Source organism: Eschscholzia californica, unplaced genomic scaffold (genome assembly GCF_041429995.1).
Source record: "Eschscholzia californica isolate CP2 unplaced genomic scaffold, dmEscCali1.0.p SCAF_3, whole genome shotgun sequence".
NCBI lineage: Eukaryota > Viridiplantae > Streptophyta > Magnoliopsida > Ranunculales > Papaveraceae > Eschscholzia > Eschscholzia californica.
Window position 1 is genome coordinate 16,070,988 of NW_028238420.1, and position 288,358 is coordinate 16,359,345.

The 288,358-nt window shown below is 37.4% G+C and overlaps 12 protein-coding genes, 4 long non-coding RNA genes, 1 other non-coding gene and 3 pseudogenes across 34 annotated transcripts; 7 read left to right on the plus strand and 13 right to left on the minus strand.

Annotated features, from left to right (window-relative positions):
* Nucleotides 1-3,137: 3,137 nt before the first annotated feature.
* LOC147548699 (F-box/FBD/LRR-repeat protein At5g56420-like) lies at nt 3,138-5,793 on the minus strand. The gene is made up of 4 exons (XM_086668760.1): nt 5,678-5,793; nt 4,149-5,131; nt 3,656-3,826; nt 3,138-3,546 (listed from the first exon to the last, which is right to left on the minus strand). Exons 2-4 carry the CDS (start codon nt 5,010-5,012, stop codon nt 3,286-3,288), a joined length of 1,296 nt encoding a protein of 431 aa, XP_086524886.1. The 5' UTR covers nt 5,013-5,131; nt 5,678-5,793; the 3' UTR covers nt 3,138-3,285.
* An 888-nt stretch (nt 5,794-6,681) lies between these two features.
* On the minus strand, nt 6,682-16,958 carry LOC147548700 (putative F-box/FBD/LRR-repeat protein At4g03220). The gene is made up of 11 exons (XM_086668103.1): nt 16,807-16,958; nt 14,688-14,759; nt 14,404-14,513; nt 13,857-13,917; nt 12,228-13,246; nt 11,961-12,125; nt 11,766-11,819; nt 8,385-9,299; nt 7,406-7,570; nt 7,264-7,317; nt 6,682-7,115 (listed from the first exon to the last, which is right to left on the minus strand). Exons 5-11 carry the CDS (start codon nt 12,774-12,776, stop codon nt 6,834-6,836), a joined length of 2,184 nt encoding a protein of 727 aa, XP_086524229.1. The 5' UTR covers nt 12,777-13,246; nt 13,857-13,917; nt 14,404-14,513; nt 14,688-14,759; nt 16,807-16,958; the 3' UTR covers nt 6,682-6,833.
* A 7,635-nt stretch (nt 16,959-24,593) lies between these two features.
* On the minus strand, nt 24,594-27,736 carry LOC147548701 (Protein kinase superfamily protein). Of its 2 annotated transcripts, none has more exons than XM_086671644.1 (6): nt 27,546-27,736; nt 27,045-27,185; nt 26,620-26,958; nt 25,653-25,907; nt 25,433-25,566; nt 24,594-24,873 (listed from the first exon to the last, which is right to left on the minus strand). In XM_086671644.1, the coding sequence occupies exons 2-6, from the start codon at nt 27,178-27,180 to the stop codon at nt 24,673-24,675; spliced, it is 1,065 nt and encodes a 354-aa protein (XP_086527770.1). In that variant the 5' UTR covers nt 27,181-27,185; nt 27,546-27,736; the 3' UTR covers nt 24,594-24,672. The 2 variants fall into 2 exon arrangements, with proteins under 2 accessions (XP_086527770.1, XP_086527769.1); XM_086671643.1 differs by having other exon boundaries at nt 27,540-27,736.
* A 15,050-nt stretch (nt 27,737-42,786) lies between these two features.
* Nucleotides 42,787-49,875, minus strand: LOC147548702 (uncharacterized). 4 transcript variants are annotated; one of them, XM_086664724.1, is made up of 12 exons: nt 49,230-49,840; nt 48,980-49,112; nt 48,700-48,777; nt 46,602-46,718; nt 46,327-46,518; nt 45,738-46,216; nt 45,058-45,157; nt 44,796-44,855; nt 44,604-44,696; nt 44,372-44,491; nt 43,679-44,033; nt 42,787-43,605 (listed from the first exon to the last, which is right to left on the minus strand). In XM_086664724.1, the coding sequence occupies exons 1-11, from the start codon at nt 49,325-49,327 to the stop codon at nt 43,728-43,730; spliced, it is 1,776 nt and encodes a 591-aa protein (XP_086520850.1). In that variant the 5' UTR covers nt 49,328-49,840; the 3' UTR covers nt 42,787-43,605; nt 43,679-43,727. The 4 variants fall into 4 exon arrangements, with proteins under 4 accessions (XP_086520850.1, XP_086520852.1, XP_086520849.1 ...); XM_086664726.1 differs by having other exon boundaries at nt 48,980-49,109; nt 49,230-49,830; XM_086664723.1 differs by having other exon boundaries at nt 42,787-44,033; nt 49,230-49,875.
* A 2,791-nt stretch (nt 49,876-52,666) lies between these two features.
* On the minus strand, nt 52,667-67,097 carry CAND3 (tobamovirus multiplication protein). Of its 2 annotated transcripts, XM_086667196.1 has the most exons (14): nt 66,677-67,097; nt 65,952-66,002; nt 64,265-64,298; nt 63,859-63,945; nt 63,720-63,771; nt 63,077-63,236; nt 62,905-63,000; nt 61,921-61,981; nt 55,543-55,607; nt 55,085-55,159; nt 54,918-54,993; nt 53,662-53,825; nt 53,132-53,177; nt 52,667-52,875 (listed from the first exon to the last, which is right to left on the minus strand). In XM_086667196.1, the coding sequence occupies exons 1-13, from the start codon at nt 66,794-66,796 to the stop codon at nt 53,154-53,156; spliced, it is 1,065 nt and encodes a 354-aa protein (XP_086523322.1). In that variant the 5' UTR covers nt 66,797-67,097; the 3' UTR covers nt 52,667-52,875; nt 53,132-53,153. The 2 variants fall into 2 exon arrangements, with proteins under 2 accessions (XP_086523322.1, XP_086523321.1); XM_086667195.1 differs by having other exon boundaries at nt 52,667-53,177.
* Nucleotides 67,098-67,912: 815 nt separating this feature from the next.
* Nucleotides 67,913-68,380, plus strand: LOC147548704 (uncharacterized). Its single transcript, XM_086668104.1, has one exon. It carries the CDS (start codon nt 67,913-67,915, stop codon nt 68,378-68,380), a length of 468 nt encoding a protein of 155 aa, XP_086524230.1.
* Nucleotides 68,381-91,786: 23,406 nt separating this feature from the next.
* Nucleotides 91,787-92,569, minus strand: LOC147548705 (uncharacterized). Its single transcript, XR_015238342.1, has 3 exons — nt 92,475-92,569; nt 92,033-92,095; nt 91,787-91,906 (listed from the first exon to the last, which is right to left on the minus strand). It is a non-coding gene; the product is annotated as an uncharacterized LOC147548705 (long non-coding RNA).
* A 318-nt stretch (nt 92,570-92,887) lies between these two features.
* LOC147548706 (protein FAR1-RELATED SEQUENCE 9-like) lies at nt 92,888-99,518 on the minus strand (annotated as a pseudogene).
* Nucleotides 99,519-101,975: 2,457 nt separating this feature from the next.
* TRNAR-ACG (transfer RNA arginine (anticodon ACG)) lies at nt 101,976-102,048 on the minus strand. Its single transcript has one exon. It is a non-coding gene; the product is annotated as a tRNA-Arg (tRNA).
* Nucleotides 102,049-102,114: 66 nt separating this feature from the next.
* On the plus strand, nt 102,115-106,297 carry LOC147548708 (myosin-G heavy chain-like protein). Of its 3 annotated transcripts, XR_015238066.1 has the most exons (5): nt 102,115-102,444; nt 103,267-103,338; nt 103,476-104,593; nt 105,369-105,607; nt 105,825-106,297. XR_015238066.1 is itself a non-coding variant. In XM_086670432.1 (3 exons), the coding sequence occupies exons 1-3, from the start codon at nt 102,267-102,269 to the stop codon at nt 103,772-103,774; spliced, it is 549 nt and encodes a 182-aa protein (XP_086526558.1). In that variant the 5' UTR covers nt 102,115-102,266; the 3' UTR covers nt 103,775-106,297. The 3 variants fall into 3 exon arrangements, 1 of the variants encoding a protein (XP_086526558.1); XR_015238065.1 differs by having other exon boundaries at nt 103,476-105,607; XM_086670432.1 differs by having other exon boundaries at nt 103,476-106,297.
* LOC147548709 (Putative AT-hook DNA-binding family protein) lies at nt 105,356-106,297 on the plus strand. The gene has a single exon (XM_086670431.1). The coding sequence runs from the start codon at nt 105,356-105,358 to the stop codon at nt 106,121-106,123; it is 768 nt and encodes a 255-aa protein (XP_086526557.1). The 3' UTR covers nt 106,124-106,297.
* Nucleotides 106,298-121,553: 15,256 nt separating this feature from the next.
* Nucleotides 121,554-122,195, plus strand: LOC147548710 (uncharacterized). The gene has a single exon (XM_086668105.1). It carries the CDS (start codon nt 121,554-121,556, stop codon nt 122,193-122,195), a length of 642 nt encoding a protein of 213 aa, XP_086524231.1.
* Nucleotides 122,196-129,446: 7,251 nt separating this feature from the next.
* Nucleotides 129,447-130,649, minus strand: LOC147548711 (uncharacterized). Its single transcript, XR_015238535.1, has 3 exons — nt 130,457-130,649; nt 130,092-130,124; nt 129,447-129,926 (listed from the first exon to the last, which is right to left on the minus strand). It is a non-coding gene; the product is annotated as an uncharacterized LOC147548711 (long non-coding RNA).
* A 4,818-nt stretch (nt 130,650-135,467) lies between these two features.
* Nucleotides 135,468-143,014, minus strand: LOC147548712 (putative O-methyltransferase 3). 9 transcript variants are annotated; one of them, XM_086670332.1, is made up of 6 exons: nt 142,804-142,950; nt 140,975-141,934; nt 140,002-140,671; nt 138,996-139,045; nt 136,922-137,718; nt 135,468-135,942 (listed from the first exon to the last, which is right to left on the minus strand). In XM_086670332.1, exons 5-6 carry the CDS (start codon nt 137,711-137,713, stop codon nt 135,643-135,645), a joined length of 1,092 nt encoding a protein of 363 aa, XP_086526458.1. In that variant the 5' UTR covers nt 137,714-137,718; nt 138,996-139,045; nt 140,002-140,671; nt 140,975-141,934; nt 142,804-142,950; the 3' UTR covers nt 135,468-135,642. The 9 variants fall into 9 exon arrangements, with proteins under 9 accessions (XP_086526458.1, XP_086526457.1, XP_086526456.1 ...); XM_086670331.1 differs by lacking the exon at nt 138,996-139,045 and having other exon boundaries at nt 140,002-140,072; nt 141,550-141,613; nt 141,801-141,934; nt 142,804-142,924; XM_086670330.1 differs by lacking the exon at nt 138,996-139,045 and having other exon boundaries at nt 140,002-140,133; nt 141,379-141,613; nt 141,801-141,934; nt 142,804-142,924.
* Nucleotides 143,015-153,619: 10,605 nt separating this feature from the next.
* On the minus strand, nt 153,620-157,423 carry LOC147548713 (cytochrome b561 domain-containing protein At2g30890-like). 2 transcript variants are annotated; one of them, XM_086672072.1, is made up of 5 exons: nt 157,169-157,423; nt 157,051-157,084; nt 156,153-156,314; nt 154,798-154,946; nt 153,620-154,284 (listed from the first exon to the last, which is right to left on the minus strand). In XM_086672072.1, exons 1-5 carry the CDS (start codon nt 157,189-157,191, stop codon nt 153,954-153,956), a joined length of 699 nt encoding a protein of 232 aa, XP_086528198.1. In that variant the 5' UTR covers nt 157,192-157,423; the 3' UTR covers nt 153,620-153,953. The 2 variants fall into 2 exon arrangements, with proteins under 2 accessions (XP_086528198.1, XP_086528197.1); XM_086672071.1 differs by having other exon boundaries at nt 157,051-157,194.
* Nucleotides 157,424-184,467: 27,044 nt separating this feature from the next.
* LOC147548714 (uncharacterized) lies at nt 184,468-222,892 on the minus strand. Its single transcript, XR_015237741.1, has 2 exons — nt 222,466-222,892; nt 184,468-185,504 (listed from the first exon to the last, which is right to left on the minus strand). It is a non-coding gene; the product is annotated as an uncharacterized LOC147548714 (long non-coding RNA).
* On the plus strand, nt 199,187-199,735 carry LOC147548715 (secreted RxLR effector protein 161 pseudogene; annotated as a pseudogene).
* A 14,261-nt stretch (nt 222,893-237,153) lies between the features above and the next one.
* LOC147548716 (uncharacterized) lies at nt 237,154-239,907 on the minus strand. Its single transcript, XR_015238514.1, has 3 exons — nt 239,816-239,907; nt 238,767-238,949; nt 237,154-237,437 (listed from the first exon to the last, which is right to left on the minus strand). It is a non-coding gene; the product is annotated as an uncharacterized LOC147548716 (long non-coding RNA).
* Nucleotides 239,908-242,952: 3,045 nt separating this feature from the next.
* On the plus strand, nt 242,953-245,348 carry LOC147548717 (Eukaryotic aspartyl protease family protein). Of its 2 annotated transcripts, none has more exons than XM_086670806.1 (2): nt 242,953-243,092; nt 243,476-245,348. In XM_086670806.1, exons 1-2 carry the CDS (start codon nt 243,055-243,057, stop codon nt 245,133-245,135), a joined length of 1,698 nt encoding a protein of 565 aa, XP_086526932.1. In that variant the 5' UTR covers nt 242,953-243,054; the 3' UTR covers nt 245,136-245,348. The 2 variants fall into 2 exon arrangements, with proteins under 2 accessions (XP_086526932.1, XP_086526933.1); XM_086670807.1 differs by having other exon boundaries at nt 242,996-243,100.
* Nucleotides 245,349-254,731: 9,383 nt separating this feature from the next.
* LOC147548718 (eukaryotic peptide chain release factor subunit 1-1 pseudogene) lies at nt 254,732-255,836 on the plus strand (annotated as a pseudogene).
* The last annotated feature ends 32,522 nt before the right edge of the window (nt 255,837-288,358 follow it).

Sequence of the window (288,358 nt, forward strand, 5' to 3'; positions counted from 1 at the left end):
TATAGATATTCGAAAACCAACCCCGGCTGCAGCCAGGGTTAGTCTCCATGTAGCTCCGCCCATGCCGACTGTACTTTGAAATCTCACAAAAGGTGAAGGGTTTAAAAAATCATTTTTGCAACACATAATCTTAATTGTTAATCATGCTAGCCTGTGAGAGAAAGAGACACCTGATATGCAGAATCCAGGTGATGATGGATGTGATCCGACGCGAGGTAGTTGATCAATACGCCGCGAGAGAACAATTTTCTAAAGATGAAAAACCTGAAACCTTGGTTAATAGAATTAAGAGTGAAGGAGGGCAAACCCCCCGTTAGCAATCCCGGTATATATGGTAGAAAATCATCATTACTACGAATGAAATTACATTCCAACATTTTATGATTGGGGTTTAAAATTTCGTCAATGATACGGACTACAAAACATATGTGGAATTTGGTAAATCTGTTATTAATACAATAATATCGATAAAGGAACTTCCATACATACAAACCATATTAAGACTAAGATAACCAAACGGTAATACTACTTCCACATGACGGAGTTGTATATTAGAGCGTAAGAAGTCTAGGATCTCTTATTGGGCTTCAGTCCAATAAGGTGTCTTAGAACTTCATTTTGCTTGCTTAGTTAGCACATTTCCCAATCTTCTTTTATTCATATTGTTAAGATTAAAAGGACCCAAGCGAAAAAGATAATGTCTTAACTCTTGCCCAATAATGAGGTCTTCCAATGACTCCATCATTTGGTAACTTCTTGATGTTGTATCTAAAACTCAAATCTAGTGAGCTTCTTTTTCCCTACGTCTTGGGGTTGATTAATAAGTAAACCTAAAAGATTAAGAAGCAACAAAACGACTGTCAAACTAAGTGTTAAAGTTAAAAACCAAGAAGATCACAATTTAATTAGCACAAGAGTTCCCACGAAAGTTAGATAATACAGGCAGTCATTAGTGTTAAAGATTTCTTATTGTTATAACCTAAATGAATCCTTGGGACCGAGCCCTATGTCTGCCTCACCCTTTCTTCATGCTTTGAGGACATGATGAATTGTAAAATCAAACAATAGTATAGCCTCTCATTTTAACATGATGGCAGACTAAAGATTAGCATAATTGTATTTTTCGTGTCCATTTAATAATATATATTCTAAACAAAGTGCTTAAAGGTAAACAGAAGTTATAAATGGAATTCACTCTGGACTCAGCATTTCATTAGTTTTAGAACTATCAACAAACGGACAAACCTAAATTTGGGATTCAAAAAGGAATTGTGTGGTGGTCTTCTGAGTCATCCTTAATTTGAGAAGACTATTATTTCGGCCCACTACTTAATATTTGTCTTACTTAGAGATATAGAGTCAAGGGAAAGAGTAGTAAAAGTTAAAGTCATTCTTAAATCCATGAATTTTAGATGTGAGGGACTAGATAAGCAAAATGGGTGCATTAAATCCTCATATTAAGCGAGAGATGGTCCAAATTTTTGGTCACTGCAACAAAAATCTCCTTAAATATTAACTTTACTTTTGTTCAAGGATTCATTGTATTCAGTACATCATGTGGTATGGATGCATCACATAATGAAATAAGCACATAAACTACCATGAAACGTCATTACATAAAATAAAAAATAGAAACTATCTTGTATGGATTGGTCAATTATAATATAATCCGATATGTGGAGAAGTACATCTATTGTAACATTCTAAAGCAACCTTCAGTTTTTTCTAGAGGACTCCATTTTAACTACCCGCCCCCTTTTCTTGTCCATCTGCCACGAAAACCACCTTTTTACCTTTTACAATGCCGGTCGAGTCTGACCAGCTAACGCCATCTTAAAAGGACTCGAGGTAGGCTAAGCTGGCATGTCCATGGCTGACCTGGCGCATGTTGTTAGCAAGGGTCAGGGCAACCTTCAATTTTTTCTAGAGGACTCCATTTTTAACTACCTGCTCCCTTCATCTCCATCTGCCACCAAAACCACTTTTTTACCTTTTACAATGTCGGTCGAGTCTGACCAGCTAGCGCTATCTCAAAAGGACTCGGGGTAGGCTAAGTCAGCATGTCCATTGCCAAGCTGACGCATGTTAGCTTCCGTCAGGCTAATCAGTCCTTCCCGCATAAGCGAAGGAGATTTAAATAAGAAAACTCGCATTAATAGTCTCTCTCTCTCTCGCATAAACGAAGGAGAAATAAACCAAACAACTCGCCTTGATAGTCAATCTCTCTCGCATAAGCAAAGGAGATTTAAACCAAACAATTCGCCTTAATAGTCTCTCTCTCTCTCTCTCAGTCCCGCCCGCATAAGCGAAGGAGATTTAAACCAAACAACTCGCCTTAATAGTCAATCTCTCTCATAATCCTACATCCTCTAAATAGAGTATCTACTGTTGCTAGAAGAAACTTGCATAGTTTCTTTCTTGGTTTCTTTAATGGGTCCTAATTATGAGAAAAGAACTACTTCCCTCTAACACCCCGTAACCTCTTGTTTGTAGATTCCCTTCATATAAACTTCGAAGCAAAAATTTCCTCTGTTTACACTATCGTCTGTAGTAGAAATACCCCTCTGGCAAGGAGTGTCACTCCGTCGGTTAAATCAAATGCAAGTGCTCGTTGATGAGCCCGACGCATCGGCATCTCGAGCACACAACAAGCTCGAGCTAATAGTGTTGGCCTGAAACTGGCCAACAAGGTCGAGAATGCGGCCCAGCCACGGCCTGTGCCTTGAGTAGCCTCACTCACTCTACGCCATCTCCTTTTTGCAAATCCTCTGAGCATGATCACAGAATAGAAGGAAACCGTCTGAAATGTGACTAGCATGGGATCAGACCTTTATTCAAATTTCACACCTGAAATGTGGAAAAAGAATACACCATCTAAGACATTCAAGGTCCAAGGCTGTTCCATCTCTTCCCACTAGATACTTCTTCGACACTATTACACCCACAAAATAACTCCATTGTTATTGTTATTACGTCCATCATCATCATCATTTAACTAAACGCGAGAAAGGACAATATTCTTAATTATTCAAAGAGAAAGGCATTCATACCAACTCTTGGTCTGAACCTAATATATAGTATAGGAAATGATACAGTACAGATAATTGCAACCACTATAGGAAGATCATAAAACGAGGTGAATAAGATGGGGAATATTAAATGGAAGTCAAGAGGAGTACTAAAAACATAACGTTAACATTCAGAAGTAATTGTCACTAAATATCAAAAAGGGGATTAAAATTTCACTTACTAGAATTGATACGAAGGAAAATGCTACCAGACGTCTTAGACTAGCATGATTTCGACACCAGAAGAAATTCTTGGCAAAAGCAGTAGGTCCTCGATTAGTTTTCTTCTCGCGCGAAGTGATTGAGTCTTCGCAGAAACATAAAGCACCACCTTCTGCATGCCCATAGTGTTCTTCAATAAAACTTCAAGAAACATAAGCTCGTTGGCATGCCCTTCAAATCCTCGAATCTCAACAAACTTGAGGTGATAATGGATGCATTGAGAAATCATTTTTACTTCTTGGGTTTCTTTTCTTACCTGGACAAAATCAGAAAATAGTTTATTTAAATGACTCTGCTTTCTTTTCCTTTCCGTGTTCTTGATGTGTATTTTTAGGAGAAAGAACATAAACACACAGATCTTTCACCTTTTCAATTTCTATATGAAGCGATTCTACATTAGGAAATATCTTGAGAAAGTATGGCACTGCGTTAATATATTTTCTTGAAAGGCATCTTTGTAGCGTCAAACATCTGACTTTGCAAAATTGAATAGGACCACTTGCTCCTCCTAGTAAGGCAAGAGACATTGAGAGGACCTTGAAGGCCAAAAGAAATAACATACAAAACAAATAGAACGATAGTCAGAGTTATTCTTACAATGCAAAATATTATAGATTGGCATCGTACAAAGAACTAGGTGCTTGAATGGCTAAAGTGTTACTAACAAGAATCATCACAATTTGAACACATAATTGTTTTAAAATCTCCCCAAAACCAACTTAGAATGTAAAATGTGGATTGTTAGACTTATCCCAATCACTTCTCTTTGATGCAGAAATCCAAATTGAGATACAAACGTCTAGTGGTAAGTGATAACAACTAAGTTCTATGAAATTGTAAAGAAAATGAAAACTTTACCTCAATTGATATAGACAAGAATGTAAGAGTTTCGGCGTTATGAAGCATCCTTCGAAATGTCAGCATCTTCTCCACATAATTGTCTTCTTCAGACAACTTAATTTCAGTTTCAGCCTTAACCGTTACAGAGATGCTCCCAAGATAAAATTGAGACAGAATACCTTCACAACAGAATGATAAAAGATTTGGAGCATATATTTGGATGTTAAATCCATCCAAAGTACTGCTTGGGAGGTAGTTATTATTTCTTATAACCAAGTGCTTAAGAATATGAGAAGAAATATTGAATTTATATTTACCAAAACCACCCCCAATTATGCTCAATGTTTCCAAATCAGGGCAACTTGAAATAATCCTGCTCATATCTTCACTTACAATCCTCAAATTCTCAAGAACTAGGGTTTTAAGCCGAGGTAAACTCATTAAACTAGGAAAATAGAGAATACAGGAACGGTTATTAATGTTCAAGAACTTCAACTCCAAAATGGTCAACGAATTGGAAATGAAGAGGGACTCGGGCAACGAAGGAAGATGATCATCACTGAAATGAACATAAATCTCTTTCACATTCTTTTCTAAAGCAGCAAGAATCCATCGATTTGTATACTTATTAAAATTGCAGGAGAGGCGAAAACTTCGAAGATTAGGGCATTCATGGAGAATAAACACCTTCTCTATGAATTTTTCAAAGGGTTCTTGGGTATCATCACCTTTGAAGCTCAGGAAGGGTAGGGATTTCCAGAAGATTGTCCATGATTTAGCCAAAACACAGGTTTGAACTGCAATTTTGGTGTCAACACAAGAGAATATCTGATGAAGAATACCTTCAGGTAAACCGCTAAGCCTATCAACCTTACTCTCCATCTGAAGATTCCACAATTTTCTTCAAATTGAACTAGAATATTTTGGTGTTACCTTCACCAATTTATATAGCAACAGTTACCTGTTGGTCACACCGCCGTTGTACTGAGTCGGGAACTTTCCTAGGAGCTTTTATTCAAACAACAAATTTACAAGTAAGTGTAAGAAATCTTAGATTGTTTGCTGGAGTTAAAATGAAGTTATAAGTTAAATATGCGAAGAATCAAACCAATTAAATTTACAAAGAGTAAGTGTTAGTAACAAATTTTCAAAATTCTTATTACTTGGATTTGAAAACAACCTAAAACAGAGAGTGGTAGACACACCGATTAAAAGTTGATTTTACAATCCTATGATTTAAATCTTATCTTTCAGAACTTGATCTCAATTCCATTTGAGGGGAATCACACGATTTCTTACTAAATCTTTGGTGGTATCAAAAAGATTTCCGATCTTAATCCTACGAGTCACATACAACTGTGATGAAGCTCTAATTCATTCATAGATAGGAAAAATCATTCACTATGCAATTAGTGATTCGACAAAGTAATATGAAATCCTGACAAACGTGAAGGGTCTAAAGATCTTTTCTCTGTGAAACATAGTCTTAAATCTTAACCAGTAATCATGTTAGAGTGAGACAGAGAGATATGGAGAAAGGGAGAGACCTGATATGCTGAATTCTGGTGATGGTGGGTGTGATCAAAGGCGAGGGAGTTGATTGAGAACTCTGCCGCAAAGAAACAATTTTGTGAGATTGGAAAACCGAAAACCTAGGTTAATAGAATTAAGAGTGAAGGGGGGTAAAACCCAACTTCGCAATCCTTATATACGGAAAAGTTACTTCATTTACGAACATATTTAGATTTCAACATTTTATGATTTGTTTAAAAAGACGACCAGTGATTCGAAGTACAAAAATGTATGGAATTTGGTATAACTTCTTCATTTACTACAATTAATACGGTACAAAAACTAGGCATACGGATACCATATTAAGAGTAAGATAGCCAAGTGGTGATACTATTTTCCAATAACTGAGTATCTAACTGAATACACGACGATTATGGTACATTTAATAACTTTGTAAGGACTGGATTCTTCTTTGAAAGACACTAAACACTTATTTTTTTATTCTAAAGAAATTAGGACCAAAATGATGAAGACAATGTCTCAACTCTTACCAAAAAATGAGCTCCTCAAATACCTCCACCATCTGATAACTTGCTAATGATTTAGAACTCAAAGATTCTGAGCTTCTTCTTTTCTAGTTCTTGGGTTGGACAAGTAATCTAAAAGAGTGAAATACCAACAAATCAACAGTTACTGTAAGTTGTGAGTTAAAAAGATCAAAAGAACATCATATTTAATTAGTATTGAAATTTAATTAGCAATATCCTAAATGAATCAGCTTAGGTCTGGAAGTGGGGGCAAAGATAAAGGAGATACCTGATACGAGGCTGGCATGCAGTGGGTGTGATTGGTAGTAGAAAATCCACCAAAAAAGAAACAGATTGGGCATATTTTACATTAGATAAATGTGTTAACAAGAAAGAATATTGTAAGGCAAACCATCATGGTCTTATGTTTTGGGGATATAGGCCAATGATGCAATGATAATCACATTAGACAATCAAGTGCTCAGACATAAAATCAGAAGTAACAAACAGAATTCAAACAACATTAAAGCTATTGATTTCAACACTATCAGCGGACAAAATCTTTAACTTTCTAGTTACATAGTGAAACAAATCAGAATTATAAAGGGTGCATACTAGCAATTACATTTAGAGTAATAACATACCGATAATCACTTAAGAATTTTTAGACTAGCTTGATAGTGACACCTGAAGAAGTTGGCAAAATTAGTAGCTCCTCAATAAATTTCATTAGCTTTATCTTCGTACCAGATGATAAATCGTTGGCAGAAACATAAAGCACCATCTTTTCCAAGACCATTGCGTTCTTCAGCAAACTCCCTAGAAACATTAGCTCATTGAGACGTCCTTCAAATCCTCTAACCTCAACAAACTTCAGGTGATAATGCATATGTTCAAACATCGCCCCAGCTTCTTGAACTTGTTTTTTCGCTGAATGAATCATTACCTACATGAAACCAAAATAATTAGTTTGAATCGTAGAGCTTTTTTCTTCTCTCTTTCTGATAGGCTACAACTACATTCTGAATATCACTTTTTTTTCCTCCCGTAAATGCATCAAAATAGTGTAAAGTGCTAGCATGCTTGATGACTACCTTATCCCACAGTGGATACTCTTGTTGTGGGTCTGAGAAACATAAGCAATCTTCCTGATAATGATCAGAAGAAAGTTAGGAAAAGATATCAAATATTGGAGTTTTCTTTAGGAGAAGAGACATAAACATACAAATCTATCACCTTTTCAATTTCTACATGAAGTGATTCAATATTAGGAGAGACTTTGAAAAAGTATTCTACAACATCGAAATATTTTCTTGAAAGGCATGTTTGCAGCTTCAAATATTTGAGATTGAAAAATTGAGCGGTCTCACTTTCTATTTGGCCGAGAGATCTCGAGACAACCTGAGAGACAAAAGAAGAATAAAAGAAGAAAACAAATAGATTAATTGACAAAAGATCATTCTTCAAATGCAAGTATAAATTCACATCATATGACAATTTAGGCCCTCAGACGTCTCTGGTAAAAAATCGTGATCCAAACTCGTAGTTAATGTTTTAAGACACGTTTTTCCGCCCCAATGTGGTTTACTTTGACGATGTCAGGCAATGCCTCAAGGCTCAACGGTGTAGCTTCAATTTCATATATTTTAGTGTGGTATTCTACAAATTAATAGTATTTTATTTTGTTAATAGTATACTTTATTGATTTTGTACTATAAAAGAGTAGATTTTCGATAATAATGCCAAAAGATATTGATGCTTTTTCATTAATAGTCACCTGTCCCTTAAAAGGACAACAAGAGTTGTTACTTCACTTACTTGTCACATTCTTACTCTACAGTTTCACTTTGTAATAAGATAAACAAGAGTAAATACGAGCGACTGATGTTGATATGCACCCCCTCCCCCCTCTACTGCATAAAGGTGTAAGTTAAAATACGAAACACCTATATTTTACCTCGAGAAGTGTGCAACCAAGCACGGCACCAATAAAATATTCGCAACCCAATTCATCCAAGCAACATACAATGTAAATATTAGATACTTATATACATATCACTATATTATCCAATTGCACAAATACTAATTGGGCATATGTCTAATGGACCTGGCAATTGATAATAAGCAGGTTCTACAAAACATATATATATATATATATATATATATATATATATATATATATACATCTGAAGCTATTTGTGGAAGAGAGGTTTACCTCAATTGACTTATCCAATAACGTTAGAGTTTCAGCATTTTGAAGCCCCCTTAGAAATGTCATCATTCGTTCCTTAGGATCGTCTTCTTCATCTTCATCTTCTTCGTCTTCTTCATCTTCTTCATACCACTTGATTTCAATTTCAGCCTTACTTAATGAGGAAAGGTTCTCTATAGAAAATGCAGACAAGATGCCTTGACAACTAAACCATAAAACATTTGGAGCATTTATTTTGATGTTATATCCATTTACATAACTATTCTGAAAGTTATTACAATTTCTTATAACCAAATGCTTAAGACTTTCAGAAGAAATAGAATAACTATCTTCACCGAAGTCGCCCCCAATTAAACTCAATGATTCCAAAACAGGGCAACTTGAAATGCAATTGTTCATATCATCATTTAGAATCCAAAAATTTTCAAGAACCAGAGTTTTAAGCCGAGGCAAATTCACTAAATCAGGTACCTTAAGATTATCAGGGGGGTCATAAATTCCCATGAACTTCAACTCCAAAATGGTCAACGAATTCGAATTAAAGAGCAATTCAGGCAAGGAATCTGGATGACTATCATCTAAATGAACATAAATTTCTTCAACATTCTTTTTCAGTGCAGCAAGGATCCATTCATCAACATAATCATAGGATTCACAGGAAAGACGGAAACTTTGAAGATTAGGGTTTTCATGGAGGATGAGTACCTTATCAATAAACTTTTGAAAAGTTTCAGACATATTATCACCATGAAAGTTGAGAAAGGGGATAGATTTCCAAAAGTTTTTCCATGATTTAGACAAAATACAAGTTTGAACAGCAAGTTTGGTGTCAATGGAAGAGAATATGAGATGAAGAATACCTTGAGGTAAACCACTAAGCCTGTCAACGTTCTTCATCTCCTTCGAACTTGAGATTGTCTACTTCAATTGAAATTGGAAGTTGAATTTTTAGGTTTTCAGTTGCAAGTTCATCTTCCCCCCTTGGGGAAAATGTTATACAGTGGCTGTTGGTAGCTCTGCCACTTTTCCCGGGTCAATCAACTAAAGTCTTATTAACTATTACAATTGTGCAGCACATTTTCGCATTTGTGGACCTTCTGTACACTAACCGAAAACTTTACGATCGTTACCATCAGTCTGTATTAACAAAAAGAATTAAATTTCTCCACCACTCTTTGGTGCAGTGGTTGTACACTCCCTCTTAAATCTATGAAGTTTTAGGATCGAGTCTCTCCGTCATAAATAAAGCAAAGGTAGGAATATTTAGACTTTCAGGTCCACTACTACAGCCCTATAGTTTTTAGGATCCAAGACTTTCGAAGTCCAATCTCAAGAAAAAAAAAAAAAAGTTTAGGAATACCACATCGAAAGGGTAACAAGAAATTCTACATGACAGACTTAAGAACATAGTTTTGGTGTTATAGGTGGAGATTATGGATGGTTGGAGAAAAAAATAATTTCGTGCTTTCCTGAGTTATTGTTTACTGTAACTTAAATCTACTAAATTTCAGTTAAGAGGAACTAAGCGAACCCATGGAGTGCATGAAGTCCTCATATTGAGGAATGGATCTTCCGATTTTTTGCATTATAATATCAAAAAATTTAATGTGTACAATTTTCTTTTAAGATTCATTACACTCAAAATAAAAGTATAACACATAAATGTCATAGTAAATCATATGATACAGTAGATAAAAGTGAAACAACATCATGGATCTTATATAAGTGAACAGTGAGGGTCATAATGCCATAGTGACAATTAGTTGGGCAAGCCTGTCCTGTATCGAACAAGCTAGAGATATGCCAAGTTGGCCTCATAGGTTTGAGAGCTATCGGCTGGCTAATATCCAAGTCGGGTGACGCTTACGTATTAGCTATATGATGACCTGCCTAAACTGGGGAGATTTGACGGAACCACAAGCTAACTAAGCCAGGAAAGCCTCTCTCCCTCTTCTTGATGTCCCCAACTAAGCTTCTATAATAGAAACTTGCACAGATTCTTTGTCGGGTTTCTTTAATGGCTCCTCCACACCTTCACCTAAAACCATTCCAAACACACAAATGACAAATCCAACCATGAGAAAAGATTATCTTCTCTCTAACTCCCCTATAACCTCTTGTAGGTACATTTCCTTTGTACAACACCCCTGAGCAAAATCCCTTCTTTTTTCGATCTTCTTTCTGTCAGCCATCAGGAGAGAATCCCATCTGCTAACAGCCACCCTTTTAAGTGGTAGTGCTCCTAAACAAGTCCGGTGAACCAACATGCCAAGCCAGCCACCCTATTACAGGCTTGGGTAGGCTTTGGTACATTACTCCACTGCCTTTCTACAAACTCTCTCCACAAAGTAAACATAACAAAACGAACAATCAGATATATGACTAGCACTAAGTCGAACCTCTTCAACTTTCGGACTTGAAATTCGAAAAGGAAAACACCATCTACAACATTCCATGCCCAAGGATGTCCCATCCCTTCTCACTAAACTACTTTGAAAAGATCAACTTATTTCAAACCCAACAAGTAAAGATCAACTTATTTCAGCCACAAATTAGCAGCAAATGAAGAGTAATTCACACTCAATGTGCATATAATAATATTCACCAATCAGTCCTCATCGGATGTGGAGGGTTTTTTTAACAACCTGCTCAAGAATATCAAGAAATAGCAGAGGCTGCAAAAGGGCACAAATCTGGCCAAAGAGTCAGACTAGAGAACATAATAACAAGTCCACCATTATTCATCAAACTAAACACCAAAAAAAAAGAACAATATTTCTTACACTTCAAAAACAAATAAAAACATACCAACTCTTGGTCTAAGGCCAACTTATTTTCGGGGAAATAAAACAGTATAGATAATTGTAGTTTTTAAAAGAAGATTCAAAACAAGGTGGATAAGATGGATGATGAGAAATAGAAGTCAAGAAGGGGACCCCAAAACACAAAAATAATCTTCAGAAGTTTTCATCAGTAAATCGGAGAAGGGAATGAAAATGTCACCGACAGAAATTCATATGAAGGTAAACTCTATCCGACACGAAGAGGCCATCTGAAACGTTAGTAGCTTTTGGCGAAAATTACTTATCACGTGAGGAGTAGTATCTCGGCAGTCCCAATTAATCACAATAACCACTTTGTTCAAGACTAAGGCCTTCTTCAAGAGAAAATCAAGAAATTCAGCTCGTTATAACGTCCTTCAACTCCTACAATTGTGATAACTTTGAGGCGATGCAGCATGAATGGGCTCGACACCACTTCTCGAAGATTTTGATTCACTGAATCCGACCCTAACTGAACAATGTAGCGAATGATTGTCATAAACAAAATATTAGCATCTGAAACTGTTCATAAAGTTGTAAAAAAAAAAATTAACAACAATACTGAGTTGGTGTTACTTACTAAATTATTGCGATACATTGGACGATCTAAAGGATCCTGCAAAATGAGCAAAGTTTAGTGTTTAAAGAAGGCAATGACTATATTCATTTTGAGAGAGTCAAGAATTGTAGTAGGCAAGCTGTAAATAAACTAACAAAAAGCATGGGTAGAGAAAAAACCAAGAGTTTTATTTATTACCGTATGGATTCGCACGAAAAGTGTTTCTATATTAGGAGCTATCTTCAACAAGTATGTCACTGCAAATAAGCATGGTCTTGAAAAAGAAGTCTTCACCGCTAATCTTTCAAGGTCATTGAGTCGAAGACGACGATTTTGTACTAAATGAGGAGCTGCTGACAGAACCTTAGTGCAAAAAAGAGGAAAATAGTAAGATCTTCATTTACGAAACTATGTACTAAGTATATACAGTTAACTTGGTTTAGATAAAAAAGAAAAGATCCATACCACAACAACCATGGGCTCTAGAACTAAATCCATCGCATTTTGAAGTCCTTGCAACAAATTCATTATAAAATAGGCATAGCAATTTTTGACGACTCTAGGAAGATATGAGTGCATTACTTCATTCATCAGAGGAGTAAGACGTGAGACTCTTCTTACCGCTCCTACACAATCCTTGATATCAACATAAGCATGTTCAAGAGAAGAAAGGCTCTCCAAAGCAAAATTGTGCCACATGTAACCTCTGCAGGAGAAGGATTTGAGATTCGGAGCATATAATTTAAGACACCCGATTCTGCTATCACCCAATAAAAGTTTATAGTCCTTCAAAACGAATAACTTAAGTGATAGAGAAGACATACTACTGGCATCCACAACACAATTCTCTATGATTAATGACTCCACAACTTGACAGCTTGAAACTAGCTCACTAAACAATTTCCCATCTCTAGTTGAAAGCAAATTAAGCCTTAGATACTCGAGCTTCGGTAAATCAACTGCGTCAGGTAGGGAAATGACCGACTCCTCCCTACTACCCAAGTTCAAGTCCATCGTCTTCAATTACTTACAGGTAAAGACACAGGGATGGAGCTCAAAGGTATGATGCCCCTTAACAGAAAGATGAATAACTAGCTCTTGTAAGTTGAATTCCAAAGCCATACAGATCCATGCATTAATATGATTTTTAATATCAGAGGCATGCTCATGGTTGTCATTCCAATTAAGATGAAATCTTTCTATATCACAGTAACGTAACATGAGCACCTTGCTAACAAATTGCACAAAGGCATCACCACCACATTCAGTTTCCGAACTGAACTCATTTATGTCAAGCTTAAGAATAGGGAGTCGTTTCCAAAGATGCATCCATCTTTTTGACAAAATGCAGGTTTGGACTGCATTTTTTATGCCAATACAAGAGAGAATATGATGAGTGATGGGATCAGATAACTTGCTTAGTCTATCCTCGCCCGATCAAACAGGTGAGTCTCTTCTGTCCATGGAGTTTTTGTTGCAAAAATCTGATTTAATGAATAAGTGTTAGTAATCTTAGATTGATTGTTGGTGTTAAATAGAAGTCAGAACTCAACTACACGATCAATAAAGAACAGATTTTAAAGTTCACATTACATAAATATCTATACAATCAAATTCTGAAGATGAAGTAAACCAAGAAGGAATGTATGTCAAATCTTACAATTTAAACCGATCTTTCGCAATTTGATATCAATCTCGTTTAAGGGTGAATCTTATGATGTTTGTTGTATCTAAAATATCCTTTTTAGAGGATTCAACTTCCAGCATTGTTAAGCCTAACTAGATTTGAATTGAAGATATACATTAAAGGTCTAGGATATTTGGAAAATAAATAAGGTATTATGCTTGAAAACTTGCTACTTGGATTGTTGGCAAGGTTATCAATTTTTTTGGTGCTTTTGACTTGTCGAATGTAAATTACTAAATGTCATAGAAGTTCATCAGACACACGAAAAATCAATTCATAATCCAATAAACATTGCCAAGTAATATTTTGAAATCCTCACAAAAGGTGAAGGGCTTAAAAATTGTTTATCTAGAAATTATAATCTTAATCATTAATCATGTTAGCTTGAGAGAGGGAGAGAGAAAGACCTGAGATGCAGAATTTTGGTGATAATAGTGAACCCCGAGGCCAGAAAGTTGATTGAGAGCTCTGCCGCAAAAGAACAATTTTGCACGGGTAAAAAAATCTGAAACCTTAGTTTATAGAATTAAGATTGAAGGAGAGCAAAACCCTAGTTAACAATCCCCTTAAATACGGCAAAGATCGTCATTAGTCAGAATGTAATAACATTCCAACTTTTTATGATTTGGTTAAAAATTCAGTCAATGATAAAACATATATGAAATTTGGTTTAATTTGTCATTAATACAATAATATCGATCCAAGAACTTTGACACATAGAAAACCATATAAACACCATCATAGCCAAGTGGTAATATTCCCACATAACCAACTCGTATATTATAGCGCAAGAAATCTAGCATACATTTTGCTAACTTTAAGAGGATCAAGGGTTCAGTCCAAGAATAAGTGTTGGAATTTAATTTTATTGCCTAGTTAGCACATTTTCCCATCTTCATATTTTTAACAACATTAAAAATACCAAAGTGATGAAGAGAATGTATTGACTCTTACCGAAGAAATGAGCCATTCCAAACTCAAAAACTCAACTTGTTGATGTGTATCTAGAACTCAAAGATAGTGAGCTTCTTTTTCCCAACCTCTTGGTTTTGCTAAGTAACGATCTGATGCAACAAACGCCTGACAATGTAAGTGTAAAATTAAAAGGTAAAAAAACAAAACTTAGTACAAAAATTGCAAGGGAGGTTAGATAAAATATCGCATTCAATCGTGTTAGAGGATTCTTATTGTAATAACTTAAAGGATGATTATGGGTCTGTATGGGAAGAGGGAGTTACCTCAAATGTGCGAGTCTGGTGGGTCAAGGGTGTCATTGATTATGTAGAGTTTGCTCTGGATGACTCCGAGACCTGACAACATTTTGCTACAATCACACATCTCTTGTATGACAATATGAATTGTAAAATTAAACAATAACATAGCCTCTCATCTAAAAAAGATGGCCGACAACGAATTAGCATATTTGAACTTTTGTGTGTCCATCTATAACCAATTGGCTTTTTTTAAAGAATGAATATATATATTCTATAACGAAGAGCTAAAAGATAAAAGCAAAAATGATATTAATCGAATTCACTCAACATTACAATCGTCGATTTCAGAACTATTAACAAAATGACAAGACCTTAAATAGGGAATGGATTGAGAAAGGAATCGTGTGGTTCTCTTCCGAGTCATGTTTAATTCGAGAATACTTTTATTTCTACCCACTACTCAACATTTGTCTCACATCGAGATATAAAGTTAAGAAAATTCATCCTTAAGTCCATGAAAATTAGAGGGATCGTCCAATAAATTGGTGGTTACGACAAAATCTTCCTAAAAATATTACTTAACTTTTTCAAAGATTCATTATAATCATTATGTCATATGATATAGATACATCACAGAATGATATAAGCACATAACTACCATGAAACATCATTACATAACATATAAAATAGAAATATCTTATAGAGGTTGGCCATTTATAATATAATCTGATATGCGGAGAGCTAGTACATCTAATGTTATATTCGAGGGCGAACTTCACTATTTTCAACAGGACCCCATTGTAACTACCTCCTCCTTTCTCTTCTCCATCCGCCACCAATGAAGAATGAAAAGGAAACCATATTTTTTTTAAATCTCAAACGCTCGAGGTAGGCTAGGCTGGCGAGGGCACACCCAAACTGAGGCATGTTGTTAGCATGGACCATGCTTGGAGTAAGGAGATTTTATGGTAACCACCACTTTAATATCCCTTTTGGGCTTTCTTTCTATCTCTCTCATCCCTAACATAACTTCTACATGCCATCACTCCTCAAATCTTGCATCCTATAAATAGAGTTTCTACATTCGTCAGAAAAAAACTTGCACAATTTCTTTCTGGGGTTTCTTTAAGGACTCCTCCCAAGCTACCACACTATTATGATGGGAAGCCTCTTTTCTCTAACTCCCTCATAACCTCTTGTTTGTAGATTCCCTCAGCGGGAACACTCCAAAGCATAAATTCCCTCTTTCTTCACTATCTTCAGAAGAAGAAAAACCCCTCTCGTTTCTCCTCTTAATCAATCGCTAGTGCCCATAAACAGGCCCGACACGTTGGCATGTTGAGCATGCGACAAGCTCCTACATAAGCCAACAAGGTGAACTATGCGGCCCAGCCATGGTTTGTGTCAAGCCTCGGACAGCCTGACTCACTTTACACCACCTCATTCTTGCAAACCCTCTCCAGACATAAACATAATAAAAGCAAGTCGTCTGAAATGTGATTAGCATGTGGTCAGACCCTTATTAAAATTTTAGATCTGAAGTGTGAAAAAGAAAACACCACCTAAGACATTCCAAGTCCAAGGTTGTCCGATCCCTTCTACGAGATAGTTCTTCGACGACATATGGTTATTTCTTTACACCATTTCACCCACAAAATAGCAACAAATGAAGAAAAAGTAATTCATACCTAATGCGCATAAAATAAAACCATCAACCAGTCCATATCGGATCTCAGTTTTACCCTTCACTCTTTCAAAATAATGGAAGTTTTCTAGTTTCAACACAACTTGCTCAAGAATTTTAAGAAAATGAGGAACAACAGAGATACAGAAAAGCATAAAGTTGGCGAACCAGCCCCCCTAAAGAGCATAAGTCCATCATCATTCATCAAACTAAGCATGGGAATAGATATTATATTTCATAACTCAAAGACAAAGAAAAGCATTCTAATTCTTGGTCTAAACTTAATTTATTTTCAGGGAAATGAGACAGCATATGTAATTGCAATTCGTATGGAAGATTACAAACAAGGTGAATAAGGTGGGGAATATCAAATAGAAATCAAGAGTACCCAAAACGTGAAGTTAATATTTAGAAGTATTTGTCACTAAATGTCGAAAAGGGGATGAATATTTCACTTACTGGAATTCCTAAAAAGGAAAGTGCTACCAGACGTTCTAGACTATCATGATTTTCACACCTGAAGAAGTTCTTGACGAAACATATAGCACCAACTTCTTCAACACCACGGCATTCTTTAGTAAAATTTCCAGAAACACAACGGCGTTCTTTACCTGGAGAAAATCATAAAACAGTTAATTAAAATGGCTCTGCTTTTCTTTCTCTGCCCATGTTGTTAAGTGCGTAAAAAAAAAATAAAGTGCTCATCTGCTTGATGCCTTGATGGTTATTACCTTATCCTTTTGATATGGGTATTCTAACTCTAGCATTGAGCAGCTTAGTTTGACTTCCTGGTATTATTAAAAAGAAAAATTAGATGAAGATATATCATATATTGATGTATACCATGGTGTATTTTTAGGAGAAAGAACACACACGTGGAGACTTGAAACTTGTTACCTTTTCAATTTCTCCATGAAGTGATTCCATTTTAGTGAAGATCTTGAATAAGAATGGTATTGCATCGAAATATTGTCTTGAAAGGCATGTTCGGAGCTTCAATTATCTGAGATTGCAAAACGGAATAGGTTCACTTCCTACTGAGCTGAGAGATCGTGAGATAACCTTGAAGACTAAATAAAAGAAGATAGAAAACCAATAGACAATAATCAGAGTTCATTCTTAAGATGCATAATAAAAGATTGACATCATACGACAACTAGGTGTTTGGATTACTAGACTATTGCTGAAAAGAATCATCATGACTCGAAAATGTGGTTCCTTTTTAAATCTCGCGAAAACAAGTTACTCAAGCAACATACAATGTAAACATCGGACAGTTAGGCATATCCAAATCACTTTACTTTGATATGGAGTCCAAATTGAGATATAGATACCAAGTGGTGAGTGATTTATTCTATTAATTCATAGGGAAAAGAAATAAAATTTACCTCAACTAACACTTATTCATTGGATAGACTCAGCAAGTTATCTGATCCCCTCATTCATCGTATTCTCTCTTGTATTGGCATAAAAATGCAGTCCAAACCTGCATTTTTTGTCAAAAAGATGAATGCATCTTTGAAGACGACTCCCTATTCTTAAGCTTGACATAAATGAATTCAGTTCGGAGACTGAATGTGGTTGTGATGCCTTCGTGCAACCATGAGCATGTCACGTTAGTGTGATATAGAAAGATTTCATCTTAATTGGAATGACAACCATGAGCATGCCTCTGATATTAAAAATCATATTAATGCATGGATCTGTATGGCTTTGGAATTCAACTTACAAGAGCTAGTTATTCATCTTTCTGTTAAGGGGCATCATACCTTTGAGCTCCATCCCTGTGTCTTTACCTGTAAGTCAGTGAAGACGATGGACTTGAACTTGGGTAGTAGGGAGGAGTCGGTCATTTCCCTACCTGACGCAGTTGATTTACCGAAGCTCGAGTATCTAAGGCTTTATTCGCTTTCAACTAGAGATGGGAAATTGTTTAGTGAGCTAGATTCAAGCTGTCAAGCTGTGGAGTCATTAATCATAGAGAATTGTGTTGTGGATGTCAGTAGTATATCTTCTCTATCACTTAAGTTATTCGTTTCGAAGGACTATAACCTTTTATTGGGTGATAGCAGAATCGGGTGTCTTAAATTATATGCTCAGAATCTCAAATCCTTCTCCTGCAGAGGTTACATGTGGCACAATTTTGCTTTGGAGAGCCTTTCTTCTCTTGAACATGCTTATGTTGATATCAAGGATTGTGTAGGAATGTTAAGAAGAGTCTCACGTCTTACTCCTCTGATGAATGAAGTAGTGCACTCATATCTTCCTAGAGTCGTCAAAAATTGCTTTACCTATTTTGTAATGAATTTATTGCAAGGACTTCAAAATGCGATGGATTTAGTTCTATTGCATGTGGTTCTCGTGGTATGGGTATATTACTATTTGCCTCTTTTGTGCATTAAGGTTATGTCAGCAACTCCTCATTTACTATAAAATCCGCGACTTTCACTGAATGACCTTGAAAGGTTAGCTATGAAGACGTCTTTTTCAAGAACCTACTTATTTGCAGTGACATACTGATAGGCCCATTAATAGGTCTATTCCCGCAAGTATACGGGGTCAAGTTATAGTATAATTTGTAAACCGGGAAATCGTCCCAAGGAATAGGTAGGTAACTTCGGATATTGACGACGAGTTTAGCCCAATAATCAAAATGTCAATAGCTAACTTAAACTAACACACACACACACACCCACTTCATAGATTTGATGATTGATATGTAAGAAATAAGAAAACGAATAAAACTAAATAAACTAATTAAGAGAGAGGTAAGAAGATATCTAAGGTTATAAAATCCACCGCATAATTTCACTTTATAAAACAAGCACTTAATTACTTAAATCTCTTTTGTATTTACTCGGGATCCAATATAATGAACTATTTGGATTCCGGATGATATTCTAGATAAAACAATTTATAATTACTAATTCTAATTGTCTTTCTTATAGATGGTTCGGATTGCTTAACTATTATTCATCATCTAAAAAGCATACTCCATCTAACAACTTAACGAAAGTATGAAATATCTAATTATGAGGCATGAGTAATAGAAAGAAAATCCAATCCATATAGATAAACAATCAATAGACATTAAAGCACATCAAAGGATTTAATTAATCAAGAACAAGTATTATAAAGATTCAAAATGGGTTTCATTCACAACCTTAAATTGCTAAATTAACTATGCATGGAATCTAGAGTAATATTCATTGACATTGTAAAATAAATGAAAATACTAAGAAATTAATGGAAAGAAATCACCAAGAATGTTCAAATTCCACATCCCCATGTATCTCCATTTTATCCAAGATTTGCTCCCTTTTTGCTCAAGAATTTTACTCCAAGAAATCCAAATAATAGCTATTTTATTGCACCCAAATAAGAAAAGAAAGAGAAGGAAGAAATTAGATGTAGAAAGAAGTTGGAAAGAAAAGATGAAAGGGGATAAAGATGATAGAAGAATATTGAAGAAAGAAGGAGATGACTATTAATGGAAGAATAATAATGGTAGAGAAGAAGTAGTAGTAGTGGTAGAGAAAGATAGAAAAATAATGGAAAAGATGGATTAGGTTGGGAAAATAGATAATAGGTTAGAGAAAGAAAAGTAGAGAAGAGAAGGTAAGGGAATAGAGAAGAAGGATATAGTAGTAGAGAAGAGAGAAAGAAAGAAGTAGGTAAGAGGGGATTGAAAAAGGAGAGGGAGATTGAGAGGGTTTGCAAGTCTAGGTTTTAATGGAGGAGAAAGGTGCTATTTATAGATGGGTTAGGGTTTTGGTTGGGTTAAATGGTAAAAAGAATTAAAAGGAAGGGTTACTTTTGGAATTTAATGGGTTAAAATCACAAAATAGGGTTTGGAATGGGACGTGTCGGCTGGATCAATTGGGTGAAACCCGGATGTTAAGGTGTGGGAGCAATTATGGTATCAAGTTGAGAGAGACACAGCAGCCGTCGGATGAAGGGAGCACGGGATCTGGAGGCTGCTAAGGTGACACGCGTCTGGGACTACGGGTTCTAACCTGCTTCGGGTGCACGGGATCTGGAAATATAGCTTGAATCTCGGAAACCGTTGGATCTGATTTGCGCGGAAGGTTGCGGCTGAGATTAAGACGTTGGCACGGGACCACTTAATTAAGCTGGGACGTATCGTACCGAATCATGCCTTAAGGGTCCGATTCGATGCGTAGCGGAAATACGGGAATGGGATACACCCGCCTCTGCAGCGCGCCACGTGTTCCTCGGTGTACCGCGTGCCAAATTTGTGCCCGACACTGTCCCGAGTATTGACCAAATATGCATCAAATGTTGACCTGACTTTGACCTTGCATTTTTCACTCATCCGGACTCCGAATTGACTTCCGTTTTCTCCTACGAACTCGTCTCGACCTCTAGTTTTCAACCACGCACTGACCTTGGCCAAATTACCAGATTGTCCTTGACTTCAAATGACCAAAATACCCTTCATGCATCTTTTCCTCGTTTTTAACCGTTTTTCACATCTAACTCCGCAAAAGACACCTAATCAAGAAAACCAACCATTTTATTATAATAAAGACTCGAAACCGACTAACTTGGCTAAATTAAACGACTTAGATGGGACATTTTCATGACCCATCACATACTTGTTGAAAATAGCTCCTAATATAGAAAACTTTTTGTGCGAATTCATATGGTAATAAATGGAACCCTTAGTCAAACGACTGAACAAATGAGAGTAGTATTGAAACAACCGAGTAGGAATCAGCAATGAAAGCTCCTAATAATGGCAGAAGAGTTGCTACACCAGACTAAAGTTAAGAGGTTCCCCGATGTTACGCAAAACTTTATCTCTTCGCAACTTCAAAACCTGATCAACATAAATATAATTAGTTTTATCCCACATCGCCAAAACAGTACATTATGTAAATTAAATTAGTCCTTGCCAGACCTATCACCAACTTTTGGCTGAAGTGGGTTACCGAGTTGGTTTTCACCCTTTAGATCTTGAGTTTGAGACATAGATATATGTATTACCCTTCCAAGAAAAAGTCAGGCTCAACAGACTCTGGCATGGTATCAGTGTACCAGAGCTAGTGTTTCATAGAGATGTATTTGAATTTTGTCACCTTAGCCCTTAGGGTTTGGTTAGAGGGCCTTTGGGCATTATAATTTTTAAAGTTAGTTTTAAAGGGAATTAGGCCAAATAGACCTTAACACTTGTGTACAAGTGAGTGAAATGAAGGTGCTTTGTTATGGATAGATGTATATATAAGAGATGTGAAATGAGGAAGTTTGTTTCAATTATTTTGATTAGGAGATTTGGTTTTGGGATGAATTTACAAGGAAACAAATACAAAAATGTGATTGAGAAAGTGGAGTGTATTAAGCCATTAAGGTAATGGTGGGAACATGGGTGGGTGGAGTTTCACTACTTCATTATTTATTTCTCTTCGTTTGAATACTTTAAAAGTAATCAACTTTCATTAACAGAGATGATTTTTTATGCAAATAATAAAAACAAAAATGAACACAAAATCAGGAACCCAGATAGTGATTTAACATGAGAAAGTGTTTCAATCTTCCACATGGTGAAAAACTATTAGTTGATTATTATGCAAGATGGGGATGACATCATGACAACCCTAAATGCATGATACATAGACAGAGAGAGATACCTGATATGGAGGAGGAGGAGGAGAGTGTTGGTAATGGTGGAGAGGGTAGAGGTTTGTTTCTGAAATGAGAAATGAGAGGCTTAAATAACCAAACGCCGACAAGGAGGACCGAAGGGAATGGTGATGGAAACCCTAAATCTACATTTCTCTGACAAATTAGGGAAGTGGATTTGTGAAGGATGAAGATTAAACACTAAAAAGTAAAAAAAAAAAAATACTATATCAAGGAGCGTCAAACCCTTGCCACCTTTGAGTATTCTACCATACTCTCACAATATGTCACCTATAAATGATCTTGGACTAATAGGAAACAATCTCTTTGTAATTTACATGTATCCTTTGAGTATTCCCTTGCATGTATTATTTAATCTCTTTCTAGTGTTACTTCCAATTGATTGACGAATTATTTTTTAAACTCTTTCGGTTTCATTGGTAATGAGGATTCGAAATATCAGACATTCAAGGTTCCACAACTAAAAGAAATATCAATTATTTGGGATCCTTTCTTTCTTCACGGAACGAATAGAGATAGTTAAACCGATTCTTGAAATATCTTTCGCGGGAAAAATGATATTAGAATCAAACTGATTCCCGAAATGCCTTTCATGGGAAAAATGATCTCGTGTGATCTTCTCTCTCTCTAGAAACGGTTATTGCTTTTTCTCATCTAAAACGACTTACAGATGGTCTGTGGCTTCCGTGAAGTAATTAATTTGGGATGAAGAACTAAAAGTGAATCAAACAGTAATATTATAAGAAAAATGTCGGTTGTCTTGAGATTCAAGGACGATTTAATCATTGCGGGACAAATTATGCAGGAAGTACGACCAATAAAGTGTACGGCAATGTAGAATAAATTTGCATTAGTAAATGTTTGGCAATATTGAGTTCGACTATCCAAATAACGCACACAATAGATTGTTGCACAATAGATTGTTGCGGAGAAGTTATTGTATTCGATTAACAACCTCAATCTGACAGTCTCAATAACTCTCCGTATCATCCATTAATTACTTAGGTATCTATATATATATATATATATATATATATATATATATGTAGTACTTGAGATCCTAGAGGTCACCAATTCGACTCATGAGGGAAATTTCGCTACTCTCTTGCAAAACATTTGTAGATATATTTCAAAAAAAAAAAAACTTTTTCACTTTCCGAATTCGATCAATTAGTCATACTGGCTCCTAATAGTACTATAATTTTTTGTCTCCTCCAAACATTCACCCATCCTTTAGTTTCTTCTTGTATTATTTCTCCCTTCCATCAACTCTCGTTTGAAAGAATTTATAGGGTTTTATCTTTCTTGCGAATTACGTTTTCTACGCACTTCTCATTTGGATTTGAAAATTTAAAAGTAGTTGAGATAATGGGGTACGAATCAATGTTGAACGAAATTGCTCATGTTTATTCGAATGATTTTGGAAAGAAAATGAGGGAAGAAGAGAGCGAGGAAGATATGAAGACGATAAGATCTTCCTGGAGAAATAGATACCCGGCAAAATGGGTCGCTAACACTGAGCCGTCTGGTAACCCTCTGATGGCGACTTGGAAGAATAGTACGGAGTATGTTTGGAGGAAAATTTTCGTTTTTTCACCATATGAAATATTATTCCCCAGATTTTTTTCTTGTTTCCCCAAAACATCGACCTTTCTATTATTCTTAAATTATTTTAATTTGTTTTCATTCCTCCATTTCATACATGTTTTCCGGCTACCATTTAGTTGTGTTTAAAAGCCCGGGCTGACCCGAGAACGGTCTGGTCCATACAGGCCCGACCCGCCATGTATGGAAAACGGGCCAGGTTGACCCAGGTTCATTCCTTGTCCCGGGTTGGGCCTATGTTTTGGGTCTGACAGGCCAGGCCCAGTCCGACCTGTCAAAACCCGCTTTTTTTTTTCCTTCTTTATTTCTTAAGATTCCATACATTAATGAGAAATTGAATAAGAATTTCTTCCAGAAAGATATTTCCAACAAAATCATTCCTAAAAGATTCTTTTCCATAAATTCTTTTCAAAAACATTTTCCTAAATTTATTAACTTTTATGTAAATTATCCTCTATTGATTATTTCTACAAGCACCTGAGGCCCAAAGTTGAGAGATCAACCAAATGAGCCCGGATTGCCCGAGCTTTAGAACGGAATAGAGCTATGTGACGTGGCCATACACCCAATTTCTAAGCACAAAATGTTAATTGTCAGAAGATCTGACAGTGTCTGAAGATACGCAATCATCATATATTATCTACCCTCTTGACGACCATGGCCACATGGCTATCATCAAGACCGGTGCCCTACCACCTCTTCATCTCAACCGAGCATCATGATAGATCAATCAAACTTATATAAGCATATCAAGTTTGCCCTAAAAGGGAGGAAGGTCTCATCCTGACATACATTGAACTTCAGAGTGATTTCTGAGTTTTTTGCAAGCTCAATTTCTTCGAATCGCACAAGGAAAGTTCATCATCTCATTGTCGATCTCCATCATCAAGAACATAACCGAGAATACGCCTTTTTGACATCATCAATCATGGCTAATGTATTTCTACTGCACAAAATTGAACTACAAAAGGTAGAAATAGGGAATTTCTTTTTCATATTTCTATCTAATCCAAGAGAGCTTAAAGTTTCATTACTCCAATTACAAACATTTTTTAATCAAGAATCTTGTACAAATTTGTCTGATTTAATCTGCTCAAGCATCTTTAGAGCCTCACCCATGTTAGGTCTTTTGGAAGGATCTGTTTCTAGGCACAATAGTGCCACATTAAATACATTCTTAACTTCATCCACTGGAAAACATTCTAAGCTACTGTCAATTGCATGCTCTTCCCTCTCCATGTCCACAACCGTTTTCACCTGTTCCAAAATAAAGTCAAACATTGTCAAACAAAGTCAAAATATATATTTGGTTGCAAGGGACTGGAAAACCAGATGTAGAGAACCAGAATAGAATTCAAGTATTTTCTCGAATTAGTGGTATCGTGCAAGTGTTTTCTGTTCTATAAAATGAAGAGTATATCTGAATACGACGGGAATTAAAAGTTTCTATGGAGGGGCGAGGGTGCTAGTTTCTACATAGTAGGTTATCTCTAAAGGGATCTATTAGTACGCTGACCCAGGCTGCAACCTGATTTATATAGCGTGTGCTAGTGGTTTCACTCTGGCATGAGTTCATGATATTAGACATTGGAGAGAGACTACGTGTCTTTGTGGTAAAGAACAAGTAACGTCGATGAAAGTAGGTTTAGGAAGACGTACTCTAACTATCCGTACCACGGGAACTGTTTCAACGATAGATTGACATACGTTAGACTAGAATAAAAAACGAAACTAGTTCAAGAAGCTTCTACCGAAGTACCGAAAAAACAGGAATTGATAGTTAGAAACTTAGATTCTATCGAGGGTGAAAAAGTACCCAAGTTACAAGCTTAGTTTCCTCCTCAATAAATGCTTCATCCATTGGTCTTTTTCCAGTTAAGAGCTCAAGTAAAACGACACCGAAACTATAAACATCTCCCTTTGCTGTTGCCCTCCCAGTATCAAAATATTCTACAAAAAACACAAACTCATCATGTATTACTACTAGCTAGAAGAACTAAAAGAGAAGAAGGAAATGAATGAGAGTTTTTCGTTACCAGGAGCAAGATAACCAAAAGTTCCAGCAACGAACGTCGAAACATGAGTCTTATCAGGTTCCATTAATGTAGCTAATCCAAAATCAGAAACTCGAGCTTCCATATTATGATCAAGTAATATATTGCTTGATTTTATATCTCTATGAATTATATGAGGAATACAATCATGATGAAGATATGATATTCCTCTTGCTATGCCTACTGCAATTTTGTATCTTAAAGGCCAATTAAGAGACCTTTTTTCGTTCGACTTCCCTGCATTTATACTTAAGTTTGTGAGAGTAATTATAACAACAATAGGAGAATGAAGGATGTATATATATTGTATAAATGTTATAAAGACTTAATCATCTGGACCATCATAGTATGGCAGCTGATATGAACAAGTTTGTTAATGTGGCTAGACACGGGTGGAACCATAAGAAGCCCTAATCGGTTGAGTTTGTTCCTCAAACTTGTAAACTGGCCACCTAGTCTGATCTATTTTCGAAGTGAGATTATCCTCACAATCTCCTTGTCATACATTGGCCTTTACTTCGATAGGTTGTTGGCATGAGACTTGTTCCATCTTGGGCTCTCGTATCGATATTATGTGGCCTTGGGCTTCTCTCACCACGAATGTTAGCTCAAGAGGTGAGACTTCCTTCACTTAATGACTAAGTACCTGTGCCTTCCAGTATCAATCGTAACCCTACCTATAAACCCCCACCTTGTTACAAGTAAGGATTTAAACTTTGTCTTCGTCGAATTCTCTACCTATGACTTTACGGATCTCCTTAACCTAGACCGGCACTTAATGTAGGTGTACAAAATAAATCTCCGCTCGGTCGTTTGAATAAAAAAATGACACCTACGTACATTGAGCCACAACAATTGACATGGCAGGTACCCCCGACTACCACATTATATGATCAGATAACATCATTCAAATAGAATTATATTGTACTTTCTGGGTTGAAAAACATACCATGAAGCAAAGTATCCAAACTTCCATTAGGCATAAGATCATAAATAAGAAGATTATACTGAGAAGCAGTGTAATATCCATGAAGAGTGACAATATTTCTATGTTTTATATCACCCATTGCTTCAAGTTCTCTTTCGAAACCTCGATCTCTATCTGCGCTTCCTCTATTTAATCTCTTCACAGCAAAACACATTGAATCATTTATAGTTAATCTATAAACTGTTCCATACCCTCCTGATCCAATAATATCTTTGTTGGTTAATTTCATTGTCTTCTTCAAGAATACATCAGACGTAAGATATTGCATAGTCAGAGACCTAAACATCACCATTTTTCCTCCTGTAATACCCATTTATATATAGTTATCAACTTCTCCATATTCTTTCATGAAAGAGTAGAGTTTCTTTGACAAAGATTAGTCTTACCTGATAGACTATCTTGGAAGACTTGGTGTTTTCTTTGCCATCTTCGGTATAGAAGAACCGATATAATAAGCTTCGATATAATAAACGCAATACAACATATCGTAATATAGAACGCTAAGAGTTGCCCGTTCCCCATTTAATCTACATAGTAAGATAAACTTAATCAATATAAATTGAACTCAAAATTCGGGCAAATACAAAACTATATACTTTCAATTCATATACTATTAGAGCTAAAAGGTCAAGATCGAACGTTGCAAATATATCTAAAATTCCAAGATATTGAAGTAACAAGAACTTACATCGAATTCAAAAAGTATTGCTCTAAAGAAACAAATGATCAACTCAATGAAGTTAACTATTATTAACCAAACTCTTAACTAAATAATCTTAAGAATTCTAAGAAATCTAGAAGAAGAAAACTTCAGCACGAATTCATAAACAGAACAAGTAAAAGATTTCAAAATCATAATAGAAGAGTGAAAAAGAGCAAACCCAAACTGTGATTTTCTTCTTAGAAAGACTTGTTAGCTTCAAAATTGAGAATAAGTTTATTGATGCTTGGATGAGATCTTCAACTGTACAAAGGTGGAAAATTTAATTGTACTGTCCTGCTTTTGTTGAAAATATGGAGTACTCACATTAACATGTGAAACTTTAAAATAAAGTGTAGAAAGAAATAAAGAGAACACAAAATGTATAGTGGAGAAAGGAGAACCCTTAGATCCTGTGTTCTCGAGATCCGTACTAAATTCTATAGATTATAAGTTGTGTCTATCCTAAGTTTTGGTTTTAATACTGCCGGGTGAATTTTATCTAGTTCTTCCAAATTTGTTTTTCATTTATGATGCTATGGTCGGCCAATATCCGGCCGGGGTACTTGGCCGGTTTAGATCTAGTGACTAGATCATGCCTCTCCAAATACCCTAGTCGGGATATTGGTAGAACATAGCATCACAGCGCGTTTTCCCCCAATGAAGTTCAATAGAGTTTTATTTACTACAATAGTTGTATTTCTTAAAATGTCCTTTCGTGAATAATTGTTTAGAGTATAAGGTTATAATATCAGTTTTACCGATGAAAAACTAGTTACAAACTCAACTTAGTATAAGTTGATTGAGAGCTTAAGTATGGCATGTGATCATCATAAGTACGCCATCTCAGCATGGATGTGACAAGTTTTAGTGATTTATTAGGGTTTGATGATCAACTACAAATAATGCTAGTAAAGCAAACTATTATTGGTTTAAAGTATGAATTCATGTGAAAGCAGAGCCATCTTCACCTAACAAGAGAACCCTTTTTAACCTTTTTTTGGTGTGGCAAGTTATTTATGAGAGGAAAATGGTGGTGGTTACTTTGGTAAAATAGCAAGTGGCCCTATGTGAAATCAACATACTCCTTATCTTAAGAAATGAAAAGCATTATGAAGTTTTGTACTAATAATTCTGTGAAATTCATTATTGTAGCATCAATCATTCAAAATTAGGTCGCTTGTACTACTATGGGGTTGTCCAATTCATGTTCTCAAGTAGGAAGAGTATTTTCAACAACAAAAAAAAAAAGTAGGAAGAGCATTTCAAATATATTATCTTGTCCAGTGCAATATTTTAGTGAAGTGCTCATAGTAATGTGAACGCAAAGAAATAGACATGAAAAATAGAAGCCCCAAGGAAGTGGAATGTTTATTCAAAATCTCGGGTTAGTCCAATAAAAAATAGGGTGCCTCTCAGAATGACTGTAGGGGCCTCCCTAGAGGGTTTGACCACAGTCAAACCCCGACAATTGTAAGCGCCCCCCGTTCAGACTGACCAATCCGAGGACAAAAACATAGTCTCGGACGGGCCCAGTCTGAAAAGACTCGGACTGTCCAGCCCGAGAGGCTTCGGGCTGGGCCAAGTCAAAAGCCCTGTTTTGGCTCCGGACTGACTAGTCCGATGGCGTCGAGCATGGTCGATTTCCCCAAAATCTCACAAAACTCTAGGGTTATTCTTTGTTGGTTCCTCCATCTAGGACCTTTTCATCGCCAAATCTAGGGTTGTTTTTTTCATCCGTCTAAGGTTTCTTCATCCTCTCAACAAAACAAAACCTAGAGACTTTTAAACTTGAAGATTAAAGGGTTTTTGATTTCCTTCATGATGTTTAATGATCATATGTGTCGATAGATTAATGATTTTTGTTGGTTAACGTTTGATTAATTTTGAGATTGGAAAATAGAAAGATAAAGTAAAGAGAGAAAGAACAGTTACGAACAAGAGAAGAAGAAGACGGAGGGCTCGGAGCCGCCTACTGTAATTTTGGGGAGGCACCTAAGCAATTTCGGGAGACGCCTATAGACGCGCCCTAAAAATATACTATCAAAGGGATAACAGTTGGTTAAGTTGAAGGGAAGTCTCATAGGGGGCCATTCTTGTTAAAAGGGCCCCTCCTTGTGAATTCGGTGCGAGGTCACCGAATTCACAGGAGATCATTCGGTGCGAGCCCACCGAATTCACAAGAGCCCATTCGGTAAGAACCCACAGAAATTCACTCCAGTAGGCTATTTTTGTAAATTCTGTGGACTCGCACCGAATTCACAAGAAGGGCTCTTTTAACAAGAATGGGGGCCCTATAAAACTTCCCTAAGTTGAATCTTTTAGTCACTCGTCGTCCTAGGTAGGGCCCGCAACATGGAAGCCCTTCTGATTTAGGCACTTACATAGTTGGACCGGGATGACTGGGTACACAAATTATAAAACCAGTTGAGGTCATTGGGTATATTAGGCCGGGTAAAAACTAAGTTTTGGCTGCCCATGGCCCAAAAGTGACTCCTAACCCGGAAGTCATTCAATGGCGGCAGGCCAAGCGGCACCAGGTTGCTCTGAAGAAAATAAAGTTATTTTCTATTGACAAAAAGAATTCCATTGATTTTAAGAGTGAAAATTACAAAAGAAGAGATAAAATCAAAACATATAAAGATAAAAACTACAATAAAAAAGATACAAGTAAAATAAATACAAAAGAAAAAAGCAGAAAACATTCGTGCCGTTAAAAAGTAGCTCTATGAAGAAAGATCAACAATAAAACAATTCACATTTACTCAAAACGTATCCTGCAAAAGAGTATCAGCTTCAGAAAATAAAAAAATTAAAACAAATAAATATGTAATAGATTAATTAATATTTAGTGAATTACCTAAGCATAATTTCAATCAGGAGACTGGACAAAGGCTGGCTAAAGGTAAAGGGTTGCCTGGGCTAAGGCTTGCATGAGCTAAATGAGAAGAGGTAACAACCTCTTGATGATCGACTCGGATGAAGCCGAGGGTGATGTAGTAATACCTCGGTTGAAGCCGAGAAATAGGAAGAAGATGCTCTCGGTGTAAACCGAGAGGAGGAGAAGTAACTCTCGGCTGAACGCGAGAGCTATGACAATGGCTCTCGGGTGAAACCGAGAGCGAGAGAATGAGTGAACTCGGTTGAATCCGAGAGGACTGTGTAGCAGCTTCGGGTGAGACCGAGAGATGGAGTGAGAGAGCTTCGGTGAAACCAAGAAGAAGAAGATGATATGTTGATCGTGAGAGAGATTAGGTAAAACCTTTGTTTATTCACAATAACATGATTTTACATTATGGATCTAATCCTTTATATAGGTTTACAAGAAGGTGTTTAAGAAATATAAAACTATATCTAAGTATGTGTTTATCTAAACTACATCAATCTTGGTTGTAATAGGAATCCTAATTCTACTAGGTTTCCTATAATTAAGTGGACCTAATCCACTCGGTTTAGCCGAGTGGAGTGGACCTTCTAACACTCCCCCTCAAGTTAGAGCGGGAATGGAAGTAACGCCTAACTTGCCAATAATGTTCTTGAACGGTTCTGCTCTAAGTGGTTTGGTGAAGATATCCGCTAACTGGTTGTCTGAAGTGATGAAGCGAGTGGCAATGACGTTGTCTTTAATCTTCTCACGAACGATGTGGCAATCTATTTCAATATGTTTCGTACGTTCGTGGAATACGGGGTTATCAGCGATATGAAGTGCAGCCCGATTGTCACAGTAAACTGTCATCGGGTCTGTGTGATCAATTCCAAAATCAAGTAATAAATACTTGAGCCATTGTAGTTCACAAGTGAGAATGGCCAAAGCTCGATATTTTCCTTCTGCAGATGATTTTGCAACCGTTGGTTGTTTCTTTGATTTCCAAGAGAGTGGACTATCACCAATCATTGTAAAATATCCAGTAGTTGATCTACGGGTTGAAGGGCAACCTGCCCAATCTGAGTCACAGTATCCTGTGATATGAAGAGAGCTTTTTGCTGATAAGAAGACTCCTTTATCAAGGGTGCCTTTCAAGTATCGTAGAACGCGGTGGGCAGCGTCTAAGTGTACTTGACTAGGTGTCTGCATGAATTGACTAAGATTATTCACTGCGAAGGTGATGTCTAGTCGTGTGACCGTTAGATATAGTAATCGGCCAATGAGTCGGCGGTAGACCGACGGATCCTTTAAAGGAATACCGTCGGTAGGACTAAGACGGAGCTTTTGATCCATAGGAAATTCAGAGGGACGTGCCGCAGTTAAGCCAGAATCTTTTAGAATGTCAAGAGCATATTTCCTTTGACATAGGAAAATGCCTTGCGATGAGCGAGATACTTCGATACCGAGGAAGTACTGTAGACGGCCTAAATCTTTTAGTGAAAAAGATTTGTTAAGAAATAATTTTAACTTGGAAATAGCATTATCATTATTTCCAGTGATGATTATGTCGTCTACGTAGACGAGAACAAAGATTTGAGCGGAGTGCGAACGGAAAGTGAAGAGAGAATAGTCGTTTTTAGACTGTGAAAAGCCTCGTTCAATAAGAACGGAGGAGAATTTTGAAAACCATTGACGGGAGGCCTGTTTAAGACCGTATAAGGATTTATGAAGACGACATACTTTAGACTCCCCCTGAGATGAAAACCCGGGAGGAAGTTTCATGTAGACTTCTTCATGGAGATCGCCCTGGAGAAAGGCGTTATTGACATCCAACTGGTGGAGAGACCAGCCTTTAACGGCGGCAATAGATAGGAGAACACGGACAGTAACGAGTTTTGCGACTGGGGCAAAAGTGTAGTTATAGTCGAGTCCCTCGATTTGGGTGTAACCTTTAGCTACTAAACGAGCTTTATAGCGTTCGATGGAACCATCGGAATTGAATTTAATTTTGTATACCCATTTGCAACCAATAGGTCGCTTGCCGGGTGGAAGATCAGTGATGGACCATGTCTTGTTTTCTTCGAAAGCGGAGATTTCTTTGGCAATAGCTTCCTTCCAATGAGACGATTTCATTGCTTGAGTGAAGGAGCTAGGCTCGGTAGTAGTCAATATAGAAGAGGGGAATTGTTGATGAGATGTGGAGAATGAATTGATAGAGAAGTAGTTTTCAAGTGGGTACTTGACGGAACTTGTGTTAGAACACACATAATCATTCAAGTGGGACGGTGGTCGGCGAGATCGTGTTGGACGGCCGGAAATCTCAACCATCTGGTCGGAAGTAGCCTCGGGCGGTAGTGGGTCCGTCGAGGGGGCGTCGGGTATAGGACTGTCCATGGCTGCTGGAGACACTCCTGATTGGGGAGTGTCACTAGCAGCTGCTGAAGGCACCTCGGGTGCTGGTGCCGGTTGTACAACGGACCGGGAACAGAACCCGGTCCAGCAGGGGTGTCTGAAGGCACCCCTGAATCGGTAATCTGCTGAGAATCGTCAGGAACAGCAGCTCCATCGGTGATGGTGCTGCTGTTTGATGCCGAAACAGTGGGGTTCTTGCCGGTCGATGGAAAATTGAAAGTGTCATCATCTTCGATGGAGAGGAATGGTTCCGGATCGGAGTGGTTCGGTGTAGCCGAAGAGTAGGAGGGAGACATGGGAAATTTGTTCTCAACGAACGTGACGTCTCTAGAGACAAAAATTCGTCGTGTGGAGATATCGTAAACACGATAACCTTTTTGTCCATTGGGATATCCAAGAAATATACCGGCGGAAGAGCGGGCGTCCAACTTGGTTTTAACCAAAGGAATTCGAGCATAGCAAAGACATCTAAAGACACGTAGATGGGAAAGATTGGGAGCAACACCCATGAGGATTTCATGGGGAGATTTTCCATCGAGAATGGGTGTCGATAATTTATTGATTAAATAAACCGCGGTGAGAACACACTCTCCCCAAAAAGAGAGAGGAAGGTGAGCTTGGAGTCGTAAGGAACGTGCCACTTCAAGGATGTGGCGATGTTTACGTTCAACTACTCCGTTTTGTTGGGGTGTATAAGTACAACTACGTTGGTGGGTAACCCCTTTTTCGACAAACCAACTTTGTAGAGAGGAATTGATAAATTCGGTTCCATTGTCCGATCGAAAAGTCTTTATTTTACAATTAAATTGTGTGGAGACATAGGTAAAAAAATTCATAATTGTTCTATTTGAATCGGACTTAGAATCCAAAAGAAATATCCAAGTACAACGTGAATAATCGTCGACAAGGGTGAGAAAATATCGACACCCGGAGGTGGATGGGACCGGAAAAGGTCCCCACAAATCCGCATGTACCAACTCAAATATGTGAGAGGAAGAAGTGGTACTAGTTGGAAAAGGTAAACGACATTGCTTAGAAAGTGGACAAACATCGCACGGTACTTTATTAGATAAAAATTTAAAATTCAAACAAGGAAGTTTGGAATGAAAATATTGAAAACGACTAAAGGATGGATGGCCTAAACGCCAATGCCATAAAAGAAAAGACTCATTACTAGAACTATCTTTAGTAAGACTAGAAATTGAAAAGATGGGACGCTCCGTGCGAAGGAAATAAAGATCATCATGAAGACTTGAAGGAGTTGAAGGAGATGTCCTTCGACCAAGGTGACAATGCGAACAATTTGTCGGATAGGACAATTGATGTGGAAGATCATCAAGTCCGATTGATTTAGGGATCGTAGAGTTGTAGCTAGAGACCAACTACGATCGTCGAATTACGAAGTAATTCGCGGCTAACTTCGATCGGATCCTACAACGGGTTACACATAAGAGTGAAAAATTGATCTAGGATATGACTAGTGGGAGTGAGATATAATCATGGGAGTGTCCCATAAACATATCTCATAGGCCTAAAAGGAATTAGGCAAAGATAGTACAAAAAGGCCAAAAACAGGGTTTTTGGGCCTAGACCGGTTCGGGTACTTCTAGGACTCGGATTGGGCTGAATTTTGGAGGGTTAGTTTCTGATATAATAAACATTATATCTGCCAATTTTCGTGGTGTTTGGACACCTCCTCCTTAGGGAATTGAGAAAATACCAATAGTTGCTATTTTCGACTATTTCCCTAAATCTTATTCTAAAGGGTGTTTTAGGAAACCTAAAAGGAGGTGGATTCTTATTAGGGTTCTATATAAACACTCTTAGGGCAGAGAATAAGGTGTGGAATTTCTCTCTAAGCTTTCTTACTCTACCACATCAAGTAGAGAGGAGAAAGTGAGCTAATTCCCATTACTATCAATCTAGTCAAAGAAGAAGGTGTTCTTCTTTTCCAACCACCATTGGTGTGCTAGCTATACAACAAGGTGGGAGATCAAATTGATTGCTCGTGTCCCAAGTAGAGGAGCTACACTTGAAGCTCTTGGTCTTCTTCAATCAATTCAACTAGTTCGAGGGAAAAGCGATTAAGGTAATCTACTATCTCCATTAGATTAATTACTAGTTTGCATGTGATCCTGGGAATACTAGTGTAGACATTAGATGTCATATTTCCGCTATAAACACTAGTAGAAGGGTGTAAATCCCTACAAGACTACCATGCCCAATCTTCGTCTTCGTTGTTCGGTCCTGAAAAAGACACAAATTCCGGTCAAATAAGACGGTACAACGAAGTGATTTAGAGATTTGAGAAATAGAGATAAGATTAAATTGAAAAGATGGAATATGAAAAACATCTTCAAGATAGAATCTATTGGAAAAATAGACGGTACCAATATGTTCAACCTTTACCCGTGAACCGTCCGGTAAACGGACGTATAAATCCGGTGGTGCAAGGGAATAAGAGGAGAATCGAGATATATTTGAACAAATATGCTTGGCGGCTCCCGAGTCAATGACCCAAGGAGGATGAAAAGAAGAGTAGTTCTTACCGGTATGGTTGATTAGGGGATCCTTGTTGGTGTTGCCTTGAGAATTGGTTGTGGTCGGTTGCCTATTGCGGTCAAGGAGTGCCAATATACCTTGGTATTGCTCATTAGTGAAGGAGGTTGCTGGAGGCACCCCCTGACCGGTTTTGTCTGAAACCGAGAGGTTGATGGACTCTTGTCGGGTACGGTTTCGTCCTCTTTGACCATAGTTGGGTGGATACCCATGTATCTTGTAGCAAGAGGAAACATCGTGACCATGGATTTTGCAATTTTCACAAAAGGGACGAGGACGTTTTGTACGTTGTCTCTCGGTTCCATTAAAACGAGTTTGATTATACTCATTGTTTCCAACGGCAAGTGCCGAATTGTTGGAGTCAATACTCATAGGAGTGACTAAGTTTTGTTGAACCTCTTCTTGTTTAATAAGTGAATGGATTCTAAGAATCGAAGGAAAGGGTTCAATCAATAAAATTTGACTCCGAATAGATGAAAATCTATCGTTAAGTCCTTGAAGAAATTCCATAGCCCTATCTTGATTTGTTCTTTCAAGTAAGGAACGACCATGTCCACATGTACAAGGCTCGGTGATAATCAAGGAATTGAGTTTGTCTTGAAGAGCCTTGAGGTTGGTGAAATATGTAGAAACATCGGAGTTGTCTTGTTTAAGACAAGAAATCGCTCTCTTTAATTGGAAAATTTTAGGAGCATTACGTTGATGGAAACGATCATAGAGATTGTGCCATATATCGGAGGCCGTTTCATCATATAAGATGGATGATCGAAGAGGTGGATCAACGGAATTGATGAGCCAACTAGAAACGAGATCATTACATCGTCCCCATTGTTCTAGTTCATTAGGATCGGTTGGTTTTTCGATGCTTCCATCAACAAATCCTAACTTAGCTTTAGCTCTTAAGGCTTTAGTCATTCCTCGTGACCATGAGGGATAGTTATCACCGGTTAGGAGCGGTGTGATAAGAATAGTAGTGGGAGAATCCGAATGGTGGACATCAAACGGCCCACTATTGATGTTGTGATGAACTTGAGAGGTTTCCGAAGTTTCGGGAGTAGTCATCTCTTAAAAAAAAATTGAATTCTAGCTCTTATACCATGTGAAGAGGTAACAACCTCTTGATGATCGACTCGGATGAAGCCGAGGGTGATGTAGTAATACCTCGGTTGAAGCCGAGAAGTAGGAAGAAGATGCTCTCGGTGTAAACCGAGAGGAGGAGAAGTAACTCTCGGCTGAACCCGAGAGCTATGACAATGGCTCTCGGGTGAAACCGAGAGCGAGAGAATGAGCGAACTCGGTTGAATCCGAGAGGACTGTGTAGCAGCTTCGGGTGAGACCGAGAGATGGAGTGAGAGAGCTTCGGTGAAACCGAGAAGAAGAAGATGATATGTTGATCGTGAGAGAGATTAGGTAAAACCTTTGTTTATTCACAATAACATGATTTTACATTATGGATTTAATCCTTTATATAGGTTTACAAGAAGGTGTTTAAGAAATATAAAACTATATCTAAGTATGTGTTTATCTAAACTACATCAATCTTGGTTGTAATAGGAATCCTAATTCTACTAGGTTTCCTATAATTAAGTGGACCTAATCCACTCGGTTTAGCCGAGTGGAGTGGACCTTCTAACACTAAATGATTGCTGGTCGGAAATAGGTCAGAGAATTTTAGGTGAGTCTTACTCTAGATATGTTAGAGTATTGTGTGTCTCTCAAAGATCGGTGAAAGAACCAACTTAAGATAAGTATGTTGCAGTTGGATCCTTTGGAAGATAGATTTTCCAAGCCCATCTCTGGCCAACCGTCATCTAGCATCCTAGCTCCCGCTAGCCCCAGTCTTGCCGACCCTCTAACTCAAGTCAACCTCAATCAAGTTTCTTGTGTTCAGTCTCTTAAATGAAGCTCATCTTAGATAATTAACTATTCATTAATTAATCATTACTTCCAAATTTATTTGTTTTAAGTATTTTATTTTTTTAACCGGATTTTTTTCTTTTTTGCAGAATACTTTTTTAGTTGTTTCTGTTGATCTTTCTTCATGGAGCTATTTTGTTTAGGCATAAAGGCTTTTTGATTCTTTACGTAGTTGTAGCTTTTGTCTTTATAAATTGTAATTATACCTCTTTTTTTTTGTTATTTTACTCTTGAAATAAATGAAATTCCTTTTTGTTGTAAAAAAATATTAATTTTATTTTCTTCAGACAACCTGGTGTGTCGCGCCCTGTGAATGCCTTCCGACCTCGTGGTCACTTTCGGGCAATGGGCATCCCAAGCTTAGTATTTGCCCGACCAGATCCATCCAATGATATCAACTGGTCTTATAGTTTGTGCGTTTGACCTACCCGATCCAACTGTGTAAGTAACTTTATAGTAGAGTTGTGTTTATGCAGGCTATGAGCCTATTGTTAGGAGGTAGCTTTAGGAGTACCATATCAGCTCAAAGCATAATACTAAAGTGCCTTAGTTTCTTATGGGAGATTTTAATTTGATTTTTTTGTGCCTTTTGAGCCAAATATCGGTTAGTTTTGACCAGTCAACCGATTGACCCAAGTCACACATGCCAGTGTTTGCGTGCCCACAAACGAACTCTCAATGGAGCCATCAGGAGGCGGATCTGACAGATCTACGACCTGATCCAACTCTAACTAAAGAGATTGTTGTGAGGTCGACATGAGTCTCCTAGACATCATGATCCTCGCGCTGGCCCAAAGGCAAGCGAAGAGGTGGATCGGAGTCAGTTCTACCCCCGAGCCTTGTTTGATCCTTAAAATAGAGTAAGGAGTCTGTAGAAGTCAGTTCAACACCTTGAGCTTTGCTCTGCCTCGAGGCAAGCAGAGGGGTGGATCTGAGTCAGCTCTACACCTGAACCCTTACTCTTTGTCGTGCTCGAAGAGAACAACAGACAAACTAAAGGTCAGACAGTACCAAAGATCTGGTTTTTGTACACAAACTATGTCAGAGATCCGCTAGTGTAAGAAGATGTGCACTCAAACTGATATTATAACAAGCATAACACATGGCTTTTCATCAAGGCGGTATCCTTATGCCACATTATCTCAGTTGTGCCTTGCCATCGCTTGCTGAACCAATATAAGCATATCAGGTTTCTCCCAAAAAATAGGGGACGATTCTTACACACTCGGTCACAGAATTACTTCATTGCAACACTTGACTTACTTGAACATTAGAGTGTGTTCTTTGCAGGTCCCCCAATCTCAAATCTCTAAATATTTGTTGAACACGAACTCAACAGACCTAAGCATTTGTTCTCACAGATTTGACGATCACAATACGTCTAATCGTTAAAAAAACAACATCTTCATGTCTTCAAATGAAGATTTAGCAGTAGAAATTGCCCGTTTGAAGGAAGAAAATAAACAAGACACAGATGCTCTATTTGATGCAGTCACTCTTCTGAAATTACAAAAAGAATTGGAACAAGTGAAATAACTAGAAGAAACTGAGACGAGAAGAGAATCTCTCCAGTCTTTTGTAAAGAATTTGATTGCTACACCTTCTATGTCTTTTACTCCATTCACTCGTAATGACAAAGACTTGGAAGTCATAGAGTCTCTGATAAAAATATGAAGAAACAACAAGAAAAACAAAACAGGAAAAGAAAAAGAGAAATAGAAAAGCTATAAAGGGAACACGAAGAACCAGCTTCAACTGCAGAAAGAGGGGGCCGCAGAGTTCCTTTATTCATATTTTGAAGATAGATCACGATGATTAAGGACCTTCCCTCGGATCTTAATGGTGCAGCAACTCGCTGAAAATGGAACGAAAGATAACAGTGAGAAAGATAGGGTAAACTCACTCCACCATCGCTCAACTTGGAAATCTAGAACGCTAAATGACTAAGGGAGTTCAAATGTATTGTTCTCGAGACTTATGATGGGTATGTTAACGAAGAGATATTCATTCATGACTATGTGACCATCATAAGTCTGATAACCACAAAGAAACTGGAACGAGACAGCGGAGGTTCACGAATGAGATGGTGCAGTCGTGCAGATCCCCCATCTCAATAACGATATAGCTAGAGCTATTCTATAAAGGAGTAAGGAACACATATCTCATAGTAGCAACGACGAAGAAGAAACTAGCACCTTGTAGAGCTGATTACTAAGGTACAGAGAGTGATAGTCGCGGAAGAAAGACTTTGCAAGATCAACCAAAAACATCATTAAAACAATCTTTAAATTTTATTCCTCTTCTTTTCCTACCTCCCCTCCTTCCACCACCAGGCAACACCATCTTTCCTTCTTCTCCATTTCTTCTTCTATTTTCTCTGGTTTCTATCTCTATCCTAATTTATCTCTTATATTCTTCTCTCATATTCTTCTTCTTCTTATTCTTCATCTTCTTCTTATTCTTCAACTTCATCTTACGTCAACATCTTTCTATCTCTCTTAAGTCTTAACACTCATCTCTCTCTACTCTCCCATCTTAACACCGTAGAGAGAGCGAAGAAGAAACCCTCAATTGAGGGTTCCATTGAAACCCTCGGCTGAGGGCTAAGAGATCCAAACATCAAGTGCAACCCTCAATAAAGGGTTCCTACAAACCCTAGCTAGTTCGAGAGTTCCATCAATGGAACCTTCGAACTAGGGTTTCTCTGAACATCAAGCTCGAAGGTTTTCTCTTTACTTTGGAGAGAAAGAACGCGGTAGAGAGAAAGAAGAGTTGTTAAAAGGAGAGGATTGAGAGAGAGGGAGAGAAAGGGAGAGAGAAGAGATGTGATGGTGTAAGTGTTGTGGGCAGCTGGAGGAAGTGGCGTTAGTGGGAGGAGGGGAGGAAGGAGAAAAAAAAAGTTGTTTTTTAATAATGGTAGTTGGCCGATGACATGCTGACCGACAAAAAGAAAGTGACCAAGGACACAGAGGGAATGTAACACCCCAAATCCAGATTTCCACGTCGGCCGCCATGAAAACCTAAACTTAAAGCATTTCTTCGCAGAACAGTAAACATATACGATATACTCATCAAGGAGACAAATAGTATCGAACATGAAGCTCAAAAAGTAACAATAAATCAACTACTGAAACTTTACCATGTTTCTCAAAACTCACAGGATGTCTCTAAATCATAGACACAAATGTCGGATAAGATAAAACATAAATAACACCAAGTGTTTAGGAGATACAACTCCAAATAACTACCTAAAGAAAGAAAGAAAACCACTAAAGAAACTCCTCCAAGGCTAACTATGACTCAAGCAGGTGGCACTTCCCGATTTCCTTGTCTTGAAAAATAAAAGGTTGGGTCAGACCCCAACAAGTAGATTTCGAAACCTCTAAAGCCTCAATAGACAGTTTCAAGAGCTACCAAAACAAATAGACAACCACATATCATGAGAAGATGTCCAAGTATAGTATCCGAGTTGTGACCATTAGAAATAAAGTGTACCACATATGTAACAAACAACAAAAAGCGACATGACGAGTTGGTGTCCACCTTATGTAAGAGTGTGGTCCACAAGGTCATCCATTGTGTTAGCGCCGACCCCATACGCTCCATACCTATATCACATCCGGTAGAGAGGGTCGAACCAACCACAAAACTCTTACAACCCTTCACCAACTCCATCACGTCACACATACATAATATCACACTATTTGTAATAAACAACCAAAAGCAATATGACAAGTTGGTATCCACGTTGTATGAGAGTGTGGTCCACAAGGTCATCCATTGTGTTAGCGCCGACCCCATACGCTCCATACCAATATCACATCCAGTAGAGAGGGTCGAACCAACCACAAAACTCTCACAACTCTCCACCAACTCCATCACATCACACACATATAATAGTATCACACCACAACATACATAAACCAAAATCATATTTGTTAGCATATTACGACATACGAGTTTCATATTTATAATGTTTGCAAGTAATGAATCAATGATGATAATAGCCTAAAATTCGCATATCATGTTGATTTCTAGCTCATGTTCATGTATTTATATAAAGAGTATTGTCCAATAGTGAGAGGCATCTAATTATAAGAGTTATATGCTAAAATCATGACAAATAAAGAGGTTTAGACCTAAATATCATTGTAATACATGAATCTAGCATGAAAATGTATATGAAGATTGTATGGTTCATCAAGTAGGTCATTATAGCAAATATCCTCAAAATCTAACACATAGATGAGATTCAAAGTGACCTAAAAATAAGTTTGTAGGAATATAAATCTACTACTTCTAGTGTATATATTTGTGTCAAGAACCCTAATCTATGTTCAAGTAATACTAAAATCTAGGGTTTGTAGTTTCATCTAGTATGTCTAGGTTTATCTATAAAATTTGCTATTCAAGCCCTAGAGAGATAGAAATCTACCTTAGATCCAAAGCAAACCAAGCTCCACACCAAGAACAACAAAGAAAATCACCAAACTTTGATCCCTCCTTCTTCTCCTTCACTTTGCCCTAGTTTTCTCTCTCTAGAATCAAAATCTCTATCTCTAGCACTTGTTGTTAAAAAAAGAAGAGGAATGAAGGGAAGTAAAGTAGTAGTTGGTAGGGTTAAAAGGATTAATATGGGGTTTGAGGCAATATGGGAGGGAAGCAACTCATCTTCCCATTTTCTCACCCTAGTGGGCAACCACAAAGTCACGACAGCAAGAGGAATGGAAGTGAGGGATGATGGTCTAGGGTTTTTTTTTTTTATTTCAAGTGATCCTACTATAGGCAGCCCAAGATATTACTAGGGCACTACAGGGAAAGAGTTTCGAAAAGGGGTATAAAAGGAAAAGTCAAGGCAATAGTCACTAGGGAATAAATAAAAAAGGGACCAAGATGGAAACAGATCATCTTTAAGGGACCATTTTGGTGAGTTGGTCATCTTTAGGGTGCTAAAATGGAATATCCCTTTTCTTCGTTTATGTTTCGTGGATGTATTTTTTGGGAAATTTGGCCAAACCTCCCTAAAAAATTTGAGTTTTGGTTAAAAATGATTTATCAACTTTTTATAGGCTTCAACTCCCTATGGCATTTTCGTAAATTATCTAATATAGGGAAAAAATGAAACTAACCTTATTGCAAACCAGATTGCAAAGCTTTGCAAGACAAACCAAATTGCAAATTAGTGAATCAGTTTGCAAAGCTCTGCAAACCAGATTGTAAAGCTCTGCAAAGTGTGTGCAAAGTCATTGCAAAGCAAACCAGATTGCAAAACAATTCAAACGGGAATGCTAAGCTCTGCAAACCAGATTGCAAAGCTCTGCAAACCAGTTTGCGAAGTCATGTAAACCAGATAGCAAAGCAGTGCAAACCAGTTTGCAAAGCTTCACAAGCTAAGATTCTAAGGGCAATTTCGGCATTAGAAATAGGAGCGCTTTTAGAATTGTCCTTCAAGACTATTTCCAAACTATATATGGGGTCTAAAAGGACAAAAAGATAGTTTGTCTTTTAGACAAAAAAAACATGAAATTGCCCGATTTCATGATTTTTGGTTAGATGATTGTGGGATAACAGAATAAGTAGGGAGAATAAGTAGGGACTCTGGTATCTATTTCTGGGTTGTTGAAGGCTTGCTACCCGCTGCTCGTGTTGGTTTGGTAGGCTGCGTAGACCAAAGTTTTTGTAATGGTGCAGGTTCCCTTAACCAGCTTATTATTTAATAGAATAACAGTTGAAAACTGCTATAAGTGTACACATGTCTACTTCAGAAACCCTAAAAACTTAGCTGCCATAAGAGAGATACAAATCAACACCCATTGGACAACAAACACAAAAATAGAACATACTTTACAAGTTAGTTATGAAAGATCACTCTGATCTTAAGTCTTCAGATATATTGAGATAACAACACTCCTATATCTTCCTCAGATAGCCTGCCTGTCGAATTTTGTTCGAACTTTTAAGTTTATCCCGTCAACAAAATTAAAATTGTAACGTCACGAAAAATCCGAACTGTCTTCTACTTCTACCATTGTTCATCCACCTTCTTTCTTCTTTTGTTTACGCGATCTACATCCATCACAAACCTTCTTTTGACTCTTCATAACGGAACTTTAGGTCTTCTGCTGTCTCCTTTTCTTTTTGGACATTTTTTGAACATTCTCTTTCTTCATCAACCATTCAGTACTTTACTTTTGTTTTTCCTTTCTTTATCTTCATTCATTTATTCTTTCTTACAAGATTGATAATCACATTTCTTTCACCCCTTTACTTTCCAGCTTGATCATCTGTGTTCTCTCTTTATTACCTTTCCTTGTCCTTATCCGTTCTGATTCTTCTCCTGCTTTGTCCATCTTTGACTTAAATTTCACCTCCCTTCCCTTATGCTTGTAGGCGACGAAATCCTTCTTTTCTAATATCCACTCCGGTGGTTGCCACATTCGATATCTCTGATGAACAGTTCATCAGGACTGGAGATAAATGTTACCTATACGGACTATTCGGAGGAAAGAGTATCAACATCAAGCCATTGTATTGAGATACAAGATTAAAATCCCCAATACACATACCCCGAGTTTTTCGCTTCGACATGTTACTCAAGAAGCTTAAGCTGCAAAATCACAAGAAGAGATAGCGGAATCTTGAATCAAAAGGCAAAATTGTGAAGGTCCGAGGACTTAAGAGCCTTTGCATTTGCCGACGCTGGGAGGAACAGTCTCGAACCATGGTAGCTTGTTCTGGGGAAAGGAACTGGCCAATCCAGTCAGGCAGCATTGAGTCCTCTACTACGCCCTTGGCAAAACAATGCAACAACTTTGGCACTAGTAGTTTTCCTTTATTACTTATACCGACTGATGCTCGAATATAATCTCTCATCGAACTTTTGAGATCTTCTATCACTGTTGCCGCCTTGTAGATCCTCACCTATATCGAAGAAGATAAATAGCATAAGTGCACTTTAATTTGTTTGTAAGATTCTACGAAACTACATGTTATTTTATTAAGTAGAGTTAGAGAACATTGTAATCCAACGGTTATTGGGTGGTAAACACATTCCTTTCTAATCTCCTTTTGACTTAATAAGCATTTAGAGACACTAGTTATTTACATGGTATCAGAGAAGACTCAAAGAAGTCATCCCCGGCAAAACCCAAATAGTGATTGGATTGAATGAGAGAAATATAATAAACCAAATAACTTCGAACTTTAGATGAATAACCATTCATGTATCAGCAGGAAAGAAGAGCCAGATGGAGTCTTACTGCAGGTGAAGAATACATTCCGCAACTCAGAGCAAATGTTAGAAGGGGCTCTGGTTTCTCGATCGAGTACTTCCTATGCTCATCTGATATCTTAAATTTGTGAAGGGCAAGAACTAAGGCCTACATACAAAAGTATGAAGTTAGAAAGATATCTACTCCTATAAAAGTGAGACACAGATATTATATGAGAACAAGCAAGAATGACAATATTTATTAGCATTGGATTGCATACAAATTGTGGTCGATGAACAGGAGGTTTCATCTTCAAAATGATGTACTCAATATCCGCTGCACTGAATGAGTGCCCTCCGATAGTATAAGCAACCTGTGATACATAGGGTTTTCTCATTAATATTAGTGTGCATAATATTCCAACCAAGTTCTTTAACTTTTTCGAGAAGGCCCATAAGATAGAAGACCAAACCTTCTGCATTAACGAGAAAAGTTTGATGTCACTTCTTGGAACTCCATATGCTAGATAAGCCTGAGAAAACGGAATATGAAGCAATTAAAACATAGCGCTTAAACCATCCAGAAGAGAGTAAGAATCAACATATACTACAATGAATGCCGGAAACAAGTGCACAAGTGTATTTGATAAGCTTCAACTAGGGTCAATACAAGAGTCGAGTCTTAGAAAAACCAGCAATGTTGAACATGATAACAAGGTTGAGACATGCACTTACATGCATAATTAATGCATTATACAAGTTGATCCAAAATGCTAGCTTTTCATTGCAACTCATGCAAGCTGGGTTGACTTTGGACAATTGTTCAACAAGAAACCTGTATAAAAAGCAAAATCAGTAAAGCTATAGTACAGATAGTAGTTAGCAAGAAGCCTTTCAATAAAATGTTTTAGACAAAATTTATAATGTGCAAAATAAGCTCGGTTTTTCTTAAAATTTATCAAAAAATTTTGTAGTACTTAAGGATCCGCTTAAACAGTGGTCCTAATTAGGAACTGAAATTCATTAAGTTTCTGCTTTATAAGCGTTGAGTATTTGCAACAGCCACAGTTATGTTTTGTGATTTGTGTTGTTGCCGCTGAAAGACAATATGGATTTGGCAAGTGGTCTGAATGGTTGCAGCTAGTCGGATCCACAGAATCACATCCTCTTCTGGCGAAGTCATTGTGACTTAAAACAGATAATCACTGTAATTTAGTCAATATCAAGTGAAAAAGCTTAATCTTCACTTCATGAGCTATTAATGGTTGGTGCAGTTGAAGCCAGGATCCCAGACATAATGGAACGGGGTAATCAGGCAAATAAACCCAGGTTTTCAAAAACTATGTCGAGACTAAACAACTATTTGTGACATGAAGAACTTTAGATGTTAAGTTTCAAGGACAGAGTTCAAGTACCTAAATCTTTTAAGAGCCCCAGCAGCGTACTCTAGTTGTTTTTCTCCAACAGACATCCAAGAAACCTCAGCTGCCATACCATAGCTTCCAATGTTTTTCATCCATTTTACGTTTCCGTGAACTTGATATGGATCAGACATGTTTTCTCTAGATAAAACTTCAAAGTCATTATGTAATACAACTGAAGGACTGCGCGTTATTGAGGGAATAACAGATGAGTCTGAGAAGGACGCAAGGGAAGAACGAGAAATGTGTCCTATTGGTGAAGCAGGTGAAGCTAAGTATCCAGAAGAAGATAACTTTGATGAATCGGCTAGAGAGAGGAAAATGTTTCTCATGCACCCAACCATTTCCTCTGATAGCTGATTAGGGTGATTCCACAGGTTACCAGTGAAAGAACCGAGGTTTCCACCCACCATACCAGGCGACAGGTTATTGATATATGTCTCAACTTTGTCTTCACTACATGATGTTGATATCTGCAGCAGAGAAAGTAAACTCAGCTTCTTTTATTCGTCCTCTACTCAGCTATACTGAAATCAGGAAGTAATTCAAAAACTCAATCTAGGAAAAATCCCAGAAAGAATACCAGCTCGTTTGAAGAAGCAGCAGCATAAGCTAGCCACGAGGGTGAACAAATGGATATCTGTCTTAAATGGTATTCGGCGAGGCGTCGCTCGTTCCTCTCCTGACTAAGCTGAAATTGCAACTCAACCAACTCTTCTTCGAGTACCGATACAGTAGTCTCCAGCTTAGCTATGCTACCCAAGAGCTCTTGAACCTGCCAAATTCAGTTCTTAGAATTTAAGAAGGAGATCATATTAATATACACACGAGAACGAGATACCAATTTCACAGACTAACCTTCTTTGGTAGCTGACAAGAAGAATTAGGCAACGGTGCACTAGAGTGCTCAAGAGCACTTGCCAGTGCTAAATGCAATTCAATCTCTATATCCAGCTGCCTCTGCAACTGTGTAATCTGTAATATACAATTATTAGCAAATCCTAAGAAATCACCCTTTTGAAATATAGCAAGAAGAAACTTTACTAACTAGACTAGTGACAATTCATTTAATACATTGCTGTGTCAAAGCATAATCTATAAGACAAGAAGCACAGAGTTAAGAATTTGTTATTGGAGTTGGAAGAAACCAACTGAAACAAGATTGCAGATACTCTTTTTCTACTTGTCATTGTTTGTTGCAAACTATTACTGTTCCATTATTCTCGGATAACTCTATCCACTCCATCAATTACATGAATTTGATTATACGAAATCGTACCGTTTACCCTATAATCCATACTATCTAAAGTGTTCCCTCTTTTTAACAAGAAAAGAACTATATACAAAAGGAACGGATAACTACAAGATACTATATGTTAAAGAAAACCCTTAAGTGAGAGATATGGCAATTTTTTCCTTTTAGCCCAAAAATAAATACGAGTCAAATTGGATGTACTGATGTTCTTAAAGTACACTCTTTTATTCTTGAAAATTGCCTGTTTCTAAATTACAATATACCCCACACTACTGCATGCGGGAGAGTACTCCGCAGCTTCGCTTCCTTTCGGATAGACAGGGTCTACCAGCCTCCTAGCAAATACTTAATGTCTCTTGGAGTGATCCATGTAGGAATAGCTGCTGCAATGAAACCTTCGTAACTTCCATGAAACTTCTTTTCTCTTTTTGAAAAGGGACTAGAATAATATATTAATCACAAAATAAAGGGTCGCAAATAATATCTACAAGTATCACCCAAGAGGGTCTATGCAAGCTAAAAATGTGCCTCATAGTTCAAAGTGAAGTCCCTCAAAGAAAGAGAAAAATGCCCATTTTGATTCTTGGGTCAAAAGAAGACAAGTGCTACAATGGAGGATAAAATTGTATCAAAATTAGTTCTCTCTCCTTTGAAGGTTCCTCTATTCCTAGCTTTCCAAATGCTCCAATGTATCACGTGACGGAGCAAAGACCATAAATTTTTCAGATTAGCTTGAAGTGGTAGATGCTCCTCCCAACCAAAAATCAAGCTCTTGCTGTCACTCGGAATAACCCAAGTAATACAAGCCGGTTTAACAAAAAGTTCCAAATACGTGAAGATACCTCACGATGAAGGAGATGAATAGTGGTTTCTTCCTCCCTCTTGCATTACAAACACCTATTAACCCAAATACCTCCCCTTTTCTTAAGATTGTCGATTGCAGGGATTTTGCAAAGAAAGACGACCAAACAAAAGAATCAATTTTCATAGGCCTATCTTTCTTCCAAATACCTTTCTTAGGTAAATCCGTACTCGTGTTAGTTGTCTTTGTGTATTCCATATAGCATGACTTGACCGAAAAACCTTTGTTCTTATCCAGCACCCACGTTCTCTTATCCTCACCTAAATTGGGGAGAAGATTACCTAATCTCAAGTAGGCTTGCAAATAAATCAATCTCCCAATCATTAAGGTTTCTTCTTAATCCCAAATTCCATGAGATACAATCTATGTCTAAATTATAACAATAAAACACACTTCTTACAGAAGACACATCTATTAGCCGATATCTATTTTGAAGTGTTTTATGAATTTATACTTGCAAACTATCCAAAATGATACCGGGCTGCTTTTCATCCTGAGATTTCTGCAATTTCATGCCATTCAATCCTTCTGGATCGAATTTGTTACCAAGTAAATACACTATTTATCTACCAAAACTTCAGTTAACAGTGAAAAAGTAGTATCACCCCTCAAATCACTTTTGAGTACAGGTCGTGAACTCGTGATCAAAATTTAATAACACAACTGAGTAAACTAGTTCTCTAACATGTTCATTCCAAACTCCAAAGTTATTTTCGGACGCCCAAGTATTCTCTTGTTGCTACATTTTCTTGAAACATAGTTAATCACTTAATCATAAAATTCATATCTAAAGGATTCACTTTACTTAGAAAATAAGAAGAGTGAGAAATGCTACATACTTCTTGTTCAAGCTGGGATCTGTATAGACAACTCTTTTCCCTCCTCTCTCCTCCATCATCCTGGGTCTTAACGTCGTCCTGAAGAAAGAACTTCAAGTTTCAGAACCAAAAACTTAAAAATAAAAAATAGGTATAATTCAAATTCCTGAACTTAATACCCTGATTAGTCTAATTAAAATCTAAATCAATTTCAGTTTCCCCATTATTAAGAAAAATTAACTCATCTTCAAGAATGAAAAAATGGGGAGAGTAGGTAACTGTGAGTAAACTTTGTACCCACCTCATTTAACCCATGATCCATTGAAATCGAAGAAGATGAAGAAGAAGAAGACAGGGAGCGATTTGGAAGACGGGATTTCAAAATCCTCATACCATCTTTGCCTTTTCGCAAATATTTCTGAATCGTATTGCTACTGTTGTAACACAACAAATTAGACATTTCACAAAAAAAAAAAAAAAAAAAATCTTTGGAGAGAGATAGAGAGAGAGAGAGAGAGGGGGGGGGGGGGGGGGGGGGGGGGAGATCTTACAATTGAAGAGGGAGAAGAAGAGAAGAATGGGGAGGGTAGAGATCATGAGCAGATTCATGTTCATGACTGGGAGCAGATTCTGCCTTCAGACACAGCATATTTTCCTACCCACAAATGAAATTACTGAACTGAACTGAGAAGAGGAGCTCTACCCACTTCTGATCCCTCAATTTACTCACTCCTCTTGGCCTTCTTCTTCTTCTTCTTCTTCTTCTTCCCTGTAAATTACCCACTTTCTCTCTCTACTCTTCACACTCTCTACGCTCCACTATATGATCACTTTATTCGATTCCTCCCTTTGTTTGCCTTCTTTATTTTCTTTCTTTCTTTCTTTTTTTTTGTTGAACTATTTCTTTCTTTCGGCAGAGAAGAAAAGAATTAAAGAAATAGAAATAGACCCACTCAGAGACACACTATGAAAAGCTCAACAAAAACGTTGAAACTGATTTTGCTTTCTTCGGTCTCACCCACTTCATCACTACAATTACTACTATGGTACTTTTATACCTACTCATAGTCCCCACTCTCACTCATCATCACTCTCTCTCTCTCTCTCTCTATATGTATCCGGCAGGCTCAGGCTGAAGAAAAGTTTATGTATTAGCAACTCCAAAGAGAATTTTTGTTTTTATTTTTACTAGGTTATGTCTCGTGCCTCGGGACACGAACAATTATATCAATTAAATTTGACGAAAATTTAATTTCTGGTGCTTGCATAAGTGTCTCATAGTAGGTCTAGCCGCTCTCCTCAAACATGCCACCCGACTTTACATATTTATTATTTCTCTATTCCTAATTTTTTGGTATTCTACTTAGGCCATGTTTGGCGCGCGGGAATGGCGTGGGAATGGAATGTGATTCCCGAGAATCACATTTCAGATAATTGTTTGACTTGCGGGAATGGTGTGGGTCCGGAAATGTGATTCCCTCAAAAAGGAGTAATAGCAAACCCAGGGGAGGTGGGTTTGTGATTCACATTCTCCCGGAACCACATAATTTAATATTTATTGACAAATATATCTTTCACAAAATATTGAATTACCATTTTAATTTTTTGTAGGATTTGGAATTAATAAGTATTATTTATGTTTGTGAACAAAAGTTAATTTTAGATAAATTTCTATTTAGATTTACGAACAAAATTTAATTTTAGATAAATTTTTATTAAAATATTTATTTATTATCTTTAAATTCCAACCCTTTGATGTATCGTGTTATTATTTTATATCTACGAATTTGAAAAATTAATACTGATTTTAATATATTACAAAGTTAATGTGTATATTTTATGCTAAAAAAAAAAGTTGATGTATAAAAAGTGAACTGTTACAAATATTTACATTCTTATTCCTATACGAACCAAACACCTAATTAGGAATATGTCAGGAATCAAATTCTCATTCCTGGTCAAACCAAACATCAAACTACAGTAATCTGATTCCCAGGAATCACGTTACGGGAATGTGATTCCCAGGTATCACATTCCATTCCCGCGCGCCTTATTGTTTCCTTTTTTCTTAAATTAGTTATTTTATTGAGAGAGAAAGATTTCATTTTCTCTTTTTAAACTCTTGTAAGTTTTTTTTTTGTTTTCTTTTTTTTCTTAAATTGGTTATTTTATTTCAAAGAACCTGGTTATTTTTCTAAATAGGTTACTTTATTTCTATGAAGGAGTAAAGGACTATATTCAAAATTTTGAGGACTTCTAGACAATATCTATTATATAAAACAGAAGGGAAAACGATGACTAGAACAAACATCCTTTTTTTAATAGAGGATATTGTCTAGAAGCCCTTCTCAAAATTTAAAATATAGTCCTTCGTAGAAATAAAGTTACCTATTTAAAAAACAATAATCCTTTCCTTCGTAGAAATAAAATTATAATTTAAGAAAAAAAAAGTAACAAAATAAATTTCAAGGTTAAAAAAAGAAATTAAAATCTCTCTTTCTCAATAAAATAATAAATAATTTAAGAGAAAATAAACAAAAAAAAATAATACAAAAATAATAATAACTAATAAAAATCTCTCATATTGTCTAGAAGCCCTTCTCAAAATTTAAAATATAATCCTTCGTAGAAATAATGTTACCTGTTTAAAAAACAATAATCATTTCTTTCTTAGAAATAAAAATTTTAATTTAAGAAAAAAAGAAACAAAATAAATTTCAAGGTTAAAAAAAGAAATTAAAATCTCTCTCTCTCAATAAAAATAATAACTAATTAAAATCTCTTTCTCAAGTGCTAGGGCACAGGATATACCATAGTCTTTATTAAAAAAGGATGTTCGTTCCAGTCAGCATTTTCCCTTCTGTTTTATTACATAGGTTTTTTAAAACCAAAGAAAAAATTGATCAAATGACAAAGAAATTCTTCCGTGGAAGGGGAGTCCCTGAGGTTTTGGTGGCCCGGACCGAGGGCTAAGTATATGATCTCTATTGGATTCGTCTTAACCCAATATTGACTAACCACTGTAAGTATATTACCCACAAATAGATTTACAATTTCAAGCACAAGAATTTTTTTTTTTTTTTTGGGGAAATTGACTACGATAGTCATTACATTTGGCATTGATACATCAAAGATGTGATAAGCTAATCGCCCATTTAAATTCTTACAAGACCGGGCCTATAGCCCAATTAAACTATAACCTAAAGTCCAACTACATTATTCATACCCTAATAATCTCAATTCAAATAACCAAAGATTCCACCTTCTCTCAAATTCGAACCTGAGACCTCCAGGACTTTCTGAAGTTTACGTCAACACCTTGGAACCACTTGGGCTACCAATTGTTGACAAACACAAGAAATTTAAAACTCTATAATTTAGTTCTTCATTATGTAGACTAGAGAGTCTGTTGGTAATATCTTTAAAGAAATTTCAGGAACAGATAATGGTCGTGTTTGTCTTTGGTACTTCAGTAGATCTTCAAAGAATAGCCCTACTTCAATGCAGCCTATGAATAGATTACGGTCCGATCATGGTTTGGACATCTTGTCTAGGTTACTGGATTTATGTTCCTAACTCCAGCCTCTAGGTCATCTTTTGACCATTAGTTCCCCTCTTTACCATTACTCTTTTACTTATAAAACATCCCTTTCTATATCAACAGTTGATATTGATGGTCACCAATCATTTAAGGATACGAACTTCATTAGTCTCTCTCTAGCTCTCTAAATTTTGAAAAAATAACTAGAATTACCATCGAGTTTTGTTTTTCTTAGTAGATATAAAATCAGAGTCGAAGTCTGAATATTAACAGATTAGATTTCTTAGTGTGTACTTTTCATGTCTGACTCATCTTAATGAATGCATTGCTACGCATTTTTGGCCCATTCGAATAATAGTAAAACCAGATCGTGATTGAGAAAAACATGCCACCGAATAAAAATATGAAATGAGAAGAGAGAAAATCTTAGGGAGGAAGAGGCCCTGCTGGAAAACAAACTAGAAGAATCTGAACTTAAACAAGCATATTTTTCCATTATCCAATTGTGAGATGATGGAATTTAACCATAGAAATTCCTGATCAAACCAAAAAATAAAAAGAAAACAGAAAAACAACTTTTGGTAGCATACTCCGAAATTGAGCAAATTGGTTTGATGCTGCTGAAATCCGGAACCCGCCACCAAGTAGAATTCTGCCTGCCATAATTAAAAAAAAAGGTACACAACTAGATGATCACTAAAATGTGGCCTATTTACATGTTTAGAATGCCAAAAGCCATGGAACCAATCACTGCCCTTGTGGAAGTGATACCATGTGCAATTTTCATTTCCTCGAACGGTATTTTGCTGATATTAAGTCCTGCAATCGTACGACAACTTTTGCCCTTGCAGACTACTTTCCACTCTTTAACGCATTTGGCACAACTAGAGAGACGGGAGAGAAAAAGTATACCATATAATTCTGTGTTTCTCATTTATATCGGACTTGCTTTTGATACCTGCCATTACATACAAATGAACTGAAAAAAATAAGCTATAGAAATATTAATTTGTCTAACAGTTAAAAGAATAAGATTACGCCTTATAAAGATTTCTATTGGCACTAAAAATTTAATTAGATCATCGCAGAAGGTTCTCTCGTACTGATATTTCATGAACATAAATATTTAGTGCCAATAGTTATAATTACATTTGTTATGGCAATTGGAATTATATTAACTTGTACTTATATATGTTACGTCAGATGTTCTATAGATACAAAGAAAGTAGTGCCACAAACTACTCTCTTTTAGATCATGGACCACGAGAAGAATTTGTTTCGATCTGTATCTTTCAACCCATAATAGGCATTGTACCTAACTAATATTAGAGATAACAACCATGTTTCTTTTAGAACGCATAACTACCTAGAAACATGAACTACAAATGGAATGTAAAAAGGCTTGAATGAAATACTGATATTCAGAAAATATGCAAGGGAACCTGGTTTTGTGAGCATGTAGCAGTAGTCCAGCGGTGAGGATTTGTAGTTGTAGGTCTATCATTGATAAAAGTCACTATTCTTGACTGTGGTTCTCTCTCATCTACAAGGAGGGGTGGCAGTTCTCTCATGACCCATAATACAAAAGCTGAGGGTACCGATGAACCTGGAAATACATTAAAAAAAAAGTAAGAAGTCTCGGAGGATAAGGATCTAGCAGTGTTGAAACTGCTAATAACAATTTTATTTTCTAGAAGCCAACAAGGAAAAGTTAATAAAAGAATAAGAGAAAGTATGGGAGAGAAAAAATTTAGGATTGTATTTAAACCTAATATTGTGAAGTGGCGCTTAAAGAAACAACTATACAAATTTAATAGTGTCGGAGGATAAGGATCTAGCAGTGTTGAAAACTGGAAAGATCCAATCACAGTGAGGCATTGGTACAAAAGGCTAATGGGTCTTGAAAGTAACCACAACCATTAGACGAGAGCAGTGTTGAATAAGTTCATCCGAACCAGGATTTCTTTCACATTCTGGCCAGCATATTTACACAAGCTTCCGACAGCTGACATTCTGGGTCATAGAGGTATATTTGGGCCAAATTGGTGTGCCAGATGCAAGAAGGGTGACAGCAATCGCCACCTGCTCCTCAATTGTTCAGAGGCCTATAGTGCTATACCATATGGAACTTCTTAATTAAGTCGTACTGCCAAATTTGGATTCCAGAGGACATTGATCAATGCATCACTCAACGGGAAAGCCTGAGATTCCCTATAGTACCATATGGAACTTCTTAATTAAGTTGTTTGGCCAAACTTGGATTCCGGAGGACATTGATCAATGCATAAGTCAATGGGAAAGCCGAGATTCCCTATCAGAGGGAAGGACCTCCGGAAGATCATTACCCACGCAATCTTATGGGGGATTTGGAATGATAGGAACAAGCTCATTTTCGACCACAAGACTGGATAGTATTGCGACTATCCTCGCTATTCAGGCAATCCTCTTCCACTAGAGCAAGCAAATGGATCGAGCAAAAAAACATTAATTTCTTAGACTTTTCAGTTAGCTGGGAGGCTTTTATGGAAACGTTGTAATAATCAATCTGCGGCAGCACTTGGCTGCTTAGGGGTGTCTTCCGCCTCTGAAGGACCCCAATTTGTATCCTTTTCCTCTCTCCTTTCAATCAAATAAATTTTTTTAAAAAAATCAACTCAAATAGCATGTGCCTTTTAATTTACTAGTGAGAAATAATTACCTATAAAATAGTATAGAATTATAAGAAGTGGTGTAGTTACACCATTGACATTCACTGGATGCCAGTGATACAGAAGCTGCAACCATTCAGATAGGATATTTAGTATTCTAAACAGGCAAGGGTGTATACAATTGCATTATAGAGCTAGGAAGAAAGAAAATGCATACTGGAACATCTGAAACAAGAGCTACTATGGCACTGGTTGTGAAGCATACAACAGAGACAACTGCCAAACCTCCAACCTGTAAAAGGTATCGCTTAAAGAGAATAGAAGATAATCATTCAAAAAAGATGGTATAGTTCTAGAGTCCATACTTAGGTAGCGTTTGTTCTAATCTGAATCTGAACCTGACTCACTTTTATGTGTATTTTATCATTGATACTCAAACATGTGTTCCGGCAAGTTTTTGTCTCTCTCATAAAATCAGATTATAAAAAGATGTGCACCTTGAGATGGAGACTTGTTCTAGGATCTGACTTAATTAGATAGAAAGAGGAATGCAAAAACGCTTGCTTAACATGAAAACTAATTCAGATTTCAGAACTTAGAAAAACAAACACTACCTTCGTGTACTAGCATTCTAAAATTAGGGATGTGAAAGTTACTAAAACAATGAGGAAATACCTTCCATATTTCAGTTGAAGCTCTATCAGATCGCACTCTTCTCATTCTTAAGACAAGTAACACACCTGATACAACAAGAATCACATAGTGAAGTTGAAAAGGTGTAACCATGAAATATATATATATATATATATCTACAAATGATACACTAATACTAATAATAAGTGTTAAGTAGAAGGTTGCTTTGTCTAAGCTGACGAACTCGGATTCGGCTCGGGATCGGCCAAAGGCCGAACCCGAGTTACTTGTCCAACTCAAGGCTATATGCAAATAAAATTTCAATATTTGACCATGTAATGGCATGTATCTAGTTCTTGTGCTATTTTCATGCATAGGCTTCATTCAAGAACTCCTATGGTCCTACCTTCAACATTAGTTACATAACGGACTAATAAATAAGATAATAAATATTATAAACTAAAAAGTCGCTTGGTGTTTCTAAATACCGTTTGGTATCTGTAAGAACTAATACTCGAACTTTTTAAAAGTTTGATAATAAATATTATAGTTTGAAACTTTCTAATTGTCAGATCACTCTTGTTATTTCAAAAAATGTCAACTAAATATTAAATAAGATATTATTTGATTCCATTTGGATTCTCGGAAGTTGGAAAGTGGAAAGTTTTCAACGGAGTTCAGCTGGAACGGGCAAGTCGAGATGACTTGGGACTCGGCCGAGTCAGCCGAATTACTCGGCCAGACCCTAGATTTTGGTACTCAACAATCGAGTCAGACTGCTTAGGTGTCTGTACATCTTACATGATACTAAATTTGTTAGGCTGAGAGATCATGTCAATAAGCTAATACCCCTTAACATCGATTCAAATCCATGGAGTTTGATTGATTGCGTTACTTTAACAATTTAACATCAACCAGAATTCATTGAACTACGATTGATTGCATTACTTTAGCTATTTAACATCAATCCGAATTCATTGAGTTTTGATTGATGACGTTATAATGAAATTCTCTACTCTTTGTGGTTTATATAAACAAAAACATGGAAACACAACTGTTTCTTTTACAATTTACAAATACAAAGGTTAAATCCAAAATGGCCCCCATAATGGGACCAACTCCCCCAACTTCAATAAGCTCGAAAATGGGTTTCTACCGATTCTACATCTTCACCTAAACACATGATTGTGCATTAAACATCCCCTGACAACAAAAACAAACTAATCCAATCATGATTATTTGCAATAACGGTGAGTTGTAATGAAAATTATATTGATTAGGAAATGTGTTTATCCCGATTCTACGTCTTCACTTAAACACATGATTGGTTTGTTATCTGATTCAATTTTCAGAATTCTAGTGAGAGAAAGAAAGAACATTAGATGCTCCTGAAATCCTCCACGATTACTACTTGAATTTGTTAGATTTAGCAGTAATGTCTTGGCAATTGCTTTTGGGAATACATTTACTTATGGGACGCTTCAGATTCTAGTGAGAGAAAGATAGAACATTAGATGCTCCTGAGGTCCTGTTACTAGTGCTAGTTGGGCACCCTATGGTCGTCATATCGCTAATAGATTGAACAATTCTGAAGTTCAATTATGGGATACTACTTCTGACAGACAATTAAGAACTCTTCGAGGCGGCCGTGGATCACGAGTTGGAGCTACGGATTGGAACAATCACATTCTTACAACTGGTGGAATGGATGGTTTGATTTTGAACAACGACCTTAGAATAAGATTCCACTTTGTCGAAACATATAGAGGACACGAACAAGAGGTTTGTGGATTGAAATGGTCTTCCTGTTGCCACCAACTAGCATGTGGTGGAAATGATAATCTTTAGAGATGGAATTTATTGAAGTATAACTAGGGGGTCCAAACTGCATTATTGATTATGTAAGGGTAGAGTGCGAATTTTTGTTAGTATAACTTTAGAGACGGAATATTCTCAGATGATTCGGTCAAAATGGAGTCCAAAGTGCAACACTGGAAAAAGGGAGGCCAAGGCTCAAAGCGGCAAGTCAATTATAGGAAAGGGGGTCCAAACAGCAAATCTCCTTACTCCTTTTAGATTGTTTTTTAGTTTTCCTTTTTACCCTTCCATGAGCTGACAAATGTATTATAATTGGCATTTTTCCTCTCTAATTATTACTCTTATTTCTCTCCCTATCTTTCTCACATCTTCATCTTCTCTCTCATCTTCATCTTCTTTTCTCATCTATCTTCTCTCTCCTTATATTCTTCTTTCCGCATCCAATTCAACGCCTTCCTCCAACTTATTTTTTCCGCAGTTTTACCAACTTCCTCCATTTAACTCTTTCCTTTTTCACTATTATCATCAATTATAAAGTATTCACTAACATTGAATCCCATGTTGTTAGAGCATAAGAACACATCAATAGTGTATGAAGGTCTCATCACTATTCCACCTCCTTTACAATCTAATATTGCTTAACTTGAAATGGTGGAATGTTATTCGGAACTTTACCCCCTATCATATGTGTTGCATACCATTTTCCTTCCCTGTTTTAGGTACTTAGAGATCCAATACTCAAAGTATTTTGTACCTTAATCTTCATACACAATTTATTAAAAAAATTAACTAGTTCAGTGGTTAACTACATGATTTTAAGATTTTAAATTTTATGGGAACAAATTTTTTGGATGTTAATATAATTATGTATCAAATTTTGGTGTTTTTTTAGGCAGAATCTGCCTGCAAAATCAAGGTCCACCTTTTATAAGACCTTGATCTCTCTGCAAAGTTTTTCCTCTTTAATTCAATCAAAGTATTCAACAAAAAAACATATATCCATTTTGCATGCAACCATGCATTATGATAAACATATACAGTATCTAAAATAAGAGTTAAAACGTCCCACCACCAAAAAATAATGTAAGAAAGAGGCCCCTACCATATCGTACAATGAACATGGTTGCACACCACGAACCAACACTATCCCCGCATGGATAAAAGAAGGTGGAAGCAACTGCAGGTTTGCACTCTCTTGCATGGCTGAATGGAGTAAAAGGTAAGGATATTGTGTGTGGGGAGTGGAAGATCACAAGCTGTAAATTCCTCAACATCTTGGTCTAACAAGACGTAGATAACTTAGTTCCAAATAGACATAGTTTATGTGTCAATAAGGGTTAAGGACAGGTCGGACATGGAAATAACTCTAGAGCGAAAGAATGACTTGAGAGGTCTAAGCAGTACGACTCGGACCTTGGCCGAGAGCCGAGTCAGCTGACTCACTCGGCCGAGTCAGGAGACTACTAGACTAGAGGAAGTACGTACTAGTAATAGACTTGGAGGTTCGACCATGAAACTAGCAATTTATGGAGAGAAATAGTGGGGGATAAGTATGGATCCAACCCAGATAGTTGGGCGGATACAGTTAAACACTCATCTTATGGCTGTGGGGTTTGGAAAGGCCTTCACGGCCTCTTGAGCAAGTTTCGTAACTTGACTAAATGGGATATTAGAAATGGTAATGCGGCTAGCTTTTGGTGAGATGTGTGGGTGGGCTCTCGGACTTTAAAGGAGCGCTTCCCTATGATATTTCAGGTGTCGACCGACAAAAAGGCCAAGGTCAGCAAGATGTATAACCAGGAGCTCCAGATTTGGGAGATTAATGTCAGAAGACCTCTTAATGATTGGGAAGTGCTGTCGTATGTGGAGCTGCTGGACCTGCTCCAAGAGGTGAAGTTGAACCAGGATCCAGATCGAAGGGTTTAAATTACCGATCAGAAGGACGAAATGTCGGTCAAGTGCTATGCTCGGTTAGATTCGGACACTCAAATCATAACTCCAACCTTAGCCAAAGTGCTGAGGAGAAGGTTAATCCCTCCACGGGTTGGATTTATGCTTTGGGCAATCATAATCGGCAAAATTCCGACGATAGAGTCTCTTCGAAGGAGGGGCTTCCAGATCCCTAGTCGGTGCATTATGTGCAAGGAACAGGAGGAATCAAGTGCGCATCTATTCTTGCACTGTAAAGTCGCTCAGGGGTTATGGTCTTATTTCTTGGGTTCGATGAAAGTCCAGTGGTGCATGCCGAGCTCCCTGAGCTTATGCCTAGAACAGTGGGAAGATGCCCCGAAACCCAAGGCTAAGAGGGAGATCTGGAACCTCGTTCCAGTGGCGATTTTCTGGTGTATATGGAAGGACCGCAACAACAAGATTTTTAAAGACGCCAATATCAATTCTAGCCTAGATGTGGAAGATGTTAAAGCTTGTATTTTAATTTGGGCAAAGTGTCTGCCGAAGTTCTATCATGCTTCTTTCCATAATGTAGTTCGGAATTGGGAAGCATGGATCTCGTGAAGGATCCATCTGCTCTCCCCTTTGTATAGTTTTCGTTTTAATATTAATTCAAATTTTCAAAAAAAAAAAAATAGACTTTGTGCAATGATTTATTGAGCTCGAGCTCATACTGACTACTAGACTATAGGAAGTACTTGCTAGTAATAGACTTTGAGCAGTGATTCATTAAGCTCGAGCTCATACCTCATGGTATGAGCTCGAGCTCCTGACCGTAGATATCAAGGAGGGTGAAATAGATATGGAAAGATGACAGCTTGCATTCACATGTTGGTTAGAGAAATATTGGAAATAATGAAATAAGTCTTGTAAATCAACTGATTTATAACCATCGCCATTAACTTTAATTCATGGGCACAAACACAATACACCGTAATCCTCTTTCCATCTCACTTAAAATAATCCATGGACACAACTTCCCAAGTCAGCCATAACTATTAGTTACTTTTTTTTCTTTTTTCAGTTTTTGCAACATATTAATTACTTTCCTATATAGAATTTGGAATTCCTCTTTGATTTGGAGAGTTTCTTTTTCTTCTCATCTATTATTTTTGAGAGGTTCTTTAATAAAAAAAAGTAATAGCACATTAAATTGCAACACAATTTTAAAATTTAACCATACAAAAAAAATTTATTTTTTAATCTTCTTCCATAACGGAATATCAAAGTAATTAACCTATTCGATAAACTAATTTTTTTCATTTTCAAGAACATGCTTCCACGAAAAGGTACGTTTCTCAACATTAACGAGGGTGAATCCCAACATTTAACTACTAATAGTGAGAAAAAAGATGATATTTACAGTACACATGAGAGTGACGATGAATGTAAATTAGGGGATAACATCAACAAAAAGCATGAAGATTTAGAAGGAGATGTACGAGAAAAACAGTATGATGATATTCAGAATGAGTACAATGAATTTCGGCAGTGTGTTGGCATGGAAATTAAATCTCCCGATGAAGCTTACAACTTCTACAATCAATATGCATCTAATATGAGGTTTAGTGTTCGAAAGTCTTCGACCTGTAAGTCTAATCTCACTAACACAATAATAGGTCGAAAGTATTGTTGCTCGCTACAAGGATTGTCTAATTCCAAGTCCCTAATCTAGTATTTAATTAAATTTAAGTCCTTAATTTTATTTTCTATATAAATACTTATGTCTTATTTCAAGTTATAAATTTATAGTTTAATGAATAAAAAGTATAATATTTTTTTTAAATGTAATGTTTTTGTAATGGAATATATTTGTAATTTTTGATATAATTATTAGGAGTTGTAATGAGTTTTTGTTAAATTATAACATTAAAATAATGAGTTAAAGTAGTTTGGAGGGATGAATAGTTTTCCACCATTGAAGTGGAGCTCCAAAAGTGGGACCCAAATTTGGAGAAGATTCCAATTTGGAGGGGCTTTTGGAGCTCCACCCTTGGAGATGCTCTAAGTTGTTTGTGATGTGCAAATCTAAATTGTCATGAATGACTGAATTGTAATGCAACTTTGACCGAGGCCTTGATGGTGCAGCAGGGGGCTCGCAAAATGTAGTCATGGCCTTCAAGGAGGATATGGTCAAACATGCTTCCAACATCAATTCTGAAGTGCTTTAGGAAGTTACAGACACTAAATAGTGAAGGTGAAATCATGTAGTCATGGCCTTCAAGGAGGATATGATCAAACATGCTTCCAACATCAGTTCTGAAGTGCTTTAGGAAGATACAGACATACAGTTACATTATGGCCTAACTAAGAAATGGAGTTTCCGGAGTGGGATTGTATATTAAGAAGACTGATTTTAAAAGAGCTTATACAAAGTTTGGTGCCATGAATGCACCTATAAAGGATTCGTAAATTGATAGGCTACAGGCATCTATCACCCTTATGTTATGGCTAAACTCATCAATTTAGGTAACTCGGATTGTTGAAGAGTAACACTGATCGAGGCATAGCCTTGTATGCGCAGATACCATTTCAAATATACAAAGGACTGTGTAGTCTACAATAATAGATTTCTATGCTACATTCTGATTTGCAAGTTGAAAATGATATTTTAGAAGAAAAAAAATCTAACTGGAATGATAAGCTACTCACCATAAGTAGCCAAAGCTCCTGCTAATAGAATGACAGCAACTGCAAAAAGATCTGTGTACACCTGCAAGTCATATGCAATAATAAGATCAGTAAATCACAACTGTATTACTCAACATATGCCCTTATAAAGCAACTGTTGTTTTTCCAGTACGGTCATCCACCATAGAATAACCTCTTTTCCCATTGCACGCACTTTTTTACTATAAATAGAATTTATTTTTAAAGCAAAATAATGATAAAAACAGAGACAGTTAAAGAAACTTGTTTTGATTGTTCATTACCATTTCTTACCATTATGGCGGTCTTTGAGCGCTTTTCAAGAGTAACTCATGTCAAACACAAAGCTTTATAACAGCATCGACTGTTACCACTATTTTACAATTATTTAGAATTGGTATTCCATCCGAAAGACTAATTTCATTATGGTTTAGCGACAGTTATATCCACTAATAACTATTTACTTGGACATTGGGTCAGTACCCCTGAGCATTCTATCTGATATAGTTCCCGTAAATATGAAATTATTTCAGGTGTGACAGAGAGTCAGTGGAACATACGAGAAAGATTTTGTTCGCAAAAAGATACGATTTTTCCAAAATAAAAAGAAATAGAAAAACTGTAATGATTTCATTAACTCGGTTCAGCAACGCTACACTACCAGTACTGATGAACTAACTGCGAATATTCTGTATCAGAAAAGAATCTATTTTGGCTCCAAAAGTATCCTAGAAAGGGAAATTCAACTACTTCAAACTATTACTTGGTATGTAATATAAAAGCATCAAACAGAGCCAAACAAGTGTCTGTTTTAACTAATAACTATAACCTAATTAAAAAACCTCAACTTGAGCTCATTTATAATTTTCAAAACATTAAGACATTCCAAAAGCTGATAATGGACATAAAATTAATGAGGGAATTGGGGAAGTTCTACAATAAATAAAAATAATCTGAGAAAGTTTCATGGTTAAAGAAAGTCCATACCCGGGCAACTACTGCAGAGTCAACAGGATTTTTTCCCATACCAATCCAGATTAGCAGAGAAAATCCCACCATTATGACAAAGATTAGAACCACTACCTAGTAGAACAATCAAGAAGTAAGGTGAGCTCAGGTTCACTTCACTACACCGCATGACATTGTGTTAAGTGTTTACCAAGATCACAACTTTTTGCCGGCTTCCGACGAAAGGGCAACATCTTCTAAGACCATGGATAGACTGTGGCTTCGTCATTCTTTTCTCCAACAATGGCGCACGAGGACTATTGCTGTCGTCATCTTCATCTTCATCGTTTGTTTGGTGGTGAAGGTCCACCCTATAAAATCATTTTCCAGAGAACCAGGCAGTAAGATCATCATTGTCCTGTTGATTCCTGATATAGCAATAATGTGCTTCCAAATAGTTCAAAAATCATAATAAATTTGGTTAGGTCGAATAATGTACTGCAACATGATAACATTTCAAAGCACCCGATATCTCCAAGTTATAACAATGACAGACAGATTTGTTTTGTTTCAAGTGATAACACCATGAAGGCATGTATAAGCTATAGACCTGAAACGACTCAAAGACATAAACAGAGGTGCTCTTCCACCTCTTTAACTGGAGTGTGATGTTGCGCTTAAATATAAAGAAGGGGATGTATTAGAGAAATTTATCAACTATTGAATCTGCTTAAGATTAAAAGCAAAGAAAAGAACGAGAAAGAGTTGAATAAATTATACCAAGAGAAGAGTTACGAATAATAGAGATATAGAGCATATGTGGTTTTACAGCAGAAATAGGCAAGAGATCTTACCAGAATGACAAAATTAGAAGAAATGCTGCTAAAAACAAAATTTTCGGACAGCCTGTAGGAGAATGTCATAAATTAAAATCTCAGGCAGCTTGTATTCTAAACTTAGAGAAATATATTAACTATTGACACGAGAACTAACCAATGAAGATGAACCCACAAACATGTGACCAGCATGACCATCCCTTACAAGTGGCAATAAGAGTTGATACAAAATAAACAAAGTAACCTGCACAGTGATTAAGTTAACTTACAGACCTCGTAATCGTACAGAAGACGTGATAAAAATAAACAAGTTACCACATAAATATATGTGGACAAAGAGTTGATAGACTTAAGAGTATAATATTGATAATATCTAACAGAAGGGTAAAACTAAATAGACAATTATTATCCCAGGAATACAGAAATTTAACAGATCTTAAGAGATTATAGACTTACGATACATTAACGCAAAAAAGCAAAATAATTGTGTTGGTTGCATTAAAGTGTAACAGTGTCCTCATCAGAAAACGGAAGTGCAAAGTGAAAGAAAAACAATATCTCACCTATATTTGAAGCCCCAATCATGAGATGGAAGACCTGCAACAGGAAATCCATTGTCTCTTAAGGGAAATGATAGAAAAAGTAATCGGCACAAAGACAACCCTACCTATTGTCCTTATGGACTTATACTATTATACCTTATTCGCAAATCACTAAATAAGTTACGACAAACGTTATTGAAATAGAAGTAGATCTCTGGTTTTGTAAATGCTACAATTTTATGATTTGTGAGCATGCCATATGGACACATAATCGTGCCAAGCTGTTTTGTCTTGTAACTTTTACCAAGTTCATCCGATGCGCCATGCTTCAGCTAGGTAAGGGCGAAACTATAGCAAAACAAAGGGGACTCAGATTGGCATGAGACTGAGGAGCCACTTTTCAGGAAAAGAAAGAAAACAGATGACCCATTGCCCGGTTATATTAAGGAAGCTATTTGATTTTTCAGTTTTGCATTTTATAGCTTACTTTTTCAAGAAGGTTGTGCCATTTATAGCACATAGAAGTTAGAAGGTTCTCGCTAGAGAGGTCTCCAGGTATTGCTTCAGCGGAACTGGTGTGTTCAGCAACAACTATTCGTATGCAGATCAAGACACAAGAAGAGGTATGATGTAGGACAGTACAAGACACTGGAAGAATTTTCCTAAGCTTTTTACTGGCTACTTCATTTTGCACATAAGTTTGTGGATGGTATGTAGATGAAAACTTGAGTCTAGTGCCCATCATGTGTCGAAGTGTTTTTAAGACATAACTTGTAAACATGATATCCCTACCAAACACTATTCCGTGAAGATGAATGACCTCTCTGAAAGACATTAGCACAATATGAAGCAGTTGGAGAAGGAATAAAATGTGTCTCATCATTTTTTTAGTGAAGGAAGAAAAGCAATAACACAATGACGGAGGTTTTCCCCCATGATCTCATTTTTTTAATTCTCATCAACCCATGTCTCCAATCTTGAATTCTCATTAGGATAAATCCTATAGTGTGGTAGATTTGGTATGGAGGCCTCCGGACAAGTTCATTTTTTATTTATTCATTGAAGGGATATCTTGTGAGAAGTCTTCAGGGATTTGACTGTTGTTCCTTGAGTAAGGGTTCTACCTATGGAAGAGTGTACAATAGGTTCAAGAGGTAACTTCTTTGCGGCCAAGGGATAAATAACAGCTCTACTTTTGTGTCTTGAACAAACTGTCTTTCATTAACTATGTGCGCAGATTTGAGTTTGCCGTCATTGACATTTGACACATGTGTTCATACCACCATTATTTTTAGTATCATTCTTATTCTTGAGTGGAAGGGGAGCCGCCTTAATATTCTTTTCTTCAGTTTTAGATTATTCTCATGCCGCATTTCCAAACTAGCCAGTCAAGTGGTATTGATAGCATTTTGTGCTTTTATCCTAGTTAGTATCCATTTCAAGTTGATCCACTACGGGTCGACATGCAAAACCTTTTTTTAAGAAACAAAACAGAATTGTCCTAATACAGTAATGCAATGCCTAGATGCTGAATTAGCAGATCCTAACAAATAATCCACATGACTTGTAACTAAACAGCAGTAATAGAAAAGAGAAAAGGAGCAATAGACTTTACTCTTGGAAAGAAAGCAGTAGAGAATACTCAAAGAATTTTGAACTAACAATGACTTGTAACTAAACAGCACTAACAATGCGAATATTTTGTTACCTTTTGGCGAGTCCAGCCAAGTTGTTTACTCCGCATGTGAATCCTTATCAACTGATCAAAGGCAGAGGTACCCATGTTATAATATGCAACTTTAAACAGAGAGCTGAGCTAAATGCTCTCAATGCAACTCAAATCATACTTAATTACTATGGGGTGATCTCACAGCGTCAACGATGATAGGAGTTTCACCTAAAGAGATGGATAACAAGTTCTAATTGTTTCCAAGTCACCGAAAAGTAACACTGAGATAGAGAGAGTATGGATTACTCGGTGTTGATAAGTAATTGAAAAGAAGCATAAATGTAAGTATCTAACTTGCCTCACCTACCCAAAACGACTTTACTATAACTCTATTAGATAATCTAAACACAAATTTCTCTCCATTTACCTCTCAATTTCGACATTTCAACTCACAACATGAAAATTGCCCCCACATTGAATTCTCAGTGGACTTAAAAGAAAGAATTTTTCAATCAACTCAAAAGGGACAAAATTGATAAAACCTAGAACTTCCATTATCATCTTCAAACACATTACGACCAACATTTCGAGCCGTTCACTCTTTTTCAAACAAAATATTATCATTTTTCCCATTGTAATCAACAGTAGGTGCCCTAAATTTCACTCTAAAGGGCAGAATGCAATGAAATAGAACAAATCAAAGAAACGATTCATATAACTGAAAAAAAAATGAGATAATGTGAAGGAAATTAAGGAACGCGAACCTGAGAAAATGCAATAGATGCAATTATACCATCGATACAAGCAATGATAACATTAACTGCGACCAAAGCTGGTGGTAAGCAATTCCCATTTTTGAATCCCCACATCCTCTTCTCCGACATTTTACCAATCGGAGATACACAGGAATAACACCTCTCTCTCTCTAGATATTGACCTAAGATTAAAATTCGGAAAATAGAAATCTTGCGAAATTTACTTCAACCAGGCTGATCCTCAACGCAGATTTACATCTCTCTCTCTCTCTTCCTGTGTCTCTCTCTCTTTCTTTCTCTTTCTTTCTCTATCAAGTTTGACTGTTATTTTGATGGACGAGTCCCCGAGGGAGAGAGATAAGAGTTTTAAAGAGACGAGTTCAATCAGGAAGTACGGCAGCTGAGACCTACCTAAAGTCTTGTGTGACTTGATAGTTGCCGTTGGATCATATAACTTATATACATCACAAAATCCAATTGTACCTATACTCATTGGGTGTTTGTCTTTAACACTTAGAGCATCCCCAATGGTTAGCACCAAAAAAAACACCAAAAAGGAATCTTCACCAAATTTTTTGGTGTTTTCAAATTGGGGAACCCAAAGGCAAAACACTAAAAGTCTCACCAAATCACTATTCATCACACTAAATGTCATTTTTACCATTTTTTAACACTAATTTTTTTGTAAAATAAATTTAACTAGTTGAAATTACAAGACTTAAACTACAAATTAAACTAATACGACATTTTAATAAAACTACAAACCGAAACTAATACGACATTTTACTAAAACCACGACATTTTACTACACCTAAAAATTGAAGCTAATACGACATTTTACTAAAATGTCAAATTGAAACTACTTTGTTAATATGGAGGTAAATCATTATCTTCGTAGTCACCTCCACCTCCACCTCCACTGCTATAGCTACCTCCATCTCCACCTCCAAACGAGCTACCACTTCGTTTTCCAAAATATATTTGTTGTTGTTCTCTTCGAAAGTATGCTTGTCGTATCGGATCTGCAATTGTATTGACGTCCATGTGCATAACATCATACTCCATTTTTTCTTTGTTCATGGAGATCCAACTATAATTTTAGAGGCAGTTGCCTCTTACGACCTCTGGATATGGCATGCATATTTTGGAATACCGGGTTCAAACAATGACATTAATGTACTACAGTCTTCTAATTTATTTGCAGATTTAGCAGAAGGTAAAACTCCTCCCGTAAAATATAATATAATGGGAAAAGAATATAATACAGGATATTATCTTGCTGATGGTATATATCCGAAATGGTCGACTCTTGTTCAAACTATCTCTCAACCTCAAGGTTTGAAGAAACAACATTTTGCAATGATGCAAGAAGCATGTCGCAAAGATGTTGAACGTGCATTTGGAGTTCTTCAATCTCGTTTCGGTATTATTAAGAATCCGGCGCTTTATTGGGATAAAAATGTGCTCCATGATATAATGTTTGCTTGCATTATAATGCATAACATGATTGTAGAGGATGAATATGGCGATCGCACAATACCCAACATTTTCTCTGAGATTCCAACAGTAGAAATTGTTGAAAATGAAGCCGAACGTTTCAAACGATTCTTAGCTAGGCACAAACAAATTAAAGATAAACAAGCTCATTTTGAACTACGAGACGCTCTTATTGATCATCTATGGGAAAAAAAAGGCAATGATGAACATTATTGATTCTTCAATAAGTTGTTCACTTATTAGGACTAATAGTATTGTAATGTCTCCGAAAACCCGGAGTACACAAACTCGATAATGGTGGAGATGATAATACTAATACTTCGATTTTGTGTAATTAAGGGTATAAATAAATATAGTTAAGGTAGTTTTTTTTTGTAATATTTTAGTGAAATATTTAATTTATGTTTTATTGTAATTTAATTAAGTAATTCAAATTTATATGAGGCTAAACCTAAAAAAAAAAAAACATTAAGAGTTGAAATAAAAAAACAAAACAAAAAAAGGACTAATATGAAATAGAACAACAAAAAAAGAACCAAAAACAAATTAAAATTGACCCTGGCCCACCATAACCCACAATTGATGAATATGAACAGTAGCCGGCCAGATGTGGCCGGCTACTGTTCATGGCACGGGAGATCTTTGGTGATCTCCCGTGCCATTGGGTACCAACTGCCCTGGGTATCACCAAAATTTGGTGATACCCAGGGCCGTTGGGGATGCTCTTAGCCGGCCCCAAGGAAGGCCTTGTTTAGGCTGCCACATCAAATAAGGGAATAAACTCGATTTCCCTGTATTTGATTCCGTGAAGTCTTCGGGAAGATCAGTCTGTTATCTCTAGAATAACTTTTATCCGTAAAGCGATGGTCCTTCCACTCGGCACCGTCGGATCACTAAGGTCGCTCGACGGGTGGATTTTGCAGTCAAGCTCCCTTTTGTACCCGTAGGTGTTATATTGGATTTGAATTAGATTTCGGATCAATCTATATTGATAGACGGTCTCCATTATGTTGTTGCTTTGATATTTCAGTACGTATATGTATATATATATATATATATATATATATATGTTCATCCTTCTTTCTTACTAGAGTTTTAATAGAAGGATTCCTTTGCCAACGCAACGCGTGGGGAGAAATGACAAGAAGATATTGGAACATAAATTTGGAAGAGACAATGGAAGCGGGAGTTCGTGTTGGTCATGGTACTAGGAAATGGTATTTGTACAAATGGTACTTCGAGTTTGGAACGAGCATGAAGAAATTAACGATACTTTTTTATCTTTTGAGTTGTTCTGCCAACGAACTTCATTTCGTTTTCAACAATTCATGGAATAATGAATCGGGGAAAAAATATATAAATGTACCAGCTACAAGAAAAGATCTCATGATAGTCAATATGGGCCCTGTTTGGCTACTTCGGGAGCAACTGTTCATGGACATTATGGTCTTTAAAGGAATCGATCACCATTTTACTGTACGTGCCATGCGGGTTCTCCATAATAATTATGACACATTCATTCGCTAATATAGCTCTTAATACAGGATCATTCAAGTCAAGTTTCCTTATTATTGGGGTAGGCGAATTTGTACGTATCCATCCACAACCGAGATAGTGACGGGTTATCTGCCCCTGCGGGGATGGAGGGACAGAAGTAAAGCAAATGAAGCATGCCTGAATCAGCATATTTTTGTGTTTTACTCCCCGCAACTCTTCCTCCATCAGTTTTGCCCTGAATACATGGTAGGGTTTGTAATTTTCTATGAATTTTTCCATTTTTCGCTCAACGATGGAACTTTGCTAATTTCATTTTTTAAAGATCGACGAATCAAATGATATATATATATATATATATATATATGTTCCAAGTTCTGCCTCTTCTTCTCCCTCTAAATCAAAATTTTCCTTGCCATAACGAAGGAAACACAAATTTAAATCCAAGAACCCTTCGTGAATTAAAGTTAATAGTTAATGGTTCCAATTTGCCCTGGATTTTTCATTATGAAAGTGAAAACCCGCAATTTCTCTTTAAGAAAAAAAGGGATTGGATCCGCATATGTACAAGGACGTGTTATAGGAGTAACCCATTACCTTTTGGGTGGAAGTGTCACAACATTGGCATTATTCTTAGCAAGAACATGGGTGTTATTCTCAGCAAGAGTTATAGCAGTATGATAATGGCTAGGAGGATTTGAAAAAACAATGTGAAAATAGAATATGTGAAACAACCTCACCACAAACGTTAATGTTTCCAGCTCTTCCTCGAGAGCAAAATTTTGAGTTTAACTAATAGGGACTAAGATCTAGTAAGAGGATTTAAGGAAACTGGCAAAATTATAGCCTGTAGAATAACAACGAAGGAATTCCTAGACTAATGTTTATACTTATATATTCTTCAATAACATTAATGGAGGTAACACTTGGTTTTATATTTTTTTCTTTCTTATATGGGTATTTTTCTAAAATTTGGTATCTTCTTCTTCCGTTATTACGTCAGATATAGATTGTTCAAATAATCCTCTAAAAAGAGTAAGGAAGCTCTTGATTCTAGTTTACGAATCAGTATATTTTCTCAACCTCTTTATCATCAACCAATAATTGTAAATCTTGTTCAAGTTCACAATAATCAACATCTCAATATCGTTTCAATATATAGGACTCTAATTACTAGAAACAAATTCAAAATCAACAACAACACAAAAATGGTATTGGTTTTCCCATCCCTAACTCGGACCTTGTCATCAATCACTTTTTGTTTGCTGATGACTGTATCATTTTCGGTCAAAACTCCCTTGAGAATATTTATCAGCTGAAGCTTATCCTGAAGGAATTTGGAGATGCATCCGAACAGATGATTAATTACTCAAAATCTACGATTTTCATCTCTAAGAACTCGCACCCTGAATTCGAACGTATGATCATTCGGGATCTCAAAGTTCACCAATCTTCGACGGGTGATAAATATCTTGGCACCAATCTGTTCATCAACAAGAATAAGAAGCAGGCTTTCCAACCTATTCTCTCTCAAATCAAAAATAAACCTGCCAAATGGCAAACCAATCTTCTCTCCCAAGCTGGCCGATCGATAGTATTATCGACTATCGCTGCGGCAGTTCCCCGATACCAAATGCAGTGCTTTGCCATTCCTAAAGGCATATGTACTAGCATCGCGTCCCTCCAAAGGACTTTCTGGTGTGGAAGATCCAAAACCTTCCATACGATTAACTGGTCCGCCATTTGCAAACCTCGTAAACTAGGCGGACTAGGGTTTCGCCTCCCCCTCCTGGATAATCAAGCCTTTCTTAACAAGATCAATTGGCGATTGCTCAATAACCCTCAGGCGATACGGGTTCAAATTCTTAAAGGAAAGTACTTCCCTAACTCTTCTAAGCCTTTCACCGCTAAGCCTAATCATTCCTGGTCATGAAAATCGATCAGCAAACACTACGATAAGGTTGCTGACCTTGTCTTTTGGGACATTAACAAAGGTAGTCATGTCAAAATCTGGCATGATTATTGGATCCCAAACCATCCTCCCCCTCTTAATAACCAGAATGGTTCCAACCTAGAATGGGTTGCTCAACTAATAACTAATAATACTTGGAATATGAATATCATTAACAATTGTTTTGATAGTGATATTTGCAGCTCAATCATTAGCATCAACTTACAGGCCGACCAAAATGACAAACCGAGATGGTCTCTCACCAAATCTGGTAATTTCTCTATTAAATCAATGTATAATTTTCTCAGAACAGGAAATGTGGAACCAATAAATGTTCAGAACGACTGGTACTTTATTTGGAATATGAATACCATACCTCGGATAAAATTATTCCTTTGGAAATGCAGAACTAATAGTCTACCAGTGAAGGACAAAATTGGGCAGTTTATAGGTAAAACATATGAGTGTATTAATTGCAACGAAAACGAAACTTTAGACCATGTGATGTTACATTGCCCCTTTGCTAGGGCAATTTGGTTTCATTTTCAGGTACGAAAGGAGACTATTAATACATTGGATCACACAATGGAAAACATTAGATGAAGACACCATCAATCTCTGTGCGAAAATATTATGGTTCATTTGGAAAGCCAGATGTGAGAACTGTTTTTCGATAAAAACACAAACACCAATGTAAATGATCGCTCGGATTAACAATTCCTCGACTACACCACTCAAAATAGATGTTTCAAATACTAACAAATGCAGGGATAAACAAGAAATCCAACTATGGAGACCACCTTCGATGCCGTTCCTTAAACTAAATGTTGATGCTTCATTCACCAAACTCATCGAACCAGCAGGAATCGGATGTATTATACATGATAACGAAGCAAATTTCATCATAGCAGCATCAGATTCAGTTCGATGCCAAAACGCGGAAGAATGTGAGAGTATGGCGATTCACCTTGGCATTTTATGGGCCATTCAACTACAGATAAATCACGTACAAATAGAAAGTGATAATGCAGCGCTAATACAGTTCATCAACGTCACACATGACGCTATCTACTGGCAGTCCAAAAAGATCCTCAATCACTCAATGACCCTTAAAAAATCCTTTTCTCAAATAATCTTCAGACATGTCCCGAGGGAATGTAATGTTAAAGCGGATGCACTAGCCAAATGGGGAAGACGTAATGGTCAGAGAAAAATTTGGAATGTAACTCCCACTTTTATTCTTGCGTTACATTAGAGACCTCTGTTTGTTTGTTTGTTGGTTTTAATGCAATGTTTTTCTCATCAAAAAAAATAAAAAATGTTGTACCTTAAAAGCTTGGTGGAGTATGGGAAACCAAAAAAGGTGGCCTTGGCTTTCGAAATGTCTGAGCCCATAACAATATTTTACTTGGTAAAATGGTAAGGGGATTAATTTCACACTTGTCCAGGGCCGTGGATGGGGGAGTGCGGGCCGTGCGCCCGCACAGGCCCCCCCACCACAAGGGACCACTTTTATTTATTTCTTTGCAATACTAACAGGTATGTACCAAGCCAACAAGCGAATGAGGAAAGTGTGTTATACCAAGCCAACCATGGTTCGAGTCCCACAATTGTTTAATTTTTTGTAATAGCTTAGTAACTCACTTGTCCTACAAAATCAATAATTTGAATACCATGTTGATTTTAGTAGATTTCAACAAAAAGAAATGTTTATTTTAGTATAATAATTAAGTTTTTGTTGAAATAGATGATTACATTAAAAACGAAGATTGTCATTAACTGTAAATGAGTTCGGAGAGATAACCTACAATCACAAACTGAACATGGGCCTGACAAAAAATTGGCACTGAACCCCTCAATTGTCAGCCACGACCCTACACCTGTCAGACCTTCTAGCTAGTTTGTTATAGAGTAAATACTATCCAGAAAAAGAGATTAGTCAAGCTAGATATCATAATTCCTCATGGATTTGGAAAGGTTTTCACAAAAAAAACAAATTGATGGAATTTCTCTCAAAATGGGAAGTGAGAACATGAATGAGTATATATTTGATTGCATAAATGGATCCCTGATAAACATCCTCTATCTAGCATACCTGAGCACCAAACTTTTTTTAAATGGGTCAGCTAATTTTTATTTTTTGTTAAAAGAAAAACATACAAAAAAGACTAAGAGGCTAAACAGTTAGAGAGGTCTTGGATGGAGTGCCATGATCGCCTACGTCGATTTTGTCTTCCCCATTTCACTAATTTATCTGCCTGATCATTACTTTGCCTTGGAGTGTATGAGAAGATGATGCTGTTGAATTTGTCTCTGAGGTTGGAGATGATGTCTATATGTTTTTCAGACTGCCATTGGATCGATGTGTTGTTGTTGTGAAGGTGTCGAATCAAGTTTTGGTTATCGCGCTCAATGTGTAAGTGTTGGATTTTGAGATCTCTTGCCCATTGCATAGCACAAATGATCGCGCGACATTCACATTCTTCTGCATTTTGTCCCCTGGTTGTGTCTGCTATTGCTGCAATGAAATCTGCCCGCTCGTCGTGCATAATACATCCAATGCCCGCTGGTTCCGACAGAGAGGTGAAGGAAGCATCGACATTGATTTTGAGGAACGGGGTTGTTGGCGGTTTCCAAGGCATTTGAATTACTGTGGATGGGTCGGTTATTCTGGTATTCGAGCTAGTTGAGGTTCCATTGATTCTAGTAATAACCTGCATTGGTGATTGTTCTTGCGACGTAAAACATTTTTCACATCTCGATTTCCATATAAACCATAAAATTTTCGCGTAAAGGCTAACTGTTTCCGCTTTTAGTTCTTTCCATTGGAGAATCCAATCTCGAATGCTGGTGATATTATCTGTCATAATATTATAGTGAAACCAGATAGGGTGGGTATGACAACAATGTAGAAAAACATGAGTAATCGTTTCAATATTGTCACAGTACACACAATTGTAGAGGTTACTAATGTATTTACCTATTTTGTCTCTTACTGGTAGACTGTTCGTACAACATTTTCATAGGAATAGTTTGATTCTCAGAGTAGTATTTATGTTTCAAATAAATTTCCATTCGATTGTCTCATATATATAATTGTTGTTTCTCAGATGAAAATACATAAAGCTGATAGTAAAGTTACCTGATTTGGTTAACGTCTATCGTATAGTATATTCCTTATGTACCTGTAGATTAATGCTAAGGATCGCATTACATGTCACTATTAAAACATTGAGATATAATATTCATATTCCACTCGTTATTGCTTATAAGTTGCGCCACAACAATTAAGTGGCTATTGTTGGTATTGCTAAGGGGTGGTGGGTGGTCCGGGATCCAGTAGTCATACCAGATATTAATGTTTGTACCTTTATTGACATCCCAAAAAATGAGGCTCGACACCTTGTCAAAATGTTTAACAATAGATTTCCAGAGCCATGAGTGGTTAGGTTTAGCAGATCTGGGCTTAGACTCCTTGGGGAAATATTTAGCTTTAAGAATTTTGGCCCAAGGAGTTTCTGGGTTTTTGAGGATGCGCCAGACTATTTTACTGAGAAAGGCTTGGTTATCAAGTGCGGGGAGCCTGAACCCTAAACCTCCCAATTTGCGGGGCAGGCAGATGGTGGACCAGTTTATGGTGTGAATAGATCGGGTTTTCCCCCACCAGGAGGACCGTTGAATGGCCTCAATGCGGTTACTTATGCCTTTTGGAATAGCAAAGCACTGCATTTGGTATCGGGGAACGGCCACAACAATTGTAGAAATTACAATGGAGCGACCAGCTTGGGAGAGGAGGTTTGTATGCCATTTGGATAGTTTGTTCTGGATTTGCACAAGGAGAGAAGAGAAAGCTTGTTTTTTATTAGCACCAATGAAGGGATGTGTCCCCAGATATTGGTATAAGGCAGATGTGGGTGTTTTTGGAGAAGAAGATGGTAGATTTGGTATAATTAATCATTTGTCCCGAAGCAGCACTGAAAGTTTTGAGAATTTGTTTAAGGTTGTTGATGTTATCAAGAGTGTTCTGACCGAAGATAATGCAATCATCGGCGAAAAGAAGGTGTTTGATGATGAGGTTAGATTTGGGGATGGGGAAACCAATGAAATGATTGGGAGTTTCGCTAGCTTCCAGAAGTCTGCTGAGACCTTCTATAGCAATGGTGAAGAGAAAATGAGATCGGGGGTCTCCTTGGCGAATACCTCTGGTGACATTGAAAGTGGGCCCAGGGCGACCGTTGATGAGGATAGCCATAGAGGAAGTGGTGATTCAGGAATGAATCAGTTGAATCCAATGTCTCGAGAAGCCCAGGTGAGACATGATTCCTTCAAGAAAAGTTCACTCGATCTGATCAAAAGCTTTAGACATATCTAACTTGAGTCCGAAGAAACTCTCGGAACCCTTAATTATTTTGAAGTAGTGGGTTAGTTCCTGGCTGATGATAATGTTGTCAGTTATTTGTCTGCCAGGAACATAAGCTGCCTGAAAAGGAGAGATAATATCGGGGAGAGTTCTTTTGAGACGAATAGCTAGGATTTTGGTTATGATTTTGTACGTGGTATTCAGTAGACTGATAGGTTTATAATCTGCCGTAGTTTGAGGGGATTTGGTTTTAGGAATGAGGCAGATGTGGGTGTGATTAGAGAGGGGGGGGGGAGATGAGAAGTTTTGAAAAACTCAATGACCATATCTATAACATCATTTTTGACAGTGTCCCAGTTGGCCTGATAGAAGAAGGGAGGGTAGCCATCAGGGCCAGGAGCCGCCTCCGGTTTTAAAGAAAAGACAACACTTCTAATTTCTTCCTCTAAGGGAGTGACCGAGAGAGTGAGATTCTGGGCATCAGTAATCTGAGGAGGGAAAAGGTTGAGCAACTCGTCAAGAATATGAGTGTCTGCAGAGGAGGAGATACTGATGAGGTTGGAAGAAAAAAGATTAGCAATTTCTGTAGCCTCATTAGACCAGGATTCATCATCTTTCTTAATGGAGGAGATTTGATTCTTCCTGTTTCTGTTGATAGCTTTGAAATGAAAGAATTTGGTGTTTCTATCTCCCAACTGAATGTTCGCGATTCTAGATTTTTCTTTCCAAAGACTCTCTTGTTGATTGTACGCCTCCTCTAGCTGGTTGTACAACCTTTGATAGGTGTCGTGATCGCGAACATTTTGAATGGTAGAAGTGAGTTGTTTAATTTTGGTGTCAAGATGACCAAAAACCGACTTGTTCCAATTGGAGAGTTTGATCGCTAGGGAATTGAGTTTGGACTGAATTTGGTAGGGGATGGTGAGCCAATTGGTGTTAATGAATTGACTACACTCCGGGTGGGACATCCACGTTCGGATGAATTTGAACGGTTTCTTACCAAGATTGGATTTGATTTTGGTGGTAAGCAGGATAGGAACATGGTCAGAGCCTATACCTGGGAGATGAGTGAGAGTGGAGGTCGGGTAGTCAATAAGCCACTGATGATTGGTCAAAGCCCGGTCAAGTCTCTCTTGAATAAGTTTGCCTGTGAATTGTTTGCTTGACCCTGTGAAGGGCGGTCCACTAAAACCAATGTCATGAAGGCCCTAATCTTTGATTTTCATCGCATGGGCTGGGAGGGCCTCCTTTCCACCAACTTTATCTGTTGGGTGAGGAATAGTGTTAAGGTCTCCTATGAGCATCCACGGGGTGTTATGGTGAGGGACCAGATTTTGCAGGTGGTCTCAAGGTCTCATCCGATTGTTATTATAAGGGCAACCATAGAAGCAAGTGATAATAAATTGGGTACTGTTGCTAGCTTGGGTGCCCTTAACGTGGATGATGTTGTTGTCCGCATAAATGATATCAATGGAGTGGGCTTGTGTCCAGAAGATCGCGAGCCCACCAGCTTTGTTATTGGGCTCAACTGTGTAATGGTTATAGTCCATCTGAAGATTGAGGAGCTGCCCTATATTGGTGTTCATGCATTTGGTTTCGGACAGGAATATGAGGCCTGGTTTGTGTTCTCTGATTAAGGTCCACAAATGCTAACGACTAAGAAAATTACCGCACCCTCTCACATTCCAAGCTAGAATGGAGAGGTCATTGGGAGGGGGAAGTGGATTGATTCATTGAGGCCCAAGAGGCCGGCCGACTCAAGGCCCAAAAAGCCTAAAGACACAAACAGGGGTCTAAAGCTAAAAGCACAAAAAAAGTCTAAAGGCACGAACAGAGATCTATAGCTAACAGGAAGGCACACACAGGCGAACCGCTAAAACAAAGAAACATACTGAAAGAGGAGAAAGACAGACGAATAATGCAACCACCAAGCCACAACAGAAAGATAATAATAGAAAACAGTAAAAACAAAGAAAAGAAACAAATAACTATCCAGCTACCTAATCGCAGACCCAGAGAAGGCATGTACATAACATAGTAAACACAAGCTAGATTTTCCAGAGGGAACAAGATACATAACTTAGCAAGTAGTGATACTAGAAGATGAAAAATTAGAGTCTTGTGATGATCCAAGATGCATATAATAGACTAATACTAAAGGAAAGATAAACGATCTAGTTCATTTAGGTATACATGAGATCTAAAACAAATTAAAACACTAGATAAACAGGGAAGATGAAAATTAATACAAGAAAGAGAGGGATGATGAGATATAAGTTGAAACCAAAGGGATTCACATGCAAGACTAGATAAGAGATCTGAACACACAGTCGACACCTAGACACCTCATAAAAGCATCATAAACCACTTAATATTCAACCAACCCACCAAGGCAATAACAAAGCTGAACACAAAGATCATGTAATAGTAGCTAAATTAGAACCAAAGTTCATGCAATAGTATTTAAATTAGAACCAAAAGCCTAAGAGTGTTGCAAGTTAATTTAAAAGGACTACCCTGGTTTTTGAGGACCCTAGTTGATGAAGGCCTCCTCCTTCTCGCACATGCAATTGTTGAATCGGATTCTTCGCCTACTGGGGATTGATTTTATCTTCTTGATTCAAAAAATCACCAATGATGGGCCTAAAAAGTTTCCTAAATAGGTCTACACCCGCAAGTGCACGGGTGTCAAGTTGTAAATTCCGGTAAGACCGGGTCGATCCACAGAGATTAGTCAAATATATTCTAAAACTTAGAATTAGTACGGTTTTTGGTTTTGATTTTGGTTTTGGTTTTAAAATAAAATAAATAAAATATTAAAACGATTAAAAAGGTGAAACTCAAATCGGGAGAAGTCAAATGGGAGAGATCCTAGGGTTTCTGAATTCACCACGTACAATCAGTTGAAGAAACAATAATTAGACGAATTAAATCTCTCTTTTCATAACTCAGAATTTCGGATAATGAACTATCCTCATTCCGGAAGATGTTTTCGTTAAAATTCTGATTAAGAGATTGAACATGGTTTCACCATCAACCCTAGATAGACGGTTAACTAATCATAATATGAGATTAAAATAAATATAAAGAATAAAAGAGAAATCGGAAGGAAAACAGAACTTTTCTCACTGATTTTCCACTGGCAGCCAAACACACCCTAAGGAGCAAATTTCCTTCTGTTTTTATTGTTTTCCAGACAAACAGACCCTTAAGAAAATTAATTTTTTCGTCTTCTCGGAAACGATTTCCCTGTAGAAAAATTATTTTCCACTCAGTTTTCTCGTCTTCCCCACTTGAATTCTCTCTCTAACTTTCTGTAATCTCTCTCTTTCTCTAATATAATCATTTTTTTCTCTCTTTTTATCCAATATAAATGAAAAGAATAAAACTATATTAATGAAATCACTAAAATAAAACAAGTTTTATAACATAAACTTCTCACTGTTTCTCTCTCTCTCTTCAACAAATCTCTCTATTTCTCTGTCTCTCTCTCTCTAACTCTTCTTTTCTCAGTTTCTCTGTCAACAAAAATCTTTATCTCACTATTGTGTTTTTGTTCTCTCTCTCACTAAAAGAATTACCGAAGAAAAAGAAGAGAAGATAGGTGATGATCAAGCCTCTGTTCTTCTTCTTCACTCTCTGTCTCTCATCTTTCATTCCAGCCCGAGAGTGGACTCCCCAAAAGGTGAGATGTCTTTTTCTCTCTTCTCTGTTCTTCTATATAGCCGAGTGAAGCCTCCAAAAATTCTTTCCTTCTCTGTCAAATGTCTTTCCACAACCGAGAGATTTTTCTCTCATTCCAATCTTTCTCTTTAGTTGAGCTTCCGGTTATCTTTTATCTCAATCGAATCTCCCCTCTGATTTCGTTTCCAAAAACTCACACTGTAAAATAAACCGACCAGCTCATCTCTCTGAAATTTCCTTCTTCCAACATGATTCTCTATTATCTTCTTTCCTTCATCAGCAACTATCTTGATCTTAGTCGAATCCCCTCTTTCCAGTTTTCGGAAAAATCTATTTCTCTATCTACAAAATAGAATTAGAGAAGATGATAGTTTCCAAGAATTGAGGAAAGTGCCAATCCCGTGTTGCTGTGGCTGGAGGGAAGGATGATATCGTGTTACGCGGCAAGATGGAAAACAAGTGTGGCGCAGCCTGAAGTGGAACCACGTGTGCAGAAGCAATCTCTATCCGTCGATTCGTCTTATACTACCGGGAGCAGATTGAAGTATCTTGCGCTCGGGTGTATTCAGTCTTGGACCTCAAGAAATCCGGAAAGACACACCCAAAATGCCCAAACATTGCCCGCACCAGCATTGATGCCGTCCATCTATTCTGATCTGAGCCCGCCAAGTGGCATTAACTATATGTTGATTATTTGGTCATCTATCTTTGACCCAATCTTTGACTTGCTCTAGTTTGCTCACCCGAACTCCGATTTGACTCCCGTCATCGTCGTTGGGTTCGTCTTGGACTATATTTTCCAACCAAGTACTAAAATTTCCAGAACACCCTCATCTCTAAATGACCAAAATGCCCTCAAGTGTGTCTTTCTCCCGATTTTAGCAATTTTTTGCACCGAACTCCGTAAAAGACACCTGGGAAATATAAACACATAACTCATCAGAGTAACAGCTCGAACTGGTCTAACTAATCCGAGTTAAGAGATTCAGATGAGACATTTTCATGGCTCATCAACCAATCAGAAAAAGAAGAAAAGTAGTCATGGATGCATGATGAAAGTCTAGATCTAGGTTTTGGATATTGTAAATATGAACCAAAAATGAAATTTCGAGATGATGTTATCGTGGTGATAGCTTAATGAAGATTTCTACTAGCTGTGCTGGATCGAGTATCAGTTCCAAGTTGGTAGCTAGGGTTTTCCTTGTGGAGTTGAAAGAAGAGAAAAGGGAAAGGGGAAAAACTCAAAGAGTTGCTGACATCAGCCCACACTATCTCTCTCCTAAAAAAAAACTGACACCACAAGCATATAGTTTGGGTCAGTTAATTAATCCTAACAACACATGAAACATTGACTTGTTGAATAAATTGTTTGACTCAGAGATAACAAGCCGAATTTTATCCCTCTAAGCTCAGACATGGATAAGCAACAATGGTGCCTCACAAAAAATGGCGATTTCACTATTTCTTCCTTGTATAAGAACTTTATAGGTTATCAAACTGTTAACCTTAATGATGCCTCATACTGGAGGTATTTATGTGAGTTAATGTCACTCTAGAGTCAAGAGTCAAGGTTTTTCTATGGAAGATGAGTCAAGTCGTAGTACCTTTTTGCTCCGTCATTCAAAAATTTGTTCCCATTCCACAATTTGTATGTCCACTCTGTAATAATGATAATGAGTCTTGGTCCCACGTTATTATGAACGATTCTTTTACAATAAATATCTATGTCTGGTATAGATTTAAAATTGATCACCTCAAACTCGGTAGTTTCAGAGATTGGATTAATTATATTGAGGAGGGTTACTTAGAAAGAATAGGGCCTATTTCTCAAATTGGAATAGTTTTATGAAAATTTTGGAAAGAAAGATGTTTGGTAGTATTTCGTAAGACAAAACCGAGTATTTAGGAAGTTATTAACATTGCAAATTTTATAACAAGGAAATGGCGTTTCTAAAAGCACCCGACCAAATGTTATAAGCAGCGGGACTTATATTGACTCGAGTCAATGATCATTGACCTGAGCGTTGTATAAGCACCTAATCAACTAATCTGGGTAAAGTTCACCTCCATTTATTTTATCTTCTTCTTCCAAGACCACCTTCCTTTTCAATAACCCTAACATTTTTACAGTTCGTTTGAGGTCTCTGCACGTCAGTGCAAGCTCTATCAGTCCAGGAGATGCCGAGAAGATCAACTTTGTTGATTTTGCAGCAAAAATGGTAAATATTTTTTCTTCATTGATTGATTGATTGATTATTCTAATCTTATGTTTTAGCGATGAATCTGATTTCAATTTTGTATGATAGTCTCTGGTTCCAAACGAAGATTTTCAACACATTTTGCGTGTGTTGAACACTAACGTTGATGTGAAACAGAAGATTATCTTTGCTTTGACCTACATGAAAGGTATTGAAAGGAGATTTGCCAATACTATTAGCAAGAAAGCCAATTTTGATATGAACAAAAGGTTAGTTTTTTTAGTTTTTTCTTATCTTCCTTATTTTGTTTCCAAAATTGACATCATCTTTACTGCTCATTTCAGTTCTCTCTGTTTTTCCATCTCCTAATGGTTCTTTTTAGGAATTTTGATTTAAATGTGAATCAGAATCAAATGTCATCTAATGGCATTAGCCAAGAGGAATTTGTCGCGCCCGTAGGACGCGGCCGAAACCTAGTGCTGAAAGGATAAGCTCGCACTCTCAACTGTATACCATTTTCCTCTCTTACTCATTATCTTTCCTTTTATCTCTCTCTCTCACTTTTAATTTTCTCTCTCTCTCTCTCTCTCTATATATATATATCGCTCTCATATCCTCTCTCATTCTCCTTCCATGCTTCAATCCTCTTCGTAAAAATGGTCAATTTAAAAATGTTATACGAAATGAAATGTCACAATATTTTTTTTATGCATGCCAAAGTGATGGAAAAGAAATAATATCTTCCATTCCGAGTCAAGAGAAAAATAAATAGACACATCCCGTTGCGCCGATCGAGGTTGTTCATGAAGGAGATGCCCTTAGACTAAAGATGCAATACGAGCAATTTGTCGGATAGGACAATTGATGAAGAAGATCATCAAGTCCGAACGATTTAGGGATCGTAGTGTTTAGCAAGAAACCAATTACGATCGTTGAATCACGAGGCTATTCGCGGCTAACCTCGTTCAGATCCTACATCGGGTTACACCAAAGAATTTTGACTTGATCCGAAGATATGACTAGAGGGATGAGATGTATTAACATGGGATGACCCATAAATATGTCCAAAAGGCCTAAAGAAAGTCAAGGCAAAGATAGTACGAAGGCCCGAATAAAGGGGTATTTGACTCGGGGACTTAAGAGGCGCTTAAGGGCCCATTAGTGGGTCGATCATGCCTTGGCCGACCACATTAGAGGAAGAATAGAAATGGAAACTAGTTTCTATTTCTACAAAATCTTAAACCTCCTTCTATTTTGGTCTTTTAGAAAACCTAATTATGGTTGGACTCTACCTTTGGGATTCTATATAAGGCCCTCATTAGAAGAGAATTAGGTGTGGAAAAATTCTCAAGGAGATTTCTAACTCTACAACATCAAGTAGAGAAAGAAAGAGAGAATAGTTCCCAACTATCTATCTAGTCTAAAGAAGAAGTGTTGTTTGTCTAACCACCATTAAAGTTCTAGATAAACTTGAGGTGGGAAATCAAGTTGATTACTCGGTGTCTCAAGTAGAGGAGCTACAATTGGAGCTCTTGGTTTTCTTATTCATCCGGAATAGTTCGTGGAGTATTTAACGATTGAGGTAATCTCTAAACTAACTTAGTTTCATTATGAGCTTATGCATGAGATCCTGGGGATACTAGTGTTAGACATTAGATGTCGAAGATTTCGCTTAGAACACTAGGATACACCATAACCCAATAGTTCAGTGATAGGGGTGCACATCGGTTCGGTAACCGTCTTTTTTAGCCTATCCATAGTCTGATCCAAAGATTCGGTTATTGCAAATCTTAATCTGAACCAATCCATTCATGGCTCGGTTCGGTTAGATAACCGAACCAACCGTCTAAAATTTTAAAAACCATTAAGTCTACATGTACAAAATTTCGAGTTTTCGACTTTAAAACTTCATACAATTATACTAGAAGCTGCTGAAAACTATTATTGTCTCATAAACCATTAAGTTTATATGTACGTAATTAATCCGACATAGTTTATCAACATTCAAGGAAGATGAAAAGACGATACACAATTGAATATCCACCATCCATCATGATCAATTATATATTTTTGTATAATAATATATATATAAAAGATAATAATAAATGGTTTGGTTCGTTTTTTTCGGTTACCCATCAAGCAAAACATGGATCGAACCAAACCCCTTGGTTTTGACCTTTTAGTATCTGAACCAATCCGGAAAACTGTTAGATCGGTCCCCAAACCGTCTAAATCCATTTGGATCAGATTGGTTTGATCGGTTCGGATACTAGATGTACACCCCTACTTAGTGAAATTCGATTAAGAAGGGATAAGAGGGGCCTCATTCTAAGAAGATGTTAACTCCCTTCTTAGACGAGTCCAGACGATTTCGTCTTGATTTGGTCTTCATCTGAGAAGGGTCAACCTCGTACTCCTCCCACTTCTCGGAAATTTCATCGAAGGAAGGCCGAAGAGAGATAAATTAAGAGAAAAATAGATCAAGAGACGAGAGAGAAAAAAAAAGAGACAGATGAGAGAGATAATGGAGAAAGAGATGGTGGTGGTGGTTGTCCGGTGGAGATGTAGGAGAAGAGAAGAAAATTCTTTCTTTCTTATGGTGATGGCCGGAAGGGTAAAGGAAAGAAAATGTCACCCGTTTATATTAACTAACAAAAAAAAAAAGCAAAAGAAACTGATCTTAGTGAGTTGTTCATAACAAAAGAAACTCATATTGGTGAGTTGTGTTCCTAGCAAAAGAAACACATTTGTGAGTTGTTCATCTTTAAGAGGGTATATTGGTGAGTAGGTCCTCTTTAAAGCGCCAAAATAGAGTAAACCTTTTATTCAACGACTGGGCATCAAAAAAAGTTGGACTTTCCACTTGGAATTACACACAAAACCGCGTCGGAATCTCTATTATCAATCCAATTAAGTGATTTGAGTGAGGTTAATAAGAAGATTTCAACTCCATATTTTCAACTAATAACTCTCCCCACGTTCTCGTCATCAATACGTGCAACTCCAAAATTGACTCTTAAAATGACAACAAAGAAAGTTTCGGGAATCTAGCTAACTTTATTTAGCTCATAAAAGGAAAAACCAATCAATTAACATCTTCATCCTTACTGGTGAAGAAACCCAACTTCCATTTTCTCTCTCTAATTTTCTTCCCTCACTACCCTTCTCTTTCTTTCTCTTCCTAAATCCTAATCTCCATTTCTAATATATAAGTGTCGACTATATAATCTTATAGTGATTTGTTATCAGTATTTATTTCTTTTAGTACTGACTTTTAATGGGTAAATTGAGACACTGGTTTTTAAAGAAGAAGAAGCAGCAGCAAAATCAAAGAGGGAAAGAAGATTCTTCATGGAGATGGAAATTCACCAATTCATTTTTTAAGTTGAAATCCCTTGACTTACATATTCCTTTCCTTGATGATTTCTTGTTCAAGATTATCTCTGTTTTTGAAGCTATTTTTGTTGTTTCTGCTTTTTGTTTCTTCTATATCTGCTGTGGTTGTAATGTTTAGCCACCCATTATTCTATTTCTAGGGTTCCTTTCAATTCTCCTGATAGCTGGTGTTGATCCTCATAGTAATTAACACTTGATTGATAGTCAGATTATACAATTGGGGCGATTTTGCTCGGATTAATTTGAAGATTTGATTTTCGGGTGCATTTGATTTGAAGAACTTCACTGATGATATAGATGTTTGGTTTAATGGTAAATAAGGTCTTATTCTCATAGCATCTATGGTGAATCAATGTAATAGAAAAGATGACTTTCTTTGGTAAGAATCCACCTTGTTATTTTCTCTGTCTTGCAACTTTAATTTATCCATCTTGGTCTTAATTTAAAAACCCAAAATTTTGAGCTAATAGGAACCAGGTCCAATCATGAGTGATATTTGAAAAGAAAAAAACTATTTCATGAAGGTACAATTTTATCTTCGAAATAAAAATTACGGTCGAATCCGTCCCTACTACAATTCATGCCCAATCAAAATGAAAAATATTTTGGAAATTTGTGAACAGATCTTAATTTCGTTTTGGCCTCTAATTTCTGACCACCTCACTGTTTTGACTCCACAAGTATCTGACAGTTCGATTTGGACTCCAAGAGTCAAAAAATTTTCAACTTTTCTAAAAATATCCTTTGAGATCAAAATAGAATTAATTCTAATTCTTTTTATAAACATAAATGCCACCTCATCTCTCCTTCTCTCTTCAATTTCATTACCTCTCTCCTACACATCATCTATCTCACCATCTCATCATCTTCACTGGCGAAGGTCGTTGAACGGACATTTTCCGGTCGGCGATCTTCAAACATAAAAAATAATTTTTTTCTCCTTCTTCTCTTCTCTCTCCTCCTTTCTTTTTCTCACTCTATTTCTAGCAAGCGAAGGGCGATATTTTTTTTTATGTTTGAAGGTCGTCGGCCGGAAAATTAGTCAGTCGACGACCTTCGCTAGTGAAGACAATGAGCTGGCGAGAGAGATGATGAAATGGAAGAGAGACAAGGTAGCGTTTATCTTTTTTAATTTTTTTTATAATTAATTCCATTTTGGCCCCCAATGGTAGTGAAAAAGTTAAAACAATTTGATCATTGGGACCAAATCGAACTGCCAGACACTTATATGGGCCAAAACAGTGAGTTGGTCACAAATTGGAGGCCAAAATATGATACTTGATTATCCATTTATATTTTACCATTAATTGTATAGATAATATATATAACATTTAATTCAGTCTGGTTCGGGATCCACAGACTTGTCAGTAAAAAAAGACCAGACCAAACCTAAAGACCAATTCAATTAAAAAAAGATCGTCAAAGACTTGGTTGCCCAAGTGGTTTAAAGTGTTCATATAAAACCCCAAAAATCCTTAGAGGTCGTCCCCCTTAGAGGAGGTGGAATCTTTGGGTTATTAGGGTATAAATAACGTAGTTGGGCTTTAGGATTGTTCTTGTTAAAATTTGGCGACCATTCTAATCGAGATTTTTTGTCCCAGTTCATAATGGGAGGTGGAATCTTTGGGATTATTAGGTATAAATAATGTTTAGATAATATGTATAACATTTAATTCGATCTGATTCGGGATCCACAGACTCGTCAGTAAAAAAGACCAGACCGGACTTAAAGACCAATTCAATTAAAAAAAGATCGTTAACACTTGGTTGACCAAGTGGTTTAAAGTGTTGGTATAAAACTCCAAAAATCCCTAGAGGTCCTTCTGAGAGGAGGTGAAATCTTTGGATTATTAGGTTATAAATAATGTAGTTGGGCTTTAGGACAGTTCTTGTTAAAAACCATTCTAACCAAATTTTTCTTACCCGAGTTCATAATTGCCAAAATAAGCTAAAGGTACAAAAAGGCACTACTTATTTCTACTTTAATTTTATGCTAATTAAAATTATGTCTCAGCCCCTTTCAGTGAGATTATGTTAAGGTGCAGGTCTAAACACCAGCTTTTGTGGGTTTCAAGGGTAAAAAAAGTGCTTTGACTGTTGTGTCTTTTTTTTCTTCTTTTTTTTTACCCTTCTTAGCTTTTTCTCTCATTTTTTCTCTCTCTAGTAAGAGCATCGCCCATTTATTCCGTCTCTTTCACATTTCCCTCTCTTAGTTTATGAGATTTACTTTCTCTCTTTAAATATCTCAATTTCAAAGTAGAACTTCATCTTGTTCTTCAACTGATCCAATTTCATCACAAGGATAGCACAAACTCGTCTACTAGTTCAAACCGATCAGATTTTTTGAAAAAGTGAAGATTCAAGGAGGTATATATATGTTAATTTTAATGTTTATTTCTAATCGACCAACCCCTTTCAACTAACAAGAGTAAAAATTAAAAAAACCAAGTTAGAGAGGAAATCATAAATCACAGACACTAATACAACAACAACCAGTTTCTTCCTCACTTAAATTTTACTTGAGTCCAAAAAGTAGAGAGAGAAAGTTTATTGTTAAAGCTTGATCACAACTCAGCTCTAATGGTATAAAAAGCCTAACCATTAACCACGTGGTTCAACTATGCCCGTTTTCTTACTTTTATTTCGTCAAATGGTTAATGGATTCGGTCAAAATCAATCAGAAATAAAAAAAAAAAAAACAGTTGATGAAGTTTCAAAGGTTTGTTAATTTCATTCCCCGATCCGTTCATCTCAATTTGTTTGATCTTCATTCCCAGATCTGATTTTTGTGTTGTTTTGTTATTCACTGTAGTACGTTTTGTATTTCGTCTACTTTGGACTCGTCGTGTATATGTCTTCTTATGCTGGTACAAATTTCTCTCTATAGATCACACACACTCTCTCTAGATCACAATGGCAGACAAAAGTGTCTAGTACGTAACCAAATGGCTAGTACATAAAATAATTCCAGGTACACAAGAAAATTCCCAGTACAAAAATGTCTCGTACATAATCAAATGGCTAGTACATAGAACAATTCCCGGTACGCAGGAAAATTCCCAGTACAAAATGTCTAGTACATAACCAAATGGCCAGTACATAGAACAGTTCCCGGTACACATGAAAATTCCCTGTACAAAAGTGTCTAGTACATAACCAAATGGTTAATACATAAAACAATTCCCGATACACGAGATAATTCCCTAGTACAAAAGTGCTCTATAAATAAAAAAATGTACAGTACATAAAATAATTCCCGGTACACAAGAAAATTCCCAGTAGAAAAGTATTTAGTACATAACCAAATGGCCAGTACATAAAATGTTCCCGCTCCTGATCCATATTTTCTATCTACGTTGGTTTATCATCTTCTTCATCATCATAAACCAAGCCCTAAATCCTTGTATTTTCTCTGGAGAAGATGATAAACCAAAGGCCTAATTCCTCATAAAAAAATTTCACAAAACCTTCTTCCCTTCCAGTCCTTCTCTCTCACAACTTCAACTCCTCTAGTTTTTCCTCTTTTGATGGAGCAAGTACAGAGTAGAGTCCCGTGTTTTCTCTCTCTAGTTTAAACTGGGATAAAGAAGTGATGGAGGTACACAAGAAAATTCCCGATACACAAGAAAATTTTCAGTACAAAAATGTCTCGTACTGATACATAGAACAATTCTCGGTACAGAAAAAAATTCTTAGTACAAAAGTGTCTAGTACATGTCCGGAGGGCAAGTACATAAAACAATTCGCGGTACACAAAAAAATTCTCAGTACAAAAGTGTCCAGAACATAACCAAATGGCTAGTACATAAAACAATTCCCGGTACACGAGATAATTCCCCAGTACAAAAGGGCCTTAGAAATAAAAAAAATGTACAGTACATAAAATAATTCCATGTACACAAGAAATTCCCAGTAGAAAACCAAATGGCCAGTACATAAAAAGTTCCTGGTACACAAGAAAATTCCCAGTACAAAAGTGTTTAGTACATAACCAAATGGCTAGCAAATAAAACAATTCCCAATACACAAGATGAATCCCAGTACAAACGTGTCCTGTAAATAAACAATTTCCGATACACAATAAGTTATCATATATCGTACAGTTAAAATGTTTTGTTAACCAAATCTGGAGAAGGTACTTAATGTTGGGTACAAACCTGTACAGGGTATATTTCCTAATTTACTGTACATTTCCTAATTTACTGTACATTCCAAAATGTGAGTAGATTGTGCACATTTCCAAATGTAGGTTGCAAACTTCTATACGGAGTACATTAGAAAATGTACTGCACGTTTCAAAATGACATGAACCTACGGTTGAAGTTTCACCAAAACATAATTTTTCAACATATACATTCGTGTGCAATACACATGTCTATTAGTACATAAGCAAAAGTACAGTAAATGTTACACATTACTGTAAATTGTTTCACTAAAATAACGTATGTTTTGGAAGAAATGTATATGACGTTTGATTATAAATGGAATGAAAATTGAAAAGGGGAATGTAAATCTGGAGATAAATCTGAAACTTGAAAAGAGGAATATAAATGGAATGAAAAATTTGACAAAAAATAGTGCAACATCTATCCAAAAAAGAAAAAAACTTTAAGATTTTAAGAAAATATCATACTTAAAACAAAAGAAAAAAGTAGAAAGTATTTAAAAAGAGGAACAAAAGAATATTAGTAGAAAAAGAAAAAAAGTATTTTAGATTTAAGAGAGAGAGAGATGGAGAGGACGACGGTGGAGAATAGAATGTAGAGAGAGAAAGTGGAGAATAGAGTGTAGCGAGAGAAACGTGAAAAGCCGGATTTATTGATGGCATTTTTGTAATTTCGGGTGGCGATTTATGTAAATATGAGTAAAAGTTTCCCTAGTGTTGTGATTTCCACAATTACTTGATTTTTGGACCTGCCCCTCATTCGGGTGGCGAGAGGGATGATGAAATGGAAGAGAGATGAGGTAGCATTTATCTTTTTCATTTTTTTATTAATTCCATTTTGGCCCCCAAGGATAGTGAAAAAGTTACAATAATTTATCATTGGGGACCAAATCGAACTGCCGGACACTTATGGGCCAAAACAGTGAGTTGGCCACAAATTGGAGGCCAAAATATGATACTTAATTATCCATTAATATTTTACCAATAATTGTATAGATAATAGTATAATACATATAACATTTAATTCAGCCTGGTTCGGGACAGACTTCTCCGTAAAAAAAGACCAGACCAGACCTAAAGACCAATTCAATTAAAAAAAAATCGTCAAGACTTGGTTGCCCAAGTGGTTTAAGTGTTAATATAAAACCCCAAAAATCCTTAGAGGTCCCCCTTAGAGGAGGTGGAATCTTTGGGTTATTAGGGTCTAAAAGAATTTTTGGGCTTATAGCCCAAAAAACGGGTCCTAATAGCAGATATAGTCCTCTTTAATCCTATAAAGGGTTTCAACACCAAAAAAATAATACAAATGGATATCTAGTCCACTTGGTCACTAGGGACAGCTGAAAACCGTTCCTAAAATCCAAAAGTCGTCCCCAATAAGTGATTGGGGACAGAATGCTGTCTGTCCCAGATACTGGCGTCCCGAATAATGTTAGGGACAGATGTAGTGACGGATTACGTTTGTCCCTAGTACATATTTGGGACAACTTTTATCCGTCACTAATAATAATTTTATTTTCAAAAAAAAAATTAGAATCCAAATTTTTTGTTTAAAGATTATTAATTCAACCAAAAAAATCCAGACAAATTATCATTTCATTAACTTCCCATGGAATTTTATTAATATTTTTTTAATAAGAAACTCAAGTACATAAATACATGCATACCCTATATTTTGAATATTGATAACAATACCAATTTGTCGATAACAACGTCAAAGTACGATAAAAATGCAAATTCCCACTCATTGTCAGACCAATATGTCTTTGGTTATTCATCATAGAAGTACTTCCAATGGATCATAAGGAAATGAGGGAACTTCCGCCTTTTGTTGTCACAAGTACTTCACTAGTTAAATCATAGTCTTTCTTGATGAGTTGCTCAAGGAATGGGGATTTCCCCAACTGTTCTTTGTTCATTCTTGTTACTGATATACATCTCTCCGTCCTTGTTTCATTCTTGAGATGTACTGATCCAAAGAGGCTAACTTGCCACCAGACTTTGAACTGTAGATAGTAAGAAGATTTTAGTTCAAGTAACGTCGGTATTGAATAATATGAAAAGACAATTTGAAACTGATATAACATAACAGAATGTACGAAATTAAATCTATACTTTCAAATTTGAGAAGCTTGGCCAAAAGACCTCTTTTAGACGCATCTTTAATGATACCAAGTCCTACGGATTCTCAAACTCATTCTACAACTTAGCATATTGTCCTTTTCATCATTTTCACTTTCTTTTTCACCTCCTATTTTTTATCAATTTTTAAGAATAAAGGGAACTAAAGTTAGATCTAAACAAGTAGCAAGTCTCGAACAACAAATGAACAAAACAGTAGAAGAACTCGAGCTTTTGTCGTACTTACCTGACAGGTTTTAGGAATATAAGAACCAAATTTCAAATTACAATGTCTCCTTTGCTGTCTCAGTCTTTGGATTCTTCTCATTGTCTTCATCCTCACTCTTCTTCCTCGATTTGGTGCTGCTTTCAACTGTTTAGAACAAAAGAAATATGAGTGAAATATAGAAGTAAAAGCAACCAGTAAGAAGCTAGGTATGCGAGTATATATTTCCTCTTCACTAAATTCATCATCTTCTGCAGGAATTTCAATGTTTACCTCCTTGCTTGCACTGAGAGATACGGGAAAGTTGACGAATTTAGAATACTTCTTCGCCAAGTCCTGCAAATTAAATGAAAACCCATAGATTGATATTTAGGTCCTTATGAACGGAAACTAGATATCGTAGGCATGCAACTTAGTACTCATAGCTCATACTTATATGAGAAGGTGTTGTCAATCAACATAACAATGGTCGTTATCAAGTTCAAGGTTTGTGATGTAGACATGTCTAAATGCACTCTATAATCCATATAAAAGACGACATTACTAAAAACGATCATTCAGTGTACCTCTAATTATACAACAACGAGATTTTATCCAGTGAACGTTACCAAGTACTACAAACTCCCAATATGCTTTCTTCAGTGGTCTCCAAAATAAATTATTGAAGCTTAAAAAAAGTTTGAAGGCGTAAGAGAATTTAACATGATATACTCACTTTCAATTTGCTTTTCTCCAAGTATTCCCCAACTTCTTCTCTAAGATGCAACCTTATCTCAGTTCCACGACCCAGTGGTTCATTCCATTCGTTCTCGGAAATTGCAAATTCTCCATCAGCCTTGGACTCCCGTACGGTCGTACCCAAGAGCTGATCTGGTATTAGAATCAATGAATTCAAACAGGCAGTGTAAGAAATTCAAAATTGGATGGTAAATTGTATTGGTTGTCCTCGTTGTGTTTGTTGATGACTTCAGCATAGTCTGCGACCAAATTAACTACCCAATTAGATTGAGATCGCCACTTGTTTGCATTTTCTCCACAAAGGCTGTATAGAAATAAAAATGTCACCAAACCAGGTATCATTCACTTCATCATTCATCAAAGAAAAAGACACCAAAAGCAAGTAAGATCTCATTCATCTAAAGTTTCAGATTTTGCCATGGTTCCTAAATCCTTGATAAGGTCTTCCTTCGTCATTCCTATACCTCTATCACCAATGGAGAGGATTTTCTTTTCTTTGTCTAATTTACTGCATAATGTCCATAGAACCAAATATCAATGTCAGATTATTTGTGAAGAAAATACTTAATTTTAAGACAAAGTATACCTGATATTCGCACGCTAAAATGTTCACGGTAGTAAAAGATTGTTAGTGAGAACATTGCTGACCTGGATCTCTAGCTTTGTGTTATCGCCTTCTCCTAGATTTTCTTTGTCGGTGAGAGAAAGGAACCTGAGCTTATCCATCGCCTGAAAATATAAAGAAAGCTTGTCGTTTAATTATCTTTACTACAAAATGACTAAAGAAGTATTTTACGTAGATAAACCCAGTTCCTTTCAGCATACAAGTAAGACCAAATCGCATAATTACCTAAATCACTTAACCTACAATACCTTAATCAGAAAATGCCATAATTACCTCATGTACAAGTAAGCCAAGACAAAGAGCAAACATATACTTTTAAAAAATGTATTGTTCTAACCTGTAACTAAAACCATGTAAAATAAACTATAAAAGACATGAATCCAAACATTAAATTAGTCATTGTGTAGTAAAATGAATTCGAGATGAGTTATGAACAATGTTATATCAATTTATTCAGACTTCTCTGAATTTTACACAGGAAAAAACAAAACCTAGCAGCCTAGAGCAATAATAAAAAAATTACAAAATGAAATCTGAAGAATAACTATGAACTCTTATTAATAATGAAATCAACTACCAAAACAATCAATTCAAACGAGAGCAAAAAAAATCAAACTTTTCATAGAGATCTCCTTCACTAGAATAATCGAATTTTCTGTAATCAGAAGTATAAACAAATCATTCATAAACAAGTTCAAATGAAAAGGTTTTAAGTGTCAATGGAGTTCTTTCATAAACAAGGTAAGACATGAAAATGGGGTTTTCAAGAGATATTTGACAAAACAACTCATCTTCTCTCTAAAACCTGCATTTCTTCACATAATGACATTACCACCCCAGCTTTGCTTGAATCAAAATATAACATTTTCTGTAATACAAATACAACATATTTGTAACAACCTTGAATCCAGATCTTTCTCAATGTATGATACATAGATACTTAATCTTCATCTTCTAGCAAGGGAACCCCTAAATTAATTTTATTTCTTATATTACTTATTTAGTTCATGACCTTCAAAACCCTAGATAATTTTAGTGGATTGTAGTACCTAATAACTAGGGTGAATAACAGAAAAAAGAAGATGGAGAAGAGATTTAATCAAAACTATAGAGGATACCTGAAGGAGCAACCGTTTTCTCTGATTTGTTTGAGTCAATTTCTCCGATTGCACCGAAATCAATTTCTCAATTTCTCTGAGTTTTCTGGTTCGCAGTACTGAAGAAGCAACTCCAACCTTAATTTTACAAACGAAAGAGAGGAAGCACGCAAGCAAGAAGGAAACCGAAGAAGTAGAGGAAGAACGTGGAGAGAGAGAGAGGGAAAGAAAATAGGGTTTGGCTTTTTTCGTTTTGTTTTTGACGGCCAATTTTCTACGGGACTGTGAGCGCGAAATTTGGGCGCCTTTATTTTAAGTTTTGTTCATCGATTTTTTATGGATAGCTAATTGTTGTCCCTAAAAGACATCTATTTGTCCCCATTGTATATTTAATAGGGACAGACTTTAAAAACTGTCCCTGTTTCAAATATATTAGGGACATACGTAAAAACGTGTGTCCCTATTAGCCCGTTTTTTGTAGTGAGTACAAACCTCCATTGTTTCATCTTCATTACAGCAACAGTAAAAACCTCCATTGTTTCATCTTCATTAGAGCTGCTGAAATCATCTTCTTCATCGTAATTAATGAGGTAAAACACTTTCTATTTTAGACGATTTTATATTCTGTTTCAGTTTATTATAACAGATTCTCTCTATAAAGTTGATCATATATGATTTTGAGTATAAGTTTCAAAGATTTTTTGTACTAATACATAGAAACAATCGAATGTTTGATGTTTATTTTCTTTCTCTCTCTTAAAATTTCATTATGTCTCTTGATGTTTAATCCTTCAACTCGAGTTTGTCATTATTGCAATCAATCATCATATCAGATATCTTTAGATTTGTAGTTTAAGTTTAATGGTATTCTCATTTTTTTCTTCAGATCTGGTTTTCAATCCGTACAGATTTATGAAACATTTGTTCTTTCGTACGGTTACTCATAACAGAATTTACAGTACATGTATCGTAAATTACCATAATTTATAGTAAATTACGCAAACATCTTTTGTACGACATTTTTCAAATTGAGAACATGTTATATGTATTTTATAACAAATTATATATACTTTATCAGAAATACAAGAATTATTATATTAATGCCCATAAATTATGGGTAATTTATAGAACATTACCCCTGCTTTAACACCAAAACATTACTCATTTCATTAGTAGAAATACTTCGCTTTACTATCAAATCTCGTGTGATTTGCAATAAAGTATATAGAATTTACGTATATCTTCATGTGCTTACCATTATGTATATAATTTACGTATAAGTGCACATAAATTATGTATTATTTATTTACCATTACGTGTACTTTTCACCCAAAACAGTAGCCTTGTTAAGTTTACCAAACTACTCAAAACCTTCAAATACTGTCAAAATTTGACAAACATTATACATAATTTACGGAATTGTACATGTAGTTTATAATACAATATATGATTTTTTTTCTTTAATGTATGTGTATTTATGTGTGTAGATTTGATATACCAGATGAAATTTCAAAGAGAATCATCAAATCGAAGTAAGTCAACGAAACTAATGGAGAGTACATGGATGGGCATCATTTTTGAACCAGAAAAGATTTTGTACGTTTTCTTTTGTAACAGAATGTAAACGATGTGTAATGTAAAAGAAATTATGTGTAATGTAAAAGAAATTATGTGTAATTTATTGAACAAGACCCACATACATTTGATAAATTATGTTGTATACTTGACAAATGATGGTTTCCTCGTCATAAATAATACATAATTTACGTATTTGTTTCATAATTTGTATTCGATGTGTATTTATGTATAAGTAAAAACGAAAACAAATGCTACTTTAATGTTCCCAGAAAAATATACTATTTCCAAATCTGAAAGTTAAGTGAGAGAAAATGATATATATGTTTTTTATATTAACCCCCAAATCACGCTAAATTGATCCTAAAAAATATGCTATTTCTAGATCTGAAAGTTAAGTGAGAGAAAATTGATTTGAATCGAAAAAAAAGAGCAGTGATTCATTGAGCGGTATGAGCTCGAGCTAATGACCGTAAATATTAGGAGGGTGTGATGGATGTGAGTTGTTGACAGCTTGCATTCACACCTAACATTTATAGGAAATTTAGAAATTATGGAATAAGGCTTATCAATCAACTTAATTAATTACAAATTGATATTGTCTTTAAACTCAGCACACACACGATTTTCTTTCCATCCAACTTAAACAATTTATTGACACGAGTTCCTAAATCAACCAGTTACTTTTTTTTTGTTCCACTTTTTGCAACATATGAATACTTCTCTATATACTATTTGAAAGTTTTGTTTAATTTAGGGAGCTTCTTTTTCTTTTCATCTAACAATTTAGAAAAAAAAATCATGAAAATTTAACAATATTAAATATAATCATAAATTAAAATTAACAGAAAATTAGACTAATAAGTATAACAAAGTATTAATAAAATTCTTGAGAAAATTAATTAGCTACTAAAGAACTCCATGTTTCACTTTTGGGTCTAACCCAAAATGCCCATTCAACTGCACTAGGGAGACAATATCGAAGCCAACCTTTATATACTTGTGGAATTGGAGCATTTTCTTTTAGGATTGCCTTGACAAAGTGATTTTTCCTCTCAGATACTATAATTGCAATAATCTTTGGCTCTTTTGGAACACCCCCTTTAAGCGGTGGATACGTTATATTTTGAGTTTCTGATAGCACACACAAAACACAATTGAACGTAGTAGCAAATAAGCAACCCATATCAGGTAAAGTAAACCAATTCTCCTTACCACAATATTCTTCATAATAGTCAAGTACTTTTCTAATGTATATGCATCGATCAACACCCAAATGCTCAGAAAATAAAACTTCATTTTTTTTAATGTCTCAGCCATATTTTTACGAACAATTACCCATCCATCTTCTTTGTCCAAACCTAAAAGTTCTGCACAACATCTGTATCCACAATGACCATCACCAGGAACATCTTCTAACCTTTCAATCACATGTTTAACTTTTACACCTAACTCAGACAATAAACTCTCTAACACCCATTCATCGGACACATCTTTTAGTATGAGATCTTGACTAACATAACCTATCTCCTTAGTATTTTGGTTATGACAACTTAACAATCGATCAGAATAAATAGACATTATATCCATGTCCCACTGTGAGGTGTTGTCTTCAATTTCATGTGGAAGGTCTTCGTTGAGGTCCGGTAAGAGATTTTTCTTCTTATTCATTGAAGAAACATCAACCATGTAGGGACCGTTCAAGTAATGAAGATCGTTAGTAAAATTTAGAAAAATTCTTTTAAATTACGTGTAACTTAATATTATTGTTACCTGACTCATTAAAATATCGTTGCTTGTGCTAGAAATTATGTGTTTATCATTACCACTACGAAAAAAAAATACAATTTTTAAGTTAGTTAATTTTTTTCATTGACTCTAATAAAATATAAACTATCTTATCTTAATTAATACCTGATTTGGTGTTGTGATACTGCCGACTTTTCTCCTCCTTTTGTGTTATGAGGAATCTTCTTTGTTGTTGTGTGCATGCATTGTGAGCTACAAAAAATCCGAATAAAAATTATCAATATTTTAACACATTATGACAAGATAAATACTTTATCCGGGACCATAAATTAACATTACCTTCTCGCAACCCCTTTAGATTTTTTTGTTGTAGTTTCAACAACATTCTTCTTCGGTAACTGATCAATCCAAGATTTTATTCTTTTCCTCCGGCCTTTGTGTTTGACAATAGGTGGTTCCAACAATTGCATTTTCTCCTCAGCTGAATTGTTAGTAATATTTTCTTTAGATAAATTAGTCGTCTGATTCTTCATTGCACTTTCGACTTCTTTTAGTGCATTATGTAAGCTATTTATTGCCACATTATATAATTCAATAGATGTTGCACCCTTAGCTGCAATATTAATTGCCTCTTGACAAAATTTAGTATATCTCATTGTAACACTTTCATTCAAGTCACTTATCACTTCTTTACCATTTCATCGATCACCGGTCCGTATTTTGCATATCTTGTCCACCTCTTTAGTATGTACTGAATTGGAATATTCTGAACATCTTCAACTAAAAATATCTTAAGAATATGTCTACACAAATAACCCGCAAATTCTAAAAGTTGACAACTACAACTTGTAGTCATGTCAAGAGAGTCGAAAGTGACCATACGAGTTGCTTGTTTGTGTTCTGGTCTCCATACATGATAACTAGATTTTGTCTCCTCTCTCTTTACCAATTCATGTCGGTATGAAATACCCTCAAAAAGTTGACTTTGAAAATTTTGAAAGATGGTTCTTGTGTAAATTTCTGCTGCTTGTTTCTCAATACCTATTGAAAATCTCAAAACACTAATTTTTATGATTGGTCTCATAGTCTTCATCATTTTCCGCTTTTCTTCTAGCTAATACTGCTCTTTCATATTCTTTAATAAATTCAGCTAAAGGCAAACTCTTTTTCAAGTAACCGTCGAAGAAGGAATTGATACTCTCACTACGTTGAGTTGTATACATTGCTCCACAAAATATATCCCTTGTATAAACTGACGCCCATTTTTCTTTTTTTTTGAAATAGCCTTGTCAACCAATTATTGTTTTCTAAATTGTATCTTTTCAACATTGCTTCCCAATTTGAGTGAAATTCTTCAATTGTCTCGTTACCGTACAAACAATCATTAAAGTCACGAGTAAACCCCTTGTGTTGACTAATAGTATGAGTTAAATTCTTCATTGCATTTCTACATATGTGCCACAAACAATAACGATGTCGATTACTTGGTAATACCCTCGCAATGGCTCCCCTAATAGCAGATTCTTGATCAGTAAGAATTACTTTTGGTTTTTACCATTCATTGATCTCATCCATGTTTCCATTACCCACACGAAAGATTCTTCTGATTCATTATAAAGTAATGCACCACCAAATAATATTGTTTGATAATGATGATTTATGCCAACAATGGGGACAAAAGGCATGCCATACCTGTTTGTTCCATATGTAGGATCAAAGCAAACAACGTCTCCGAAGTAATGGTAATCCATCCTTGACCTAGCATCAGTCCAAAAAAATTTGTTATTTGACTTTCTGCATTAACTTGGATTGAATAAATAAATGATGAATTTTCCTTCTGTTGACGTTCAAAATAATCAAGTAAAGCTTCTGCATCACTCTTTATATGCTCTTTTTTTCTCTTTGCATTAAAGAAATTTCTCGCATCTCTTTCTGTAAATCCAACATTGCGGTTACCCCCAGCTTCACGGGCCATATAATTCATCATAAGATTTGTTTTCATACCTGCTGAACGCATGTGATTTAACAATACTCCTTGACTTTCTGTTATCTTCCTATGTGATCGAAGTTTAAGTCTTTTATTTGGGCTCACAAGATTGTGGTTATGCTCTTCTACAAATTGAGAGACTACCCATTTAGTTTCTTCTCTCTTTCTTATACACATCATTGCTTTGCAATCCGTTTTTGTCTCCGAACGAATTTTTTTTCTATCTTTGAAATTTTCAGATGTAGTGGAATTGTAGAATCCTTGTAGCGAGCAACAATATTTTCGACCTGTTATTTTGTTGGTGAGATTAGACTTACAGGTCGAAGACTTTCGAACACTAAACCCCATATTAGATGTTTATTGATTGTAGAAGTTGTAAGCTTCATCGGGAGATTCAATTTCCATGCCAACATATGGCCGAAATTCATTTATCTCATTCTGACTATCATCATAGTCTTTTTCTCGTACATCTCCTTCTAAATCTTCATGTTCTCCGTTGATTTTATCTCCTAATTTACATTCATCGTCTCTTTCATGCATACTGTAAGTATCATCTTTTTCATCACTATCAATAGTTATATGTTGGGATTCACCCTTGTTGTTGAGATACGTATCTTTTTGTGGAAGCATGTTCTTGAAGATGAAAAAATTTGTTTATCGAATCCGTTAATTACTTTGAAAGTCCGAATGAAAGAAGATGAAGAAATAATTTTTTTATATGATTAAAGTTTAAAATTACGTTTCAATTTAATGTGGTATTACATTTTTATTAAGGAAACTCTCTAAAATAATAGATGAGAAGAAAAAGAAGCTCCCTAAATCAAACAAAAATTCCAAATCGTATATAGAGAAGTATTTATATGTTGCAAAAAGTGGAACAAAAAAAAAGTAACTGGTTGATTTAGGAACTCATGCCAATTAATTGTTTAAATTGGATGGAAAGAACATCGTGTGTGTGTGCTGAGTTTAAAGACAATGGCAATTCGTAATTAAGTTGATTGACAAGCCTTATTCCATAATTTCTAAAATTCCCATAAATGTTAGGTGTGAATGCAAGCTGTCAACAACTCACATCCATCACACCCTCCTAATATCTACGGTCATTAGCTCGAGCTCATACCTCACGGTATGAGATCGAGCTCAATGAATCACTGCTCAAAAAAAATTTAAATAGTAAGATAGAGAAAATTGATTTGGTTTCTAAATCTGTAAAGAAGAGAGAGAAAATTGATTTGGAAATATCCGTGGTGATGACGTTTCGTTTTGGTTAGGATTTTTGTTTCTAATTGATTCGGATAATAGGAAAGGGAAAATTTGATTTCCGAATCTGTTTAGAGGAGAGAGAAATTATGATTTGTTTCTATCCATTTTTTTTTAATAAATCTCCATATTTTTGCTAATAAATCTCCATAATTTTTGCTAATAAATCTCCACGCGAAATTTGAGCGTGGGACATTGACGGTAATGTGTTTAGAAAGTGAGGGTTTTTATGTCTATAATGTAAAAAGACTAAATATCCATATTTTGGGAAGATTGGATCATAAACTTTTTTTGAACATTATTTTGGTCTATATACCCACCGACCCCTATAAATAATGTAGTTGGACTTTAGGACTGTTCTTGTCAAAATTTGACGACCATTCTAACCGAGATTTTTTTGTCCTAGTTCATTATGGGAGGTCGAATCTTTGAGATTATTAGGGTATAAATAATGTATAGATAATATATAGATAATATATATAACATTTAATCCGGTCTGATTCGGGATCTACAGACTCTTCAGTAAAAAAGACCAGACCGGACTTAAAGACCAATTCAATTAAAAAAAGATCGTTAAAACTTGGTTGATCAAGTGGTTAAAAGTGTTGATATAAAACTCCAAAAATCCCTAAAAGTCCTCGTTAGAGGAAGTGAAATCTTTGGGTTATTAGGATACAAATAATGTAGTTGGGCTTTAGGATTGTTCTCGTTAAAATTTGGGATTATTAGGGTATAAATAATCTATAGATAATATATCGATAATATATATAACATTTAATCCGGTCTGATTCGGGATCCACAGACTCATCAGTAAAAAATACCAGACCGGACTTAAAGACCAATTCAATTAAAAAAAGATCGTTAACACTTGGTTGATCAAGTAGTTAAAAGTGTTGATATAAAATTCCAAAAATCCCTAAAGGTCCTCGTTAGAGGAAGTGAAATCTTTGGGTTATTAGGGTACAAATAATGTAGGGAGATTTTATAGGGCCCCCTCATTTTTGTTAAAAGGCCTCCCCTCAGTGATAATTTAGCAAGTAAAATGGTTCATGGGGAGGCCTTTTAACAAAATTGGGGAGGCCTTATAAAACTTCCCAATAATGTACTCTGGCTTTAGGATTGTTTTCGTTAAAATTTGGGGACCATTCCAACCAAGTAGAAAGAGAATAAAAAAGTTAAAAGAGTCGACTCTGCTGGGGATCGAACCCAGAATCTCTGGTTTCGTAGACCAGCGCCTTATCCATTGGGCCACAGAGTCGGATTTGGTAGTGACGTTTCCAGCACCTTTCTTAACTGAGAAAGAAAAGACGCCGAATATGTGGTTGAGGATCTCTCGAAAAAAGGTTGGTGGGATACCATACCATTACCAAATAACTGAAATTTCACTTCTTCAAATTCTCTCTCTCTCTCTAACACATAAAGAGAAGAGAAGAGAAAAGAGAGAGAGAGAGAATCAGTTGGTCCATTAGTAGTTCCATGGCATTGAACTTCATAGCAGCTTCCCTCCACCCAAAACTTACCCATCCTTTCATTCCTATTTCAAAACACAATCATCTTTTCTCTAATAATCTCTCTCCATCTTATTCTTCATTTAAAATTTCTGTCCAATCAGAAGAAAGTGGTGGATTAATAGATCAAGGGGGGGATTCTAATGGTATGATTTTTAACTAAATAAATTCACTCAAAATACTTTTTTTTGTACTACATAATTCCAAATGCCCTAGTTTCTTTGATTGATTGGTTATAAATCCTAGGGTTTATTAAAGTAGGAGTTGTAAACTGGAATTTCGTGAATATTGTTTATCTCTTATGCTTGTGAAAAAAAAAAGAAAAATGCTTTTCTTTCTAATTGATATTCTTTATATTTTTATCATTTTACAGTTTCCATAATTTAAGAGGTTGTTAGATTTTTTGTTGAAGAAGTACAGATTGAATCGATAGAGAATTGTTATAAGTTGCTTTTCCGAACTTATAAACTCACCCCCGTGACGGTCTCAAATTGACTCTTAGCTTCAATAGTTATTGGGCCTGGACTTGTTAAACCCGGGCTCTGATACAGTGTTAAGTGGTCATGGACCCCTTTCACTCCAAAAGCTAGCTCAAGTGGTAAGGTTTTTCCCACACTTATAAACTCACCCCTTGCCCCTTCCACAACCAATGTGGCACTAACCTAACTAACGTGTTCTACCATGGCCAAGAACATTCTTATTAATCCATAAATTCCAAACCCGAAAGGTGATAGTAATAATATAAAAAGTTCGGTAAGAGTAGAAGCTTATATAACAAGAAGGAGTTACCAATCCAACCAGCAATACCTAACTCAGGTTATTGATTTAAATGAAAAATGTAATCAATTTACTACCTTTCATTGTCGTACCATAAATTGTACGTGACAACTTCAAAACTAAAATTTCGTAATCTGACATTTTCTCTCATTATCTTATAACTTACAGAAATCATTGTCTCTTAAGTGCAGGGTCTCTCTCCTCAACACGCACTCAGCTAGATCTCTTGGACCAACTGACCTCTACCAGCTCTTCTACTGATGGTATTGGTCTCATATTCTCATTCTTCTGTGATGACAGATACAATACAGTTTCTTAAAAGTTTACCCATCTCACTGAAGTACTTCAAAAGTTTATCTATTACGAAAAAAGTCGTTAATGTTCTTAATTACATAACCAGGTTATATGAGTGACGCGGAATCACGTAAACTTTCTATCCGTGATCAGCTCTCTCAATTGGTTGGGGACAGAGAAGGTGAGGATTTCAGCATTCCATTAGGTAAAAATCTTAAGAAAGTAAGTGCTGCTTACTTAACCATTTCACAGAAGAGGAACATCAAAAGACAAGCTTACTTGAATAACGTGTCTCGGAGGAACGACAGCGTTTTCTTTTCTACTATTGCAGCTTTTGTAATTTTACCACCAATTTTTATATTAGGGGTGGCTATACTAACTGGTTATGTTCAGTTATTTCCATGAATTTATATACTATAAGATTTCCGTTTCTCCAGAGTTCTTCACATTTTCATCTTCCTTAAATGCTTACTGAAAGTGCGTTCTTCGATAACTGATCACTTCTGCAAATCTTAAGAAAGCTAACAGAAAGAATTAGAAAGCCTGAAGCTTTTGAACTAGAAGGATTTTTGACAGGCATTTGCATCAAATGACTCTTTTTACAACCAAATAACTATTGATATATGTATGATAAAGTTCAACAGAGTCTTGAACGGTATAAATTTTAACCTTTAGGAGTGCTAATTAGTTTACAAGGTTTTATCCAAAAAAATTAGAATAGACTGGTTGTAGTTTGGTAAACTTGAATTACATGAAACCCGAGCAACTTCCATGCATTAGTTCTCGTAAGTCATGACCATAGCAAACTCATGTCGCAACGTTGATAGAATACCATATATGAGAGATGATCACAACAAATAGGTTCATCACATTTCTAGCTATGAATTTTCCAACTTAATTGAATCTGACTTCACACTTAATAAAGCGTGTTAACACTTAACATTTAACAACACCAAAAAAACAAATGTATGTGCAAATAAAATTGAAAACGACAAAATTCGTTGTTTTAGTTTTACCTCTGCAAATATTATTTGTAATAGAGGTAATAGAATGGCAAAAATAGTAAGACAAAACAATTGCGATTGAATATGCAAGAAGGATCCAAAGCTTTCATTTTCCGAGTATTATGATCTTTTCGTTTATGTCACCATATTGGGAAGTAAGAAGCTGAGAAATCCACCATTTCGGGATTTGCTGCAAGTCGAGAAGACCCACCAAAATGAGGTTAGTATTCAACTCTTCTCTCTTGAACCAGAATAAATGATAAAAGAGTGATCCACTACTTTTACATACCATAAATGGCAAGTGGCTATCTGATGTTGTCTAATAATGTCAAACTTTATGATTGAAAAGTGAAATATTGTTTACCGAGGAGTATAAAACTATGTAGTTGTTAGGCTAATAGTTGGTCAAGCTTGTAGTGGGAAGTTACTTAATTGACAGTTTAGAACATAGAATAGCTAGCCCTGAGTCTGATTGTTTCTCTGTTAGTACTAATTCTCTACTTCTGTTAGTTTTCTTGTCAAAGAAGACGGGCGGAACATTAGATTATTTCGTTTCCTTTTTTGTGGTACGTGATTATAGTTTTGTGAACTTAAATTACATGAAAGCAACAAGCAACTTCCATGCTTTAGTTCTTCATATTTCTATCTACGAATTTTTCAACTTCAATCTGACTGCACTTATGAATTATGATAATAAAGGGTGATTGAATGATTTCCGAGGAACACATTTTTAATTAATCAAAAATGGTTATCTGTTGAGGAAGACAAATAACATGAAAGAAAATTTGTTGGGAATTAGGCAATCTGAAACTGATCAGTACTTTACAATTTATAGTGTAAAGTTTGTTTTACTTAACCATCTCCTAATTCCAATCATTCTTTTGAAACTTTTCTCATACTTTAATGTTCTGAAATTTCCTACATATACTGTTTTCATTCTAAACATCTCTCACTTATCATTAAATCTTTGTGATTTGTATGAATGGGTATTACAGATCTTTCAGCAACTTCTGTTGTATCCACTAAAGATCCAACTTCACAAACTAGTCAGAAATCTTCTGTTGAATCAAGAGGATTACTTCTAGCTTCTAAAATGCCATCAGTGACTATAGCTTCACACGGGGAGTCCGTCAGAAGGCCTCGAGGTAGGCCTGCTGGATCAAAGAACAAGCCCAAACCACCTATCATCATTACTCGTGACAGTGCCAACGCTCTTCGAGCTCACGCTATGGAGGTAAATTCTGGTTGTGACATTAGTGAAAGCATATCAAACTTTGCTCGAAAAAGACAATGTGGAGTTTGTATACTTAGTGGAACTGGTTGTGTTATGAATGTTACATTAAGACAACCTTCTTCTTCTTCTGGTGCTATTGTTACACTCCATGGACGATTTGAGATTCTTTCATTGCTCGGGTCGTTCTTACCTCCACCTGCTCCTTCTGGAATGACAGGGCTAACAATTTACTTAGTTGGAGCTCAAGGACAAGTTGTTGGTGGAAGTGTTGTTGGAGCTCTGATTGCTTCTGGGCCTGTTGTCATCATGGCTGCTTCTTTTATGAATGCAACTTTCGATCGACTTCCTTTAGATGATGAGGAAGTTGTAGTTGCTTCGGCCCATAACCATCGTGCTTTTCATCATGTAGACGCGTCGAACTTGTATGGCATGCCGCCGAATTTGTTGACCAATGGTAGTTTGGCAGCAGAAGTTTATCCTTGGGCAGCAGCCGGTCATCAACTTTCAAAGAGCTAGTTTGGTTGAAGCAGCTTCTTTTAGATATTTTGTTTCACTTCTATAGCTTAATTTGTCTTGGAATATTTTACTTCTAAGGGTTTTGTCTTTGAAAGCTTTCTAATTAGGGAAAAATTAACTAATTTGTCCACTGTTTCTATTAATCTGCCTAAATGAATTAATATTTTTTTCTCACCTTCCTATTTTTAGTTTGAAGCTTGTTAAATTGGAAAATCAGACTTAGAGAACTAAAACGCTGACGAGTGATGGCATACTACACTTTTTATGCAAGAAGATATATGTACCTATTTGGGAACCTTGGAGGCTTGGACAAGCTAGCCAAGTTGGGTCGACATGGATCGAGATTCGAGATGAATGACATTTTTGATGGAATGATTTAGTCACAGAAAATTTTATATATACTCAGGGTTTTTTACTTGCGAAAAGTTTAAACGACCCGCCCATGTACATTGTGTGGGACGTCCTGTCCACATGGACAAGATGCCAACAAACTTTCCACATGGACAAGAAACCAAGTTTTCAAATGAATCAACTGAATTGTCATATTGCAAAGAAATACATAGTTATCAAGATGACATGTTTACAGTACATGATATACAGGTTGATATTTCCATTTAGAGGGTATGAAGAAAAGAGCAGTTTCTAAAGTTTATTGCAATCAAACGAGTGGTAGTATATATTGCGATTGTTGTCTGTTCGAGTCTAAGGACTTACTATGTAGGCATTCTATATTGTGTTACTTGATTTTGGTATTGACTTCATTCAAGAGAAATACATTTCGTAGATGGAGAAATGATGTTGTGAGAGCACACACAAAGTTGTCAATTGGGGATATGATGATTGGCATTAAGTGAGAATCTTCGTACTTATGATCGACTATGTGGTGCATTTACTAAACTTACAGACTTGTCGTGTGACAATGATCATCGTTGTGAACGATACATTGAGTGGGTTGAGAATGAATAAATCTTGCTTGATCCACAACAAGTGATGTGTAAGGGGCAACCTGGAACAAAGAGCTTACAATCTATACTTTTCACCAAACCGAAAAAAAAATGTGTTCAATAACAAAAGAAGTTTGAAGAGGTAAATCACCTCTTGATAATAGAAGATAATAATTAACTAAACACAGAGAGAGAGAGGAAAAGAAATCGTGTGGGAGAGAGAGAGATGGGAGAAAGAATTCTCTGTTTCTTTTATTCATAGGTTTACATCGGTATTTATTATTTTACAAGTTACACATAGCAGTAATCTAGGGAAAATGGAAAACTTCCTTATACAAGAATATTACATAATCTTCCTTAATGGCCAACAACCCTTGTTTGGAGTGGTAAGAGGTATAATCTTCCACCCAGAGGTGATGTGACACGAAAATGTCACATTTGGAGAGCCTAACTTAGACTAACTAGTACTTTTCGAGCGTTATCAATAATATTTTATGTGTTTTTCTTGTTAGGTACCTATTTTTGGAGTCAAGCGTGTGATTCGGAATAAAAGGAGTGAATTATCACTATCATTTCATGTGCCCAAAACAAGAGAAAATGACTTCAAGCAAATCAAATTACAAGTGGAGGTAATGACGAGTCCGACGGTGAAAACGGAAATCAATTTGAAGTTCGGTCGGGAAAGTTGTGAATGAAAGAAGCCGAAGTCTTGTCTTGAAGTTAGATGGTAAAGAAGAAGCTAGAGGCACCCTCTTGGTTTATAAATCAAAGCCCAAAACCAAGTCCGAGCCCAAGAACTACTAAGAGAAGAATAAATGTGTAGAGATTTTATGGGCACCCATTTGTGGTCTAAAGACTTAGTCAAGTTTGACCAAGTCTAGGGTTTTAATAAAGTTAGAGAAAGGGGTCAAAGAACTATTCATCTTCTTCCCCAAGTAACCAAGCAAGAAGTTAGAGAGAGAAAAAGAGAGGCTAAGGTTCTTGAGCTCTTAGTGTTTCAAGTGCAAAAGGTTTTGAGGGAGAGCAAAAGGAGAGAGGAAGGAGGAGGTCGGCCAAGCTTGGCCGGCAGCAGCCAGAGCTGCTTGGGAAGCTTCCACGGAGCAGCGTACGGGACATGCCGGAGCACAACAGCACGTTCCACGGGAGCAGCAGCACGCTTCACGGGAGCTGCTGCAGATGCATCCAGCAGCTGCGACCAGCAGCTGCCCCGAGTTCCAGCGCGCACTGCAGCTGCGACCAACAACTCGGGTACCTTAGACGCGCACGGAACAACAGCTTCTTGCCGGGACAGCAGCTTCTTGCCGGATTTACCTAGGGTTTTGGCCGGAATCTTCATTTCTTTAGCCTGTTTTTCTTGTGTATTCCGACAACCTTCTTGATCCGAAACAATGGGGCTTTTACTTCTCATGTCCTTGGCTTGCTTCTCATGTGGTTTGATTTGATTTTGGACAAGAAATTTCTAGAGAGAGAAAGCTAGGGTTAGCTTTAATGGAGGTTGTGTTCTAAATGGAGAAGATGATGGTGGTCGCTATGGGGAACCCAGAATTTGCTAAGGGGAGATCGGCTGCAACTAAGAACTCATATTTTCCGACGATCTTGCCTCGAACCACATCGAAAAAAGGGGATTCTCTCATCATTTTCTTTTCCATTTATTGTTCATTAAATATTTTTGCTAACTCTTGTATTCGAATACTTGTGAAGCATGATTTGATTTATGATGAATTACTTATTATTTCTTAAATGCGATTTCAATTAACTTCGTCTAATTTTATGAATTAGAAGCCTCGATCTTAATCGTCTATTGACACGTAATTAGATAGTGCGTACATAGCTAGATAGTCGATGCATAGTAACTTGTGATCGATTATACTTATTGTGACGCATTATACTTTGGAGTGTTCATGTATGTGGGTGAAGTTAATTAACTTTTCATTCTAGTAGATAATTAGTAGTAATCGTTATCGATCTTGTGAACCAAAGTACCGCTCTCACTTGACTTTCACCCGAATCTTGTCCGACTTCTTGCGACTCTTCTCCTGAATCTCTCTCACGTCTCACTTAGATAGTTTATTTAATTTTATTTGTTTTCTTATTTCTTACAAATCAATCATCAAATTCATGAAGTGGGGTGTGTGTGTGTTTTAGTCTAAGTAGTTATTGACATCTTGATAATTGGGTTAAACTCGCCTTCAATATCTGAAGTTGCCTACCTATCCCTTGGGACAATTCACGAATTTACTAACATACTATAACTTGACCCCGTATACTTGCGGGATTAGATCTATTTTAGGCCTATCAAGAGGTCAAGGGTTCGAGGCACACGCTGAACAATTCAAAAAAAAGAAAAAGAATATTACATAAAATAACAACTTCCTTAATATCTAACGCTAGCCAATTTAGGCATGTGGGTCAGTCGGTTGGGCCTTGCATGAGGTCGGTTGGACCTCTCTTGATGGGCTCTGTTGGATGTCCTGGTGAGATACCTTAACACTCCCCTTCAAGTTGGAGCAGAAAGGGACGTGATGCCCAAGTTACCAATAATCTTCTTGAATGCATCCACTCCAAGTGGTTTCGTAAAAATATCCGCAAGTTGTTCAGAAGTTGGTGTAAAACGAAGAGCGATGATGTTTGCCTTGATCTTTTCCCGAACGAAGTGACAGTCAATCTCAATATGCTTTTTCCATTCATGGAAAACTGGGTTATCGGCAATGTGAAAAACAACTTTATTATCACAGTGAACCGTCATGGGAGAAGAATGATCAATACCAAAATTCTTAAGCAGATACTTCAACCATTGAAGCTCACTAGTAAGATGTGCTAGCGCACTATATTCTGCTTCGGCAGATGATTTAGCAATTGTAGGTTGCTTCTTGGATTTCCAAGATAGAGTGGGCTAGAACCCAACATAGTGAAATATCCTGTGATAGAACGACGAGTGGAGGGACATCCAACCCAGTCAGAGTCACAGTATCCAGTTATATGGAGAGAACTTGATGAAGATAGGAGAAGGCCATGGCCAATAGATCCTTTGAGATATCACAGAACGCGATGAGCAGCATCTAGGTGAGTTGTGCTAGGCTTCTGGAGAAATTGACTAAGATTGTTAACTGTGTAACTGATATCAGGACGTGTTACGGTAAGATACAGAAGACAGCCAATGAGGCGTCTGTAAATGTTGGGATCTGGAAAAGGATCACCATCGAAAGGACTGAGACGAAGCTTTTGTTCCATTGGAAACGGAGTAGGACGACGGGCGAAAAGGCCTGAGTCTTTAATGATATCTAGAGCGTATTTTTGTTGACAGAGAAAGATACCTTTGGATGATCGAGAAACTTCGACTCCTATAAAAAAATATTGAAGACGACCTAAATCCTTAAGAGAGAGAAGTGTTGTGGAGAAAGGTTTTAAGTTTAGAAATGGCTGATTCGTCATTTCCCGTGATGATAATGTCGTCCACGTAAACCAAAACATATATACGAATAGATGATGTGCATAGAGGGAATAATGAATAGTCAGAAAGGGATTGTTTGAAACCTTTTTTGATTAAAACAAAAGAAAATTTGGAGAACCATTGACGGGATGCCTGTTTTAGGCCGATTTTTGCAAACGACAAACTTTAGACTCCCCTTGTTTGGAAAAACCAGGAGGAAGTTTCTTGAAGACCTCTTCATCGAGGTCACCCTGGAGAAAGGCATTGTTGACGTCTGTGAAGAGACCAACCTTTAACAACTGCGATTGAGAGAAGGACTAGGACTGTAACCAACTTTGCGATTGGAGCAAAGGTGTCATGAAAATCGAGACCCTCAATTTGGGTGTAGCCCTTTGCTACAAGACGAGCTTTATATCGTTTGATAGAGCCATCGGCTTTGAATTTGATTTTATATACCCATTTACAGCCGATCGCCCTCTTTCCCGAGGGAAGGTCTGTAATGGTCCATGTGTTATTGGATTCTAAAGCGGCGATTTCCTTTTTCCATTGCCTCACGCCAATGAGGTGATTTAACAGCCTGAGAAAATGAAGTAGGCTCAACAGTAGTGATAACCGAATTGAGAAAGACCTGGTGAGAGTCTGAAAGTTTTTTAAAATCGAGATACTCAGTAAAAGGATATAAAGCTTTAGAATTCGGGACAAATATAGTCATCAAGATGTGACGGTGGGCGGTGGACACGTGTATGCCGATGAGATGTAGCTGGTTTAGCCAGTGAGGGTGCCTCAAGAGAAATTGATGTGGGGCCGATTGATGAACGAGTTGGGCTAGTAGACATATCAGGGTTGTGCCCGGAGGTGCTCGTAGAGGGAACGAAGGACGGTTGGCCCGAGGTGCCTGTAGCGGTAGGGGCGCTGTGTTGAACCCGGGAAGGTGTACCAATAGGTACATCAGTCCGGCCGTAGGAGGGTGAAGGAGAACCTGAATGAGGAGATGGAGATGAGACGGTGGGAAAAACGAATGTGCCATCATCCGGGATGAAGACCATCGACCGTGAAGGGGTAGTCGGAAGAACCGGATGTGGAGTCAACATCGGGAATTTATCTTCGTGAAAAAGGACATCACGAGATGTGATTATCTTACGAGAGGCTAAGTCGAAGACGCGATAGCCCTTTTGATTGTGTGGGTAGCCGACAAAAATTCCCGGAGAAGCGCGGGAATCTAATTTGGTTTTGACCAATGGTCATCGAGTATAACATAGACAACCAAAGACCCTCCTTAACAAAAAAAAAGAAAAAGAAAAAGAAAAAGAAAAAAGACAACCAAAGACCCGAAGATGATCGAACTTTGGAGGAGATCCCAATAGTTTTTCATGAGGAGAAAGACCCTTTAATGTGGGTGTGGGCAATTTATTAATTAGATAAACTTCCGTTAGAACACACTCACCCCAAAAAGAGAGTGGAAGATGAGCCTGAAGGCGTAGAGAACGTGCTACTTCTCTAGAATGTATCGATGTTTTCTTTCGACGATTCCATTCTGTTGAGGAGTATGAGGACAACTAGTTTGATGTATGATACCCTTTTTGCGGAACCAAGATTGGATATTGTTGTTCATAAATTCCGTACCATTATCTGAACGAATGGTCTGAATTTTGGGAATAGGAATCGTTCCTTGTCCGGATTGTAACTGAGAGATGGACGAATCGTATTGATTTGACACATACCGTGAATTTTTTTTATTAATCTGAAGGTGTCAGATTTGTTTGACATTAAAAAGATCCAAGTACAACGAGTGAAATCGTCTGCCAAAGTTAGAAAATAACGACAACCGGATTGTGAGGGGACAGAGAAAGGTCCCCATAAATCGGCATGAAGAAGTTCAAAAGAACGAGAAGAAGAAGTATGACTTAATGAAAAAGGTAAACGTGTAAATTTGGACAAGGGGTAAATTTCGCACGGAATTTTATTGATTGAAACTAACTTCATACATGGAGTTCTTGAAATTAAATACTTAAAAGTAGTAAAAGAAGGATGTCCTAGGCGCCAATGCCATATATCGGAAACATCTTTATTATTGAGACTAGTACTAGAAACTGAAAACGAATAAATCCTAAGATCCGGGCGAAGAAAATAGAGTCCATCATGGAGATCACCAAGTCCAATCGTCGCTTTCGACAATTTGTCTTGAAAGACACAAGAAGCGAAATCGAGTGTTACTAGACATCGAAGAGAAGTAGTGATTTGAGAAACAGAAATTAAATTGATTTTAAAATCTGGAATATGTAAAACATTATGAAGTAGAAATTGTTTATTGAAAACAATTGTTCCAATATGACTAACTTTAATGCGAGAACCATGCAGAAGACGGACATAGTAATTGGATGGGGCATTAATATAATAGGAGGAGCGAGATAAGCGACAACAAATGTGTTTGGCGGAGCCGGAATCGATAACCCAAGGAGAAGATTGAAAAGAAATACCTGAGAGATTATTAACCGAACCTGTGAGGTTCATGCCCGGGTCGGTTTGGCTAGGCGCGGTTTGGAGGGTACCTACAGAATTTCGTTATTGGTCAAGAAGGGACAGCAGCCCACGGTATTGCTCATTAGATAAGCTTGTTGCGAGAGGCACCTCCATGCATTTGGGTTTCGGTGGTAATGGAAACGGTGGCCGCGAGTTGACCCAATGGTCGGTTCGGTCGGAGACGGCCCATATGACCTTGCCGATTCGGGTAACCGTGAAGTTGGAAGCATGTGGCCCGAACGTGCCCGTGTTGTTGGCAATAATCACAAAAAGAACGCGGTCATTTCGGACGTTGTTTCTCCATATGAAAGGGACGTTGATCATTAGAAGTGGCAAGGGTAGCGACCTCCGGTGGATTAGAAGTAGCGGCCATGATGTTTTGTTGGATTTCCTCTTGCTTAACAAGTGAGTGAATCTTCAAAATCGAAGGAAAAGGATCCAGCAATAGAACTTGACTTCGAATTGCCGAAAATCGATCATGAAGTCCTTGAAGAAATTCCATGACACGTTCTTGATTAAAACGATCAAGTAATGATTTTTCTTGGCCACAAATACATGGATCAACAACCAAAAGAGATTGTAACTCATCTTGAAGAGATTTAAGTTGAGTGAAATACGAAGAAACATCATGTCCTTCTTGTTTGAAGGAAGTAATTGCCCGTTTTAATTGATAACTTTTCGGAGCATTGGTTTGAAAAAACCTATCATATAGATTACGTCAAATATCGGCGGCATTATCATCGTATAAAACGGAAGACCGGATATCCGGAGAAATAGAATTGATGATCCAACTACTAACAAGATCATTACACCTTCCCCATTAGTGTAATTGAGATGGAGAAGTGGGTTTGGGAATATAACCATCTACAAACCCGAACTTATCTTTTGCTCGAAGAGCCATCTTCATAGCTCTTGACCAGGAGGCATAGTTATCTCCGGTTAATAATGGAGTGATGAGAATAGTAGTTGGTGAATTAGAGTGATGAACATCAAACACTGGATTAGGTGGAGAATGAGGAGTATAATCTCCAGAATCGATATCAGTAGTCATGATGAAATAAATTGATATTCAAAAAAAAAATTGAATTGGCTCTTATACCATGTAAACAGGTAAATCACCTCTTGATAATAGAAGATAATAATTAACTGAACACAGAGAGAGAGAGAGGAAGATAAATCGTGTGGGAGAGAGAGAGAGATAGATAGGAGAAAAATTCTCTGTGTGTTTTATTCATAGGTTTACATGGGTATTTATAGTTTTACAAGTAAGTTACACATAGCAGTAATCTAGGGAAATTGGGAAACTTCCTTATACAAGAATATTACATAAAATAACAACTTCCTTAATATCTAACCCTAGCCAATTTAGGCATGTGGGTCAGTCGGTTGGGCCTTGCATGAGGTCGGTTGGACCTCTCTTGATGGGCTCGGTTGAATGTCCTGGTGAGATACCTTAACAAGAAATAAGGTTAGTTATTGTGTATTCATGATTTTTTTGAAGTATTCTTCTTAGTTTAGTATTCCGTACCATTAAGATATAACAGATTCTGAGAGGCATCATATTATAAAAAATAATTTGTTTTGTATACATAATAACCCATATTATTATATTTACTATTTTCGATTCATTTCAATCTAACTATCTGTTTCTCATATACACGTTATTTAGTATAAATTACATATATTTCATACAACACAACATATATAGAATCATCCAACATAGTAGAGAAGACCATTCTCAAATCCGATGGTTGGGATAAAATCTTCCCTCAAGTTTGTCAGTCCTGGAGGTGGTAAAGCATTTCGATTCACCCTTCGTCAATATAGTATAAGCACTGCTCACGATTTCAAGTTTGTGAAAAAATGATTTAAAGCGTGTCGATGTGGTTTGTCTTATAGAAGACTGCAACAGTTCGTGGATGGGCACCATTGAAATGCCAAACCATATTTATTTTAAAAGATATGGAATTGAATCACGATTGTGTTGATTTCATTAAAAATCTAAATACCCTTTCCACTTGCAGAGTAAATATTGATCTTCAATTTTAAATTTTGTCTTCAATTTTTTATTATCTGCATATGAAAAAACTAATTATTGATGAATAAAAGGCATTATGTTCTACAAATTTAGCATTTTATGTTATTAATTATATAACAATCAGTACAAAAAACATGTTATTTGATTGAAAAATACTTATATAACAATCAGTACTAACGATTGTTAACGACCGTCTCTAGTCAACTGGGTCAACGGTTGGTCTATGACCCCAAATGCTAATGATGGTACTTTTTCATTAACCCTAACACTAACTTTACTTGTTAATCATTTGAACATAGACGTCTTAAGAGAAAATGGTGAAAGATGTGTGGGTTTCAGGGGTGTACACATTTCAATTGGGAACTTGTTAGATTGAACTTGTCAGACGTAGAGCGGAGCCTAGTCCTTAGCTAGATCTTCCATCATCGTTAGCGCTGCAAAACACACGAACCCGCTGGTAGAGAGTCGGGGACACCAACGACCTACCGTTGGTAGAAAGACAAGTTGTGTTAGCATGTCACTCCAATGGATATACCGCTTAGCATATGCCCCTTCGTTGTATCAAGGAAATAGTCTTGAGAACTCGACCGCTGTGATTCTCAGAAGGCAACTGTATCAAACACTCGGGAAGAAAATTAAGTCCATGTGATATTTATGAAAACTATTTTGAAAGTCTAGAGAGCTCCACGATAAGAAAGACAAGTGGCATGAGAACAACAAGAAAGTGATCTAGAGAATTTGTAGAAAAAATAATACCATATTTCGAGGCACTAGTACAACAATTTTTGTATTGGAGAGACACAACGACCTAAGGACACGCATTAAGTGCAAAATAAAACATGTTCTTTCTACATCGACATATTGAATTCAATGAGCATTTATGTATTTGAATTACATTGTAGGTTTGTTAGATTGATCAATACATATTTATTTTAGCATTACAATTTATTTCTGAGATATTCAGTGTTAGGGTCAACGTAAAGTACCTACATTAGCATTTGGGTCACAGACTAACGATTGGTAACGACTGTCTCTAGTCAACTAGGTCAAAGGTTAGTCTATGACTCATACCCTATAACGGACAAACTCTTGACCCAAATGCTAATATTGGTACTTTTCTTTGACCCTAACGCTAAATATCCCATTCTAGATTAGAACAAAATTTATAGACTTACATAGACTTTACAAGATGTAGTGAAATAAACATATAATTTAATGAAAACCACATTCTGTTCATAACAAAATATATATATGTGATCACATAATTGAAAATGTTAACAAAATGACATATATTGTCTTTCGTGAAACAAGAAAATATTTGACATTTTCGACTTTGCTCAAATCATAAAAAGTATTTAACGTAACTTAATACTACAATTTCGAAAACTTAACAATATTTACAACAAAATATAGATTGTTATAAACCAAAAAATGACTTCGATTGGAGTATGGTTGATCTCCTACTTCATCTCTCCAGTCATGTAGTTTCAGAAACTGTTAATGACTTCGATTGGTTATTTTAAAGTATACCGGAACTGAGTTATTGTCCTGCATTCTGGAATGTATTTAGGCTCTCCCGCTGTGACGCCCCGTGTTTCGAGTCACGGTTTGCCAGGTAGTTTATACAAGATACTCTGTCTAATACTCACTCAGACCAGTTTCAAATATATACCCATGCCAAACTCTCATCACGGGTTACAAATCAAGAACAAACGCAGCGGAAAATCAAATATAATTTATGTGGAGGGGTAGAAAGTCACACGGTTAGAGAGAACGTTAGGTCGGCACCAACAACTAGGCTTCGGGCCTTCGAATGGACAGGTTGACGGGCAGAAGGTCGGGTCTGGTAGTCGGGTAGATGGGTAGACGAACGTCCGAGTAGAAAACGGCTACTGGTAGACCAACGTCCGGGTAGGAAGCGGGTACTAGAGACCTGTAGACCTGCTCAAGAGAAATTAAACCGTGAAGTCCAAGGGGGCACCGGAGATGGTGTCGGCCAAGGACCCTCCGACGGTCAAGTCAGCAACTTAGTTCGATAAAGTAAATGAACAAACCGAAAGAAGAGTTACTAATGATAATGGAGTCGTTGTAGTGTCGGAGGTGGCGCGACTCGTAGAGTGGCCGGAGCTCGGTTCTACGGAGTGATGAGTCGGATAGCTTCTGGTCCACTCGGACAGTAGAGTAGATTTCTTGTTAGGCAGAGTAGACTTTTGGTCACGGCAGAGTAGACTTCCGATGATGGTAGAGTAGTCTTCTGGTCACGGTAGAGCAGACTTTACGAGATAGAAGAGGAACAGAGAGTCTCTAGTAAGATCTGGTGAAATATCGTAGACACTTCTGGCCGAAACTTTAGTAGAGGGTAAGTGGGGAGATCAGAGTAACTCCTTTCTGGAATGCCAAGTAGAGAATGAGTAGTTTTCGAGTGAGAGTCAGATACGCCCACTGAGAATGAGGCCTCCTCTATTTATAGAACTTCGAGGAGGATAACCACCCACAGGCGTGGGTTTGTTAGATCCGGAATAGTAGGATCTCACTAGAGTGCCTTCGTAGTCGTTGATCTCTGGATGGGGCGTCGTAGTCCTACGATGCCTGCCGCCTTAGTCTACTTGTTACAAGTAGAAGTGGCCTACTACTCCCTTAAAGTAGTGCAAGACTCGATCTTCTACCATGACCCCAACGTACAGCGAAATGTTAGGGATTGAGGTGACTCATTCTTTAACAGTTAGCCACGTGGTGGCGTGACCATACGGAGTCTGAGTGAGTTGACACGTCAGATTAGGGTTGTCATGCTAGAAGAGTGGGCTAGGGCGAGCACGCCAGACTGACCGGGCCTATTATTCGTGTTGGGCTTGCTAGTGAGGAACTTTCGATGGGCTTCCTTGCTAGGCCAGCTGGGTTGCTAGAGGGGCACACCGCACGTCGTATGAAGGCGGGCGTAGAAGGAATGCCCAACACGAACTCCGTCTCTGTTAAGCCCAATGCCGTTTTTGGCCAATACAATTTAAACCTATGAAAATATGTCCAGAAAATGTGTAACCCAAAATAGTTTCATAAAGAGAAAAACAACTTGAATGCATGTATATGAACTATTCACAGAAAAGATTGAACTTGGACAGAGTCTCCTTTATAAATTGACCATATCAAACCTGAAAACACATGTCAAACATTCATACATGTTTTCATAAACTTCAACATATAAATAACATCAAATTCATAGTGATAGTGTGCATACTATTTACATGTGTACAATCACAGACAAGTGAGAGAACGATCCTAACTATTCTAAATGATACATATATAATATTATCATTGTGATAAAATCATAAGTTGAAAATACAATAGAAAGTATATCGAGCTTACATAATGTGAGCCACCGAAGTAAACTGTGTCACTCCGGGTCACCAATACCTGCAACTGAACAAAAACAAATAGGAATGAGATAACTTGAAGATCACTCAGTAGGATACCTAGACATCCTACCCACACCACACACATCAACATTTCAATATATCAATAGTTATAAGTGTTACATATATACAAAAATATTGATATGCATACCAAGCAAGGCAATATAGCAAGATAAATTCTACTAGCTTACCAAGATCACGACTGAATACGCCCTCAGTCGGTGACACAGCGGAAAAACTGATAAAAGCCTTAGAACTTCGTCTAAAGACTATAAAACCGAAATTGATAACAAAAATATTAAAATACTGAACTTTATTGATTGAATGAATGAATGAAACAACTTCTAAGCCCTCTTTATATAGACCTAGGGTTTCTTAAACTTGGTCAAACTCCAATAGAAACTCTTAATAAAATAAAATACTAGAGTAGTAGTAATCCTAAACTGATAACAATTCTAAAAATAGAAAAAAACTAGTAAAAGTCTGTTTTGAGGCCCTAAGCGATGGAATCTGCCCCTCAAAGTGGGCCCGATGTGGCAAAGCAACAACGAATGACCGGAACGCTATTTCGCACCATCCCTCAAAATTTCGTACAATTTTGACACCCGTAGCTTCGGTTTTGGCCGTTTTAGTCTGTCACCTTTGTATTTGGCCGCTTCTATTTCATCCATGTATTTCTCGGCTAATTCCTCTACATCAGTCGGGGTCACTTACTATTCGACTAGGAAGAACCGTTTGGCCTTTGTTACTTTGTAAGCAGGCGGTGCCTTATCGAGCGTTTGACTACTACAGTGTACACATGGATCCACGTAATACCCCGGTAAGAGCTTCCGTAACTCTCCCTTCGTCATCATTGCCCATTAGGCTAGCTTGTGAAGTCAATACGCATCAAATAGTATATATCATCCAAACAGTGATACGCTTAGAATATGTCATGACTTACCCATATGACTATAAGAGGATCGTCGTGTAGTAGAGTCATATACCCACGACAATACAACTATCTCATCTTGAGGCGCGTCCTACCTCCGGCCAGATCTGACGCTTCCTCGCAAGGTAATTCAATAACCATTCGAAGAATACCAAAACATATGCATGAACCTATTATAATAGTAAATGATCTGATAGGCTCCCAAAGATAGAAGAATAGAGCCCTCCTAAGGGTCCCATCAACCCAAAGGAAAAGAGCTTTCTTGTCTCAAGGTAGGATAAACCCTGTTTAAAGGCAAACTTTTACAAGTGTCAACTTTCAGGGATTACGTATTTTCTTATTAAGAAAACTCGGGTAAACACCCTCTTTCAGTTCGGTGAAAAAAATTGTAAGTATCAATCACAACGTAATTCAAACCACACACGCCAGTGGCTTAATAGAATAAATAAACAAGCATCACATTGGGTCGATCCCCTAATCACTCTAAGGGTCGGAATACCCCAACTCCCATCATCTCCGACACCCATTCTGGGTAAACTGGAATGGTCGTTACCAAACAGCTGCGCACGCATCGAGTGTAACCCTTGACGAAATTCATGGCTAACCCATAACATAAAATAAACAAGGGGACCAACCAATGACCGTCGAAAAACAACCATTACACGTAACACAGATCAAGCGATTCCGCTTCCATGTTATACACGCAGCTGAAGCACTTCCGCCACCACGTGTTTATAATTCACACAAAACGATCACACAACTCAAGCAATTCTGCCACCATGTGATAATTTAAAAAAAAAAAAACAAATAATTTGTTTTGAAATAAACATCCTTAACAGAGAGCACACCACATACATTCACATCATATCATATCATGCCATAATTTGAAGTAGAGAACGATAATATATATATATATATAGGTGAAATGTGAAATACTCGTGCTTCAAGTAAGCTTCATAGGGTCCTACCTCTTCTTGCGCCTCCAATGGTGCTCCTGACTAAGCTCCATCTCTCCTCGAGCTTCCTGTTGCAGTACATTAGTCCTACTGAAATATAAAAGGACAAAACGATCATTTGACAGTTGCATAACTGTCAAGAGATCTCTTGCAGAGCAAGAATGCATAAATGAATGAAACTATACTAAGAATGTCTTATCGGCACTATGTAGTTCACTGAGACGTTCCACCGAATAACTGAAATGCATATAAACCAACCAACCAACTTCTCACAACTCTATTTTACATTTCAGAGTCTTCATAAGTTGACAAATCATATAATGAACCCCATAAAATGAGTCTATAACTAAAACTATCCATTCATCTGAAATAGGGCAAAGTTCGGGTAACATCTTTATATTCCAATTCATTTTAAAATAGGGCCAAGAGAATTGATGTAGACTTTGGTTTTATATATTTTATTTACTTCTAGTCTACTGTTTCTTTTTCTTTCTATCTTATTTAGCTTGTCTCTCCACTAATGCTGTAGTACTTTTTATTGGCTTTAGTTGGCTTTTGACTTAGTCTCGGTCTTGGCTGGTTTTCTAGATTGCGTCTGCTGCTTGTGTTTTCTTTAGTGAGTTTGATCTCTTTGCTCTTGGGGGTGGGTTTGTTTGCCCTTGGGGGCTGGTTTTGATTGTTAGTGCCTTTAGATTAGGGTCCTGGTTGTTAGGACCCTCAGACTTAGGCCTCGGCCTGGTGGGAGCCTTTAGAGGCTTTTGTGGCTGCCGCTAGATTTCCGTAGGCTGTTCCATCAAGTTGGATCCTGGGTAGGATTTTACTTCTGTGGGCTGGATCTTGGGAGTGGGTGCTCTCAGGCTTGGTCTGGATAGTCTCTATTCTCGCTTTAGTGGGTGTGGTTATAAGCGTTTTTGGTTTTCCTCTGGTCTTGCCGCGGTGGGGTGTCGTTAGTAGTCTTTGGGTCAGTCTTGTGCAAGCGAGAGTTTTGGCTTTGACACCTTTGGTTGACTTTAGTGCTTGGCCTGGTGGTTGTGGGTGCCTTCAAATTCTGTTGGTTTGGTTTAGCCTCTAGTTTGAGGTCCACTTCCGGCCTGTGGTTGTTGTGTCCTACCTTCATGTGGGTGTTGCTACCCCTATCGTCGTTTAGGATTTGCCCTTTCTGTTCCGGGTTTTCGTCCGCTTGGCCGGGTAGTCACTAGCTTCCATGGACTTGACGGTTTTAGCCTGGAATGTTCGCGGTTGTGGAAATTTTGTTAACCGCAAACACTTGCGGAATCTTATTAAAGATAAAGAACCAGACCTGATTTTCCTCTCGGAGACCAAATGCATGAATACCAATCTGGACAAACTGCTTAATTTGGATGGAATTTATGATAAACATGTAGTTGACCCGATTAACAAAGCGGGTGGGCTTGTCCTTTTTTGGTCCCCTATGTGTAATTTAGACATTTTGTATGCGGATAATCACATGATTCACGTTAAGGGCCTGCATGTTAATAGCAATGCTACTTTCTATCTTACGGGCTTTTATGGAAGCCAGTATAACAAGAACAAAATGCAGCCGTGGGAGAAACTGGCTGACCTCTCTCCGGATAGTAATCTTCCTTGGTTGGTTATTGGGGACCTTAATTGCATTTTGGATCCTTCTGAAAAGAAGGGTGGGAAAGAATCTGATAATCCTTTCATGCTTCATTGCAAGAGTGCCATTAATGACTTGGGTCTGAGTGACATTGGCTTCTCGGGGTATCCGTATACCTGGACCAACAAGCAATTCAATGGAAATCTTATTCAGGAGAGGTTAGATAGAGCTTTGGCTAACTTGGCTCACTTTATTCCCTCAGTCTAATCTATCTCATCTTCCTACTTTGGGATCTGATCATAATCCCATCCTTCTCACCACCAAAGTTCGCAAGGCTTCGTGTCGCAAACCTTTCAAATTCATTCGCACTTGGATGTCTCACCCGGACTGTTCTAAATTCATCAAAGCCAACTGACTTACTATTCCCAATCCTATTCAAGCTAAACTCAACTCCTTAGCCATCAGGCTTTCGAAATGGAACAAAGAAGTGTTTGGTCACCTGGATAATCAGATCAAAGATCTTACGAAAAAAATCCAATCGATTAGAAATCCGGATGAATTCAAGGAGACGTTTTGTCAAATAGAAACGCTTCTACTTCAACAAGAAAGCTTATGGAAAGAGAAATCGAGGGTAGCAAATATTAATCTGGGAGACAGAAATACCCAGTATTTTCATGCTAAAGCTACCTCTAGAAATCGGAAAAACCAAATCAATGCCATTAAGCAGAATGATAATTCGTGGACAGATGACGAGACGGAAATCGCTACCATTTTTTCAAATCATCTTTATTAATATTTCCTCGACAGCAGGTTCCACTTTATCCTCCAATCTGCTTGATTGCCTTCCGCCTCAAATCACGAACACCCAGAATGACAATCTGATTGCGATTCCCTCTACAGAGGAGATTAGGAAAGCTACCTTCTCTCTTAAACTAGAAGCCGCTCCGGGTCCGGACGGGTATCCTCCCTTCTTCTATCAAGCCAATTGGGACACAGTTCAAGAAGATATTATTCATATGGTCACTCATTTTTTCACTACAACTTCGCTACCTGCCAATTTCAACCATACTCATATCTGTCTTCTCCCCAAAACTAAAACTCCTCAAATTCCGGCTGACTATAGACCGATTAGTCTTCTCAATACTACTTATAAGATCATTACTAAGATCATGGCTAATCGTCTCAAGCCTCTTCTGTCGGAGATTATCTCTCCCTTCCAGGCCGCCTATGTTCCGGGCAGGCAAATTGTGGATAACATTGTCATTAGTCAAGAGCTTATTCATTCTTTTAAACAGATCAAAGGATCCAAAAGCTACTTTGGCCTCAAACTGGACATGTCTAAGGCATTTGATCGGATTGAGTGGAGTTATTTAGAGAATATCATGAGGAAAATGGGCTTCTCTCAGTCATGGCTTAATCTGATTAATACGTGTCTTAAGATTAGCTCTATGGCAGTGCTTATTAATGGGCGCCCTGGCGCTACATTTAATGTTAGCCGAGGTATTAGACAGGGTGATCTGCTCTCTCCTTTTCTTTTTGCTATTGCCATGGAAGGACTCAGCCGACTTCTAGAGAATAATAATACTGAAACCCCTTTCATAGGTTTTCCCATACCTCACAGGGATATCAACATTAAGCATCTTCTCTTTGCAGATGACTGCATGATCTTCGGTATCAATTCCCTTGATAACATTCATCAGTTAAAACTGATTCTGAAGGAGTTTAGTGAGGCATCAGGTCAAATGATTAATTACACCAAATCCTATATCTTTTTCTCAAAAAACTCTCACCCGAAATTTAAGCGGATGATTATTAGAGAACTCAAAGTGCATCAATCCTCTGCAGGACATAAGTACCTTGGAACCAATTTATTCATCAATCGGAGGAAGAAGCAAGCATTCCAGTCCATTCTATCCCAAATCAAGAATAAACTTGCCAAATGGCAAACCAACCTTCTCTCTCAAGCTGGCCGCTCGGTAGTTATCTCAACTATCGCAGCGGCTGTTCCCGATACCAAATGCAGTGTTTTGCAATTCCTAAAGGCATTTGCACTAACATTGAGTCCATTCAGAGGACTTTTTGGTGGGAAAAAACCAAAACTTTCCACACTCTTAACTGGGGCGCCATATGTAAACCTAAAAAACTAGGTGTGCTAGGGTTTCGTCTTCCACTCCTCGATAACCAAACCTTCCTTAACAAGATCAATTGGCGTCTCCTCAACAATCCTCAGGCTATATGGGTTCAGGTCCTCAAAGGAAAATACTTCCCTAAGTCGAGAAATCCTTCTCTCCCTAAAGCTACTCACTCGTGGCCCTGGAAATCTATCAACAAGCAATTCCCTCAGATGGAGAAGTTAGTATTCTGGGATATCAATAACGGTAATAAGATTAGTATCTGGCACCACTACTGGATTCCCAATCACCCTCTCCCATCACGAACCACAGTGGATCCAATTTGGAATGGGTAGCGCAACTAATTACTAATAACCAGTGGGATATGAATATTATTACTAATTGCTTTAACAATGAGATTTGCAGATCTATAACCAGCATCAACCTACAGGCAGACCAAGAGGATAAACCAATCTGGACCTTAACTAAAACAGGTAACTTATCGATTAAATCTATGTATAACTTTCTTAGAACAGGTAGCACTGAATCACATCCATATCGAAATGATTGGTTATTCATTTGGAACATAAATACCATTCCTCGTATTAAACTATTTCTATGGAAATGCTGTACCAATAGCTTACCGGTTAGAGATAAGATTGGGAAATTTGTTGGAAATTGCTTAACTTGCATTAATTGTAACGAACGGGAAACTATTAATCATGTGATGTTACATTGTACTTTTGCGAAAGCAAATGGTTTCATTCCTACGTCAGATCGGATCAATTGTCCACAGTTTCACAGTGGATAAAACAATGGAAAACTCTGGATGAGGAGACTATTAATCTATATGCTAAAATACTATGGTTTATTTGGAAGGCCAGATGTGAGAATTGCTTCTCAACAAATAAAAAAGATCCCATACAAATGATCTCACGGATCAATAATGCTTCTACCAAACCTCTCAAAATCGAGACCATTATAAAAAACAAATGCAGGAAACAACCAAATACAACACAATTGAGACCTCCATCGACACCATTCTCAAAGTTCAATGTTGACGCATCCTTTGCTGCTATATCTGAACCTGTAGGAGTAGGTTGTATTATTCATGATGCAGAGGCAAAATTTATCCTAGCGGTTGTCGACGTAGTCCAAGGTCAAAACGCTGAAGAATGTGAAGGATTGGCTATTTATACTAGCATGCTATTGGCACAACAGTTAGGATTCAGCCATGTTCATATAGAAAGTGATAATCTAGCAGTAATTCAGTGCATCAATGGTAATAGTACGGGACTTCAATGGCAAACACAGAAGATAGTGAAACAGGTGGTCGCCCTCAAGGACAAATTCTCAGCAATTATATTCACCTTCACTCCGAGAGAAGGCAACATCCAGGCGGACGCGCTTGCAAAATGGGGAAGAGACACTATTCTTTTATAAGAAAAATGTTGTAATGGCTTTCTCAACTATCTAAGAAGGGCGATCAACAAGAGTATCACGGCACTAAATATAGATACATAAAGTCCGTCCATTTCTCTAATACAACAAGTCATAGAGTAAAGGTCAAAGTTGATCGTACATCTCCTTACATTTATTCAAATAGGTATCATCAGTTTCCATATAGGAATAAGTGGTAGAAAATTTATTATTATTCAAAATATAGAAAAATTAAATAATATTAAGTTAAATTTTTCTTTAAATAATATTAGTTGCAAAAATTATATTTCGGAGATAAAAAAATTCATTTTATTATTAGTTTTTATTAAGTATGGTTTCTTTCTATCTTTAACTAATTTATTCATAAACCACGCCAACATTAACCAAATAAGTAGAGCATTTGTAGGAACAAAAACATTAAGTTTAATAGGACAAAAAGAATAAATTTATTATACGAAAGGCAAAATTTTTTATTTTTTCACTTAAAACTATTAAATAAAGCTTATATATGATATGTGATATATAATATATGATGTGTATATATATAATATATACAAATAATATATAATATATCTATATATAATATATACAAATAATATATGATATATCTATATATATGTATATATATATATATATATATATATATATATATATATGTTTCATGCGCTAGAGACACTCTTCTTTTATAAGGAAATGTTGTAATAGCTTTCTCAACTATCTAAGAAGGGCGACCAGCAAGAGCATCACGGGACTAAATATAGATACATAAGGGTCCGTTTCATACGTAAGAAATCATTAGTAAGAAAGTCATTTGCTTTCACATGTGAATTGAGTTTTTTGATGTTTGATAGGAGTGTGGGAAAATCAGGGGAGCGCCTTTAGAATTAGGATTTTAAGAGTGAGTTTCATAAATTTAGGGGTTCATTGGAAGTGCCTTTAGAATTTCGGTCATAAGCTACCCTAAAAATCGAAGTGCCTTTAGAATTTTATGGAGGTGCCTCTAGAATTTAGTGCATTGTTACTTTAAATTTTAAATAATATTAAGTTAAATTTTTCTTTAAACAATATTAGTTGCAAAAATTATATTTCGAAGATAAAAAAATTCATTTTATTATTAGTTTTTATTAAGTATGGTTTCTTTCTATCTTTAACTAATTTATTCATAAACCACGCCAACATTAACCAAATAAGTAGAGCAATTGTAGAAACAAAAACATTAAGTTTAATAGGACAAAAAGAATAAATTTATTATACGAAAGGCAAAAATTTTTATATTTTCACTTAAAACTATTAAATAAAGCTTATATATGATATGTGATATATAATATATGATGTGTATATATATAATATATACAAATAATATATAATATATCTATATATAATATATCTATATATAATATATACAAATAATATATGATTTATCTATATATGTTTCATGCGCTAGAGACACTCTTCTTTTATAAGGAAATGTTGTAATAGCTTTCTCAACTATCTAAGAAGGGCGACCAGCAAGAGCATCACGGGACTAAATATAGATACATAAGGGTCCGTTTGATATGTAAGAAATCATGAGTAAGAAAGTCATTTGCTTTCACATCTGAATTGAGTTTTTTGATGTTTGATAGGAGTGTGGGAAAATCAGGGGAGCGTCTTTAGAATTACGATTTTAAGAGTGAGTTTCATAAATTTAGGCCTTTAGAATTTCGATCATAATCTACCCTAAAAATGGAAGTGCCTTTAGAATTTTATGGAGGTGCCTCTAGAATTTAGTGCATTGTTACTTTTTGGAAGTACCTTTAGAATTTCGGCCATCATCTTCCCATAAAATGGATGTGCCTTTAGAATTTTATGGAGGTGCCTATTCAATTTAGGTATTGTTACTTTTTGGAGGTGCCTTTAGAATTTCGGTCATAATCTTTCCTAAAAATGGAGGTGCCTTTAGAATTTTATGGAGGAGAGGGTGAGAAATCAGTTTTCCTACCTTTTAGGTGGGAAAAAAAATTAAACTATTTGCCCACTTTTTTTTTCTTAAGAAATCGATTTTCTTACTCATAGTGGCCAATCAAACGGCGGAAAACTGATTTTCTTAAGAAAACGATTTTCTTACTCACATTTGCACACGTATCAAACGGACCCTAAAGTCCGTCCATTTCTCTGATGCAACAAGTTATAGAGTAAAGGTCAAAGTTGATCCTACATCTCCTTACATTTATTCAAATAGGTATCATCAGTTACCATATAAGAAAAAGTGGTAGAAAATTTATTATTATTTAAAATATACAAAAATTAAATAATATTAAGTTAAATTTTGCTTTAAATAATATTAGTAGAAAAAATTATATTACGGAAATAAAAAAATTCATTTTATTATTAGTTTTTATTAAGTATGGTTTCTTTCTATCTTTAACTAATTTATTCGTAAACCACGCCAACATTAACCGAATAAGTAGAGCAATCGTGGAACAAAAAAATTAAGTTAAGAAGGACAAAAAAAATAACTTTATTATACGAAAGGCAAAAAAATTTATTTTTCCACTTAAAACTATTAAATAAAGCTTATATATGATATGTGATATGTGATATATATAACATATAATATATGTGATGTGTGATATATATATATATATATATATGATATGTATATTTACTAGGTGTCCACCGCTACCTACGGACGCGGTAGATCCCTTTTAGCTAACGTTTTTGTTATTGTATCCGTCTTGGTCGACCACGCCTCAGTGGTGTGTATATCTCGATGTTGTGCATATCCAAATGCGAAATGCGTCACGGATTTCATTTCTACACCCTCAAACATCACACAGGGATCTGTAATTCACAGATCTTTGTGTCATCCTCGATTTTTGTAACAAAATAAAATAAAATGTTCAGATTTTTATAACACTGAAGTACCAAAAACTAAACAAATAATAGCAATGAAGTAAGAGAATAAATCTGATTCAATCCATAAAAAGCAAAGGAGTTGAAAGGCATGCCCTAATATATTGATTATCAAATTATGTAGAGTAATTATAAGAAAATGAGGAGATTGGAAAATTAGATAAACCTTTATCATTTTGTATTTTTCTTTCTCTAATTTGATCTTTTACCATATTATCTCTCTCATAGAACATAAAATAAAATAATTAACTATGAAACTTGGTGAAAGATATGGACGAAACGAAACGATCTCTCACATGATCTGAAACTAGGAATACAAAATGAAGACAAACATATATATTGAAGAAATAAGGACATTACAAAGTTAAAAGGCAACAAATTCAAAACACTAATTTGGTATTCAATTGATCGAGTGATTCTCCTGTAAAGTAAAGAAACATAAAAAAAAAAATTAAACACTAATAGTTACAGTTATTTTCTTTCTGAAACAATAGTAATTATTAAAACTTCATCCCCAATACTTTATATGGAATACATCAACCCGACTCTTCAAATTTCTAAACTCTTTGGTATCCAACTATAAACTTTTCACTGAAAAGAAATCATCTATTATATTAAAACAGGTCGGTCGGTTATTCAGGAGATAAGTCTGGCCGTCCATTTTATTTTAGAGATTTGGTTGGAGCCTGATCCAACGGACGACAATTCATGAATAAAAACCGTTTAACCACATTTTTATAATTACATAAATATTTTTGGGGTAATTAAGTAAAAGTAACCCACCTTTAGAATAGAGAGAAAAAAAAGGGGAGGTTGTGCCCTCAAATCTCTCCACTAATCCTCACGGTTCCTCTTCAAGAGAGGTAAATTGGTTTTGAAAATCGGTTAGGATATCCCTACATAACTACCCACGTATTTCTCTCCGTCACGATTTTCAGTTATCAATTTATTGGTTAATATTTCTTCCCTATTTATTCTCCTCTTTCCAAAAAATTTAAATTTATTTTTTTCTCAGGCGTTAGCCAAGAGGGATCTTCCCCGTCCGTAGGACGGGGAGGAAACCTAGTCAATTCAAAAGTGAAATCATTAGGTTCTACAAACAGGAAAGGAAGAGAATTAAGAAAAACAAAAGATAAATAGGGAGATAGAGAGATATAACCTATTAATTCTACCATCTCCTAAAACCTGCAACATTAAAATACAATATAAAAACATCATTAAGAAAAACAACTTCCTATTCCATGGTTCAAAATGAACTAAAACACGGATGAGAATCACTAACTTTCTTATAACTTCAATGTAAGTTTCATTGGAGAGGGTAGAGATGGAGAAATAAAACTAAAACTTTTACGCCAATAGGTGAACAATTCATAGAACTGAAAATACAGAAAAGGGAATATAATTAAATAACCTAAAACTGGAAAAAGGAGAGGACATGAAAAATATACATATACTAAAGAATAACCAAAAAGAATTACATATTTAGACTGATTGAAAGACAAAGAGACTATAGATAATAGTGAAAGCCTAAAAGAATGTGTGATTCAATTTCCTGCAAAATATTACCTCCCATAATCCCATTAATGATTTATAAAATAAACCAATAAAGAGTAAGAACAAAAACAATAAAAAAACAAATTTACCAAACTAATTTTAGAGTGATTGAACAGAGGAGTAAAGAAGGCATAAAGAAAGAAAGTTTTAGGAAGATAGTTACTCAAGAGCAGCAAACAGAAAGGAATTACATTACCTGCAAAATTAGAAATCAAAACAGAGGAAATCAAAGAAAAGTTGAAATGTGAATAAGTAAAATTAAGAGAGAGATCGATTAGATAAGAACGTGAATGACAAAAATGATGAGAAAAATTGAAAACGTTGAAGAAGAAGAAAATGTCGAAAGAAGATTATTACTACCTGTAAAAGTAAACAATAACTAATAACTAATTAGCAAAAAAAAGAACAATTAACATAGAAAAAAATTAAACTAAAAAGTTTAAAAATATCAAACACTCAACACAGGAAATAATGAAACTAAAAAAATCAAAAGGTTTAGAAGAAAAAGAAGAAGAAAGTAATTCTTACATAAGAAGTCAATTACTAATGTAGATCAGGAAGAAATAAGTAGTTAAGAAGATGCCTAGAAGAAGAAAATCATGTTGCTATATTAACCAAGAGATGTTAGTTTTGATTTCCTCCCCACTAACCGAGAGACAATAGTCTGAAGGGAATTTCATAGAGAAGGAGAGATTTTAGGGAGAAAATAAATGAGAGATACAATTTTTGGGTATGGGTAGTTGTGACCGAATTTGAAAATGAGAGATTTAAAGATGTGGGTAATGAATCCTGGGTGGGTGGAGAAGTTGAAACTGAATTTAGTTTGAGTAGTTCTTTTTTATTCAAAATCGACCATTAGATTACAAATTTCTTGATGAAAATCTAATGGACACGAATATCAGGAGATAAATCAACGGTCGAGCTCCAAAAACACCATTGCGTTTTATATAATAGATGTTTAATGTTTGTAATAAATTACAAACATTTAGTATATTATCGTCAAGGTATGTAATCGTTACTTTCTATATTTTCATTCTTTCTTCATATATTTTTGGATATTGTTATATTTAGTATATTATCGTCACTACTGTTTTTTAAACACGATAAAGACAAGAACAATGAAAACATGGAAGAAGATGTTCCAGATGATAACACCGTGAATGAGGATGATATGAATGATACTCTCAACCAACCTATGCATGATAATACAAATGATGAAGACTACACTCATGAAGAAAATGATCCTTTAAATATTTTTGATCCTGGTAATTGGGATATTATAAATCAAAATTATTTCTTGGTTCAAAAAGGGGTGTTATCCAAATTCATGGGTTAGTTACAGAATTTTGTTAACCACACCCGTCACCGTTGCTTCTGTAGAAAGAAGTTTTTCAAAGTTGTGGTTGATTAAGTATTATCTTTGGTCTACAATGTGACAAGAAAGGTTAAATGGGTTGGCCATTTCGTCTATTGAGAAAGATATAACCGATACACTTGATTATTCAACAATTACTAGTGATTTTAGATCTAAAAATGTAAGAAGAACAATATTCAATTTATTGTAATTATCACCACTTTTTTGTTCCATAATATAATGAAATATTTTTGCTACTTATAAGTATTTGCCATAGAATTTTATATTTCGCTATAATTGAAGGGGCCACATTTTAGAACTTCGCTTCGGGCCACTAAAAATTCAGGACCGGGGGTGTCAGTCCACCATGCAAACCCACTTTAAAATCTTTGACCTCTCAAACTTTAGTTTTAAAATAATAACACTTAATACTTTTTAAACTTAGTTATACAAAACCAACCAATGGGTAGTATTTCATAGGACTTTTAGAAAAATTATAATTAACTAATATAATCACTATAACACTATATAAAATATATTTACTCTAGAAAATACTGCATTTGAGTCAATGGTCGACATCCTTCAATCACAGTAATTCCAATCAACCTTTTATAAAATTCAAAATGACGTCGGAACTTCAAAAATGACCAGTCAAACTTCTCCGTCTATATAGACGAAAAACTACTCAACAAGTGCTCCAGCTCAACCAAATCAGTATCCAAAACCAAATCCCAAAACAAACCACTAGCTCTACTCGACGCTCCAACTCGTCCGGTTCTCCGACTTGAAGGTTTGGGCGCTACACCCACCAAATCAACTGTTTTTCTAATATCCCACTTTCCCTTCACTTTCATTGTTTTAGAACTTCCACCGGCCTACTAGATGAAAAATATGTATTAGTATGTCTATTTTATAGTTTACATCAACAATTATGCATAATTTAGGATTATTTTCCAAATGGCCCCCAACTTTGTGACTAGCTTCCTGCCTAGCCCCCTACTTTAACAAATATTCCCATATGGCCACCTTGTTCCGTTATCTTTAACTGTCCGTTACTCTCTCTCCTCCATCTCATTTTCTCTCTCTGCCAAGTCACCTATCACGCCACATCATCGTCTTCTCCGACAGGGGTCGCCGACCGGGCAAATTTCCGGTCGGTAACCTTCAAATATTAAAAAAGATTTTTTTTATTTTCTCTCTCTCTCTAGAATTTTTTTTCCTCATCTCTCTCTCTCTTAAAACTCCGGCGAAGGGGTGATGAGATGAGGTGGTAAGAAGATGAAATGGCAGAGAGGTGATGAGATGGAGGAGAGAGAATTGTTGACTAGTTAACGGTGTTATAATAGTAACTGAAATTTGACCCGACCGGCGACCCCTGCCGGTGAAGACGATGAGGTGGCAAGAAGATGAAATGACAGAGAGAGGTGATGAGATGGAGGAGAGATAAGTGTTGACTAGTTAACTGTGTTATAATAGTAACTGAAAAAGGGGACCAACTGGGTATTTTTGATAAAGTAAGGGGTTGGGCAGGAAGCTGGTTATAAAGTTGCGGGCTATTTGGGAAATAACATAGATTTAATTCTCGCCAGTTATGGAGATTTTATAGGGGCCCCCCATTTTTGTTAAAAGGATCCCTCTTTTAAAAGAGCCCCCCAAATCACCCATTTTAGTTAGAAGGGTCCCTCTAGAAAAAGACACTCTCCCTTCTCTTGTTTGACCTAACGGTTAACTTAACGCCGTTAGGTCAAAATTATTAAAACCAAGAAAAAGTCCTTTAACCAATCAAAAGCCCCACCCCTCTTTCATCTTCCTCATAACTTTTGTTTCATCTTCTTCTTCTTCATCTATTACCTCTATCACTACCGCCATTTTCATCTTCATCTTTCCCTCATTCTCTCTCGGTTTCTCTCTCTTTCTTTCTCCTCTTTCCATCTTCATCTCTTCCTTTTTCCTCTTGCTCATAACCCTAGGTTTATATTGGGTTAATTCCTTTTTGGCCCCCGATTTGTGATCAACTCGTCGTTTTGGCCCCTATAAGTGTCCGTCAGTTCGTTTTGGCCCCAAAAATTTCTTAATTGGTCCCAAATTTTTTTCAACCTCCCAATTCTACCCCCATGGCATTTATGTGATTTTTTTTTTTTTTCTTTTTCTTTGTCCACCTCATTTAACAATTATCACATCACCTCTGTCCACCTCACCCTTCTTCTACGGCGAAAGGTTGCCTGCCGGAATAAAAAATTCCGGTCGGCCACCTTTACAAAAAACAAAATTCTCCCTTTCTCTCTCTTCCTTTTTTCTTCTTCTTTCTCTCTCTTCCTCTTTTTCTTCCTCTGTAAAGAAGGGGAAGAGAGAGAAAGAAGAAGAAGAGAGAGAAAGGGAGAAATTATTTTTTTTGTAAAGGTGGCCGGCCGGAATTTTTTATTCCGGTCGGTAACCTTTCGCCGGAGAATAAGGGTGGGGTGGACAGAGGTAATGTGGTAATTGTTAGATGAGGTGGACAAAGAAAAAGAAAAAAAAAATTACAGAAATGCCATGGTGGTAAAATTGGGAGGTTGAAAAAAATTTGGGGCCAAAACGGCGAGTTGGTCACAAATCGGGGGCCAAAACGAAATTAATCCTAATTTTTTTCGATTATTTAAAATTACATTGTTTGAATACTTGAATCTACTGGCTAGTAACACAAGGATTTCGTCTGGAAGCATGTGAAAAATCAAAAGAGGAAGAAAACCCCCAAGTGAGGTTTCCGGTTGCACCAGACCGAAAAGCAACTGGTGGCAAATACGGTGGCTCGAGCCGTAAATGTTGCATAATTCGGCCTGAGCCCACCAGAAATTGGGCCAGTAGCACTAATAACTATTGGACAAATTTTCGACGGGCTCGGACAGAATTATGTAACATTTTTCGATGGGCTCGAGCCGAATTTTGTAACACTAGGGTATAGCCCGTGCCGTAGGGCACGAATATTTCTATATTTATGTTATACAAAGTTATCAAATATTTTGGTCTTATACAAATATTGAAGTAATAAAATTATATTAAAAATAATAATCGAGATTATATTGAGTTGTTTGAAGGGGAAAAGAAAAGAGGAAAGAGAGAAAAATAGTTAGAGAGTTTATAGGAAGTGGTAGTTATTTTCACTTTTATACCTTTATCTTTTAAAGACGTTTTAAAAAAGAAGGGTTGTGATTTACAATAGAAAATTAGACGACCGAGATTTATAAACAAAAGTTATGACATGGCATGAAAACCTAACTAATTTGTTATATAGACTAGGTATAGCCCGTGCCCGTAGGGCACGGAAATTTCTATTTATGTTAAAAAAATTATCACATATTTTAGTCTTATACAAATATTGAAGTAATAAAAATATATTTAAAATAATAACCGAGATTATATTGAGTTGTTTGAAGGGAGAAAAGAGGAAAGAGAGAAAAAAGTTAGAGAGTTTTTAGAGAGTGGGTAGTTATTTTTTACTGCTAAATATCTATCATTTCAAAGACTCTTTAAAATGAAGGACCATGATTTACAAAAGAAAATTGGACGACCGAGATTTATAAACCAAGTTATGACATGGCACCAAAACCTATGTCATTTGTTATATAGATTTTACGGTGGGCTCTGGCCGAATTATGTAACATTTTTCGGTGGGCTCGAGCCGAATTTTGTAACATTTTACGATGAGCTCGATCCGTAAATATTGCAGAATTCGACTCGAGCCTACCGAAAATTGGACCAGTAGCACCAATAGCTATGTTTCATCTTCTTTTTCAGTTTATCTTCTCTCTTTATAAAATCTTTCAACTGTATCACTAACGTCATTTTCATCTTCATCTCTCTCATGATTTCTCTCTCGATTACTCTCTCGTTCTCTCTTTCTCTCTCCCTCTTTTATCTTCCAAACCCTAAGATTAGTTTTTTAAAAGTTTGGTTATCACCAAAGTGGAAAAAGAGGAATGTCTAGAGATTTGAGTTTTGGAGAGATTTAGGGTTAAGATGTTTAGATTGCTAATGTGGGTTATATACACCCTTAAAAGTGGGTTTTTTAAACCATTGCATGGGGGTCCCTTTTACCAAACAAGGTCAGTGACTATTTACCAAGTCAATGAATTCATGGGGAGGCCTTTGAACAAAAATGGAAGGGCCTATAAAACTTCCCATAAAAATTTCATGCAATGTAACCACAAGCTTAATTCTCATCTTAATTGAAGTCCATTTTATTATGAATAAGCAACTTTACCAACACCAGAACTTTATCCACAGTTTACAAGATTTCAGTTCTACAACCTCGGTATCCACTTCGACTGATGAACAGTGAAATCCAAAAAGTAAACCGGATAGCAAATATACTTTCTTCTCTCTAAGGAAAAGCTTCAATAATAGATCCATGGCGCAAGATATTGGTTATTTTATAATCAATAAAACCAGAATCTAAGAGGAGCTTTTTCCATTCCTTTTCGGTTCTTTCTTTACTAGCACAGGTAGTCATCATCATAATGTCCATGTAGAATTCGACATCACTCGGAGGATGTTCTAGTTTGTTATCCTGTTGTACTACAACATCTACTATTATCACCTTTCCTCCTTTGGTTGGAATAGCTTCTCTACATTTCTTCAGTATCTTTATTGCACCTTCGTCGTTCCAATTATGCAGAGTATGCTGTCATTTTACATTAGCAAAAATAATCATATTTGTAGCCTTAGCTTGTCTTTTCATAATTTTATCCAAATTTGACTAATGATATCTAATTCATTGGTATTTACTTCTCAAGCTAACTAATTCATTGTTCCAATGACACTACTTTTAGTTTAGGGGTGGAAATTGGGCCGCGCAGGTAGCCTACAGGCACTTTTGTCATTGATTTGGGTGGATAGCGTACGATAACCCCTTGCCCATTAGGGCAGCCATGCGGACTCGGGTGGGTACTTGACAAAATGAGAGCACCATTGCCCATCCGAGCCTGCCTCGACCACTGCATTTCAGGTACAGAGCAAATCGAGCCCGGGCAGTCGATTAGCTTCGAACAAAATCAAGGGGATAGCCGAGGGCTCTCATATGAGTTAATTGTATTTGATCCAATACAAGCCCAAAGAGCCAGACCAGGCACGCCCATCAGGTGTGGTCAAATTACTCGCACGTCATAAGAGAAGAGCATCCCTTGTCCCACTTTATAAAGCCTCAATCGGCCAATCCTCTTGACTACCTTACTAGACTTGATTTGGGACAAACCCCGTTCAAGGTGAATCACTTATTGCCTTTGAGAGTTACGTTCCACACTGGAAAATTGGTGTGGGAGACGAATGAGGTTGGGGTTATATAACCCCAATCCAAACTCGTAGACTTCAATGTTGATGTTCAAACTCAGATGCCCAAAGCCCAACTCCTTATATGCATAGGTAACAAACGGACGGGTAAATTATCAGGCGGGGGTCTGATACGCCTATTAAGCCAGTCTACCACGTCAGGCCAGCTATTTTAGACAGAAGGGCGGGTATTTGCTGTCACGCCGTCATGGTCACTATCGGGCTCAGGCGCCTGGGGGGGTTAAAGGCAGCCGTGCTTTATTCCCAACCCTATCTTAGTCACATTCATTCAAATATTGAACGTAAATAAACTTAAGGAGTATAAAATATCAGACCTTCAAAAAGACAGCATCTGCATGATGAATGGATTCAAACATGTCACCACCAATGAAATCTACGTTGTCATGAATCTTCGGCAAGTCCGCAACCACTTGTGGAAGGTCAAGAACAAAGCATTTCAAGTCCGGGAAAGCTTCACAAATGACCTTAGCCACAGACCCGTTCCCACCCCCAACATCTACCAATGACTTCAAATTCTCAAAAACTTTTTTACCCTCAATTACAATCGCAGTAATCTGTGAGTGAGAGATGTTAGCCATGGCATCGTCAAAAATCTTGCCGAATACAGGGTTTTGCTCAGTAAAACTCCAAAAGTTTACTCCATGAGCAATCTCAAATGCTGTACATTCACCACTCTTCCCTTGAAACCACGGACTTAAGAAATTCAAAGGTGTTACAAGAACTGGGTTCAACATAGCGAGAACCAAAGACGACATGGTATTTGTATTCCCTTTTATTAGAAGACTTGATAATTGAGTTAGATCAATCCCTTCTTGATTTTCATCAAGTTTCTTTATCGTAAAGAACTTTGAGTGAATCAAAAAACGAAGAAAGCGGTCGAAGTGATTGATTTTCTCGGGTGGTATCGACAAAACATCGGCGAGGCTAGAGAAAGTAATGGGTTTTCCATGGTTGTGGATTATATCTGGTATGCCTAATTCAACAGCACATTTGAGAGACATAGAATTTATATGGCTGAATATTAATTTGCACATTTCAGTCTGAACTTCCATTGTCATCTCAGTATCAAGAGTTGGACCAGGCATGGGTTGTTTACCCGCATCCATCAACCCTACAAAAAGTAAAATGCTAATCAATTTTGAGCTAAATGCATTAATATTAGGGTTAATTCCGTTTTGGCCCCCGATTTGTGACCAACTCGCCGTTTTAGCCCCCATAAGTGTCCGGCAGTTCGTTTTGGCCCCAATTTCCTGTTTGGCCCCAACATATTTTTGTAAGCTTCTCCATTATACCCTTATGGCAATTCTGTAAATTAAATGTATTTTCTTTCTTTTTGTCCACCTCACTAAGCAATTGCCACGTCATATTCGTCCACATAAGGTCGCCGGAAAATGTCGCCGGCGACATCATTTCCGGCGACCACCATTTTTTTTTTTTTTTTTTTTAACTTCTTCTTCTCCAACCATCTCCTTCTTCTCCAACCATCTCCTTCTTCTCCAACCATCTCCTTCCTTCTTCTTCTCTCTCTCTCTCCTTCTTCTTCTCTCTCTCCTTCTTCTTCTCTCTCTCTTCCCCTCTTCTCTCTCTCTCCCCCTCTTCTCTCTCTGTTAGGTTTCCGGCGAAGGGAAACCCTTCGCCGGAAACCGTCTGGATCTGGGGAAAACCCCAGATCCAGACACCTCTTCGTCTGGAAATTTCCAGACGAAGAGGAACCCCTCTTCGTCTGGAATTTCCAGACGAAGAGGACCCCTCTTCGTCTGGATTTTCCAGACGAAGAGGTGTCTGGATCTGGGGTTTTCCCCAGATCCAGACGGTTTCCGGCGAAGGGTTTCCCTTCGCCGGAAACCTAACAGAGAGAGTAGAGGGAGAGAGAGAGAAGAGGGGAAGAGAGAGAGAAGAAGAAGGAGAGAGAGAAGAAGAAGGAGAGAGAGAAGAAGAAGGAGAGAGAGAGAGAAGAAGAAGGAAGGAGATGGTTGGAGAAGAAGAAGGAGATGGTTGGAGAAGAAGAAGTTAAAAAAAAAAAAAAAAAAAAAAATGGTGGTCGCCGGAAATGATGTCGCCGGCGACATTTTCCGGCGACATTTTCCGGCGACCTTATGTGGACGAATATGACGTGGCAATTGCTTAGTGAGGTGGACAAAGAGAAAGAAAATACATTTAATTTACAGAATTGCCATAAGGGTATAATGGAGAAGCTTACAAAAATATGTTGGGGCCAAACAGGAAATTGGGGCCAAAACGAACTGCCGGACACTTATGGGGGCTAAAACGGCGAGTTGGTCACAAATCGGGGGCCAAAACGGAATTAACCCTTAATATTATAATAATCAGATTCATCTCCACATTATATGTCACAAACTATAAATGAATACAAAAATTAAACTGGACCTGAAATGATCAGGGTACATATGAAGGAACAAACATCTAGACCGTCAGATCTACAGATCAGAATCTATCATCACATCAGCTTTTAGAAACCAGATTAAAATACACAAGTAGATCCGATCTATAAAGGAAAGACTTGATCTTTTCCAAATCTATAAGAACATCAAAAGATCTAACATCTAAACCGTCAGATTTATAGATCAGGGTCAATCATTACTTCATCTCATACACGATAAAATCTTAAAATAGATCACACCATTAATATCCATTTTCTAACAGATTAAGACAGACTACTCATTATAAGAAAAATTTAAGCTAGATTTAATATGATCTACTCATTCAGATCTTCAAAATATATTCAGAAGTATTACATCTATATTTTCTAGTTGTCCATAATAGAAAATGAGATAAAATGGGGTCATTTTCATTACCAAACTATAACAGTTGGATGTAGTTGACTGATATGGTGGAGGCGGACGCTGGTTTGAAGCAAGAGGATATGAAATATGTTGAAGAATATGTCTCCATTTCATAGAAATTTGAGGAGTATCTAAAGGCTTCTCATGCTTAGGAAACCCTAGATCCAAGGATGAGAGATATTTTTAATATCCCTCATCCAATGGTCCTTATTCAAGCGCATCAAAGAGTCAGTCCAGTAGGTTTAGGAAGGTTGAGGCGGGTTTCTTGTCCGCCAAGGTGGTTGGGGTACATCGGGTGCAATAAGTGGGTGAGTCTATGTATATATAGAATATTTGTCTACGACTGACAGCTCATGCACCAATTTTGTTTAGCTAAAAGAAGAAGGTAGTAATGTATGAGTGCAAGAATCATTGAAGACTTGTAGCTTAGAAATAGTACGGGGATTAGAAATTACTGTAGAATTAGAAATAAGTACTGCAGTTTAATAGTAACTTATGGAGAGCAAGAATCATTAAAGTATTGTAGGTTAGAAATAGTAATGCAATTAATAGTATGGCTGTATTTGTAGCTCGGTAGGATTAGAAATTACTGTTGAATGTTGTGCTGAAGTTTTCCTGGCAAATACCATATTGGGCTTCACCAATCTAGTTCTTCATATCACTGCAATAACAAAATAAGTAATGCAGTTAATAATCTGCTTTTGGTCGAGAGATAAACACACCTAAGACTATTTACATGGTATAAAAGTGAAGCAAGCCTCCATAGCCATGTAGCATATCAAAATCAAATAATACACAAAATCCAGCAAATACTACAATATAAATTTTTGCCCAGCGGAATGGTACCCTAAAATCTCTACTCACACATATATGAGGAACATGATCAACAATATTCGCATTACTGAATCCTATTAGTACGATGTGTGTCAAAAACCTACTTATAATCTACTATTTCGCCCACCAGAGTAACCAAGGAACGAAATTTCGATTTCGATAGAAATTTCGGTGGATCCAAAAGTGGAAATGTTTCGGTCAATGTGGAAATCTTACATATCAACACAAGTGATAGAAATATGATGCAATTATGTATAACAGGATTATTAAACCATAATGAAGCATATAAATGATGTGTCTAACGGATTAACATTATCTATTAGTTTGAGGGAGTATTAACAATTACACAGTTACGTCCGAGGGTAAATTGAATAACTTTTTTGGCTATAACACCCAAAAGATAACATTCTTACTGATAATAGTCAACTGTTAAGTTTGTGGTCATCCAATTGAAAATCAATTGGCAATGAGTGGAGAGAACCTAGACATTATATTCTTGGTTGTTAAATACTCATTCTCCCATGTGAGACTATTCTCACACGCCCCCTCACATGTGGCGTTCTTTTGAGCCTAACACATGTTTTTTTTCTCTTCGGGTGACACGGAGCACGTGTGTTGAAGCCTAACACGTGTGGGCCTAGCTCTGATACCATGTTAAGTTTCTGGTCATTCAACTCAAAACCAATTGGCAATGAGTGGAGAGGACCTAGATATTATATTCTTGGTTGCTAGATAGCCCTTCTCCCATGTCAGAATAGTTTGAGAAGGTATCGTCAATTATGCAGTTATATCAGGGGTATTACTAAGACAAAATCAATTTAGACAGTTAAGTCAGGGTGTCAATCATTCAAATAGATTTAAAAAACATAACATAAAAATAAAGAGATATCTTTGAGAAATGAAGATGAAAAAGATGAAGAGATACGTATTTAGGATTAGGTTCTCCGGTTTTTTGCTAGATTTTTATTATGTCGGTCGAAATTTCCATCATTCGGTGGAAATTATGCAGGAAATAGTTGTAAGTGTTACTTTGTGTCCCTAATCTAAAATGGGGAAACGTTTCGTGAAATTTCGGGAAATTTCATTCCTTGAGAGTAACAACATCCAGTTAACCTAACTTTCATTAATGCAACATTCAAGAGCTGGCTGGTCTACTAATAAGCATGTGTCATAATGACATCCGAACAAAGTACTTCATCCAACGAAGACAGTAAGTCTTTTTATATGCTTACAACATAGATGAAAAAAAAATGTATTTTCTTTCTTTGAAGAAACGATTGGACACCTAGAGAAGAAATATATACAAAGAATATTGGCTTCAAGAAGCTTAGAACAGTGACCTCGGTTCAGAAGCCAGAATCTGGCTAGCTCCAAGCACAAAAAATGTTAGATATTTGATACTAGAACTTCCCATGCTAGGATATGGTAGTTATATGAAGAAAACTGAGCCGATTAGCCCTTGTTGAACAATATAAATCCTTGAACTGTATGACTCATTGTCTCCTCTCCTATATGCATACACGTGTAGAAAATATGCTTAATAGAATAAAATTACTTACACACGACATTCAACACTTGTTGCATGCTATTAAAAGAAGGGACAACTGAATGTTGTATCAAAGCTTGTCCCTCCGGGATTTAGGAGGTGGCTTCGCCCTTGACTTTCTCCCATGGTTCAATGGGATTATCCTGCTAGTTTCAAAAGTTCAACTTACAAATTTGTCACGTAATTAATGTCTGATATTCTCTTAAAGATACAAATAAAAATAACATAGAAAAAGTAACTCCTAGTAACCAGCTATCAATACCAAAGTTTCTCAAAAAAAAAATCATGAAATCCATATAAAAGAGAAAACCCTGAAACTACTAAAATTGAACACCGTCAAAAGTGTAAAAATATCCAATGTGAGAGGTCCAATAGTCGGAGGTGATCCATGTCATTCAATAAAATGTTACGTGGATAGAACGAAAAATATGAGGCAGGGGCGTGTGAGAATAGTCCAACATGGAAAATATTAAATAAGATTAGGGGCTTCTACCAACAACCCTTGGTTGGAGTGGTAAGAGGTATAGTCTTCCACCTTAAAGGTCAAGGTTTCGAGGCACGTTGAACAATTCGGAAAAAAAAAATTATGGCCTTCTCTATCAGAGAAATTACATAAGATCTTTATAAAGAGTTTTACAAGACAGAAGCTTTAACAATTGTACTATGTGGGACTATATAACTATCTAATATACCCTATTAAATTTGAGTTTGAGATACAAGGCATCATTTCTCTCGACTGAAATCCAGTTCAGTGGCAGAAAGATGAAATTATGAGAGAAAACCAGATGGATCTCGTAAGTAACAAGAACCCGAGTCAATTTATTACAAAAGAACAGAGTCAGTAATTTCTAACTCCCAACGTTGTAATCTTCAATTCAATTTGGGGCTCTACAAATTTTGTCTGTTCATTTGATGTTATAAGTTTCCAAATCGAACAGTTCAGTCCAACCCAAGTGAAGGAAAAGCAAAATCTAACTTATTAGCTTAAAATCAGAAGCAAGAAAAGACTTACGGGGAAATTATGAACATGGCAGAAAACACCCGCGAGTCTTCTTCTGGTTCTTCTACTCTCCTCTTTTGGTGAAGACGAATTAGGAAACAAAAAGAGGACCTAGGGTTAGGTTACTGGGGCAATGGGCAGGCTCATTTCGGGTACTCTATGGTGGCTGGCTTACCATTAGGGGTGAGCAACGGTCGGTTTTTTTTCGGTTTTGACTCGAGCCGAACCAATAAGTGGCGGTTTGATTAAATCATCGGCCGAAGTCGAGCCGATCATTCGGCCGGCCGACATGGTTCGACTCGATTTGATTCGGTTCAGTTGAGTTCGGTTGATCGGTTTAACCGAGCACAATTTAGAGAAAATGATAAACTAATGTTATTCATATCTTTGCATATATCGAAAATATAAATTAAAAACCTATCGTACTTTTCCACCATTACTTATACCGAAAATTAAAATTAAAATTTCATTATACTTTTGCACTATTACAAACAAAAAAAAGTAGTATGACGGATGCAAAACCTATAATATTAAGTTACTAACTAAGAATAGGTAGTGGTACATAGAAAATGAGTGAAAACTTACCTCTAAAACTTTTCAATCAAGTTGAATAGGTTGTGGTTGATAAAGCCAACAACAACTAAGAAGGAGGACAAACAGTAGTATGGAAGAGTTGATTAGGGGTATTATTTTTTTTTTCCTTTGTTGTTTAACACTTTCTAACTTTTACAAAATTATTATTTCATTTTTCCTTAGGGTTCGGTCGGTTCAGTTTGGGCGGTTTCTAGAAACTCAAGTCGAAGCCAAACCAGACCGATTTAGGTTTGATCGGTTTTTCGACCGAACCGAGTCGAACGGTGATCGGTTCGGCCCAAAAACTGATCGGTGCGGTTCGACTTGGTTTGGTTCGGCCAATTGGTTCGGTTTTTGCTCACCCCTACTTACCATTGTTCCCTACTTCCGTAACTTAGAGCAAGTCCAAGAGGGAGGGGGCTGAGGCCCTTAATTCAAATTAAGGGCCCAGCCCCCCTCCCCCTATGTCCCCTTGGACAAACAGCCGGCCCTTATTAGAGGCCGGCTGAACCTCCCCAACAGACCGTTGGGGAGCTCCCAACGGTCATGTTGGGGGGCCAGATCTGCCATTGGATTTGCTCCAACGGCTAGATCTAAAGCTCATTCACTCTATTTCAACTATTTCTCTTTCATTTTATCTCTCCAACTTTCTTGCCAATTTCTTCAATCTTTTTCAATGATAATGAATTATTTATGGATTTCATTTTATCTCCCCTATAAGTAGTAGCCGGTGATGTTCCGCCGGAATATTGGCAAAATAGAATGGAAGAATCTCAACAAAAATCGTTATCACTTAAAGAATCTATTGAAATTTCAAAAAGGATTTCTAGAAACCGATAAACAAGCAAAAGACCGACAATATGGGATAGACTTATTGAGCATTGATGTTAGGTCTCTCGACGAACATGGTGCACGGATGCTTATAGCGGCGCGAGAAGCTTGGTTCGGCAGTCATCCACAAGAACCAAGAAACCCCTTCTAGCTATTTTTAACTTTTCTATTGTTGTTTAGTCGTATTTACGTAGATTTAAATTTCTAATCAAGTGTTAAGTTTGTAATCGATATTGTTTAATGAAATTATTTAAGTAAATTGAGAAATTAAAAATTCAAATTTAAGGGCCCGAGACCGGCTAGCCTTGGAGTTGAATTTTAGGGGCTGAGCTGAGGCCCTTAAATTTGAATGAAAAAGCGAAATTAAGGGCCCGGGACCGGCTAGCCTTGGACTTGCTCTTAGGGCCTTAGGGGTGGAAATCGAGTCGGTTTAGGCCAGGGTACATATCGGCACCTTAAGTTCAGGCTTAGCATATATCATAGAACAATGGATTTAATGGTGGGGCTCTGGCTCGGTAATACCAAAATATCTTGCACGAAAGTCACCATGGGTAGCGGAACGCAATGGATTTCGTCGGATGGGTAACGGGTTGTTTCACTGTGAGGGTGAGCTAATGTTCTTCTTCCTACTCCTTCAAACAAGTCAAAAACGTTTCTTTCTAATCACTCAACATACAGTTCTCCCTCTACAAAAGATCAAGTTTTTCGGTAAGGAAATCAAAATCACACTATTATCTTCCTTTAATATCATCTTTTAGTGGTTGAAGTTTTTTATTGGTGTTTTAATCTATTAATTATCTTTTGAAACACGAGAGTGGAACAACAAGAGTCATATCATAAAGTACCAAGGAATCTCAATCAAAATTTGAACTAGTCAAGCGGCCTGGGTGTACAACCCTTGAGCCCTTAGGGTCACAACATAATAGTCTTATAGGTCAGTTAAGTAGTGAAGGGTAGCAAATCCCTGAGCTCCAAGTGTCCACCCAGAGAGTGGAGCACTTTAGCTGCCAAGACCTTCATGACTCGTGTCAACCAACTTCATCAATCTGAACAACATTCAAAATCGTCAATTTTTTAAAATATTGACTACTCACAAATCATTCGAAGACTATTAGATTTTAATCGTTTCTAAATCATTTTGCATTTATACTTCATTATAAAACCACCACATTAATAAGCATAATCGTCGGTATAAACTTTATCGAAATCAATGGTCTAAATCATTTAAATATGATCACGTACAAATCTATACATAGTAACGCATGCATACCTCACATACCTAGCAATTTAGGACTTCGTCTTTCTCCAATTTGCCTCAAGTATCTCGCCCTCAATTCGTTTCAGTTTTGCTTCTGAGAATGTAGACAAGTATTCTTAAAATGAAAGTTGTTCAATAAGGTAAAATGTTTTGTGCGTCGTATTCCTTTGATTTGCTTTTTAGGCTAAGAACGCAATACGAATGGTAGGACATTCCTTTTGTGATATGTAACACATGTTTTTGGGTGAAAAAATGATTACTAGTTGTAAGCTTGGATGCATAATCCCTTCTAAAACAACCAATAAGAGTTGGGTGTTGTTTGTTTTTTTATTTATGTCTGAATCTGAAATGGCTGAACTGAATTGGTTGTATCTGAAATGATTCGATTATTCTCCTAGTTAGATGTTTGTTTTTTAAATCTGAATTATAATGTCTGAATTAAAAATTTGTCATTTATGCCCTTATTTAAATTTTTTGACAAACTAAACATTAAAAAGAAAACCCTAAAATCTTTATTTCTCTTACTCCTTCCTCCCCAGACTGGAAACCAAAGAATACCCTAAAATCTTATCTCTCTATCTCCATCTCTAACAACCTCTATCTCTCCTTATCAAAGATCCTGCACAAGGTTCAGACCTTTCTAAAGATCTGACAGTAATGTTCAGTCTCTCTCTCTAAAGATTCGGTGGCAAGGTTCGACCTCTCTATAAAGATCCGACGGCAAGGCTCTCTGTAAAGTTCGACAAGGTAAACCTTCTTTAGATCCGGCGAGGGTTTCGTCTTTCTTTCACTCTGTAAAGCCCGGAGAAGAGTTTCCTCTCAATCTCTCAGTCCTTCTCCCTCTATTTTTCTCTGTAAAGATAGACAAAGAAAACCCTCGCCAGATTCGGCGAGAGTTCTATCTCTCTCTGTCTTTTTTTTTTGTCCCTCTCTCTCGATCTCTCTCAATTTTTGGTAGCCCGGTGTAGTGGTCTGGTGGTGGTGGTCTGTTGGTTCGGAGGTGCGGTGGTGGTGGTCCTGTGGTAGTGGTGGTCCGGTGGTAGCGGTGGTCCGGTAGTAGCGGTGGTCTGGTGGTGGCGTAAAAGTCTAAAAGATTTGACATGAGAATATTTTTAAGGATATTTTAGTCAAAGGTCCAAAAATAGGGGATAATTAGTCATATATCCACACCTAAATTGATAAATAATATAAAACTAAAATAAACAGAAAATAGAAAATGAGTCAAAAAATTTACTATTTAGTGTGCCCCTTGCATCAAGCCATTTATTTCCTCCCATTTTTACCCTTTTATAAATATATATTTAACCATTGGTAAACAAAAGGTTTCTAATGGTTGAGTTAATACATTTATCTTTCGATAAATTTTAAAAGAAATATTTATGGTGGATATTTATTGTCAATATTTATTTGTAAAATTTATGTTTGTCAAAAGTAACTACCAAAACAATCGTGATTTACCTAAAACGAGTTCCTCTCTCTCCATCTCTCTTTAACTCTATGTTCTTCGAACTTAAAGAAATTGTGAATTTGTAATTGGCTTTTTATCTCCATCTCGATCCAATTAGACATCGACAAATTCATTTATGAGATACATCTGTCTTAAATTGATCGTTAATTATGTTTGTTGTTCTTCTTCATAAATAATGTCTATTCGTTTTACTACCAAATAAATCCTTCAATAATATGTTTTACGATATTTCAATCTCTAAAACATATTTTTCCTTGGAAATCATTAAGAAAATTGTATATATGTCGATTAAACTTAAAATCTTGTTAAAAATTATTTTATTATAACAACAAACTTAAAATGTAACACTTTTTCGTACACAGTGAATTTTGAAATCTCAATCACTATAATCTTGTTCTCATAAAAAAAATATAAATTGAATTGGTTTTGCTACATTTTCAGTACTTTACTAGTATTTTCTTGATTCTATTAGCACCTGTTATGAATATGCTAGAAGTAGGTTAATAATCATTTTATTATTTCGCTAGCATCTTATTGATTCTAACAACATTCTTATACATAACAAAATTCCCAAATTTTTCTAGCATTTTATTTATTTTAAAAATTCAATAATATACTTACAAAAATAAATTATTCTGAAATTAGGATTACATTTCTCTAGCATCTTATTGATTCTAACAACATTCTAAACATTTTGTTTAAGAAGAAAGACCATTTTTCTCTAGAATTTCTTTGATTCTCCTGCAATAATTATAATTCTCTAGCATCTTATTGATTCTAACAAAATTCTCCTGAAATAATATTATGTTAACCAAATTTTTAATATTTCCCTAGCATTTCATTGATTCTCCTGCACATGTCTTAAGTTTCTCTAGCATTTCATTGATTTTCCTGCAATACTTATATTTCTCTAGCATCTTATTGATTCTAACACAATTCTCCTGAAACTATATTGTGTTAACCAAATCTTTAATATTTCTTTAGCATTTTCAACATTTTACTCAACTTATATAACAACTCTTTAATTCTAACAAAACTAAATTTATTTCGTTATATAAATTTATTCGTTCTCTTGTTTCTTCCAGGCATGTTTCCTCTTGCTTATGCCGTTGCTGACAGTGAAAATGATTAGAAGTGGGAATGGTTTTTCAAAAACCCACAAAAAAGTGTTGATCCCAACACCAATTATACATTCATGTCGGATCGACACTCTGGAATACTAAAAGGTGTTAAGGGTGTCTTCCCCAATTCATTGCATTCGTTTGTGTGTGGCATTTGAAAAACAACCTGAATCTAAGAGTAAAAGTGGGGCTAAGATGTCGGGATATTTCCAGCCGTTACTATTTAAGGAAGCACGTGCGGTACCTGAGTCAGAATTTCACAAACATATGGCATCAGTGGTAGATATGGGCGGGACTAATGTGGCCTGCTTATTTAAGTCCCTAAACCGTGAAAATGGGCTGATCTTTTTCCTGGTTCACGTTACGGTGCAATGCCCTCTCAACTAGCAGAAACCTTCAATAACTGGATACGTGATGATAGAGTTTTGCCTATCACAGTTATGTTGGATTCTATCAGGGTTAGAATAATGAAAAGGATGAACAAGAAGAGAAACAAAGCTGAGAAATGGTGTCACTTCCTATGCCCAAAGATCAATATTGAACTTGAATAACGTTTTAATTTGGCTAATTCTTGGGCCTTAATCACTGTTGGCGAGCCTGTGTATGAGGTATACTCATTTCCTACTCACTCTATCAATCTTATTGATCTCACATGTAGTTGCGTTAGGTGGTCGATCGGTGGTATACCTTGTCAACATGTCATGTTTGCATCAAGAATTATGATGGTGATACGACAAGTTTTTTTTATCCTATTTTCACCAAACAAGCGTTTGTCAACACTTATCAATACTATGTCTACCTAATACCAAATTGTGACGAGCCAATGCGTACAGTGATGAAACAAAAACACTACCTCCATTAACAAAGAGAAAACCTGGAAAGCCAAGGACAATAAGAAGACAGAGCTCGGGAAACATAAATAAAAAAAATGAGGGTCTGCAGTCGGTGTAAAAAAATGTCTTATCACAATAGTGCCCCGTGCACGACAGCTATATAATAACTAACTTAAATTTTAATTATGAAACGGTTTACTTATTCTGCTAGAAACAGAAATATGCTACTTAAGTCTTTTATACGTTTAGAAAATTTGATAAATGCCAGATTATCGTATTTAAACTACAGGATTTTGCTATTTCTTATTAAGTTTTAAATGTTACTAGATTATCGTACTTAAACTCTTATGAATTTTAATGGCAGTTTCAATATGTTTCATGCATTGTACTTATTTTATTACCATAATATGCGTGGAATGTGTTATGATTTTGCTACTGTAAGTGTCGGAGAAATTCTGCCAACATCTTACTGATATCTTTATACTGGTTGGACCATGCGCTAAAATATTATTTCGATGTTTTCAGCATTTTTCAATATAATCAGCCAACTTTCTTATATTTGATTATGTCACTTCCAATGTCCTAAGCGGAAAAAAAAACCACCTTATCACAATAGTGTCTGCCTCATGCACGGCAGCTATATAATAACTAACTTAAATTTTGATTATGCAACAGTTTTCTTATTCTGCAAGAAACAAAAATATGTTACTTAAGTCTGTTATATGTTTAGAGAATTTGATAAATGTTACCAGATTATCGTATTTAAAAATACATGATTTTGCTATTTCCCTATAAATTTTCATTATACAACCAGAGTATCGTACTTAAGCTCATATGTATTTTAATGGTAGTTTCTATATGTTTCATGCATTTTACTTATTTTATTACGATACATTTGCGTGGAATGTGTTATGATTTTGCTATAGTAAGTCTTACAAGAATTCGATAAACTGAAAAAATGCTGATAGTGTCGGAGAAATTCTATCAACATTCTACTGATATATTTATACCGGTTGGACCATGCGTTAAAACATTATTTTGATGTTTCTAGCATTTTTCAATATCATCAAGGCAAGTTGGCTACATCTTTCTTATATTTAAAACATAAACATGTTTGCTATGTTTGATCACATAGCCATTACAAAAACAAGTTAATTCTTAACTTACACTTTTTTTCTCCTTGTATCCTTCAATTCATTCAGCAACAACCAAGTTAGTTCACTCCTCTTCCTTTGCGCTTGTTTTGTCCAGTCATCTTTTGGCATATCTTTAGGAAAAATATTAGGGTTCGATTCGAATATAAGTTCTTCCATGTGCAAAATCACATACAACCGACAATCAGACCTGTGAATGTTCAAACAACAAACCAATTCAATACAATGAATGTAGAAATTAGAAAATGCTACTAAAGTAATTGATTAGAATTATTAAATGTAAGAGTAACTTACGATTCTCCTTGCTAGTTATCAGTAGGCTCTATCAGAGTCTTCACCATTTTTTCTTGACCAACAAAATTTATATTTCTCCTGCACCTTCATCTTCCTATTTTCGGATGCAATATCCTGTCAGTGACATAGAACAATGAAAAACAATAATTCAGTTTCATTTAAATCTTAAAATTTCAACACCCAAAAAGTTTAATACCACGAACACGACAATAATTTTAGAAACACATAGACAATTTATTGCAAAATCTATATATTGCTATAACATAATGTAATTCTACCATAAGAATTCATACATTGTTTGAAACAACATTCATTACATTCACATAACTAAGAATTTCAAAGCAAAAATCTTATACTTTCAGATTCTTATTGAGCTTCCTCCACAGAATCATCTATCTTCTTACCTTTGTACTTTTTAGGTCTAACATCTTTCGTTTTCTTTCTCGTTTCAGTTGGTTCTTCTTACAAAATATCCTTTTTTGCCCTTCCCGGTGAGTCGTTTTGCTACATACACAACATAAATAGCATCAAAATTAAAAAATGCTAAAAACATAAAAGCAGGTTACAAAGATAATCTGGGAAAAAAAATAAAAAAATAAAAAATTGAATTACACCGATACATTTTTTAACAAATTAAACAATGTATATCATACCACATCTTCTCTTGTTTTCCACTTCTTTAATGTAGGTTCCACCGTACGCTCCTTTGTCTGTTGTAACATACTTTTTCTTGGACTTTTTCGCACCTCAGGTGTGTGCGAAACACTATCCTTCGCAGCCATCGAAGATCGATAATCAACTTTCTGGTTGGCCTGAAGCTTTAATCTAACCATTTGTTTGAATCTGCAAAATGGTTGTCAGAACAAATGTGTTTTAGCTAAAATAACAAAAAAACAAGTTTGGGTAGTAACCATTTATGTGGTTCTATAAGAAACTTCAAAATGCTAGTCGAAAAAGTAATATTTTTAATAAAAACCAATATAATCTGGAACTATAACACATACTCCAAAATTACATATTTTATGACTTTCACAAAAATAGGTTTGTTTATTAACCATTTATAAAGTTTTACGATAAACTCCTAAAGCTAGACTAAAAAATAAAATTGTATACGAAATCCAACTTATTCTGGAACTACCCATACTACAAATTTTCATGATATATGGCTGTCAACAAAATAGGTTCTGCTAGTAACCACTGATAAGGTTTTATGAGAAACTTCAAAATGCTAGACTATAAATGAAATTTTTTGTGAAAACCAATTTATTCTAGAAATAAAACACATACTCTAAAATTACATATTCTATGGATTACAACAAAACATATTTTAGTATTAACCATTTTTAAGGTTTTATGAGAAACTTCAAAAAGCTAAAAAAAAATTTTAGAATGAAAATTCAGCATATTCAGGAACTAAACACAGATGCTCCAAAATTACATGTTCTGGCTTTCAACAAATCAGATTCGGGTATTAACTATTTACCAGGTTTTATAACAAACTTCAAAATGATCAACTCTAAAACCTAAAGTTACACAAAGACCTAATAGGTTGATTTTTTTACTTTATATGCTTGAAAAAAACATCATAACTACAATACAAAACCTTACATTAGATAGAACACTAAATTGTAGATAAAAATTGAAAAGTTATAGAGAAGATAGAGTAGTACCTAAACTGTAGAAAGAGATAAAGCTTCTAGATTTATAGAGGAGGAGGAAACTTAGGGGTTTCTCTAGTTGAAGACAAAGTGATGATCGATGAAGACAAAGCGATGATCGATGAAGACAAAGTGGTGATAGATTTCGGGTGTTGAAGACGGAGGAAGCTTAAGATTCTGTTGTTGAAGATGAAGGAAACCCCAAATCGCATGTCCTCTCCCTCTCTCTTACTCGGCATTAAATTGGCGTAATCTGAATTAAAAAAGGTTGTAACTAAAAGCTTGGTCATTCCGATAAACGGAAAAGGAAACTTTTGTTGTGGAAGAAAATTTCTTTTTTGAGAAAATAATTTAGTGAATCTTTAATTTGGGTTATTTTTGTTTTAACTTAGGATAGGTTAGGTAGTAATAAAAAAATTCAAAGGTTAGACATGTAATTTACTCTAAGTAGATATATTTTGTATTTCAGATTATCTTAAGACTTTAGACCCATTGATCATTCAATTTTGGACTTAAAAACCGATCCTCCCTATTTTTAATTGATGGGGGCATAAATGTCACTTAACGCATTTCAGATTTTGAGCCCTTGTTTCAGACACATTTTGAAGTCTGAAATATAACGGTTATTTTTCAGCCTATTCAAACATTGACACTATTCAGCTCACATTTCAGATTTTATTAATTAAAAAAAACAAACATGAAATCTGAATTAGTCCCACTTCAAATTTCAGATCTGAAAAAATAAAAAACAAACACCACCTAAGTACCTAAGTGTATTTTACTGCGGAAGTTTGTGATTTTGATAGTTTAAGAATTATATTTTCACAAAAATATTAACATTTATGCATCAAAAGAAATACCCAAGATGCTGAAGAGGCATTAAACCCCAGTAAGGAAACATAGGTGTTTTAGAGTTATGTGATATTATTTAGTTACTTACAATCAGTTGCTTGTATAATAATACCACGTAGAATTAAGTGGCAGGGTTTATGAGTTAGTTTTTCATAGTAGAATAGAGTTGAAGATCATCACCATGTGTACATATAAAATAGGATCATGTTTTGGCCTACAAGAGTCATTACAAGGCAGTGTGATACGCCATGAAGAGATAATACAAAGATGCATCAAGATTAATGAATTGAATAAGCACTATGACAGTCTGATTTAAGACTTTTTGAGCCCTGCAAATCTTCCTTGTTACCATTCGAACAGTCATTTGTTGGTGCATTTGGTTAGAGAGGAACGATCGGCTTTTAGGTGACGAGTCCGTCAAGAATCTGGATGAGGAACAACTCGCTATCATCGTCGTCGCTACTATATATCGCTGGAGCTAAAATCAACCATCGTACAAGGATTTCCGTGTATTCGATTTCATCTTCAATTGGGATGTCGCCATTAGAATTTAGTTAAGAGTCTTCCTCCTTGTATTTCTGTTTCTTCCCATCTTTCTCTGTTTTTCTTTCCCCTTTGTGTTTGCTTTCATTCTTTTTTTTTGTTCGGTTGTTGCTTGCTTAGCAACCGATTAATATATTTCCTATTTCCAAGAAAAGACATCTTGAGCCCTCAAAGGCCGTATATCAACCCTTAAAGACATCTTTGTTGAACGAAATTTAATTGAAAAAGCAATTTTAAAGTTAATTTCCCAAATTCTAAGAAAAGTAGATCTGTCGTTCTCCAAATATATTAGATTCTTTAAATTTTATTTATTTCAAGAACACAAATTCTCAAACATAATCAAGAAATTAAACCCAAGTAGAGATCCATGCAAAGAACTAGTACACTAGCTAACTAGCAAATTAGATTCTCCATGTTAGTTGTAGAATGTTTCCTTCCTCCATAGCTAATGGCTCGTTTTAAAGGCACCCTTCTAAAATATTATTGGCATCCTCCTCGCAGCAGATGCTAGAGGAGAAGTGTGAGGAAAAGGGCGCTAATAACGATTTTAAAATGCGCCTTCAAAATTACCCCTGCACTAATTAATAACAAGAAACTGAGATAATTTTCTTGGTGTCTGATCTCCTCTTGTATTGTTTACTTGATTATCAGTTCTGGGTAGTATGGCTGGTTGATCATGAGCTTGTAGTCCTTCATTCTGCATATGCTTCCATTTGTCTTGGAACAAATAGAGGAAAGTAATTAAACAAACCTCAGCAGTGAAAAGTAGAGACCAAATTTTTACACTTCTTGAAGTCTTCTCATGATATGCTTCTAAACCAGTGTAAATATTTATGATTCCCAGTATTGTTACTCCTGTTCCAACTACCCAATGCATAAAAAACCACTTGCTTCTTCCTTTTATTCCTCTGTCATTAACCAACCAAAAACAACATTGACTTAACACTCCATTCCATCATAAAATAGGTATTGAGAGGGTATAAATCGTGTCCGCCGGCACAAACAGTTTTATCAAATGCGTAATCTTAACTTGGAGGTGTAATCTTAGTCATTGAAGAGGTTTTGATGATAAGTTTGACCTCAACCCTTGAATAAAAGTTTGCCAAGAGGAGGGTATATTCTAAAAACGATACCCTCCTCCCTTATTATACAGATTAAAATTAGTTTTTGATTTTTGTTCGATTCGGGGAGAGCCTGCAGCCTTATTCACGCTGATTTTGGATCGACTCAAGACATACATAATCTAAAATAACATGAAAAAACTATTTACCCGTAACGAAATGATTGAGACTCTAAAATTCAGATTTTGTCAAGTCAAATCCAGTCAATAAAACTGGACACCAGCGGTCTCTACATTCATGCATGAAGTGACTATGGTGTTTCAAATTATATCGGGAACATGGAGGAAATTTGATGATTACCTGCGAGGTCTTCGAAAACCAATCAAAGCTTGAATCCATATGATACCATAAAGAGCAACCCCCATCTTTCGATGGTTGTTGTTAAAGTTGTTTTCGAAGTTTTTAACCGACATGATCGCTGCAGCAGTCACAAGTACAACTGATACTACCTATTCATAATGGAGACACCAATGTTAATGTTAATATAGTTCTTAGAGTTTCTATCTTTCTTAGTCACATTTAACTTCAAACAGATTTGTAAGGAAAAATGAACATCAAATCTGTGGAGTAAGGATGTGCCCAACATCACTGAAGTCTAAAGTGATCAAAAGTTAAGTAAATAGTTAGTAGACTAATATGATTGCCAATAAATTAAGAAAATGATAGACACAATTTCATTTGAAGAGGTGATTTACTTTCTTGATCATTACAACTAGAAGTTTACCGACTAATAGTGGTAAGTTAGGTAGGTGATGATTGAAACCAATTCATGATCGTTATACTTGTGGGAATAGTCCACATGGGAGAAGAGTGATTCAGCAACCAAGAATATAACGCCTAAATTTTTTTTTTGAATTGGTAAGCGTGTGTCTCGAACCCTTGACCTTTAAGTTGGAAGACTTACCTCTTACCACTTGAGCCAAGGGTTGTTGGCTTCACGCCTAAATTTTCTCCACTCATTGCATTTATTTTGAGTTGGATGACAGCAAACTTATGATACCAATTCATTATTTTATGTATGGTTAGTTGTGAGCTATTATATTATTGAAAAGAAAACAACATTTTACATTAACAAACTATATTAGAGATTCATATTCGTAATTGCCTATCGACTTATCGTTACGGCCTCATCATTGCGCTATTTAAATTGAATGTCGACAATATCGAAGATCAATAAGAAAATTAACATGAGAGATGTATAACGTAGTTCAACCAGACGGTCAAGGTACACCTGTGAATGCCAAATGCCAATGACACAAGATAAGTTTTGCCTTAATTTAGAATTTATAAATTAACAATGTAATGAATTGATATGATTCAAATTTGTGGTCGGTAGAACGTAATCTCCCTTAGATAATCCTATTTACCCACTTAAGGATGCATTTTCCAATATAATATGATTACAAAGTGAAAGATTAAAGTTATTTCAATTTCTTTTTCATCATCATTAAAAGTATAAAGTGGATACCTAATTCTGATAAAGTCTTCAATATTTCAATGAGGTCAACTTTTGACAAAGTTAAAGAGTGAGAATGATAAACTTTATATTTAAAGGATCATCTTGGGTTAAGTAAAGCTAGAAGCCTAGAATAGAAAGGAAATGCAACAAAAAAGAAGAAAGAAAGGAATAGAGTAGTATTGAAGTAAATTCTCACCTGTAAAATGACATGTAAATAGAATAGAATTTTGAGCCTTCTTCCACATTTTTCTCTACTAGACAATCTCATTATAAGTATTCCAACTGGCATTAAGAACCCCATTGATGCCCATAGAAGAAATCCATGGAGTGTGATCTCAAATAAAAGTCTTGGACTCAACTGTAAAAAAAAAAACATTTGATTCAGTTTTTTTTGTTGTTGAAATATTTGATTCAATTACTACCTAATACTGATGAAAATGGGTTCATTCTAAGGCGCCCAAGACAAAATGTTGTTGGCACCAATTCCATTCGCTCACCAGGATTTTGGCCAGACTACTCTTGGGTCCCAAAGCATGAAACAAGGCACCCCATACTTTACTTCTTCATCTTCACCACCAACAATACCACTTTTTCTTCTCTCTCTCCTTTCCTTTTTCTTCTCTTCTCTCACTGTTTCGGCAAATGGAACCTTTCTCTTTGGTGGACCAGTGAGATGAAAGAGTTTGAGAGAGAAAGAGAGAGGAAAATTATCAAGAGAGATGAGGACAGAGAGAAAATAAATGATGATGGTTAGAGGTGGTGGTAGTGAAGATGAGGAAAAAAAATAGAACAAGTGAACAAAAATCCAACGTGTTTTTTTACACTTGTTCGGTCAAAAGAGCTTGAACTAAGTCAATCCCTAATTCGAGCGTCAATATCATTTCTCTAGGGCACCTATAGAACTACCCATGACAATAGTACATAACAAAAACTACTTAAGAGACCATAGTTGAGTCTTTACTATTTGCAAAAGAAAAAAAAAACACTAACAAAGTTTCACAAAAGGAATTTGTAGTTCTTGTTTGTGATAACCTAGAAAGATATGGTTACTTCTTTTAAGTTATGAAAAAAAAAGTAATCTAAAATTGTTTTACCTCCTCAATATTGGATTTGTTGCTCAATTTATGACTTGTAGCAACCTTTGTTGGATAATGATCATGAGATGAATATACAAGTGGAAGAAGAAGAAAATTTGTAGAAATAATCAAAGACACCATCTTCTTTGAAGCTTGCATTCTCTCTCTCTCTCTTACCACAAATGGTTTTAGCTGCTAGAATGGTGTGCCTTCATTTCCAATATAAAGATAAAACATTCATTCAAGATGTAAAAACACAAGAAGAAGTTTGATTAGTGTGGTTGGTGGTGGTTTTCAAATTCAAAAAGAAGGTTTCTATTAACATGAGACAGGAGAAAATGGAGTTGCAGAGATAAAGGAAGTCAGAGTATAATAGAGAATGTGAGAGGGAGAGAGAGAGAGAGAGAGAGAGAGAGAGAGAGAGAGAGAGAGAGAGAGAGAGAGATATGAAAAAGTATGTGTATATATAAGTGGAGAAGGCAAAGAAGGAAATGAAGGTAGTCTAGCTTCTGAGTTCCCCACTAAAACTCTTTTCCTATATAATAGTGAATGCAACACTATGGGTATGGTCTTATAGATTTGTATACAGAATTGAATCATTATATATGGATATGAAAATTTTGTTTGCTTTTCTAGATGTTCCTAATTGGTGGAAAGTGACATAGGTATACGTCTGCATGTTATTGTTCATTAATGAAAGAGGTGGATGTAGTTATGTTTGTAGATAATCTAGCTAAGAACTTTAATTATGAATAATTAGCGAGGGGAAATTGATTTTATTTAATATCTACTGTATGATTGATATCAGTATATATCTTGTATAACTAGGTCATGGTAAGGGGTCCTGGGATGGTGTCTTGACCTAGATCATTTAGAGGAATAGATTTAACAGTATTATGGATATTGTTCTAAAAAAACATTGAGGTGGGAAACCCAAACAAGATTGGATTTAGTGGGTTGTTGATAGGAGGGGGGTGACCAGGTATCAAGAAGTCGGTCCAGATGTTGACTTTGGTGCCTTTGTTGGTATCCCAAAAGATGAGGCTTTTGATGGAAGAGTGATGTCTTGCAATGGCTTTCCAGACCCAGGAATGGGATGGTTTGGCCAAGTCTGGAACCGGGGATTTATGAAAATATTTTTGATGTAGACGCAGCGGAATTAAAAGAAGAACAATATAAATAAACGAAGAATGGTAAATAACTGTAAATAAACTAAACTTTATTAAACTTCAAGGGGTTTTTCTCTTCAATATGAATATCAAAATAGACTAGACCTCCTTTTATAGGATAATAGACTTTCCTAGATAGACTCAAACTAGGATTCCTAAATATTAAAGATACTTAAAACATAGAAACTCCTAAATAATAGAAATACTAACATAAGGTAATTTCCTAATCCTAAACTAACTAGGTCCATTAACGTAACCGACTAGGGCAAGGGTGCGTGGGTTTGCGGCCTTGACCCGTATGCGCCTGCATCAGCTCCCCTTTCCCTAGAAGGTTCGTCCCGAACCGATTTCGATGAGGAAAACAAGTTGATACACCCGCATACGATGAACTCTGTCATGGCGATCCGTAATTCCCACTTCGAACGAAGTTTGCACTGGAATTGAAGGATACTAATGTGCAAAAAATCGTCAACCTCGTACTGAAACTCATATGCCAATGATTCTCGCAAAATTAACCTTAGTGAATAAATAATGTTCATCTCGTCAACTTCCCACGGTAGGCTCAGCCACTTAATAATCCTCAAGAAAGTGTGAAGTACTATGAACAAATGTGAAGGAATAGTAATTGTAACAAATCTCCAAAATACTTCATCAATAGCCAAAGTATAAGCATAACCAACTCCCAAAAAGTTAACGACGTTGAAACATGTAGCGTCGATATGCCACTTAAAAATGGTCTTCCCACGTTCATCTTCGTGATGTTTATATACCCAAACTCGGTAATTACGTAGAAAATTAATTACTTTCTTAATCAACATAGCACCATAAATAATATCTTTGGCCGAAGTTTTCCTTTTTGTAGAAGGTATCGTAGCAAAAATACCTATCTCAATGCAAACACTTATTATCTGTTCACGAAATCCAACAACAACATTATTGGTTGGTATTCCCTTAGCAAATCTTGAATCACCAAACAATAAGGCAGCACCTGTTTCAAGCCCTACTTTGGTTGTTTGGTACACCTCCAGCTTAGAATATGCAGACGCAGCGGAATTAAACGAGGAACAATATAAATAGACGAAGAACGGTAAATAACTGTAAATAAACTAAACTTTATTAAACTTCAAGGGGTTTTTCTCTTCAATATGAATATCAAAATAGACTAGACCTCCTTTTATAGGATAATAGACTTTCCTAGATAGACTCAAACTAGGATTCCTAAATATTAAAGATAGTTAAAACATAGAAACTCCTAAATAATAGAAATACTAACATAAGGTAATTTCCTAATCCTAAACTAGCTAGGTCCACTAACGTAACCGACTAGGGCAAGGGCGCTTGGGTTTGCGGCCTTGACCCGTATGCGCCAGTATCAATTTTCCTGTAAGGACTGATCACATTGACAATCTCAAAGACTGGATAGTATCTTCGAAGGACAAAAATATTGTTAAGGACATATCTAAACCAACGCTCTCCGCTAAAATACTTTGGTATATATATGGAAAACTAGATGTCAATTATGCTTTTAGAAACAACACAATCCCCTATACAAGTTATTCAGAAAATCTTCAACAACCTGGATGGGATAGTAAACAGTAGCAACACCACTGCTATAACTACCAACACCAGATGGCTCCTCCCAAATTACCCTTTCCTCAAAATCAAAACAAACGCTTCCTTTACACATATCACCAAGTGGCAGGTATTAGCTGTATTATCTATGATCACAAAAAAGACTTCCAATTAGCAATATCACAGACAACACGAGATCGAAATGCGGAAGAATGTGAATGTAAAGCAATCCTTATAGGCATCGCTTTGGGAACTGGGCAATAAAATTGAATACATGCACATCACGGCGACAATAGGAACATCATTGATCACCTAAGAAGATCGTCTACAACGGTCCAATGACAATCTCAAAATCACATTACAACGATTCGGGAAACAAGCAAGCACTTCAAAGACATCATCTACTCGCATATCCCTCGAAAAGCCAATTATCTAGCAGACAAAATTGCCAAATGGACTCGGCAAAATAATTGTAACCGTATATGGACTGTTTTTCCTTATTTTCTTCTGAACTAGTATGTGAAGTTGCTTTTGTTTTATCGAGTTTCGCTTTCAACAAAAAAAAAAGGTTATGGCATAACCTGTGTCATTCCAACAAAAAAACAAACGCTCTTTCGTTCGACCTCACTCTCTTTCCGATCATTCTCTTGAACGAAGATCATTTACAAAATCGAATATTAAAGATACTTCTACTTTGTTAACCTAGCTCTATCTAATACATACATTCAATTTAACCATTCCCCTGTGATTGATCTTGATGTGCAGGGGTCTCTTATTAATTAAGATGTGAACCACTCCTGACCGTCGTGCTTTCCCTGCTTCACCAACTACTGTCCTTTCCACTCCTCAAAATGCAACACCTGGCAATGTCCGTGACCCTCCACTTCCAACCCATTAGAAACAATTTTGGTGAAGAATATAATGGTAGAAAGCTCGACAAGCTCATTACTCGGGAGTTGCAATAGGATAGGGATATTCTAGCAGATCAAATGCTAAGGGCATCACCTGATGTTCGAGATTAAGAAAGATAACAACAATAACATAAAGGATATAACACAATGTACTCAAACTAACCATCTTTCAATCACAAATCTTCATTCAACATAAACACTAAAATTGTTGTTGTTCTTTTAATTAACAAAGAAAAAGACACTAAAGAACATTAGATGATTACTTCAAATTTTATAACAAAAGGATATTCTCCAAAGGAAGTGCTAGTTTTTTTTTTCCTGTAAGCTTGCTCAAGAAGTAGACATAAGGAACTCTACTACTTCTGCTTAATTAATTCAAGGATCCTTTTTCTTTCTTTCAAGCCCACATTTCATATTAGCCTAGACCCAAATTTGGTTTAAAAACTCACTTTCAACATTCCCCCTTAAATCAAATTTCCATAGCTTCTCAAACCTAACATCCACTTCAATATTTCAAAGACATCATGCTTCAAGGGCTTCGTAAATATATCCGCTATTTGATTTCGAGACTTTCAACACATCACTTTAATATCACTTTCTTTAACATGTTCACGAATAAAATGATAGCGTGTATGATAGTGCTTGCTTCTTTCATGACAAACGAGATTCTTGGCTGAAGCAATAGCCGATTCTTTTTTTTTTATCTAGGAACACTTCGGTTAGACCAACTTGAGGGCATTGAAGATGCTTCAACATATTTTTTAACCAAATGGCATGACAAACCATAGAGCTAACGGCTACATATTCCGCTTCACAAATAGATGAAGTCACAATGGGTTGTTTCTTCGAGGACCAAGTAAATGCCGTATAACCCGTAAAAAATACAAACCCCGATGTACTCATTCTTTCATTTAAGTCTATACCGAATCACTATCAGAATAACTATTAAGCTTAAAATCTCCCGCACAAGAGAAAAATAAACCACCATTGAGTGTACCTTTAATATATCGAAGGAGTCTCTTTGCAACATTAAGATGAGATTCATCTAGTGTCTTCATGTACCTACTCACTAGCCCAACTCCATAGAGAATATCCGGTCTTGTACATGTAAGATAACCTAGACTTCCAATAAAACTTTTGAAATATGTAGCATCGACATCACTTCTTCTTGTGCATTTTCTCAATCCCACTCCACTTTCAAGAGGTGTGTTTACCGGATTACATGACTTAATTTTAAACCTTTCAAGGACTTCCTTAACATTTCCACTTTGAGAATTAAATACGCCTTTTTCCATTTGCTTCACTTTGATACCAAGGAAATCACCAACAAAATAACTGTCATATCAAATTCCTTAACCATGCCTTTCTTGAACTCTTCAAATAGTCTTGAATCATTACCGGTGAATATCATATCATCAGCATAGAGACAAACAAACAACATACCTCAATCTTCTTTCACTTTCATATATAAAGTATGCTCATGAGGACACTTTTGAAACCCATTTTCTTAAAAATACTTATCAATTCTTGCATTTCCATGCACGTAGAGCTTGCTCTAACCCATAAAGGACCTTCTTCAACATATAAACTTTATCTTATTTTCTCTTTCTAACATACCCCAAAGGTTGTTCAACATATATATCTTGCTTTAGGATACCATTCAAAAATGATGTCTTGACATCAAGTTGATAAATCTTCCATGAATATTGAGCCGCTATAGAAGCTAAAAGCTTTGGAAGCTAAAACAAAACAAGGCTGGAGCTCAGGCCGCGTATGAGACGCGACCAGGACGCGTCTGGGACGCGACGCGTCCTGGGACTATCTCGGGTATGGCCGAGAAAGGAGCTCCTATACTTGGGCAGACGTGTCCTAGGACGCGTCTGGGCCGAAATACCACGTCCTGGCTTAGGTCCAGAACTAGTCTGGGTTCGGGCTAAATTGCATTTGGCATATTCTTGCCCTAAATCGAGACAAGTCCATGGGCTTAGGCCGAGAGTGTCTCGGGCCTTCGCCAAGGCTTGTCCTGGGCCATTCCGAGATAGGTCTCGGGGTATGGGTCAAGTTTTTCGGGTCTTGACCCGAGTGGGAGTTTTTCGACGAAAGTCTAATTTTTCCTCCCGGTTCCACCTAAATATTATTGAAATTACTTTGGGCCACCCCAAAGGCCCGAAACGAGTTTTTCTTGAAATTGATTTGGGAAACCATTAAAGGTCAAACAATCTTTTCCGAAATTGACCCGGTTCTTCAAAAGCACAAAAGAAGTTTTTCTTGAACTTGATTTTAGAAATCATAAAAGATAAAACCGGAACGCACCATTATTCGAATTCTTCGAATTTAGACTTAAGGTCCATAATGTGACATAGAAATGTCGACAAAAGTATCTCCCGGATTATCATGCATATATAATAGTTAGCCTTGAATATTATATGAATGCATGTGATGTGAATGCGGGAACTAGTATGGCCATAGAAAGTTTTTCTTTCATTCTTGTTTTAAGCATAGATGGGTGCAAGTATTAATAATTTTAATTTCAAGTTTATACAATCTGTGTATCGCTTGAGTCTTGTAATTAGAGTTTAGGATCTATGAGTCATTGAAGAAACTCAAGGATAGAGATCCTAATTCGAGTGGGAGAAATCAATGGAGGTTCGAAGATGGCTATCTTGGCGAAACAAGAAGAAATCCTTAAGAGATTAGATCTTTTAGGACTAAGGGGCCATACTAGGATCCATATGTGCTTCATTTACTTTCTCGTGCGCATTTACTTATTTATTTACGCTTTACGTCGTGGATGTTAGTTAGGCTAAATAGTTCACTATAACGCATAACACACTTAGCTTAAAAGTCCCTAAAAGTAATTTTGAGTGTAGTTCCTATCCATAACAAGACACCTGTTCATCCCTTGTCCTTGGCGGGTCTGCCTTAGCAGGGTGCCATCCCTACCTCGGGGTAATGCGGGTAGGCCTATAGAAGAGGCCTACAGGTCTAATGGTTCCACTCAACGAGATCAACAAAAGAGTTTTGGATACTCGAGGCAAAAGGATAGATTAGGCATTCATCAATGCAATCGATCAACCAAGAGTCATAAGGGTATGATCAGCGAAGGAGTTCACTCACCTAGAACAAAGGAGTTAAGGGGAGGGCCATAGTCCCTCTTAGCTCTGGAGAACTGGGATCTTGGAATCACCTTATTCAATTAGGGACAATTTTATTGAATAATGTGGGAAAAATGAATTTTTTCGGAAAACGATAAATAGTCTTAAAACTTTGCAATTCTTTCGTGTAGTTTTAAGATGACAAAAGAGAACTTCAACTTTTGTTCGCTTCTCGACAAGGAGAAGCTGAATGAGTACAACTTCCTTGAATCGAAGAAGGAATCCGAGAATGGTTCTCAGATTCAAAAGAAAAGTGTACTAGAATACCCAACCCAATGTTGACTCATACCAGATAAGATCAAAAGGCTTTTGCAAGCAATCATAGAACATTCTCTTTGGAAGAGTAATGGATGCTAGCACGACCATTAAGACAAACTGAGGAAGAAATTCCTACAGAAGTCATGAATGGAGAGGTACGAGACCTCCAAGGCAATCTGAAAGTTATCTTAAGAAAAGACAACAGAGTTCATTTATCACCTAGTTTAATGTCGATTGAACACAGATAGTTAAGACCTTAGATGAGTCACTCAGATTGTTGTGAACAACTGAGAAGAACACACGGGAATATCAAATCTAAGAAAAGGTTTTTGAGATTTGGTGAAGCGAATCAAAGAAGGAGTTCTTGAGATTTAAAAGGGAAAAGGGTCAGACAAGTGAGACAAACATATGATCAAGAAAAGGGCAAGCAGTTGTCGAGTTCACGATCAAGATGGTTCCTCGTCACTGTAAATGTTTCTAAGATTGGCTAGACCATTTCAAGAGAAACTAGCCTTAGTACCTGGAGGACTAAAGGAATGGAATTATGAATTCCGATTCCAATATCCTTGTTAACAAAGTTAAACAAGTAAAATTCCTTCATCAGGTGTTCAAAACCGGATGTGCGGCTGAGTGGGAGCTTAAGGGAATTACATACTTGACTAAAAGGAGAAAGATCCAAGAGGGAGCAGAAGCAGTAATGCTAAGGATGCTGAAAAGGATCGAAGTCTTCTTTTAGGCACTGATTTAGGTCAGAACTTAATAGTAATTATTTTGTTTTCCTAGAAACATCAAATATTTTAAACTAGTGGTAAACTAACTTAAAGTTCTTAAGGAACCAAAATTGTTAACATTGATAATTGTTAAAATCAAAAGATTCAAATTCGTACTCTAACGAGTTCATGAAGTACGGAAATGTAAAGGTCATAAACGTCAGAATGTTTGAAAAGTTCAAACAAAGTACAAACCGAAGTAAAGAATCACCTTGACAAGCAAGTCAAGCACTTGATAACCATCAAAGGAGATGAGAAACGGCTTCCCAACTCGCTCCATGGAACAGATCCAAGGGATGGTGAATCCAGTGGGAGTAATCGAACACTGCTACGTGTGATTCGATCAATGATGGATTTAAGCCAGTCTTCCGTATCGTTGGATATATTCTAGAAATGATCCTTCCCACACATAACCAAAATCTGTTTTAAAGCTAAAAAAAAAGTCGTGTAATAGGATTGCAAGGCATGAATTAGTAAATCTGATGCAATTTCTTTAGAAGAAATTTTGGCTTGACACGATAAATCAAGTAAACACAGTGTTTGTTGCTTATGATGGTATCCTCCTAATAATTAGCTCCGAAAGGATAATTAGTAGGATAAGTGGGAGAAAGAGTTGAACGCTTTAACGCTTCCTCGAAGAGTCGAACGCTTCTTCGACCAAGAGCAACAAAATAGTGGGATGAAACAAAAATGTTAAAGAAATAGTGGGACTACCTCACTAAGCGAATGAGCTTCGCGAGAGAACTCTCAAGTAGTTGAAAGTTGCTCAAAACAGGAATATCTCAAGGATTTAAGAATATTCCGAGTAGTTGTTCTTAAGCCCTAAAGGTCTTCAGAAGTTTATTTACAAGATTAGAAGATTGAATTTTTACGAATAAAAGATAAACAAAATAGATCAGCGCAGAGACGGAAACCAACTCGATAATTGGCTAGGAATCTATACACTAAGGAATCCTTTCTCATCAAGATCAGCTACTTGATAATTAGTCACTGGAGCGAAACCATTGGACGTAAATTAGTTTTAAAGGAAGAAAACTTGGGATTCTTAATAGTCAGAATGCAAAAGACTCTGAAGGAGATACTCGACCCAAACTCATGGCGCATAGCACGGCAGGACTCGGAGCCAAGAAACTCTGATGAGCAAGCACGCATGAGAAAGATGGTTATACTATAGGCATAAGATCGGTAATGTGAGACATGATTTAGCATTTGCCCAAGACATCGAGAATACTTAGAGTATTAAGAGATTCTAACATCCGAACTCAGATAAGACAATCTGAAACCATGACTAGGATCCTAAAAGGCTAGGACGAGTTAGAATGGAGAAAGTTGAACATGTAAATGCAAACTTCCAGACATGTAAATGCAATTTGGGAACTGTTGTAAACTCTACCTAGAAAGAATATGAAGTCTTAATTCTAATAAAGGGTTACTAGAAACTGTCAATGGAAAATCAAAAGGAATCGACCTTCGATTAGTTGATAAGCAAAGTTTAAAATCGGACTACATCCATAGTCAACTAAACTGTCACTAGGACAAAAGTATGAGTGTCAAATCAAGTGGCCAAGGCATAAGGTATATTCAGAGAATAACCTTGACTAGTAAAATTGAGCAGGTAAAAGGTGTTTTACAAAAGAGGCTCAGATTTACAAACTCTCTTATCGGAAATAAGTTAATTATTTCACAGTCATCTAAATTTGGTTTAGTATTTAACGACAGTCTAGAGATAATAAAGCACTCCGAATAGGTTTATCAGATACGTGATCTGATGAATGAAACTCTATTACGTGAACTTGGAATATTTAATTATCATCTCCCTAGTCCAGGTCGTTGCATGGACAACAATGACTCAGGAAGACTAGCATGTGAGTCGATAAGATAGCATTGTTTCATGGTTTATAGGAATAAGGTATTCGAATCGGCTACGTGGATGTACTATTCGGAATATACACTGGATAACCCTCAAAATGAGAAGCACATCAATCGTGATGAACGTCGAAACGCTTCTCATTGACAAGATTGGAGAGATTCCTCAAAACATGAGTGTTTCACTCATCTTATGTAAGGAATGTCCGACTTTGGTTATGCCAACGTCGTGCCGTCAAAGGAGGTTATAAAAGCGGATACCGGGAAAGACATGATAGACATGAAGTTGAGTGGGAACACAAGAATGTATTGTGTCATCCTAATTACATTAGGAAAACGTGTCTCAAGGCACTTGATGAGTAGCAACTGAAAATGCGTGGCCGCACTCAAATAGATTAAAAGTTAATTTTGTCTTTGACAGTTGTACTCGGGATCAAGAAAGTCTGAAAGACGTGACATATCAGATGAGATACAAATTGACACGAGAATCAAGTATTGCACTTATTCTAAGTACAAGTGGGAGTCTGAAGGATATTCTTTTAGGAAGGAGATGTTCTTGAAAGAGATGTCCTTCGACCAAGAATGCAATGCAAGCAATTTATCGGATAGGACAATTGAAGAAGAAGATCATTAAGTCCAGTTGATTTAGGGGTCGTAGTGTTTAGTTAGAAACCAACTACGATCGTCGAATTACAAAGTAATTCGCGGCTAACTTCGACTGGATCCTACATCTGGTTACACATAAGAATGGGTACCTTATCGGATGATATGACTAGTGGGAATGAGATACATATGCATGGGATAGTCCCATAAATATGTCTCATAGGCCTAAAAGAAGTTTGGGAAAATATAACACAAAAGGCCCGAAAGAGGGGTTTTTGGCCGGGAGCAAAAATAGGACTTTTTGGGCTCGGATTGGGCCCATCTTTGGGTGGATGGTTCTCCTAATTGGTAAGGTCAGATCTACCCTTTTGGGCATGGTTTGGACTGAAGGAGTTGAAGGAGATGTCCTTCGACCAAGGTGACAATGCGAACAATTTTTCGGATAGGACAATTGATGTGGAAGATCATCAAGTCCGATTGATTTAGGGATCGTAGAGTTGTAGCTAGAGACCAACTACGATCGTCGAATTACGAAGTAATTCGCGGCTAACTTCGATCGGATCCTACAACGGGTTACACATAAGAGTGACAAATTGATCTAGGATATGACTAGTGGGAGTGAGATATAATCATGGGAGTGTCCCATAAACATATCTCATAGGCCTAAAAAGGAATTAGGCAAAGATAGTACAAAAAGGCCAAAAACAGGGTTTTTGGGCCTAGACCGGTTCGGGTACTTCTAGGACTCGGATTGGGCTGAATTTTGGAGGGTTAGTTGCTAATATAATAAAAATTATATCTGCCAATTTTCGTGGTGTTTGGGCACCTCCTCCTTAGGTAATTGAGAAAATACCAATAGTTGCTATTTTCGACTATTTCCCTAAATCTTATTCTAAAGGGTGTTTTAGGAAACCTAAAAGGAGGTGGATTCTTATTAGGGTTCTATATAAACACTCTTAGGGCAGAGAATAAGGTGTGGAATTTCTCTCTAAGCTTTCTTACTCTACCACATCAAGTAGAGAGGAGAAAGTGAGCTAATTCCCATTACTATCAATCTAGTCAAAGAAGAAGGTGTTCTTCTTTTTCAACCACCATTGGTGTGCTAGCTATACAACAAGGTGGGAGATCAAATTGATTGCTCGTGTCCCAAGTAGAGGAGCTACACTTGAAGCTCTTGGTCTTCTTCAATCAATTCAACTAGTTCGAGGGAAAAGCGATTAAGGTAATCTACTATCTCCATTAGATTAACTACTAGTTTTGCATGTGATCCTGGGAATACTAGTGTAGACATTAGATGTCATATTTCCGCTATAAACACTAGTAGAAGGGTGTAAAACCCTACAGTGGCGTCAGAGCCTCTTGCTATTAACTAGTTTTTGCTAAGAATCGAACTAATTTATATGCTTGATAGTTTGAAAATTGAGTTTATAAAAGTATTTTAAAAGGTGTTTTTAAAAAGGTATTTTTAACTCATAATTTGATGGGATTCAATAAATTTTCAAATTGAGAATCACATTGATGATTAAAAGTGTTTTAAAAGTCTCAATTTGATTAAATTTCAAACTAATCCATGCTTGATTAAATTGAGAGTTATGTTTAAAAAGATTTTAAAACATAAAATTTGATTAATTTTGAATTGGATTCAAAGATTTTTCAAAATTGATTTCAAAATTGTTCTTTGAAAAATTTCAAAAACCTAGATTTTGATCCAAAATTGGTTTGATTAAGAGTTGTTTTTAAGTTTTGGAAACTTTTGAAAAACAAAATTTTGGAATTTTAGAAGTGTTCTAAAAAGAGTAGTTTTGACTTTAGGAAGCTCTCAAAACAAATTTGGAAAAATTTAAAAGTTTCTAAAAGTTTTAAAATTTTTTTAGAAGTGTTCTAAAAGGAATTTCAAAAATTTAAGAAAAGTTTTAAAAATTGGAAAATAGCAACTTAGAGTTGCATAAGAAAATTTTTTTTTTTTTTTTCTTTTTGGAAACTAGGGTTTTGAAAAACCCTAGTGTCCGGCCAGGAAGCTTCCTGGCCGGACCAGAAACTCCTGGATGCGTCCTCTGGACACGTCCATAGCAGCTGCTGAGACGCGTCTTGAAGACGCGACCAGCAGCTGCGACAGAAGCTTCTGGACGCGTCTTTGAGACGCGTCCAGAGCAGCTACTAAGGACGCGTCTTGAAGACGCGACCAGCAGCTGCGAAGGAGCTTCCTGGACGCGTCTTGGAGACGCGTCTGGGAGGTTCTGGGTGTCTCGGACTAGTCCGAGACACCTAGTGCTGGTCCGGTCCAGTACCAGACACGTCTAGGACGCGTCTGGTACATGGACTAGCGTCCTGGCTCCGGCCAGGACGAGACCAGGCCTTGATAGGCCTCGGCCAGGACATGCCGGCCCTATGGGCCGTGCTATGTCCGGACCTTGTCCGAGGCCTTTTTGGGCTTGGGCCGGGACTTGTCTAGGACTTGTCCCGGGCTTTTTCGGGGCTTTTCGGACCACGAAAAGGGACCATCATTCGAGTGGGAGTTTTTGCCAAAAAATTTTCCGATTCCAACCAAATAATTCCAAAATCAATCCGGGCCATCCAATAGCCCAAAACGGATTTCTCTTTAAATTGATTTATGAAATCATTAAGAATCGAACCAATATTTTTTCCGAAATTGACCCGGGCTTTCTCGAGCCCAAAACGGAGTTTTTCTTAAAGATGAGTTTAGAAATCATAAAAGATAAAACCGGAAAGCACCATTAGTAGAATTCTTCGAATTTAGACTTAAGGTCCGTAATGTGACATGTGATGTCAACAAAAGTATCTCCCAAGATAATCATGCATATATAATTCTTAGCCTTGATATATTATATGATTGCATGTGATGTGAATGCGGGAAACTAGTATGGCCATAGATTTATTTCTTTATTCTTGTTTTAAGCACGGATGGGTGCATGCTTTGTAATTAATTTTAATTTCAAGTTTATACGATCTGCGAATCGTTAGAGTCTTGTAATTAGAGTTTAGGGTCTATGAGTCCATTGAAGAAACTCGAGGATGAAATCCAAAGGCGAGTGGGAGAAATCAATGGAGGTTCAAAGATGGCGATCTAAGACGAACCAAAAGGCGAAACAAGAAGAAAACCAAGGGTGATTAGATCTTCTAGGTTAGGGGCCATACTAGGATCCATGTCTGCTTGATTTACTTTCTCGCGCGCATTTACTTACTTATTTACGCTTTATGTCGTGGATGTTAGTTAGGCTAAATAGTTCACTATAACAAACGCCAGACTAGCGTAAAAGTCCCCAAAAGTAATCTTGAGTAATCGCCTATCCAGATTAAGACACTCGTTGCGCCCTTGTTCGAGGAAGGTGGGTCAGCCTTCGCAGAGTACCTCCTCTACCTTGGGACAATGCGGGTAGGTCTATAGAAGAGGCCTACACGTCTAAATGGTTCTACTCAACGAGATCAGCAAGAGAGTCTTGGATACTCGAGGCAAAAGGATAGATTAGTCATTCATTAATGAAATCTATCAACCAAGAGTCATAAGGTATGATCAGTGAAGTAGTTCACTCACCCGGAACGACGGAGTCAAAGGGTAGGGCCTTCGTCCGCTTTACTCCGAAGAACTGGGGTCTTGGAATCACTTATTCAATCGGGGACGATTTTTATTGAATTATGTGGGAAAACTAAGTTTTTCAAAAACGATAACGAGTTTTAAAACTTTGCCATTTCTTTATGTAGTTTTAAGATGACAAACGATTTCAACATTGAATCACACCTAAGGGAGGTGTTGATCCACTTCCTAGAATGGAAGAATGAATCCGAGAATAGTTCTCAGATTCAAAAGGAAGGTCACTAGAATACCCAATCCCAATGTTGACTCATACAAGAGAAGGTCAAAAGCCATTTGCAAGCAATCGAATAACATTCTCTTTGGAAGAGTAATGAATAACCATTAAGACAAACTAAGGAAGAAATTCCTACAGAAGTCATAAATGGAGAGGTACGAGACCTTCAAGGCAATCTGAAAGTCATCCTAAGGGAAGACAACAGAATACATCTATCACCCAATTCAATATCGATTGAACAAAGATTGATAAAGACCTTAAATGAGTCACTCAGGTTGTTACAAACAAACTAAGCAGAACATACGGGAATATCCAGTCTAAGAAAGGTTCTTGAGATTTGGTACAAAGAATCTAAGAAAGAGATCTTGAGATTCAAAAGGGCAAAAGGATCAGTCAAGTGAGACAAACATTTGGTCAAAGAAAAGCAGTTGCCGAGTACATGATCAAGAGTATTCCTCATTACTGTGAATGTTTCTAAAATAATGGCTAGACCATTTAAAAGGAAACTACCTTTAGCACCTGGAGGACAAAAGGAATGGAATTATGAATTCCGGTTCCGTATCCTTGTTAACAAAGTTAAAAACAAGTATCGTAAAATTCCTTCATCAGGTATTTTAAACCGGATGTGCGGCTCCGTAAAGCTCAAGGAAATCACATACTTGACTAAAAGAAGTAAAAAGATCCAAGAGGGAGCAGAAGCAGTAATGCTAGGGATGCTGAAAGGGATCAAAGTCTTCTTTTAGACACTGATCTAGCTTAGAACTTAATAGTGATTATTTTGTTCTTCTAGAAACATATGATGTTTTAAACCAGTGGTAAAATTAACTGAAGGTAACATTGATAATGGCTAAAATCAAGAGATTCAAACTCATTAAACTTCAGCATTGTCAATTAGGTCTTAAGGACTGAATTGACAAAGTCATCCTTTTCAAAAGGCATAGAGACTGGTAATCTATTAGGACTCATACAGTGTTATGCAGACCTATAAGTTTACTTGCAGAAGCTAACGAGAGAAACTTCAAATAGGTACTCTGACAACTTCATGAAGTATGGAAACGTACAAATCATAAAGTATAAGTCGGAATGTTTGAAAGGTTCAAACAAAGTACAAACCGAAGTAAAAGAATCATTTTGACAAGAGAGTTTAAGTCATCCGATTAAATTGGAGTGATGAAAACTTGAGTCAAATACTAAATAACCATCAAAGGAGTTGAGAAAACGTTTCCCAACTCGCTCCATGGAACACATCTGAGGGACGGTGGATTCAGTGGGAGTAATCGAACATTGCTATGCATAATTCGATCAAAGATGGGTTTAAGCCAGTCTTCCGAATATTTTGGGACATATTCTATAAACGATTGTTTTCACACTTACCAAAGTCCGTCTAACAGCTAAGCTTGTAAAAGCATTACAAAACTAGCTAATATCTGACGCAATTTCTTTTGAAAGAAATTTGGGCATCTTCCACAACCAATCAAGAGAACAAAGTGTTTGTTGCTCATGATAGTATTCTTCTAATAATTAGCACACCTGGTCGTCTGGGAGAAAAACACTAATTATTACAAGAATAAGTGGGAGAAAAGTACAAGTCGATTTAATTCGATCATGAGAAAAATCATGGAGGGTCATGAAGAACAATCATGAAACTTGTACAAGACGATTAAAGTCGACCAATAGCAACAAACTGCGGCTCCTCGGAAAAGGAGAGGTTAAAGACATGATCTTATAAACCCACCGCACAAAAGCGAATGTCATTCGCCGGAGAACTCTCAAAACAAGTGAAAGTGTCTCTAAAGGAATATCTTAAAGTAATTGAGAAAATTCCAAATTGTTGTTCAAAAGCCCTAAAAGGTCAAATCTCAAAGACACAGAAAATAAAGGTTATTTCTGAAGAGATAAAAGACCTGCGCAGAAACGGAAACTGACTCTAGATTTTGGCTAGAACCCAAAATCATCATGGAATCCATATCTCGTCAAGACATGAAGCTTGATAATTTAAGTCAACAAAAGACCTAAATTGGTTTTCCAAAATAGAAAACTGAGAAGGATGGAAACATTCGTGTTTCCCGAAACGAGACAAGAAGAATAAAGATTCTTCCAATCAAGTTATGTCCACAAGCATGCTTCAGAAATCTATCGACGGATTAAAAGCACGCAAGAGTTAGAATCTTCGATTCAAAAGGCAATCAGAGAAATTTGATTCCTGGAGAATGAAGAAAATCTTGAATCACGAGTTTCAAGAAGGTAAGTGGGAGTAAACAAACCTTCCAGGTCCGTATGCAGAGTACATACAAAAGATTGAGTACGACATAAGGTGTTGTATAACAGTAACGAACTGACTCAATAAAGGACCACACACAAAAGGATAAAATGCCATTTTGGGCATCTGAAGATCTATAAGCATAGATCAAAAGGATGATAGGATTAGAGAGACTCAGTATGCTGAGATGCTTGAGATCCGAAACAGAAAATCTAAGACTCGGAAAGTCTAAAAGAATTTCGACCCAAAAACTCATGACAGAGGGCGTTGCAAAACTCGGAGTCTAAAAGACACCGATGAGCTAGCACGCATGAGAGAGACATTTATGTTCGAAAACATAAAGTCAATCATGTTGGACATGATTAGCATTTAAACATCCGAATTCGGATTGGAAAACCGAAACACTACTTAGTACATCCTAGAAGGCTAAAGGATGAAGTAGTACAAAGTTGAACATGTCATCGTAGCAAACTTCCAGACATGGAAGGAAAGTAGGCTAAAAGTGTTTTAAGCCGGGAACTGTTGCAAATACTACACAAAGAATAAAAGGCCTTAACTCTAGTAAAGATTACTAGATATTATCAAGGTTGAAGATAGTAATCTTCAAATTAATTGATAATAAGCAAAGTTTAAAACCGACTACCACGGTAGTCAAACTAAACTGTCACCTAAGACATAGTATGAGATTCATACACAGTCTAAGGCATGAGGTGTAATTTTAAACCTCGACAAGTAAAACTGAGTTGGTAAAAGGAGTTTTACGGAAGAGGCTCAGATTTACAACTCTCGTTATCAGAAATAATAAGAATTATTTCACCAGTCGTCTAAACTTGGTTTAGTGTTTAAACGACAGTCCATAGATAATAAAACGTTCCGAATAGGTTTGTCAGATACGTGATCTGATGAATGAAACCCTATTAAGTGAACTTGGAATATTTATTATCAAAAATCCCTGGTCCAGGTCATTGCATGGACAACAATGACTCACGAAGACTAGCACGGGAGTCGATGGGTTAGCGCAGTTTCATGGGCTATAAGAATAGTATATTCTATTCGACTACGTGGGTGTATAAAAGGTTTATACACTGGATAACCCTCAAATGAGAAGTACATCATTCGTGATGAACGTCAATACTTCTCATAAAGACAATTGGAGAGATTCCTCAAAACATGAGTGCTCCACTCATCTTATGTAAGGAATGCCCGACTTTGGTTCCGTTAAACGCCGCGCCATAAAAGGAGGTTATAAAGACGGATACTGGGAAGGACAGGATAGACATGAAGTTAAGTGGGAGCGCAAGAATGGATTGTGTCACCCTAATCACATTAGGTACAAAGTGTCTCAAGGCCACTTGATGAGTAGCAACTGAAAATGCGTGGCCGCGCTCAAACGGATTAAAAGTTAATCGTTTGTCTTTTACAGTTGTACTCGGATATCAAGAAAGTCTGAATGATGTGACGTATCAGATGGGATACTAAATTGACACGGGAATCGAGGCATTGCACTTGTTCTAAGTCCAAGAGGGAGTCTGAAGGAGTTGAAGGAGATGTCCTTCGACCAAGGTGACAATGCGAACAATTTGTCGGATAGGACAATTGATGTGGAAGATCATCAAGTCCGATTGATTTAGGGATCGTAGAGTTATAGCTAGAGACCAACTACGATCGTCGAATTACGAAGTAATTCGCGGCTAACTTCGATCGGATCCTACAACGGGTTACACATAAGAGTGACAAATTGATCTAGGATATGACTAGTGGGAGTGAGATATAATCATGGGAGTGTCCCATAAACATATCTCATAGGCCTAAAAAGGAATTAGGCAAAGATAGTACAAAAAGGCCAAAAACAGGGTTTTTGGGCCTAGACCGGTTCGGGTACTTCTAGGACTCGGATTGAGCTGAATTTTGGAGCGTTAGTTGCTGATATAATAAAAATTATATCTGCCAATTTTCGTGGTGTTTGGGCACCTTCTCCTTAGGGAATTGAGAAAATACCAATAGTTGCTATTTTCGACTATTTCCCTAAATCTTATTCTAAAGGGTGTTTTAGGAAACCTAAAAGGAGGTGGATTCTTATTAGGGTTCTATATAAACACTCTTAGGGCAGATAATAAGGTGTGGAATTTCTCTCTAAGCTTTCTTACTCTACCACATCAAGTAGAGAGGAGAAAGTGAGCTAATTCCCATTACTATCAATCTAGTCAAAGAAGAAGGTGTTCTTCTTTTTCAACCACCATTGGTGTGCTAGCTATACAACAAGGTGGGAGATCAAATTGATTTCTCGTGTCCCAAGTAGAGGAGCTACACTTGAAGCTCTTGGTCTTCTTCAATCAATTCAACTAGTTCGAGGGAAAAGCGATTAAGGTAATCTACTATCTCCATTAGATTAACTACTAGTTTTGCATGTGATCCTGGGAATACTAGTGTAGACATTAGATGTCATATTTCCGCTATAAACACTAGTAGAAGGGTGTAAAACCCTACATGGACGTCCACACATCAAGGGAATCAAGAAATAGAAACTAGTTTCTATTTTTGACTATTTCGTTAATCTTTATTCAAAAGGGACTTTTTAGCAATCTAATTAGGGTTGGACTCTAACTTAGAACAAAATATAAGGTCTCTTAGGGACTTGAATAAGGTGTGGAATTACTCAAAGAGCTTTCTTACTCTACAACATCAAGTAGAGAAGATAAAGTGAGTTAATTCCCAAAAGCTATCAACTAGTCAATAAAGAAGAAGGAGTTCTTATTGTAAAACCACCATTTTTGTTCTAGCTAATAAACAAGTTGGGAGATTAAGTAGACCATACGGTGTCCCAAGTAGAGGAGATACAATTAGAGCTTTTGGTATTCCAAAGCGATTGGAAAGGTTCGAGGGAAAACTAGCAATTAAGGTAATCTCTAACTCTCAGTTGATTATTAGCTTATGCATGATGATCTTGGGAATACTAGTGTTTGACATTAGATGTCAAGTTATCCGCATACAACACTAGTAGGTGACTCCATAACCCTACACTATTTTTGCCTACGGAGTCGTCTTCGACTCTACTTTCATCTGAGCATTAATATTGGCTGAAATTACCAAAATACCCTTATCACCAAAATGTCCAAAATGTCCAAAATGCGCATAATGTGTCTTTCTCTGGCTCTTATCTGTTTTCCGTGCTCAATTCCTTAGAAGACACTCGAGTAAAAGAAACGGTCAATTTATCAGAATAATTGCTCGAACTGGACTAACTCGCCAAAGTTAAGAGAATCAGATGGGGCATTTTCATGTCTCATCATCTACGCGTCTAAATGTTTCTACTCAATGAGATCAACAAAAAAATTTTTGGTACTCGAGCAAAAAGGTTGGATATAACATATAACATGTAATCTATCAACCGAGGGTCATAAGAGTATGACCAGTGAAGTAGTTCACTCACCCTAATATATGGGATTAAGGGTGGGGCCCTAGTATGCTTAACCCCTGAGAAATGGGGTATCGGAATCACGTTACTCAACCAGGAATGGTTTTCATTGGATATTGTGGACACTAGCTAGGTTTTCGCATGATGACGAGTTTTAAACTTTGCCTTTTCTCTATTGTAGTTTTAATGGCACATTAGAAAAATAGTTTTCTAATGTTCGTTCAATCCTTGAGAAGGAGTTGAACGAAAGTAACTTATTTGAACGGAAACGGAACCCGAGAATGGTTCTTAGAATCAAAGTAAAAAAACCGTCCTAGAATACCCAATCCCAATGTTGGCTCATACCGGATAAGGTCAAAAGCCTTTTGCAACAATCGTAGAACATTCTCTTTGGAAGAGGAATGGATGCAAGCACGACCATTAAAGACAACGGAGGAAGAAGTTCCTGCAAAAGTCATTAATGAAGAGGTACGAGACCTTTAAGGCAATCTGAAAGTCATCTTAAGCAGAGAAGAACCGATACGTTTCATACTATCGATATGATTTATCTGTTCGAAAACTTGAAACAACTTGGGTTTTCCTAATTAAGGGATGACAACAATGTTCGTCTATCACCCGTTTCAATACCGATTGAACCAAGATAGAAAAGACCTTAGACGAGTCACTCAGATTGTTGTGAACAACTAAGCAGAACAAAAGGGAACATCAAATTTAAGAAATGGTTCTGAGATTCAGAGCAAGGAATGTAAGAAAGAGTTCTTGAGATTCAAAAGGGCAAAGGGTCAGTCAAGAGAGACAAACATTAGATCAAGGAAAAGGCAAGCGGTTGTCGATTTCGTGATCAAGATTGTTTGTCGTTACTGTAAATGTTTCTAAACAATGGTTAGGCCATTCAAAAATAAACTAACCTTAGTACCTGGAGGAAAAAAGAAATGAATTGCGAATTCTGGTTCTAGTTATCAAATTTAATATAACAAGTATCGTAGACTTCCTTCATCAGGTGTTTAAAACCCGGTGTACGGCTCAGTAAGAGCTTAAGGGAATTACATACTTGACTAAAAGGAGAAAAGATTTTAGAGAGAGAAGAAGCACATGTTGCTGAGGATGTTGAAAGGGATCGGAGTCTTCTTTTAGACACTGATCTAGTTTAGAACTTAATATTGGCTGTTACGTTCTTCTAGAAATATCGAATGTTTTAAACATGTACTAAATTAACAAAAGGTTCTTGGAGAACCGAAATTGTTAACATTGATATTAACGGTTGGAATCAAAAGATTCAAATCCGTTAACTCTAGCATTGTCGCTTGGCTCTAGTTGACTTTAGATACATGCAGAAGCTCCAAGAATATGGACTTCCGAGTCTAAATGATTTGGAATCATAGGACACATGTAGATATTATCTTAAGGACCAAATGACAAAATCACCCTTTTCAGAAAGGCATAAAGACTAGTAATCTATTGGACTCATACTTGGTTATGGAGACCTATAAGATGACTTGAAGAGCTGACGGTAGCTACTTCAAACGAAGTAAAAAAATCACCTTGCCAAGAAAATTTAAGTCATTTGATTGGATTGGATTGGAGCGGAGTGGCTTCCCAACTCACTAAATGGAACACATCCGATGGATGGTGGGTCCAGCGGGAGTAATCGAACATTGTTAGACATTATTCGATCAATGATGTGTTTAGGTCAGTCTTTTGAATATCTTTTGGGATATATTCTGGAAACGGTTGTTTTCTCACTTAACCTACTCTGTCTAAAGCTAGAGCCTATGTAAAATAGTTTACAACGCACAAAATTAGCAAGTTTAGCGCAACTTTCTTTAGAAGAAATTTGGGCGTTCTCCACAACTAATCAGAGAACAAAGTTGTTGTTCCTCGTGATGGTATCCTCCTAATATTTGGATCGACGAAGAACAATTAGTTAAGGAGGATAAGTGGGAGAAAAGTACACAAGGAATACTTCGATAAAGAGCAACAAAACTGTTGAGAACAGTAAATCGTGGTTCCCGGAGGAAGATGAATAAAAGGTAAAGTTTGATAAACTCTAAATACCTACCGCACAAGACAAATTAGATTCGCAAGAGAACTATTAAGAAGTTGAAAGTGTATCAAACGAAAACATCTCAAAGAGTTGAGAATATATATTTCACTTGTTGTTCGCAACTCCTTTAGGTCGTAATGGCTTGTATATCTAACTCAGAAGATTGAGATCTTGCTGATAAAAGACAAGGAGTCATAAACCCGCGCAGAGCTATGACAGAACCTAACTCTGAAATTGGCTTAGAGTGAAAAGATCAAAATTGAATCCATATCTCATCAAGTTTGGAACTTGGAAATTTGGTTGATAGAGTAAAACCTATAGGACGCAAAATTAGTTTTCCAAAGGAAAAAACCGAGAAAGATGGAAACATTGATATTTCCCGAAAAATAGACGAGGAGATGAAGGTCACAGATTCATAGCATAAGACTATGAATGAGATCTTTACATCAGTCTAAGTTTAAGTCCATAAAGATCAAACTAACACGTGAACGTCAAAAACCATCTTCCTTAATGAACTTATGAAAAAAGGTGTGTACAGAACACAGTTTAAAAGGTTCGACTTTAAAATTTAGTAAAATACGAATTCTTTAGAAATCCTTCGGTTGATTGAAGCATGCAAGTAAGAGTTGGACTCTTCGATTCAACGAGGTAATTAAAAGATGTTTGATTCGTAGAGAATGAAGAAAATCTTGAACCTTTGGAATTTTAAGAAGGTACGTGGGAGTGACACGTTTTCAAGGTCCGGTATGTAGAGGGCATACTAAGATTAAGAACAACATTGAGACAATTTTAAGAAACTTACGATGACAAAATTCTTAAAAGTCCAATGCGAAAGACTCTAAAAGAGAAATTCGACCCAGGTCTCATGGTACAAAGCAAAGTAAAAATCAGAGTGTGAAAGGCCCTGATGAGCAAGTACGCAGAGAAAGATGTTTATGCCCAGAGCATGAAATCAATCATGTTAAACATGATTAGCATTCGCCTGAGACGTCTCAAATACTTAGAGTAGGATGAGATGTCACCATTCAAATCCAGATAAGGGATTCCTATATTTCTTGGTTTCAATAGGACTCCTTACGAGCGTTGTTTCTATCTACTATTATCTAAAAATAATCAAGTTATTAATGACTGGACGAAACCAAGAAATAACCCCTCACGTGCGAAATTATAGAAGATCTCCTTTAAGATCAAACAATTTCATCGAATTGAGTATGATTGTATGTGTGATAGCATCTACTATACCAGGAAAATCAATGAACCCAATTATTGCAATTGCTCAGGATACCGACCTCAACTAAAGAACATCTTGAAGAACTTAGGAAGTACTTAGGATGAGTTCTTGGTACAAAGTGGGAAGTAAAAGGTAATAGATGTCATACAATGCAAACTTCCAAACATGGAAAGATAGTAGGCTAGAAAAGATTCCAAGCTAGATACTGTTGCAAACTCTACAAACGAAAGAATAAATATTAAATCTTTAGAAGCTCTAATCCTAGTAAAGGAATACTAGAAATTATTAAAGAAAATTGAAGGAAGCGACCTTCGATTAATTGATAATCAACAAGGTTTACTCGGATTAGATCCGTTGTTAACTAAACTGTCACCTAAGACAAAGTATGAATGAAATCATATAAGGTCTAAGGCATGAGGTGCATTCTAGGAATAACCTTGACTAGTAAATTAAGTAAGTAAAGGAGTTTACGGAGGAGACTCAAATTTACAAACTTTTGTTATCATAAATAGTACTCCCTCCGTCTCAAATTAAGAGACCCAGACCTAAATTCCTACAAATTTTTCACATATTTTTTCTTCCACTTATACCCTCATTTGATGCTTAGATTAGTGAAATTCATCTTTTTGGTTAAATTCAAATTAAATTTTTTTACCAAAAATAAGTGAAAGAAATTTAGATTTTATATAATGATCAAATTATTTTTGGTAACAATCCAAATTGTTTATGCCTTTGTATGGTATTTTTGCTTCCAAATTGGATGTTATTTTTTCTTCCAAATTAGATTGTTACCGGAAATAAATGCTCGAGGAGAAATGTATAATATAGAGATAAAGGACAGTGTTGGAAATTTCATGGATTTTATATGATAAAAAAAGAAATGGGTCTTTTATTTTGAGACAAATCAAAAGGGAAAGTGGGCCTCTTAATTTGAGACGGAGGGAGTAGTTATTTATTTCTTCGTCTAAATTTGGTTTAGTATTTAAACAAAAGTTCGTTGATAATAAAATATTCCAAATAGGTTTGTTGGATATGTGATCTGATGATGAAACCTATTTAGTGAACTTGAAATTATTTCATTATCATCTCCCTAGTCCAGGTCATTATATAGACAACAATGACTTATGAAGACTAGCACTTGAGATTGACAATATAACGTTGTTTCCTGGGCTATGAAATAGGGTATTCAAGTCAACTACGTGGGTGTATGATTGGGAATATACACTAGATAACCCACAATGAGAGTACATCAATAGTGATGAACGTCAAATACCTCTCATTGACAAGATTAGAGTGATTCCTCAAAAATGAGTGCTTCACTCATCTTATGTAAGGAATGTCTGACTTTGGTTCCGTTAAACGCCGCATCGTAAAATGAGGTTATAAAGGCAGAAATTGGGTCAGGCATGATAGACATGAAGCTGAGTGGGAGTACAAGAATGGATTGTCTCATCCTATTAAGTTAGGAAAAGTATCTCAGTGCCACTTGATGAATAGCAACTGGAAATGCGTGGCCACGCTCGAATGGATTAAGTGATTAATCATTTGAATCGACTGTTGTAATCGGGATCAAAGAAGTCAGAAAAATATGACGTATTGGATGGGATGCAAATTGACACAGGAATCGAACATTGCACTTGTTCTAAGTACAAGAGGGAGACTAAAGGAGATGTCCTTGGATCAAATGCAATGCGACAAATTTGTCGGATAGGACAATTTATGAAGAAGATCATCAAGTCTGGACAATTTAGGGATTGTAGTGTTTAGCTATAAACTCACTACGACAGTCGAATCACGGGGGGATTCGCGGCTAACTTTGTCCGGATCCTACATCGGGTTACACCAAAGAGTGTCGACTTGATCGGAAAATATGACTAAAGGGGTGAGACATGTAAACATGGGTTAGGCCCAGAAATATATCCAAAAGGCCAAGCAAAAGGGCTAAGGAAAAGACAGTACGAAGGCCAAAATTAAGGAATTTGGGTTCGGGGCACTAAAGGCCCATTAATGGGGGTCAACCCAAAGGAAACTATATGCCGGTGCTAATGGTCTTACAAAAAGATCAAAACTGTAAAGTGCACATGAGACGATAAAAGAAAACAAGTCATCCCCAAACTTAGTGGGTGAACGGTCCACTAAGTAGGCATAAATACAAGGATCGACAACTAAGAAGACATCAAAAGGATCAACATACAAGTGGAGGGTCAACATATCAGTCGAGGCAAAAATCATCTGAAATCTTAGTGGATAGAACATCCACTATGTCCATAGACGTCTTCGGAAACACGTCTGAAATGTCCCAAAAGGGATCAACAACCGAGTCTGAAATCATGTGGAAAGTCAAAGTGGGCTCTAAGGGTAAGACAATAGGCTCGGGGACCAGGTCAAGGTCCATGGTTTCCTTAGGTAAATAATCTGACAAACTACCCAACATATCTCTAACTACCACGTCATCAATATCCTCAAAGGCATCCGGAGCCTCGCAGTCAATCATAATATCAGGCCTTCCTAGCATTGCATCTAAGACTGACTCCTTACAAGTGTCAAAAATCAGAAAGTTCAGAATCGTGTCATTCTCAAACTTGCTCTTAGAGACATCATCCTGAACAACGTCTGGTGTAGTCTTATCATAATGAGGCGATAAGGGTCGAGGTAAAGAAGGAACAAGGTCATCAATATGTTCGGGCTCTTAGGTTCTCTCAATAGATTCATCGACATTTAACTTAGCACTAGGGTTAGACGTATTACCCTCGTCATCGTACTTAGTACCTTCTTGAGTTTGGGGTGATGAAACCCCTTCCTCGTCGACGTATAACTGTGACTTAACCATCTTTAACTTGGACTCTATCATCTTTATCCGATCTGTTAAGGACTCAAAGTTCTGACGTAACTCATGCCTCATTTGAGTCTCTTCCTCTATAAATTGTGGCATCGTCTCACTATGGCGACTCTCAGACTCTGATTAAGGTCTATCTTCAAGACTCTTTTCATAATAAGACTCACATGTGTAAGTAAATGAAGACTCTTGATGATAACTCCCACCAAACATACTAGGATCATACCTGCCTCTAAAGTTAGTGGTCTCAGAAAAGTTTGGACTATAAGGTCTCTCATACATATTTGGTGTTGGACCATATCCATCACTAATCTGACCATCTCTATACATCTGTCGATATTCTCCTAAAGTCATACGACATCAATCCGGCTCTGGTCTATTCCCCTCACTAATCGGACTGTCTCTACACATCCGTTGGATTCTCCTAGGGTGATACCAGGTCAGCTAGGCTCGTCTTTACACATCTGTTGGTATTCTCATTAGGGCATACCAGGTCGGTTAGGCTCAACTAGCCTAATCCCCTCATTAATCCATCGATATTCTCTTAGGGTCATACCAGGTCGGTTAATGTGAACAATACGAGTAATCCAAGACAAGCAATAGGAATAGTAAAGAACAATCAAGAACAGTACACAGGGATTACGTGGTTCGGCTGGTGAGACCTACTCCACGGCGACAACGGCGCGATGATTTCCACTATGATAAGTAAACAAGTTTACACAAGAGATTCGTGAGATTGTGTCTTCCTGATATCTGATGGGCCTAGAAAGTTTCCTAAATAGGTCACCACCCGCAAGTATACGGGCGTCAAGTAATAGTTCCAGTAAGAACGGTTCGTTCCTCAGAGACTAAGTCAATCTATTCTAAGACTTGAAAAGAAATCGATTTTTCTTTGAAAATTGTTTTGGTGATAAAATATAAAATGCTGAATAAAAAATTAACTCAAATGGGGAGAAACCTAGGAATTTTAGATTCACCCATGAAATAATTAAAAAGACATTCAACAAACTAATCAAATACGTATTTCCTATCACCCAGACTTTAGGATATGAACTATCTAAAGTCCGGAAAGTATTTTCGTTAAAACAATCTTAACAATTTATGTATTCACCATTGTTATTAAATTCGTAACTATTCAACTATTACACATCAACAAATAAGCATAGACCATCAAGGAATTTAATTCAAGCATGATATATCAAATCACGAAGCATGAGTAATGAAGAATTCGTTTAAAAGTAATTATAAGTGTGAATAATGACATGAAGAACAATGGAACATTTGATTTGTTATGAGTATATCTCTAAAAACCTCCTCATGGGTTTCATCATCCTTCTAGATGGAGATTAGAAACTCATGTTTAAATTGATTAACATAAAGACATTGATTACAAAATGAGATAAAGAAAGAAATCACCCAAATTGTTATCTCTTCTTCCTGTTTGCTTTCAAATTCTAGTCTTTCCACTTTTGTTCTCTAAACAATTGTCTCTCCTCTCTCTCTATTTTATAAGATATGTAAAAGAAGAAAGAAGAAAGTGATTCAATAGATTTCCTATCTCTTTACATTTCTCTCTAAACAAAAATACATAATTGAGAAGATGAAGCTCTCTCCCTCTCTCTCTCTCTTTCTCTAAATATTTTTCTACTCAGCTCTCAAAAGAAGAAGGTGATTCAGAGTGAAAGGTTTCTGTTTTACTGCCCCAAAGATGAAATAATCAAACTCCCTGTTTCTCTGTTTGATTTATAGGAGAAAAGGAGAAGAAGATAAGTCCTCTGTTTCGGCTATCTCTACCTTCAAAATCTGATTTTCTGAAATTCTCTATCTCTGCCAATATTCTCTAAAGACCTCTACCATCTCTCTCTGTGATAAGATATCTCACAAAATACACTGTAAAAAAAATCTCTTTCCATTTGTAAAAGAAAAATCAATCTTCCCCTTTTCTTGATGTTCTTTGTATAGTTCTTTGTATAAATATATCCAACTTGCTCTTCTACTGTCTTGATAAGATTTTCCAAAAAAATCTAGTTGAACATCTCACTGTTTCTATAAGGAGAGAAATCCCATTCTGTTACCTTCCAACCGAGCTCTCAATGTAGAAGATCAATCTTCATCCTTAAAATCTCCAACCAAGCAAATCTCTCTCTTGGTTTATCTCTATTCAAAAATAAAATCTCACCCTCTTTTAGTAAGAAATCTTCCACCAATCTCATTTCTTTCTTTTCATTTTAATACCTCTTTAATCTCTTTCAAATCTTCACAACTAATCTCTAGCCATATCATTCTTAAAATATCTCTCTATCCTTATATCAATCTTTCCTTCCCTGTTGTAAGTTGAAAAATACCTTAAATGCCTTAATGGATAATGATAAATAAGAGAAAGAAGGGAATCTGGTGCTTGAGGGTCAATCGTGTATTGCTATGGTGGTTGTCGAGAGATGATTCCATGCATCGCGACAAATACAAAACAGTTTGACTTCATTATTCCCAACCGTCGGATTTATATAACACGAACTAGGAAGCTCTGTCTCGAAGTCCAACTTTGCCTCAGAGCACTGCTTCGCATACCAGCTCTGTCTCAATAAACAGCTCCGCTAATGGGTCCAAGCTTCGGTAGGTTGTACCGGGTTCGATACCAATCCATATTCGAGTAACTTCTAACAATTCTCCACCTTGACTTGGATATGCTCCTCTTGACTTAGATCTGCCACCATCATAGCTCAGCGCCTCTAAGCTATCGTCGCTCCAGCCCTGCTAGGGCTAACATTTGGAAATCCCAATCAAGTCTAAGCAATGCTTAAACTTGAAAGTTGTAACTGCCGTGGTCAGTATATCCGCTAGATTCTCTGCCGTAGAAACCTTTTTCATCGTGATCTTCCCTTGTTCAATCACGTCCTTGATAAAGTGATACTTGACGTCAATGTGTTTAATTCTCCCGTGATACATGTGATTTTTGGTCAAATGAATAGCAATCTGGTTGTCATAGTAGACCTCTATCACCTCCTGCTTCAGGCCCAAATCCTGAACTAAACCACTCAGCCATATTGCCTCCTTCACCGCCTCTGTTGCTGCCATGTACTCAGCTTCCGTTGTAGACATCGCTACCACCGATTGTAGCACAGCTCTCCAACTAATGGCACTCCCGCAGAGTGTGAACATATAGTCCATCAGCGACCTCTCCCTATCAAGATCTCCCGAAAAATCTGAATTTACAAATCCAACTACCGAACCAGAAGTGTCAGCCCTTCTGTCGTAAACCAAACCAAGCTCCGCAGTTCCTCCCAGATACCGCAGTATTCATTTCACAGCCTGCCAATGACCTCTCCCAGGTCTGCCCATGTATCTGCTTATTACACTAACATCATGTGAAATATCAGGCCTTGTGCACACCATAGCATACATAGTGTTACCTACTACTTTTGCATAAGGCAGCCGAGACATATACTCCGTCTCGTCATCAGTTGTTGGTGACAACTCCCCCGAAAGCTTGAAGTGTGCTGCCAATGGAGTACCGTCAGGTTTTGCCTCAGTCATATCAAAACGTTCCAACACCTTCTCGATGTACGTTTTCTAAGACAAGAACAGTTTCCCAGCAGATCTGTCTCTTCGTATCTCCATACCCAATATCTTCCTTGAGGCACCCAAGTCTTTCATCTCAAACTCACCCTTCAATTGCCCCTTTAACATGTGGGTTTCCGACTTATCCTTGCAAGCTATCAGCATGTCATCCACATAGAGGAGTAGATACACATAAGAACCATCCGATAGTTTCCTGTGGTATACACAACTATCATACCTGTTTCTGTCATAGCCGTTTTTGACCATAAACGTGTCAAAACGCTTATACCACTGCCTAGGAGACTGTTTCAGTCCATACAAAGACTTCTTCAGCAAACATACTTGGCCTTCTTTCCGAGAATCTCAAACCCCTCTGGCTGACGCATATAGATTTGTTCCTCCAGCTCTCCATGTAAGAACGCAGTCTTAAATCAAGCTGCTCCAATTCTATATCATACAAAACAACCATAGCAAGTATCACTCTAATAGAGCTATGTTTAAAACAGGAGAAAATACCTCATTGAAGTCTATTCCTTCTCGTTGTGTAAACTCCTTAGCTATTAACCGTTCTTTGTAACGTGCATCTTCCACCCATGGGATTCCTTCTTTCTTCTTGAAAACCCATTTGCTACCAAAAACCTTCTGACCCTTAGGCAGCTCGGCTAATTCCCAGACCTGGTTCATCCGAAGAGACTCAATCTCTTCATTCATGGCAAGAGACCACTGCCGTGAATCATCGATCCTCATAGCTTCTTCATAGGTGCATGGCTCACCTCCATCTATGCTTTCTCCCACACTAAGTGAAAATGCAACCATATCTGCCATCCCATACTTTTTCAGTGCCCAGATGTCTCTCCTTCCCCTGTTTCTCGCAACACTGTACTGAACCAGCTCTAGTTCAGCTTCCTCAGCTTGCTCATCTACCTGAGGCCGAACCTCTAACGGAGTGTCTATCTCAAACTTCACCTAATCCCTATGATCTTCCTGCTCCACCTGTTTACCAACACCCTCCCGAGCATCTACATGCGTTACCTTCTGAGTTACCATGGCTAACTCATCAAAAGTAACATCTCTACTTATGAGAAACTTCTTCGATTTTCCATCCAGATTCCACAATCGATACCCCTTAACTCCAGGCTCATACCCAAGAAATACACATTTCTTAGCCCTCGGATCAAGTTTACCTTCCTTAACATGTGCATAAGCCGAACAACCAAAGATCCTCAAGTTCTCATAATTACCAGGATAACCAGACCACACCTCATTAGGAGTTTTACACTATAGATGTATAGGGTGAAATATGAAGGATATATCAGTTCGGTCTGAAGGATATGTCCTTCCGAAGGAGTGTCCTTCGACCAAGATGACAATGCGATCAATTTGTCGATTAAGATAACGATGAATAAGTTATGAAGATCATCCAGTCCGGTCCAATTAGGGGTCGTAGTGCTTTGCTAGAAACCAACTACGATCGTCGGATTACTTAGGTAATTCGCGGCTAACATAGACCGGATCCTACAACGGGTTACACATAAGAGCGATAACTTGATCGGAGAGATTTGACTAGATGGGACTAGGCTAAAGATGGATTGGATCCAACTAAATTGGCCTAAAGGGTTCGAATAGAGATTCGGAACAAGATAGAAACAATGGGACATCAAAGGGAGTGCCCCTAAGCAAGGCTACTATGGCCGACCATGTAATGTCTTAAAGGTATAGTGGGCCGGCCATATAAAGCCTATAATGGGCTGATATGACCGGCCACACTAGGGGATGCCCTAATTAGGGTAAAACCCTAATTATGGAATCCAAAAGGACTAAAACTCCTCTATGCTTATCTTTTCTGAAGGAGACTTTTTTGGATTCCTTATTTGAGTATGACTCTACTAAGGTAATGCCTATAAATAGTCTCATTAGTAGTTCAGAAGAGGTGTAGAATTTTCTCAAGAATACACATCTCTCTCTCACAATATACAACTAGTGGAGAGAGGAGATTGTAGAGAAAAAACTCCCATTCGATCAATCTAGTCAAGGAGAAAGGTTCTTCTCAACCTTCTATTAAGTCCTAGCAAACATTAAAGAAGGGAGATCAAGTTAACCAACTCTGTGTCTCTACTAGAGGAGCGACGATTGAAGCTCTCGATCTTCACACACGAATTGGAATGGTTCGAGGGATATCAAGTTTATCTCTCTTCTAGTTCATTGTTTAGTTCATATATAATCGATCCTGATAATCTAGTGTTAACATAAAGATGTTGAGATTCCGCTTGGAACACTAGATTTAATGTATTAGATATGCATGAAACCCTACAGTGGCATCACGAGCCGGTTACATGAAACTAACTTTGACTAGTCGAATTAGAACTTGATTGATTAGATAATTTCATGTTTGACATAGAATTAATTAGTTTAGAACTAATCGGATAGAAAGAAATCGAATTTTGAAAAACGTTTTCGAAATGATGATTAAAAAAGGTTGATTTTTTGAAAAAGGGTTTTCAAACGGTGCTGTTTTTTATGGATTTCCATCAAAGACAGCAGCTATAGCAACTAGGAACATGAAGAAAACAGTAAAAAAACAAGTTTTTAGGAGGAAGAAGGGGTCTTTCCCAGGCCGGCAGGCCGGACAGACGTGGACGCGTCCGGCCAGTCGCGTGCGCTGGCACGTCTCCCAGTCCGTCTCGGATTAGGAATCTAAGAATATCTCGGACGCGTCCCAGTCCGACTTGGATCTAATGCGATTTTTCAAAATCAGTTTCATTCATTTATCAAAACCAATATTCATATTCAATTCATTATCTTATCAAACACGGAAGTGGAACAACCAATAGCCATATCACTCACAAAGCAGAGGGATTCCCAATCAATGTCACCTCCCAGACGAGCGGTCAGGAGTACGTCCCTGAGCCTCGAACTGGAGGCACGAGCACCAATGGCCAGCAAGTGAAACACTCTACTCCCACAGGTCTCATGACTAGTGTCGCCCACCTCACCGGTCTCACACGGGTCACACCCGTGTCCACATGTCCTCCTACCCTCAATGGCTACATGTCCGTAGGTTGACATAATCCGCAGTCGGGTACATACAAGAAAATCCCAAGTAGTTTGCAATCACAGTAAAAACAGTTCGAAAGCATTTCTCATATTGCAGGAAACCATTCAACCATATTTCAGTTCATCACATAAATCGAGTTTCATGCTACCTAAACTCTAGTTATAATGGCGCATATATAACTATAGAATCTAGCATATTCATTATCTATAAAATCATGCTGGATAAAGGATTCAGAACCCCTACCTCAGTCCTTGCATCACCAAAGAACTCCCGCCTACCAGACGACCAAATTCCTCCTCATTCGCATACTCTGGGATAAGGAAGAATAACCAAAACCGAATAGAAACATTAGGTTCTTCGATAAGAACCTTTGTAAATAAAAAGAATCATAAAAACAAAACCATGAAAACTTAAAAGAAAATTTGCTAACTTCGGAAGACTTCAAGTATCTATCGAATCAATATCAATCTCTAACTTCGTACCTATGTCTCATGAGTATCAGAAATGCATACGAACCAACCAACCGACATCCCATAAACTCCATTTCTCATTTTAGAGTCTCTATAAGCTGACAAATCATATAATGAACCCTATAGTATAAATCTATAACTGAAATTGTCCATTTATATGAAATATGACAAAATTCGGGTAACCATCTCTATTCCAATTCATTCTAAAACTGGTCCAAATAAGAAATTCGACCACTAAAATAATTCGGCAGCACCCCGTCTATATTTGGACACCCCGAAATAGTCTACAATCTCGTAAACATGTTTCTGAACACAAACCAATCGAAAAAATTGAATAACAATCGTCTAAATAGCTCCAAATTTTGATCCCAAATGAAATTAGTATAACTATACAGTTATCGATATAACCATCAATAAAACCATCAAATTTGGACGAAATGGAAAATTTCAAACCGCTAACTATGTACAACAAGTCGAATATAATTACTTGGAAGAAGTTTCATGAAATTCCGACTAATATTCGCGAGGAAATCGACGACAAAAGTTCGACCATAAACCACTCATTTTCTCTCATCTCTAGGCTCTATGTGTGTTTCCAAATTGAAATGAAATAAGTGACCTTACTGTTAAAGAATGAGTTATAAAAGGGAAGGTGGGTTTTGAGTTTAAATGAGAAGTGGGCTCCACATTTAATATAAAAGAAATATAAACTATGCCCCCTTCCAACACGTCTCCCAGCTGCATGCACGGTAAAAGTGGTTGGGATTCATTTTAAGCCCATGCCACAAGTCGCTATATAAGGTGGGCAGAATTACGTAGTTCTTTTTAAGTCCCTGAGTTCTGTCTACATTACAAAATACCCCCTAAATTGTCATCTTTGCTGATTTAGCCCCTCTTTAGCCTTGACCCAATTGTCAAATAGTCCCTCAACTAACCTTAAAAACATGGGATGTTACAGTATGTTTCGAGCTACCTTTGTTTGGATGGACGAGCGAAGATTCGCCAAAGCATCGGCATGTCCGTTTTCAGTTCTGGGTACCTGTTCATACTTAACCTCGTGGAAATATTTTTCCATTTCCTTGACACGTTCCATGTATGCTGTCATCCTAGCATCTTTGGCTTGGTACGTACCTTGAAGTTGGTTGACCACCAACTGAGAGTCAGACCTTACATCAAGATTCTGGATTCTCAATTCCTTAGCCAAGGTCAGACCTGCAATTAAAGCTTCGTACTCTACCTCATTATTAGTTGCTTTAAATTCGCACCTGATTGCTTGTTGGACTATGTCCCCCTGTGGGGAGGTCAGGATTACACCAAAACCGGCTCCGTTCATATTACTTGACCCATCCACGGATAAGGTCCATTTTTGGGGGTCTGGATCAGTTAGACAAAGCAATTCCTTTTGGGCCTGCATTAGAGAGTCATGAGTAAAATTGGCAATGAAGTCAGCTAATACCTGGGATTTGATCGTTGTCCTTGGTTGGTATGTGATGTCGTGCTCACTTAATTCGACCGTCCACTTAGTCAAACGTCCTGACATGTCTGGCTTGTGTAGGACATTCTTCATCGGGAAGGCAGTGACGACCACAATGGAATGACATCGGAAGTACGGTCTCAGTTTCCTGGCAGCTGTTACCAGAGCTAAAGCCAACTTCTCCAGTTGACTGTACCGAGTTTCGGCATCGAGTAAAGACTTACTGACATAGTAGACTGGGAGTTGCTTACCGTCCTCTTCTCTCGCCAAGACAGCGCTGACAGCTGTTTCAGACACCGCCAAATAAATGTAAAGGTGCTCACCTGCCTTGGGTTTTGAAAGCAATGGAGGTGAAGTGAGGTACTGCTTCTGTTGTTGAAGTGCATCCTCGCATGCTGGTGTCCAATTGAAGTCTTTGGGTTTCTTCAGAGTAGCAAAGAAGAGGTGACATTTCTCGGATGACCGAGAGATGAACCGACTCAAGGCCGCTACTTGCTAACTTTTGCACGTCTTCCACACACTTGGGAGAATGGATGTTTACTACCGATTGTATCTGGTCCGGATTTGCCTCAATCTCTCTTTATGTGACTACATTGAAGGATATAATGCCTAAAGTCTGAAGGAATGGTATCCTTCCGAAGGAGTGTCCTTCGACCAAGGATGCAATGCGTACAATTTGGCGAATAGGATCTTAATGACCTTACTCGGAAGATCATTAGTCCGGTCCAATTAGGGGTCGTAATGCTTAGCTAGAAGCCAACTACGATCGTCGAATCAAGAGTTGATTCGCGGCTAACATAGACCGGATCCTACAAGGGTTACACAACAGAGTAGTGATTTGAACGGAGAAAATTGACTAGATGGATAATGGCAAATAAGTGGATTGGATCCATTATTGGTAAGTCCTGAAAGATTCGGAGAAGTCCGAAGAGACAAACATGTCCGGGCCCAAAAGAGAGGCCCGGAAAGGCTTTAGGAAGGCCGGCCATGTGATGGCCGACCTAGGCAATAGGGCCGGCCATGTGATGGCCGGCTAGGCCCTAAGTGGGCCGGCCAAGGAAGCCCATAAAGGGATATGTTGGCCGGCCACTTTAAGTGACCCAAAGGAGGGTATTTTGGGTGTTGCCTTATAATTAGGTTTATGGAATCCTAGTTTGTGTCTAATACCTCTTCTAGGGATTTCTATATATACCTAATTATACAACCTAAAGAGGAGAGTAAAAAAGTGGCAATTCAGAGACATAATTGTGAGTGTCTGAAAGAGTTTCAGAATATACATCTCAGAGAGAGAGAGAGAGAAAAGGAGTTTTCTCAAGTATCTAGTCAAGAAGAAGGAGTTCTTCATCTCAACCTTCAAGAAGGTCCTAGCTGACTGAAATGAGGGAGTTCAAGTCATTACTCGGTGTCTCAAGTAGAGGAGCTACACTTGGAGCTCTTATCTTCCGAATACTGGTCGGGATTTAGTTCGTGGGAAAGCGATTAAGAGGTAATCATCTTTCCAATCTAGTTCATTGGTATGTTCATGTATAGATCCTGGAAACTAGTGTTAAAGATATAGATGTTTGAGATTCCGCTACCAACACTAGACAATTAGGTGTATGAGATACCCTAGTACAATCCCCTACATACATACCCTAGGAACTTCCCTGAAGATACACCAAATGAACATTTGTTTGAATTTAATTTCATGTTGTACCTTTTTAGGACCTCAAAGGCCTGCTGCAAGTGGTTGATGTGTTGTTTAGCTTCCAAGGATTTGACGAGCATATCATCTATATATACCTCCATTGTGTCGCCAAGCATGTTGGCAAACATTTTGTTCACCAATCTTTAATAAGTAGCTCCTGCATTCTTTAGTCTGAATGGCATAACTTTATAACAAAAAATACCTATCTCTGTTATGAAAGAGGTTTTTTCTTGATCTTCGGGGTGCATAAGGATTTGATTGTACCCCGAAAAGGCATCCATGAAGCTGAGAAGCTCATGGCCAGCAGTTGCATCTACTAGCATGTCTAGATGAGGTAAAGGGAATGAGTCTTTTGGGCATGCCTTGTTCAGATCAGTGAAGTCGATGCACACCCTCCATTTCCCATTTTTCTTCTTTACGACTACGACAATGGCTAACCAGTCAGGATAATGGACTTCCCTCATAGACCCTATGTCTAGTAACTTTTCTACTTCTTCGGTTCTTACCTTATTACGTTCAGGTGTAAACCTTCACCTCTTTTGTCTAACAGGAGGGTGGTCTGGGTTGACTTGAAGCTTATGCGTTATGATGGACGGGTCTATGCCTGTCATGTCGGCGTGTGACCAAGCAAAACAGTCGTGTTGTGTGGTGAGGAAGTCTATGAGCTCTTTTCTAAGAGCAGGACTCAAATTAGACCCTACCTGTACTTTATGGTCTGGTAGTCTGGATGGATTTGTACATCATCCAGCTCCTCTATGCTAGGTTGGTCGGGGTCAGGACTATTTGACTGTTTAGTCTGTAATTGCTATAAAGGGGTCTTGGGAGATTTCATTGTATTTTTGTGAAAATTTCGGGAGGCCCCTTGGTCTCCTTTAATTTCCTTAACTCCCCAGGGTGTAGGGAACCGTATTACTGATGGAATGTTGAAGGTACTGCCCTCATTGTGTGAATCCATGGTCTGCCTAGGATTATTTTGTAAGCCGATGGAGAATCTAGTACCACAAAAGTGGTCGGCAAGTTGAGTCCTCCTGCACATACAGGTAGAGATACTTCCCCCAAGGTCTGCTTCTGTTCACCACTAAAGCCAATGAGTACAGTCGATCGACGACATATGCTTGTCTCGTCTAAGCCTATACCCTGTAAAGCATGTAGAAACAGTACATTAGTGGATGACCCATTATCAATTAGAATTCTTTTTACCAAAACGTTAGCAATTGTAAGAGATAGGACAAGAGCGTCATGGTGAGGGTTGACGAACCCTGTGACTTCGTTGTCTACGAAGTTGATGATCTGGTCAGTGCAAGCTAGTGATGAGGCATCAGTTGAGTGTATTGCGGGGTTATGAGTTATCCTTGCACTCCTTTTGGCGGCTGAATGGGTGACTCCGCTTACTTCCGAACCTCCAGTGATCATTGAGCATGTCCTTGTTGGGATTGGCGGCTCTGGCTCCTTCATTTGTTCGTCCCTGAGTGCCAGCGTCTTTTTCCTTTGTCTGTCAGTACGTCCGTGAGGTGTCCTCTTTTCAAGAGCTCTGCCACTTCTAACCTCAGGGCTATACAATCTCCAGTGGTATGCCCGTGGTCCAAATGAAATTCACACCACTTGGAGTTGTCCCTTTTATCACCAGGTTTTTTGATCTTGCCTGGCCACCTTACTGTGTTGCCCATACCTTTCATTACGGCTATTACTTCATTGGGTTCAACATTGAGGTTGTACTCTGGAAGTCTTGCTCTGGGAGGAGCACGGACCTTCTCGTCAGGTTGTCTGGATGGAGGATCTAAAGGTCTCCTGTTCTCCCTTTGGTTTGGACGCTTTGCTGGGTATGGGTCTCTGTTGCCTATGTGCTGCGGTCTGCGATCGGGTCTCCTGGATCGTCGATCGCTATATTGGTCATCGTAGGGATACCCTTTGTTTCGGTGTGTCTTGTCTTATTCCCACCTTACCTCTTGCAGCTGAACTTGGTTAACTTTTGTACAACTCTCCGTCATGTAGAAGCCCCTTCCTGAAGGCATCCACAACTGTCTCGGTGTTGCAGTAACGGATCGACACCTTCTCCCTGTTGAATCTTCCCACATACTCTCGAAGAGGCTCGCCTCTCCTTTGCTGTATTCGGTATAGGTCGCCAGATAATTTCTCTATCTTTTTGCTACTGGCGAACTGCTCAACAAAAGTATCGGTTAGTTGAGCGAAAGACGAGATACAGTTGTTAGGAAGATTGGTATACCACTCTAGGGCTGGGCCAATGAGGCTAGAGCCGAAGCTCTTACACATGCAGGCCTCCCTTAAGTCTCTCGGTATAGCAGCAGTAAACATTCGCTGCTTGTAAGAAGCAATGTGGTCAACAGGGTCAGACGTACCATCGTACATCTTCATACTTGGGAAGGAGAACTTCCTGGGCATTTCAACAAGAGCGGAGGAGTGAGGTGCAGCCGTGGTCTGCATTGTAGGATGTTGGTTGTCATCCAGGTCGGGTTGAGTGACCGGTCGGCTTGGGGTACTGCCTACTTCTGTCCTGGTTGACTGCGCCGGAGCGGTAGAGCGAAGGATTGGTTGGTTAAGTACGTCTCCTGCTTCGGTAGTCCTTCTAGCTCGCTCTTCAGAATTCGGCTCTGTCTGCCTAGGAGCAACTGGTCTTCGAGGTGGTACGGTTACAGACAACTCCTTGATTTTTTCCTGCAACAATTGATTCTCGGCTCTGACCAAGATGTTTTCCTCTTCCAAATCCTTGTATCGTTGCGTGTTCTCTTGCATTTGAGCTGTTAGCATTGTGAGTTGGGATGCTACGTCGAGTGGAGTGTTAGTCATCTTTTGTGCCATCGGGATAAACTCAGTAATTAGTTGTTAGTCCCCTCCTTCTAGCGCCAAACTGTGATGGTAAGAATTCGCGGGTCAAGAAGTCAGCGGAAGTCGAACCTCCACCTGTTAATAATTTTGCGGGCACCGACAACGTCTTTGGGCTTAACCTGTGACAAAAGAGACAACAACGCACGTAACCGTAAGATCTTAGGGGACACCGGGGTGGTGCCAGTCGAGGGGGCTCCGACGGTCAAGTCAGTAAACTTGGCAAAGAGTGAATAAGAACTGTAAACCAGAGTTGGAGCTATGGAGTTAGATATGCTGATTGAGCGAGTCGGTCGTTGGGAGAAAAAGTGATACAACCAAGTGCATGCCTGCCTTAGTTCTCTGGTCGGCGAGCAAATTAAAGCGCCTGCATCCCTTAGTCGCATGGAGAGAGAAACGAACGGTCGTCTGGTCGTCCTTCCTTGGTTGCCAGGTCGTTAGGACAGAGAAAGATCACCCGTCTTCCTTGAGCAGGTGATCGTTTAGGAGAGAGAATGATCGCTCGTCTTCTTTCAGCAGGTGAGGAGATGATGGTAGTAGCAATCGTTGGTTGCCTGCCAAAGGTTTGGATGATTGATATGAGAGAGAAAATAGGTGGTTAGCCGATTACAAGTGAATTTGGATGTCGGGTGTTGTTATTCGTCGTTCCGTGCCTTAGCCGATTACCAATCGATCCTTATATAGGGTTTTGTGGTCAACTGTTCGTTTTGGTCAACCGTCACCTGGTGGTGGGTTGTTGCCTTGAATATGGTAACACACGGAGTTATTACCATGAATAGGATATCGTAACTCCCATCCAACGGATATATTGGGGATATTGTCATCTTGAATGACCGTAACGCTTCCCCAACGGATATATGAAGAGAGGTCGGCTGAGGAGGAAAGGACAGACCTCTTCTATCTAGAGCTGGATGTATTTCCGTATTTTGGTCTGCTGAGGGGGTGAGGATGAACCTCTTACCCGGACCTGGATGCACTTCCGTATCTTGGCCTACTGGCGAGGACGGACCTCTTTATCCAGAGCTGGACGTACTTCCGTACTTTAATCTGCTGGTGAGGACGGACATCTTTATCCAAAGCTCGACGTACTTCCGTACTTTAACGTTACTTCGGGGTGCCGGAAGATAAATGGGTCGGGCCCATTGATTATTAATTCATGGGACTGGTCACCGCGTAAGCCCATCAATCGTGGACTTCTGGGGCGCCCCTGGTGACGTATTTTGGCCCATACAAGAATCATACGATAATGTGAACCATGCTTAGTGGGTACGATGACACGATCACCCTTCAAAAGGAAAGGTGACCGAGTTAGTGAACCATTAGGACTCATACATACAGATGTATGTGGACCTATGAGTACACCGGCAAGAGGTAACTATGGCTACTTCATCACATTTACTGACGATTTCACTAGATATGGATACATATATCTTATGAGGAATAAGTCAGAGTCGTTTGAAATGTTCAAACAATTTCAGAATGAAGTAGAGAATCAACTTGACAAGAAAATAAAACCCATTCGATCGGATCGAGGTGGTGAGTATTTGAGTCAAGAATTTGAGGATCATCTTAGGAGTTGCGGCATCGTGTCCCAACTCACTCCACCAGGAACACCTCAGATGAACGGTGTGTCCGAAAGGAGGAATCGAACCTTGATGGATATGGTTCGATCAATGATGAACTTAGCCGATCTTCCTGCCACCTTCTGGGGATATGCTCTTGAAACGGCTACTTTCACACCGTGCTCCGTCAAAAGCTGTGGAAAAGACGCCATATTAATTATGGTTTGGAAAAGTTCCAAAGTCGTCTTTTCTCAAGTCTGAGGTTGCGACGTTTATATAAAACGTCTACAAGGAGATAAACTAGCACCCAAATCAGACAAATATTTCTTTGTGGGTTACCCAAAAGAGACTTGGGGTTATTTCTTCTATAACGCATCAGAGAACAAAGTGTTTGTTGCTCGTGATGGTGTCTTCCTACAAAAGGAGTTCCTTTCCAGGAAGACAAGTGGGAGAAATATAGAAATCGAAGAAAATCGACCCGAGCAACAAGCTGACACCAATGCACCGATGTCAGAAGTCGCGGTTCCTATCTATACTGAGCCGATACAAAGGAACAGTGAGGAAGAGATAGTAGATCTCGGAGATCCTCCCGCGCAAGAGAATCCTCAAGAAACTGAGAATGTCTCACCAGTTGTTCAACCCCGACGTAAGTCAGCAAGGTTAATCGAGTTATCTCAACGGTTAGATACACTGTAGGTAGAATATAACGAACCTAGCACTTACAAAGAAGCTATGATGAGCCCAGACTCCGAAAAATGGCTTGGATCCATGCAATCCAAAATGGAATCCATGTACGAGAATCAAGTTTGGAACTTGGTAGATTTGCCCAAAGGAGTAACACCCATCGGATGCAAATGGGTTTTCAAGATGAAAACTGACATGGATGGAAACGTGAGCGTTTTCAAAGCAAGACTCGTGGCAAAAGGTTACAAACAAGTCAATGGAATAGACTACGACGAAACCTTTTCCCCTGTCGCAATGCTTAAATCCATTAGGATTATTCTAGCGATAGCCGCTCATTATGATTATGAGATTTGGCAAATGGATGTCAAAACCGCCTTCCTGAATGGAAATCTGGAAGACGATGTGTACATGACACAACCTGAAGGTTTTGTAGATTCTAATAATGCTAGAAAGGTTTGCAAGCTTCAAAGGTCCATTTATGGATTGAAGCAAGCAAGCAGGAGTTGGAATCTTCGTTTCGACGAGAAAATCAAAGAGTTTGGCTTTCTGAAGAACGAAGAAGAATCTTGTGTATACAAGAAGGTTAGTGGGAGCAACCTAGTTCTTGGTCTTATATGTAGATGACATACTAATCATTGGAAACAACATTCCGATGCTTAATTCTGTAAAAAATGGCTTAGGAAGTGTTTCTCAATGAAAGACCTAGGAGATGCAGAATACATATTGGGCATCAAGATCTATAGAGATAGATCAAAGAATATGATTGGACTCAGCCAAGAAACTTATATAGATAAGATTCTTAAGAGATTCAAAATGGAAACCTCTAAGAGAGGATTCATGCCCATGGCTCATGGCACAGTGCTAAGCAAGAACCAAAGTCCTAGTGACCCACGTGAGCTAGCAATCATGCAAAAGGTACCTTATGCTTCGGCAATAGGATCCATCATGTATGCCATGACTTGCACTCGCCCAGACGTCTCATATGCTCTGAGCATGTGTAGTCATTACCAATCAAATCCAGGTGAAAATCATTGGGCCGCAGCCAAGAATATCCTTAAGTACTTAAGAAGGACAAAGGATTATTTCTTTGTATAAGGCGGGAAAGAAGAACTAATCGTGGAAGGCTATGTTGACGCGAGCTTCCAAACGGATAGAGATGATTACCGATCACAGTCGGGACATGTTTTCTGTCTGAATGGAGGGGCAGTATGCTGGAAAAGCTCAAAGCAGACTACTAGTACTGTAGCGGATTCTACCACAGAAACAGAATACTTGGCCGCTTCAGAAGTAGTGAAGGAAGGAGTTTGGATGAAGAAGTTTATCTCCGAGATTGGTGTCGTTTCCAGCATCGAAAAAGGGATTACTCTATATTGTGACAAGAATGGAGCAATCGCCCAAGCTAGGAACCAAGAGCACACCAGAAATCCAAACATATCCAAAGGAAATACCACTTGATAAGGGAGATCATTGAGCGAAAGGAAGTGGTGATTTGCAAAGTCCATACGGGTGACAACATTGCTGATCCGTTAACTAAACCACTACCTCAGCCCAAACATGAGAGTCATACAAAGGGGATGGGGATAAAGCACATCGCAGAATGGCTTTAAGTTTGTAATCAGATTAATAAAAGGAGTTTTATGTAATTTGATTAGCTACGTTCAATAAAAGAAATAAACTTAATTATTTCGTCATTATATATTGGTTTAGTATTTAATTGACATTCGAAAATAATGAAACTTTTACCAAGTAGGTTTATCACATGCGTGATCTGGTAAATGAAACCTTACTAAGTGAACTTGAAAAAGATTCATTATCAAAACCCTAGTCCAGGTCATTGCATGGACAACAATGACTCAAGACGACTAGCATGTGAGATTGACTGATGGCGCTGTTTCATGGGCCATAGGAATATAGTATTTAGGTCAATTACATGGGTGTATGATTGGGGAATATACACTGGGCAACCCAAAAATGAGAATTCTTCAATGAAAATTGAAAAACGTCAGGAATTCATATAAGACAAGATTGGAGAGATTCCTTAAAACATGAGTACTCCACTAATCTTCTATAAGGAATGTCGAACTTTGGCACAGTTAAACGCCGCGCCGTAAAAGGAGGTTATAAAGGCGGATTGCTGGGGGAGACAGGATAGATATGAAGTTAAGTTGGAGTACAAGAATGGATTATGTCCTCATAACTAGGTAAGGAATAGTATCTCCGGGCCACTTGAGGAGAAGCAACTGAAAATGTACGGCCGTACTCTAATGGATTAAAAGATTAATCATTAGCTTGACAGTTGTTCTCCAGATCAAGAAAGTCCGAAAGGATATGACGTATCAGATGAGATACGAAGTGACATGGGAATCGAGCATTACACTTGTTCTAAGGACAAGTAGGAGACTGAAGGATATATCCCTTCGGTCTGAAGGAGATGTCCTTCTGAAGGAGTGTCCTTCGACCAAGATGACAATGCGATCAATTTGTCGGTTAGGATAACGATGAATAAGTTATGAAAATCATCCAGTCCGGTCCAATTAGGGGTCGTAGTGCTTTGCTGGAAGCCAACTACGATCGTCGGATTACTTAGGTGATTCGCGGCTAACATAGACCGGATCCTACAACGGGTTACACATAAGAGTGGTAACTTGAGCGGAGAGATTTGACTAGATGGGACTAGGCTAAAGATTGATTGGATCCAACTAAATAGGCCAAAAGGGTTCGAATAGAGATTCGGAACAAGATATAAACAATGGACATAAAAGGGGGTGCCCTTAAGCAAGGCTACTATGGCCGGCCATGTGATGGCTTAAAGGCATAGTGGGTCGGCCACATAAAGCCCATAATGGGCTGATATGGCTACCCTAATTAGGGCATCCCAAAGGACTAAAACTCCTCTATGCGTATCTTTTCTGAAGGAGACTTTTTTGGATTCCTTATTTGAGTATGACTCTACTAAGGTAATGCCTATAAATAGTCTCATTAGTAGTTCAGAGGAGGTGTGAAATTTTCTCAAAAATACACATCTCTCTCTCACAATATACAACTAGTGGAGAGTGGAGATTGTAGAGAAAAAGCTCCCATTATATCAATCTAGTCAAGGAGAAAGGTTTTTCTCAACCTTCTATTAAGTCCTAAAAGACATTAAAGAAGGGAGATCAAGTTAACCAACTCGGTGTCTCAAGTAGAGGATCGACGACTGAAGTTGTCGATCTTCACACGCGAAAGCATACAACGAGCTCGTTCCAATAGAGTTCTGTTCATACTTCCGCCACCCCATTCTACTGTGGGGTCTTTCTGACCGTATGCTGTCTCACTATCCCTTCGTCTACACAGAACCTATTAAACTCGTTTCCGCAAAATTCCATGCCATTGTCAGTCCTCAAGCGTTTGATCGATTTTCCAGTCTGCTTTTCGATCAAGGTCTTCCACTGCTTGAACTTGACGAATGCCCATCTTTGCGTTTCAGTATGTAGACCCATACTTTCCTGAAAAAATCATCTATCAAGGTTAACATGTATCTACCCCAACTATGCGAGCTGACCCGAGAGGGACCCCAAAGATCTGAATGAATGTAATCCAGAGTTCCTTTGGTATTGTGAACCCATGTACTGAACTTTACCCGACATTGCTTCCCGAAGACACAATGTTCATAGAATTCCAGTTTTCCAACCTTCTGCCCACAGAGTAACCCCTGCTTGCTCAGTATAGCCACCCCCCTTTCACTCATATGCCTTAACAGCATATGCCATAGCTTGGTAGTCTCAACTTCTTTGTCTGATGATGACGCCGCTACAGATCCGGTAACTGTGTTACCCTGTAGCACATATAGATCATTCTTTTTCAACCCCTTCATAACTGTAAGACTCCCCTTAGAAATCCGAAGAACACCACCTTCACCAACATATTTGCAACCATTATCATCCAGAGTTCCCAAAGAGATTAGATTTCTCTTCAAATCTGGAACATGTCTGATGTCTGTTATGAAGGAGTTGAAGGAGAGGTCCTTCGACCAAGGTGACAATGCGAACAATTTGTCGGATAGGATAATTGATGTGGAAGATCATCAAGTCCGATTGATTTAGGGATCGTAGAGTTGTAGCTAGAGACCAACTACGATCGTCGAATTACGAAGTAATTCGCGGCTAACTTCGATCGGATCCTACAACGGGTTACACATAAGAGTGACAAATTGATCTAGGATATGACTAGTGGGAGTGAGATATAATCATGGGAGTGTCCCATAAACATATCTCATAGGCCTAAAAAGGAATTAGGCAAAGATAGTACAAAAAGGCCAAAAACAGGGTTTTTGGGCCTAGACCGGTTCGGGTACTTCTAGGACTCGGATTGGGCTGAATTTTGGAGGGTTAGTTGATGATATAATAAACATTATATCTGCCAATTTTCGTGGTGTTTGGGCACCTCCTCCTTAGGGAATTGAGAAAATATCAATAGTTGCTATTTTCGACTATTTCCCTAAATCTTATTCTAAAGGGTGTTTTAGGAAACCTAAAAGGAGGAGGATTCTTATTAGGGTTCTATATAAACACTCTTAGGGCAGAGAATAAGGTGTGGAATTTCTCTCTAAGCTTTCTTACTCTACCACATCAAGTAGAGAGGAGAAAGTGAGCTAATTCCCATTAACTATCTATCTAGTCAAGAAGAAAGGAGTTCTTCTTTTTCAACCACCATTGGTGTGCTAGCTATACAACAAGGTGGGAGATCAAATTTTTTGCTCGTGTCCCAAGTAGAGGAGCTACACTTGAAGCTCTTGATCTTCTCATAAGCAATTGGAAAGGTTCGAGGGAAAACTAGCGAACAAGGTATTTATCTTTCTAGTTTTAATTAATGATTATCATAGGTTTATGCATGTGATCCTGGGAATACTAGTGTAGACATTAGATGTCTTAATTCCGCTATAAACACTAGTAGAAGGGTGTAAAACCCAACAGTGGCGTCAGAGCCTCTTGCAATTAGCCTATCTTATCTAAGTTTTGGACCAATTCCATGCTTTTCTAGATAGATTATTGTGTTTAAAAGTGTTTAAAACACAAAATTTTTGATTAATTTTGAATAAGATTCAAGTATTTGTCAAAAGATTTCAAAATTTGTTCTTGAAAAGAATTTCAAAACCTAAAATTTTGATCCAAATTGGTTTGATTAAAAGAGTTGTTTTAAGTTTTTTGGAAACTTGTGAAAAACAAAATTTGGAAATTTAGAATAGTTCTAAAAAGAATTTGAAATATTTTAGAAGTGTTTCAAATTTTGGAAAAAGCAATTTAAAATTGCAACACAAAAAAAAAAAAAAAAAAAAAAAAAAGGGAAAACTATTGAGTTTTTTAGAAACTCAATAGGTCCGGCCAGGAAGCTTCCTGGCCGGACCAGTAGCCTGGAGGACGCGTCTGGTAGACGCGTCCCAGATTACTGTTGGATGCGTCTGAGGACGCGTCCAGCTGCTCCAGGTCGCGTCTTCCAGACGCGACCAGTAGCTTAACCAGGACGCGTCTTCCAGACGCGTCCAATAGCTACTACCAGACGCGTCTTGGAGACGCGTCTGGGGTCCTGGGTGTCTCGGACTAAGTCCGAGACACCTAGTGCTGGTCCGGTCCAGCACCAGATGCGTCTAGGATGCGTCTGGTGCTTGGACTAGCGTCCTGGCTCCGGCCAGGACGAGATCAGGCCTATTGGCCTCGGCTCGGACATGCCGGCCCTATGGGCCGTGCCATATCCGGACCTTGTCCAAGCCCTTTTGTGGGCTTGGGCCGGGACTTGTCTAGGACTTGTCCCGGGTCTTTTCAAGGCTTTTCGGACCACGAAAAGGGACCACTATTCGAGTGGGAGTTTTATCCAAATTTTCTCTCAAAATTCCAATCCAAATATTTCCGAAATTAACCCGGGCCATTCAAGGCCCAAACGGAATTTCTCTTTAAAATCAAATTTTAAAATCAAACCAAGACACACCATTAGTCTAATCTTTTGATGTAGACTTAAGGTGCGTACATGACATACGGATGTCGACAAAAGTATCTCCCGGATATACATGCATATATAATTGATAGCCTTGAAATATATTATATGATTGCATGTGATGTGAATGCGGAAACTAGTATGGCCATAGAATTTATTTCTTATTCTTGTTTTAAGCACGGATGGGTGCATGTTTTGTAATAATTTTAATTTCAAGTTTACACGATCTGCGAATCGTTTGAGTCTTGTAATTAGAGTTTAGGGTTTATGAGTCCATTGATGAAACTCAAGGAAGAAATTCAAAGGCGAGTGGGAGAAATCAATGGAGGTTCAAAGACGGAGATCTAGACGAACTAAAAAGGCGAAACAAGAAGCAAACCAAAGGAGATTAGATCTTCTAGGTTAGGGGCCATACTAGGATCCATATGTGCTTGATTTACTTTCTCGCGCATTTACTTACTTATTTACGCTTTATGTCGTGGAGGTTCAAAGACGGAGATCTAGACGAACTAAAAAGGCGAAACAAGAAGCAAACCAAAGGAGATTAGATCTTCTAGGTTAGGGGCCATACTAGGATCCATATGTGCTTGATTTACTTTCTCGCGCGCATTTACTTACTTATTTACGCTTTATGTCGTGGATGTTAGTTAGGCTAATTAGTTAACTAAAATGAACGCCAGACTAGCGTAAAAGTCCCTAAAAGTAATTTTGAGTACAGTGCCTATCCAAATTAAGACACTCCTTGCGCCCTTGTTCGAGGAAGGTGGGTCGGCCTTCGCAGAGTACCTCCTCTACCTTGGGACATTGCGGGTAGGCCTATAGAAGAGGCCTACATGTCTAAATGGTTCTACTCAACGAGATCAGCAAGAGAGTCTTGGATACTCGAGGCAAAAGGATGGATTTTACACTAAACATGTAATCCATCAACCGAGAATCATATGGTATGATCAGTGAAAGTATTCACTCACCTAAATCAATGGGAATTAAGGGCAGGGCCCTAGTCCGCTTAATCCTTGAGAGATGGGATCTCGGAATCGCATTATTCATCTAGGGACACGTTTTATCTTGAATAATGTGGCAAAAACTTAGGACTTTTTGCAAAAATTATCGAATGTAATACTTAGCAAAATCCTTTTTTCTGTTTCATGTAGTTTTACTATGGCAAAAATCAATCTTTTCAACCTATGTTCAATCCTTGATGAGGACAAATTGAACATGGATAACTTCCTTGATTGGGAAAAGAGATTGAGAAGTGTTCTCAAATCTACAAACAAAGAAAGCGTACTGGATACCCCTATTCCAAGAATAACTGCGAACTCAAAGATTGAGGAACAAAAGCAGGCCAAAAGTATCCGGATGAAATCAATTTCAGTAACTTGCCTTATGTTGGCAACCATGGAGCCTAATCTTCAAAAGAGATTCAGGAAAATGGATGTGCACACAATCATCCGTCGATTAAGGGACATGTCCCGAAACAAATCACGGTTGAGGAAGTACGGAACTTCTAAGGCAATCCGGAGAGGCATTGGAATGTCTGAATCAAAGAAAGAACTTCAACTGATTCAGAAGAACAAAAGGAAAAAGGAAGGAACTCACGATTCCGACCAAGGTATCTATGTTATCGAAGTTAACTTAGCAAATACATTTGATTCTCAATCCTGGGTATTCGATACCGGATGTGGTGCTCATATCATTTATGATGTGCAGGGCCTTAAGGGAATCAAGTATTTATCTGGAAGGGAGCTTGTCCTACGAGTAGCAAATAGAGCAACGGTTGCTGCGAAAGCTGTAGGAACTTTCAGTCTACCTTTGGAAACTGGTCTAGTTTTAGAACTTCATAATTGCTATTATGTACCCTCTATTTCTAGAAACATTATCCCAGTCTCAGAATTAGACAAAGAGGGATATCACCTATTAATAAAAAACCAGCGTTGTTCTTTATACAAAGGTGAAATGTTTTATACCAGTGTTAAGCTATACAACGGTCTCTATATTACGAATATTGAGAACGAAGTCTTCAACATAGAAACCAATAGGCTACGGTCAGATGATTCAAATCCAAGTTACCTTTGGCATTGTCGTTTGGGTCACATTAACATGACACGCATGAAGAAGCTCCATGAACATGGACTTCTAGGTTCGTATAATTTAGAATCATATGACACATGCGAATCATGTTTAATGGGTAAAATGACGAGGTCTTCTTTTAAAGGAAAAGGAGACCGAGCCAAAGAACCCTTGGAACTCATACATACGGATGTATGCGGACCAATAAGTACTCCAGCGAGAGGTAACTATGGCTACTTCATCACGTTCACGGATGACTTCACTCGTTATGGTTACATATACTTGATGAGGCATAAGTCCGAATCGTTTGACATGTTCAAACAATTTCAGAACGAAGTAGAGAATCAACTTGGCAAGAAAATAAAAGCCATTCGATCCGATCGAGGTGGTGAATATTTGAGTCAAGAATTTGACGATCATCTTAGGAGTTGTGGTATAGTATCTCAACTCACTCCGCCAGGAACACCCCAGATGAATGGTGTTTCTGAAAGGAGAAATCGCACCTTGTTAGACATGGTTCGATCTATGATGAGCTTAGCAAATCTTCCAAACACGTTCTGGGGGTATGCTCTAGAAACGGCTGCTTTCACACTTAACCGAGCTCCGTCAAAAGCTGTAGAAAAGACGCCATATGAGTTATGGTTTGGAAAGATTCCAAAGCTGTCTTTTCTCAAAGTCTGGTGATGCGAAGTTTATGTAAAAATTTTACAAGGAGACAAACTCGCACCTAAATCAGACAAATGTCTCTTTGTGGGCTATCCAAAAGAGACAAGGGGTTACTACTTCTACCACGAATCTGAGAACAAAGTGTTTGTTGCTCGAGATGGTGTCTTCCTTGAAAAGGAATTCCTTTCCAAACAGACAAGTGGGAGAAATGTAGATATCGATGAAATTCGATATGAGCAACAAATAAACACAGATATAGAAATATCAAGAGGTTTAGCGGCTCCTATCTATACACAAAGTATGGAAGAGGAAAATGAGGTCGAGAGAGTACCTCCCGCTCAAGTCGAATCAAATTCGTAGGAGACATCTCAACTAGTTGAGAACACTCCAAAAGTTGCTCAGGCCCCTCGTAGATCTCAAAGGCTCCAGGAGTTATCTCAGAAAACAGATATCCTACTGTTAGAAGATAATGAGCCGAGTACCTACAACCAAGCTATGACGAGCCCCGACTCCGAAAAATGGCTAAAAGCCATGAGATCGGAAATGGATTCCATGTCAGAAAATCAAGTATGGAACTTGATCGATTTGCCCGATGGAGCAAAACCAATCGGATGCAAATGGGTTTTCAAAGTAAAAACTGACAAGGATGGAAACGTTAGCGTTTTCAAAGCTAGACTCGTGGCAAAAGGATACAAACAGATTCATGACATAGACTATGATGAAACCTTTTCACCTGTCGCAATGCTTAAATCCATTCGGATCATTCTAGCAATTGCAGCTCATTATGATTATGAGATTTGGCAAATGGATGTCAAAACCGCCTTCCTGAACGGACACTTGGAAGAGGATGTGTACATGACACAACCCGAAGGTTTTGTAGATTCCAAAAATGCTGGAAAAGTTTGCAAGCTTAAGAAATCCATTTATGGACTCAAGCAAGCAAGCCGGAGTTGGAATCTTCGATTCGACGAGAAAATCAAAGAATTTGGATTTCTCAAGAATGCAGAAGAATCTTGTGTTTACAAGAAGGTTAGTGGGAGCGACCTAGTTTTCTTAGTCCCTTATGTCGATGACATATTAATCATAGGAAACAATATTCCGATGTTGGAATCAGTTAAAGACTGGCTTCGGAAATGCTTCTCTATGAAGGACTTAGGGGAAGCAGAATACATATTGAGAATCAAGATCTATAGAGATAGATCAAGGAGGATGATCGGACTTAGTCAAGAAACTTATATAGATAAGATTCTTCAACGGTTCGAGATGACAAACTCCAAAAGAGGATTCCTTCCCATGTCACATGGTATGGTGCTTAGCAAAGATCAGTGTCCTAAGAGTCCTGATGAGCTAGCACACATGATGAAAGTACCCTATGCTTCGGCAATAGGATCAATCATGTACGCCATGATCTGCACTCGCCCAGACGTCTCATATGCTTTGAGCATGTGTAGCCGTTACCAATCAAATCCAGGCCAAGCGCACTGGCACGCCGCCAAGAATATCCTAAAGTACCTGAAAAGGACTAAGGATCATTTCCTGGTATATGGCGGGGAAGATACACTAAAAGTTGTAGGCCATGTGGATGCAAGCTTTCAAACGGATAGAGACGACTTCAAATCACAATCTAGGTTCGTCTACTGTCTGAATGGAGGAGCGGTATGTTGGAAAAGTTCCAAGCAGAGCACAGTTGCAGACTCTACCACTGAAGCAGAATACCTAGCGGCCTCGGAAGCTGCAAAGGAAGGAGTCTGGATCAAGAAGTTCATGATAGAACTTGGTGTCGTACCTGGCATGGAAGAGGGCGTGACTCTCTATTGTGACAACAACGGAGCTATAGCTCAAGCCAAGGAACCAAGAGCACACCAAAAATCCAAACATATCCAAAGGAAGTACCACTTGATTAGAGAAATCATAGAGAGAAAAGATGTGGTAATTTGCCAGGTTCATACGGATGATAACGTTGCAGATCCGTTAACCAAACCGTTACCTCAGCCCAAACATGATTCACACATGAGGGACATTGGTATAAAGCGCATTGGGGAATGGCAACAAATGTAATTTGGATTCATAATAGAGTTTATGTGCCTAATTACTTACATTCGATAAATAAAATAAAAGAAATTTTATTTTGTCCTTAAAATTTGGTTTGGTATTTTAAGAGACAGTCCACACGATAAAGAAAACGCTCCGAGTAGGCTTGTCAGATACGTGATCTGATGAATGAAACCCTACTAAGTGAACTTGGAGTGATTCATTATCAATTCCCTAGTCCAGGTCATTGCATGGACAACAATGACTCACGAAGACTAGTACGGGAGTCGATGGGATAGCGCAGTTTCATGGGCTATAGAAATAGTGTATTCGATTCGACTACGTGAGTGCATAATAGGGATTATACACTGGAATAACCCTCAACGTGAGAAGTTCATCCAAAGAATGATGAAATCGTCAAACTTCTCACAAAGACAAGATTGAAGAGATTCCTCAAAACATGAGTGCTCAGCTCATCTTATGTAAGGAATGTCTGACTTTGGTTCCGTTAAACGCCGCGCCGTAAAAGGAGGTTATAAAGGCGGATACTAGGAAGGACAGGATAGACATAAAGTTGAGTGGGAGCGCAAGAATGGATTATGTCCTCCTAACCATGTTAGGGTACAGTGTCCTCGGGCCACTTGACGAGCAACAACTGAAAATGCATGGCCGTGCTCAAATGGATTAAAAGTTAATCATTTGTTTTGACAGTTGTACTCGAGATCAAGAAAGTCTGAATGACGTGACGTATCAGATGGGATACTAAGTGACATGGGAATCGAGCATTGTACTTGTTCTAAGTCCAAGTGGGAGTCTGAAGGAGTTGAAGGAGATGTCCTTCGACCAAGGTGACAATGCGAACAATTTGTCGGATAGGACAATTGATGTGGAAGATCATCAAGTCCGATTGATTTAGGGATCGTAGAGTTGTAGCTAGAGACCAACTACGATCGTCGAATTACGAAGTAATTCGCGGCTAACTTCGATCGGATCCTACAACGGGTTACACATAAGAGTGACAAATTGATCTAGGATATGACTAGTGGGAGTGAGATATAATCATGGGAGTGTACCATAAACATATCTCATAGGCCTAAAAAGGAATTAGGCAAAGATAGTACCAAAAGGCCAAAAACAGGGTTTTTGGGCATAGACCGGTTCGGGTACTTCTAGGACTCGGATTGGGCTGAATTTTGGAGGGTTAGTTGCTGATATAATAAACATTATATCTGCCAATTTTCGTGGTGTTTGGGCACCTCCTCCTTAGGGAATTGAGAAAATATCAATAGTTGCTATTTTCGACTATTTCCCTAAATCTTATTCTAAAGGGTGTTTTAGGAAACCTAAAAGGAGGTGGATTCTTATTAGGGTTCTATATAAACACTCTTAGGGAAGAGAATAAGGTGTGGAATTTTTCTCTAAGCTTTCTTACTCTACCACATCAAGTAGAGAGGAGAAAGTGAGCTAATTCCCATTAACTATCTATCTAGTCAAGAAGAAAGGAGTTCTTTTTTTTCAACCACCATTGGTGTGCTAGCTATACAACAAGGTGGGAGATCAAATTTTTTGCTCGTGTCCCAAGTAGAGGAGCTACACTTGAAGCTCTTGATCTTCTCATAAGCAATTGGAAAGGTTCGAGGGAAAACTAGCGAACAAGGTATTTATCTTTCTAGTTTTAATTAATGATTATCATAGGTTTATGCATGTGATCCTGGGAATACTAGTGTAGACATTAGATGTCTTAATTCCGCTATAAACACTAGTAGAAGGGTGTAAAACCCAACATGTTATAGTCCTCACAACACCATCGTGCATCTTGATCTTGAACAGTACCAATTCCAACCACCTTACAAGGAGCGTCGTTTCCCATTAACACCTTACCGCCATTAATGACTGTGTAAGTGGAGAACCATTCCTTATGAGGACATACATGGAATGTACAACCAGTATCCAAAATCCACCTATAGCTTCAACACATTCTTCAATGATTGCCAAGACCATAGCTTATGGTTCGTGCATTGATCGCCAGAACCATAGCTTCATCACATTCTTCAATGATTGCCAAGACACTACCATCATCTTCTTCGATGACTGCTGCCTCTGCTGGCTTCTTCCTAAGCAAAGGACAATTCCTTTTGAAGTGTCCCTCTTTCTTACAATTAAAGCATCTGTACTTTTTAGGTTTTGATTTAGACCGTGAATGACCCTTCCCATCGACCACATGCTGCGACCTTCCCCTTACCACCAAACCATCACCTGAATTGCTTTCTTCCATTGACCTCCGTCTCAACTCCTTCGAATTCAATGCTGCTTTAACATCTTCAAAGGTTGTAGTTGTTTTTCCAGACATAAAAGAATCAAAAACGCTCTCATATGATGGTTGCAGAGATACAAGCAATAGTACTGCCTTATCTTCTTCTTCGAATTTGACATCTATATTTGCCAAATCTAAGAATACTCGGTTGAGTTCATCCATATGGTCTTTCAACGATTCCCCTTCTAACATCTCTAAACTAAATAATTTCTTCTTTAGATACAAACGATTAGTTAGAGATTTTGTCATATACCTTGTCTCCAGCTTATTCCATAGCCCATCGGCTGTAGTTTCCGTCGCCACTTTCCGCAAGACCTCATTACTCAAACAGAGTAGAATCTGAACATGAGCTCTCTTCATGAGATCTTCCTTCTCTGCTTCTGAAAGTGATTCAGCGCGTGCAGCCTTCCCATTCAACGTCTTCAGCAGACCCTGTTGAACTAATACTGCTCGCATCTTAATCTTCCAAAGATTAAAATCGTTACTTCCATCGAACTTCACTATCTCGTATTTCGCCATCACAGAAACCTCAAAACCAGGGCTCTGATACCAGTTTGTTGTGCCCAATCGGGGTTAATGTGAACAATACGAGTCATCCAAGACAAGCAATAGGAATAGTAAAGAACAATCAAGAACAAGACACAGAGATTTACGTGATTCGGCTGGTGAGACCTACTCCACGGCGACAACGGCGCGATGATTTCCACTATGATAAGAAAACAAGTTTACACAAGAGATTCGTGAGATTGTGTCTTCCTGATATCTCCTTAGGGTTTAGTTTATATAGCCACTAAACCTTAATCCCACCGCCTCACCGACTCTCTCTACACAACCGACATCATACACGGATACGCTAATACTAATAACAGACATAAGCCTAGCTTCGCATTCCAGCTCTGTCTCGGAGTCCAGCTTTGCCTCAGAGCACTGCTTTGCATACCAGCTCTGTCTCACTAATTAGCTCCGCTAATGGGTCCAAGCTTCGGTAGGTTGTACCGGGTTCGATACCAACCCATATTTGAGTCACTTCTAACACTGCGGATAGTGGTCTGGTTTACGGCAGAAGGGTTGACACTTCTGGTTCGGTAGTTAGATTTGTGGATTCAGATTTTTCAGGGGATCTTGATAGGAAGAGATCTCTGACAGGTTGTACGTTCACACTCTGCGGCAGGGGCGAGCCCACATAGGGGCCCGTGGGGGCCCATGCCCCCACAGGCCCAAATGTGAGCTCCATTAGGGTCTAAAGTGGTGCCATTAGTGTCCCGTTTTGAAGTACCCAAATGAAGCTTGCCAACCCAACTAACTCCAGCCCACTAGTATTAAATTCACCAACCCAATTAATAATTCTCCATCTAGGGATCTACCCAGTAAGAACTACCCATTTAATTATCCAGCACAATTATACAATATTGACAGTAAAGACAAGTAGACAGCTATATATCCCATGCGGTGCCATCTACCCGTGAAAAACCGCTCGTCAACATTGCAACTACTAAAAAGTTAATTTATTTAATCCTAAAGCAAATTACTTTGGTTCTTAATTGCTTGTATTTTATTCAGAATTAAATCTTCTCTTGGCTTTCATAGAGCAAGCGGAGTAAGAAACAAATTCTTAGTTATCCAAACTAGTTCTAATTGAAACTCATCCCTTAATTGTTTCGATTTAAATCCAATTTCAACTCATTACGAAACCGACAATACTTGGTCCTAACTGGTTCAAAGTGTTACACGTAAATTCCAAAAATTGAGAGGTCCTAGGTTCGATTCTCACGGTTCCATGAAACCCATATAGTGTTATTGAACTTGTGTTTGTGGAGAGATATTTTAACCGAAAAATTATGGGCGAATCATTTCGCAATTTAAGAATGTTCATAATAATTCCCAAGACTAGAACAAAGACGAAAATTTGGAAGAAAATTGTGAATTTTTATTTCATTTGAGTTAAATGTGACTTAACCGAAAAGTTACGGACGAATCATTTCACAATTTAAGATTCTTCGTAATAATTCACAAGACTAGAACAAAACGAGAATTTGGAAGAAAATCGTGAATTTGTATTTCATTTTACTTAAATGTGCCCCCACATCGAAAAGTTCCTGGCCTCGCCACTGCTCTGCGGGAGTGTCATAAGTTGGAGAGCAGTGTTACAGTCGGTGGTAGCTTTGTCTATAACGGAAGCTGAGTACATGGCAGCAACAAAGGAGGTGAAGGAGGTAATATGGCTGAGTGGTTTAGTTGGTGATTTGGGCCTGAAGCAGGAGGTGACGGAAGTTTACTGCGACAACCAGAGTGCGATTCATTTGACCAAAAATCAAATTTATCACGAGATAACTAAACACATTGACGTCAGGTATCACTTTATCAAGGACGTGGGGGAAGAAGGGGAGATCATGATGAAGAAGGTTTCCACGGCAGATAATCCAGCGGATATGTAGTTACAACCTTCAAGTTTAAGCGTTGCTTAGACTTGATTGAGATTTCTAGATGTTGAGCCCTGACAGGCAGGAGCGACGACAGCTCAGAGGCGCTGAGCTATGATGGTGGTAGATTTAAGTCAAGAGGAGCATATTCAAGTCAAGGTGGAGAATTGTTGAAAGTGGCTTAAATATAGGTTATTATCGAACCTGGTTTACCACCTGCCAACCCGCTTACAAGCTCAGCGCGGAATTTTAGACCCGTTAGCGAGCTGATTACTGAGACATGGCTGGTATGCGAAGCAGGGTTGTGAGGCAAAGATGATCTCCGAGACAGAGCTGGAATGCGGAGCTAGGCTTATGTCGGTTATTAGTGTTATCTTATATATGTGTATTTTGGATTTAGAAAGAGAGTCGGTGAGGCGGTGGAATTAGGGTTTTAATGGCTATAAAAACTAAAACCCTAAGGAGATATCGTAGTCTAATTAATTCTCACGAATCTCTTGTGTAACTTGTTTCCTTATCTTAGTGGAAATCATCGCGCCTTTGTCGCCGTGGAGTAGGTCTCACCAACCGCACCACGTAAATCTCTTGTGTTCTGTGTGATTGTTCTTTATTTCCTATTGTTTTTTTTGGATTACTTGATTTCGGTCACAACAAACCCCAATTGTCATAACATTAACAAATAAGACTAAACTAATGAACAAGATGAACAAACAATATCTGAACTACTAAATCCATCCCTGACAGCGGCTCCAAAAACTTGATGGGCCTAAAAAATTACCCTAAAAGGTCTCCATCCGCAAGTATACGGGCGTCAAGTAATTAAACCCGGTAAGACCGGGGTCGATCCGCAAGGATAGGAAGGCAATTAGGACAGTGAAAGAGTCTAGCCCACCGATCTAGGTGTCACTCACTATCTCAGACTAAAACAAAACGATGACAATTTGGGTTTTTAGATTGATTTAAAATAAAGAAAACTAACTAAACTATTTAAGGATAAGTAGAGAGAGATTTTGGAAAGAGTTGCAAGAGTCGAGTGAGAGGGATACTTCGATCCACAAGATCGATAGTGACAAATACCAATTGTTTATTAACATGAAAAGGTAGTTAACTTCACTCACATTGACAGTTCTAAGCATAAGTCAAACTAAGCATAATAGATCAAAAGTTACTAAGCATCGACTATCAAACTAATAACATACTATCAAATGAGTTGACAATTAATAACTATGACACTAATAAGTATAATACATCAAACTAAGTATAACCGATCAAAAGTTATTAAGCACGCACTATCAATGTCAATGGACGATTAAGATCAAGGCTTCTAATTCATAAAATTAGACGAAGTCAACTAAATTAACATTTAAACAAATCATAAGTCATATATCACATATCAAATCATGTTTCACGAGTATCCGAATACAAGAGCTAGCTAGACATGGCGAAACAAATAATAAACGGGAAGAAGATAAAGAAAGACACAAGTTAAGGTTAAAATCGTCATTTTTCGATGATGGCGCAACACTAGGATCGTCGGAATATATGAAGATGTATGTGCTACCGATATCCCCTTAGCAATGTTCTGGTTTCCCCTTAATAGTGTAAATTAGGTGTCCCCTGAGTAAGAACTAGGGTCCCTTTAGTAACAGAGTCTTCTTCTTCCTTCCAATCAAACCACCGTGAAAGCTAACTCAAGCTTTTTCTCTCTAGGATTTTAACTCAAATCGAAATCAAATGCAAAAGGAATCAAGGCAATGATGTCTCAACCAAAACTCCCAAAGTTTTCGTTCAAAAGAGTGGTGAGAAAGCTCCAAATAAGTCTGCCTAGGGTTACAAAATCCGACCACAAGAGCTTGAAAATACGGCCAACACAGGTGTTGCCCCGATTCTCACTGTGCCGGTTGGTGCTACTAGTGTGCTGGCCTAACACCCACACAAACCCTTGACTTAGTGTAACCCTTAAGATTATCTTAACTGGTTTAAAGGGGTGCCCATAAAATTCTTTTACTTGTGCTTCTTCCTTGGGCTTTGCTTCTCATCTAGAGGCCAAGGGGTGCATTCATCATATGTCTCTACACATTTAATTTTCAGAAAAGACTAAAATATCCCTTCGCTTCTTCCTTCTTTAACTTCTCCTTCCGTACTCCGATTCATCATTGACTCTTCTTGTCATTTGACCTATGATTTGACTAAAATGACCTAAATACCCCTAGTGCTCTTCCTTTCTGGTATCTTCTGCATGAGATGAAAATGTGATAAATGCTTCGTTTTATTCTGAATCTAACATCAAACTCTAAAAAAGCTCCCTAACAAGAAAAACACATACATTATTAGAAATAAAACTCGAAACGAACTAACTCATCAAAGTTAAGTGATCCAGATGTGGCATTTTCTCGCCACATCAACTAACTTCTTGTGGTATGAAAAAGACTATCCGATCCAAATCATTGAGATATGACTTGAACTAGACCCTGAGACATCTAACCTCTCGCCTTGATTTACAAATACCTCGGACTCCTCCATTTCTCTTCGTAAAAAATATAACTTTTGAGATTTATAATCCAAATAGAACTAACATCATTAAAACCTTATAAACTGGAAATAAACAATGAAGAATCAATAAAAACGAATTCCAAGAACAAGAACGACAACCCTACTGTCTTTGTACTGACTGGTTCGATCCAAGAACCCTTAAAAACTTTAGGATCGTCCTCATCAATAGTTCTTGAATGTGTGCATCTCAACCTACGTCAAAATAAAACTATGGGGTTAGCCCTCAAGAATATAGAAGTTAAAGCAAGAAAAATAAAGTATGTAGAGGGATGAAGAGAGGGAGAAAAAAAAAGTGAATAAAGAGATGTCAAAGCGGGCTAACAATGAATGAAAGAGAAATCTATATAATAAAACGGGTGGATGGGTGCTGACTGGGACAGTTCCCTAGATAAATCCAACCGTCTGACTGATGCACCCGAAAAGGTTGCACACCCAAGCGGAGGTATCAAGTAATAATCCGGCAAAGCCGGGACCGATCTAAAGATAGGAAGGTAATTTGGATAACGAAGGAGTCTCATTCTCCGGTCTAGGTATCACTAGCTAACTTAGACTAAGACGGAAAGAAACAAAGATAACGGGGGGTTTTTAGGATTGATTTAAGAGGAAATAAAGAAAACAAATAAAACTACTAAACAATCAAAGTAAAACGGGCGAGAGAGATTCGAGAGAAGTGTCGGAGGAACAAGAGTTGAGAGGCAACAAGAGTCGGGAGACAAATAAGTGAGCGAGGTGTCGAAGTCCGGGAATCCATAATGATAAAGCTACGACTATATGTAGTCCAATCTAATGTTTCAAAGTGTAATCGATGTTCGACTCCTAAATTAGATGTCTCTAAGTACTACGTATATCCGGAGATCATACTTAGTCAAACAAACGTCTAAATCGGTTTATCCCGAGTCAACGGAAGTGTTGTCTAGTTGCCTAACTATGTGAAGTGCATGACAAGACACATGAAATTATGACATAGACTACGATCGATATCGAATACTTCGTTTCGTCTATTGACTATGCGAAGTGCTTGACAAGACACATGAAAATATGATCAAAACGATAATCGAAATAAATGAACATCAATTTATAATCAAAACATCAAATCATATTAAATATAATCACGAATTCATCACATTTCATCTCATATAATCGACACACTAAAGTTAGCTAAACATGGTGATTGAATAAGAAATGGAAAGAAAATGATGAGAAAATCCCCCTTTTTCGATGTGGTTCGAGGCTAAGATCGTCGGAAAATATGAGCCTTTAAGGTGCAGCCGATCTCCCCTTAGCGAATTCTGGGTTCCCCATAGAGACCATCATCATCTTCTCCATTTAGAACTCAACCTCCATTAAAGCTGAACCCTAGCTTTCTCTCTCTAGAAATTTCTAACCCAAACACCAAATCAAACACATGGGAAGCAAGATCAAGACATGGGGAGTAAAAACCCTAAGGTTTCCGGCCAAGAAAATGGTCGGAAACCCTAGAAAACTCCAGCCAAAGAAGGTGCCAAAATCCGGCCAAAATCCTATATCCGGCCAAATGAAGATGCACCCGAGCTCAAGCAGTCGCGTCCGTGAGAGCTACCCGCAGTCGCGTCTCGTGAGTTCGTCCCCTTGCTTGTAGTCGCGTCCCGTGAAGAAGGTGCTGCTCGAAGCAGCTCTGGTCGCGTCCGGTACCAGCAGCTCTGGTCGCGTCCGGTACCAGCAGCTTCCATTCGGGTGCGCTATTGCTGAGTTGCTGTTGTCCGTGCTGTTGATGTTCTTCCGTTCCGGTCTGCTGCTCCAGCCCGAGCATGCTGCTGCCGGCTTCTCGAGCAGCTCGAACTGCTACCGTGCAGCCCGAGCTGCTGCCGACCAAGGCGCCGTGCAGCCTGAGCTGCTGCCGGCCAAGGCTAGGTTGATTCGGCCTAGTGTGCTGGTCGGCCCTCCTCCTTCTTCCTTCTCTCTTTGTAACTCTCAACACTTCAAGCTCTTGAACTAAAAACCCTAAAAGTCCTCGCCTCCTCCCTTCTCTCTCTTGCTTGGTTGATTCTTCATACTTGGTCTCTACAAATCCAATTTCAAGAGGCGACTTTGGCTTGCATCTTCCATAATTTCTCCGTCCGAACTCCGATTCAACTTCTGTTTTTACCGTCGGACTCGTCATTGACTCCCCTTGTCATTTGATTTGCTTGAAATCTTATTGTCTCGTTTTCGGCACATGAAATGATAGTGATAATTTGTTCTCTTTATTCCAAATTACATGTTTAACTCCAAAATATGTACCTAACACGAAAAACACATAAAATATTATTGATAAACACTCGAAAAGGACTAATTAGTCTAAGTTTGGCTCTCCAAATGTGGCATTTTCGTGTCACATCAAGATCCCCAAACTTACACTTTGCTAGTCTTCGAGCAAAACAAAAACAAAATAAAAGCCTAACTCACTTTCGGAGGCATCCCGGTTGCATTTAGCGTATGCAACAAGCCTTTAAACCCCTAAGTTGCCCCTAGAGGACGAGTGTTGTCTCGTGAGGGTTTCCATAGATGATACCCACAAACATCATGGTTTCAAACACACAAGGCTCCAAATCCAAATCATCTATAAGCATGGTTCATATAGTAAAGGGTTTAAGCATGTTAACACATAATGAATCAAGTAAATAAGTTCATATAAAAGCTAAAGACCTCTTCACTAATAATCTTACCGTAAAATGCAAGTGTCATACCCATAATGAGCAACATCTATGTTCCGCAGTCACAAAATTTTGATTCCTAAGTTAGTACATTTCGCCTCGACTCGGCCTCACGGACATAAACTCCAAATATGAAATCACTCAAGAATGGTTTGCTCGTCCGTGTGAGTGTGATCACTAACATGGACTCAACACATAAAAAGGGGTGAGGACAACATTTTGGAACGAATGATCTTCGAAAAGGAATTAGCCACTAAATAGAGTGGGGAAGTTCACTCACCCTTCTCACGCATTCTACCCTCTAAAAATGCCTTCTAAAGTTTAGCGGATACTAGAGATGGATTAATGATGGTGGATTCCCGAGAATGTCGAACTCTTCATAATAGAACCTCTTAAGCATTTCCGCATTCGTTTCTTGCTTCGAATACTTATTCATCAACAAAAACAACAACACATATATACAATCACACCACTCACACAAAAGAGCTAACACATGCTCAAACATACACATGAATCACTTTATTCCTTTACTTTCTTTCTATTCTCTTTTTTTCACCTCACTTTTTTTTTTTTTTCCTTTTTTTTTTTGTAACACAAAATCACACAAAACAACACGAATACAACTCACACAATACTCTATTCATGCAATCAACTTTTCTTTTCATACTTGCTTTTGATATTCTTCATTCTTTTCTTCTCATGTTTTCATTCTCGGAGTATAAGATGATGGATGGTGATGGAGTATCTGCCTCCCTCTAGTTGGCATTCTCATCGGGTTTCATGGACTACAAGGGCAAGGTTAATTCGCTATCCTAATGTCACTCCTAGTGGCTAAGGAAGTTGAGCACACGAGATCAAATAAGCTCTTTTAATAGTTACGAGGTTGAGTAGCTCTTCATTCTACTCGGAGTTAGCGCGGAAGAGTACACTCGAAGGACATGGGTTAAGTCTCCACTAATGACTACTCTAGGTCTCTTAGAGATGTTTCTTCTTCACTAAGATGCTACTCACATGGCACAACACAAACACTAAAAGACTCGACTTTCATGCAAAGGCCACTAGCAATCACAAAACTCATTAACTCGACACATATGCATCAACATGCTTAAAACTATCACTACAATCACATGCAAATATACTCAAAATTTTCAAATTTTGGCTAATTTGAACCCTTTTGTCTTTGAAACCCATGGTCATGCATTGGTTATGGTCAAATCCCCGCATCCCCAAACTTAAAACTAACATTGTCCTCAATGTTCTTAGCATACACTCACCAAAAAATAAAGAGGCATGTCAATTGAAAGAGAAGAGTGGAGAGATATTACCATAACCGAAGGAGATAAAGGATGATACTACCAAGACTCATGTGTAAAGAGGTTCCAGGTTTATGCCAAGCTCACGTGGTGGGCCTAAAAGGTTACCCTAAATAAGTCTACACCCGCAAGTGCACGGGCGTCAAGTTGTAATAAATTCCAGTAAGACCGGTTCGTTCCTCAGAGACTAGTTGAATCTATTCTAAAACTAGGAAGTAATAAGATTTTTAAAATGATTTGGTTTTGGTTTTTAAAATGAATAAAATATTAAAAATAAATTTACGAAAATGAAAATAAATATAATTGATACAAGGAATTCAGGAAATGGGGGAGAAACCTAAGGTTGTTGAATCCGTCCATGTAACAATCCTAAAGATGATGTACTTGACTAGTCAACTAATTCGTTATATTACTCGGGTTTTATAACATGAATGGTCTAAAATCCGGAAGATATTTTCGTTAGAAACAATAATAACTTAACAGTATACGAGAATTCAGTCTAAGAATTAATCTACTCATATATAAATCACATCTGTAAGATTAGTTATTATGGACTTCATCTAAAACCCTAGATAAGATGGTTAGTTATTCATGATCAAGATTAAATCAATAAATGAAAATAAAGTACAAGATAAAGAGGGAAGAAAACTAAACTTTCGCTGGAACTGATTTCCTGTCTGCAGCCAAACGCACCCCTAAGGGAAGTATTTTCCTTTTGTTTTTACTGTTTAACAGACAAATAGACCCTTAGGGAAAACGATTTTCTCGTTTTCTCGGAAACGATTTCTCTGTGGGAAAGTTATTTTCCCACAAATTTTCTCATCTTCCTCAACTCTTTTTCTCTCTCTAACTTTATTGTCTTCTCTTTCTCTTCTCACTCTTTCTGTTTTTCTTCTTCTCTCACTAAAGGTGCGAAAGTCAGAAAATAGAAGAAGAAAAATAAAATGAAGTTCTCTGATTTTATTATATTCCTCTGTTAACCTCTCTCAACAATCACTCCTTTCTCTCACAAAAAGAAGATAAATTACAGAAGAAAATAATGGAAATCAGAGGTGATGATGATGAATAAAAATGGCTCTGACTTGTTTCTGACTTTTCTGTTTTAAGCTGTGATAATGGATGCTCTCTCTCTCTCTACTATTTCTGGTTTGGTTGAGCTACCAGAGGATGACCCCCAGTCGAGAGATGTCCTCCCATGATGATGATGAGTCCCCTGATATATAAGAAAAGAAAATCGAATCTCAATCAGTAGCAATCTCCCTTCAATCTTCTCCTTCCTATACTCCATTATACTCCTCTGATTTCATATCTCTGGCAATCCTTCTGTCTCTACTTTCATCAATATCTCTCTACTATTTTTATTCTTTAGAAGATAGAGATGAGATCAAGAGAAAAAGGAATAATCAGATTTCCTTCCCTGTAGAAGAAGCTCCAGCTCTCTCCCCTCTCTCTCTATACAAATATATTCGGATTTAAGAGAGAAAGTAGATGATGAAGTATATACTCTCTTCTTTGAAATCTAGATCAATCTCCAAATTTGTTTTCCATGTTTAGAGAGATAAGAGAAGATGAAACCTTCTCTGTTTCTTTATAGAAAATCTGGTTTATCTTTCTCTCTCTATTAATCTGTTTCCTTCTTTGAAATTTATATTTCCAGCTTTCCATATTCAAAGAATCTCCAGCCATTTGAAATCTTCTAAATCCATCTCCTAAAGATAGAGCTGCCACCAATAGAAATCGAATCCAATCTTCATCAATCTCTTGTCATTCCTCCTATGTTTAAAATAAATCCTCTCAATCCATTTCTATCTCTCTAGATTTTTGTTCATGAAAGAAAGAAAGAAAACTTTGTCTGTTAATGGCAAAGTATCTTTCCCTCTATAGTTTTGAAGAAGAAGAAAAAACGTATTAAGTAAGAAATCCTTCCCAAATAATACCAATGATATGGTATCCATTTAGAAAGATTAAGGAAATCCCAAAATCTCCATAATAGTTGATAGAGACGAGAGAAAGATGAGGGAAGAATCTTGCTGTTTCAAATCTTCAATTAAGTGAAGCTGCTACGGTACATCTCAGGACAGATTAATAGGTTGCAACGTGCTTTAGAGATGATGACGTGTGTGCAAGGGTATCATCCACCGTTTGCATATATGGGGTATTGTACTCTCCTTTCTTGCGTCACATGGAATCACCCATGTGGAAGCGCTCCCAAATATGACCCACGCTGCCCAATAGTCTACCGAATTTCACCATGAACGTTGGACTGTCCGCCACGTGTCTCTAAAGATCAATATTGACTTGATTTTGACTTAAACTTTGACCGGTTCTAGTTTGTTCATCCGGACTCCAATTCGACTTCCGTTTTCACCCACGAGCTCGTCTTGGACTCTACTTTTTACCCGATCATCAACATTGGTTAAAATACCAGAATCTCCAAATGACCAAACTACCCTTTTGTGCGTCTTTCTCTCGATTTTATCCGTTTTCGCGCTCAACTCTTTAGAAAACACATGAGTAAGAGAAACAAGCAAATCATCAGAGTAACCGCTCGAAATTGACTAACTAGCCCGAGTTAAGAGATTCAGATGGGACATTTTCATGTCTCATCATCACGCCATCCCCAAACTTCGAACAAACCACGCCTTAGAAGTAAAACAACTAAGAAATGCTCCTAAAATATCCAAAAACATAATGAGAATGAAGCACCTAAAAGACATGACCATGTAAAAGTCAACCACTAACGCGGGTATACACGATTGCATTGAGCTACGCAATTAGCCTTTGATTCTTTTGTTGTCACACAAGAGCACGATTTATGTCTCGTGGAGGGTTTCCAGAGATGCTACCCACAAACATCAAGACCCATCTTAGTCGGCCTGACGATCATAAAGTAAAAGATGGAAGATTTGGGGGTCAACCCAAAGAAAGCTATATACAAATGGTAAAAGTCTCACAAGAATATTAAACAAAAGAAGTGCAAGTGAGACTCATAGCGAAAAGAAGTCATCCCCAAACTTAGTGGATGCACGGTCCACTAAGTGCGCATAAATGCTAGGGGGGCGACTAAACAGTCGTCAAAAGGATCGACATACAAATGAAGGGTCAGGAAGTCAGTCGAAAGCAAAAAGTCATCCGCGAGCTTAGTGGATAGAACATCCACTAAGTCCGTAGACATACTAGTGAAGACGTCTGAAGTGTCCCAAAAGGGGTCAACAACCGAGTCTAAGATCATGTGGAAGGTTGAACTAGACTCTAAGGGTAATGCAATAGGCTCGGGGACCACATCTAGGTCCGTAATTTTCTTAGGTAAATGGTCTGATAAGCTATCCATTATGTCTCTAACTCCTATGTTATCGACGTCCTTAAAGGCATCGGGAGCCTCAAAGTTCGTTATAACACCTTTCATTCTACATAACCCATCCAAGTAATCACAAGTGCTAAAGATTGGAAAGTTCAACATTGTGTGATTCCCAAGTTTGCTCGTAGAGCTATCATCCTGAACATCAAAATCTAGTGTAGTCTGATCATGGTGAGATGACAATGGTCGAGGGAGTGAGCGATGAGGGTCATTGGTCAGTTCATGCTCTAAGGGTCTATCAAGAGCTTCTTCGACATTTAACTTAAGACTAGAGTTAGGTGTATTACCCTCACCATCATTCATAGTCTCCTCTTGAGTTTGGGGTGCGCAAACCCTTTCCTCGTCGATGATAGGCTCCGACTCGATTCTATGAACAATATTGAGAATCCATTCTGTGATCTCTTTTATATCTCGATTGACTAGTTTGATACTCTAAAAATGCTTGGAGAGTATCTTCAGACATCTCCTCGTAACTAGACGAAGACTCTCGCGGAACACGGATCATGGGATAATACTCGGGCAAATGGTGTAAGCTTACACAAATATCACAAACTGGGCTAATGGTCTCCATGGTCCTTTCTTCACTACCTTCATGTATATGCATAGACTCGACTCTTTGAGTGGAATCATCGAGTCGGGAATTGTCATCACTAAATGAACCGTTTATATATGCTTCTCGATAGTCACGAAGACTTCGACGTGGTCGATCAATACTAATAGAACTACGGTTATCATCAAATGGCAAATCTATACATGAAGGTGTGGTCATCCCAAATTCTTGTTGATAGTCTCGAAGACTCTTACGGGGTTGATGATTACCCTCATGCTCATAATCCTTAAAACCATATTCATGACGAGTCTCACCGACTCCATACATTCGTCGATATTCACCCATTGTCATCCTAGGTCGGTCAGGCTCAACTCGCCTATTCCTATCACTAATCGGACCATTCATATATAAGTTTGAGTAGTCTTGACGACTTCTAGGTGGTCCACTAGTGTGGGAAATCGTTAAAATAAGGTCACCATCATCATCATCAAATGACCAACTTGCCATGATTTCACAATATTCAAGGATGCAAACACACACTCACAAAATGGGAACTAACACTTATATACTAAACAATCACACACAAGTAAAAAGGATGAGAGAGAATGAGATACTATCGAGTGCTCCTCTAGTTTCGTTCGTCTTTCCTTTTTAGCTTCTTAATTCCTTCCTTTTCCTTCGTCTTTATGTCACTTTTGGCTCTTTTCTCGAAATCGGTACCTGAAAAAGATAAAAAGATAAGAAAATACGAAAACAAATAAAGAAAAAATGTCTAAGAAAGCAAATAACACAAGACTAATAAACAAAACAACAAACGTTATCCTAACTACTAAACCTATCCCCGACAGCAGCGCCAAAAACTTGATGCACTCGAAAAGGTTGCACACCCAAGCGGAGGTATCAAGTAGTAATCCGGCAAAACCGGGATCGATCTAAGGATAGGAAGGTAGTTTGGATAACGAAGGAGTCTCGTTCTCCGGTCTAGGTATCACTAGCTAACTTAGACTAAGACGGAAAGAAACAAAGATAACGAGGGGTTTTTAGGATTGATTTAAGAGGAAATAAAGAAAACAAATAAAACTACTAAACAATCAAAGTAAAACGGGCGAGAGAAATTCAAGAGAAGTGTCAGAGGAACAAGAGTCGGGAGGCAACAAGAGTCGGGAGACAAATAAGTGAGCGAGGTGTCGAAGTCCGGGAATCCATAATGATAAACCTACGACTATATGGATTGAACTAAGACAACTTAGTGGACCGTGATCTTGAGTTCTACTAATGGATTGAACTAAGACAGTTTAGCTCGACACATGGATCGATGCAAACACAGGTGTGTAGATGTGATATTAGACAACCTAGTGGACCATGATCTTGAGTTCTAGTATGGATGAGGATATTCCATTGCGATTTGGTGGTTGGCTCGACATGGTGATCGATGTAAACACAAGTTCGTTCTCGGGGACCACATACTTCTAGTTTGAGAAGTAATTTACCAATCAGAAGTTTGCTCGCCTTTTGCTCATATGTGAAGTGTTTGTGTTGCACTGTGCTCGTGTTGCACAGATTCCCTTTTTAGGAGGTCCCTTGTCTATTGAGAAGTTTAAGTCGATGCAAACACGGGAACCAAATCAGGCCGACTAGTGGACTTCGGAAATTGGTTATGACAAAGATATTTTACTGCGATTTGGTAGTTGGCTCGACATGGTGATCGAGGCAAACACAAGTTCATTCTTGTGGACCACATACTTATAGTTTGAGAAATTATTTATCAACAAGAGGTTGGCTCGCCTCCTGCTCATATTAAAGTGCTCATGTTTCACGGATTCTCCTTTTGGGAGGTATCCCTTGTCTATTGAGAGTTTGAGTCGATGCAAATACGAGGGTCAAATCATACCGACTAGTAGACTTCGAAATTGGTTATAACTCATCGAAAGGGAAATTGAAATGTGGATCTCTAGAATACCGTAATAGATGTGTTTAGGAGACATTGTTCTGGAAGCTTTGATGTCATATGAGTTTGTCATTGTGACTAAGATATTGTACATCGCTTGTGACTCGCTTGTATTAAGTCTGATCTTGTGTGACTTATGATTTGTTTAGTGTGCTTGTGAATATTGTTGGCTTAAAACTCCCGGGAGTGCCTTATGTTGTGTTTTGTTTCTTGTCCTTGTAGCATTTGCTAGCTGATTACACTTGATTGCATATTGTTTGAAATTGGGGTATGTTTGATTTCGAGGACGAAATCCTCTTTTAGGGTGGAAGATTGTAACACCCTTATTTTTTTTATATATCAAATTGGGTGGAAATAACAAAACTCTATGTCAGTTTTGTTTCGATAAAATAGTTGGGGGTTAAAAACCCTAATTCTCTTCACTTTTGAAGAAAACCTATAGAAAGAGAGATGGTGCAGCCGCTCCTTAGTGAAGGAAGGATGAATAAAGAAGAAAAAGATAGAGATAGAGTTCTCTAGAGAGAGAACAAGGCATGGTTGTGGTCTTAAAGTCATCTAAGGCGAAGAGAGGTAGATTTCCTATCTCGTAATTTTTTGTAGGCTCTTTCAATTTATTCCATGATAGGTTTAGTATTGTTATTCACATTAGAGAACGATTAAATGGTTTAGACATTAGTTTTATCTAGAATTTCATAAAACATCAATAGAGGATAATATCTCGGTCTAGATTAAACATGAATCTGGTATTGATAGATGATGAATCTTTGTGATTCTTATATGGTTGGAAATTTTTGTTCGTCTACTTTCTAGTAGTTTAAACGGTTCAATAATCCAAGTTCCGAGTGAAGAGTTACGATAGTTTTCGTACAAGGTGTCAGAACAGCCTCTACTGTACGTCAGTCTATATTAAAATTGAATCTGGTGTTGATATGAGATGAATCTCGGTGTGATTCTTATATGGATGGAAAGCTCTCTTCGTCTAATTTCTAGTATTTCAAACGGTTCATTAATCTGAGTTTCGAGTGAGAAGTTATGATTATTTTGGTACAAGGTGTCAGAACAGTCTCTATTGTATCTCGGTCTAGTTTAAAATTGAATCTGGTGCTGATAGGTGATGAGTTTGCTTGTGTATCTTATATTTATGGAAAGGTATGTTCATTTACTTTCCGACGCTTCAAACGGTGCGTTAATCTAAATTCCGAGTGAGGAGTTATGATAGGTTTTGTGTAAGGTGTCAAGGCAGTCTCTAATGGACGAATTTATTAGATAATTCACATAGTTTATGTTGTTTAGGCAATGTATCTCCTAGGTAGATACCTTATAGTGGTGATGTTTGTTAACTATTACTATTGTTTGCGTGTTTGAGGTTGCGGTCGACGTGATGATCTATTATGAGCATCATCCCTTCTGACTTGTCATGTGGTTTGAATTGTTTGGTGAACTTGTTTGTAATTATTGATAAGAGCCAATGTCTGTTGTGTATTCGTCTGAGATACCGAACGAGGTTTTGATGATTGTGTCTTTTGACATAATGTGTTTGTCGACGTACATGTTAAGTTTGGTGCTATAAAGATTTACCTTAGTTAAAGGCATGATATTTTATATCTGCTGAAAAAAGAGGGAAGATGGTTGTATTATCAGGGTTAGTATTGGATTAGAATACGAGAACCTGAAAACCTAATAATTAATCGAAGGACATAAATTATTAGTTTCGAGAGGAATTGGGTATATCTGATATATTATGTTAGTATTCACTGTTGAATTTCAGATAATGTCAATAATTAATATGAATGCAATGCTTCCTTGATTGGGGATGGAGCTTGCCTAGCCGAGACTTAAGTTTGTGGAAATCTACTGCAGTTGGTTTTAACCCAATTATTTTATTTTTTCAGGTATTGATTATGCACTCATGGTAGGCGTTGCTCATGGATTCAATCTTGTAAACTGAAGGTCTCAAATCTCCGATTCCAAGCCGGAGGCTTGAGATTTGGGATTTGGAGCGCTACAAGGTCACACATGTCTAGGTTTCAGAAGACTTTTCTGCTGCAATAATACACAGGAATATTGTATAAATGTAGTACAAAGAAACCGAGCGCCTGTTATCAGTTAGACTCTGTACTATAACAGCTATTAGAGTCATGTAACTACTTAATTATAGATACAAGATAAGACATTATAGACATAGTTTGATAGATAGAAGCAAGCTTACTGTATTTTACATCACGTATACAAATAAAGAAATAATTTGCTAAATTACAATGAGGGGGTAGAATCAAGAAAAAGAGGGAATATTGGACAAAAATAAAGTAAAAATATCAAGATTGGCTATCAAATTTATGTGAAATTACTTTTGTACAAATCTATAGTGCTTCTCCACCAAAAGAACTCAATAATTAAGTCTACGAAAGCTGCCACATTAATGTGGATTGACTATCTCCGTGATAGAGGCATAACCCAAAAATAATATGTCCAAAGGGGTTGTCACATGCGTATTATTCACAGAGATATCAAACTGAGTAACAAGTGAATATTGTGTTGTTTTTGGTGAAGCTAAGTTCTGTAGATTTCAAGTCGCCGTTCACGCCAAAGATATATTTGGTTACAATTTCTGACCACTACTGTTTTCCCCTCCACTAATACCCTAAAATATAATATCTAGGTAAATTTATAGGAAGAGAAATAGGAATGTTTAGTTACTCGAGTTTAACATAAGCATGTACCTAAAGATTGACGTTTTTGGTGAAGTTCTTGTATGTATATCCTATAAAACTAAAATCTTTGGTGTTAATATCATCTTCCCATTAAACGAAAATAAGTCTGAATGATTAGCAAGTCCAACATGAACCTATAACATATTGATAGAATGGTGTTTTGTAGGACTAGAGTGGATACGTTATTGACGCAGGATAGTCCTGAATGAGAGGCAATGTCAATTATGATCTTAAAGCGCTCTTCATGTTTCTTTTTAAGTTTCTATTTTTTAGTTACTTTTTGACGCTATCTCTGTACTAATCCCCTTTTTATTATTTTTGTATTCATAAATGTGAAATAGTGGAAGGAATAACATGCGCCTCAATGTCTGATGAATGTTTTTTGGGCATCTGACATATAACTATAATTCAATCGTTTCATAACACCCTCTATACCAGTCTGCAGTTTGTGATATAATTCCGTTAATATTGATTTTCAAACTAGAACCATATGTTTGATTTGTATTTAGTTTTGTATCAGATTGGGCAGATCATTCTAACTCTAACAAGTGGTTGTCATATTCAGTTATATAAGTACTCAAAAGGTTAGCAGGAAAGCAAGCTATTATTGATGGTATATTCCTCAATATTGTCCATTAACAAGACGGGACTTCAGTTGTCAACTTGGTTCGTGCAACGACGATTGCATAAAGTTTTATCTGGTGGACCTATTGAGACTTTTTGGTTATGATGCAGCTCTTTGTTCGTCAAAGTGGCTGAAACGTGGGAAGATCCTTGGAGGTAGGCCAACAAATAAATGTTAGTCGTTCATCATCTACCTAAATGGAAGAGTAAGAAGCCCATGAAAATCAAATACACGGTTCGATTAATGATTAACAAGTAATCGAAAAAAAAAAGAGAAAAACATAAAACCATGTTGATGAAGATTTGTCGATCTTAAACACTCCACAAAATTGCTCTTTGATGTTGCTTTTGAATCTCCTAAAATTGTGCACCAAAAAAAGCTAACACGAGAAAACTCTTGCAAACCCTAATCTCTCAAACCAAATCTCCTAAACCTTAAAAAAAAGTATATCATTTCTAATCACTCCATCATTCCTGAAATCTCAGTCTCTCTTTTCTATTCTCTTCCAAATTGGCAGTCATTATTACAAGCTTTAAACATGGGAAAATGTCATAAAGAACATGACTTGAAATTATTTCATGGATTGGAGATATTCGAAGAGTGATTGCAGATTTTCTTGTGGAATTGTACGACAATGATATACCAAATAAGTAGTCAATTTCATGCTTGTGGTTGGCAAACAAACCACTAAAACTGATAGTTGACGGAAAAAAAAACATATCAAACCCAAAGGTATTCCTTTTGGAGTTGTAGTTTTTTTTTTTGTTGCAAAAACTATAGTTTTACTATTACTAAATAGGCTAAATTCAATGTTTAAATCACACAAGTCACAAATTACACGTAACAAACGGTTGCACTTTTAGTTTCTTCGAAAAGCTTTACTATTAAATTATTAATATATGTATTTATCATGTGGTGGCGTGGAGATAAATTGTGAAAGTTCACATATACATGGAGAATGTAAAACTCGAGGGCTGGAGCAGCACTTTTGGTTTTCCCATGATAAACTAAAATCTCTACAGACTACAGCAAAATAGGGCTAATTTTATGTGGGAGTAGGGATTTTAGTATTTCAAGACTAGCAAATGGCAGACATCCCCTATGCATGTTGTACTTCAATTCATTTTCTACACGTCTCCTATTGATGTTGTACTTCAATTCTCTTTCTAGTACACAATTTATGTTTATTTTAAATTTTGGCCTTTATAGGATTCACTGCTGTTTTGTCTCCATAAAAAAGAACTGAGTCTTGGATTCACCTAAAAGCAAGAGAAATTCATCACATATAAAAATTTGACATTTTGGATGCTTCTTGCCTTTAACAAGTGTCTGTTCGAATTGCAGTTGGGCTTTAAGACCACGACATCTTTTATGGAGTATCTAGAGTACATCCAATGACAACAAACTCCCGTATGCGAAGCTTGGTCACACAATGGGCATACTTAAAACATGAGAAATAATTTAGATATAGGTGCACATATATTTATGCGTAATCTTGGTGATTGGATAGAAACAGTAATAGTCACACCTGAGGTTTCAGATTCTATGTTACTTCTTCGATTCTTAGCTGAAGATCCAGCATTGTGCTTGAGATTCCATATCATGACAGATGAAAAAACATAAAAAAATATTTTAGATCGAGAGAGAAATAAAATCTAAATGTGGAGCTCAAATAGGAAGGATGGTGATTAAAGTGAATGAAAAAACGAAAAATGTTTCATTTTAATCTTGGCTACTGATTTTGACGAGCGAGATCAATAGAAAAGTGGTAAGTAACGTGCATCACAAATAAAATCAAATTATAGACTTGCATTACAAACATATTTAAAGGATCTCTAATTTTCTACTTAAAGAGAATCTCAATTACTTGACGCATACAAATTTTAGAGCTATTCTTTAGTCTCTCATTAAAGATGCGCTCAACCGTAAATTGACAGCTTGAGCTATTAGATATCTCATGATCTAACCCACAACCATATATATTGTACAGGGTCTTCCTTAGAGCATATCTAATGCAACACTCAAGATGAACTCTAAAAATTCTAGGTGTCAAGTAGGGAAAGTGGATCTCTAAATTATCTCTTTCCTACTTCGTCTTTTGATCTACACTATTAGAGAGAATGTGAGAAGCCATGAGAGGGAGAAATAAGACAAAAGTAGATACAGAAAAGTCAGGAGAGAGAAGAGGTGTTGGTGGTGGGAGCGATGGTGGTGGTAGGAGGAGGAGAAGAACAATACTTTTATCTAGGTTGTCGGTCGACGACCTCCTGCTAGAGACGTGAGGAAGAAGTGAGATATAGGGTTTAATCATGTTACGTGAGAGAGTGATATGGAGGTGAAAAAAATGAATGAGGTGGATAAATTTGTAAAAAAAAACGACAATGGTGTAAGGGCACTCTTAGAGGAAAAAACAAAAATAAATTGGGTCTTGGGAGTCACGATGAACTGCCGGACACTTGTGGGTAGGATTGGAAAACAGTCTAAAAACCCTAAACCCGAAGGTGATCGTCCAGACCGTTATAGCCCGCGGGCAAAATAAGCACGATGTCGGGCTGACCCGGCCATTCACAACGGTCTCTAGCAGGCGCGACATGGGCATAGCCCTTCGCATGATGTCAGACCCAATAAGCCCGCCCAGCAAGAGCCCGACACCCGCCCGAACCATTTGTGCCCAACTTATTGCTCCATTAATTGCGACCCTTTAGCAAATCTATGAACAAATAAGCTAGTTACGTTACATGACTTAGAATAACAGGAGTGAGTTTTGAGTTATATAATCCAACTCGGATGTGAATTCTTTCACACGTGTTGGCTGTGAGACTCTTATTTATTTTAGGGTTTTTTGAGCTTACCCCCTCAAAATTAATTGGTAATTGAGTTTACCCCCTTCAGTAATTGGTAATTGGTAATTGAGCTTACCCCCTTGAATTTAGACTTTTTGTCAAAACTACTAAGGATATGTTTGGTATGTGATAATAAAATCAGAAAGTAAATAATATAAAAACAAAATCAATCTTTACTAATCATATTCCTAACCAAATCAAACAATAAAACGAAGTAGAATCCCTAATATGAATCATATTGAAGAATGGTTGTTCTTTATAGTGGCATTGTTCTTTGTAGTGGCAATTATTTCACGTACGTCAAACATAGTTTTTGTGTTTTTGTCACTAATAGTGAGTCCAAGGGGGTAAACTCAATTACCCATTATTGAGGGGGGTAAACTCAATTATCAATTAGTGACGAGGGGGTAAGCACAAAAAACCCTTTATTTTATTTTATTTTGGCCTTTGGTAAAGGAAAAGCAATGTTTAGTAAAGGCAGTGTCTTAAAACGGTCGATTTGTGCATTTGCTCTTCTTTTACCAAATTAGTTTAAGGAGGGCGTTGTAAGGATCATTTAATAAATAGTGCTAAAATAAAAGGACTTTGATAAAAATTAATTATAAATCTAATATTCTATTCACATGTAGTTTTCTCTCACATAACCAACCCAACCCTAATATCGCCACTACTATCAACATCACCATTAGTATTTAAAAACTTGCAAAGTTTACCATCACTATAGTCTAAGTTTCAAGCTTGTAATGATGCCTCAAGATCTCATGGGTGAGGAACCACCATTAATGAAGGAGGCAACTTACATAAAAAAAAGCCCTTTGACTTAACCGAAGACATCGACTTAAACAAAACCATCGACTTAAACGAGGGCATCGACTTAAACGAAAATATAGACTTAAACAAAGACATATAATGAAAGATAATATGTCTCAGGTAAAGAAAAATCATTTCTTGTCTTCCTCTATGGTTGAACAAACGTTTTAGGGTTTTAGGTCGTTTTTGTTTCGTAAAGGATTTTCGGTTGGGTCTACTGAAAAAGACAACAAATTTGAATGGGAATGACTAAAAAATACAACAAATTTCGGCCAGGTTCACTGAAACAAAACAATAAATTTCTGCCGAGCCGGCTGAAATTGTTCTGTTTTTTCATCTGCTCTGGACGAAATTTGTTTAAATTTTTAGTTGTTCTGGATGAAATTTTCACTACTTTCATTCATGAATTTTTATTTATGCTAATCGAAATTCTTTTATGAATCTTCAAAAGTTACTCTAATCAGTATTAAAACCCTAAAAATCTATGGAGAAATCAAGCAATAACAAGAATTACAAACCCCTCTATAGAGATAAGTGTTTTGTTAGTCATCTAGGGTTTAGGTATCCATCTTTATCTTTCTCTGTCTTTGATCGAAAGGAACAGATTTAGGAGTTTTTCTCTTTTTTGGTTGAACAGATTTTAAGGGTGTTTATCTCTCTTCTCTCCTTTTGATCGACGAACAGATTTTTTGTCGAACATAATTTTTCTCTCTTCTCTATCTTTTGATCGACAATAGTTTCAGGGGTGGGACCAAAGTTTAAAGTTAGGATATTTTTAAAAATAGTGTTTATCTCTCCCTATTCTAAAAAGAATGTTCTCCCTATCTAATGCACTGCCTTTACTAAAAATTGCTCTTCCTATACCAAAAACCTTTATTTTTTGTTGAAGTTGTGAGACTCTTATTTATGGGAGGGAATGAAGTAAAGAGAATTAAGCCTTTAAGGTTGTAGTCCCACATTAAAAAAAAAAATCCCACATCACTTATTTAATGCAACAAAAGATGTTACGACCTTTCAACAAAAAAAAGAAAAAACAAAAGATGTTACGAGACTCTTATTTAATGGAAATGGAGAAACCAAATTAAATTTAGTTTTTGAAGTTTAATTTTACATTACCTCTTTATTGTTAAAAATTGTTTGGGACTTTCATTCAAGAGGGAAGTAAAGTGAATTAAAATTTTTGAAATTTTTTAAGTTATGGTCTCACACGGGCTCTTTAGTATCAAGGGTTTGGAGATATTTTTCTAAATTAAAAAGAAGAAAGGCGGACTAAAACTTTGAAGTTATTAGCCCTGCATCTTCTGTTTAGAATTAGAAAGGGGTTGAAGACTTTTATTTAAGAGAAGGGAATGATATAAATTAAACTAAGACATATGAAGTTACTAAACTTACATTGTCTATTTAGAATTAGAAAGTGAACAAGGACTAATATTTAAAGAAGGGAAGGATGCGAGATGATCTAAAACTTTGAAATTATTAGTTCTATGTCGTTTGTTTAAAATTAGAAAGTGATTGGGGACTATTACTTGAGGGAAGAGAATGATGTAAAGTGAAGTAAAACTTCTAAAGGTATTAGTCTCACATCCTTTATTTAGAATTGGAAAGGAGTTGGAGAACTTTTATTTGAGGGTTGAAAACTTTTCCTTAAAACATCAAGTTAAAAGGAAAATTTTGAAATAGGGAGTCCGTTACTCGAATAACCCGAGATGCCTGAGACTTCTAACGGGCTCGGGCGCGCTACGGGCACCCAATTCTTAAAATATGTCCATGTGATTGGTCCCATAGACACTAACAATCAATAGGAAGAGTTACCTGATTCGCCCGAGCCTGATGAAACAAAGCCCGTGGGCTTTCGAGCCCGACCGATTCGCACCCCTACTTGTGAGAGTCAAAACCGAATCAACTTTCTTTTTATTAATTTTACACAATTTTCATCTTCTCCTATATCCTTAAATTAAATCATATAAAACTAAATTTGAATCTTATATTTCTGAGAAAGTTAAAATCTCCTATGGGCAAATCTAATGTGGGGCTCGGACCCCCAATTTTGGGAGCCCCGGGGCTTTGTCTCAATTCCAAAGTCGGGGCTCTCAAATCCAAAATATGTGCATGTATGGTGTACACGTGTGGGAATTGTGTTTCGATTATGTGTTTGTGGGGGAGTTATTGTGTATTTGATTTTCAATCAATGTAGTGTTATTTAAAAAAAAAATCAATGAAATTCTATTTAGAAAAAATTACATCCAAAAAGATTTACATTTAAAAAAATATATATATTTTATTACATTAACAAGAAAAATAATAAAAAACATGAAAAATGGGGTGGGGGGACCCACCCCAAATTGCCACTGGGAGTTCCCAACGGCTGCTTTTGGGGGCTGGGTGCCCCCCAACCCGGGCTCCCAGCCCCACCGGGAGCCCCCCAACCCGGGCTCCCAGCCCCACGGGGAGCCCATCCCCGAGGCTCCCGGGTTGGGCGACCATGTATGGAGGTTGGGCTCCCAAAATTTGAATTTTGGGAGCTGGCGGTGAATTCGTTCTCGGGCCTTGTACACACCGCCCGTCACACTATGGGAGTTGGCCATGTCCGAAGTCGTTACCTTAACCGCAAGGAGGGGGATTCCGAAGGCAGGGCTACTGACTAGAGTGAAGTCGTAACAAGGTAGCCGTACTGGAAGGTGCGGCTGGATCACCTCCTTTTCAGGGAGAGCTAATGCTTGTTGGGTATTTTAGTTTGACACTGCTTCACACCCAAAGAGAAACGAGCTATATCTGAGCTAAGCTTGGAGATAGAAGTCTTCTTTCGTTTCTCGACGGTGAAGTAAGACCAAAATTTTGGGAGCCCAGCCCCCATATACTGAATTTGCCCAAAGACATGAAAGGTAGCCACTTCTTCCGAACAAGTTTTCATTTGGTTAAGTTAATAAACTAAATGCATCTTGATTAAGACATCAACTATCCAAATCACCAAATGCATGTTGCGTGTAAATTGAATTTTGAGCATAGTTAGGATTTCCCCGTTTGGCAAATACTAGAATTGCTTTCACGTGGATCCCAAAAAACATCTCTTTTGGTTATCTTTGTGAAGAATCCAAATTATTTTTTATAGTGAAAAGCTATTAGGTTGCGTAATTGTAATTTACTAGGTTATTGCCCGTGCCTTCGGCACGGTGAAAATAAGTAACTATGAATAAACTATTGAGAAAATAAAAAATTGAAGAAAGAAATAGAAATATGTCATTTTTTCTTTTGCAATAAGCAAAATTTCAATATACTATAAACCTTTCAAACGTGAGTATCCCTAATATCAAGGGATTTGGGCTTTCAACCAGATTCAAATTATCATATGAAGATAACGAAATTGGGCTACTTGATGACGCTCTTCACTACAAGATCGACGACAGAAAAAAAAAAAAAATCATGTTCATTACTCCCCTCACATTATCTCTAATGTGAGAGACGATGTTTTAGATAGGTCAAGGAACTTCATATTCTCAACAAAAAAAAAGGAACTTTATATTCTGAATTTTTATAAATGACACCCTCACTCGACCCCATCTCAATGGCTGACTCTACGTTGAGCAAGGAGGCATGAGTCTCATTGTCCTCCGATGAGTGTGGTGGTAGTATTGCTCGTAGATATGTTAAAGTGAAAATGAAGACAAATCAAAGTTTTTTCCATCCTCCATTGAAATGAAGACAAATCAAAGCTCACAAATTAAATTGAGATGTGAAGTTGTGCAATCTGAATTTATTATATTTAGGGACTAAAAGACAAGAACCAACATACGAAAATTCATAAACACAAGAAATTCAAGTTAGAAAAATATGTGGAACATACTTTCTTCTCAAATTTGGAGACGATATATAATTTGATATTGTTGTTGTTTTTCAGAGTTTTTCCTATCGGACTCGTTATACCTCCATGAAAGAATATACCTCCCAGCTCCCACCTTTTCATTTTCCTGTGTTCATAGGTTCATGGTACATAACTAAGAAACTTCATAAAAAATCATAGATCTATCTACTCAAACATGCTCCATGAAATTCCTCCTACATAACATATGATATGTAACAAATTGAAGAAGTTACTCTTTAAATTGTTCAAAAGCAAAAGCTAACATAACAGCTTATGCACATAGATGTTAGTAACAGTCAAGTGACCCTAAACCAGTACAACATGCTGATTACTCTCCCTCTTTGTATGTGCTTAAAAACTTTTCGCCATGCTTATACCAGTAAACAAAGGTTGGGATCTAGATTCAAACCCTTCTGTTATCAAAACTACTATCTTTGTTTTCTCTAACACCTGAAATATTCAATTAAAATTTACTCAATTAATAATTAATTACATAAATGAACTTAACTCTTTTGTTCCAAACTCTTAGCTACATACTCATTTTAGATTTGGATGAAACTAAAGTCATCAATAAACCCACTATTCCATTTGATAATCTCTAATGATTCAGCAAAGAAGAAAATTTCAAAATGGTAAAGACATACAAAATTCATATTTAAGCAAATGAATCATAGCTTTCCAACATTAAATCCAAATGAACATGAATGCAACAAAAAAAAACAAAAAACACCCATGAATATAGTTGATGGAGCTCACCTAGATTCTAAGATCGGAATAACTTGCATGAATGTTTTCTATCAATTGGGATAGTCTTTTTCCGAGGGTGCAGGGAGAATCTATACATTATTATGTCAACTAATTGTTTTACATACTTCATTTTCCTAATGCACACAAATCCAAATAAGGAGATGGTGTAAATGCTAGGGTATTAATGAGGGGAAGGGTTGAGAGTGAAGGTATGATATCTAAAGAAGAGATGGGGGATTGTATTTGGTTCGTTTAATACGCTTTTAATTTGATTCAAGGCCTGGGAAAAGATTACAGACAATTCATTATTAGATAGTACAAAACCCACAACTAAGTTTCTGTAACTTAGATCAAGACTAATTCACCATGAACACTGACTAAAAGCTCGAGAATCTCATAAAAAATCAACCTACTTTGTCAAGAAAAGAAGATTAATCAAATAATCTAAACATTAATCAAATAATCTAAACATTAATCAAACAATCTCTCTAAAACACCAAGAACAAACTGAAATTCAAATCAGATTAAGGTTTGCCAATGGAGAAAAGGAAGATTTCAGAAAGTATCACATACCTTCTCTGATTTTGGATGATTGATTGAGGGATTTTCGAGCTCTAACCATCAATTTAAGAAAAATAACAATACACCGACACAATATAACCAAAGAACAATCGGATACCAACATCAATCAAACTTGAACTAAACATTAATCAAATATTCTCTCTAAAACACCGAAAATAAATTGAAATTCAAATCAGATTAAGGTTCGAAGATTTCAAAAGGTATCACATACCTTCTCTGATTTCAGATGATTGATTGAGTGATTTTCAAGCTCTAACCATCAATTTAAGATTTTGATTTCGAACTTTTTGTCTTTTTTATTCTCTTTAACCCTAAAAGCCCTTTTGTTTCAACAGTGAAAATTCGACTGGCTTCCTCTTTAAAACACAACCATCTAACCCTAGAAAATTCAACTGGTTTCCTTTCTAAAAAAAACGAAAGAAAAAATGAAACAAATGAGGGAGAAGTCACCTTTTTACCAAGGATGGGAAATGAGAAGATACGTCTAGTGGAACTGAGAAGATATGTCCATTCGTTGTTTAAGGCGTCCACTGCCAACATTAGATTTTGCTCCATCCAAGGTTGATATATTTTTCTAGTCTCAAATATCTTCACTTGCCTAAATTTGTTTCAAACTTTTTCCACTGTAGTTATCTGAAATTATTGAGACATTTTATCCAAACTTGGAGCATATGAAATCTAGTCTAGCCAACAACAGTAAGATAACTTGGATTTTAAACTTGAAGAATGAACTCTACTTTAGCCAATAACAGTAAGATAAATTGGATTTTAAAGTGTTTGAGACATTTTATCAAACACGTTGTGAGCATACTAACCTTGTTTTGTTTGTGAGCATATAAACTCTAGTCTATATAATAAAACAGTAAGATAAACCAAAACTGGAATTGGATATTGAGAAGAAAACATAAACCTCAAACACAATCAAAATCGAGAACAGTAAAATCAATGCTACTGCATATTCATTGCTACCGATGAGACTTTTGTGTTGATATGGGTGAGAATTTGTTGCTCCATTTGCATATGAATAGTAAAATCAATGCTCACATAGAAGATTTCAAAAAAATAGAAACTATAAATGAGACTTTTTCCATGTTTGTTATCTAAAATTATTGAGACATTTTATCAAACAATGAGAATATCTTCACATTCTTGATTGCAAATTAAGATAACTTGGATTTTGAAGTGTTTGAGACATTTTATCAAACACTTTGAGAGCATATGAACTCTAGTCTAATGAACAACAATAAGATAAACCAAAACCGAAATTGGAGAAAATACAAACCTCAAACACAATCAAAATCGAAATTGGATAAACTCAATGCTACTAAATATTCATTTCTATCATCTCACATGGAAGATTTCAAAAAATAGAAACATATATTTTTTATTTCAATAAAATAGATGAACAGAAGCAAACTGACCGATATTTTTTATTTCATTAAAATTGATGAACAAAATCAAAGATTAACAGAAGCAAAGATAAACATAACCAAACTGACCTTGCCTCCCTGCACTGAAAAATCTGAGTATCGAAGCAAAATAATTCTCGATCTTGATAAGCCATTGTTTTAATAGAGAAAACTGAGAAGAGATGTCTCCCTGGGAAAACAGATGTGTCCGTCTAGAAATCTGGGAAACAGATGTGTCCGTCTATATACGTAAATTTCCTCAAATGACGTGGGTGAATCCAAGGGTGTAGGTGAATGCTGATGTGGGACGGACGGCCGGATTTATCCAGGGTTTTGTCCCAGTCAACACCATCCACCTGTTTTATTATATAGATATGCACAAGAGCTATTGTGATCCATTCTGAAAATATCAAGTTTTTTTTTTGTTGAAGCATGAAAATATCATAGTTGAATTATAGTTTGCAATTACTTCCTAGGTTGTAATTATACATTTAATTTATAGTCATGTTTTTCCCTGGTGATTTGATACCTTCGTTCCGCTCCTGGTGGTGGGAGGTAGTGGTTGTGGAGTGAAGAAGATCCAAGATAAAGATTAGGGATAAACAACAAACACGTTAGTTTTTTAGAGTTCTTTTGAGAAATCGACTACGATCTACGTTAGTCGTTGCAAGGCTTTATTATTAAGATGTAATAAACATGACAACCGTCTAAAGTTAAACCAATTATTTACGAGGCTTGAAGCCCGACAACAAAGGGCCTAAAGGCCGACAACAACTACTTTATTTAGTGTTTAAATTACATAGAATAAGTCTTGGTGATAAACTGCTTCGATCGAGACTCGATTTCAAGACCTCATGGGAGATGACCTACCACTACACTAAAGGGTGGTGGACTACTTTTTTAGAGTTAAAATTAAAATACCTTCTAACTCAATAAAGTCAATTGGATTGACTCGAAGTCTTCGTACTCGTCAACACCCCTTGGTTGAAGTGGTAAGAGGTATAATCTTCCATCCTAGAGGTCAAGGGTTCGAGACACGCTGAACAATTAAAAAAAAAAGTCTTCGTATTCTCCCAACTAAAATTTCTACACCACAAAATAGGAGTGAGAAGTTAGCTTGAGAGTTCGATACCTAATCCAGAATACTCAAAACATAAAAAAAAGGGTCAATCTAATTCAGGAACAACCTAAGCTCGCCCGGCCCGTTAAAGTAGATGGACTACACATGGACAATACATAAAAGCATGCCCTTGTGGTAGGGGGTACGGGTCGTGCGCCTGCACTGGCCCCCCAACACTAGGGTTCATTTTTCTTACAAATTCTTCAGCGCTAAACCTTATAAAGACAAGAAAGTTGGATTATAGACAGAAAAATGTGAATAATGTTGTAAAGCAATCCCACATCGGTGGTGAAACGGAGTGTGATGCTCCTCTTAAGAGGTTAAGCATCCTTCCCTAGTGAGACCTTTAAAAGCGTGAGCCCAGGTGTGTCAAAGCGAACAGTATCATTAGCAAGCAGGAGGCTGGTCCGCACCATTATACCACGTTATCAAAACGTTTTGCTCTACTGTGATGTGGTCTTGGGAGGGTGTGTTGTAAAGCAATCACACATCGATGGTGAGAAGGAGTGTGGTGCTCCTCTTAAGAGGTTAAACACCCTTCCCTAGTGAGGCCTTTTAAAACAGTGAGGCCCAGATGTGCCAAAGAGAAAATACTGATATCTGATTATCTCATCAAAAGTTTGGATTGTTTGAGAAGGCAAACATCAAAATCTTAATTCTTTTAGTAGTTAATTGTAGAGAAGTTCAATTTTTCCAATACTTTACCAGATACTGATATTTGATTATCTCATCAAAAGTTTTGTTTTAATAGAAAAATCGATTTTGCTATACAATTCTGTTCATGCGATCGAAAAACCCAAAAGAAGGTTAAGTCTTTCTTCCAAAAGTAGTATTTTCTTCTCTTAAATTCTAAAAGGTCGGTGTTTTGGGAAAATAAAGAAATTTTCCGGAATACAAGCTTCTAGATGGAAACAATTTTTTTTTTGTAATATTTTGTTTCTCCAAACACAACCCATCTCTTTTTGTAATCTCTTTTCCTCTCTCTCCCATTAATCTCTCTCTTTGACACAAAATTATAATCTCCTTTAATCTTTGACTCCACATTTTCTTCTTTGACTCAGTCATTATCTTAAAATCATCTTCTTCACTGATTTAAGATAGGGGCGGTAATTATAAGGCCCAAAATGGGAAAGTTAAAGAGAATCAGGCCCAATACTAAATAATAATGAGGAAAAAACCCAGTAGGTAAAAACACAATTTTATCCACCAAAATGAAATTTTCAGCCCAAATCAAAGTCAAAAACAATTTTGAACATTTCTGAACAATTCTTGGTTTGCTCTCAACAATTTTGTAGATTTCTGAACAAATCTTAGTTTGTCTCAATAATTTGTAAATTTCCGAACAAATTCGTTTTTGCTTAGACATTGTTTTGCCAAAATATTTCGCATTTTTTTCTTTTGCATTTCACATAGACAAACTGACACAAACATTTTGGCTACAACATTTTTCGATTTGTCATGTGAAGAAATAAATGATTTCCGCATTTTTTGTTTTGCTTTCGACATAAATATTAAGACTATAACATTTTTTTATTTGTCCTTTACAAAAATTAAAATGTTACATATTATCCTTTGTAATTAACAAATCCGTTAACGAATAAATAATATTTTGACTAATACATTATATATGTTGTTAAGAACATAATTATATACGACGCCAACATTTTATAATAAGTCGGGACATTATTATAGATATTGTCAACATTTTATAACAACACAATGATATATGTTGTCAACATATAAGGGTAAACATGGAATTATGAAAAAAATATGTTGTCTTGTTAACAACAAAATTACAAATGTTGTCAACATCAAAAAAATGGATTTTTTTGACATTATTATTTTTGAGTGAGTTTTTTTCTTATTAGGGTCTAGATTTTTGAGTTTTGCACTCATTTTTTTCTTTAAGATAAGTAGATTAATTTCTCCCTCTCCCCACCTCAGCATTATCTCCAACCAATGTCGCCGGCCGGTCGTTTTTTTCGATCATTTGGATATTTTACATAAACTAAAGGGCTAGGCAAGAAACTAGTCATATACTAGGGGGCATTTGGAAATAATCCTCTATTAACTTTATTGTCATTAATAAATGTATGCTTGATTGCGAAAAGTCTGCACATATGTCTGAGCTGTGTATGCATTCAAAGTTCAAACTATTAAAGTCAAAGACAGACTACCACAGCGACTGAGAGTTAGAGAGAGAAAATAAATGAAGAAAATAGGAAGAAAGTTTTGGAAGATGACCAGGTAAAAAAGTAAAATCCCACCCTTAATCTCTTTCCTGTAATTTTCCCCATTTCTTCAAAACCGCGTATTTGAACAGTGACTTAACCTAGAACTCTGATTTTCATTCAATTCAAAGGTCTTCAAAATCAAACTCTTTTTTTCTTTATAGTATATTTATTATAACTTCCCTTTCTACTTTTCTGTTCCTTCATCTCTCACCTTTTTTCTTTTTTTGTTTCTTCTCATTCCCACCAGAGTTACTGTTTTTTTTATATTTCTGTTCTTTACCCATTTCTACTTCTGGATTTCAATTCATCTTTTTTCAGAAGTTCCTAATTGTGGGTTCTTGCTTGATTTTTGTTTCTGGGTTTGATTCTTTCACTATTTTGAAAATAAATTTGTAGGGAAAATTGTGGAAACAAAGAAGAAGAAGAAGAAGAAGAAGTCATGGAGTTTTACAAGATTGTTATCAATTTTGTTCTAATTTTCTTCTTATTATATACCCTAAATGTTTCTGGTTCTGTTCATGACCAAAACTTTATGAAATCAAATGAATCTCATTTAGTTGGGATGGAATTCCCAAATCACCCAAGTTTCAATTCAGTAAATTCAGACTGTCATCTTCAAACACCAAAAAACCCTAATCTCAAACCATCATCAAAATCACCAAATACTAATAAACAACCACCACCACCACCAGTGAAGCTTCCTCTCAAACATATATATGCAAATCAAAATACCCAAATTGGAAAAAAGGATTCTTTAATTCACTCAACTAGTAGAGACCTAATCAGAATTCAAACTCTTCATACAAGAATCACTGAAAAGAAGAATCAAAATACAGCTTCAAGATTGACCAAGAAGAAGCATGATCATCATCATCAAGAAGAGAAGGTGGTTTCATCAGAAACCCATGATCAACTAGTGGCAACCCTTGAATCAGGAGTAACTTTGGGTTCAGGTGAGTATTTTATGGATGTTTTTATAGGAACACCACCAAAGCATTTTTCACTAATTCTTGATACTGGTAGTGACCTAAATTGGATTCAGTGTGTTCCATGTCATGATTGTTTTGAACAAAATGGACCTCATTATAATCCATCAGACTCAAAATCTTTCAAAAACATAAGTTGCCATGATCCTAGATGTAACCTAGTTTCATCTCCTGATCCTCCCCAACCTTGTAAATCAATTAACAAAACATGTCCTTACTACTACTGGTACGGCGATAATTCAAACACTACTGGAGATTTCGCACTCGAAACCTTCACTGTTAATCTCACTACATCCACAGGAGAAACAGAATTTAAACAAGTTGAGAATGTTATGTTTGGTTGTGGGCATTGGAATAGAGGACTATTTCATGGTGCTGCTGGACTATTAGGTCTCGGCCGAGGTCCACTATCGTTCTCTTCGCAACTTCTGTCGATTTATGGTCATACATTCTCTTACTGTCTTGTTGATAGGAATAGTGATTTAAGTGTTACTAGTAAATTGATATTTGGTGAAGACCCAAGTCTTTTGAATCATCCAAATTTGAATTTCACTACATTGATGGTAGGAAAAGAAAATCCTGTTGATACATTTTACTATGTTCAAATCAAAGAAATTTTAGTTGGAGGGGAGGTTTTAGAAATCCCAGAAGAAACATGGAAATTATCCGATGAGGGTGTAGGGGGAACTATTATCGATTCAGGAACAACCCTTAGCTACTTCTCCGATCCTGCTTATAAGATTATAAAGGAAGCTTTTGTTAAGAAGATTAAGTACCCATTAGTAAAAGACTTTCCTGTTTTATATCCTTGTTATAATGTTTCTAGTGTGAAGAAAATCGAATTACCCGAATTTGGTATTGTATTTGGGGATGGTGCAGTATGGAATTTTCCGGTCGAAAATTACTTCCTTCATCTTGATCCTGAGGAAGTAGTCTGTTTGGCCATGTTGGGTACTCCTAAGTCATCTCTCTCTATATTGGGTAATTATCAGCAACAAAACTTTCATATTATGTATGACACTAATAAATCTAGGCTGGGTTTTGCACCGACGAAATGTGCAGATGTTTAGCTTCGTATTGAAGAAGATAATTCTTACTCAATATCAAAGGTGTACAGGATCGTTCCTTAAAAGGTTATTTGTATTCAATTTTCTTCTCTAAAGAGATGCATAACATAAGATTCATTATTTTCTTTTTCTCCTTTCTATTCTGTCATTTTAGTCTGATAAATGTAGATGATCATACTTTGTTACAGAAAGAAATGGAAATTATAATTTTTCTTCTTTGTCTTGTTTGTTCTTTGTAACCACCAAACTTTTTACCCTTTTATGTATAGAGAAATCATGGTAAACAAAAACAATAGAAATTTTCCAAGATTTATTTCATGAAGTATAGATGAGTATAGAAGAAGGATGCAATGATTCTTCATAAAATTTGGAGAAGATGGTTGGATCTTTTAAACCCAAAGAGTTAAAGTGGTTTTTGATTTCTTGGTATGAACTATGAAGGGAACCCCAGGAGTTTGGTCCTAGGTTAGATGTATGAATGTATCTATAATGTATTCCTTTATGTATCAACATACATTATGGCTATAAGCTCGGCTGATATGCTTGTCCCTTTATGTATCACCGACCTAGTTCGATTAGATCTCTCCCACTTTACCAATATGACTTTATAATCAGTGGCACCTAAGTTTGTTAGTCATTGAGTGCTCAATCCTAGGAGCATTGTTGAGATTCATACAGCCAAAAAGACGATCATCATGTGTTTTTGCCACTGCTCATAGTTACTGCCATTTAGCACATAAATTCTATTAATGTTGGTAGAGAGAGAGATTATACAAAAAACAAAGAAGCCTAGTAGACCAGTGAAGAGGCTTTAGAAGAATCTTGAAGAAATCACCCCAAGATGAAGTAACCTAGAGACTCGTCCCAAACCTGCCCCTGCGCCCCTGCCTGAAAGGCGTTCCGAGTTGCCGGAAGAACGTCCTAGTTGCGGGCCAAGAAGGGTGGCACGATAAGGGTTGTCCTCGTCCCAGAACAGTGTCCTTGCCCCGTTTCACGCTGCTGCCCCCGAGCTGTTTGAGTATTGTCTCGAGTTGTCTTTCCATCTTTTCTTGTAATCTTGCCCGTAGAGTTCTTTTCTCCACCTTTTCTTCTGATCTTGCCCATAGGATTATTCCTCCATATTTTCTTCGGATTTTTTAATATGGTGATTACTTGTTCCTTTAGAAGTCTTATACTAAAAACACACAACAAGTAAGAAATCATACATAAAAACATGATTACTTGTTCCTGCCTAGCCCCCTACTTTGTTAAAAATACCTAGATGGCCCATTTTTTCACTTACCGTTATAACACCGTTAACCAGTCAACATTTCTCTCTCTTCCATCTCATCACCTCTCTGCCACCTCATCTTCTCGCCACCTCATCATATTCACCGGCGAAGGTCGTCGTTTGACCAATTTTCTGGCCGACAACCTTCACCGGTGAAGATGATGAGGTGACGAGAAGATGAGGTGGCAGAGAGAGGTGATGAGATGGAAGAGAGAGAAATGTAGACTGGTTAACGGTGTTATAACGGTAAGTGAAAAAAGAGGTTATCTGAGTATTTTTGACTAAGTAGGGGGCTAGGCAGAAAAACGGTCACAAAGTTGGGGTTCTATTAGGGAAATAACCCTAATATTGATATACTACATCATTATATTATCAGTTATTATAATATTTAAAATATTTCGCCAAACCTTGTGTCAAATAAACATGTGTATAAGTTTATGGTCCACAGTATCTATTTCTCGGTATGAGAATTGGTGTCATGATGATTTGGAGGTTGAAGTTTCCAGACCACATTCTCCCACAAGTAACAGAGACAGTAAACAGTCCCACTTGCTCAGGGAGTTTGTCTCCCTTCCCACCTGATTCTTCTTCCCAACATTACTCATGCACAAAATGTGAAAACACTTAAAAGGGTCCTTGTCGAGCCCAAAAAGGAAACCCAAATATAGACTACTCAAAATCAATGGCTCACAGATCCATCCACATCCACACTGTCAACAAAAAAAAAACCGATTCATCCACACCGTCTACCTAATAACATCACTCAATAATCATTTGAAAATACTATTTGACCCCAAAATAAATAGTCTGAATAATTCAAAAAGATAAAATTATTGACGCCATATAAAATTTGTCTTCTCGGACTATTTAGGCCGTTAACGGTCAGGCCAAGTAGTATTTCTGATTTTTTTTCATTGAGGACACCTTTGTGATGTAGAATTATAAGTCGATTAAGGTGGGATAGAATTTGTGATATACTTGGTATTGTTTGTTTTTTGTTAGTTAGATGTGAATACTAGCTCGGGTCTAAATTAAATTATAGTCCTATTTCAGTTTTTTTTTTTTCTAACTTGTCTTAACAGGTAGTTCTGTTTAATTTTCGGTCAATTTGAGTCACACAACTCAAATTCAAATAATTGAATTCGGACAAGTCAAACACCACCTAAGCTGACAGTGTAGTTGGATGGGTAAGATGGGTTCACTAGTTTATCTATGACATTTCCCTACAAAGTCATACACTTAGGTTATGTTTGATTTTCATTTTCCTTTAAAAAGAACAAGTTTTTCTGTAATAGAGCTGCCTTCAAACTTTGGTATTTTCATTTGTTGTAATTTACTCTATAATTGATCTTTGGAAAATGACTAAAGATATGTTACTTTCTTTATTTCTAGTACCGCTTTACTTTATACGATATTGTATATTTCTCTTGTGGATTGTCATATAGGATGTTGACCCGGCCCATCATTTTTCTATTTACCAAGGACTTAGTTCAAACATGATCCACAACCGCTGCGAAGGTTGTTGACCCAGCATTAGTGCATTTTCCTAGCCTTGGCCCGTTTTGCATTGCGGGAAACCATTGGACCGTGATATTAATTTGATCCTTAAAATCTTTGACTTTGGTCGTACGCCTTCTAACCTTCCCTTGACCGTATTAACGAGATTTCTCCAAAGTTTTGTCTCGCCAAATTAATGCAACTTTCCCTTTCAAAATTGAATCGAATCACCCTTATTTGTCTATAAATATTCTGCGTAGGCTAGACTTATTCTTCATCTAACATTGATAGTCCATCACTTTTTGTTAGCTTATAAGACCCTTCCCTGCTCCATGTCGTGCTTCCACTGTGCTCATCTTCATGGTAGGATTTCGTCCTGACCGCTTAATCATCAGTTTTCAGATGGACATGGTTGGTGTTGTCGCCCCCAAGACCTTTCGCTTCTGCGGCGTTGTCGATCCTTCGTTCTTTGAAGTGATTCAACAAGATAGACCTTTGAGTTTCTTCACCAATTCAACGAAGAAGTCCTAAGTGGTTCTCACGAGGTAGTTTTCGTCCTCGTCGACTCAATTATGTTGTTTTTGTGGAGAACATCTCTGTTCATTGTCTGCTCTTTCTTTTCCTCCCCCTTAGCCTTTAAGCAATCCCTTTAATAGGATACGTTACATAAGGAGGATCGAAAATAGGAGATCTGACGGTCAAGATAAGTTGCAGAAATAATATACGTGTGTAACACGTGTATGTACGTGACGGATCGAGAAGACGAGATCCGACGATCAAGAAGAATTCAGAATATATTTGAAGATATGTGAAGATATGTAATATTAGTATAATATATTCAGAATATCTCTTGTAACTATCTAATGGTAATATTAGATAGATTTTGTATTATTTCCTAGTTTAGTAATCAGAAACTAGGAAACCCTAAACCCTAAGTCATCTATAAATAGGAGAGGGTTCTAGGATTCAAACTCATCGAGTTATGTCTTACCAATGTAACCGATCAACCCACATACAATTGTATGTGGTGATTATTAATAAAGAATTATCTCTCCGTAGATGTAGGTCTTGAGTATTCGACCGAACCACGTTAAATTATCGTGTCTTTAATTCATGTCTATATCTCCGATTATTATATAATCGTGAATTTAACATGGTATCATGAGCAGGTTATTTGTTCGTGTTTTATGCTTCCGCAATATTTCCAACACTTTTATTCGTTGTTACATAATTAATCGATCAATTACTTTGACGATTTTTTTCCCAAGTTATTCTTGTGAATATCATATTCCAATGATTTTTTTATATATCATTGTGATTCAATAATCGATAAGTTATTTCGTCGATTTCTTTTCCCAAGTTAATCTTGTGATTATTTCTCATCGGTGTTATAAAGAAAAGGAAAGTGCAGTCTTCATGGTTGGTTATGTGAAAAAAAAGGTATCTTCTATATTTATTTCAAACTTTCAAATTTTTTCTGATTTTTTCGGATTTTTTTAGACCTGAAATAGGTCTGAAATTAAAGATAGAATTTTCAGAACCAAAATCTCAGATCTGGTTTGTTTTCAGAGAACCGATCCCGTATTTACCCTGTTCTAGAACAAAGACAACCCGGTTTTTTTGTTAAGTCTGCAACCAAACAGACCCTTAATGAGAACGCTGACGTCATCATTGACTCAGTCAATATGGTTTGACCCGTGTTTTATGACACGTGATGATGTCATCATTACGTCATCATTGACTCGGTCAATACACTTTGACCCGTGTTATTTCATCATCTTCCCAAGAGAAACCCTAATGGCTTCCTCTTACCGCAGGCAAAACCCTAGGGTTTTATTCATGCATTCTCCGGCGAGATTTCTATAACCAATCCATTGCTTCCATCGATTTGGACAATAACCAGCGATTTCCCTTTCGCTTTGGTAAAGAACAGATCGTTTTCTTCTCTGCTATAACCCACCACCGATCATTCTTTTCTCTAGAATTTTCTGTCGGTTGCGGCGATTCAACCTTGATCGGCTTCACTCCTTTTTCGAAACACTTCTCGACGAACCCAAGACGGCTGGACCTATTAGGTCTCTTACTCTCTTCGGCTCTATCATTTATGATGATTTCAACCCAAAAAATCATATTTTTTTTTTTGGAGCTTTCTCTCTCTACAAATATAACCGGCGGCTACATTGCATTGCCTCAAATCGGTTCGATTTTGACTTATTGTATCAAATTACTACGATTAGGGTTGGTTTTCAACCCCTATTAGATTGAAATTTCTAAGATTAGGGAAACCCAATTTTGGAAAACCCCAATTTAGAAGTTTCTAAATTTCCCCCAAATTGCTTATTTGCGACAACTTCTCTTATCAATATATCGTGACAGTAATTTGCTACAGTTTTCTACTGTCGGAAATTTTTTGCGACAGAGTCTAAAGTGTCACTTATATCTGACTATTTATAGTTGTGACGAAATTCTTCTGTCATTTTTCTGTTCAAACTGTGACACTAAATATATTATTTTCATATATTTTCCGGATTCACCCGTGACATTTTCGACATCATACTTAGTATATGATGATTTCTATTCTCTACCAAAATTTTGGACTTTCCCTTCAACGGAGAAAGAATTCCTATTTTGGATTTTAATTCCGGAATTCAACCCGCGAAATTTTGATAATCACATTTTTCTTATGATTATTTTATTTCTTCCAATTATATTTTGGATTTTCCCACCACAAATAGAATATATCTATTTTGATTTTTATTTCCGGATTCTCCCGTGACATTTTCCAACTCATACATAATCTATGATGACTTGTCTTTCCTACCAAATAACATTTTGGAATATTTATCCACCGAATAGAATATCTCTTCAATGAATAGAATATTTCTATTTTTTCGGAATTATATCGATCTTGCATATTTTTGGCAATGAATTTAATGTCGACCATCTTTTTGGTTGTTTCTTCTCCAATATTTTTTGGCAATTACGACAATGATTTCTTGTCGATTTTAAACAAAACAACATTATTTTGTTGTCACTCCTAAAGTTCATACTTGACGTTTTTATACGACAAGATATTGATCATCACAACCTTGTAGTTGTTGACATTTTCTTCATACAATGACCAACTTTACATACATGAGAAAAATACATGTAGTTTCGTTGTCATTGATTTTCGCTCAATTTTTTGACCGCAACTACCAACCTTTTGGTTGTGACTTAATCATCGTTCAATCATCTTCCAACGCATCCACAATCCAAGAGTTGCAAGAAGACGAATACGACGAATCAAGAAGTATTTTCTTTTTCTCTCTCCAAGTCGGACACTTCAAAATTTACGTGCTCCAACTTACGGGGGGGGGGGGGGGGGGGGGGGTAATAGGATACGTTACATAAGGAGGATCGAAAATAGGAGATCCGACGGTCAAGATAAGTTGCAGAAATAATATACGTGTGTAACACATGTATGTACGTGACGGATCGAGAAGACGAGATCCGACGATCAAGAAGAATTCAGAATATATTTGAAGATACGTGAAGATATGTGAAGATATGTAATATTAGTATAATATATTCAGAATATCTCTTGTAACTATCTAATGGTAATATTAGATAGATTTTGTATTATTTCCTAGTTTAGTAATCAGAAACTAGGAAACCCTAAACCCTAAGTCATCTATAAATAGGAGAGGGTTCTAGGATTCAAACTCATCGAGTTATGTCTTACCAATGTAACCGATCAACCCACGTACAATTGTATGTGGTGATTATTAATAAAGAATTATTTCTCCGTGGATGTAGGTCTTGAGTATTCGACCGAACCACGTTAAATTATCGTGTCTTTAATTCATGTCTATATCTCCGATTATTATATAATCGTGAATTTAACACCCTTTTTGTCTCTTTTTTTTTGTACTTTCTCCAAAATAATAAATAAATTGAAATTGTTTTTTGTCATTGTCTATGAATATTTCGTTTGTTCCAACCTCAACTTTTGATTGATCATTGCTCGAGCAGTTGATACTTTCTCTCTTCAGTATACGAATTGACGAGTCTCGCGAGACCTGACATGCTCGATTCTGGTCATTTGGACTGTGGACCTATCTTTGACTCCACTTACGATCTACTTTTCATAACACCCCTGAATCGACAAGCCTTTGAACTGCTATTGATATATATGTGGATATAAATGCGCTTGTACCGATTGAATATTTGCTTTTTTTCATCTTGCATTTCCAATGACTTTACTCTCATCTGAACTTTCTTCTGAATTTTTCTTCTTTCATGGCCTTGAAGGGGAACCACTAGTGTTAATTTTCTATGCATGCAGATCTTTCGACATGCTAGTTGAAGGCTACTATGGCCGACATTACTGAGAACGCACCTAAAGTTATCCAGATCCCCTATTTCCTAACTTGGCGACTCTTTCCTCTCTTACGTGATCCATCAAGACACCCTAAAGGTCAATTTGTGCAAACCAATCGCAAACGCCTCGGTGACTTTGGAGAAATTTTCTTTAGGGTGGAAGGTAACGTAATGAGGTCGGGTCGAAAAAATCCTTGATTCGTACTTCTGTCCTTTACAGTAGCAACACCTCATTCCCTTTAATAATAATTTTATTGTAATTTTTCTATCTATTAGTTATATGTGTCATTTATTGCTTCTAGCTCATCTTTTTTCCTTTGTAACCTCCTTTGATCTTTGACTGATTCTATGGCCCACCATAAACTATCTGCATTCTTAAAAACACTGAATCTGAAAATTAATAGTTTAGTACAAGAAATGATTGCGCATTTGATCTTCGTTCCTATAAATTGTTCCTTCTTAAAGATAAGATGTAAATTCTTGTACCTGAAGAAGTTCAACTTACTTTTCTGCTCGCTCAACCCGGCTTGCCTTTCTTGATGTAACAGGGTGTACTATGCCCAATAGATTGAGGTTTAGCTTTGTTGTCTGACGAAGCAGGGTTGATTCGACTAATGCCCTGCAAGGAAGGACTTAATTTGTTGATGACCTGCAAGGCTTACCTTTTTATAGCCTGCATGGCAGGACTTATGATGCATGAGCATCCGGGCCGAGCCAGTAACCGCGAGCCCGTCTGCCATATAGGCTAGTCGGCCAGATCATTAGTTTTAGGGAAGTCCTAGTTTAGTAAGATTCATAATGAATCCAGGTTTAGGAAGTTACCTTCTTTTAGTATTTCTCTTTTTTAGGAAAGTCCAATTTGAGTCTATCTAGGAAAGTCTAATTTCCTATAAGAGAAAATCTAGTCTGTCTTTATTTTACATGTTGAAGAGAAAACCCCCATTGAAGTTATTCAAGTTTATAGTTTTATTCAGTTATTTACAGTTCTTTATTCGTTCTTCGCTTTAATTTTATTATCTTCTTTAAATTTCGCTGCGACTACATCAAGTGGTATCAGAGCCATCAAAATTCTGAAATTTTTTTCTCAAAAAAATAAATAAAAATAAAATATCTATGGATACATCTCTTCTTGAATGTTGGAAAAATTTTTCACGTTTATGTAGGGATCCCATTAGAGATACAACTCAATTTTATATTGATCGGAAAGATGAAAGAAAAATTCATCAAGTTTTTAAAATTCCACTCTTCGACGGTCAATTCCATATAAATTTCTGGATTCAACACATAAAAGATTAGTTCAGAAATGAAGAAGTTCATGACAAAGATAAGGTTTTTTTGGTTGAGCAACATATGTCTGAAAAAATTTATAAAGATTTCAATACACTGCAATGGAGACACATTGATCAAGGTAAACAATTCATAGATAATTGGGCTATATTGAAAAGCATCCTCAGGTATGATTTTCTTCCTCTCTGTGAATATTTGTCATATATAGAAACAAAGACTGAATCGGGAAGACAATTCTCTAAAGTTACTTCGATCCCTGTGATTGATGATATTGAAGAAGAAGTTCTTGACACAAGAAACAAATTTCGGTCGACGACGGAGGAGGAAGAGAGAAGTAATTTTCTTTCGTTAGACCGAAACCTTAGTCGCAATAGGAAGCACCCATGCCTACCCAATTTATTTGATTCATATGAAATTCCGGGAGACGACATCCTCGTTTTGAATCATAAAATTTTCATCATCAATTATTTTCCACATCGTCTCTTTCTCTATCAAATCTTCATCAGCAAAATTCTCTTCCAAAAATGAACAAAGAAAAGATTAATTCCTCTATTTTCACACTAAAGAATGACAAAGGAAGGTTGTCAATGAATGATATAGAGAAGATGGTGCGAGATGCAGAGAAATTCAAGTCCGAGGCAGAAAAAGAAGAACAAAAAGAGTACGAAGATTGTGAAAAAGATGAGTTTGAGGTCGCTGAACCATACTCCGAACAGAAAAAGAAGAGTATGAAGAAGTTGATGAAGATGATCACGATGAAGCCTCTCAAAACGGTGAACTTGATAACTCCACTTTTGTTGCAACCCCTAATTCCGAAAATCATGAAAATTCTGATATTGGTGATGCTACTGCGAGTCTAGGATTAGGGTTTAGACGTGAAGAACCCTGGTATGATAGTTTTTTTCAACCTATTCCTTATTCCTCTGTAAGAGTAAATCAACGGTTGAAAGAATCGGAATATGGGCTTCTTAGAATGGAAGAGGATATTATCGATCCAAATACGGACTCATTCATAATACCATATGAAATAATATTGGTGGAAAAAAACTTTGAGTCACAAATACATGCAGTCGTTTTTGAATCAAATCAAGGAGATATTTAAGAAGATAACCCCAACATTATTAGTAGTACTGCAGAGGATCTTATTTTGATCCCATTTGCTATCTCTTATGAGGAACTACATATGATTGCGGAAGAAGACCTATTCAACTCATATTTACAAGAGTTGGTACAAATACAATCATTCCAAGTAGTGTTTAAAGAAGATAATCCCAACAATCCCAACATCAGTAGAACTAGTAGTAGTATATTTGCGGCTTCTACATTGATTAAAGCACTGGAAGCTGCAAGAGGTAATGATACTAGCATGATTTCTCTTATCATGCCACCATGTGATCAGATCTCTCAGGTCACTAAGATGTTAGGTGATGAGTTTGGTACTGCTTTCAATATCAAAAGAAGGGCTAATCGACAGTCAGTATTGGGTGCTATCATCACTGCTCAGCAGAGGTTGAAACTTTACAATAGGGTTCCTCCAAATGGGTTGGTTTTATACACTGGGATGATTTTGACTGAAGATGGAAAGGAAAAAGTCACCATAGATTTTGAGCCTTTCAAGCCTATTAATGCGTCCCTCTACCTTTGTGATAATAAGTTTCACACAGAGGTTTTGCATGAACTTTTGGAATCTGATAATAAGTTTGAGTTTATAGTTATGGAAGGAAATGGGATACTTCATAAGTTCACTGATGATCTTCCAAAGAAGCACGACAGAGGAGGACAATCTGCCCTTCGTTTTGGTCGTCTTCGAATGGAGAAGCGTCACAATTATACACTCAAGGTTGAATTTCTCATCGAGAAGAATGTAGTGTTTATGAATTTTTTTCATCGAACTACAAGATGATGGGAGATGTAGGGATCTATTAGATGTTGTTTTTTAGTGTCATATCGACGCTACGTGTTCCAATATCGATAACTTTTTGGGAGTCTGCTATGCTTCTACTTTGACTCTTGACGAAGAATCTTGGAAATTAGCTACAATTACTCTTACTTCAGATTTGCTCGTATTACTTATCACTTTCTTGAAAATTATTAAGTGGTTAAGTCTACCGTGGGAAGGTGGCAAGATGATTGTTCTTGATTCCCTGAAGTTAATATTGCTAGAATCAATGACATATGAGATTGGGATTGAAGTTGGCGATTTCTGGCAAATCGGTAACCTTCCGATTCAATGTAAAATTCGTTCCAAGTGGGAATTTTGGATCGCCATGGCAGAAGTCAGCGTATAAGGGTGGATCATATTGTTTTCTTCATCGAAACGGTTCAGGACGAACCTCGTGGGAATTTTGGATCGCCATCGCCATGTAGGCTAGTCGGCCAGGCCATTAGTTTCAGGGAAGTCCTAGTTCAAGATTCATAATGATTCCAGGTTTAGGAAGTTACCTTGTTCTAGTATTTCTATTATTTAGGAAAGTCCAGTTTGAGTCTATCTAGGAAAGTCTAATTTCATATAAAAGGAAGTCAAGTCTGTCTTTATTTTACATGTTGAAGAGAAAACTCCCATTGAAGTTATTCAAGTTTATAGTTTTATTCAGTTATTTACAGTTCTTTATTCGTTCTTCGCTTTACTTTTATTATCTTCTTTAAATTCCGCTGCGACTACATCAGCTTACCTTTCCGATGGATTGCAAGACAGAGCCTACTTTTTATAATTCATAAGTTTCTTTAGGTGGGGGCCTGTTTGCACAAAACTTCCGGTGCCCGTCATATTCGTGCTAAACCTATGAGATTTTTTTTGTATTTTCACAGAACCTATTTCTTTGGTCTCTACCTTCGGTAGTAGGGTCTGTTTCGCTCTACCTAGTTATATCGCCTTGGCAGTTTTATAGCCTTAGCTAGCAAGACTTACTTTCTTTACGGTCTGGTTATAGCAGTAATGGTTTTGTCACTTCAGCTATCATCGCTTACTTTGTTTGTGGCTTGGTTATCACATAGTTAGTTTTGTCGCTTCAGCTTTCTGGGCTTACTATTGTGTATGTTGTATGCCAATCACAAGGCTTAGGAAGGATTCTTGTTGGAATATCTTGTATTCATGGGTCACCATAAATTCAAATTGATGAGCCTGAGCCTATTTCCCATAAACATTGGGTGACAAAAATTTGACGAAGTCTAATAATTTCTTTCGATGGATAATAACTAGATTGAATGCCCTACATTCCGAAAAATTGATGAATTTGACATATTTCGCCGATAATAACCCAATCCATGACGAGTTTGGATTTTTATGAAAATCTAGATAAATTTGGCAATTATAAAACCATCTACCAATTGGAATTTAGGAATACTTAACCCTAGGGGTGAGCAGCGGTCGGTTGCCGACCATTTAGGGTTAAGTCGAAGCCGAACCAATGAATAACGGTTTGGCTAAATCATCGGTTGAGCGGATCAAATCGTCAACCGACTTCTTTCGACTCGATTCGGTTCAACTGGACTAAGTTTGGTTGGTCGGTCCGACCGAATTCACATAACCAAATAAAACATGAGAAAAATAGTGAACTTAAGCAAGAAGACTGAAAAGTTCAAATGCAATCTCACTCTTTAAACTATTAAAGATTTGAATACCTAAATATTTATTTCTTAGTTTATGATCCATATTAAGTAATGCTAATTCACTTATAGTATTATATAATAATATAATTAGATATAAATCAAATATATATATATATATATATATATATATATATAGTTCGGTCGGTTCGGTTTTGACGGTTTCCAAAAACTCACGCCGAAGTCAAACCAAACAATGATCGGTTGATTGTTTTTTCAGCCAAGCTGAGCCGAACATTGTTCGGTTTGGTCGAGTTCCGTCTGGTCGGTTTGGCCGACCGTTGCTCACACCTACTTAATCCACTGTCATATTTGAGTGAAAATAAGATATCCCAATAGATAAGATATAACTTTTGTGAATATATCAGGTTTTCCCCATAAATTCCTCTCAATTCCTTCTATTTGTTGAAGAACTGTGGATGGAATTAATGTCGTATTCATGTAAAAAATTGATAGTGACGAAAATATGGATTTAATTATAACATACTTTCTTTCTAGCGAAATGAGACGTTCTTTCCATCTCGAAATTCGATCATGGAAATTTTCAATTAAGAAGTCATATGGTTTGACTCTATTTTCAGTAATTTTTTGTCTAAGTATTTTCATCTTCCACCAGTAAAATGAATGCCATGTTGTAAATTTGTCGGTCTATTTGCTTCTTTGTGTATCGATATTTGCATGCTACTTAATAGAATTAAAGAAAGGGAAGAGATAGAGGTAATGAGCTATACTAAAATAAAGAGATGCTCTTGAACCAAACTATATTAGAAGAATTCTTTCCAAACCTTTTCCATACACTTTCTCATTTCTCACAAACTTATACAAACAATACACCAAGTACATCTATTTATAGGGTGGGAGAAGTAATAGGGAGTTGACACATACTCTATGTGTTGTCACTTGCATGGTGTGTTGTCACCACCAAGATGACACTTTGCATATGGAGTTGTAGAATGCTGACACATAACCTCATGTGTTGTCACTTGCATGATGTGTTGTCACTACCAAGATGACACATTGCATATGGAGCTCCCATGCAATGACACTTCGCATATGAACTACCACAAGATGAAACCACATCAAGGTGGCAATATAGGAATGGTGGGCTGCAATAGATGTGAGTTTGGCAAGAGGAAGATAATCTTAAAGGCACCCAAAACATATGCTAAACCAATAATTCTATGGGCAGCCACATCCCTTATAACACTCCCCCTTGGATGACCATCACTTGGAATAATTGCCTCATTAAAACCTTGTCAGAAAAACCCAGTGGGACAAAATCTGATGAAGGAAAAAGAGTACAAATAATAGATTCCGAGTGACGCTGGATACGCTAAATACTGCCTCGTTAAAACCTTGCCAGAAAAACCCATTGGGACAAAAACTGGACGAAGGAAAAAGAGTACAGAGCGTAGATAGCGATACATGAACCTGCACATGATAATAGACTCCCCCTGATGAATATCATATCTTGGAACGATGTAGTCTTACATCATCAGGCTATTCAAGCGTCGCATTCCGATGCCATCTACCAGTTTTCTGAACGTCGTAGTAGGCGGAGACTTGGTGAACAAGTCAGCATAATTCTCACACGATTGTATCTTCTGGATATCAATCTCATTATTCTTCTGGAGATGATGTGAGTAAAACAATTTAGGGGATATGTGCTTAGTCCTATCGCCTTTGATGTATCCTTCTCTGATCTGAGCGATGCAAGCCGAATTATCTTCGTGAATGACTGTGGGAGATTTTGTGATTGAATCAAGACCACTTGATCTTCTAATGTGTTCAATAATGGATCTAAGCCATACACATTCTCTTGTTGCTTCATGAAGAGCTATAATTTCTGCATGGTTAGATGAGGTAGCGGGCATACTTTGTTTACTAGATCGCCATGAGAAAGCTGTACCTCCACTTGTGAATACATAACCTGTCTGAGAAATCCCTTTGTGCGAATCAGAAATATAACCGACATCTGTGTATCCTTTTACTTGAGAATCACCGGATAAGTTCTTTGAATAAAACAATCCCATGTCAGTTGTTCCTCTCAGATATCTTAGAATTTGCTTTACTCCAACCCAATGCCTCTTAGTTGGTGCAGAGCTATATCTGGCCAATAGATTTACTGCAAAAGCAATATCCGGTCTAGTGCATTGAGCTAAGTATGATAATGCACCAATAGCACTCATATATGGTACTTTTGGACCAAGGAGTGTTTCGTCCTCTTCTTTAGGTCGAAATGGATCTTCCAGAGCATCGAGAGACCTAACAACCATGGGAGTACTAATCGGATAAGAATTCTCCATGTTAAAGCGCTTCAGGACTTTTTCTGTGTATAATGTTTGATGAACAAGTATGCCACTTGTGCTTCTTTCAATTTGTAAGCCAAGACAAAATTTTGTTTTCCCGAGATCTTTCATCTCGAATTCTTTCTTCAAATATTCTGCTGCTTTAGAAAGCTCTTCAGGAGTTCCTATAAGGTTGATATCATCAACATATACTGCAAGAATCGCGAATCCAACATCTCCTTTCTTGATAAATAAACATGGGCAAACGAGATCATTAACATAACCTTCTTTGATCAGATATTCACTAAGACGATTGTACCACATTCGTCCAGCTTGTTTCAATCCGTATAAAGCTCGATTAAGCTTTAGTGAATACATGGTACGTAGGTTGCCTCCAGGCAATTTAAATCCTTCAGGGACTTTCATATAAATGTCGATATCTAACTTTCCATATACGCAGTGACCACGTCCATTAAGTTCATTTCGAGTTCTTCCAGAACTGCTATACTGATCAAATATCGAAAGGTTATTCCATCCATAACTGGAGAATATGTTTCTTCATAATCGATCCCTGGTTTCTGCAGGAAACCTTGTGCCACAAGTCTTGCTTTATAGCGAATGACTTCATTATTCTCATTCCGTTTTCTAACGAATACCCATTTGAAACCTACAGGGTTTACATCATTGGGTGTCAGGACTACAGGTCCAAAAACGTTACGTTTTGACAGTGAATTCAGCTCTGTCTGGATTGCTTCTTTCCATTTTACCCAATCAGTCATTTTCCGACATTCCTCAATAGAATGTGGTTCATAATCATCATATTCAGTGATAATATCAGTGGCTACCGAAAGCGCAAATATATCATCGATGATTATGTTATCTCGATTCAACACTTTACCATTACAAGCATAATTTATAGATATCTCTTCATTTAGAGATAACTCATGCTCTTCAGGAGCTTCTGCCTCTTCTGGGACTTTACCCACTTCTAGGGGTGTATTTGTCGTTTCTTCTGGAACATTACTTGCTTGTGATTGGTTTTTCCTTTTCCGGGGAACTATATCTTTAGAACCAATTGGTCGTTCACGTTTCAGACGTGCTTTGGACGATTCATTAGCTGCAATATTTTTATCGTGTCCTTCGGGGACATCTATCCTTGCTGGAACATTTGCAGCAGGTATATGTGATTTTGTCACTCTCGCTGCGTCATTAAATGCGTCAGGCATTTTATTAGCAATCTCTTGTAGATGTATTATCCTTTGTACTTCAACTTCAGATTGATTAGTACGAGGATCAAAATGAGACAAATTTGGTGTAACCCAAGAAAGTTCCATTTTGGTAACATTTGCTTCAGGCAAATTTACTCCCCATAATGGCGGGAAAACTGTCTCATCAAAGTGACAATCGACGAAGCGTGCAGTGAAAGTCTCACCCGTCAGGGGTTCGAGATATCAAATAATAGATGGTGTATTAAAACCAATATATATTCCCAGTCGGCGCTGAGGCCCAAACTTTGTGCGTTGTGGGGCTGTAATAGGAACATATATAACACATCCAAAAATACGCAAATGAGATATGTTTGGCTGCTGGCCTTGAACATATTGCAAAGGTGAGAACTGATCATTCGAGGTAGGACGTAACCTTATCAAAGTTGTAGCATGAAGAACTGCAGGTCCCCATGCAGTAACCGGTAATTTAGTCCTCATCAACATTGGTCTCGCAATCAGTTGGATATGCTTAATGAATGATTCAGCTAGACCATTCTGAGTATGAACATGAGCTACAGGATGTTCAACATTAATTCCAACTGAGAGACAATAGGAATCAAAAGTACTCGATGTAAATTCTCCGGCTCCATCTAGACGAATTGACTTAATCGGATAATCAGGAAAGTGAGCTCGTAAACGAATTATCTGAGCTAATAACTTTGCAAACGCCTGATTCCGCGTCGAGAGCAGATTTACATGAGACCATCTAGTTGATGCATCTATTAATACCATAAAATATTTAAATGGTCCACACTGCGGGTGTATAGGGCCACATATATCACCTTGAATCCTTTCCAAAAATTTGGGAGATTCGGTATGTACTTTCGTCAGGGATGGGCGAGTAATAAACTTCCCAAGTGAGCAACCAGTGCAAGTAAAATCCCGATCTATCAGAAACTTCTGGTTCTGAAGAGGGTGTCCCTGAGAGTTTTGTATTATTCTACTCATCATGGTAGATCCTGGGTGTCCTAGTCGATCATGCCAAATTTTATAACCCAGAAGAAAGAGCTTCAAGTCTTTCCAGAACACGCTTCTGGCATGATATACTCGAGGTGATATATAAATATTCTTTATCATTCTCAGACCCAGTCTCGACGTGGGACCCATTCAGACGAATGTCTTTGAAACTCAATAGATTCTTCAGGGATCTAGTCGAGTACAAAGCATCCTCAATAATTATTTTCGTACCACGGGGCAATATTATAGTAGCTCTTGCGGAGCCTTCTATAATGTTTCATGAGCCAGCGATAGTAATCGCATTTGCCTCACATAATTTTAAGGTCGAGAAATATTTTGTATTTCAAAGTATCGAATTTGTGGTCCCACTGTCTGCTAGACAACTATCTTCATCACCTTTAGATATGTTTCTTCTGGAATCCATACCTTTCATAATATAATATAAGATTCAAACCACAACTATTTATAACATAAACAAAACTATTACAGATACATATAATATACTATCTAATATCTAACAGACAAAAGTTATTATAATATAGCATTATAATAGATAGAAAAGTTAATACACTAAATATTAAACATATCATCAGTTTGATTTTCTCCTTCAGGGAGATAATCTCCAACACACAATGGTGGATCAAGTTCCATGTGGTTCATCTCTGGTGCAGCTTTAGATTTCAGAGATGCTTGGTATAGGTCCACCAAATGTCTCGCCGTACGACAGGTACGGGACCAATGACCTTCCATACCACAACGGTAACAAGCTTCTTCACGAGCTTTGGGAGGGGTATTATATTTACCCTTTACTTTATCAGGCTTTCTCGCTGCGTAATTCTTTGAATTTTCTCCCTTTTCCCACTTCCGGTGGTAAGGGGTTTGCCTGTTTCTCTCCCATTTGTTCGTGCGGGATCCACGTTGGTGGTTTCTTCCGGAACCACGCTTCCCTTAGTAATTTTGTTTCCCTCCATGATCTTTTGACAATATTGCATGTGCTTCAGGCACAGGTACGGACCCAGTGGGTCGAGATTCATGGTTATGCAACAACAACTGGTTGTTCTGTTCATTGACCAAAAGACAAGTCAGTAACTGGGAGAATTTAGAGAAACGTCGCTCTCGGTATTGTGACTGCAGGACAATATCCGATGCATGGAACGTACTCAATGTTTTATCTATCATCTGTTCATCAGTGATAATCCTCCCACTTTTAGTTTGGAAACAATTTTACAAAGGCTGGAATTATAAGCAGAAATGGAAGAAAAATCTTGTAGTCGAAGATTTATAAAATCATTTCGAGCTTTTGGAAGGATGACCATCTTCAGGTGATCATATCTATCTTTTAAGATATTCCATAAAGCCAAGGGATCTTCCACATACAAATACTCTGACTTCAGGTCATCATGTATGTGACGTCTCAAAAAGCTTAAAGCATGAGCCCATAACATTTCATCTGCATTATTCCCTTCTTCAATAGTGTTCAGGAGATTTTTGTATTTTAGATTCAGTCTAGTTTCGACTGCCCACTCCATGTAATTCTTACCTGTTATATCTAGAGCTGCAAATTCAAGTCTAGCAAGGTTAGACATTACGAAATATGAATTAAAATATTATACCTTTCACCAGACGGAGTAGCGGCTTAGTTTGTTCGATATTTCACCGATGTTGACTTCGGCAAATGAGCAGAGTAACGGCTTTTTTCAGCTGGCTAGAGACTCGTGCTGATAACGTGTTGTAAATTTGTCGGTCTATTTGCTTCTTTGTGTATCGATATTTGCATGCAACTTAATAGGATTAAAGAAAGGGAAGAGATAGAGGTAATGAGCTATACTAAAATAAAGAGATGCTCTTGAACCAAACTATATTAGAAGAATTCTTTCCAAACCTTTTCCATACACTTTCTCATTTCTCACAAACTTATACAAACAATATACCAAGTACATCTATTTATAGGGTGGCAGAAGTAATAGGGAGTTGACACATACCCTATGTGTTGTCACTTGCATGGTGTGTTGTCACCACCAAGATGACACTTTGCATATGGAGTTGTAGAATGGTGACACATAACCTCATGTGTTGTCACTTGCATGATGTGTTGTCACTACCAAGATGACACATTGCATATGGAGCTCCCATGCAATGACACTTCTCATATGAACTACCACAAGATGACACCACATCAAGGTGGCAATATAGGAATGGTGGGCTGCAATAGATGTGAGTTTGGCAAGAGGAAGATAATCTTAAAGGCACCCAAAACATATGCTAAACCAATAATTCTATGGGCAGCCACATCCCTTATAACATGCCCAATATTTTTTCCACCGATTCTTTTCTTGATAATGAAACCCCTTTGTTGAAAAATATGCATGATTTGGGAAGATGGATTAACCTGAAGCCTACCCTTCAACACTTGTAATTATTGTCTTAAATTTTGTAAACAACTTCGGCCAAATTTGAAAATATCGTTGGCGAATAATAAACGAGATATTGATGGAGCCCTTCTGCTAATTAATAACCCTGGTATAACCTTGACAATGTCGGTCTATGTCATAGTTATCGAAAACAAATTTGAGTTGATGATGAATAAAAAGGTGATTACGAGCATCCTTGTCCTAATTTCGGTGTAAGTCTTAACCTTAGAAATAATCAATAGACCTTATCAAGATTCATGGAGGAGAAGAATTGCAAACAAACTCCTTGAAGATGTCGCAGATGAGAGAGGATTCGAGAGAGAAAGAATTAGAAATTAAGGGTCAATTAGGGAAAGACAATTTTCTTAAAGAAGTCTTTAATAATAATCAATAATTACAATAAGTCTGAATATACAAATTTGTAAATAGTTATCAAAAAATAGGACTAAAGTGCAACGAAGTTAACAACTGAGGGGCATTCTATGAAACATTCACTTTCGAGGAGTTACATAGAAGCTGCCATAAAATGAGCCATCTGATTACTCTCTCTGGGCATGACTGAAAATGCACGTGAAGTCTATCCAACCAAACTCGCATGTTGCTAAGATGATTCGATAAGCGCTACGGTATCCCTTCATCAATCTGGGATAAAAATTTGACCATAGATTCTGAATCTCCTTTAAGTATAAACTAGGTTCCCACCGCGCCCTACGGGCGCAGTAGATCCCTTTGGCTAACGCCTTTGGGAGGAAGTTTTTACTTGGGCAGATTGAGAGTATCTAAACATTCAACTTTCATGAAATTCTTAACCGTAAGTTTTCCCCACTAAATCTTTATTCATTGATTTTATTCAATGTATTACCTAACATAAACTGTAAGGTTTTAAATTAGTAGTTATCTTTGCACTTAATTCGTATTTATCACCCACTTAATCACCCACTTAATCACCTTATGACCATTATGTCCTTTTACATAGAAACTTTAAAATTTTGCATTTTCCATTGGCTGCAGCTTTGGGGAGAGTGAAATTTTCCGGGGTTCAAAGATTATGGGTGTAAGAAAGTTTTGTTTCCCTCGATCCAACATTTTGGAGATGAAGCTTGAAGTATGATTGAAGCTTGAAGTATGATTGAAGCTTGAAGTAAGAGTTTGTTTAGTTATGACAAATGAGCTATGAATGAAGTCGTAGCAAATGAGCTATGCATGCCAATAAACAAATCTCAAGGTCAATTAGAAAAATTTGTGAATAATGAAGATGAAGTAATAAAGATGAGCTAAGACAAATTGCTTCTAACAAATAGTGACGTCGCTAATGACTTTAGCTACAAAACTTTTGCCTACGAGATAATTCGTAACTGATAAATAAGCTCTTTGGGCGTAGAAAAAGGGCAATATTCATATAATATATGTTATATATACAACTTTGTCAGTTGCAACTGCCTTTGTTGAAAGAGTTTTTGAGCTATAAAGTTAGTCAAGACATGAAGGGCCAACTTTACGTTTCCACCACGCATTACAGGCGCGGTAGATATCTCTTAGCTAACACCGTTGTAGTAGATCCATCTCAGATTTGTTGGTGAAGTGTTTTTGAGAATTCTACGAGTGTGCGTGTACCATGATGATATTACATTGAGTCGAGCTTACAGAAGTAGTGCCTGCACAACGGTCACCGTTTCCACACAATCTGGGGTCACGCGAGTACTTGTCATCCGAAATCATATACTGATTTCGAATGGAATCACGTACTGATTTCGAATGGAATCACGTATTGATTTCGGATGACAGGTAACCACATTACGCCAGAAGGTGTGAAAATGGGTATCGTAAAGACCCTTTGTGAAGAATGAATGATTTCAAATGACAGGTACTCATGTGACTATTGGTTAATTACAAGCTATTTGTCATAGCTCATTTACGAATGAAGCTTGAAGTATGGATGATTTCAAATGACAGGCACTCGCGTGACCCCATATGGTGTAAAATTGAGCACAATGTGCATGCACTTCTTCGTGTAAGAGTGATGTGAGATGGCGTGGTCATAGTTCCCATGGTACAACCATACTCGGAGAATGCTCGTAAGCACTTTACTCATAAAATCGAGATGTAATCAATCACAACGACGTTAGCCAAAAGCGATCCACCGCTCCCGTACGACGCGGTGGAAACCTAGTTTTCAAGTATTTCATCGTAAAAAATGACATTGAAACTAAAAACTAAAATTATACCTACTAACCACAACATAATAGATAATCTTTCATTAATTCGGACCGAAAATTAAATAAAAACCCCTTAAATAATGTCTCAATGTGGAATCTGTTGGGATTTACACCCTTCTACTAGTGTTTATAGCGGAAATAAGACATCTAATGTCTACACTAGTATTCCAAGGATCACATGCATTAGCCCATAATAATACTAAGTAAAACTAGAAAGATAAATACCTTATTCGCTAGTTTTCCCTCGAACCTTTCCAATTGCTTATGAGAAGACCAAGAGCTTCAAGCGTAGCTCCTCTACTTGGGAAACGAGCAATCAACTTGATCTCCCACCTTGTTGTTTAGATAGCACACCAATGGTGGTTGGAATAAGAACTCCTTTCTTCTTGACTAGATAGATAGTAAATGGGAATTAGCTCACTTTCTCCTCTCTGCTTGATATGGTAGAGTAAGAAAGCTTACAGAGAAATTCCACAACTCATTCTCTGCCCTAAAAGTGTTTATATAGAACCCCAATAAGAATACACCTCCTCAAAGGTTTCCTAAAACACCCTTTAGAATAAGATTTAGGGAAATAGTCGAAAATAGCAACTATTGATATTTTCTCAATTCCCTAATTAGGAGGTGTCCAAACACCACGAAATTTTTCATGCATACTACTGGATATGTCAGAAATCTCCCCTCAAAATTTCAGCCCAATCCGAGCCCTAGAAGTGCTCGAATCGGCTAAGGCCCAAAAGCCCTGTTTTTGGCCTTTTTGTACTATCTTTGCCTAATTCCTTTTTAGGCCTATGAGATATGTTTATGGGACATTTCCATTGTTATATCTCACTCCGACTAGTCATATCCTAGATCAATTTGACACTCTTATGTGTAACCCGTTGTAGGATCCGATCGAAGTTAGCCGCGAATTACTTCGTAATTTTGACGATCGTAGTTGGTCTCTAGCTACAACTCTACGATCCCTAAATCAATCGGACTTGATGATCTTCCACATCAATTGTGCTATCCAAAAAATTGTTCGCATTGTCACCTTGGTCGAAGGACATCTTCTTCAACTCCTTCAGAATCATCACAATAATACTTCTAGATATACGACATTTGCCGTAGTACATGCATTTTCATCTTCCGACAACAATACATTCAATCTAGTAGCAGATGTGCACCTCGATAAAGCAACATACAATTGTCCATGGCTAAATACTGGAGTGCGAAGATCAACCCCAACAAATCTTACTGATTGACCTTGAGATTTGTTTGTTGTCATTGCATACGCTAGCTTGACCGGAAATTAACGCCTTATGAATTAGATGCTTGAATTGAAAGACGCACATCCCATCAATCTCATGTCATTACACATCCCATCTTTTGGAGAAAGATTTCGTAAGAATATAATAGGACAACCAACTTTCAATTCTAATTTGAACGGTGGAAATCCAGGTGGATTAAGAGAATTTAGAAAGAAGGAAAACGAGCAACGAGAGTATAATCGTTTGCCTCAGCTTCGTCCATTTCGTCGGTAACATAATAAGTAATTGTTTCTCCAGAGAATATATTTAATGCTGAAATATTGATGACGTTAACATCTTCATTACGTGCAGGGAAAATTGTTCTTTCTCTCAAGTATTCAGAAGAACTTGTTCCACCACATGTAACCCTGGATAAGTTGAAGAAATCAAAGAATGCAGATTCTTTCATCTGTTGATAGAAGATGACCAGTTAACTCTTTCAACTTGATCCAATCTTCGAGAAATATAAAAGATCAGAGTAAATGGATATAAAGTTGAAAAAAAATAAGGAATTAAATATAATGCTTTATGTTACCTAAAGAAAATAAAATTTACTTCGAGGAAGAAATTCGGAAAATGAAGGTTTGCAGATTCCTCTTGACGTAACCACATGTTATGATCAAAACTGAGGACATTAATAAAGTCCCAAATAAATGACTGCCTAAGCGATACACCCGCGATCTCTTTCCTAACTTCTTTTGGTATCCTAGGTAAAATTTGTCGAAAATCTCCCCCATGACCACTGTTATACCACCGAAACAGTCTGGTGTCATCACGAACATCTTGTAGTGTACGATTAACTGCCTCAACACAATATTTGTGTTGCATAGGAACTCCATGCCAAATAATTAGACGTGTTTGTCTAATTAGATCTGCGTGTGGATCTGCTTACCATCTTGCATATTGATCTTCATGCACACACAAAGGGATACAAAAAGTGGAATTGGTCGTTGTACCTCCAACTAATAGTACTAAAGCAATACCAGAAGAAGCTACTGTGATAACAATAAAACCCCTTACACAACAGCTAGCAGCAATCGTTTTGTACAAAAATGTTTTACCTATTTCCGCTACACAATCAAAAGAAATACTACACCTCTTTCTTCATTAAAGGAATCAGTTACAGAGTGAAATGTTACTTTTTGTGCGTAATTTAGACGTTCAACGTTAGAATCAACATCTGAAATCTCAATAGCATTTTGAATTTGTATGTGTTTCCAAATAAATCTATTACCAACACTTTCAGTCCATATACCGATAGGTTTTTGCATGGAGGGAAAGTCATTTTGAAGGTTTTTGTGCGCACTCTAAGAAAAAGCTCATTGAGAAGAAATAATCTAAAATCAAGTATTTGTTCCTCGGTCGAATTAAGATTATCACACGTGGTACGAAGGTTATGTGCAAGATCATCACATATATTAAATGCAAATCGTTCCCATACCACATATGGGTTCAACGGACAACATCCAATCAGAATGACGCAAAAACCTCGTCAACTAGTAATGAAATTCATAAACTTTCTCTCTTCTAAACATTGTATCCACTCGTCGTCATCTTCTAAAAGACCTCGTGCAACACATGCCAATTTAAAGGTATCATGTAACTTATCGTCTACTGTGCGTAAATATTTAAATGATACTGGGTTGGTACAACTATGAGTAGCAATCTCAAGTAAAATCTTTTGTCTGCATTTGGACTAACAAAATACATTTTGCTAGTAGCAAAACCTCTTTGCCTAGATTTTCAAATTTTATGCCTTTTGTCCCAAATGAAGTGTTGCCGTAACTCTTGATAAGGATAGACTCTTGTACTCGAAAATTCTCTACAACACAAAAAGTATCCCATCAACGTCAACCTTTATAATTTAGCTCTTCGTTGAACTACTTAAGGTAGATCTGTAAGATCAAACAATACATGATGCATACCTGGTAGATGTACTACCAATCTCGCAATAAATGGGTATTCTTCATACAACAAATGACCGAAGAGTCATCAAACAGCTTCACACGGAGCAATGTACCTTGAATCAAGATACTGTTTAATCTCATATGTCTCCGCATAACCATAGTTGTGCGATCACCAACCTTATAAATATATTTGTTAATATATTTCACACATCTGACGCTTGCACACACTTTGACGTTTATGTGACAATCAAATATTCTAGAGAGGTATGGATTACGGAACCACATTTAGGTTGTTAACCTTATAACCACGGACAATAAAAAACACGTCCATCGTTATGGCGACGATAGATTGGATAACCGTCTTCACCCAGAACTGTAGAATCTACAAATTTTTTAGGATATCGTTTCGTACATTTGCCCTTTTTCATACATGGTGCATTTGGTCTTTCTTCTCCGCAAGAACTGTGGATTATACAATTTTTAACAATATTAAATAATAAGGGATCTTCTTCTTGATTTGGAAATTCTGCACAAACAACTCTGTCGACCTAGTGATGCACCCGAAAAGGTTGCACACCCAAGCGGAGGTATCAAGTAGTAATCCGGCAAAGCCGGGATCGATCCAAGGATAGGAAGGTAGTTTGGATATCGAAGGGTCTTATCCCTCGGTCTAGATATTAAAAGCTAACTTAGACTAAAAAGGAAATGAAACAAAGATAAATGAGGGTTTTAGAATGAATGAGTAATAAGAGAAGAAATAAACTAATTAAACGATAAAAGTAAACGGGCGAGAGAGATTCGAGAGAAGATTCGAAGGAACAAGAGTCGGGAGGCGGTAAGACTCGATTCGGGCAACAAATAAGCGAAAGAGGTGTCGAAGTCCGGGAATCCATAATAATAATCCTACGACTACGTATGATCCAATCTAATGTGTCGAAGTATAATCGATGTTCGACTCCTAAAGTAGATGTTTCTAAGTACTACGTATATCCGGAGATCATACCTAGTCAAACAAACGCCTAATTCGGTTAATCCCGAGTCATATCAAATGAACATCAATTCATAATCAAAACATCAAATCATATTAAACATAATCACAAATTCATCACATTTCATCTCATATAATCGACACACTTAATTTAGCTAACATGGTGAATAAGTAATAAATGAAAAGAAATGATAAGAGAAATCCCCCTTTTTCGATGTGGCTCGAGGCTAGGTTCGTCGAGAAAAATGAGTCTCTAAGTGTAGTCGATCTCCCCGTAGCGATTTTCTGGATTTCCCTTTAAAAATGCAATTTGGGTGTCCCCGAGTAAAAATCAGATTTCCCCATAGCACTCATCATCATCTTCTCCATCTCAAGAACATCCACCATTAAAGCTTCATCAAGCTTTCTCTCTCTAGAGATTTTTCACCCAAAATCAAATCAAACCACATGGGAGGCTAGCCAAGGATGAGGGAAACAAAAGCCCTAAGGTTTCGGATCAAGAAAGTTGCCGGAACACCATGAAAAATCCGACAAAAGAAAGCTAGGGTTCCGGCCAAAAATCAAGAAATCCGGCCAAATAAGCTGCTGTCCGAGCCGGATGTCCCTTGGTCGCGTCCCGAGCGTTGCTCCCGTGCCGGCCAAGATACCCGCAGCTGCATCCCGAGCTCGGAAGCTGCTGTCCGAGTTCCTTAAAGCCTTCCCGAGCTGCTGGCCGGTCTTGCTGCTGCTGTTCGGTGGAAGCATGCTGCTGGAGCATCCCGCGTCCCGTGCTAGCAGCTCCCGTGCTCCCGTGTAACTCTCCCGAGCAGCAGCTCGTGTGCAGCCCGAGCTGCTGCTCGGCCGGCCAAAGCTAGGCCGGCCTAGTGCTGGCCGGTCTATGCTTTGGCCGGATCCTCCTTCTTGCTCTCTTGTTCTCTCTCTATCAAACCTTAGTGATGAAGAACCAAAACCCTCTTGCCTCTTTCTCTCTCCTCTTTCTTTCCCCAGCTTGAAGATGATGAATAGTGTCTTTGACCCCTTTTCTCTAACTTGAGTCAAACCCTAGACTTAGTCAAAGTTTGACTAAGTCTTTAGACTACTTCAAACCCTTGACTTTGTCCATCATAAAAGACTTTTGACTTGGACCAAAAAGGGTGCCCATAGAATCTCTATTGTTCTCTTCCTCTTTGGGCTCTTTGGTTGGCTTCTTTCTAAAGCAAGGGAGTGCCTTCATCTTGTCTCTACATTTAGAAGCAAGGGGTGCCTTCATAGAATCCTTGTTTCAAGACCGAACCTCGGCTTCTTTCATTCACAACTTTTCCGTCCGAACTCCGAATCGACTTCCGTTTTCACCGTCGGACTCGTCATTGACCTCACTTGTTGTTTGACTTCTGATATTGACCAAAATACCCCTGGTGCTCTTTTCTTCCCTTTTGCCGCATAAGATGAAAATGTGATATTCGCTCTTTTTATTCCGAATTACACGCCAAACCCCAAATAAGCTACCTAGCAATAAAAACACATAAATAATTAGAAATAGAACCCGAAAGGAACTAACTAATCAAAGTTAAGTGACCTAAATGTGGCATTTTCACGCCACATCAACATCCCCAAACTTAGAATTTGCTAGTCCTCGAGCAACAAACAAAATAAGACAATAAAGTAAACTAACTCACTTTCGGAGGCATCCCGGTTGCATTTAGCGTATGCAACAAGCCGTTAAACCCCTAGGTTACCCCTAGTGGACGAGTCTCGTCTCGTGAGGGTTTCCAGTGAATACACCCACAAAGTTCTAGATTTTCAAAAGACATAAGAGTCGAACTATCGATGCAAATAAGGTAACGATCAACAAGTGAGAGACTTAAGTGTGTCAAACACATGAATCAAACCAATAAACACAAAAGCATGCTAAGAGTCTCCTCACTAATAGTTTCATACTTAAGTGCAAGTGTCCCATCATCATGAGCATCATCCAAGTCTAAAGTAACAAAACTTTGTTTCCTATCATAGCACATTTCGCCTCGACTTTGGCCTCACGGTCATACGCTCTTAAACATGAAATCATTCAAAATGGAATCTAATGGTTCACTCTCATGTGTGAGCATGGAATAAAGTAAACTCAACACATACAAAAATTAAATGAGGATATCAAGTTCTAAAACGAAATGATCTCTTAGGAATGGAAATAACCACTAACGGAATGGGGAAGCTCACTCACCCTTCTCACCCACTCTACCCTCTAATAATGTCTCCTAAAGGTAAACGGATACAAGTGATGGAATGGAAGATGATGAAATCCCGAGAATGTCGACGCCTTCAACGATAAAAGAACACTCAAACAACCTTTAAACTTAACTTCTTGCATTGAATACTTTATTTTCATAACACTTACACAAACACAAAATAACACATATAACCAAACTTTTTTTTCTTTTCTTTTCTTTTTTTTTCTTTCTTTTCTCTTCTTTTCACTTTTCTCTTTTTCCTTTTTTCGTTTTTTCCTTTTTTTCACTTTTTCATTTTCTTTCCCTTTCTTTTCTTTTTTTTACACACATACCTAAACACCAAAACAAAAGTACAACTAGTATTCTCAACAAATCACCTTTACTTTCACATTTTGCTTTCACATCCTTTCTTCTTTACTTTTCATGCCTTCATTCTCGAGAGTAGTATGATGAATGGATGGTGGAGTATCCGTTTCCCTAAAGTTGACACCATTATCGGGTTTCATGGACTACAAGAGTAAGGTTTATTCGCTATCCTGATGTCACTCCTAGTGGCTAAGGAAGTTGAGCTCATGAGATCGTCTAAGCTCTATTGAAAGTTGCGAAGTTGAGTAGCTCTTCATTCTACTCGGAGTTAGCGCGGAAGAGTACACTCAAAGGCAATAAAAAGGCTCAGATATCTCACATGGGTTTAAGTCTCCACTAATGACTATTTTAGGTCACTTAGAAGTGTTCCTTCTTCCTTAAGATGCTACTCACATGATAAGACACCAACACCAAAGGACTTAACATTCATGAAAAGACTAAGAGCATGCATAAGATTTATCAAGAAAGAACCACATGTATCAACATACTTAAAAATACCACTAGAGTCATACCAAATCTACCCAAAAATTTTCAAATTTGGTCAATTTGTTGAACCCTCTTGCCTTTTGAAATCTAAGGTCATGATGTCATGCGACTAAATGGTCGTATCCCCATCCCCAAACTTAAAACTAACATTGTCCTCAATGTACTAAGCATATACTCACCAAAAGATAAGAGGTACAATAAGTTAAAGAGAATAGTGGAAGGATATTACCATAGCCGAAGGAGATAAAAAGTGATACTACCAAGACTTAAGTATTCGAGTTCCAAGTTGATGATAAGCCCATCGCCATCCCCAAACTTGGAACGAACCACGTCCCAAAAGTATACAAAGTGAGAAACACTCCTAAAACATCAATATAAAACATAAGAATGAAACATAAGCATGACCACATAAAAATGACCACTCACGCAGGATCACTCGATTGCATTGAACCATGCAATTAGTCATTGATTCTCTTGCTTTCACAAGAGCACGAGTTAGGTCTCGTGGAGGGTTTCCAGAGATGATACCCACAAACATCAAACCCATCTCAATAGACCAACCAATCATATAACAAAAGACGAAATATTTCGGGGTCTACCCATACGAAAGTTTTAACTGGTAAAAACCGTCTCACAACAATGTAATGGTATGGGTTTATACGTGAGACGGCAAAAAATAAGAGGTAATCCCCAAACTTGGATGATGACAAGGCAACAAAGTTTGATAAAATAACAGAGGGGGCATGCATTTCACCAAAATGATCTACAAAGGTCTCACGAATCAAACTCGTCATGTTGTTATGGTCCTCCTGAGCATTAATAGTATTGTCCCTTTGAACTACCGGTGCAAGCATATATATATCACAGGTAGGCAATAATAGTTGAGAGAATGAGGGTTTAGGTCTATCAACTAGTTTAGACTCAGATTTCGATTGAAAAACCTCGTTATGCCCACCACCATTCTCAAAAATCGTACGATCCTCGGGTATGTCTACCGTCATGGGAGTCTCTAAGTTAATCATTTCATCACTTTCGAGAATGGAGTTGGACTTAACATTAGCACTAGGTGTATTACCCTCACCTGTACCCTTAGGATTTGTTGGAGTTTGGGGTTGTGAAACCCCTTTCTCGATGTCTTTCAATTTTGCTTCCATCTCTTTAAGGGCGTGCAAGGTGTTTTGGCTAATCTGAGTTTCTACCTCATAAAATGATTTCGAAACATCTTCAAGAGTCCTCTCATGATGAGACGCATAAGAACCAACTAAGGGCTCCTGAAGATTCTCATAATCATTGGTAAAGACATCACTCCTCGAACCTACGGGCTTCATATGAGTGTTCACGACATTTGTGCATCCTAACGAGACATCTCGACAAAGAGAAATAGTAGGGCATTTACTCGCTAGGTGTTCTCGACTTGCACAAATGCTACAGACACTATCAATTGCTAAATCACCATCATGCATATCTATAAATTCTTTCCGAACTATGTATGCAATTTTATCTTCTACTTCCCCATTCTCCTTTAAAAAGCATCTGCCTCCTTTTGAGTAATGGTTTCCTTCGGCTATATCTCCGTTACTCTTAACGGGTGTGTCCCAATCTTGGGCCTTCTCCGCTAAGAGGTCGAGATACTCCCAAGCCTCATTAGGACTTTTACTCATAAACTCTCCGTTGCACATCACTTCTACGAAGTGTTTCATTTTGGAGGTCAAGCCATCGTAAAAGAACCCGATGACCCTCCATATTTCATAGTTATGATGTGGACATGCGAGAAGGAGGTCTTTAAATCTTTCCCAACACCCGAAGAAGGTCTCTTCTTTGTGTTGCTCAAAATTCATAATTTCTCTTCTTAAGGTGTTGGTTCGATGGATTGGGAAAAACTTTTTCAAAAACACCCTAGTCATCTCATCCCAACTTCTTATAGTCCTAGGCCTTAGAGAATGAAACCATATCTTCGACTTCTCTTTCAATGATAATGGAAATAGTTTGAGCTTAGCGACTTCCTCAAGTACTCCATTGATTGGGAGTATCGAGCAAATCTCATCAAACTCTCTCAAATGAAAATATGGATCTTCATCCTCTAGGCCTCGAAATATAGGAAGTAATGGAATAATCTCAGGGTCTATGTCTAAATTACACTCATAACTCGGAAATATGATGCATGAAGGTATGCTAGCCATATTAGGTTCAAGGTAGTCTCTAAGACTTCTAAGTGGTCGATGAACCTTATACCCATCATTCCAACTATCATTCCCATAAACATCCATTGAAGCACAATTAAAGCAAAATGCAAGCAATCACAAGTGTTCAATTCAACTACGACTATCAATAATAGACAAGATGCAAATGCACTTAAGCCGCTCAAATAGGTAAAGGTTAGGGAACGATACTAGAGGTGGCGTTTGTTACCACAATTGGATCCTCTTCCCTTTTCTTGTCTCTACCTTTTTATCCCCAAACTTGTTTGCTTTCGTCCTTTAAAGCTCCTTGGATAAGTACCTCAAAGAAACCAAGAATTAAAAAGAAACTAAAAAAAGCAAAGAAAATAAACGTTCAAGTAAGCAAACAATACTAAACTAATGAACAAAACACCAATACGATATCTAAATTACTAAACCTATCCCCGGCAGCGGCGCCAAAAACTTGATGCACCCGAAAAGGTTGCACACCCAAGCGGAGGTATCAAGTAGTAATCCGGCAAAGCCGGGATCGATCCAAGGATAGGAAGGTAGTTTGGATATCGAAGGGTCTTATCCCTCGGTCTAGATATTAAAAGCTAACTTAGACTAAAAAGGAAATGAAACAAAGATAAATGAGGGTTTTAGAATGAATGAGTAATAAGAGAAGAAATAAACTAATTAAACGATAAAAGTAAACGGGCGAGAGAGATTCGAGAGAAGATTCGAAGGAACAAGAGTCGGGAGGCGGTAAGACTCGATTCGGGCAACAAATAAGCGAAAGAGGTGTCGAAGTCCGGGAATCCATAATAATAATCCTACGACTACGTATGATCCAATCTAATGTGTCGAAGTATAATCGATGTTCGACTCCTAAAGTAGATGTTTCTAAGTACTACGTATATCCGGAGATCATACCTAGTCAAACAAACGCCTAATTCGGTTAATCCCGAGTCATATCAAATGAACATCAATTCATAATCAAAACATCAAATCATATTAAACATAATCACAAATTCATCACATTTCATCTCATATAATCGACACACTTAATTTAGCTAACATGGTGAATAAGTAATAAATGAAAAGAAATGATAAGAGAAATCCCCTTTTTTCGATGTGGCTCGAGGCTAGGTTCGTCGAGAAAAATGAGTCTCTAAGTGTAGTCGATCTCCCCGTAGCGATTTTCTGGATTTCCCTTTAAAAATGCAATTTGGGTGTCCCCGAGTAAAAATCAGATTTCCCCATAGCACTCATCATCATCTTCTCCATCTCAAGAACATCCACCATTAAAGCTTCATCAAGCTTTCTCTCTCTAGAGATTTTTCACCCAAAATCAAATCAAACCACATGGGAGGCTAGCCAAGGATGAGGGAAACAAAAGCCCTAAGGTTTCGGATCAAGAAAGTTGCCGGAACACCATGAAAAATCCGACAAAAGAAAGCTAGGGTTCCGGCCAAAAATCAAGAAATCCGGCCAAATAAGCTGCTGTCCGAGCCGGATGTCCCTTGGTCGCGTCCCGAGCGTTGCTCCCGTGCCGGCCAAGATACCCGCAGCTGCATCCCGAGCTCGGAAGCTGCTGTCCGAGTTCCTTAAAGCCTTCCCGAGCTGCTGGCCGGTCTTGCTGCTGCTGTTCGGTGGAAGCATGCTGCTGGAGCATCCCGCGTCCCGTGCTAGCAGCTCCCGTGCTCCCGTGTAACTCTCCCGAGCAGCAGCTCGTGTGCAGCCCGAGCTGCTGCTCGGCCGGCCAAAGCTAGGCCGGCCTAGTGCTGGCCGGTCTATGCTTTGGCCGGATCCTCCTTCTTGCTCTCTTGTTCTCTCTCTATCAAACCTTAGTGATGAAGAACCAAAACCCTCTTGCCTCTTTCTCTCTCCTCTTTCTTTCCCCAGCTTGAAGATGATGAATAGTGTCTTTGACCCCTTTTCTCTAACTTGAGTCAAACCCTAGACTTAGTCAAAGTTTGACTAAGTCTTTAGACTACTTCAAACCCTTGACTTTGTCCATCATAAAAGACTTTTGACTTGGACCAAAAAGGGTGCCCATAGAATCTCTATTGTTCTCTTCCTCTTTGGGCTCTTTGGTTGGCTTCTTTCTAAAGCAAGGGAGTGCCTTCATCTTGTCTCTACATTTAGAAGCAAGGGGTGCCTTCATAGAATCCTTGTTTCAAGACCGAACCTCGGCTTCTTTCATTCACAACTTTTCCGTCCGAACTCCGAATCGACTTCCGTTTTCACCGTCGGACTCGTCATTGACCTCACTTGTTGTTTGACTTCTGATATTGACCAAAATACCCCTGGTGCTCTTTTCTTCCCTTTTGCCGCATAAGATGAAAATGTGATATTCGCTCTTTTTATTCCGAATTACACGCCAAACCCCAAATAAGCTACCTAGCAATAAAAACACATAAATAATTAGAAATAGAACCCGAAAGGAACTAACTAATCAAAGTTAAGTGACCTAAATGTGGCATTTTCACGCCACATCACCTAGTCTGCATCCCGAATCTTGTCATTTTTCTAAAGAATATAAGGGCATGCATATGTGGTAAACCACGTTTCTAAAATTCAATCGTGTAAACATGAGTAACAACTTCACCAAAAACATTATTTTCTTATATCACTTTCATTAGGTGTTTTCGTTTTAGCTCAAACACACGTGCCACCACCAAGTCTAGACGATCCAGTGTCGTTTGATATGTTAGTAAAACACTGGTTATTTTTGACCATTTTGGATTTGCAGTCACGGTGAGAAAAATATTTGGGTGATGGTTGAATCGAGTAATAACCATAGAATCTTGATAAATTTCGAACATATTTCTTGCTCCACCTGTAAATGAAAGATGGTAGAATGAGTTTTTTCCGAATTTTCTCTGGAGGCAACCCATCTTCCTCTATATCAGTAAAACCATGGTAAAGCTCGCAATGAAGCACATCCTGCCTACGTCTGATATACATCAATCGACTTTGTTTGTTGAAGTCCAAGCATCTACTTGGAACTCTTGAAATAATTTTCCTCCTCTTAAAATAGAAGAATATTCTAAAGGCCTCTGAAAGAGTCTATACTGAAATACTCCATTTTAGTTGTCCGTGTCTTACCTTGTAGATCATTTTGAACATCCAACTGCTTAATATCAGGTTCCCATCCAAGCTCACCATATGGGAAAAACAATACGTAATGGAGCGTTAAATAAGTTGGATGACATTCAGATATCCGCGTTAGTTCTTTGTTACCCCTTAGATGTAAAAAAAATATCTCCCAACGTAGGTTTTGCAGTACCATCTCCAGGTAATATAACATCTACTTCAACCGCAGTTGGAGATTATATAATGTCTTCTAACAGTCGCCGACTTATAATGTAGATAAGCAGGTACATTTTGGTTAGACGATACGTTCACCTGATTAAGAATAGAATAAGTCTGACGATATTTGAGATAAAACACATTAAAACTCTAATAAAGTATCCTGAATTATCTTCAAGACATCCACGATATTTCGTCTAACAATAGACGACCTCACCATTTTTTCGTCAATCCAATGTAAATCGTCACAATGCGGACAAACTATATCCATAAGTCCGAGGAAATGGCGCTCAATTGAGAGTTGAGAGTTGTTTTGGGTCAAATTTCGCATTATGTGATTATCACTATTTTGACTTTGATTCACTTGAGGTACAATCGATTATACTTCATTAATTTCGTTCCCACGTTGCGAGCTTTGAAGATATGCATAGTCGGTTAGAAAATCAAATATTGAAAAAATAATCAAATTTTAATAGTACTTGAAACTTTTAAGTTTAAAAAGTAAATTGATAGGTAAAGAGACATATGTCTGTTGGGTGCAAGTTTATCTCCTTGTAAACGTTTTACATAAACTTCGCATCCCAAGATTTTGAGAAAAGACAACTTTGGAACCTTTCCAAAGCATAATTCGTATATTGTCTTTTCCACATCTGACGGAGCACGGTTAAGTGTGACAGCAGCTGTTTCTAGAGAATATCCCGAGAACGTGTTTGAAGCTCATCATAGATCGAACCATGTCTAACAAGGTATAATTTCTCCTTTCGGGAACACCGTTCATCTTGGGTGTTCCTGGTGGAGTGAGTTGGGACACTATTCCACAACTTTTTAGATGATCATCAAATTCTTGACTCAAATACTCACCACTCCGATCCGATCGGATGACTTTTGTTCTCTTGCCAAGTTGATTCTCCACTTCGTTATGAAATTGTTGAACATTTCAAACGATTCGGACTTATGCTTCATTAGATATATGTAACCATATCGAGTGAAGTCAACCGTGAACATGATGAAGTAGCTGTAGTTACCTCTAGCCGTGGTACTCATTGGTCCGCATATGTCTGTATGTAAGAGTTCTAATCGTTCATTGACTCCTTTCCCTTAAAGGAAGGCCTTGTCATTTCTCCAATTAAGCATCACTCGCACGTGTCATACGATTCCAAATCATATGATCCTAGTAGTCCATTTGCATGAAGCTTATCTATGCGTTTTAGATTAATGTGACCTGAACGACAATGTCAGGGATAACTCGGGTTTGAATCATTTGATCGTAGCCTCTTTATATCTACGTTAAAGGTTTCGTTTTCTCTTTCGTTCATATAGAGGTCGTTATATAACTTAGCACTGGTATAAAATGTTACGCCAATCAGGTTAATGTGAACAATATGATTAATCCAAGACAAGCAAATCAAGAACAGAACACAGAGATTTACGTGGTTCGGTTGGTGAGACCTACTCCACGGCGACAATGGCGCGAAGATTTCCACTACGATAAGCAAACAAGTTTACACAAGAGATCCATGAGATTGTGCCTACTGATATCTCCTTAGGGTTTAGTTTATATAGCCACTAAACCCTAATCCCACCGCCTCACCGACTCTCTCTCTACAACCGACATTATACACGGATACGCTAATACTAATAACCGACATAAGCCTAGCTTCGCATTCCAGCTCTGTGTCGGAGTCCAGCTTTGCCTTCAGAGCACTGCTTCGCATACCAGCTCTGTCTCAGTAATCAGCTCCGCTAATGGGTCCAAGCTTTGATAGGTTGTACCGGGTTCGATACCAATCCATATTCGAGTCACTTCTATCATAAAACATTTCACTTTTATATAAAGAACAACGTTGATATTTTATTATTAGGTGATATCCCTCTTTGTCCAAAACGGAGACAAAATTATGTTTCTCGAAATACAAGGTACATAATATAAATTATGAAGTTCTAAAACTAGACCAGATTCTAAAGGCAGACTATAGGTCCCCACAGCAACACCGTCAACCTTTGCTTTGTTCGCTACTTGCAGGACCATCTCCCTTTTAGAAAAATATTTGACTCCCTTCAGCTCCTGCACATCAAAGATGATATGAACTCCACATTCGGTGTCAAATACCCATAAGAGGGAATAAATTGTATTTGCTAAGTTAATTTCAATAACATAAATACCTTGGTCAGAATTCCCAATTCGTGTCCTCTAGGTACATAGGACAATTTATCTTCCAATAACCGAGACCATTGCATTAGAGACACTTTGACTTAGAAGAAGCGCCTTTCGCTTTAGCCTTCTTTCAACCCTTTGTCCTTCTGAATCAAGAGAAGTTCCTTCTTTGATTCAGACATTTCAATGCCTTTTCGGATTGCCTTGGAAGTCCCGTACTTCCTCATCCACGATTTCTGTCGGGACATATCCCTTAATCGTCAGATGATTGTTTACGCATCCATCTTCCAAAATCTCTTTTGAAGATTTGGTTCCATGGTTGCCAACATAAGGCATGATACTGAAACCAATTTCATCCGGATAATTTTGGCCTGCTTTTGTTCCTCGACCGTCGAGGTTGTAGTTATCCTTGGAATTAGAGTATCTAGGACGCTTTCTTTGTTTGTGGATCCGAGAACCATTCTCAGATTCATCTCCCAGTCTTGGAAGTTATCCATGTGTCGTTTGTCCCCCTCGAGGATTCAACACAGGCTGAAAAGACTATCTTTTGCCATTAAAACTACACGAAACAGAAAATAGATTTTGCTAAGTATTAGATTCGATATTTTGCAAATATTATTGTTTTCCACGTTATCCAAGAAAACCATTTCTGGTTGAATAATGTGATTCCGAGACCCCATTTCTCAAGGATTAAGCGGAGTAGGGCCCTTCCCTTAACCTCATTGTCCTGGGTGAGTGAACTACTTCACTGGTCATACCCTTATGACTCTCGGTTGATGGATTACCTGTATTATGTTAATCCATCTTTTTGCCTCGAGTATCCAAAACTCTTTTGCTGATCTCGTTGAGTGGAAGCATTTAGACGTGTAGACCCCTGCCATAGGTCTACCCGCATTGTCCAAGATAAAGGATGGCAGCCTGCGGAGGCAGACCCTCCATCCATGATTGAGGGCTCAAGGGGTTTCTTAATCTGGGTAGGCACCTTACTCAAAATTTCCTTTAGGGACTTTTACGTTTTGTCTAACATGCATTATAGTGAACTCTAAACTAATCATCCACGACATAAACTTAAATAAATAAGTACATGCGCGCGAAAAGTAAATCAAACACATATGGATCCTAGTATAACCCTTAACCTAATAAGATCTAATCTTTTTAGGACTCTTCTTGTTTCGCCTTTGTTCGGCTGGATCTCCATCCTCGAACCTCCATTGAATTCTCCTGCTCGAATCAGGATCCCATCCTTGAGCTTCTTCAATGGACTTATTGACCCTAAACTCTACTTACAAGACTCGAACGATAGGCAGATCGTATAAAACTTGAAATTAAAATTAAAATTATAACAGCGTGCACTCACTTGTGCTTAAAACAAGAATGAAAGAAAAACAACTTTCTATGGTCATACTAGTTTCCGCATTCACATCACATGCATTCATATAATATTCAAAACAATCAATTATATATGAATGGTTATCCAGGAGATACTTGGTATAGATCTCTATGTCTAACAAACCTTAAGTCTATATTCGAAGAATTTTGACTAACGGTGCGTTTCGGTTTTATCTTTAAAGATTTCCAAAATCAATTTTAAGAAAAACTCCATTTGGACTTTCGGATGTTCCAGGTCGATTTTGGAAAATTTGGTGGAACCGGGAGAAGAATCGGATTTAGACGCAAAAACTCCCACTCGGATCATAGCCCGAAAAAATCTTAGTCCGCTTTGCCCGAGACCTATCTCGGAATGGCCCAGGGCAAGCCTTGGTCAAGGCCCATGGGCTTGTCCCGGTCAAGGCCAAGGATGGACCTTGGCATGGGCCAAGCATAGTTTGGCCATAAGCTAGCATGCTCTGGCCCAGGCTAGGACGTCCTTAGTTTAGGCTAGGACGCGTCTGGCCAAGGGTCGGCCATTCCAGGATGTCCCAGACGCGTCCCAAATGCGTCTGGTGAGGTCTGAGCTCCAGGTTTCTTGGTCTCCAAGACTGAGACGCACTCGAACGTCCTAGGACGCGTTCAAGAAATTGGGGACATACGTCTCGGACTCCCAGTCCGAGGTCGTCTTGGCCATTGGCCGAGACGTGTGCGTGTGTGGCTCCTAGCCAGAAATAGCAACTTCAAGAAACTTCTAAAATCATGAAAAATCGCCATCTTTTGAAACACTTTCAAAATCAAAATTTTTCAAAAGAGAACTCTTTTGAAATTCTTTTCAATCATCAATCTTGAAATCAATTTGAATAACTTTTAAATCTAATTCAAAACTAAACAAATTAATGTCTAAAACTCTTTTTAGACTTATCTATCTATCTAAACAAGCATAAATTTAATCCGAAACTTAGCCAAAATTAACTACGTGCAGGAGGCTCTGACGCCACTGTTGGTTTATGGTGTCTCATAGTGTTCTAAGCGGAATCTTAGACATCTGATTTCTAACACTAGTATCCCCAGGATCTCATGCATAAGCTAAAGATGAAACTAAGTAGTTTAGAGATTACCTTAATCGCCATTTCCCACAGACTGAAATGGTTGAATATAAGAAGACCAGGAGCTCCAATTGTACCTCCTCTGCTTGAGACACCCGAGTAATCAACTTGATCTCCCACCTTCAAGTTTGTTAGAACCTTATGGTGGTTAGATGAAGAACACCTTCTTCTTTAGACTAGGTAGATAGTTAGGAACTATTCTCTCTTTCTTTCTCTACTTGATGTTGTATAGTCAGAAATCTCTTTAAGAATTTTCCACACCTAATTCTTTTCTTATAAGGGCCTTATAAAAAATCCCTAAAGTTAGAGTTCGACCCTAATTAGGATTCCTAAATGCCAAAATTGAAACAGACTTGGGATTTTTAGAAAATTGAAACTGCTTTATATTTTTGTTTCTTTTTCTTGGTCGGCCACCCTATGCCCTAAAGGTCTAAGTCTGTCCGACCCCTTTAGTGTGGCCTGCCATGCCTTGGCCGGCCCACTCATGGGCTTTCAGCCTGGCCCAAAACTCATCTTTTATTCCGCCCTTCGTACTATCTTTGCCTTAGTATTTCTTTGGCCTTTTGGACATACTTATGAGTCCAACCCATGTTTATATGTCTCATACCTCTAGACATATCTTTCGATCAAATTGACACTCTTTGGTGTAACCCGATGTAGGATCCGGACGAAGTTAGTCGCGAATCTCCTCGTGATTTGACTATCGTATTTGGTTTCTAGCTAAACATTATGATCCCTAAATCGTTCGTACTTGATGATCTTATTCATCAATTGTCATATCTTACAAATTGTTCGCATTGCACCTTTGGTCGAAGGACATATCCTTCATTGTGTGCATCTGGTTATGGATCGAGTTCACTTTATCTCTGTCTTGTCTTGATTAAGACAGAGTTTGGGTTGAAGTAGGGAACTTCCTTTCTCTAAGTTATAGAGAGATAGAAAATAAGTGGATTCTGACTTATCAGTAAACCTTCTTTCAGATTAACCGAGATAGACAAAATTAATGGAGTCGAGACGACAATAGATTCTCTTTCTTTAAGACATTTTTCACCCTTGTAACAGTACCAACAGTTAGGGTGTATGTTTTCTAGATACAACGGCTATCCTTTCAAGATTTTAAGATGGTACTTCTATATTCTGAAAGCAGGCGAACCTTTATAAATAATATGAGCTCTTGGATTGATGCGAATGGATCTTCTAGATACTTGAATGTTATAACTTCACTTGGTACTTCTCTCTTCAGAAGTCCAGACACATACCTGTGGACGGTAGAAAATCACACAATTAATAGATCGTCGATTGGTGGGCCACCGACAACTTGGGCTTTAGACCTCGAGACGGACGAAGTTTCGGTTGGACCTGTAGACAGACAAAAACAAGTAAAACCGTGAAGTCTTGGGGACACCGGGATGGTGTCTTGCCAAGGGCACTCCGACGGTCAAGTCAGCAAACTATAAAAGATAAATATTAACCGATTGAATGCTGAGGGTGTCACCGTGTTGTATCGTCGGAGGGTGGCTAGACTCGTAGAGTGGCCGGAGCTTCGAGTCTATGGGATAGTTAGTCAGATTGATCTCTTCTGGAGCAGGTCGAGAGGTCGTCTCGATCGGAGATTCTGGGTAAGGGAGAAGTGGGATGTAATAGGGACTTCAGAAGGACTTCGAGGGTGATGGAGCTTGAAGATGTAATATCGCCGTCTAGAGTGATCCCCTAGAAGATTACCCTTAAAGTCTTCTGGAATTCGAAGGTCGATTATCGTCGTCTAGAGCACTGATCAGAAGATATTAAATGTGTGTGAGAGAGAGATAGAGAGAAGAATGTTTTGTAGTTTTCTAGTCGGTATTCGATGCCTTTGGAGTCTGAGTCTCCTTCTATTTATAGGCGACTGATGGACTCGTGGAGTCTGTCAGATCCGAGATAATTGGGGTAGAGGGTGACCTCAAACCCTAAGGGAGACTCGTTCTTGGCCGTCGATCTGTCGTCTGGAGTAACTCGATCGTACGATTACGCCGCCTCGACTTTAGATTCTTCGTAGTCTGAGATCGCCTAACGGTACTTAAGGCGACGTGGGGTTTTAGAGGGACTTCGTCAAATGAATACGTGGCGAGGTCTCCGGAGTTGAGGTTGACTCGGTAACCAGCAGGCTCGGTTGAGGGCGACCAAGGGGTGCTTGGAGTATTGTTACTTTTTAATGGTTTATTGTTTGTCTAGATGGACGCTCACATAGGCTTGGAGCCTTCAGGCTTCTAATGGGTCGAATTCCTAGTTGGGGAGTGTCCAACCAGTAGATGAGTGGGCAAGGCCCAAGTGACATTTACTCGATGTAGGTTGGGTCTAGGCGACATTTAGACGAAGTGGGCCTAGTACGATTTTTGGCCACTACAGTTTGTCCCCTACTCTCTAAGTTGGCAAGTGGCTCACTTAGAGAGTAGATTTTGTAACTCAGAGGAGGTGCCAGGTTTATAGTCATACTAGCGGAGGTCCAACATCAAGAGATGTATCCAAAATATATTTTCTTGTCGAACATCACCATCATCGAGTTACATCGAATGAACGCTGACCAAATGTCGTAGTTTGTCTTTGTTCGACCATAATTATGTATTAAGAATTTTTACAATTAACCACGTAATCCAAATCCGTCATCTGAGTGCCTGATAAAATAGTCCACGACACCAGCTTAGCATAAAAGAAAAACCTCCAACCTGCCAAAGGGCAATTTGGAGGGAAAGAATCCCAAACCGCCTAAGAGTGGTTTGGAAGGAAAATGCTCCAAACCCCCCTTAGGCGGGTTAAAGGCAGTTTGGAGGAAATTTCTAAACTGCCTTTAGGCACTTTGAGTTTTCTCAAAACTGCCCATGGAGTTTGGAGAACTCCACGTGCTTATTGTATTTTTTATTTTATTTTGGGTTATTTCCCTAATGGCCCCCTACTTTGTGACCAGCTTCCCGCCTGGCCCCCTACTCTACGAGAAATACCCATATAGCCCCCTTCTTTTATAACATCGTCACTCTCCCTCCTCCATCATGTTTTCTCTCTCTGCCAACTCACGCCACATCATCTGTTACGGCACCTCATCACCTTCTCCGGCGACCTTCAAACTAAAAAAAAAAAAAAATTATTTTTTTTCTCTCTTCCTCTCTCTCTCTCTAAAATTACTCGCCCGAAGGGAGACCTTCGCCGGAGTAATTTTAGGGAGAGAGAGAGGAAGAGAGAAAAAAAAAATTTATTTTTTTTTTTAGTTTGAAGGTCGCCGGCCGGAAATTTGGCCGGCCGGCGACCTATGCCGGAGAAGGTGATGAGGTGGCGTAACAGATGATGTGGCGTGAGTTGGCAGAGAGAGAAAACATGATGGAGGAGAGAGAATGACGGTGTTATAAAGGAAGGGGGCCATATGGGTATTTCTCGTAAAGTAGGGGGCCAGGCGGGAAGCTGGTCACAAAGTAGGGGGCCATTAGGGAAATAAACCCTTTTATTTTTTGGTTGCAAAAACCCTTATGAATTTTTACTGTTAATGTTGTGTATGGAATCACGGGTCTTTTATTTCTGTATTGGCGAGTGGCGACGACTACTTAAAATTCTAGCTACCATTTGTTTTCAAGAATCTCAATGACTGTGTGGGATGCACATATATATATATATATATATATATATATATATATATATATATATATATTTGTGGGTAGTATATTTGTAAAAATCAATGTGTTTTGAAGTTCATGAAATTTTGGCCTTGGAGTTGCCTAGAGCAGTCCAGATGGTTTAATGATGGACTCAAGTCAAATGGGAGTGTTTTGGTAGCTTTAGATGTTCAACTATCTGCTAGACTCGAGCCGACCACACGCTTTATGTTAACGGGATTTTAGTTTCCCTAAAGAGACAAAACATACTCTAGATGGACTTTGTGTCGGCTTGACCTATTTGAGTGAAATGGAAATACTTATCAAGCTTTAGACTTCGCAAATACCTATAAAACATATTTAGCCGGGTGATCGACATACCTCTTTATTTGGTGTGGATTGTATCTAAAAAATTTCATGCTCAGAAGGTTCCCTCTGACTATAATGAGTAAATCGTTGAGTCGATGGCAAGCTACTCGACGAGTTGAAGGTCGCTTATGAAGGGTTCAAGGCAGAGCATAACACATGTGAGGTAGACCTCGTTGAGATGGGGAACTCTACTAGATTGTGTGTTCAAGACAAGATGATGGAGAATGAGAAAGGACTTCGTACAGAATGAGATGTAGCAGGGAAGTTAGAGAGTGTGGCAAATGGCCCATGTTGTTTCATCCTCTAGACATGTATTGAACGCCTTCGAGTTATGTATGACTTCCGACGCCCATGGGCCTTTTGTAGTGTTTTGTTGTTGTTCTAATCATACTTTGTTTATATTCCTTTAGTAGAAGTGTAGTGTTGAACTTCTGAATATGAAAGGATGGTAATCTCTTCATGAAATTCATGCTTTAAGTTACATAATTTGAACATTTTGAGTAAGAAAATGTTACAAGCAAGTAGTTTTAGAGCTGAGGTTTGTCCTGTCGTGCCTAGTCGCCAGAATTTTGAGGGTGCACTTTTTTAAGTTAACATTTGAGGCCCCCCTATCGTTTACTTAGTTGGACCTGGAGATACCATTCTTGAATAAAGCCATTTGGGATGGCAGACTTTCTGCACCATGGTTGAATTTCAGAGTCAAAAAGCCTTGAGGCGTCATTTTTTCAG

Coding starts and splice junctions, on each gene's coding strand:
- LOC147548713 (XM_086672071.1), bottom strand. CDS start 157,191: ATGCAAGCTTCAAAGAAGATGGTGTCTTTGATTATTTCTACAAATTTT. Junction 156,315..157,050: donor ACAAATCCAATATTGAGGAG/GTAAAACAATTT, acceptor TTTTTTTTACAG/TTGAGTCCAAGACTTTTATT. Junction 154,947..156,152: donor ATTTACATGTCATTTTACAG/GTGAGAATTTAC, acceptor CATTATGAATAG/GTAGTATCAGTTGTACTTGT.
- CAND3 (XM_086667196.1), bottom strand. CDS start 66,796: ATGTCGGAGAAGAGGATGTGGGGATTCAAAAATGGGAATTGCTTACCA. Junction 64,299..65,951: donor TTGGCTGGACTCGCCAAAAG/GTAACAAAATAT, acceptor TTCCTGTTGCAG/GTCTTCCATCTCATGATTGG. Junction 61,982..62,904: donor ACTCTGCAGTAGTTGCCCGG/GTATGGACTTTC, acceptor TATGACTTGCAG/GTGTACACAGATCTTTTTGC.
- LOC147548717 (XM_086670806.1), top strand. CDS start 243,055: ATGAAGAAAATAGGAAGAAAGTTTTGGAAGATGACCAG. Junction 243,093..243,475: donor AAGTTTTGGAAGATGACCAG/GTAAAAAAGTAA, acceptor ATAAATTTGTAG/GGAAAATTGTGGAAACAAAG.
- LOC147548699 (XM_086668760.1), bottom strand. CDS start 5,012: ATGGAGAGTAAGGTTGATAGGCTTAGCGGTTTACCTGAAGGTATTCTT. Junction 3,827..4,148: donor TCTTGTCTATATCAATTGAG/GTAAAGTTTTCA, acceptor TTGGCCTTCAAG/GTCCTCTCAATGTCTCTTGC. Junction 3,547..3,655: donor TTCATATAGAAATTGAAAAG/GTGAAAGATCTG, acceptor GATTTTGTCCAG/GTAAGAAAAGAAACCCAAGA.
- LOC147548701 (XM_086671644.1), bottom strand. CDS start 27,180: ATGGGGAACGGGCAACTCTTAGCGTTCTATATTACGATATGTTGTATT. Junction 26,959..27,044: donor CTTCCAAGATAGTCTATCAG/GTAAGACTAATC, acceptor TGGGTATTACAG/GAGGAAAAATGGTGATGTTT. Junction 24,874..25,432: donor AAACTAAGCTTGTAACTTGG/GTACTTTTTCAC, acceptor ATTTTGGAACAG/GTGAAAACGGTTGTGGACAT.
- LOC147548702 (XM_086664723.1), bottom strand. CDS start 49,327: ATGCTGTGTCTGAAGGCAGAATCTGCTCCCAGTCATGAACATGAATCT. Junction 44,697..44,795: donor TTTTCTCGTTAATGCAGAAG/GTTTGGTCTTCT, acceptor TATGTATCACAG/GTTGCTTATACTATCGGAGG. Junction 44,492..44,603: donor CTGTTCATCGACCACAATTT/GTATGCAATCCA, acceptor TTTTGTATGTAG/GCCTTAGTTCTTGCCCTTCA.
- LOC147548712 (XM_086670328.1), bottom strand. CDS start 137,713: ATGGATGCGGGTAAACAACCCATGCCTGGTCCAACTCTTGATACTGAG. Junction 135,943..136,921: donor CAGATGCTGTCTTTTTGAAG/GTCTGATATTTT, acceptor GTAAAATGACAG/CATACTCTGCATAATTGGAA.
- LOC147548700 (XM_086668103.1), bottom strand. CDS start 12,776: ATGGACTTGAACTTGGGTAGTAGGGAGGAGTCGGTCATTTCCCTACCT. Junction 7,318..7,405: donor TTCATGTAGAAATTGAAAAG/GTGATAGATTTG, acceptor GATCATTATCAG/GAAGATTGCTTATGTTTCTC. Junction 7,116..7,263: donor AGTATCCACTGTGGGATAAG/GTAGTCATCAAG, acceptor GGTTTCATGTAG/GTAATGATTCATTCAGCGAA.
- LOC147548710 (XM_086668105.1), top strand. CDS start 121,554: ATGGACTTGACGGTTTTAGCCTGGAATGTTCGCGGTTGTGGAAATTTT.
- LOC147548708 (XM_086670432.1), top strand. CDS start 102,267: ATGGCATTGAACTTCATAGCAGCTTCCCTCCACCCAAAACTTACCCAT. Junction 102,445..103,266: donor TCAAGGGGGGGATTCTAATG/GTATGATTTTTA, acceptor TCTTAAGTGCAG/GGTCTCTCTCCTCAACACGC. Junction 103,339..103,475: donor TACCAGCTCTTCTACTGATG/GTATTGGTCTCA, acceptor TTACATAACCAG/GTTATATGAGTGACGCGGAA.
- LOC147548709 (XM_086670431.1), top strand. CDS start 105,356: ATGGGTATTACAGATCTTTCAGCAACTTCTGTTGTATCCACTAAAGAT.
- LOC147548704 (XM_086668104.1), top strand. CDS start 67,913: ATGGGAAAAGAATATAATACAGGATATTATCTTGCTGATGGTATATAT.